We start from the raw sequence: 288358 nt of genomic DNA, 5'->3' as shown, positions 1-288358 counted from the left end.
TTTACACACACATGAACTTTAATGGCCTGTCTTAGTCCGTAGAGTTAAAAATTGATTTGGCCCACCCTTTGCAGCTAGAACATATTTTGGGAAGGCTAGGAAAGCTGTCCATAAGGTTTAGTGTGTCTATGGAAATGTTTGACCATTTTTCCAGAAGTGCATTTGTGAGGCCAGGCACTGATGTTGGATGAGAAGGCCTGGCTCGCAGTCTCTGCTCTAATTCAGCCAAAAGGTGTTCTATCAGGTTGAGGTCAGGACTCTGTGCAGCCAGTCAAATTTCTCCACCCAAAACTCGCTCATCCATGTCTTTATGGAACTTGCTTTGTGTAGTCATTTTGGAACAGGAAGGGGCTATCCCCAAACTGTTCCCACAAAGTTGGGAGCATGAAATTGTCCAAAAAGTCTTGGTATGCTGACGCCTTAAGAGTTCCTTTCACTGGAACTAAGGGGCCAAGCCCAACCCCTGAAAAACAACCCCACATCATAACCCCCCTCCACCAAATGATTTGGACCAGTGCACAAAGCAAGGTCCATAAAGACATGGATGAGTGAGTTTGGGGTGTAGGAACTTGACTGGCCTGGACAGAGTCCTGACCTCAACAGAACACCTTGGGGATGAATTAGAGCTGAGACTGTAAGCCAGGCCTTCTCATCCAACATCAGTGCCTGACCTCACAAATGCACTCCTAAACCTTGTGAGCAGCCTTCTCAGCCTTCCCACAAAAGCTGAAGCTGTTATAGCTGCAAAATTTGGGCCAAATCAAATTTGAACCCTACGGCCTAAGACTGGGATGCCATTACATGTGCATTTAAAGGCAGGCATCCCAATACTTAGGCCAATATATTGTATATTTCTTGTGACACTGAGCATGACTGTGGACTTAGGCCTGGTTCACACCACAGAGATGCAGAGAACATGCATGAGGCTGCCTGCTGGCTAAGTGGGTAGCAATTCTGTCTAGCAGCCGTGGGGTTGCTGGTTCAATTCCCCAACATCCTAATTCTTGTGTCAAAGTTGATATGCTCTCCCTGTGTGGGTTTCTCACTACAATCCACAAACATGCTGGCATTTTATTTGTCTCCTGTCAAAATAGTCTCTAATGTAAGAAAGTTAGTTTTGGACTTTATATTGGAAGCTCATTGAAGCCAGGGACTGATGTTAATGTTTGTTAGCACTAATCATGCCCAGGGACTTGGACATTTAAAATTGTAGCGTTTACACTGCACAGGTACATATGCTTAAAAAACTGTTGCTTTGCATATGTGCATGCAAATGGACTTCGATCTTTGGCCTGTAGTTGGAAATTTGATGCACATAGCCAAGGGCTAACACAGTTGCAAATAGTATTATGTGTTCCTGCCCATCAGGTGCAATCACTTTAGACATACACGAAGAGACAGATTGAAAGATACTGGTGGGCGTGTACTTCTACTGGGCGTGTGTCAGTGTGCTAACAATACAACCTACCTTATATAAAGGGCTGCAGCAAGGGGGTTTCATTTGGCCGGAGAAGGCCAGGTTTTTTGCTGTGATTTGTGGGGGTGGGGGACGCGCAAAGGAATGATATTGTGCCTACTGACAAACTCCCAACTAGGGGCTGTTTGCTTTAATTCTTGTGCATTTTTTCAATCAAAAGTGGGTTTATGTGGCCATGCTGTCAATGTTGTGTGTGTATTGTTCCTGTCTGACCATGCAGACATGGATTGGGAGCATCTGCTGACCTTCTACTTTTTGATCTCATTGCTTAATCATGTACACAGAAATGCAGCTTCCGGCAAAACATACTCACCAATGTATGTATGTGGATTTGTGGGGTAATGCTGGGTGTTATATTTTGAACATGTGGCTTTTTTAATATGTTGGAATGCTTTGTAAGAATAATGACTGTTAAGTATGTTTCTATAATCTTGCAGATAAAAATGTGATGCGTTGCCCGTTATACACTGAAAGTAAAGCTATGTCCACTCTAAGGTTTAGACAAATTTTAGATTGTAAGCTCCTATGAACAGGGCCATTAAAACCCAATTGCTAACTGTTTTGCTAAATGTAGCACCATATGCCCCGTAGAAATTTTTTTGAAGTTAGTAAATTAATGTACATAATTTTGTTTATGCTGGCAAAATAAAAGTAAATTTTGGAGCTTTTGTTTTTTTTTTTTTTTCTCTTTTCTTTCTTTTTTAATTAGTTTTGGGGTAGTGGTTTTGGGGAAGTACAAGATCTTTTACATCTTAGGCTGCTTTCACAGTGGAGGCGCTTTACAGGTGCTAAAAATAGCACCTGTAAAGAGCCTCTCCTCTCGCTCAGGGGGGAACTGGCCCTGACCCTAGGTTCACACCTGTGCATTTTTTCATGTTTTTGCAGTTTTCAGAAACACTCTACAGTCCATTTAATGTGGTTTCCTATGGTACTAGTTCACATCTATGCGTTTTGTGGTCAGTGTGTTTTTGGAAATGGTCGGGGACTTTTTTCATGTGATTTGCGGGTAATAGGTTTCAATGGAACTGTACCAGTTTGTGATGTGATTTTTATGTGTTTTGTGGTTACTTTTTTAACACTATATATAGCTGGTTGCTAACCGGGGGGCCGGGAAGCCAGCTCTGCATCCTTAACAACCAATGAATCTTCAGCTGTCAGCAGCTTCCCCACTGAAAGTACAAAAAAATGCCAACCAAAATAAACATAGCAAAAAATCTGCATTGTCCCCCTCCAGGTCTATACCGGGCCTAGTATGAATTTAGAGGGGGAACCCCCCCAATGCCAAAATTTTACAAAAATGGCATGGGATTCCCCCCCATTACCAGGCCCTTCGGGTCTGGTACAAATATTAAGGGGAACCCCCAAATCAAAAAAAAATTGCGTGGGGGTCCCCCCAAAATCAATACCAGGCCATTCAGGTCTGCTATGGATATAAAGGGGAACCCTGCACCAAAATTTAAAAAAAAAATGCTGTGGGGGTCCCCCTAAAATCCATACCAGATCCTTATCTGAGCACGCAACCTGGCAGGCCGCAGGAAAAGAGGGAGGGGGTGAGAGAGTGTCCCCCTCATCCTAAAACGTACCAAGCCACATGCCCTCAACATGGGGAGGGTGCTTTGGGGTCCCCCCAAAACACCTTGTCCCCATCACCACAACCCTTGCCCAGTGGTTGTGGGGGGCTTATCGGAATCTGGAAGCCCCCTTTAACCACTTCAATACTGGGCACTTTCACCCCTTTCCTTCCCAGGCTAATCTTCAACGTTCAGCGCTCTTGCACTTTCAATAAGAAATGCGCGGTCATGCAACACTGTACCTAAATTAAATTTTTATCATTTTGTTCACACAAATAGAGCTTTCTTTTGGTGGTATTTATTCACAAATCAGTTTTTTGCTTTTGCGATATAATCGGAAAAAAGAGCGGAAATTTAAAAAAAACAATATCTTCTACTATCTGTTTTAAAAGAAATCCAATAAAATCTAATTTTGTCATAAATTTAAACCAAAATGTATTCTGCTACATGTCTTTGGTAAAAAAAATCCCATTAAGTGTATGATAGTTGGTTTGTGTGATCACGAATGCAGATGATCATGTACAAATGTGCGCAGATGATCACGGACATATGTGTGCAGGTGATCATTGGGACATATAATTTTACTGTTACATATGCGGGGACAGGTGTTTTTACTGTGTGGGGACATTGTGTTGGGACAGTGTTTTGAGGACACTATTTTGGGGACATTGTGATTTTACATTGTGTGAGGACACTGGGCCGGTGGTCAGTATGTAAAAAGCTGTACAAAACAGCTCATACTCACCGGCTGGCTTCAGCGATCCGCTCTCCTTTCCTCACTGACAACTTCTGTGTGAGGAGAGGAGAGCTGATCGCCTAGCAACCGGCTCTCTATTTACATCACATAACGGCTGTGATTGGACACAGCTGTCATGTGATCAGGAGGGCCAATCACAGAGCCCTCCTGCTGATCGGAGATGTGCCGTGTACGGGTGACACAAGCGCATCGGGATTGTGGCGCTGCGTGGGCACATGCATGCGCGATCCCCTCCTTCTGAGGGACGTTCCTGAATGTCCACTCAGAAGGACGAAGCACCCACCCCACCGTATATATGCAGTGGCCTGGTGGGAGGTGGTTAACAAGGGGACCCCCTATATCCCACCCCCCATGTGAATGGGTAGGGGTACATTGTACCCCTACCCATTCACAAAAAAAAGCAGTAAAATGTGACAAAAGACAATAGCCGGTTTTTGACAATCCCTTTATTAAAAATGTCTTTTTCTTTCCCCGCTTCTTCCTCCAGCTTCTTCTTCTCCCCCCTTCTTCCTGCATCTTCCTCTGCTTCTTCCTTCGGTCTTCTCCATCTTCCTCCGGCTTCTTCCTCCCCTGGTCCGTCCTCCGGTCTTTCTCCTCTGCTGCTCCCACTGAACATTAAAAAAACGGGGCAGATGATGTGACTCCGAAACCCGGTCCCACAAGGGTTGACGTCATCCAGCGGCCACGCGCTTGAAAGTGGACAGATCAGCTGGACACAGCATCGGAGGAGGTTTGTTTTCATAGCAGGTCAGTGGCGGGAGCGACAGGGGAGAAAGACCGGAGCCGGGGGAAGATGGAGAAGACCAGAGGAAGATGGAGGATGAATCGGGGGAAAATGGAGGAAGAAGCGGGGGGGGAAGAAGAAGCCAGAGGAAGATTGAGAAGACCAGAGGAAGAAGCAGGGAAAAAAGAATACATTTTTAATAAAGGAATTGTCAAAAACCGGCTATTGTCTTTTGTCACATTTTACTGCTTTTTTGGTGAATGTGTAGGGGTACAATGTACCAAATACTCATTCACATGGGGGGGCTGGGATCTGGGGGTCTCCTTGTTAAAGGGGGCTTCCAGAGTCTGATAAGCCCCCTGCCCACAGACCCCCACAACCACCGGGCAAGGGTTGTGGGGGTGAGGCCCTTGTCCCCATCAACATGGGGACAAGGTGTTTTGGGGGGACCCCAATGCACCCTCCCCATGTTGAGGGCACCTGTACGGTTCAGGAGGAGAGGGAGTGCTCTCTCGTCCCTCCTCGTTTCCTGTGGCCTGCTAGGTTGCATGCTCAGATAAGGGTCTGGTATGGATTTTGGGGGGATCCCCGCGCCATTTTTTTATTTTAGCACAGGGTTCCCCTTAATATCCATAGCAGACCTGAAGGGCCCTGGTATCGATTTTGGGGTGGCCCATGCATTTTTTTTGATGCGGGGTTCCCCTTAATATCCATATCAGACCCGAAGAGCCTGGTATGGATTTTGTGGGGACTCCCACACAATTTTTTTTTTTTTTTTGGATGCAGGGTTCCTCTTAATATCCATACCAGACCTGAAGGGCCTGGTAATGGACTGGGGGCAGAACTCACGCCATTTTTTTCAATGATTTTTATCTATATTGCCAGGATCCAACAGTACATTACAGCTGTGAGCAGTTTTAAATTAATTTTTTTTCCTTTAGAAATGTCATTTTGCTGTGGTACTGTTCTAAACATGGGAAAGATGCACTACTTTACAGGCATACTAAGGACACCCCCCGGCACGATATTAAAAGTAATATTTCATTTTTATTGTTTCCCTTCTCCTGAAAAACTGCCATTTTTAAATCTTTTTTTGCATTGATACATGTCCCCCAGGGCAGGACCTGGGTCCTCATACACTTTTTATGGCAATAACTTGCATATAAGCCTTTAAAATGAGCACTTTTGATTTTTCATGTTTGTGTCTCATAGACTTTAATGATGTTCGCACACTTTTTTGGCCTCTTCGCAAGTTCTGATGCGAACCGGAACGGGGCGTTTGGCTCATCCCCACCCAATGGCACATAAGCATGGTTAGGTACCATAATATTAATGCCTCAAATGCAAAACATTATTGTATACAATGAAAAGAATAAAACATTAGTAATAGTATTGTCTATGTATGTTTGTGCTCAGCTCCATAACATAGTGGTATGCCCTGCTACCTTCAAAGGTTCAAGTCATGGGTTTAAATTCCACCAATGGTCTCACCTCCTGAAAACATACATTGTACTCAGCAGCATAATTAGTGAATGCACATCAGTTTGTTTTTTTCCATCATTTTAACTCTTCAAATGCACGCAATGGTATGTAATTATTCAATAATATTATGGTGTGGAATTCAAAAAATCAGCTACTCAAAAATCAAGGAAAAAAACGGCGTGGGGGCCCGCCTCCAGTGCACACCAGACCCTTCAGATCCGGTATGGACTTTAAGGGGAATTCCATGCCAAAATGTAAAAAAAAATGGTGTAGGGATCCCCCCAAAATCCATACCAGACCCTTATCTGAGCAGGAACCTGGCAGGCCACAGGAAAAGAGGGGGGTGAGAGAGTGCCCCCCACCTCCTCCTGAACTGTACCAGACCACATACTCTCAACATGGGGAAGGTGATTTAGGCCCCCCAAAAACACCATGGGAACAAGGGCCTCATCCCCACAACCCTTGTCCAGTGGTTGTGGGGGTCTGCGGGCGGGGGGCTTATCGGAATCTGGAAGCCCCATTTAACAAGGGGACCCCCAAATCCTGGCCCCCCCATGTGAATGGGTATCAGGTACATTGTACCCCTACACATTCACCAAAAAAAACAGTAAAATGTGACAAAAGACAATAGCTGGTTTTTGACAATTCCTTTATTAAAAATGTCTTCTTCTTTCCCCGCTTCTTCCTCCGGTCTTCTCCATCTTCTTCTTCTCCCCGCTTCTTCCTCCATCTTCCTCCACTTTCTCCTCCAGTCTTCTCCATCTTCCTCCCGCTCTGGTCTTTCTCCTCCGCCGCTCCCGCCACTGACCTGCTATGAAAACTAACCTTCTCTGACGCTGTGGCCAGCTGATCTGTCCGCTTCCATAGCGCCCATTTCATACATAACTATGGGGTGTGGCCGCCAGATGATGTCATCAGGAGACCCCACCCCTTGTGGGGCGGGGTCTTGGAGTCACATCATCCACCCCATCGCAGCATCGGAGGAGGTTCATTTTTGGAATGTTCAGCGGGAGTGGTGAAGGAGAAAAACCAGAGGACGGACCAGGGGAAGAAAAAGCCGGAGGAAGATGGAGAAGACTGGAGGAAGAAGCGGAGGAAGATGCAGGAAGAAGCAGGGAGAAGAAGAAGTCGGAGGAAGATGGAGAAGACCGGATAAAGAAGCAAGGAAAGAAGAAGACATTTTTAATAAAGGAATTGTCAAAAACCGGCTATGTGTCTTTTGTCACATTTTACTGCTTTTTTTGCTGAATGTGTAGGGGTACAATGTACCCGATACCCATTCACATAGGGGGCCGGGATCTGGGGGTCCCCTTATTAAAGGGGGATTCCAGATTCCAATAAGGCCCCCACCCGCAGACCCCAACAACCACCGGGCAAGGGTTGTGGGAATGAGGCCCTTGTCCCCAGCAACATGGGGACAAGGTGTTTTGGGGGGTCGCAAAGCACCCTCCCCATGTTGAGGGCATGTGGCCTGGTACAGTTCAGGAGGAGGGGGGCACTCTATCATCCCCCATCTTTTCCTGCGGCCTGCCAGGTTGCGTGCTCGGATAAGGGTCTGGTATGGATTTTGGGGGGACCCCTATGCCAATTTTCTTAAAATTTTAGCACAGGGTTCCCCTTAATATCCATAGCAGACCTGGGGGGGAAACCTATGCCATTTTTTTTTAATTTGGCGTGTAGTTCCCCTTACTATCCATACCAGACTCGAAGGGCCTGGTATGGACTGGTGGGGGGAACCTACGCCGTTTTTTTCTTTAATTTTAATTCTATATTGCCGGGAACCGCCAATTCATTATAGCCGCAAGCAATTTTTCATGAAATTTTTTCCTTTAGAAATGTCATTTTGCTGCAGTACAGTAATAAACACGGGAAAGGTGCACTACTTTACAGGCATACTATAGACAGCCCCAGGCACGATATTTAAAGGAATTTTTTATTTTTATTGTTTCACTTTAAGCATTATTAAAATCACTGGTCCTGAAAAAACGGCCGATTTAAAAACATTTTTTCCAATTGATACATGTCTCCTGGGGCAGGACCCAGGTCCCTATACACTTTTTCTGTATAGGGACCTTGCATATAAGCCTTCAGTGAGAACTTTGGATTTTGCAGGTTCAAGCCCCATTGACCTCCACTATTCCCGCATATGTGATCTGACAGGTATTTTTGCCTGCAATAGTGCTGCTTTCCATTTGCATTAGCGCTCAGTTTCTGAGAGTTGAAGTCTTACTTGGCCTTATTTGGGCGCTATTTTCTGGGACTGCAAGATCATTTTTCAGCGCTATAGTAAATGACCCCTAAAGTATCTCACAAAATTGAGTACACCCCTCACACTTTTGTAAATATTTTATTATATCTTTTCATGTGGCAACACTAAAGAAATGACACTTTGCTACAATGTAAAGTAGTGAGTGTACAGCTTGTATAACAGTGTAAATTAGCTGCCCCTTCAAAATAACTCAACACACAGCCATTAATGTCTAAACCACTGGCAACAAAAGTGAGTATACCCATAAGTGAAAGTGTTCAAACTGGGGCAAATTAGCCATTTACCTTCCCGGTGTCATGTGACTCGTTAGTGTTACAAGGTCTCGGGTGTGAATGAGAAGCAGATGTGTTGAATTTGGTGTTATCAATCTCGCTCTCTCATACTGGTCACTGGAAGTTCAACATGGCACCTCATGGCAAAGAACTCTCTTAGCATCTAAAAAAAAAGAATTGTTGCCCTACATAAAGATGGCATAGGCTATAAGAAGATTACCAAGACCCCGAAACTGAGATGCAGCATGGTGGCCAAGACCATACAGTGGTTTAAAAGGACAGGTTCCACTCAGGACAGGCCTCCCCATGATCGACCAAAGAATTTGAGTGCATGTGCTCAGCGTCATATCCAGAGGTTTGGGAAATAGACATATAAGTTACATAGTTACATAGTAGGTGAGGTTGAAAAAAGACACAAGTCCATCAAGTCCAACCTATGTGTGATTATGTGTCAGTATTACATTGTATATCCCTGTATGTTGAGGTCATTCAGGTGCTTATCTAATAGTTTCTTGAAGCTATCAATGCTCGTTGCTGACACCACCGCCTGTGGAAGAGAATTCCACATCCTCCAGAGAGAATAAGTTCAGTGCTCCCATCCTTTCCTCATAACTAAGATCCTCCAGACCTATTATTAGCTTTGTCGCCCTTCTTTGTACTTGCTCCATTTCCAGTACATCCTTCCTGAGGACTGATGCCCAGAACTGGACAGCATACTCTAGGTGCGGCCGGACCAGAGTCTTGTAGAGTGGGAGAATTATCGTTTTATCTCTGGAGTTGATCCCCTTTTTAATGCATTCCAATTTTCTGTTTGCTTTGTTAGCAGCAGCTTGGCATTGCATGCCATTGCTGAGCCTATCATCTACTAGGACCCCCAGGTCCTTTTCCATCCTAGATTCCCCCAGAGGTAAGTGCTGCCAGCATTGCTGCAGAGGTTGAAGGGGTGGCCATAACTGGGTGCTGCCAGCACTGGGGAGCTACAGTTCATTGAGGGAACCATGAATGCCAACATGTACTATGACATACTGAAACAGAGCATGATCCCCTCCCTTCAGAGACTGGGCCGCAGGGCAGTATTCCAACATGATAAGGACCCCAAACACACCTCCAAGATGACTACTGCCTTGCTTAAGATGCTGGGGTTAAGGGTGATGGACTGGCCAAGCATGTCTCCAGACCTAAACCCTATTGAGCATCTGTGGGGCATCCTCAAATGGAAGGTGGACGAACGCAAGGTCCATAACATCCACCAGCTCCGTGATGTCGTCATGGGGGAGTAGAAGAGAAATCCAGTGGCAACCTGTGAAGCTCTGGTGAACTCTATGCCCAAGAGTAACCTTCTTGGAAAATAATGGTGGTCACGCAAAATATTGACACTTTGGGCCCAATTTGGACATTTTCACTTAGGGGTGTACTCACTTTTAATAAAAAATAATGCAGCGCTAAGGGTAACCAAAAAATGAAAAGAAATTTTTTGTTTGTGATCAAAAAATTATTATGAAAAATTCGTGAACTATATTGTCATAAATGATACCACAAAAAACATACCATAAAATTATTATAACCACTGAAAAATTGTGCAAAGGATTGTGCATTCAATTATTGTTATCAAACAAACCAAAAAGTGATCATAAAAAAAGTCCCATCACAATTAGTGCAAATATAAATATATGTAAAGTTCATAAACATAAAAAAAGATAATCCAAAGTCCGTGATGAAAAGATCCAATCTCCCAAGAGGTGAATACACCTAAGTGAATATGAGGCTCCTTACCGACTCAGAAGACCACAACAGTCTGACCAGGCATATGGGAGATTAAAGGTTTCCCAATAACCTATACCAGCAACTGGATCTGCGGCTAAAGCTGTATGGCTCCGGGGATAAAAACAAAAAAAGCTCCCATAGTGTAATCGTTCCAACCAATAAGAAGTTTAATGAATAAAAAATGCACTTACAAACGAATCCAATAAGCAAGTGTAAAGGCAATCGCAATGTAACGGCGTCTCCGCAGGCTTCCCACTGTATACACACTTCCCATCCAGCTCGGCAGAGAGGAACAGCGTAGTGACGTCAGCGTCATAGGCCACACCCTACGCGTTTCGTCACGATAGGATGTCGTCTGGGGGCTGGGCCAAGTACCGCACGTCACCACGCTCTAGGTATAAATAGACCTGCGGCGCCATCTTAAGTGCTGGCCGCTATAGAGATGAGATGGGAAACATAGCAATGGCGCCGAATTAACGACACACCACCCAGGGAAATGAAACACATACAAAAAAGGAAGCCAAAAGGAAGTTAGTACAATTACCGCCATCTAGAGGCCAAAATTCATATCAGCATGATGAGGAGTGAGTACAACAGCCGGGATTACAGAGAAAACGCCGCACAATGGATATACATATAACTAAATGTTAAATTAAAAACCCATAAAATTATATAGAAGGTATATATGAATACAAACATACCACACAATAAAACATTTTAAAACCTGTACAGTAAAAAATAATTAAAAAATAATTAAAAAGATGATTAAAAAGGAAGAAAAACCTGTAGACAAGGAATAATCAAAAACCTCCCAACATCTTCAGCCAGAGAACTAGTTAGGAGTTATTGATAAAGGAATTAATATCCCAATCTACATTAAGCCCAAAGGGCACATAACTCATCATGTCAAATATCCATCTCGTTTCAAGCCTAGAGATGGCTCTGATTTTGTTACTGCCCCTCCAATGACATTGAAGCTTGGCCAAAGCTACAAAAAGCGTTCCTTTAATTTTTTTATCGTGGTATTTGGCGTAGTGTCTAGACAGATTATGCTTACTAAAACCACGTCTGATGTTGCCCACATGTTCAGATAACCGCACGTGAAGAGCCCGCTTAGTGCGCCCAATATATTGCTTTGAACAGGGGCTGACAAATCTCACATCTTCTACAGGGATGAAAACCATTCAAAGATGGAAAAAATGAGATAGGCTTAGGGGGGTCTATAATATTAGGAGCTATCATGTGCCGTAAAGTAGGTGCACCTCTAAAAATAACTACTGGATGATCAGGTAAGATAGGGCCGAGTACCCTATCATTTTTTAACAGAAAAAAAAAAAAGGAGACATTAAAAATTGATGGAGTCTTTAATTTGAGTTCTGTCAAATTATCTGTAGGTGAACAAGCTGTTCTCAGCCAGGGTCTTAAGTTTGCACCCCCCCGTACACTAAATAAATTTGAGACATTTATAGATGTCCACAAATTTATTAGAAAAATTAATATTAAACGTCACTTTCTTCTGAACCCCATAGGTAATCAAAGTCAGTTGACTTCCGCCAATGCTTATCAGAATAGTATACCGGATGGAGGCTCTCGTGATTTTAATTCTGGAGTAGTCTCTGGTGTATCAGGTTCTGGGGAAATTCGTAGAATTCAGATTAGGCATACCAATTTTTCTAACGCCTCATTATTCAACCCACCTGGTCATGTAGCTCCATCGATTCAGGTTTTTAAAGAGATGGTGGTAAAGGATTTAGTTGCTCTCAAGATGCCGAGATTTGGGAGCAACTATAGCCTCCAATATAATGTGAAACAAATTTGTGCGCGTAACGACATCATCATACGCCCTGCAGACAAGGGGGGTGGTGTCGTTATTCTGAACAAAAGTGACTACTTGGAGGAGATTAATAGGCTTTTGTCGGATAGTGTAACTTATACAAAGTTGGAAGTGAATCCCACTTTTAAATACAAGGAGGAGCTCCTTTCCCTTATTAATGATGGGTATCAATTGGGTATTTTGAATAAAAAAGAAAAGGCATATCTGGTACCCTCTGCTCCGAGGGTACCAGTAATATACTATTTGCCAAAAATCCACAAGAATCTTTCCAAACCTCCGGGCCGCCCGATTATCAGCGGCATTGATTCCATCACAGCCAGAATTGGTAGATATGTGGATAATTTTTTACAACCCCATGTGGTTAATACCCCTGCCTTTTTGAGGGACACGACACAAGTCATTAACCTCTTGGTGGATTGCGGTTGGAGAGAAGGCTGCATTCTTGCAACCGCTGATGTTGCCTCTCTCTATACCGTTATATCCCATCAACATGGATATGAAGCTGCTAGATTTTATTTGGAGCAGGATTCCTCCATGCCATCTATACAGAGAGAATTTATATTACAACTTTTGATTTTCGCCACGAGCCACAATTATTTTTGGTTTGGGGGTGATTTCTTTTTGCAAGCTGTTGGCGTGGCCATGGGTGCAAAGTTTGCGCCTAGCCTAGGGAACCTCTTCATGGCTCGTTGGGAAAGTGAGGTCATTGATACCAACCCACCCAAGGAGCTACGTCTCTGGAAAAGATATATCGATGATGTACTCCTGGTGTGGGAGGGTGACCTCCCCTCCCTTGAGGCCTTTTTTCATAGGCTTAATTTAAACGATAGAGGTATTCGCTTGCAGTATGAGGCCAGTAGTTCCCAGATTCATTTTTTAGACTTAAACATCATAGTCAAGGATGGTCAATTAGTTACTACTACATATTTTAAAGAGACGGACCGCAATGCCTATATCCATATGAGCAGTTGCCACTATGCCCCCTGGCTTAAGGCGGTCCCTAAGGGCCAGCTTCAGAGGATTAGGCGTAATTGCACTAATTTTTCTGATTATTTACAACAGGCCCAGATTCTTAAACTTAGGTTTCTGGATAAGGGATACCCTGAGGATGAGATTGATGACATTATCACCCAAGTGGGCAACTTAGATAGAGAAACCATGCTCAGTGGGGCCAGGAGGGCTAATCAAGCTAATCAAGCTCCGGACAATCTATTTACCTGCTCTTTAGTAACGGGATACTCTAACCAACATTATTTGGTTAAAAAGATACTTAATAAACATTGGGGCCTGTTAAAAAATGATAGGGTACTCGGCCCTATCTTACCTGATCATCCAGTAGTTATTTTTAGAGGTGCACCTACTTTACGGCACATGATAGCTCCTAATATTATAGACCCCCCTAAGCCTATCTCATTTTTTCCATCTTTGAATGGTTTTCATCCCTGTAGAAGATGTGAGATTTGTCAGCTTAATATTTTCAGAGGCCGTAGATGTGAGAACTTTCAATCAACACAAACCAATAAAGTGTATAAGATTGAGTCATTCATCACGTGCACTACTGAATATGTAGTGTACATGATACAGTGCCCCTGTTCAAAGCAATATATTGGGCGCACTAAGCGGGCTCTTCACGTGCGGTTATCTGAACATGTGGGCAACATCAGACGTGGTTTTAGTAAGCATAATCTGTCTAGACACTACGCCAAATACCACGATAAAAAAATTAAAGGAACGCTTTTTGTAGCTTTGGCCAAGCTTCAATGTCATTGGAGGGGCAGTAACAAAATCAGAGCCATCTCTAGGCTTGAAACGAGATGGATATTTGACATGATGAGTTATGTGCCCTTTGGGCTTAATGTAGATTGGGATATTAATTCCTTTATCAATAACTCCTAACTAGTTCTCTGGCTGAAGATGTTGGGAGGTTTTTGATTATTCTTTGTCTACAGGTTTTTCTTCCTTTTTAATCATCTTTTTTAATCATCTTTTTAAATATTTTTTAATTATTTTTTACTGTACAGGTTTTAAAATGTTTTATTGTGTGGTATGTTTGTATTCATATATACCTTCTATATAATTTTATGGGTTTTTAATTTAACATTTAGTTATATGTATATCCATTGTGCGGCGTTTTCTCTGTAATCCCGGCTGTTGTACTCACTCCTCATCATGCTGATATGAATTTTGGCCTCTAGATGGCGGTAATTGTACTAACTTCCTTTTGGCTTCCTTTTTTGTATGTGTTTCATTTCCCTGGGTGGTGTGTCGTTAATTCGGCGCCATTGCTATGTTTCCCATCTCATCTCTATAGCGGCCAGCACTTAAGATGGCGCCGCAGGTCTATTTATACCTAGAGCGTGGTGACGTGCGGTACTTGGCCCAGCCCCCAGACGACGTCCTATCGTGACGAAACGCGTAGGGTGTGGCCTATGACGCTGACGTCACTACGCTGTTCCTCTCTGCCGAGCTGGATGGGAAGTGTGTATACAGTGGGAAGCCTGCGGAGACGCCGTTACATTGCGATTGCCTTTACACTTGCTTATTGGATTCGTTTGTAAGTGCATTTTTTATTCATTAAACTTCTTATTGGTTGGAACGATTACACTATGGGAGCTTTTTTTGTTTTTATCCCCGGAGCCATACAGCTTTAGCCGCAGATCCAGTTGCTGGTATAGGTTATTGGGAAACCTTTAATCTCCCATATGCCTGGTCAGACCGTTGTGGTCTTCTGAGTCGGTAAGGAGCCTCATATTCACTTAGGTGTATTCACCTCTTGGGAGATTGGATCTTTTCATCACGGACTTTGGATTATCTTTTTTTTATGCTTATGAACTTTACATATATTTATATTTGCACTAATTGTGATGGGACTTTTTTTATGATCACTTTTTGGTTTGTTTGTTAACAATAATTGAATGCACAATCCTTTGCACAATTTTTCAGTGGTTATAATAATTTTATGGTATGTTTTTTGTGGTATCATTTATGACAATATAGTTCACGAATTTTTCATAATAATTTTTTGATCACAAACAAAAAATTTCTTTTCATTTTTTGGTTACCCTTAGCGCTGCATTATTTTTTATTATTAATATTTGAAGTTTGTGTCTGACTTTTTGATGCTGGCTGCTTTTGGTAATTTAGGTAAAATCTCTGATTTTTTGTTTATTTTTGTATTAATTTGCTTTAGCCTGTAAGGGTTAATCCTTTATAGCTATCAATTAATTACTAGGTTTCTAGCGCAGCGTTAACCTTTGGTTTTTTGTGTACTCACTTTTGTTGCCAGCGGTTTAAACATTAATGGCTGTGTGTTGCGTTATTTTGAGGGGACAGCAAATTTACACTGTTTTACAAGCTGTACACTTGCTACCTTACATTGTAACAAAGGGGGTCATTTACTATAGCATTGCGGCCTTAATTACTGTGAATTAGTGTGAAATAGCACTAATCGCATTAATTAGCACTAAAACGGTATTCATTAGAGTGCTGGTAAATGGTGGTTCCACCACCATTTTAAATCTTGCCAGTAGGGATGAGCTTCGAGTTCGAGTCGAACTCATGTTCGACTCGAACATTGGCTGTTCGCAAGTTTGCCGAACAACGAACAATTTGGGGTGTTCGCGGCAAATTCGAATGCCGCGGAACACCCTTTAAAAGTCTATGGGAGAAATCAAAAGTGCTAATTTTAAAGGCTTATATGCAAGTTATTGTCATAAAAAGTGTTTGGGGACCCGGGTCCTACCCCAGGGGACATGGATCAATGCAAAAAAAAGTTTTAAAAACGGCAGTTTTTTCAGGAGCAGTGATTTTAATAATGCTTAAAGTCAAACAATAAAAGTGTAATATCCCTTTAAATTTTGTAGCTGGGGGGTGTCTATAGTATGCCTGTAAAGGGGCGCATGTTTCCTGTGTTTAGAACAGTCTGACAGCAAAATGACATTTCGAAGGAAAAAACCCATTTAAAACTACTCGCGGCTATTGCATTGCCGACAATACACATAGAAGTTCATTGATAAAAACGGCATGGGAATTCCCCACAGGGGAACCCCGAACCAAAATTAAAAAAAAAAATGCAGTGGGAGTCCCCCAAAATTCCATACCAGGCCCTTCGGGTCTGGTATGGATATTAAGGGGAACCCCGGCCAAAATTTAAAAAAAAATGACGTGGGGTTCCCCCTAAATTCCATACCAGACCCTTCAGGTCTGGTATGGATTTTAAGGGGAACCCCGCGCCAAAAAAAAAAAAAAAACAGCGTGGGGTCCCCCCAAAAATCCATACCAGACCCTTATCCGAGCACGCAACCTGGCAGGCCGCAGGAAAAGAGGGGGGGACGAGAGTGTGCCCCCCCTCCTAAACCGTACCAGGCCACATGCCCTCAACATTGGAAGGGTGCTTTGGGGTAGCCCCCCAAAACACCTTGTCCCCATGTTGATGAGGACAAGGGCCTCATCCCCACAACCCTGGCCGGTGGTTGTGGGGGTCTGCGGGCAGGGGGCTTATCAGAATCTGGAAGCCCCCTTTAACAAGGGGACCCCCAGATCTCGGCCCCCCCTGTGTGAAATGGTAAGGGGGTACTTACCCCTACCATTTCACTAAAAAAACTGTCAAAAATGTTAAAAATGACAAGAGACAGTTTTTGACAATTCCTTTATTTAAATGCTTCTTCTTTCTTCTATCTTCCTTCATCTTCTTCTTCTCCTGGTTCTTCTGGTTCTTCCTCCAGCGTTCTCGTCCAGCATCTCCTCCACGGCGTCTTCTATCTCCTTCTCCTCGGGCCGCTCCGCACCCATGGCATGGGGGGAGGCTCCCGCTCTTCTCTTCATCTTCATCTCTTCTTCCTTCTTCTCTTCTTCATTTTCTTCTCCGGGCCGCTCCGCATCCATGCTGGCATGGAGGGAGGCTCCCGCTGTGTGACGGCGTCTCCTCGTCTGATGGTTCTTAAATAACGGTGACCCCGCCCCCCTCTGATGCATGGGACATGACGGGACTTCTCTGTGGCATTCCCCGTGAAGTCACAGGGAAGTCCCGTCAAGTCACATTGCGTCAGAGGGGGCGGGGTCACCGGGTGGCCCCGCCCCCCATTATTTAAGAACCGTCAGACGAGGAGACACCGTCACACAGCGGGAGCCTCCCTCCATGCCAGCATGGATGCAGAGCAGCCCGGAGAAGAAGAAGAGAAGAGGATGAAGAGAAGAGGATGAAGAGAAGAGCGGGAGCCTCCCCCCATGCCATGGGTGCGGAGCGGCCCGAGGAGAAGAAGATAGAAGACGCCGCGGAGGAGATGCTGGACGAGAACGCCGGAGGAAGAACCAGAAGAGCCAGAATAACCAGAAGAAGAAGATGAAGGAAGATAGAAGAAAGAAGAAGCACTGTCTCTTGTCATTTTTAACATTTTTGACAGTTTTTTTGTGAAATGGTAGGGGTAAGTACCCCCTTACCTCTTCACACAGGGGGGGGCCGGGATCTGGGGGTCCCCTTGTTAAAGGGGGCTTCCAGATTCCGATAAGCCCTCCACCCGCAGACCCCCACAACCACTGGCCAGGGTTGTGGGGATGAGGCCCTTGTCCTCATCAACATGGGGACAAGGTGTTTTGGGGGGCTACCCCAAAGCACCCTCCCAATGTTGAGGACATGTGGCCTGGTACGGTTCAGGAGGGGGGGCGCACTCTCGTCCCCCCCTCTTTTCCTGCGGCCTGCCAGGTTGCGTGCTCGGATAAGGGTCTGGTATGGATTTTTGGGGGGACCCCACGCCGTTTTTTTTTTTTTGGTGCGGGGTTCCCCTTAAAATCCATACCAGACCTGCAGGGTCTGGTATGGAATTTAGGGGGAACGCCACGTCGTTTTTTTTTTAATTTTGGCCGGGGTTCCCCTTAATATCCATACCAGACCTGAAGGGCCTGGTATGGAATTTAGGGGGACTCCCACGTCATTGTTTTTTTTTTAATTTTGGTTCGGGGTTCCCCTGTGGGGAATTCCCATGCCGTTTTTATCAATGAACTTCTATGTGTATTGTCGGCAATGCAATAGCCGCGAGTAGTTTTAAATGGGTTTTTTTCCTTCGAAATGTCATTTTGCTGTCAGACTGTTCTAAACACAGGAAACATGCGCCCCTTTACAGGCATACTATAGACACCCCCTAGCTATGAAATTTAAAGGGATATTACACTTTTATTGTTTGACTTTAAGCATTATTAAAATCACTGCTCCTGTTTTTAAAACTTTATTTTGTATTGATCCATGTCCCCTGGGACAGGACCCAGGTCCCCAAACACTTTTTATGACAATAACTTGCATATAAGCCTTTAAAATTAGCACTTTTGATTATTCATGTTCGTGTCCCATAGACTTTAACGGTGTTCGTGTGTTCGAACAAACTTTTTTCCTGTTCGCATGTTCTGGTGCGAACCGAACAGGGGGGTGTTCGGCTCATCCCTACTTGCCAGATACACTATCTAGCCAAAAGTATTGGGACACCTGCCTTTATACACAAATGAAGTTTAATGGCAGCCCAGTCTTAGTCCGTAGGGTTAAAATTTGATTTGCCCACCCTTTGCAGCTATAACAGCTTCTGGGAAGGCTGGGAAGGCTGTCCACAAGGTTTAGCATGTCTATGGGAATGTTTGACAAATTCTTCCAGAAGCGCATTTGTGAGGCCAAGCCCAACCCCTGAAAAACAACCTCACATCATAATCCCCCCTCCACCAAATTATTTGGACCAGTGCACAAACCAAAGTCCATAAAGACATGGATGAGTGAGTTTGGGGTGGAGGAACTTGACTGGCCTGCACAGAGTCCTGACCGCAACACAACAGAACACCTTGGAGATGAATTAGAGCTGGGACTGTAAGCCAGGCCTTCTTGTCCAACATCAGTGCCTGACCTCACAAATGCACTTATTGAAGAATGATCAAACATTCCCATATACACACTCCTAAACCTTGTGGACAGCCTTCCCAGAAGCTTTGAAGCTGTTATAGCTGAAAAGGGTGGGCCAAATCAATGTTGAACCCTACAGACTAAGACTGGAATGCCATTACAGTTCATGTTTGTATAAAGGCAGGTGTCCCAATACTTAGGACAATATTTTGTATATTGCTTGTGACACTGAGCATGGCTATGGACTTAGGGCTGGTTCACACCACAGAGATGCAGACTACATGTGTGAGGCTGCCTGCTGGCTAAGTGGGTAGGTTCAAACTAGAAGCACTGGGGTTGCTGGTTTAATTCCCCAACATGCTAATGCTTGTGTTGAAGTTTATATGTTCTCCCTGTGTGGGTTTCTCATCACAATCCACAGACATGCTGGCACCCCATTTGTTTCCTGTCAAAATAGTCTCTAATGTAAGAAAGTTAGTTTTGGACTTTAGATTGAAAGCTCATTGCAGCCAGGGGCTGTCTGATGTTAATGTTTGTTAGCACTAATCATGCCCAGGGACTTGGACATTTAAAATTGTAGGGTTTACATTGCACAGGTACATATGCTTAGAAAACTGTTGCTTTGTTTATGTGCATACAAATGGACTTTGATCTTTGGCCTGTAGTTGGAGATTTGATGCACATAGCCAAGGGCTAACACAGTTGCAAATAGTATTATGTGTTCTTGCTCATCAGGTGCAATCACTTTAGACATAAATGAAGAGACAGATTGAAAGATACTGGTGGATGTGTACTTCTATTGGGCGTGTGTCAGTGTGCTAACAATACAACTTATCTTATATGAAGGGCTGCAGTAGGGGGGTTCGTTTGAGGCCAGGTTTTTTGCTGTGATTTGTGGGGGGAGAGAAGGAAATATATTGTGCATAATGACAAATGCCCAACTAGGGCTGTTTGTTTGCTGAAATTCTTGTGCATTTTTTCCATCAAAAGTGGGTTTGTGTGACCATGCTGTCAATGTTGTGTGTGTATTGTTCCTGTCTGACCATGCATTCATGGTTTGGGAGTCTCTGCTAACCTTCTACTCTTTGATCTCATTGCCTAATCATGTACACAGAAATGCAGCTTCCAGCAGAACATGGTCACCAGTGTATGTGTGTGGATTGTGGGGTGGTGGTGGGTGATATAGTTTGAATATGTGACTTTTTAATGTTATGTTGGAATGCTTTGACAGAAAAATGACTGTTAAGTATGTTTCTATAATCTTGCAGATAAAAATATGATGTGGGTTGGTGGGTGAGTAATTGTACTATGAGATGCGTTACCCGTTATACACTGAAAGTAAAGGTGTGTCCACTCTAAAGTTTAGACAAATTTTAGATTGTAAGCTCCTATGAGCAGGGCCCTTAAAACCCAGTTGCTAACTGTTTTGCTAAATGTAGAACCATATATCCTGTAGAATATTTTTTTATGCTAGTAAATGAATGTACATAATTTTTTTCTGCTGGAAAAATAAGAGTACATTATTCAGCTTGCTTTTTTTTTTTGGGGTTGGTGGTTTTGGGGAAGTACAATATCTTACTAATACATATAGAAATTATAAGATATAATTGTGCACCAAAAAAAACTAATCTCTTCAGTAGAGATGAGCCGAACACCCCAGGGTTCGATTCGCAGCAGAAAATGCTGTAAAGTTTGAGGAACCACCTGGATCGCAGGACACAGGCTTTTCACTCAAAAGGAGGTTTATTGAACTTAAATAGCTTTACAGCAGCAAAAACAATAGAAAGAGATTTCAGTCTCACAAACTTGCAAGTCCAGAACTGCTATCGCAGTTAAACAGTCCTTGGTTTCTGTTGCAGGTAGCTTCCCCTGCCAGGAGGCTTCCAGGCAGGACACTGTTGTTCACTTTTGTTGCTGCACACAAAAACACCATCCACCATCCACATTCTCCTCTACACTCCTCCACACCCATCTATAACTTCCTGTCTTGTTTTAAACCCTGGCAAGTCTGAAAATTTCTCTTTATTTCTCTGCAAGAACTCCTTTGCCTGCTGACTTTGGGTTTTAGACAGGGTATTTGCTACTTGGACACTCTCTACGCCAACCCAAGGCTCCAATCTTGCACTAGCCAGGGAGGTCACTGGTTCCCTCTCTGTCCAGGGGTTTAACAGGTTTACATGATATATTTGATAGGGTTTCCTCTTACCTGGTTGGTGGACTCTATAATTTACCTCTCCCACTTTTTCTACAACTTCAAAGGGGCCTTGCCACCTGGCCAAGAATTTACTTTCCACAGTGGGAATCAACACCGCTACTCGATCCCCCACTTGGAAGTTCCTTATTTTAGCAGCCTATTATAGACCCGTTGTTGAGCCTGTTCCTTGACTAGTGGCATCACAGTTTCGGATCCTCTCCTGCATTTGGGAAACATATTCAAGAACACTCTTATGCTGAATAGGTTCACTTTCCCATTCCTCTTTAACAAAATCCAGTAGTCTGCGAGGTCTCCGCCCATATACCAACTCATAGGGCAAAAACACAGTGGAGGCCTGGAGCACTTCCCGGATAGCAAACAGGAGAGCTGGTAACAGGTAGTCCCAGTCTTTCCCATCCCTTTGTACAACTCTCCTGAACATAGATTTAAGGGTCTTATTAAAGCGTTCTACCAACCCATCCGTTTGGGGATGGTAGACCAATGTGCGCAGCTGTTTAATCCTGAAGAGCTTGCACACATCGGCCATAACCCTGGACATAAACGGGGTGCTCTGGTCGGTGAGTATTTCCTTGGGAAAACCAGTCCGTGTAAACAACTGGAATAATTCCCGGGCAATAGCCTTAGAGGAGGTATTCCGCAGGGGTAGCGCCTCAGGATATCGGGTGGCATAGTCGAGGATCACCAGTATGTAGGAGTGACCTCGAGCCGACTTTACCAAGGGACCCACTATATCCATGGCTATCCTCTTGAAAGGGACCTCAATTATGGGCAGAGGGACCAAAGGACTCCGGAAGTGGGTCACCGGAGCGGTCAACTGACAGGTGGGACAAGAGGTACAGTATCTCCTTACCTCTGCTTTCAGACCTGGCCAGTAAAACCGGTCAGTGATCCGTGCCTCCATCTTTTCAACTCCCAGGTGTCCCCCCTAAAACATCGTCATGGGCCAGGTCCTATACTGTTGGGGTACCAATAATTGCTCTACCACATTTTCTCTCACTTTGGTAACCCGATAAAGCAATTAATTACATATTGCAAAGTGTGGCCACTGCTCATTCGCACCTGGCTCTTGGGGAACCCCATTTACTACTACAACCTGTTCCTGTGCATGGGCCAAAGTGGGGTCCTGCATCTGGGCGGTACCAAATGCCCCCTGAGGAACACCCAAATCCGGCAGGGGTAGCAGCCACTTCCTCATCCTCTTCCCCCATCATTACCTGAAGTGGGGAAGGTTCCCCCCTCTACAGTGTTCAGGTAGGTCTGTGAACCACACATTTTGACATTCTTAACAGTATCAGCACTACTTTCATCACTATTAACCAAATCATTAGCATTTTCATCAACTGGATCCACATTAAGAACATTTGGCATTTCAGGGTTATTCCTCTCAACAGCAGAAACAGAGGGACTAGTTTCTCCCCAGTCTCTGGACCATTCAGGTAGTTCAGTAACATCATGTACCAAGTTCTTTACCACCCCCACCTCTTGAGTACCAGTGCCACATGCTGTGGAGATGGACAACGAGATGAAAGGGTACTCTCTAGTGTTCCCGTGAATGCACACAACCCGTAAAGTTTTGCTTACCGGACCGATCTTCCCAATTACTCTAGGATGAACCAGGGTTACCGTGCTTCCGGAGTCCAGCAAAGCCTGGGTAGGGAGGTGGTTCACTTGGACTTCACACTCAAATTTCTGTTCTCCATGGTCAAGATGTGTTGTGCATGCTTTATGGGCTTAAAAAGAACCCTCCGAAGAACCATACCCGGGCCCACTGCCCACTCTTGCAGTGGGCAGTGGGCCCGGGTATGGCCCCAGGAATGACATCGCCAACATTGTACATCCCCTCCTCTCCGAACAGGAACAGATCGCTGAGGAGGTATCGGGATTGACTCTTGACCTTCCGGGGTTTTGGTTCCAGGGCTCCAGGGGACATCCTTTTCAAAGGGCAGCAGTCGATCGAATAGGCCATGGCAGACTGGGACCCTGGCGCTTGGTAGGGCCAAGCAGATCCTCCACCACTGTATATCGTTCCACCATCTCGACAAGGAGGTTCACTGTTTTGGGGTCTCCATGGCTGACCCACCGTTGAAGGTCATCTGGCAGTGACCTTAGGTACCGGTCCAGCACGACCCGCTCCACAATTTGGGGGCCAGACAACACTTCAGGCTGCAGCCATTTTTTTACCAGTTGCACCAGGTCATGCATTTGAGACCGTGGTAGACGATCTGGATGATATTTCCATTGGTGCACTCGTTGGGCCCGAACAGCTGTAGTCACCCCCAAACGAGCCAGTATTTCTGCCTTTAATTTTTGATAGTCTTTAGCGTCATCCGGTGGCAGGTCGAAGTAGACTTTTTGAGGATCTCCAGTTAGGAAAGGAGCAATTAGGCCGGCCCACTGGTCCTGGGGCCACCCTTCTCTCTCTGCCATGCTCTCAAATGTAGCAAGAAATGCCTCTATATCATCACTCAGGGACAACTTCTGCAAAAAATGGCTGGCCCTCACGGTCACCTGGTTGCCAGGGGCAACAGCCGCTTGCTCACGGCCCTGAGAAAGCTGCTGCACTACTTCTTTTAAGGCAGTCACCTTGCCTGCATAACCCCTTGCTGGGTCGCTTAGTGGGCTGCCAACTGGGCCACCAACAGGCGAGTATTTTCTTGCTGTACCTCCAGCTGGGTTGCTAAGCGCTGATTAGCTTCCTCATGGGGAGTCTGCGCTTGTATATTAGCCAAGGCCATTTAATTAGCTCCTCCATTCCTTCAGCTTTCAGGGTTTGTGCGGCTTTAACCCAGGACATAAATCCACTGTACTGTCCCTTTTAAATGTCAGTTTTAAGTCCAACGCAGCTAGAAAAAAAAAAAAAAAAACAGCAAGAAAAATGCCTGTTACTCTGTCCTGCCCACATTCGAGCACCACTTATAAAGTTCGGGGAACCAGCTAGATCACAGGACACAGGCTTTTCACTCAAAAGGAGGTTTATTGAACTTAAATAGCTTTACAGCAGCAAAAACAAAAGAAAGAGATTTCAGTCTCACCGACTTGCAAAGTCCAGAACTGCTATCGCAGTTAAACAGTCCTTGGTTTCTGTTGCAGGTAGCTTCCCCTGTCAGGAGGCTTCCAGGCAGGACACTGCTGTTCACCTTTGTTGCTGCACACAAAAACACCATCCACCATGCACATTCTCCTCTACACTCCTCCACACCCATCTATAACTTCCTGTCTTGTTTTAAACCTACTTCCTCTGACAGGTGAGTTAACCCTTTTTGTTCCCTTAAAGGGACCACAGTCCAAACAGAGGGGAAACATAGCGTCCTTCCAGGACCCAGCCACGGCGTCCTATACAATGCGACCAGACAAAAAATTTGTTCGAACATGCGAACACCGTTAAAGTCTATGGGACACAAACATGAAAAATCAAAAGTGCTAATTTTAAGGGTTAATATGCAAGTTATTTTCATAAAAAGTGTTTGGGGACCTGGGTCTTGCCCCAGGGGACATGTATCAATGCAAAAAAAGTTTTAAAAACGGACATTTTTTCGGAGCAGTGGATTTAATAATGCTTAAAGTGAAACAATAAAAGTGAAATATTCCTTTAAATTTCGTACCTGGGGGTGTCTATAGTATGCCTGTAAAGTGGCGCATTTTTCCCATCTTTAGAATAGTCCCTGCACAAAATGACATTTCCAAAGGAAAAAAGTAATTTAAAAGTAATAGCGGCTATAGTGAATGGTCTATGGGAGAAATCAAAAGTGCTCATTTTAAGGGTTAATATGCAAGTTATTGTCATAAAAAGTGTTTGGGGACCTGGGTCCTGCCCCAGGGGACATGTATCAATGCAAAAAAATATTTTTAAAAACGTCCGTTTTTTCGGGAGCAGTGATTTTAATAATGCTTAAAGTGAAACAATAAAAGTAAAATATTCCTTTAAATTTCGTACCTGGGGGGTGTCTACAGTATGCCTGTAAAGTGGCGCATTTTCCCCTTTTTAGAATAGTCCCTGCACAAAATGACATGAAAAAAAGTCATTTAAAAGTAATAGCGGCTGGGGGGCGTGTCCGTACGCGAAGCAGGGAAGAAGTGTTTGTGCTGTGCTCCGCACAAACCGAGACAATCCACTGCCATCCTTCCTTTGCCTCATCCCGGCGAACATTGGAAATATCAGCATACCCTTCAGGGCATCGGGTGCCACATCTATAACTACTCCCTGACTGCAGACTGTGCCCGGCTGTGTGTATTTTACAGATCAACTTCTCGATCTCCAGGCTCGAGGCCCGCTGCCATCTTCTGCCCCCACACTCTCTCTGGCACATAGAGAACCGAGGGTCGGAGGACCGCTGCATCCCAGCAGCCACCCCCTCCCGGAGGACACTGGCTATCTCAATAGCAGGAGAGGATTGCCTGAAAATCACTCTAGATATCCTCCGATCCGACATCCCGCTGCCTGACATTGCGCCGCGGCTTGCGGCCTTCCTTTCTCCGTGGACGCAGTGAGTGACAGGCCTTCTCCTCCCCCCACACAGCTAGTGTCCTGGCAGTGTCTGCCCGCTAATCCATCAGCTGAGCCTAGTGGGGATTACTGGAGATTGGACAGATCGGAACTTACACAGCCGGCAACCGCTATTAGGAAAGACTGTGGCTTCGGCCTACACTCGGAAGTCGGTGGCCATCTTGGGACTCCAGATACACCCGGCCACTTCCCTCTCACTTTACATGTATCCTAACCTCCCACTAACTAAACGGTGCCCACCATTAGGAATATTACCTCCTCCCACAGATATCCAAACGGTTTCATTTGAAACAGATAAATGTAGCTTACAAATAAATGGTGGTCACTCCACCTAATATGGATTTTGTTCCTTAAATGAGCTCAGAGGCCTGCCTGCTCCCCGAGACCTCCGTTACACTATACTAGTCTTTTTCAGCTCCAGAGGTAAGCCTGACCATCTGCCACATCCCTTGACCATCTCATGGGCAAAGTTGGCCAGCAACAGCGAAACTACAAGCCTCTGTTTGGGCCCCGCAAAGGGTCAAATATGGAACGCTATGTCACCAGGCCACAACTTACAACCTCAAACTACTCCTCAGACCCGTTTGCGGTGATGGATCCATCCATGGGTGTGGAGAATGCTGTGAACACTCCACCTACTATCGCTCAAGGTCTGGGCCTTGTTTCATCTTCTCCACATGAGATTCTTACTCCAGACATACTAGATGCCAAGCTAGACGCTAAGCTTCAGCTCTTACTTCACCAAATCACAAACAATGTCTCCACTGAGGTGAACAAGCTTGCTGCAGAACTGAGAAGAGAGATAGACCAAATTGGAGAACGTACTGACACTCTTGAAAACAAATTTGATGAGATGATAAACTATATGCAGGCTGCTGAAGAGGAAAACCACAACTTACATTTATCAATCTCCCAATTGCAATTACAGCAGGAGGACTCGGAAAATAGAGAAAGGAGGCAGAATTTACGCTTCAGAGGTATCCCTGAAACAGTGGGGGACTCTGACCTACGTGCTTATCTTCTGGGTCTCTTCAACACCCTGGCCCCTACGGTGGTGGACATTGACTGACGCCTGGATAGAGCCCACCGATCTTTGGGCCCAAAACCTCCGGCTGGAGCTAGACCCAGAGATGTTATAGTGAAATTCCATTTTTTTGAAAGCAAGGAAGCACTCACTCTAGCCACGCATTATAAACCCCAACTTACATACAAGGGGGCAAAACTCCAGATTTTCGGTGACCTTTCCCCCATTACCCTTGCTAACGGTAGGAATTTGCGTCCAATCACCTTGCATTTACAACACCACAAGATTCCGTATTACTGAGGTTTTCCATTTCGCCTCACTGTTTCCAAAGATGGAGTACAACACACTCTGCGTGAACTATTGGAAGGTGAGGCATTCTTGAAAAGTCTCGGTCTACCTCCCCTCCCAGAAGAGGATTTGATTCCTCCAAACAATCAGGCCCATCCACCTCCTAACACACCCAGCCGTATCTGGACCCTCGTGAGAGACAGGTCCCAGAAACGTTTCTCCACACCCCAACGCCTACGCACCTCCAAGCAACCCCCTTGATTGTCTTGCTCCTGTTTCTCTGGATCCATCCATACAGTATTACTCAGATTATTTCCGACTCTTCCCATTTTAAGAGTAATGGAAATTGCTGTTCTGACCTAATATAATTTTTGTATCTACCCTGTTCTTTGTTTAGGGTGGAGCCTATTTTTTCTCATCCCATGAGGTTCTGTTACTAATGGTCTGTTTCTCCCTCCCTGGCCATTGTGCCTCAGTTGACAGTTTCTCTTGTTCATCCGCTGACATTTTCTCTGTACTGTTAACTGTTCTTCTACTGGCAGATTTACCCCAATTGCTTCCGAGCTCAAAAGGCGAGCGGCCGGTGCTTCCCAGCGGAAGTCCATACACGCCTCTACCTGGCCTTGACATTCATTCAGGGCCTCCTGAGACACAGTTGTCTCTCAGGTCTTCAAAAATTCCAATTCCTTTTTTGTTTTTATTTTTTTCCCCAGTTGGTTTTTGTTTTCTGCTATGTCCATGGATATCAATCAGCTCCTTAGGTTGAAAATGTTCTACCCATACCTTTCTAACCAATTGCAGTTTTATTACAGGTTAAGTCTGCTAACATTTGGGTACCAAGGAAATGCTGCTACAGGCAATGTTTATGATCATATTTGTATCTTTTTTGTCTCTTATGTTCTAGTGCTCTTTGATGTCTCTGCCTTTACACAAGCCTACCTGACGGGTCCACACACATGGCTTTAAAGATTATGTCGTACAATGTGAAGGGTCTTGGTTCTATCCGCAAGTGCTGGATGGCCCTGAAGGATTTCAGGGCCTCAGACACAGATGTGGTGATGATCCAGGAGACCCACTTTAAGTCAGAGGGATCGCTTAAATTTGCCTCAAGGTATTTCCCCACCTCCTTCCTTGCCTCGGATCCTTCGGGCAAGGTGGGAGTGGCGATTCTGATTAGAAAATTGTGCCCTATTAAGGTTAAAAGCTCTTATGCCGATCCTCTTGGTAGATTTCTTATATTGGATTGTGAATATATGACTACCTCTTTTACACTCATCAATCTCTATGCCCCTAATACAGGCCAAGTTAATAAACTGTTTGACTCGACTTGCTACCCCTCACAACCTTTTATGATCATTGGCGGGGACTTCAATCTGGTTATGTCACCCAATAGAGATAGGCAAACCCTCTTTGATACTACGCCTTCAAAAAAAATTATATCCCAAGCTAATTCCTTTCGCAGGTGTATAAGGTCTCATCAACTATTTGACTCATGGAGGATTAGACACCCCTCCTCTAAACAGTTCACTTTTTATTCCTCAGCTCATAAAATGTACTCCCGTCTTGACCATTTCTTTATATCAGCCCACTCATATCCTATTTGGCTGAGGCTGACATATCTCCTTTTACATGGTCGGACCATGCTTCTATTACAATAAACCTTATGCTCTCCCAGACCTACACTAAGTCTTGTCACTAGCGCCTAAATGATCACCTCCTACAATCTGAGGTCTCATGTAACATCTTAGCAAAAAATCTAGAAGAATATTTTCAGTATAACATAGGGTCAGTCTCAGGCTTCTCCACGCTTTGGGAGGCACACAAGACGGTTTATTCGAGGTGCTTGCATAGCTGAAAGCTCTCAGTTAAAGAAAGATAGAAATAGTCTTATACAGTCCCTCACTTCCGCTTTGGTCACCGCGGAGCAGAGACTATTGGGTGACCCCACAGTGTCGAAACTACGTAAGGTCACCTCTCTCAGAGAGCAAATCAAACTAATACAACTTGGTAGGGCAGCCAGATCTTTATTATGAACAAAACAAACATTTTATGAATATTCTAATTCAACCCCATAGAATGCTAGTCAACAAACTACATCCACGCCCATTTAACTCATTTCCTGATTTCCTTCAACAGGCGGATGGCTCTAGAATATATTGCCCCCCGTGCAATGTCAAACACCTTTGGCAAATTCTATCATAAATTATACAACTGTCTGACTCCAGAGAACCATTTTAATTTCACTCAGAAGTTTAAAACTTATTTTTCCAACATAAAACTCCCGAAACTGTCTTCAGAGGACCTAGCCAGTTTGAATATAGACATTACGACTGAGGAACTCCTGACCATAGTTAAGAAACTCCCACTACATAAATCACCCGGCCCCGACGGGTTTCCCTACTTTTACTATAAATCCTTCCTTTATATCCTGTCCCCACACATGCTGACTCTCTATGAATCCCTGCTTAAGGGTACATCTCCTCTTCCACAATTCTCTCACTCATATATTTCCGTCATCCCAAAACCAGGTAAGGATCCCTCCATTCCAGATAATTACAGGCCTATAGCCCTTTTAAATTCAAATTATAAAATTTTTTACCAATATTCTTGCGTCAAGATTATCTAGACTTATCCCCAAATTGATTCATAGGGATCAGGTGGGCTTTGTCCCTGGTAGACATGCAGGGGACAATACCCGTCGTACGATAGATCTGATAGATCTTTTGGATAGAACCTCCCGACAGGCACTGATCTTAAGTTTAGATGCACAAAAGGCCTTTGATAGACTGAGCTGGCCCTATATGTTTAATGTTTTAAAGACATATGATTTTAGGGGTCCTTTTCTAAAAGCTTTAGAAGCTCTTTATTCGACAGCTACAGCTCAAGTACAGATGTCATCCTTCTTGTCGCCTAGCTTCCCCATGACTAACGGTACTCGGTAGGGTTGTCCTTTATCACCATTGCTTTTTATTCTATGTCTAGAACCCCTGGCTGAGTCCATCCACTCTCATCCGGATGTTCATGGGGTGGTGATGCGACAGGGAGAATATAAGCTATCACTTTTTGCAGATGACATCTTGCTCACTATCACTAATCCATTGATTTCTCTTCCCTCACTACATAAACTACTGACCTCCTTTGGGGCCATTTCAGGTTATATGGTCAACACCTCAAAGACTGAAGCCCTACCTATACACATCCCGTCACCCATATTATCACAGCTCAAAGAGTTCTATCCTTACAAATGGTGCAAAACCTCCCTCAAATACCTAGGTGTTTTTCTCACTCCTTCCTACTCTTTACTCCGCAAACTTTCCACCCCTGGTTTTGGACATCAATAAATCCTTGTCGGCTTGGACAAAATACCCCCTATCCCTGTTGGGCAGGATTAATGTCCTAAAAATGTCTATTCTACCTAGACTATTGTACCACTTTGAAACATTGCCAGTTGCCTTGCCCTCTTCCCAATTAAAGGCAATTCAACTGAGTTTTTTTAAGTTCATATGGGGGGACAGGGCTCATCGCATAGCAAGTTCTGTGGTTTTTGCCCCAAGATCCAGGGGGGGAATGGGTGCACCGGACATTATTAAATATTACTATGCCTCACATTTAAGGCCTATTGCTTCCTGGTCTTCTCTATTCGCACCAAATCAGTGGACCGCCATTGAAAAGGGTGTGCTATATCCAATCCACCCGAGTTCCTTGGTTTGGGGTGGCCCCCCATCCCTGGAACTCACTCTCAAATGTCAATGCACTGCTCCAATGATTTTCACTGTAACCATCTGGCGTAAATACTTCAAGGACTATCACCTTGCTCCCCTCTTGTAAATGTATTGTTTAACCCACTCATACAAGATAGTATGTCCTTGAGTAGGATCTTCTCATGGCTCAATGCCCCTCTTTTTCAACTTCGAGATCTAGTACATCCTATCACGCGAAGACTGCATACCTTCGAAACTTTACGTGAGAAATTTGATATCTCTCCCCAACTTTTCCACTTTTACCTGCAGGTTAGACATTTTTTTCACTCTAAATCCCCAACCTTAACTCTGGACAATCCAACTGCCTTTGAATACATATGCGCTCAAGGACCCCATCAATCACATTTAATATTCTCCATTCGTCGTATCCTCCATGAATCAATGCCTCTTACTGAGACCACACATCATTATATGGGAAAATGGTCCCATTTAATAGGCAGACCTATTTCAGTCCAGGTGTGGGATAAGATTTGGTCCTTCGTTTCCAAGTCTTCCAAATGTGTGACCCAGAGAGAGACGTCCATAAAAATTCTCATGTTTTGGTATAAAACACCTGACATAATTAATAAATATGACCCCCTCAGTCTCGCCGTGCTGTTGGCGTTGTGGGATTGACACGGGTTCCTTATTTCATATATTTTGGCAATGCTCAATGATCCAACCCTTTTGGTGTGAGGTGAGGCTTCTGATACAGAAAGTGATGAATAAACTCTTCCCACTTGACCCATTGAATTATTTGTTGGGCCTCCCTTTCCCTAGCATAACCAGAAGAGCTAACCGGCTTCATTCTTATATTTTGCTGGCTGCCAAAAGACTTATTCCCCTATGTTGGCTGTCCAACGCACCTCCTCCTTGGTCCAAATTTTTACAACTAGTGGCTGAAATTAGGAGGATGGAATATCTAACAGCCTCAGTACATGACACTATCCCCCAATTTGATAAAGTGTGGAAACTTTGGGATCAGTCAGAATTTGGGACCACTATGCCGACTATCGCTTCTTAAATTATATTGGCATTGTATTACTTGTGATCATGGTGCCTCCCCTCACTTTCTTATTTTTGTTTTTTTTATGTATGTCATTTGGAGTCTCTTATCTTATACCATATACACTTTACAAAATCTTTGTTCTTCCCTTTATATGATTGAGCTTTGGTTTTGAACCTATAATACCTAATTTTGGGCTGCTTACTTTATATATCCTGGACATGCTGTGCAGAACACTCCTGTGCTCTGTACTTGTGGATTCTGTTCATCTGCATCTTATACTCCATTGTTTTTCTGTTTTGATGTCATTATGTTTTCAATATCTTTGTATTCTACATTATGCAACAACTCTGTATATACTTGCTTTAAAATATAAAAGTCTAATAAAAATACAATTTTGAAAAAAAGTAATAGCGGCTATAGTGAATTGTCGGGTCTCGGCAATACAGATAAAAGTCATTGAAAAAAATGGCATGGGATCCCCCAGTCCATTACCAGGCCCTTTGGGTCTGGTATGAATATTAAGGGGAACCCTGAACCAAAATTTCAAAAAAATTGCATGGGGGTCCCCCCAAATTCCATACCAGGCCCTTCAGCTCTGGTATGGATATTAAGGGGAACCCTGCGCCAATTTTTTTTAAAAAACGGCGTAGGGGTCCCCCTCAAAATCCTTTTAGGTCTGGTATGGATTTTACCCTTTAGGTCTGGTATTGATTTTAAGGGGAACCCCATGCCAAAATTTTTTAAAAATTGGCGTGAGGGTCCCCCCAAAAATCCATACCAGACCCTTATCCGAGCACGCAACCTGGCAGGCCACAGGAAAAGAGGGGGGACAAGAGAGCACCCCCTGAACCATACCAGGCCACATGCCCTCAACATGGGGAGGGTGCTTTGGGGTAGTCCCCACAGCACCTTGTCCCCATGTTGATGGGGACAAGGGCCTCATCCCCACAACCCTCGCCCAGTTGTTGTGGGGGTCTGCGGGCGGGGAGCTTATCAGAATCTGGAAGCCCCCTTTAACAAGGGGACCCCCAGATCTCGGCCTCCCCCTGTGAAATGGTAACGGGGTACAAATGTACTCCTACCATTTTACAAAAAAAGTGTCAAAATGGTACAAAAGACAAAACACAGCTTGGCACAAGTTCTTTATTAAAAAATAAAAAATAAAAATGTCCCACGAAGTCCATTCATCTTCTTCTCTTGCTCCGCCGACAGACCGAAAAAGAAAAAAAAACAAAGCCACGACCGACCCGCCTCCATGGGAGTCACCCGCCGTATGACGTGTCTTCGCTGTGACAGTTCTTATATAACTGAGGGCGGGGCCACACGGTGATGTTCCGGGTGATCCCACCCCCCCTCTGACGCACAGGGACTTCCCCATGGCTTTCCCGTGGCATCAGAGTTGGCGGAGGGCATCAGAGGGGGCGGGGTCAATGACTTTTATCTGTATTGCCGAGACCTGACAATTCACTATAGCCTCTATTACTTTTACATGACTTTTTTTCCTTTAGAAATGTCATTTTGTGCAGGGACTATTCTAAACACGGGAAAAATGTGCCACTTTACAGGCATACTATAGACACCCCTCAGGTAAGAAATTTAAAGGAATATTTCAATTATTAAAATCACTGCTCCCGAAAAGACGGCCATTTTTAAAACTTTTTTTTGCATTCATACATGTCCCCTGGGGCAGGACCCAGGTCTCCATACACTTTTTATGACAATACCATGCATATAAGCCTTTAAAATTAGCACTTTTGATTTCTCCCATAGACTTTTAAGACTTACGTTCGACTCGAACATCGGGCTCATCCCTACTCTTCAGCATACCTGCAAGTAAATGATAAAGGTGTTTAGGTGGAGTCTTTGTATATAACAGCTCTGGAGAATTGTAGGTAATGAATAAAGGTGGTGGCTAGGCAGTGTTGTATGTATCAGCCCTGGTTCACATTGGTGCGATTTGGCATGCAATTGCACCGTTCTAATCGCTGCAATTTCAAATTTTTGGTGACTCAGAGGTGCGATTTTTATGGAGATCAGTGCAGAAACTTGCACAGATGTCTCTGAAATCCCCCCCGCCTGCAGTCAGGACTGATATGCAGAATGAAATCGCGTGAGTTCAGCTGAACTCGCACAATTTCCTCCCGCTGTCAGTGTGAACCAAAGCTCAAACTTGGGCCTTTGTCTTTGTAATTCACCTGCTGCAATCCTAGGGACACCATTGCTTATCAAACTCCCTTAAGTTTGCCTTCAAATATCGTTACATGTAGAAATACAAATTTGCATATCTGCAATTAAATGAAAATAAAAAATTCTAATTGCGGTTGTGATCAAATATTTACAGCTGTGAGCATAGTTTAACCATCTGACCCAGAAATCAGTCATTGTAATCTCCCAGAAGTTCCTGTGCTGGTCAGGATCTCCATCTAGGTCAGGGATATGCAATTAACGGACCTACAGCTGTTGCAGAACTACAAGTCCCATGATGCATAGCATGACTCTGACAGCCACAAGCATGACACCCAGAGGCATGATGGGACTTGTAGTTTTACAACAGCTGGTCTAGGTGGACATGGCGAGGTTCCTCTTTAGCAAAGGGGAGGTGCTGCTCATTTGCTGGGTAAATGTAGGATATGTACTTGTGCTTACTCGATGTGGTCGTTAGATGTGGTGTGGGTAGGGTTCATTAATTTGTTTATTTGGCATCACCACACATTTGCTTCTGGCCCATGTGCACACATCACTTCCTGCATTTCTTCTGCTGATGTAAATCAGTAAGGACTAGGGATGAGCTTCGAGTTCGAGTCGAACTCATGTTCAACTCGAACATTGGCTGTTCGCAAGTTTGCCGAACAGCGAACAATTTGGGGTGTTCCTGGCAAATTCGAATGCCGCGGAACACCCTTTAAAAGTCTATGGGAGAAATCAAAAGTGCTAATTTTAAAGGCTTATATGCAAGTTATTGTCATAAAAAGTGTTTGGGGACCTGGGTCCTGCCCCAGGGGACATGGATCAATCCAAAAAAAAGCTTTAAAAACGGCCGTTTTTTCAGAAGCAGTGATTTTAATAATGCTTAAAGTCAAACAATAAAAGTGTAATATCCCTTTAAATTTCGTAGCTGGGGGAAGTCTATAGTATGCCTGTAAAGGGGCACATGTTTCCCGTGTTTAGAACAGTCTGACAGCAAAATGACATTTCGAAGGAAAAAAGCCATTTAAAACTACTCGCGGTCCGACAATACACATAGAAGTTCATTGATAAAAACGGCATGGGAATTCCCCACAGGGGAACCCCGAACCAAAATTTAAAAAAAAAATGACGTGGGGGTCCCCCTAAATTCCATACCAGGCCCTTCAGGTCTGGTATGGATATTAAGGGGAACCCCTGCCAAAATTAAAAAAAAAATTGACGTGTGGGTCCCCCTAAATTCCATACCAGACCCTTCAGGTCTGGTATGGATTCTAAGGGGAACCCCGCGCGAAAGAAAAAAAAAAAACGGTGTGGGGTCCCCCCAAAAATCCATACCAGACCCTTAACCGAGCACGCAACCTGGCAGGCCGCAGGAAAAGAGGGGGGACGAGAGAGCGCCCCCCCTGAACCCTACCAGGCCACATGCCCTCAACATTGGGAGGGTGCTTTGGGGTAGCCCCCCAAAACACCTTGTCCACATGTTGATGAGGACAAGGGCCTCATCCCCACAACCCTGGCCGGTGGTTGTGGGGGTCTGCGGGCAGGGGGCTTATCGGAATCTGGAAGCCCCCTTTAACAAGGGGACCCCCAGATCCTGGCCCCCCCCGTGTGAAATGGTAAGGGAGTACCCCTACCATTTCACTAAAAAAGAAGAAGAAGAAGAAGAAGAAGATGAAGGAAGATAGAAGAAAGAAGAAGCATTTAAATAAAGGAATTGTCAAAAACTGTCTCTTGTCATTTTTAACATTTTTGACAGTTTTTTAGTGAAATGGTAGGGGTACTTTTGTACCCCCTTACCATTTCACACATGGAGGGGGCCGGGATCTGGGGGTGCCCTTGTTAAAGGGGGCTTCCAGATTCCAATAAGCTCCCCGCCCGCAGACCCCCACAACCACCGGCCAGGGTTGTGGGGATGAGGCCCTTGTCCTCATCAACATGGGGACAAGGTGTTTTGGGGGGCTACCCCAAAGCACCCTCCCAATGTTGAGGGCATGTGGCCTGGTATGGTTCAGGAGGGGGGGCGCTCTCTCGCCCCCCCTCTTTTCCTGCAGCCTGCCAGGTTGCTTGCTCAGATAAGGGTCTGGTATGGATTTTTGGGGGGACCCCACGTCATTTTTTAAAAAATTTTGGCCGGGGTTCCCCTTAATATCCATACCAGACCTAAAGGGCCTGGTATGGAATTTAGGGTGACCCTCACATCATTTTTTTTTAAATTTTGGTTCAGGGTTCCCCTGTGGGGAATTCCCATGCCGTTTTAATCAATGAACTTCTATGTGTATTGTCGGACCGGCAATGCAATAGCCGCAAAGTAGTTTTAAATGGCTTTTTTCCTTCGAAATGTCATTTTGCTGTCAGACTGTTCTAAACACAGGAAACATGCGCCCCTTTACAGGCATACTATAGACACCCCCCAGCTACAAAATTTAAAGGGATATTACACTTTTATTGTTTGACTTTAAGCATTATTAAAATCACTGCTCCTGAAAAAACGTCCGTTTTTAAAACTTTTTTAGCATTGATCCATGTCCCCTGGGGCAGGACCCAGGTCCCCAAACACTTTTTATGACAATACCATGCATATAAGCCTTTAAAATTAGCACTTTTGATTATTCATGTTCGTGTCCCATAGACTTTAACGGTGTTCGCGTGTTCGAACAAACTTTTTTCCTGTTCGCATGTTCTGGTGCGAACCGATCAGGGGGGTGTTCGGCTCATCCCTAATAAGGACTATGCAAATATAAATAAGAGCTCCTTTCTATTGAAATATATATTGCTTGTTTCACACTTGGGCGACTTTTCCAGCAAATTTGGACCTCCGAGTTGCATGGCAAGTTGTACCCCATGATTCTCAATGATAACCACTCATATCTGTGCTACTTCAAATTGCAACAACTTCAAAGTAGTCCCTGTACTACTTTGGTGTGACTTGAGGTACATAGGGCACAATATTACAAAGGCATTCCCAGAAGTTGGGGCCAAGTTGCAGCACCACAGTAGCAGCAAAATAGTGTGACTTTCAGGTTGCATCAGTGTGAATGAGATTCATGGATAATACCTTTAAATTAGGCCCTATTCTCACTTGTACATCCTGCAAGTGAGTCAAATCCATCCCTGCACTACTTTGGTTTGACTTTGATGCGACTTGAGGTCCATATACTGCATGATTACATAGGTATTGGTCGCACAAGTGCAAATAGGGCCTAATTCAAAGGGGTTATCAATGAATCTCATTAGGTTCCTTTTACACTTGGCCAACTTTTCATGCAACTTGAGGACCATAAGGCCCCTTTCACACTTGTGCGACCTGAAAGTCCCACGATTTTGCAGCGCTTCTTGCTGCAAATTTAAGGCGATTTTAAGCAATGCCAGTGTAATCTTGAGGTTTATGGATGCAGGAGTCGCAGGACAAGTAGCACAAGTGTGAAAGGGGCCTTAGTGCCGGTTTACACTGCTGTGCTGTCGGACATCGGATGTGATTTGCCCCTCACTGCAAATCACATGCGATGTCTGTGTGATTCAAACTCAGCCATACAGATTGTATGGCTGAATTCACATTGCATTTGGACCAAACTCACACAGGACCCTTTTTGTGTCCGCAGCAGAATCGGATTGCATGGGTGTTCACACCCATGTGATCTAATTCCTGTCTGAATTTGCAGTTTGCTCTGTGGTATGCAATCTGATTTGGAGGTGTCCTTAGCTTTCTACTGACACTCCCAGCAGTTTGCATACGGCAATGTGAACTGCCTGCGAGTTGTATGCGATGCAGGAACCCGCACTGGATTTTCAGGGTTCCCGCATCGCTCCAGTGTGAACCGGCCCTGACCCTAGGTTCACATTTATGCTTTTTTTAGTGCATTTTGCAGTTTGCAGAAAAGCTCTACAGTCCATTTAACATGGTTTCCTATGGTACTAGTTTACATCTATGCATTTTGCGGGCAGTGCGTTTTTGGAAATGGTCAGGGACTTTTTTCCCGCAATTTGCGTGTAATAGATCTCAATGGAACCGCACCAGAAACGCAACTGTTGCGTTTGTGATGCAATTTTCGATGTGTTTTGTGGTTCTTATTTTAACACTGTATATAGTTGGTTGCTAACCGAGGGCCGGAAAGCCAGCCGCCTCGTCCATAACAACCAATGAGTCATCAGCTGTCAGCGGCTTCTCCACTGAAAATAAAAAAAATGGCTGCAAAAAAATTGCAAAAAAAAATGCGTGGGGTCCCCCCCCAGGTCTATACCAGGCCCTTTGGGTCTAGTATGGATTCGGAGTGGACCCCCCCTCCCAAAAAAAGTATTAAAAACTGCAGTTTTTTCAGGAGCAGTAATTTTAATAATGCTTAAAGTGAAACAATAAAAATTAAATATTCCTTTAAATATCGTGCCTGGGGGGTCTCCTTAGTCTGCCTGTAAAGTAGAGCATCTTTCCCGTGTTTATAACAGTACCACAGCAAAATTACATTTCTAAAGGAAAAAATGTAATTTAAAACTACTCGCAGCTGTAATGTATTGTTGGATCCCGGCAATATAGATAAAAATCATTTTAAAAAAACAGCGTGAGTTCCATCCCCAGTCCATAACAGGCCCTTTGGGTCTGGTATGAATTTTAAGGGGAACCCCGCACCAAAATAAAAAAAAAAATTGCGTGGGAGTCCCCAAAAAATCCATACCAGGCCCTTCAGGTCTGGTATGGATATTAACCACTTGCCTACCGTGCACTAACACCCCCTTCTTGAACAAGCCATTTTTCAGCTTTAAGCACTGTCGCACTTTGAATGACAATTGCGCTGTCATATAACACTGTACCCAAACAGATTTTTTATCATTTTCTTCACACAAATAGAGCTTTCTTTTGGTGGTATTTAATCACTGCTGGGTTTTTTATTTTTTACAAAAAAAAGACCAAAAATTTTGGAAAAAAAAAGTTTTTTTACTTTTTTCTGTCAGTAAATTTTTTAACTAAGTAATTTTTCGCCTTCACTGATGTGCGCTGATGAGATGGCACTATGGGCACTGATAGGCTGAACTGGTGGGCATTGATGAGGTGGCACTTATAGGCACTGATGAGGCAGCACTTATGGGCACTGATGTGGTGGCACTGATGAGGAGGCACTAATATGTCGCACTTTTGGGCACTGATAGGTGGCACAGATAGGTGGCACTGATGAGCACTGATAGATGGCACTGATGGGCACTGTTAGGTGGCACTGATGGGCACTATTAGGCATGGGGGTCCCCCCAAAATCCATACCAGACCCTTATCCAAGCATGCAACCTGGCAGGCTGCAGGAAAAGTGGGGGATGAGAGAGCGGCACCCCCCAAAGCACCTTGTCCCCATGTTGATGGGGACAAGGGCCTCATCCCCACAACCCTTGCCCTGTGGTTGTGGGGGTCTGTGGGCGGAGGGCTTATCAGAATCTGGAAGCCCCCTTTAACAAGGGGGCCCCCACATACCACCCCCCTATGTGAATGGGTACATTGTACCCCTACCCATTCACCAAAAAAAGTAGTGAAATGTGACAAAAGGTTTTTGACAATTCCTTTATTAAAAATGTCTTCTTCTTTCCCCCACTTCTTCCTCCAGTCTTCCTTCGGTCTTCTCCTTCTTCCTCTGGTCTTCTCCATCTTCCTCCATTTTTTTTCCATCTTCCTCTGGTTTTTTCCATCTTCCTCCGGTTTCTTCTTCCCTCACTGCGTCCTCCAGGCTTTTTCCACAGCCGCTCCCGCCAACGACCCGCTGAACATGAAAATAGCGACCCTCCTCTGACACTGCAGCCAGCCGATCTGTCTGCTTCTGTAGCGCACAGTTCATATACAACTATGGGGCATAGCCACCAGAAGACGTCCGCCAGAGACCCCACTCTCTTGTGACGTTACTGACCCATCATGGCCCGGGCGGTGAAGTCACTAGGGGCGGGGTCTCGGAATGATGTCATCTGCCCCATCACAGCATCGGAGGAGGTTCCTTTTTGAATCTTCAGCGGGAGTGGCGGTGGCAGTGGTGAAGAAAGTGAACGAAGCGGGGGAAGAAGAAGCTGGAGGAAGATGGAGAAGACCAGAGGAAGATGGAGGAAGAAGTGGGGGAAGAAGAAGCCAGAGGAAGAAGGAGAAGACCGAAGAAAGACCGGAGAAAGATGGAGAAAGAAGCAGGGGAAGAAGAAGCTGGAGGAAGAAGAATAAAACCGGAGGAAGATGGAGGAAGAAGTGGGGGGAGAAGACATTTTTAATAAAGGAATTGTCAAAACCAACTATTTTCTTCTGTCACATTTCACTGCTTTTTTTGGTGAATGGGTAGGGGTTCCATGTACCCGATACCCATTCACATGAGGGAAGCTGGGATCTGGGGTACCCCTTGTTAAAGGGGGCTTCCAGATTCTGATAAGCCCCCCACCCACAGACCCCCACAACCACCAGGCAAGGGTTGCGGGGAAAGGGTCCTTGTCCCCATCAACATGGGGATAAGGTGCTTTGGGGGGGACCCTAAAGCACCCTCCCCATGTTGAGGTCAAGCGACCTGGTAAGGTTCAGGAGAGGGGGGTGCTCACTCGTTGTCCCCCCTTTCCTGGCCTGCCATGGATGCTTGCTCAGATAAGGGTCTGGTATGGATTTTTGGGGGGGACCCCCACGCCATTTTTTTAATTTTATTTTGGCGTGGAGTTCCCCTAATGTCCATACAAGAGTCAAAGGGCCTGGGGGGACTGGGGGAACTGCATGCTGTTTTTTTCCTTAATTTTTAATCTATATTGCCAGGATCCGGCAATACATTACAGCCGTGAGCAGTTTTACGTGACATTTTTTCCTTTAGAAATTTCATTTAGCTGCAGCACTGTTCCACACATCGGCCATATGTGCTACTTTACCGGCAGACTAAGGGGATCCCCAGGCACGATAGTTAAAGGAATTTTTTATTTTTATTGTTTCACTTTAAGCATTACTAAAATCACTGCTCCTGAAAAAAAAATACATTGATACATGTCCCCTGGGACAGGACCCAGCTCCCCATACACTTTTCATGGCAATGAAACTTGCATACAAGCCTTCAGTGAGAACTTTGGATTTTGCAGGTTCGAGCCCCATTGACTTCCACTATTCCCACATATGCCGATCTGACAGGCATGTTCGCCAGCAATAGTGCGCTTTCTATTTGCATGTGTGCCCAGTTTCTGAGAGTTGAAGTCCTAATTGGCCTTAATTGGGTGCTATTTTCCAGCACTGCAGGATCATATATTGGCGCTCTAGTAAATGACTACCCATGTGTCATTTCTTCAGTGTTGTCACATGAAAAGATATAATAAAATATTTACAAAAAAGTAGGGAGTGTACTGACTTTTGTGAGATACTGTATATATAGATATATATTGTGGTGGGTTAGCTCAATGGGGTTAACCTTCCCTGGGAAAAAGGCAGTCCAAACGGCAGGTTTTCCTAAAATCTGACTTATAGCCAGTTTTATTTTTAAAAGGTTGCATGAAAATCAAATAAACAAAACAGAAAATAAACCCTCGCCATGCAGGCACTAACTAAATAGTTCAGGATCCTACCTCAAAGGTGAAGGGCTTGGGCTTCTCCCAGTCACCCAAAAAACAAAGACAATGCAAACCTTCTCCCTATACCTATGCGATCCATTTTCTGTCTGAATCGACAGTTTGCACTGCAATATGCGGACCAATCTGGGGGTGTCATTACTTTGTATTGGCAACCCGCAGCGGTTCACATAGGGCAGTGTGAACTGCCTGTGATTTGTATGCAATGCAGGAACCCGTACTGGATTTGCACGGGTTCTTGCATCACAGCAGTGTGAACCAAGCCTCCAGGTTTGTTTTAGTTTTCTTTTAAATAACAAACATGTTATACTTACCTGCTCTGTGCAATGGATCTGCTTGTTCTCAGGTCTCCCGACGATGATCCAGGCCCTTCAGCGTTGACCAGTGCCCCCAGTAGCATGCCACTTGCTATGGAAGCACTGGTGCGGACTTGCTCCCGTGCTGGGTTCTATTCTTGGGCCCTGCCCCCTACTCTCTCCTCATTGGCTCACTGGCTCTGATTGACAGCAGTGGGCGCCAATGGTTCCTGCTACTGTGTTTCAGCCCATGAAGAGAGAGAGACCCGGGACAGCTGAGGCTCCCGTGCACATCACTGGATTGAGCAGGGGCTCAGTTAAGTGTTAGGGGGGCTGTGGGGGGGAGCAGCACACAGAAAAAACTTCAGCCTTTAGAATAACATTAATTGGTTATTTACTTGTGAGCCACATAATGTATATACAATAAAATGTCTGTTATGTTATTTCATGAATGTTCCTGCCTGAGGAAGGGCTAAAATGCTTTGCCCAAAACCGTTTAAAATATAATAAATATTTTAATTGTTTATTTTTTTCTTATTTCAAGAAAAATCTAAATCAAATTAATAAATCTGAAACAGGAACAGCTGTGTAGGAGGCTTAAAACTAGGTGAGGAAAATCCAAACTCTACTGCTAAAGTGAGGTTGTAAGACAGTTTCATGTCACAGGTAAAGTTGGGCCAAACATCCTGCAGTTCACACTAGAACTCAAACTTGGCTAAAGTTTGGGCCCGAACCGCGAACCCTATGAAAGTCTATGGGACCCAAACGTGAAAAATCAAAAGTCCTCATTTTGAAGCCTTATATGCAAGTTATTGGCCATAAAAAGGGTATGGGAGCCAGGACACTGCCGTCGGGGAACACGAATCAATGCAAAATGTTTCTTTTTTAAAGTTCGTTTTTACAGGAGCAGTGATTTTAATGATGCTTAAAGTGAAACAATAAACACGAAAAATTCCTTTAAATATAGTGCCTGGGGGTCTACCTGTAAAGTGGCACTTCTGTACCATGTATAGAACCTTTCTGAGGACAGCATCGGGTGATGTTATTACCAAATACACATTTTTATGGATGCGATATTGTTAATATCCACATGAGGGCAGTGTTTTAATTTTATTTATTTTAGTTGTATTTTGATTTTTATTTACACTTTTTTTGCTGTGTAGAAATGCATAGGAAGTGTATATTATATATAGACCAAAGCTTTGATGAGAGAAAGGTTGAGAAGCTTTTTTATGGTTTTATTTTTTACACTGGCTGTGGAGCTGTATGTGTAGCCGCTTTGTGTGGCATCGACCATAGCCATAACAACAGCGCATTTGGACTCGGCTGACGGCTTTATGTCATGGCCCTGCCCCATTGTGATTGGCGTCGGCTGTTGGCATAACAGCGGCTTCCTTTAAATTGACGGGTGACGCCATAGCCACGCCCCACTGAGGAAGTTCACAGGAACGTAATGCGTACGGGGGAAGGCTGCATATGACTTCACCTGCTGCTGCCCTCCAGAACCTGTTTGACACATGTTTGTGTTTTTTATGCCTGTACCAAACTGCTGAAATGTGAGAAGTCCGTGTTTGGACACATTTTTTAACTTTATTAAACATACAGTGAGCACTTAGATCTGTTCTTTTCTATAATTTATGATCTGACGTCCGCATTTGGTTCTGAGGATTCTGAAGATAAGTGTGTGAAAGGAAGAAAAGATTTTCTCAGAGAACACACCGTCGGAGAGAGCAGGAAATGGCTAGAGATACTCTTCATGAAAGCAAGAATTGGCCTTTCTGTAAATAATTTAAAGTATATGCTCCTGTCAAACAGGCCTGTAAAAATTGGGCTTTGGGTTTGGTGGTGCCTTCACACTGTAACCCTATTGAGGTACACTTGATCAAAGCAAGAATTGAGCTTGCTGTAAACAAAGTTAATTATATGCACTTGTCAAACAAGTGAGGAAAAATTGGTTCTTGGGTGTTAATTGTGCCCATGAAACCTATACCAAAAAATATTAACACTCACAAAGGTAGGCAGCTTAGACAGTCTTTCAGAGATTCCACATCCCAAAAGCATGTAATCAGCGACATTGGCATCAGGGGCTTGATAGCTGCTGCTAATCAAGGAGTGATTCATTTTGACAAATGTCAGCCGGTCAAAGGAGTCTGTGGACAGACATGCTCTTTTATCTGTTACAAAACCTCAGGTAGCACTAAATGCCAGTTCAGAAAGCTCAACTGCATACTAGGCAAGTTCTGGCCAGTGATCTATTTTCATGATCCAGTAACCCAGTGGATCATCTACTGAAAAGCTCTACATGTCTGTTTTCGCCCCTAGATAATATTCATCCATATGATGCAGACGCTGTCGATGGGATGTGGAAGCTGACAGCCCTGGGCACAGAGGATTAAAAAATGTTTTAAATGCATCACTTGCACACATCACCCTCTTCTCCACCACTCCTCCTTTGACCAACAGAAGCCGCAAAACAACCTACCAGAGTCTGGAAAGGTGTTACATAAACTCCTCTTTAGGGTGTCCTCAAAATATTTCATCCTGTGTTTCCTCTGGATGAGGGCAAGATGATTTTCGAAACTTTCCCCTTGTAACAGTGGTCAAGGAGTTGCCAACCAATAATGATCCATCTCTTTGATGCCACGAATTCTCAGGTCCTTTCGCAGGCTTTGAAGAATAAGGGAGCCCATGCACCGCAAGTTTGCGGAGGCATTAGAAGCAGAGTTCTTGGGGTCACTGAGGATTACACTGTCTGGAACTGCCTACTCTCAGCCATGTACTACTCTGCTAGTTTCTGGGGACTGAAAACCATCTCCTAAGGTTCGACATATGTCTTCCTCTGCTTAAGTGCCTCCAAAACTGTCAGAAACCTCCTCCCTCTCATCTAGTGTGTCCCATAACAAGAATGGTGTCTGCATTAAGCGTGCCTTGAGAGGAAAGGATGTCCTCTTTCTACTGATGCTCTGCATTGAGTGCCCTGTCCATAATGACACGTAGAGTATCCTCTAGCAGGAACACAAAAGGGATAGTTTCATTCATGCATTGCTACAGATCACCATCCTTGAAGCCTCCTCAAATGGTGACAGTACAGTGACTGCATCCTTTATCAGCAGCCATTGGCTGGAGGAATGAAAGCCGACCTCCCCTGAGCCTGTCCTTGTTCCGTACTCACACAGGTACTTGTTGATGGTCCTCTACTGCATGTGCAGCCATTGCAGCATTGCCAAAGTTGAGATCCACCTCGTGGGCAAGTCACAAATCAGACGGTTTATGGGCAGGTGGAATTCCCGCTAAATTTCAGCCAACCAAATACTGGCTGTGTATGACCACCTGAAATGGCTACAGACTCTTCTGGCCTACCTTAGAAGATCTTGCAAACCCTGGGTACCTGTTTAAGAAACCCTGCACCACCAAATTGAGGACATATGCCAGGCATTGCACATGTGTCAATTTTCCCTGTCTAAGCGTGGACAGAAGGTTAGTGCCAATATCACACACCACCATTCCTGGCTCAAGCTTCCATGGTGTGAACCACTCCTGGGCCTGCCCCTGCAGAGCTGAAAGAATCTCTGCTCCGGTGTGGCTCCTGTCCCCAAGAAAGATCAGCTGAAGCACTATATGGCATCTTTTTTGCCTGACTCGTTGAATAGACCCTTGAATGCCTAGGTGGTACTGGTGGCTCATAGGACAATTCAGCAGAGGAGGGCATGGAGGAGGAGGAGGAGAAGGGGGTGGAGCTGACAGATCTCACATCCTTACTAGTTGCAAGCAGAGTTACCCAGTGTCCTGTGAACAGAATATGTCGTCCCTGACCATGCTTGCTGGACCATGTGTCAGCATCTTGCCAACAATGCCAAAACATTGCCTTCCAAATGATGGCACACAACTGGAATGGCCTTTCGTGTTAAGAAATAGCGACTGGAAACCTGTCATTGTGGTACAGCAATTTCACATAAGAGGGCAGATTCCACCAGATGGAAAGGCAGGAGTTGTAAAGCCAGCAATTTGGACAAGCTGGAATTTAGATGCTGAGCATTTTTTTTTCAATGCAGCAGCTGGGACCGAGAAATTTGCTGGTGATGTGCTGCTAGCAGATGTGTTGCAAGGATCTGTGACACCCTTTGCTATACCATCATCCCTGTCAGTGTAGGCTGCTGAGAGGTCATGAGATATAGTGGGGGTAGACATGAAAGGTGAGGAGTAAGGAGGAGAAGAATTGTGTCCCTTTTGTGTGGCTTTCAAGTGCTCTTGCCAATGGGTTGAGTGGTGGGAAGTTAAATGTCTTTGCAAGCATATGGTATCCAAATGTGTCCAACAGCTTTTGCTCACCACACTTAAAAGGACTGTTTGCACCTAGGCTGATATGAAGCGATCCAGAATCATCCCATTACATAGTGGTGGAATATAAATATCTTTATACTTACTACCCTGATGGACTTCTGATTCTGTAGTTTGGTCTGTTTTTGGGTTATAGGTTATTTAATACACATCATTGTGTTTGTTTCTAAATGTACATTTTTTTCTCTTTTTTATGTTTATACCTTTTAGTCGAACCTTCAGGTAATTATTTGAGCTGTTTCATCCAATGATGTTATACTGGATATCAGCCCACCTTTTTCACTTACTTGGTATATGGATGTAGTTAAACCACTGTATATGTAATTCTTATCATTTTTGATTTAGCTTTTGTGATATTTTGGGTGGGGAGGTTATTATCTCTTTATATACTCTTATGCCCCGTACACACGGTCGGATTTTCCGATGGACATTGCCCAATCGGAGCGTGTTGTCGGAAATTCCGACCGTGTGTGGGCTCCATTGGACATTTTCCATCGGATTTTCCGACACACAAAGTTGGACAGCAGGAGATAAAATTTTCCGACAACAAAATCCGATCGCGTCAATTCCGACCGTGTGTGGCCTGTTCCGACGCACAAAGTGCCACGCATGCTCAGAAGAAATTCCAACACGGGACAGCTCGTTCTGGTAAACGTAGCGTTCGGAATGGATACAGCACTTTCGTCACGCTGCAATGTTCAAAATGGTTTAATACAGCGCACTCTCTTCTTCTTTATAATGTGACAAGAATTAAGTCGTTTTGCTGCTCATATTCACACACACTTCTCACAAACTTATTTCGTTACTATTTATCGGGATTCCCTCAATATATTTAGATTTCTCACATCTGACAACAAAATTTTTTTTTATTTTTGGACTTTAATGTAGATTCTTTTTTTGTGTTTCTCTTTTTTATTTATTTATTTTTTTTTGGTGATTTTGATTTGTACTCCCGAAAATGTTTGTGTGTGTTTTTGGTGACAAGTTCCCACAACACCACTAATATGTTGTTCTATTTAATCTGTAGGAGATTGTTTGGTGTTGTTGTCCCTTGTTAATTTCACATTGTACTTTAGAAATGTACCTGAATCGTCACCAACAAACTGTCCTTTTTGGATGAAAACACACACAGGAGAGTAGAATTTACCCAAAAAAATTTTATTAAGGGGTCACAACTATAAACAAAGAGGGAGGCAACGCTGGAGAAACTGCAGAAGTGGGTGAAGCCTGGGACCCCCAGGGCAGACATCAATTATTTAAAAGCAAAATTGGTGGCCTGAGGAGTCCATATCTAAGGGAGGGCAGTCTGGCCCAGAAGTCCCAGAGATCCGGAAAGCAGCAGATGACATCTGTGTCCCCAGGCTGTGGTCATACGAGAGACTGCATCTTCTGTCAGACCAGACTGAACCCAGGGTCATCACTCTTTGGTCTTCTTTCCACGCTTCCTTACAGGCTTTGGCTGTGGTGGTGGAGTTGTGGCAGCAGGAGGAGGAGGAGGAGGAGGATCGTCCCTCTCAATGACATCCGTCTTGTGTGTCAGTTCCCCACTCAACCCCTTACGAAGGACTTTATAAATCAGGTCCTCAGAGATCTTGCGTTGACCCTCCTGCATGCCCTGCAATTTTGTGGCAGCCATGCAGGCAAAGGCCTCTTCAGGACTGGGGAAGGCTCGGAGGGACGCCAAAGCCTCCTGGATCAGCCTGTACGCTGAATCCTGCACGGGACTCGGAGTGGCCTTCCTGGCTCGTTTATATGGCAGGCGGAGGGGAGGGACCTGAGACTCAGTCAGGCTGCGACTTGTCCCAGGCTTCTCTTGGCTGCCACTTAGCCCCGCCTCCTCCTGGCTGCCACTAATCCCCGCCTCCTCCTGGCTGACACTAATAATCCCCGCCTCCTCCTGACTGCCACATTCCACAGCCTCCTCCTGGCTGAGGTTTTCCTGTGTATGAAAAAGGGACATAGTTTTAGTTTTTTATTCATCAATCACACACAATTTTCACCTCCTGACTGCTGCAAATTCAATGTTAACAAATATAACAGACTATCCTTCTGAGCCCAGCAGTTTTCATTCTTTTCCCAATTTTGGGTGCCCAATACTGTCTATTGATATGTAAAGCACTTTTTTTAATCAGCAATTAGTGATCAATAATAACATCTAATAAACATCATTTATTTATTGCCCAGAAATCTGTAGAAGAATGCTATACCTGACTCCAGCTGGGCTCCTCCACTTCTTCCTGGCTGGAAGGCCCGGGTTGGACATCGGAAGCCTCAGCTGGGATGGAAGGAAGCGTGGAAGGAAGAGTGGAGAGGGATTCCCTGACTTCAGTGTGGTCTGACAGAAATCGCAGTCTTTCGTAGTACCACAGCCTGGGGACATAAATGTCATCTGCTGCAGCTCCGGATCTCTGGGAATCTGTGACCTTCTTGCGCTCCCTTAGATAAGTGCTCCTCAGGCCACCAATTTTTGCTTTTAAATAAGGGATGGTTGCTGTGGGGACCACCGGCTTCACCAACTCCAGCAGTTTCTCCAGCGCTGCCTGCCTCTTTTGTTTATGGTTATAGTGGGGGTGTCTCACTTGCCACAGACAGGGCAGCTCCCTGTACTTGTCAATAAACAGGGGCAGGAAATTGTGGTCGTTGAACCCATCCATTTTCTCTGCAAGACACAACACAAGACAAAGCCTAATGTCAGGCCAAACTCCCCTAATCTTGTTACAATATAGGCTTCCATTTCGAAGCAGTATAGGCCCAAGTTTAGATCCTACCTTCGTTAGCACGATCGGCGTCTCCGATGCTCCTTCCTCCGCTCACAGATCATACGTAAGACGCGCGCATTACGATTTATACACACTGCGCATGCGTATAACTCCGCCCGCCCCTGACGTTCTTTCTAGTCTATTCCCCGCCCCTTTTCATTCGGCGCAGTGGAGGAAGAGCACATGGCGGAGAGACAGCAGGATAGTGCTAAGTACAGCAACGAGGAGGAGGAGGAAAGGCTGGAGCCTGAAACGTCCCGATCCAGAAGGAGATTAAAGGACTCAAATATGTCCTTTGGGGAGATGTTGGAGATGGTGGACATCCTGAAGAAGGCCGACTATGATGGAAAGTATGGGCCTTACCCCAACCCCAATGTCCGAAAGGCCAAGATCATGGCGAAAGTGGTCAGGAGTCTGCACCGGAATTTCGGGGTACGACGATCGAAAGATCAGCTCAGGAAGCGGTGGTCGGACCTGAAATTACGAGAACATGAGCAGTACAGAAAGATCCGGAGAGTGCTGCAAAAAAGTAAGTAGTTGTGCTGTGTTCCTATTCTTTTTGTGTTTATTACGTTCGTGCTGCTCCATGTGCTTTTAGGAACTGTTGTACAGTTTAAAATGGCAACTTTCATGTTCATGGGCACATTATTCGTTCGGATCACACATTGTTATTTCGGACGATAAAATACCATTGTTTAGGCCATATGCATTTGGCCACCATTTTGACGCCCTATACTTGTCTTCAAAGAATTGGGTTGTGTAGATGGCTTTGTTACTAGAATGAAATGCAAACTAGATTGTGTGTAAGGAGAGGACACTGGAGCACTAGTGTGGGACACAAGAACACCATTTTTATTAGGGGGGCCACACTAGGCATGTGCATTTCGTTTCGTTCCGAATCGAAATTCGGACAAATTTTTCATTATTCGGAAATTCGGATGCATCCGAATTTCCGAATGACAAAAGTAAAGAATTTAAACGAATCCGAAAAAAAACGAACGAATTCGAATCGAATTCGAAAACATATTCGAATCGAATTCGAAAACATATTCGAATCGAATTCGAAAACATATTCGAATCGAATTTGAAAACATATTCGAATCGAATTCGAAAACATATTCGAATCGAATTCGAAAACATATTCGAAAACATATTCGAATCGAATTCGAAAACATAATCAAATTAAAAAAAAATAGAAAACGTTTTTCTAAAAAAAACAATAAGGTAGAATATAAAATAATAAAGCAATAGAATATGTATATATATATATATATATATATATATATATATATATATATATATATATATATATATATCTTCTACTCTATTCTAATATATATATGTTTTTTTATGCTTTTCTTCAATTCAATAGTATTTTCAATTCAAATTCAAATTCATTCTATACGAAATTCGAATTTCGGAACATGGCTTCTGAAGTTTGAATTTCGTATAGAATGAATTCGAATTTGAATAGAAAAGATTAGAACAGAAAATAATAGAAAAGTATAGACTATAAAAACAATAGAACAGAATAGAAGAAAATATAATATATATATTATATTTTCTTCTATTCTGTTCTATTGTTTTTCTATTCTATTCTAATCTTTTACATTCAAATTTGATTTCGGTCTATATATATATAATTTTCTATTCTGTTTCATTGTTTTTCTATGCTATTCTTTTCTATTCTATTCTAAACTTTTCTATTCGAATTTGAATTCATTCTATATGAAATTCGAATTTCGGAAGATGGCTTCTGAAAGTGGAATTTCGTATAGAATGAATTTGAATTTGAATAGAAAAGATTAGAATAGAAAATAATAGACTAGACAAACAATAGAACAGAACAGAATAAAATATAATATATATAATTTATTCTATTCTGTTCTATTGTTTTTCTAGTCTTTTCTCTTCTACTCTATTCTAATCTTTTCTATTCAAATTCGAATTCATATTATAAGAAATTCAAATTTCGGAAGATGGTTTTATATATATATATATATATATATGTATGTGTGTATATGTATAATATATATATATATATATATATGTGTGTGTGTGTATATGTATAATATATATATATGTATATGTATAATATATATATATATATATATATATATATATATATATATATATATATATATATATATATATATATAAAAAACCATCTTCCGAAATTTGAATTTCTTATAAAATGAATTTGAATTTGAATAGAAAAGATTAGAACAGAGTAGAAGAGAAAAGACTAGAAAAACAATAGAACAGAATACAAAAAATGATATATATTATATTTTATTCTGTTCTATTGTTTGTCTAGTCTATTATTTTCTATTCTAATCTTTTCTATTCAAATTCGAATTCATTCTATACGAAATTCCACTTTCAGAAGCCATCTTCCGAAATTCGAATTTCGTATAGAATGAATTCAAATTCGAATAGAAAAGTTTAGAATAGAATAGAAAAGAATAGCATAGAAAAACAATGAAACAGAATAGAAAATTATATATATATATATATATATATATATATATATATATATATATATATATATATATATATATATATATATATATATATAAAACATCTTCCAAAATTCGAATTTCATATAGACCGAAATCAAATTTGAATATAAAAGATTAGAATAGAATAGAAAATAATAGAAAAGAATAGACTAGAAAAACAATAGAACAGAATAGAAGAAAATATAATATATAATATATATATATATTATATTTTCTTCTATTCTGTTCTATTGTTTTTCTAGTCTATTCTGTTCTATTATTTTCTGTTCTAATTCGAATTCATTCTATAAGAAATTCAAACTTCAGAAGCCATGTTCCGAAATTCGAATTTCGTATAGAATGAATTTGAATTGAAAAGACTATTATAGAATATAAAATAATAGAAAAGAAAAGCATAAAAAAACAATAGAAGAGAATAATACAAAAAAATTACCGTATTTATCAGCGTATAACACGCACTGGCGTATAACACGCACCCCAAGTTTAGGAGGGAATTTTAAGGAAAAAAAACTTTTAGGAGGGAAGTTTAAGGGAAAAAAACTTACATTTAAATGCCCATCATTGCAGCCTTCTCAGTGCAGCCTTGCCCCAGTGCAGCCATGTCAGTGCAGCCTTGTCAGTGCAGCCTTGTCAGTGCAGCCTTCCCAGTGTCCATTGCAGCCTTATCCCAGTGCAGCCTTGCCCCAGTGCAGCCTTGCCCCAGTGCAGCCTTGCAGCTCGCAGTTTGAAAATCCTGTGATCCCCTGCGATCCTGAGCTTCAAAATCGCCGACCGTGATTTGAAAATGGTGCCGCCGGCGCCAAAATACACAGAGCCGGTCCTCGGCTCTTCTCGGCGGCTCTCGTTCACTTTCGGCTCCACTCGTAGTCCCGCCCGGGATGGGCGTGACTGTGAGCGGAGCTATCCGAACCTAGCCGAGTACACTCGGCTAGGTTCGGGCGGCACTCGAGTGAAGCCGAAAGTGGCCGAGAAGAGCCGAGGACCGGCTCTGTGTATTTCGGCGCCATTTTCAAATCGCGGTCGGCGATTTTGAAGATCTGTCAGCTCAGGATCGCAAGGGATCGGCGTATAACACGCACCCATGATTTTCCCCTGATTTTAAGGGGAAAAAAGTGCATGTTATATGCTGATAAATACAGTATATATATTTATATATATATATATTTTTTTTTATATGCTGGTCTATTGTTTTTCTATTCTTTTCTATTTTATTCTAATCTTTTCTATTTGAATGCGAAATCATTCTATACGAAATTTGAATTTCCGAAAATGGTTATACAGAAACAGAATGAAATAGAATGAAATCGAATTCTAATAGAAAAGACTAGAACAGAAAAACAATAGAACAGAATAGAAAAAAAAAAAATATATATATATATATATATATATATATATATATATATATATATATATACACACACACCTTCCAAAATTGGAATTTGGTACAGAATGAATTCAAATGGAAAAGATTAGAATAGAACAGAAAATAATATAAAAGAATAGCATAGAAAAACAATAGAACAGAATAGAAAAAAATATAAATTATTCTATTCTAATCTTTTCTATTCGAATTCATTCTGTACCAAATTCCAATTTCGGAAGATGGTTTTATTTATTTTTATATATATATAAAATATTTCTTTCTATTCTGTTCTATTGTTTTTCTATTCTATTCTTTTCTATTAGAATTTGATTTCATTCTATTTCTATATAACTATTTTCTGAAATTCGAATTTTGTATAGAATGAATTTGAACTCAAATAGAAAAGATCAGAATATAATAGAAAATAATAGAAAAACAATAGAACAGAATAGAAAAAATTATATATATATATATATATATATATATATATATATATATATATATATATATATATAAAACCATCTTCCAAAATTCGAATTTCGTATAAAATTAATTTGAATAGAAAAGATTAAAATAGAGTAGAAAGAATAGACTAGAAAAACAATAGAACAGAATAGAATAAGATATAATATATATATTATATTTTATTCTGTTCTGTTCTATTGTTTTTCTAGTCTATTCTTTTCTATTCAAATTCAAATTCATTCTATACGAAATTCGAATTTCAGAAGCCATCTTCCGAAATTCGAATTTCGTATAGAATGAATTCAAATTCGAATAGAAATGTTTAGAATAGAATAAAAAAGAATAGCATAGAAAAACAATGAAACAGAATAGAAAAAAATATATATATTATATTTTATTCTCTTCTGTTCTATTGTTTTTCTAGTCTATTCTATTTCTATTCTAATCTTTTCTATTCAAATTCGAATTCATTCTATACGAAATTCTAATTTTAGAAGCCATCTTCCGAAATTCGAATTTCGCATAGAATTAATTCAAATTCGAATAGAAAAGTTTAGAATAGAATAGAAAAGAATAGCATAGAAAAACAATGGAACAGAATAGAAAAAAAATATAATATATATATTTAACCATCTTCCAAAATTGGAATTTGGTACAGAATTAATTCGAATTCAAATAGAAAAGCTTAGAATACAATATATTATATTTTTTTCTATTCTGATCTATTGTTTTTCTATGCTATTCTTTTATACTTTCTATTCTATCCTAATCTTTTCTATTGGAATTCGATTTCATTCTTTACGAATTTCAAATTTCGCAAAATGGTTATATACAGTTTACTTTTTCAAATTCAGTTATTGTTTTTTTCGAATTTTATAGTTTTTTTCGAATGTGGTAGAAATTTTTCGAATTTGACAGTTTTTTTCGAATGTGGTAGAATTTTTTCGAATTTAATATTTTTTTCAAATGTAGTAACATTTTTTTTGAATTTGATAGTTTTTTTCGAATGTGGTAGAATTTTTTCGAATTTGACAGTTTTTTTCGAATGTGGTAGAATTTTTTCGAATTTGATAGTTTTTTTCGAATGTGGTAGAATTTTTTCGAATTTGACAGTTTTTTTCGAATGTGGTCGAATTTTTTCGAATTTGATAGTTTTTTTCGAATGTGGTAGAATTTTTTCGAATTTGATAGTTTTTTTCGAATGTGGTAGAATTTTTTCGAATTTGACAGTTTTTTTCGAATGTGTTAGAATTTTTTCGAATTTGATAGTTTTTTTCGAATGTGGTCGAATTTTTTCGAATGCGGTCGAATTTTTTCGAATTCGAATACGAAACGAAACGAATTCCGAAAACGAATGTAATGAATGCAACGAATTTAACTAAACGAATTAAGTTAAATAACGAATCGAAACGAAACTAAACTAAACAAATTTTTTCATCCTGCACATGTCTAGGCCACACAGGTGCTCCAGTGTATACTATAGGGGGGTCTCCATCTGTGAAGCTTTTACCAAACAGGTAAAGTATTGCAGCTTGACAAAGGGCACTAAAAAAGCTACATCTTGGAACTCGGCTAAAATAGACAATTGTACCCCACTTCCAAGCAATGTTTCATCTTTATAGTTCTGACATCAAATATCTGTGTGCTAATTATCCCATTTTTGTTTTACATAGGGGAGAAAAAACTCGGAGGACACCCCTCATCCGAGGAGACCAGAGCCCCCCCCCTCTGGAAGAAGGGGAAATCCACCCAACACAAGATGAGCAGGAGGATGAAGACGTGGTGGAAGTAGTTACCACAACAGGTGAGTGTCTGCAACCACAGGCTCAGATAAGAGATGGATGGCGGCATTTTTTTGAAAACTAATTTATTTTGGGTTCCTCTCTTTTTAGGTGATCGTGATGTTGTGGATCCAGATCCTTTCACATCCGAAAGTGCCCAGATCCTGATCGAGGAGATCATGGGGTGTAATTTACAATTGCAAATCATCAAGCAAAACATCAATGATGTTATTCCAAAATATAAAAACATCATTGATGTTTTGGGGCGAGTTTAAAGCCCCTCCAAATCACTTTCTTCTTTTGTGTGCTACAATGTGCGAAATGTTTTTGTGATTTTTCCCAAAGCCAAATTTGGAGGATGCACACAGTGTGTCAACATGTGCTATCTGCCATCACGGGAGATCAATGGACGCGTTTTGGGGGTGCAACCCCTTCCTCAATAATAAAGTAGCGGTGAGGAAGGGCTTTCTCCCCCAAAACACGTCCCTTGATCCCCCCTGATGGCAGATAGCACATGCTGACATTGTGAAATTTGTGTGCATCTTCCAAATTTGGCTTTTCCAGGGGTGATTTCCCCCTATCTGAACGCAATATCAAACACAGTTCATAAATACTCATGTCTGATATTGCCTTCAAGTTCTACCAAATGTGAACTTTGTAAGATCAAGATTTGTGTCTTTCTTGTGGGTTTTACACAGGCCTGTTTTCTATAAAATGCACATTTTGATTTTGGATAATGACACCACAAAAATTGTTATACAACAAACATGTTGGTTTGTCAGAAAAACCTTTGGTAAATGCACATGTGATTGTGCTGGTATTAAAAAGATTGTTCATCAAGAATGTGTGGATTATTGTCTCAACACTACAACACTTTTGGGGTGATGTAATTGTTGTTTTATGAGAAAATGGGGGTAATTTCCTAAGGGGAAATCCACTTTGCACTACAAGTGCAGTTTCAGTGCAGTTGCAAGTGCACTTGTAGTGAAAAGTGTCTGTGCATTTAGTAAATAACAGCTAACAGTGCTTTGTAAAAGGTTACACAATCACGACATTTTCTGCACTCCACACATTTCTGTCAGGGTCAGCTAAAACAAACACAAGCAGTAAATGTCCACAAAGAAGAGCCTGGGGGGAGATGCCTGTCGAGAACTTCAGGTCCTGCAGACTTCTCCCTGTGGCCAAATACCGCAGGGTAGCCATCAACCTCTGCTCCGGAGTGATGGCTTTCCTCATGCAGGTATCCTGCCTGCTGATATAGGGGGTCAGTGAAGCCAACAAACGGTGAAACACGGGGTCCGTCATCCTGAGAAAGTTCCTGAAATCATCAGGATTATTCTCACAGATCTCACGGAGCAAAGGCATATGACAGAACTGGTCACGCTGAAGCAACCAATTCTTGGTCCATGAACTCCCCCCCACCCTGTTCATGGACTGGACTTGTGTCAAGGTCAGGACCCCAACACCAAGCCCCCGCACAGCACGAACTGTACGAGGAGTACGCATACGAAACATGGCTAGAAAACGGTCGGCTGCTCAGAACGAAGTAACAGAACGCACTGAAGAACAGCAAGGCCTGTGAAGAGCGACCTGAAAAACAGCAACGAGCAGTCAAGATCACACAGAAAACTCTGATACGAACTGACTGCACGCACTGAAGAGCAGATACAAACCCACAAGCACAAACTGAACGGAAGAAAACGATCTGAAAGCCACGAGTCTGAAAAAGCGCGAATCGTCTCTCACCAAACTTTTAATAACACGAGATTAGCAAAAGGAGCACAAAGGGTGCCACGCTTGGTTCTGAACCGGCCTTTTCTAGTCTCGTTGTACGTGGTGTACATCACCGCGTTCTTGGCGATCGGAAATTCCGACAACTTTGTGCGACCGTGTGTAGGCAAAACAAGTTTGAGCCAACATCCGTCGGAAAAAATCCTAGGATTTTGTTGTCGGAATGTCCGAACAAAGTCCGACCGTGTGTACGGGGCATTAGGATTATCACTAGCATATTTGGTGCACATTTGGGGAGGTCATTATCTCCTCATACACCCTATAAAATGAATACCAGCGTTTTTGGTGCACACTTCAGGATTTACCTCTATCTATGTAGAGATCACTATTAATATATTTTTTCGATTACATTACTTTTAGCGCCACACTTTATATATTTTTTCACACATTTACACTGGTCAGGTTGTTGTGTTGGCTGCTTTACTTTGTAGGAGTTGGCGCAAATTTCTTTACACATAATTTTACACACTTTTTTTGACAATATTTTTGCAGCCTCTCTACTCACTTAGGGTGATTTATAGAACATGGATGTGTTCGAGTATCGAACTAATCGCACTTTCAACACAGAAGGGGTGTTCATAGCCCTTAATACAGACTCAGAGATAGGAGGCCTGTTCTTAAGGCTCAAGAACCTGATGGTTTCTGAGCTACATTTAGAATGGGACATCGCCTTCTTGGAACAGTACTCCAAAGAACGTATGGTTCCAAGAGGTTTGAGGTGGACAATCCACCCACAACAGGGGGACCTTGACGTTGAGTCATGGTTTCATTATTTCAATGAGGCAGGGATCTCCTTATTAGGATTCCTTATTGATAGAAAACGAACCACAAGAGCTATCATAGATAAGGAAATTAAAGAGGAGTTCCACCCAGGGGCTCCATTAAAAAAAAAAAAAATAAAAGTCAGCAGCTACAAATACTGCAGCTGCTGACTTTTAATTGGACACTTACCTGTCCCTGGGTCCAGCTGTGCGGGGGATCGAAGCCCCACTCATCCCCCCCCTCCGCTCGTCGGCACCGACATTTCAACTGTGGGCGCCGGGCTGTGGCTTCACAGCCTGGCACCCACTGCGCATGCGCGAGTGGCGCCGCGCGCTGTGATTGGCCGCTCAATCACCTGGGACCTGTAATGGGTCCCAGATGATTGACAGGAGGGAGGGATCAGAGCGGAGCCCTTCCTGTGCCGAGGGGGAAGTGATGTCACCAGCTCAGGCAAAGGAAGAGGCAGACTACGAGGGACCACCTAGCAACAGGAATTTAGAGGTAAGTTAAAAAAAAAAAATATTTTTCAGGTATTTTTGTTTTTTTGTGTGGAACCCCACTTTAAGGAAATAAGAGAGAAACTTATTCCGCATAAATCCACTATGGAATATAATAATCTTTCCACTAATCTTAAGAACCATCTGGAAAAGGAAGAACGAGAACAGAAGACTAAAAAACAGAAGAAATACAGTAGAGATCTTAGTGACTATAAGAATGGAAATGTTTTTAGCTGGCAAACTAATGATCAGACAAAAAGTACATATGATAGTGAATGTCCGCCTATGGAAACGGGGGGTCTATCTGAACCTAGGCCACCATATACTCCAGTGGCCCCCCCACGTCCAATTTCAGAAATGGAACGAACATTCACCCTGCCAACCCCCCCTATCCACACAACCCATTACAACGGACCTCCTTCTAACTCTGGAAACAGAGGGAGGAATAATAGGGGGAAGGGAAAAGGGAATAGGGATCGTACAGTGCACTACGAACAATACAGACAGGACTATTCCCCTAGGAGACGTAAGACCAGCCAAAACAATTATTACCACTATCAACCATATCCGCAAAGAACTCCAATTAATACTAGGAATCGATTTTCACCATTGAGGGAAGAAAGATCTGAAGACTATCGAAACTCCCAATACCGTTATGATTTCAGGGACAGGGACTATCCCGAGAGATCACCTTTCAATTACAATCAAGATGCACCAAAGCATCCATATTCGGGGGGCTTTTCCCAGGGAACAAAAATACCCCAAACGAAACCAGGAACAAAACACGGTACCCGAGGGGGGAGGAGCACCAGGAAAAAGAAAGCGGATATGAAAGATAATGGCATTTTTAATTTAAGTAAAGCTAGTTTCACTCCAGTCGAACTTGACGTTTTAAACAAAGGATTAAAATTTGCTCCTCCAAAGCAATTAAGTAAATTTTCCACATTTATAGATGTGCACAAATTTGTGCGCAAACTGAATGTACAAAGATATATTGCGTCCAATCCAAATAGGCCTCCGAACCTACTTACTAACTCGCATACTGTTCACTCCGGATTAGCCAATCCATCCTTATTCAACCCTCCAGCTCCTATGGCTCCTTCCATCAAAGTGTTTCGTGATCTAGTGCTGGAGGACTTAGAAGGACTTCCAAAGAAGAAATTCTACACTGACCCTAACATCAAAATCGGATTAAAATCCCTTTGTGAGCGTAAAGATCTTGTCATCCGCCCAGCCGACAAGGGCAGGGGAATTGTCGTGCTCGACAGAAAAGATTATCACGCTGAGATGACAAGAATCCTCAGGGATACTGAGACATACTTACCTCTCAGAACAAATCCCACTGCAGACTTCAAAAGAACTCTGGTGGATTTGATAGATACAGGCTCGCAGTTGGGCATCCTGGATAGAAAGGAGAAATGTTTTCTAGTTCCGGTTGCCCCACGCATCCCTATAATATATTATCTGCCCAAGGTACATAAAAATATCACCCAACCTCCTGGCCGCCCGATTATTAGCGGGATTAATTCCATAACATCACGTATAGGGAAATATATTGATCATTACCTCCAGCCTATAGTTAAAAACATATGGTCTTTCCTGAAGGATACTAGGGATACCATCATTAAGTTACAACAGATCACCTACAGCAATGACCTTATACTAGTCACAGCCAATGTGACATCCTTATACACTAATATCCCCCATGAGCTTGGCCTGGGAGCTGTTTAATTATTTCTGTCAAGGGACAAGACCATTCCCAGGACACAAAAGAGGTTCATTATGGATATTCTATGCTTTGCCACTAAGTCAAATTACTTCTGGTACGATAATCAATACTATCTACAGATTAAGGGGGTCGGTATGGAGGCAAAATTTGCCCCCAGCTTTGCCAATATTTTCATGGCTAAATGGGAGGAGGATGTCGTCAGAGCCCTGAACCCTCCTCAACTGGTTCTTTGGGCCAGGTATATTGACGACATCCTCCTCCTATGGAGAGGTACCATGGATTCACTAAATAATTTTATGCTCCTCCTCAATGAGAACGAGATTGGCATTTATTTATCATACAAAGCCAGCGCCTCCTCGATACATTTCCTGGATCTGGAGATTACAGCTGTCGATGGTCATTTGGAAACAAAAACCTTTTTAAGGTTATTGATCGTAACGGATACATTCCAACTGATAGCTGTCATCATGCAGCCTGGCTGAAATCAGTCCCTCTGAGCCAGTTGATGAGAATTAGACGTAATTGCTCCCTCCTATCGGACTACTACGTGCAGGCTGAGACCATCAAATTAAGATTCCAGGAAAAAGGATATGATGAAGGACAAATTGACCAGGAAATCCAAAAAGTAGCCTGTATCGATCGACTATCCCTGTTGGATGAGCACCCTCGGAGACCCCCTGAAAACAGACACAGATGGGCTTTCCTTACCAATTACTCTATCCAACACAAACAGATAAAGGATATCATCACAAGACACTGGAAAGTACTAAAAAACGACCGTATACTGGGCCCCTTACTCCCTGAACGTGCTGGAGTGATTTACAAAGGTGCACTAGCAATAGAAGGGCAGATCGCACCAGGTGTGATAGAACCTCCGAAAATCCCATCTTTCTTTCATGATCTGAAAGGTTTCTACCCCTGTTGGAAATGCACAGTATGCAAACGTAATATTTGCAAAGCACAAAAAATCAAAACATTCACTTCATCTACGACTGGGAAGGAATATAAGATGAAAAGATTTGCTACTTGTACCACAAAGTTCATTGTATACCTCATTACCTGTCCTTGTGGAAAACAATATATAGGTCGCACAAAACGCAATTTTGCCATAAGAGTGAACGAACACATCACAGCTATACGAAAATGATGCACAAACCATAGTTTACCTTAACCACTTCAGCCCCGGAAGGATTTACCCCCTTCCTGACCAGAGCACTTTTTACAATTCGGCACTGCGTCGCTTTAACTGCTAATTGCGCGGTCATGCAATGCTGTACCCAAACAAAATTTGCGTCCTTTTCTTCCCACAAATAGAGCTTTCTTTTGATGGTATTTAATCACCTCTACCATTTTTATTTTTTGCGCTATAAACAGAAAAAGACCGAAAATTTTGAAAAAAATGATATTTTCTACTTTTTGTTATAAAAAAAATCCAATAAACTCAATTTTAGTCATACATTTAGGCCAAAATGTATTCGGCCACATGTCTTTGGTAAAAAAATGTAAATAAGCGTATATTTATTGGTTTGCGCAAAAGTTATAGCGTCTACAAACTAGGGTACATTTTCTGGAATTTACACAGCTTATAGTTTATGACTGCCTATGTCATTTCTTGAGGTGCTAAAATGGCAGGGCGGTATAAACCCCCCCCCAAATGACCCCATTTTGGAAAGTAGACACCCCAAGGAAATTGCTGAGAGGCATGTTGAGCGCATTGAATATTTATTTTTTTTTGTCCCAAGTGATTGAATAATGACAAAAAAAAAAAATTACAAAAAGTTGTCACTAAATGATATATTGCTCACACAGGCCATGGGCATATGTGGAATTGCACCCCAAAATACATTCAGCTGCTTCTCCTGAGTACGGGGATACCACATGTGTGGGACTTTTTGGGAGCCTAGCCGTGTACGGGCCCTGAAAACCAAGCACCGCCTTCAGGATTTCTAAGGGCATAAATTTTTGATTTCACTCCTCACTACCTATCACAGTTTTGAAGGCCATAAAATGCCAAGATGGCACAAAACCCCCCAAATGGCCCCATTTTGTAAAGTAGACACCCCAAGCTATTTGCTGAGAGGCATGTTGAGTCCATGGAATATTTTATTTTTTGACACAAGTTGCGGGAATGTGACAATTTTTTTTTTTTTTGCACAAAGTTGTCACTAAATGATATATTGCTCACACAGGCCATGGGCATATGTGGAATTGCACCCCAAAATACATTTAGCTGCTTCTCCTGAGTATGGGGATACCACATGTGTGGGACTTTTTAGGAGCCTAGCCGCATACGGGGCCCCGAAAACCAAGAACTGCCTTCAGGATTTCTAAGGGTGTAAATTTTTGATTTCACTCTTCACTGCCTATCACAGTTTCGGAGGCCACATAATGCCCAGGTGGCACAAACCCCCCCAAATGACCCCATTTTGGAAAGCAGACACCCCAAGCTATTTGCTGAGAGGCATGGTGAGTATTTTGCATCTCTCATTTGTTTTTGAAAATGAAGAAAGACCAGAAAAAAAATTTTTTTTTTCTTTTTTCAATTTTCAAAACTTTGTGACAAAAATGAGGTCTGCAAAATACTCACTATACCTCTCAGGAAAAAGCTTGGGGTGTCTACTTTCCAAAATTGGGTCATTTGGGGGGGTTTTGTGCCACCTGGGCATTCCATGGCCTCCGAAACTGTGATAGGCAGTGAAGAGTGAAATCAAAAATTTACGCCCTTAGAAAGCCTGAAGGCGGTGCTTGGTTTTCGGGGTCCCGTGCATGGCTAGGCTCCCAAAAAGTCCCACACATGTGGTATCCCCATGCTCAGGAGAAGCAACAGAATGTATTTTGGGGTGTAATTTCACATATTCCCATGGCATGTTTGAGCAATATATCATTTAGTGACAACTTTGTGCAAAAAGAAAAAAAAAATTTGTCTCTTTCCCGCAACTTGTGTCACAATATAAAATATTCCATGGACTCGACATGCCTCTCAGCAAATAGCTTGGGGTGTCTACTTTCCAAAATGGGGTCATTTGGGGGGGTTTGAACTGTCTTGGCATTTTATGCACAACATTTAGAAGCTTATGTCACACATCACCCACTCTTCTAACCACTTGAAGACAAAGCCCTTTCTGACACTTTTTGATTACATGAAAAAAATTATTTTTTTTTGCAAGAAAATTACTTTGAACCCCCAAACATTATATATTTTTTTAAAGCAAATGCCCTACAGATTAAAATGGTGGGTGTAACATTTTTTTTCACACAGTATTTGCGCAACGATTTTTCAAACGCATTTTTTGTGGAAAAAACACACTTTTTTAAATTTTAATGCACTAAAACACACTATATTGCCCAAATGTTTGATAAAAAAAAAAAGATGATCTTAGGCCGAGTACATGGATACCAAACATGACATGCTTTAAAATTGCGCACAAACGTGCAGTGGCAACAAAATTAATACATTTTTAAAAGCCTTTAAAAGCCTTTACAGGTTACCACTTTAGATTTACAGAGGAGGTCTACTGCTAAAATTACTGCCCTCGATCTGACCTTCGCGGTGACACCTCACATGCACGGTGCAATTGCTGTTAACATTTGACGCCAGACCGACGCTTGCGTTCGCCTTGGCGCGAGAGCAGGGGGGACAAGGGTGCTTTTTTTTTTTTTTTTTTTTTTCTTTATTATTTTTTTGCTTTTTATCTTATTTTTAATCTGTTCCTTTCATTTTTTTTTTTTTTAAATCATTTTTATTGTTATCTCAGGGAATGTAAATATCCCCTATGATAGCAATAGGTAGTGACAGGTACTTTTTTTTTTTAAATTGGGGTCTATTAGACCCTAGATTTCTCCTCTGCCCTCAAAGCATCTGACCACACCAAGATCGGTGTGATAAAATGCTTCCCCAATTTCCCAATGGCGCTGTTTACATCCGGCGAAATCTAAGTCATAAAATGCTCGTAGCTTCTGGTTTCTTAGGCCATAGAGATGTTTGGAGCCACTCTGGTCTCTGATCAGCTCTATGGTCAGCTGGCTGAATCACCGGCTGCATTCTCAGGTTCCCTGTTGAGACAGGAGAGCCAGAGAAAAACACGGAAGACGGTGGGGGGGGCATTCCCTCCCACTGCTTGTAAAAGCAGTCTAGAGGCTAATTAGCCGCTAGGATTGCTTTTACATGAAAGCCGACTGCTGGCTGAAAAGAATGATAACAAGATGATACCTAAACCTGCAGGCATCATTCTGGAATAACCACTCAAAGTCGTGAATGGCGTACCTGAAGACAAAAAAAATGGTTAACAATAAAGCACAGTAAACGGTAAAGTATAAAAAATTGCATACCTGAAAAGCAAACATGATAAAGCATAATAACAATAAAACATTGCAGAATAGAATACAGTAAAAAAGAGCAGAACAATAGAGAGAATAGAGAGAGAGAGGACAATAAAACGACAACTATTTTTTTTTATTTTATATTTTTGTTTGTGGTTTTTTTTTTTTTTTTTACACTTTTTTTTTGTAACTGTAACTTTTATAACGGTAACCGGTTCCAGGTTCGGGTCTCTCAAAATGCGATGGCATCTTGGGAGACCCTGTGAAAGTGTACCTAGTCTGTGCAATGCTGTACCCTACGCTAATACTCAACTACTGAATGGTAGCGTTCAAAACATTCACCAATGCAAAGACCAGGATTGTCAGGACAGGAGGGACAATAATAGCGGGTGTCACGCCTATCCGCGCTTGCTGCAGACACAACATCTTTTTTGGGGGGGTTCGTTGGGTAGGGGTACTCGGGAGGACATAAAGAAAATGCCTCTCATGCAGCCGACTGCATTTGGTTGGGGATGTGAATGGGGGAATTACGGGCGCTGCAGAAGTGGTGGGTTCCCAATTAGGATTGGCGAATGCAGCAGGAAGGGCACTATGGGCACGACGGCCTGTGTTTGTCTTCTTGGTGGCAGCGGGACACTACTTGTGCTTGCCACCTCACCAGCTTGAACTGCACTTATGGGACTCGCCATGTTACCAAGTGTTACTGCAGTGCTGGTTTGACTACGACCGGGGTGTACTAGGCCGCTGGTGCTTGCCAGTTCACCAAAACGCTACCAAAAAAACTGTTAGCGATCGCAGGGATCAGGCCTGACTGTGCGAACGCTGCAGTTATGCGTTTAGTGTTTTGTAAGTGACAGTGATCGATCGATACTGCACTTGGGTGGGCTGGGCTGGGCGGAGGGGCAAAACGCAGGTGCTAGCAGGTATCTGGGCTGATCCCGCTAACACTGCGTTTTTGGGAACCCTAAAATGCTGGGGATGCTAGTATAGATCTGATCGGATCAGATATTGATCCGTTCAGATACTATACCACTAAGGGAGGTGTACGGTGCGTGCGTGGGTGTTAGCACTACTGGCACTAACCTGACGCTGCCTGGGGCTGGTGCTTGCCAGTTCACCAAAACGCTACCAAAAAAACTGTTAGCGATCGCAGGGATCAGGCCTGACTCTGCGAACGCTGCAATTATGCGTTTAGTGTTTTGTAAGTGACAGTGATTGATTGATACTGCACTTGGGTGGGCCGGGAGGAGGGGCAAAACGCAGGTGCTAGCAGGTATCTGGGCTGATCCCGCTAACACTGCGTTTTTGGGAACCGTAAACTGCTAGGGATGCTAGTATAGATCTGATCGGATCAGATATTGATCCGTTCAGATACTATACCACTAAGGGAGGCATATGCTGCGTACGTGGGTGTTAGCGGTACTGGCGCTAATCTGACGCTGCCTGGGGCGACGTATATCACCGGCGGGAGATCAGGGGGCTAAACTTTTATTCGGTAATAAACGGCGGGTGCCCTGACACTATAAAAAATAAACGAACTAACCAGCGTCACCCGTAACAGTTATATGGTGATCAGTGGTGAAAGGGTTAACTAGGGGGCAATCAAGGGGTTAAAACATTTATTAGGTAGTATATGGGGGTCCCTGTCGCTATAAAACGCTGACAGCAAACCTAAATATTTACGTCCCTAACTAGCGTCACCAGCGACACTAATACAGCGATCAAAAAAATGATCACTTAGCGACACTGGTGATGGGGGGTGATCAAGGGGTTAAAACTTTATTAGGGGGGTTAGGGGGGTACCCTAAACCTAAAGGGGGCTAATACTAACTGCCCTAACACAGTAACTGTCACAAACTGACGCCATGCAGTAATCAGAAAAAAAAAAAAAAAACCTGCTTGGTGTCAGTGTGACAGGGAGGGGGGAGGGGGGATTTGGGGGGTGATCGGGGGGCGATTGGGGGGGGGATCGGGGGTTTAATGTATGCCTGGCATGTTCTACTGTGTTGTGTTTTACACTTACTCAGATGTCTTCTCTCCTCGGCGCCGGAACGGAAACTGCCGAGCCGAGGAGAGATGACATCACATCCTCTGCCTCTGTGTACTATACAGAGGCAGGGGATGTTTCTCATTGGCTGGGAGCGATCGCGAGGGGGGGGCCACGATCGGATGGCCTCCCCCTCGCCTCTCAACGCTCCCAGACAAATGCCGACCGCCGCTGGCACCGGGGGGGTCCAATCGGACCCCCCGCCCGCGGGAAGGCAATCACGTACCAGGTACGTGATTTTGCCTGCCCGTGCCATTTTGTTCACGTATATAGGCGTTAGGCGGTCGGCAAGTAGTTAACACTATTTATACCATCGTAACCAAAATCCATCTGGAACAAAATTCCAAATCATAGATAAATTTATACCACATTGGAGGGGGGAACCGAACGAGAGAGGCGTTTCTAAGTTAGAAACCTTCTGGATACGCCTCATTAAATGTTATGCACCCCACGGACTCAATATTGATTGGGACATCAATGCCTTTATCAATCAATCATAGGCGTTGATGCCCCTTTTCAATGGTTGCCCCTAACATGTATTTAGGATTATAACGTTGGGCTTATCTGTGTGAAAACCCCCTCCCCCTTACGTCCCTCCCTCTCAGTGAGTCCGTGGAGGTCACATTAGATTACTTTATTGAATTAGTCGGGAGAAAATTATCTTTTTTGATTAACATTTTTTTAGACATATAATAGTCACTGAGATCATCTTCTATCATCTAGAGATATCTGTGGGATTTCCCACCATCACATTTCCTAGTTGTGTATTTTTTACTGTTTTTGGTTTCTTTTTTCCTTTTATACCAATACTATTCAGATTTACGTCGGAGAGGTGGATTTTGGCTGAGATACAGATATATACATATTCCCCCCTTTTGTCCCCTTATCGTTAGGGCTCTATTTAGTAGCCCCTTTTTACATACAGTATATATCTGGTCCATTAATGGCTTTGTTTTTTATATGTCCATTAAGTATAATTCTGCCTATGCTGACAGGTATGGTTAGACCCACAAACTTTTGATCTCTATAAATGCATCATTATTTTATTTACTTTTCTGATGCTGCATTTAAATGTCCTATGAAAGATTCACAAAATCTTGATTTTTAAGTTTATTACCATTTTCTGTGTTTCCACTATTTTTATGATGTGACATACAAATGTTCTAGGAAAGATCCATCTTTATAGGCATAGTAATAGTGGATTGTTTTTTGCAATACTCCTTCTTAATTAGCATGTAAATATTCGGCGATGTGACTTCCGTTATATCCGTTGGGATATATTTTGATCTAAAACATTCCCCCTATCCACGACTGCCACATTGTTTGCGCTCCAGGCCTCGGACTGGCAAGCCATCACTTCCTATCTCCCGTGATACGCAGACCCCGAGTGGCTTGACGTCATCCCGCACTCAATAGATCACGTGATCAGTACAATAAAAGGGATGACGCACCACTGTTGATTGGAGGATGGAAGTGAGGTTTGGCTCTTGACCAGCCAAGGGGGATAGGAATGGCCCTTGAAACATCATGTGACCTGTTAGTCACCGATGACACCGCCCTACCCAGAAGTCATGTCCGGCATTACTGCTAATTAGATATTTTTTGATTGTCAGTTACACCATATATAAGCGCAGTGGATGGGGGGCAAATTCATACCCCAGCAGAAGTCTTTGAGGACGAAACGCGTCAGATTTTGTGTTTTTACCCCCACCATCACCTACTGCGCAAAATTTTTAAATCTTGTATACTTTATGCTGCTTTGAGCCGAGTTTTTACCGCCCACTTTTTGTACTTACTGCAAAAGTACTCCTTTTTTATCAATAAACGTTGTTACATTTGAGAAAGATTTACACTATGTGGAATTTTTTTCCTTTTTTACTTATCCATATGGTAACGGTCGCTGAGGAAACTATCTCTTCATCTGATGATTGAGGCCGACCCCGGATTCCAGCTGAGTCCTGCCGAGGATACGCCATTAGATGACATCTGTTGAGCTCCACTTGGCTAGAGACGTGCCATTCGGTGACATCAGTTGAAATCCTACCCAGGACCGCCATACGGTTTTACAGTGCCACACCGCCTGATGGTACAAGCCCGTTTGACTCACCGCCAAGGGCCTGTGAGTCCACCTTGTCTGGTAAGGGCATTGTGTATCTATTTTTCTGGGCCAATATCATCATATTAAGGGAAGAATCCACCTATGTGCAGGGATATGTCCAACAGCTTTTGCTTACCACACTTAAAAGGACTGTTTGCACCTAGGCTGATATGAAGCGATCCAGAATCATCCCATTACATAGTGGTGGACTATAAATATCTTTATACTTACTACCCTGATGGACTTCTGATTCTGTAGTTTGGTCTGTTTTTGGGTTATAGGTTATTTAATACACATCATTGTGTTTGTTTCTAAATGTACATTTTTTTTCTCTTTTTTATGTTTATACCTTTTAGTCGAACCTTCAGGTAATTATTTGAGCTGTTTCATCCAATGTTGTTATACTGGATATCAGCCCACCTTTTTCACTTACTTGGTATATGGATGTAGTTATACCACTGTATATGTAATTCTTATCATTTTTTATTTAGCTTTTGTGATATTTTGGGTGGGGAGGTTATTATCTCTTTATACACTCTTATAGGGCGTACACACGGTCGGACTTTGTTCGGACATTCCGACAACAAAATCCTAGGATTTTTTCCGACGGATGTTGGCTCAAACTTGTCTTGCATACACACGGTCACACAAAGTTGTCGGAAAATCCGATCTTTCTGAACGCGGTGACGTAAAACACGTACGTCGGGACTATAAACGGGGCAGTGGCCAATAGCTTTCATCTCTTTATTTATTCTGAGCATGCGTGGCACTTTGTCCGTCGGATTTGTGTACACACGATCGGAATTTCCGACAACGGATTTTGTTGTCGGAAAATTTTATCTCCTGCTGTCCAACTTTGTGTGTCAGAAAATCCGATGGAAAATGTCCGATGGAGCCCACACACGGTCGGAATTTCCGACAACACGCTCCGATCGGACATTTTCCATCGGAAAATCCGACCGTGTGTACGGGGCATTAGGATTATCACTAGCATATTTGGTGCACATTTGGGGAGGTCATTATCTCCTCATACACCCTATAAAATTAATACCAGCATTTTTGGTGCACACTTCAGGATTGTGTACCTCTATCTATGTAGATATCACTATTAATATATTTTTTCGATGACATTACTTTTAGCGCCACACTTTATATATTTTTTCACACATTTACACTGGTCAGGTTGTTGTGTTGGCTGCTTTACTTTGTAGGAGTTGGCGCAAATTTCTTTACACATAATATGGTACCCAAATGGCTGCTGTTTTTGCCACACTTGATTTGCTTGCGGCAAAGATTGCAAATTGCAACAGTGCGAACAGCTACACAAGTGCTAAAAAAGGCCCACACAACTGAGCTGTGGGAAGTGGGCCAGGAGAGAACAGCTCTATAATCTGATGGAATAGCATGGCTGCTCTCTACTCTTCCACGTTGGCTGCCTCTGGAGGACATCCTGCCTCATTTGAATTGTGCCTCCCCCTTTGCTCTATCCGACACTCAAGTCACATCAGTAACCTCCTCATCATCATCTCCTCCATCCTCATCATCTTTGGAGCCAACTTGGCAATACACTGCAGCTGGGGAACATGACTGCCAATTTGTTGTTTATCAGTGTTCTCCCCTCTCTGTAGGCTCATCTTACTCCCTTCCTAAATCTCAGAACCAACATCAGAATCAAGTAATGCCTGTGCAACACCAAGAACCAAGTGGCTAACGCTGTGTTCAAAAAATTCAACTGACTCCTCCATGCATGATGCTGGGGCTATGGCAGGAGTAGCTGTGGACAAGGAGGCAGAATAAGCTGCTCTGGCAGCTGCTGTGGACTGTGCACTAGTCTCAGCTTGAGTGATAGAGGATGAGGAGGATGGAGATGGTTTAGTAAGCCAGTCCACCACCTCCTCTGCATGCTGTGCCTGGATAGCATGAGCAACATCACTAAACAGAGAAAAACGTGCCCTGCTTGGGAACAGACCACGTCCACCTCTGCCTGTGGACACAGACGCTGCTGGCCTCCTCATAGTGGCATGGGAACGTCTGCCTCTCCTTGTTCAATTGAAAACACTAATAAGCAAACCAAATAATGAAAATATTATAAATGAGTGGCTGCCAACATGAAAAGGTGTTCCCACACAGTGCTAATTAAATACTACTATATGTGGCGCTTACTCAATAAACAGTAAATAATGTGATAAATCTTCAAACACAGTGTATAGTGCAAATATGCAAAAGTGACAGTGCACAAATATAGTAGATAATGTTTCTTCACACACAGTAAAAATATAACGTTTCTTCACGCACCATTAAAGTGCTGCAGTTTCAAAGTGACAATGCAGTGAATAAATGTAATAAATGTGCCCAGTCCAAAAGTTCATAAATAAAGTGCTTGTGCAAAATAAGTAGAATCCAATAAATCCAAATCATAAATGTTTCCACCATCTGTAGTACGCCAGTGGTTTGCCCCAGCCTCTCACCTCAGACAAAGACCCCTACAAGTCTAGTTAAGCCTTTGTTTGTGCGTGACTCCAACCTTCAAAGCAATGAAATCCTTCTCCTGGGACCTCCAGCCAGATCAATTATAAGGTTTTCACTGGCACTGATATTGTCCTTACAGATCCTCACTCTCCTCCATATATAATGTTCACATGTAACATAAGAAAGTCTCCATGGTGCAGTAAACCAGTAAAGTATTTTATTAAGACAGCAGCAAACTTACAGTTAAAATAGCGATGATCAGCTTCATGTACAACAGGATTTCTGGTCGCGACCACGACTGGAAGTGACGTCACCCGGCTCCTCTAGATGCATCACATCACAGATCACGTGACTTCATCAAGGGTATCAATACATCAAGGAACTTTTGGACTGGACACGTTTATTATTTATTCATTGCATTGTCACTTTGAAACTGTTGCATTTTAATTGTGCATGAAGAAATGTTATATTTTTACTGTGTGTGAAGAAACACTATATGCCATATTTGTGCACTGTCACTTTTGCACTATACACTGTGTTTGAAGATTTATCACATTATTTACTGCTTATTGATTAAGCGCCACATATATAGCAGACATGATGTGGGGGCTTATTACCCAAATTTAATAGATACTGGGAAATGTGTAATTGGATGCACTTTATTCACTGAAAAGTTGTGTTTTGTGAACTTTAAATTGAGGACTGCCGCTGACAGAAATATAAAAACAACTTAAAAAAAAGCAGGGAACAACAGATTCTCAATCAGAACTGCGGCTGACAATATGAAAAAAGGTGGCAGGCATGGGACAAAAAAAAAACAACAACGCAGCAACCAAAAAAAAAGGGGGGGTATACAGCACTAAATGTTATGTTATGGCCCTTTCACATGGGCGGGGCTAACAGCATTGCTTGGAGCAAAATGCATTGTTTGCAGCATGTGCCGAAATAGTACCAATAGCTATAGTACACTGCAGCAAACTGAAGAGTTTAAAAGTCAGTGCACAAATATGGGGCTAACAGCGGTGAAAGAAAAGTTCCTGTTTTAGTGATGTCACTGGAAGGAAAAAGTGTCAGTGGTCTTGTAGTAAAAATTCTAGCACTAGACCTCCTGTTTAATTCTAAACGGATAATGTAATGTGTGAAAGGGTGTGCCACCGGCACACTTACAATGTGTTTAGATGTGAAATACTGAGATAATTAAATAAATTTAAATGAAAATTAAAAATTAAAAATTCAAACCCTTGGTTGCTGCAGTCAAAACAAACTATTTCTCCAACTGTGAAAGAATCGTGCAAAATATATGTGTATAAGGTGTTGACTGCGCTACCTTTCAAGTCAATTTTTTACATATGCATATGTGATTTTACATGTCTCTTAATATCACCACTCAAATTCATCAATAAAAAAACTTATACAGATTATAAAGTGCAAAGTCCAATATATATCAACTTGTGTTAATAGATCTCTATCCACTTATAGTTACATAGTTACATAGTAGGTGAGGTTGAAAAAAGACACAAGTCCATCAAGTCCAACCTATGTGTGTGATTATGTGTTAGTATTACATTGTATATCCATGTATGTTGCGGTCATTCAGGTGATTATCTAATAGTTTCTTGAAGCTATCAATGCTCCCCGCTGAGACCACCGCCTGTGGAAGGGAATTCCACATCCTTGCCGCTCTTACAGTAAAGAACCCTCTACGTAGTTTAAGGTTAAACCTCTTTTCCACTAATTGTAATGAGTGGCCACGAGTCTTATTAAACTCTCTTCTGCGAAAAAGTTTTATCCCTATTGTGGGGTCACCAGTACAGTATTTGTAAATTGAAATCATATCCCCTCTCAAGCGTCTCTTCTCCAGAGAGAATAAGTTCAGTGCTCGCAACCTTTTCTCATAACTAAGATCCTCCAGACCCTTTATTAGCTTTGTTGCCCTTCTTTGTACTCGCTCCATTTCCAGTACATCCTTCCTGAGGACTGGTGCCCAGAACTGGACAGCATACTCCAGGTGCGGCCGGACCAGAGCCTTGTAGAGTGGGAGAATTATCGTTTTATCTCTGGCATTAATCCCCCTTTTAATGCACGCCAATATTCTGTTTGCTTTGTTAGCGGCAGCTTGGCATTGCATGCCATTGCTGAGCCTATCATCTACTAGGACCCCCAGGTCCTTTTCCATCCTAGATTCCCCCAGAGGTTCTCCCCCCAGTGTATAGATTGCATTCATATTTTTGCCACCCAAATGCATTATTTTACATTTTTCTACATTGAACCTCATTTGCCATGTAGTCGCCCACCCCATTAATTTGTTCAGGTCTTTTTGCAAGGTTTCCACATCCTGCGGAGAAGTTATTGCCCTGCTTAGCTTAGTATCGTCTGCAGATACAGAGATTGAACTGTTTATCCCATCCTCCAGGTCTTTATGAACAAATTAAATAGGATTGGTCCCAGCACAGAACCCTGGGGAACCCCACTACCCACCCCTGACCATTCTGAGTACTCCCCATTTATCACCACCCTCTGAACTCTCCCTTGTAGCCAGTTTTCAATCCATGTACTCACCCTATGGTCCATGCCAACGGACCTTATTTTGTACAGTAAACGTTTATGGGGAACTGTGTCAAATGCTTTTGCAAAATCCAGACACCCCACGTCTACGGGCCTTCCTTTATCTAGATGGCAACTCACCTCCTCATAGAAGGTTAATAGACTGGTTTGGCAAGAACGAATCTTCATGAATACATGCTGATTACTGCTAATGATACCGATCTTATTACTAAAATCTTGTATAGCGTGGCTTGGCAGCGGATGTAGTCAGTCGCACATCTTGTGAGCTGCGCCGAAAATCCGCATAGAAATCCTGCAAATCTTTGCTGACAGACCGAACCCAGCACCAGATTACCCCCCCGGTATACCAGCTACGATCGCCCGCTCTCAGCGATATACCAGTATGGCTACAAAACATCCCAGACGCGGCTTCACAGTCCGCTCCTCTCCGGACCACGAGGCCCAAGATGGCGGCGCGGCATCTAAGTCGGCTGCAGCGAAACACAGGGAGGCCGTGCAGAAGCTTTTCCCCCAGTCTGACATATGGGACTCACCAGAAACGAACGGCAATGGAGCGGAGAGCCGAAGCGGCTCGCAATCGGAGGCAGATGACACTGTTCCCCTGGAGGATCCGCACGCTGCTCTGCTACCCTGGGACACTGTGAGTAATTTACCTATGCCCCAAAGATCACACAAGGCCCAAACCATGAGCTCGCCCACACTGAGGGATATCTTTTCCGCTGTTACCTCTTGTAATCTCTCTATTGCTGCACTTGCATCGGAGGTTAAGGGGATGAAACTTTCTTTTACTTAAGCAATAATGGTGCAACTATTATCCGCTCATAATAGTTCTGGTCACAAGATGGCAATATTCTTTTCAAGGCGGAGGATACCGCACGAACAGTCTGTTAATGATATCTACGTTTATGCAAGTAAAACAAGGCCTGTTGCCTTCTGGTTCTTCAAAGCCGGCTACTGAATCTAGCCCCCCAGTTGCGGGTCCTTCGTGGACACTACAGTTTCTGTTTTTTTTTTCAGTTGCTTTCTTTTTGTTTTTTGTTCCCAGGGACTCAGTTAATTCATTGGTCCTGGTACTGCCTTACCTACTCTCATCTGGCTCAAGAAATCTACACCAAAGACTGCCTAATTCTTACAGTCTTGCTAGACACAACAATAGTGGCTCTCTGAAACATTCTTTATATGCCTTGCACAACTTAGCCTCATTTATTTATGTTTTAATGTTTTATGGCTAAGCAGATAGTGCTTACTAGTTGGAATGTTAGAGGTCTGGGAGACAGGGTGAAACGCCTAGCTGTACTACACATGCTTCAACGCATGGGATCTTCAGTAGTGTGTCTCCAGGAGACACATATGTTACCTGCTCAGGAATCCCCATTCTCTACTAAATTGTTTAGCGTTCAGTTTCACTCTGTCTTCTCTTCCTATGCCAGAGGTGTCAGCATTCTGATAGGCAAAAATATTAGCTTTACTCATACATTATCGGTTATTGACCCTTATGGTAGTTATGTCTTTCTAATATGCTCATTAGATGGGTTACAATGCATTATCGGAAATATATATATACCACCCCCTTTTTCGATAGAGGTCATTAAGACGCTAGCCTCCTTCCTCTCACAACACCCGGGGATACCAGCACTTATTGTTGGAGATTTCAACAATTATTTGGATGCCGAGTTAGATAAGATGTCCGCAAAAATCCCTTCGGGTGGGATGAGAGGGGAACAGACTCCCTTTGCCCGCCTTGTTGCGGAACTGGGATTGAGGGATGTATGGAGGATGAGTCATACGCTAGTAAAATGTTACTCATGTTTTTCTGCTACACACAAGGGCCTCTCCAGGATTGATCTCGGTCTGGGTAATGACTTGATGCTATCATTAGTAACCTCCACAAATTATGAAGCCAGAACTGTCTCTGATCACTCCCCCCTATGTATAGAGATTTTTACGTCGGGTGTCTTAAAGAAGAATTACTGGAAAATTAACCTGTTTTGGTTGTCATTGTTTCCTACGCCTGACCCCATTTTTGCCAACTTAGATTCTTTCATTAGGTTTAATAAACATTCTTCTCGTCCTGCCATTTTTTGGGACACATTAAAAGCATTTCTGAGAGGACAATTCATTAAATCTATTAATACCATTAAGACCGAGACCAAGAACTGGGAGCAAACTGTTTTAAAAGAGGCCAAGAGGGCTGAATCTGCTTTTATCGAATCCCCCTCAGAGAGTACCGAGAAATCTTTTCTTGAGGCTCAACATATGGCCAACCATCTGGGGTTAACTACTGCGGAAAAGAAAAGATTTTTTCTTCAACAAAAATATTTTGAAGAGGGAGAAACCACAGGGCATATGCTTGCCATGATGATACGCTCACAAACAGGCTCATCCCACATAGAAGCAATCACTGGCTCATCAGGCACTCTGGTTTCTTCCCATGCAGAGATATTGTCCACGTTTAGAGATTTCTATGCTGATGTGTACTCCTCTAAGGTCAATCCCACACTGACAGAAATTAACTCTTTTCTAGATCAATGCCAATTACCGCAACTCCCGACACAAGATGTAGTTCAGTTGAATGCTCCCCTTGGGGCTGAGGAGTTCTTGGAGGCGTTGGCACTCTCTTCTCCTGGTAAGTCTCCGGGTTCGGATGGCTTGCCGGCGGAAGTATATAAGCGCTACTCTGAAACTCTATTATCACACTTAAAGGAAGTATTTGAAGATGCCAAAAAAACAGGAAGTTTACCTCAATCCATGAATGAAGCTATTATTGTCCTCCTTCTTAAACCTGGTAAAGAGGCCCATCTACCAGACTCTTATAGGCCCATATCGTTGTTGACAACAGATGTTAAACTGTTGGCAAGGGTGTTGGCCACAAGATTAGCTAAAGTTATCCATAAAGTGATCCATAGGGACCAATCCGGGTTTATTCCATCGAGATCCACAGCTCTTAATATAAGAAGACTTTTTCTCAATCTCCAGATCCCTGTTGACAATCCTGGCAAAAGAGCAATACTATCATTGGATGCCGCCAAGGCTTTCGACAGCGTTGAATGGCCGTACTTATGGGAAACTTTGAAGCGTTTTGGCTTAGGAGACAATTTTATTCAATGGGTTAGACTGCTGTATTCGGCCCCTACGGCTAGAATCCGCGTAAATGGTGATCTGTCAGATTCGTTTCCCGTTTTTAGGGGCACGAGACAGGGGTGTCCACTTTCACCCCTGTTATTCGCATTGGCCCTTGAGCCACTAGCAGAGATGGTAAGATCCTCACAGTCTATTGTGGGTTTTATCAGAGGACCAGTAGCTGATAAGATCTCTCTTTATGCGGACGATACTTTACTCTACCTAGGGGATGTGGAGGCATCACTTACAAATGTGATGCAGCTAATGCAGCACTTTGGCTCATTGTCGGGATTCTCCATTAACTGGAGTAAATCTGTCATTCTCCCAGTGGATGAACCAGTGGTTGCTTTGCCGGATAGTGCAAGACCGCTTAAAGTGGTCTCCTCATTTAAATATCTAGGAATTCAAGTATCGGTCAATCCAAAAAAATACTTGGAAGATAATTTACTACCCCTTTTTAAAAAACTTCAAATGACATGCAATACATGGTGTAAACTCCCCTTATCAGTAATTGGTAGAATAAATTTAATCAAAATGGTTTGGGGGCCTCAACTTTTGTACATTATGCACAATTCTCCACAATGGATACCCCGTAGGTTTAGATCCCTAATCTGGAGGAAAAAGGTTGCTAGAATAAGTCTTTCCACTTTGCAGTATGGTAAAGATTGGGGAGGAGCTGCGGTTCCCAACCCTAAACTATACTTTTATGCCTCTCAATTGCAGCACTTGAGTGGTCTTGGGTTGCTAAGTGATTCTGACTCGGTTGAAAGCATGCTGCGAAGTGGAACACTAAATACATCAGTGCTGGTGAATTTGGAGGCAGGACTGTTACACCTGCCACAAACAGCCCCCACCATAGTTCTTCTCAAAAAACTATGGTCCACGGTCAAATCTAAATTAAAAATTCTGGGCTTTTTAGCAGAAACTCCTTTGTGGAACAATCCAAACTTAGCAGAAGTCTATAAACTGGAGGGATTCCAATTGTGGAGGAACGCCGGAATTCATATTATTTCTCAATTATTTCACCAAAATATTTTAAAATCTTTTATGGAGTTGCAATTGGAATTTGGGCTTCCTAGACATGAATTTTATCGATACCTTCAGTTACGTCATGCCCTTCAGATTCAAGGCCGGTCAATCGATCTCTCAATTGTTACTCATCCCCTAATAAATGACATTTTCTTTGGTCAGGAAAAAAAGGGCCTGATATCTCACATTTACTCACATTTGCTTTCAGCTACACAAGACACTACAACTTTGCCATGTAGACGTAGATGGATAGAGGATCTGGGGGAGGTGAGTGAAGACATATGGGACATGTGCCTCCAGACAGGGCCATTAACTTCTGTATCACAAACACATAGACTCTCACATTTATTTTTGCTACATAGAGCTTATCGTACGCCAATACAATTACATAGATGGGGTAGCAGAGACTCTTCCTTGTGTCCTAAAGGTTGTGGAGAAGAGGGGTCACTGATTCATTTGATGTGGCGTTGCCCCAAATTGCATCGTTACTGGGGAGATGTCACCGAGATAATTTCATCAGTATTCCAAATTAGGGTACCCCTGGATCCCCTGATATGTATTCTAGGAGCGATCGATGAAGAAATATATCCCCCTCCCAGTAACATAACAATAATCAGATTATTATATCTGGCTCGTAAGCTGGTGGCCAGATTCTGGCTGTCAGTAAATGTTCCAACCAAAAAACAATGGATAGAACAGGTAAATTATATCCTTATCAGAGAACATCTAACATATCAGCATAGAAATGCACCTCGGAAATTTAATTCTATATTGCAACCCTGGCTGGATTCCCTGGGATTGGCACCCCCACAACTAATCATGAACAGGATATTTCAAGTCTAAGAGAGTACTACTTGTTTGACAGGGGTAATATTTGGTGTATTCATATTTTACTTCCATGTGATTGTACCCATTTGTGCAGACCAGGAACAAGGTTTATGGTTAGACGACCAGTTGGTCGTCTGGTAGCTGTGTTGGGTGGGAGAGTTTTTTTACTCTCTTACACAACACGGTTTGTTGTTATATAGATGTAAAATCTAGTTGATGCCACTGCTGTAATAAGCTTTATTTACCTTAAATGTACATAGCCGAGAGGTAATTTAATGTTTTGAAATTACAATCTATACGATGTCATCTTCAATGCTCGGATGTCTGTTATGTAACTTGTCTCTTGTGGCTCAATAAAATAATTTTCTGATTTAAAAAAAAAAATATCTTGTATATAGTCCCTTATCATCCCCTCCAAGAGTTTACATACTCTTGATGTTAGGCTAACTGGTCTGTAATTCCCAGGGATGTATTTTGGGCCCTTTTTAAATATTGGTGCTACATTGGCTTTTCTCCAATCAGCTGGTACCATTCCAGTCAGTAGATCTGTAAAAATTAGGAACAACGGTCTGGCAATCACTTGACTGAGTTCCCTAAGTACCCTCGGATGCAAGCCATCTGGTCCCGGTGATTTATTAATGTTAAGTTTCTCAAGTCTAATTTAATTCTGTCCTCTTTTAACCATGGAGGTGCTTCCTGTGTTGTGTCATGAGGATAAACACTGCAGTTTTGGTTACTGAAGACCCCCGATTCACTTGTGAAGACTGAGGAGAAGAATAAATTCAATACCTTCGCCATCTCCCCATCCTTTGTAACCAGATGTCCTTCCTCATTCTTTATGGGGCCAATATGGTCTGTCCTCCCTTTTTTACTGTTTACATACTTAAAGAATTTCTTGGGATTTTTTTTTGCTCTCCTCCGCTATGTGTCTTTCATGTTCTATCTTAGCCGTCCTAATTGCACCCTTACATTTCTTGTTGCATTCTTTATAAAGTCTGAATGCTGAGGATGATCCCGCAACCATGTATTTTTTGAAGGCCTTCTCCTTTGCTTTTATATGCATTTTTACATTGGAGTTAAGCCATCCAGGATTTTTGTTCGCTCTTTTAAATTTATTACCTAATGGGATACATTGGCTAATGCCCTTATTTAATATGCTCTTAAAGCAAACCCATCTCTCCTCTGTATTCTTTGTTCCTAATATTTTATCCCAATTTATGCCTTTTAGCAATGTTTGTAGTTTAGGGAAGTTGGCTCTTTTGAAATTCAGTGTCTTTGTGTTCCCTTTATGTTTCCTATTTGTGTGATTTATACTGAAACTAATTGACCTGTGATCGCTGTTACCTAAATTGCCCCGTATTTCCACATCCGTGATCGGGTCTGTATTGTTGGTAATCAGTAGATCCAGTAATGTTTTATTTCTAGTTGGTGCGTCTACCATCTGACCCATAAAATTGTCCTGCAAGACATTAAGGAACTGGCGAGCCTTAAATGAATGCACGGTTCCCTCCGCCCAGTCTATGTCTGGATAATTAAAATCCCCCATTATGATAACACTTCCCATCCTTGCTGCTAATCCAATTTGTGATAGGAGATCTGTCTCCACTTCCTCCCTCAGGTTAGGGGGCCTATAGCATACTCCCAGTATTATTTTCCCCTTAGCTTCATCCCTTTGGAGCTCTACCCATAAGGATTCCACCTCCTCTCTAGCTCCCTCAGTGATGTCATCTCTCACATTCGCTTGTACATTATTCTTGATATATAGGCATACCCCTCCCCCTTTTTTACCCTCTCTATCCTTGCGGTACAGGGTATACCCTTGAATGTTTGCCAGCCAATCATGAGAGCTGTTGAACCAGGTCTCTGAAATTCCCACAAAATCCAAATCCTCCTCGTACAACAGTATCTCTAGTTCACCCATCTTGTCTGCCATGCTCCTGGCATTGGTGAACATGCCACATAGTTTAGACCGGTCGCATATTGTCCTCGTATTGGGTGTTTCGAGATTGCAACTAGGACTTGCTACTATACTCACCTTGTGTTTTTGTGCTTTGGTTAACCTACCACTAATGCCCCCAATACTACCCTTTGGAATATCGTCCGCGCTGGCTATCTCTGTCTCTGGACCCTCCCCCCCATCGCCTAGTTTAAAAACCCCTCTAACTTTTTGGCCATCTTCATTCCCAGCAGATCTGCACCCTCCTCATTTAGGTGCAGTCCGTCCCTTCTATAGTACCGGTTACCGACTGAGAAGTCGGCCCTGTCCTCCAGGAACCCAAACCCCCCCTTACTAAACCAGCTCTTCAGCCACTTGTTTACTTCCCTAATCTCCCTCTGCCTTTCTGGTGTGGCTCGATGTACCGGTAGTATTCCTGAGAATACTATCTTGGAGGTCCTTTTCCTCAATTTAGCTCCTAAGTCCCTAAAATCGTTCTTTAGGACACTCCATCTGCCTCTGACTTTGTCATTGGTGCCAACGTGCACCATGACAGCCGGGTCTTCCCCAGCCCCTCCCAGTAATCTGTCCACAAGATCCGTGATGTGCCAAACCCGAGCGTCCGGTAGACAACATACTGTTCGGCGCTTTAGGTCTTGGTTACAGATTGCCCTCTCTGTCCTTCTAAGAATTGAGTCCCCTACCACCAGAATCTGTCTTTCCTTTCCCTTTGCTGCCCCCCCACTCTCACTGGAGGAGTTCTTCCCCGGCAGCTAGGAGAGTCCCTCAGCTCCAGCAGTGCTGGTCCCTGACTGGTTTCACCAATGTCACTCAATGGAGCGTACTTATTGGGATGCTCCAGTCCTGGATCGGCCTCCCTGGCACTTCCCCCTCTACTCCTCCTGACTGTCACCCATCTACTCTTTGCTAGTGCCTGCACCTCTTTGCCTCCACCTGCCTCTGTGCTGGCCCCTGCCGGCACCTGCCGTGTACGTTCCTGGCTCTCCTTTAGTATGGAGGGACTTCTCAGTGCTGACAGTTGCTCTCCAGATTCAGAACCTGGGCTTCCAGGGAAACAATGTGCTTACATTTTGCACAGCAGTATTCGCCCTCGATTGGATGATCAAGGAACGCATACATGCAGCAAGATGTACAGAGAGTCGCCTCTCCACACCCGCCGGGCATCGTACCTATTAAATTTAGTGAGGATTTGGGGATTTTACCCTGTCCAAATTACCTAACAGCTAGCTTCCTGGCACTAATACTCAATACACAGGTACACAACAAGACAATACCCAGGTACTCACAGACCTACGTGCAATCGCAGAACAGTCGCAGACCTACGTGCACTCGCAATACTCAAGTATACAGTACACAATACACAAGTACTAACGATCCACACACACTACTCAGAAAACACTCAGGTACTCACACTACACAGGTACTATGACCCCTGTTATAACCTCCTGTTTTAAACTCTGGTTTTTAACTCACCACATAGACCAGTTCCACTTGGACTAAGTTCCACAGCCTCAGACTGAGCAGGCTCAGAATGAGTCCTACACACAGTTATATAGGCACCTGTGAGCAATTAACCACCCCCCTTAATTGATAGCCTGAAGGAACCAGAGAAAAAAAAAAAGCTATTTAAAAAGTGACAGAAAAAGGTGATTGAAAAACTAAAAGGAAAAGCCCCAAAAATGCAACCCAGCAAACAAAAAGCAAGACTTGTTCACTCTAACTCTGGTTTTAACTCACCACTTAGACCAGTTCCACTTGGACTAAGTTCCACAGCCTCAAACTGAGCAGCTTGTGAACTTGTGATAGTAAAGTTGTAGATTCTCCACCATTAATTGTGCTGCTGTAGTGCTCCTCCTTCATGATTAAAAAGTGACTTTCAGTGCCAAAACCACCACCGCTTAAGGATTGGCCACTCACCAGAATAAAAACACATTCAAGCCCTCGGTTCATTTAAGGGATAACCAATCCACTTGCAGCTGTCCCCAGTGCCGCTTGGTATATGAATATGTCCTCATGAAAAACAAACAGCCTTCATAGCGCAATATGCTTTGACCATTTATTAAAAGATTAGATATAAAAGCTGTGTAACTCACATGTTTCTGGTGCCTTCTCCAGCGGTTTGTATGAAGTGATAAGGGTCTCCGTTGGTACCGTTCGTCGGTGTGCGGCTCAAGCCTCATTTTCGCCGTGACAGGATATGACAGGGGATGACGTAGCGTCACGTGTGTATTCCCAGCAGCCTCTACGTGTTTCGCAAACATAATCACATCATCGGGAAGCTGCTTGGTAATTGGGAATCATTGCTTTTATGTCCTGGCCCCAATTACTTTGGGCCGGTCACATGTTTTTCTTTCCTGGAAGTTTCTCGCCGCCATTTTAGCTATTCCTTTTTGCCCACACCCGAGTGTGTTCCCTTCATCGGAATAAACTCACCGCCATTTTAACTGCTGCTATTTGCCCACACCCGAGTTCTATATTATTTCATATATCTCTCCAGTCCGCTTCAGATGTAATATTTAAGATGTTATTTTAGCAGTATGCCTCATATGTGTAATTAGTCCCTTATCCTCGCCGAGGTCACCCATACAAACGGCTGGAACAATTTTAACAATCTTACATTGACTACTGTGTTACATACAAATCCAGAAAAAAAACTATTGTTTAAAATACAATAAGAAGACCTGGATCTTTATTAACCCCATACAATCATCAGAAAAATACTTAAAATTCTTAAAAATTTTTATTAGCTAAAATATATGTGTACACACACGTGCACACGCGTACTCACACATATGTGTCTACACATGTTATAGGGGAAGCTCTCTACCACAAATCAATTCTTTCATTTAGAAGCTATGTAAATGCAGGGAGGGAATACTTAGTGCTCCTATATGCATGTTGAATATACTGAATGTTTGACAGTAAAATTAACAGTAAAAATTAAAAAAACAAACAAAAATTGGAATAAAGAAACTTCTAAATGAAAGAATTGATTTGTGGTAGAGAGCTTCCCCTATAACATGTGTAGACACATATGTGCGAGTACGCGTGTGCACGTGTGTGTACACATATATTTTAGCTAATAAAAATTTTTAAGAATTTTAACTATTTTTCTGATGATTGTACGGGGTTAATAAAGAACCAGGTCTTCTTATAGTATTTTAAACAATAGTTTTTTTTCTGGATTTGTATGTAACACAGTAGTCAATGTAAGATTGTTAAAGTTTTTCCAGCCGTTTGTATGGGTGACCTCGGCGAGGATAAGGGACTAATTACACATATGAGGCATACTGCTAAAATAACATCTTAAATATTACATCCCAAGCGGACTGGAGAGATATATGAAATAATATAGAACTCGGGTGTGGGCAAATAGCAGCAGTTAAAATGGCGGTGAATTTATTCCGATGAAGGGAACACACTCGGGTGTGTGCAAAAAGGAATAGCTAAAATGGCGGCGAGAAACTTCCGGGAAAGAAAAACATGTGACCAGCCCAAACTAATTGGGGCCAGGACATAAAAGCAATGATTCCCAATTACCAAGCAGATTCCTGATGATGCAATTACATTTGCGAAACGCATAGAGGCTGCTGGGAATACACATGTGACGCTATGTCATCCCCTGTCATCTCCTGTCATGGCGAAAATGAGGCTTGAGCCGCACACCGACGAACGGGACCAACGGAGATCCTTATCACTTCATACAAACTGCTGGAGAAGCTTGGTGCCAGTATAGGGGCACCAGAAACATGTGAGTTGCACAGCTTTTATATCTAATCTTTTAATAAATGGTCAAACCATATTGCGCTATGAAAGATTTTTGTTTTTCATGAGGACATATTCATATACCAAGCGGCACTGGGGACAGCTGCAAGTGGATTGGTTATTCCTTAAATGAACCGAGGGCTTGAATGTGTTTTTATTCTGGTGAGTGACCAATCCTTAAGCGGTGGTGGTTTTGGCACTTAAAGTCACTTTTTAATCAATAAGGAGGAGCACTACAGCAGCACAATTAATGGTGGAGAATCTACAACTTTACTATCACAAGTGGACAGAGATCTGTTAACACAAGTGGATATATATTGGACTTTGCACTTTATAATCTGTATAAGTTTTTTTATTGATGAATTTGAGTGGTGATATTAAGAGTCATGTAAAATCACATATGTATATGTAAAAAATTGACTTGAAAGGTAGCGCAGTCAACACCTTATACACATATATGGATAATGTAATGTACCGTACTTTGTAACCATTCCACACGTGTGCACAATGTTTGGTATGTGATTACTTTGCATAATATCATTTTTAGATTTTACAAACATTTGGGTATTATATTGTGCTTGTGTGCATTAAAATTAATTAAAGTGTATTTTTTCCTAAAAATGTATTTTTTGATAAACTGCTATGGAAATATGATGTTACATAAAAATTTGCAACCACCACCATTTTATTCTCCAGGGCCTTTGCTTTTGGGAAATATATAATGTTTGGGGGTTCTAAGTAATTTTATAGCAAAAAAAAATATCCCCCTGACAGAAGCATACCCAGAGTTAAAGGTATAACAGAAGTATGTGTTAAATGTAAGTCTGAGCAATTATAATAACTTGTAAACGTAAAGCTTAGTTTAATCTGTTTTGTTTTTTTGTTTTGTTCCTTTGTGCTGGTGGCTGCTTGTTGAAATCCAAAGTCCTCTGCCCCTACAACCGGTCCCCACTAACCAAAATCCAGGCAGCTGGGAACTACCACTGCCAGGGTTATTGTGAACGGCTTGACCTGTCACACATGCCAACTTTGCCTGGCCTTTCCACTCCTTTACCCATCCATACAAGCTGTACTATTCTGCAGTGAAATTCACTCTTTGCAAGGTGCACAGGTAGATGAAGTAAAGGTCTGCCTCCTCCATTCATAGACTGCTTTTCATTGTGGGAAATGATAGTACAGTTTTTTCAAATGGAGCAGGGGGCAGAAAGGGTGGGCAAAGTCAGCACTTTTGACAAATGGTCTGTGATAGGTCCACTGAATAATCACAGCTGTAGGTAGGGGTATCTGGGGGGGGGGGGGGGGAGTAATGAAGGTTTCACTGAACACAACAGCCACCAGCACAAGGTACATTTTTCATTTGAAGTACGTGCTGTGCCTTTTGCTAGTTTAGAAGCCAGAAAATTAACTAAAGATAAGCTTTAACCAACATAGCATTTAAAAGAGCATATGAAAGTACAGTTAGTATACTTACCAGTACTGCTTATAAGCAGCATCTTTCATGTGTGACAGATCATGCATTTCTCCAGTGTCCCTTCAGAGCTGCATTTTTTTAACTACTTCCCATCTGGTCACTGCACATATATACGGCCGGGTGGGATTTTCCTCCTGAGTAGACGTTCAGGAACGTCCCTCTGAAGGAGGGTGATCGCGCGTTCATGTGTCCTCCCAGTGGCGCTATCCCGATGCACTCCTGTCACCTGGACACGGCGCATCTCCGATCGTCAGGAGGGCTCTGTGGTTGGCCCTCCTGATCACATGATGACTGTGTCCAATCACAGCTGTCATGTGATGTAAACAGAGAGCTGGTTGCTAGGCGATCGGCTCTCCTCTCCTCACACGGAAGTTGTCAGTGAGGAGAGGAGAGGTGATCACTGAAGCCAACTGGTGATCAGTGAGTATGAGCTGTTTTTTACAGCTTTTTACACACTGATCACTGGCCCAGTGTCCCTCAGAAGGAGGGCCCAGTGTCCCCACACAGTGTAAACACACAATGTCCCCTACATAGTGTCCCCAAAACACTGTCCCCACACATGTCCCCACACAGTAAAAACATCTGTCCCACATATGTAACAGTAAAATCATATGTCCCAATGATCATCTGCACACATATGTCCGTGATCATCTGCGCACATACGTACATGATCACACAAACCAATTATTTTACACTTAACAGGATTTTTTTTAACCAAAGACATGTAGCAGAATATATTTTGGCTTAAATTTATGACAAAATTTGATTTTATTGGATTTCTTTTAAAACAGAAAATAGAAAATATTTCCGCTCTTTTTTCGCTTATCTCGCAAAACATAAAAAACTGATTTGTGAATAAATACCACCAAAATAAAGTTCTATTTGTGTGAACAAAATGATAAAAATTTAATTTGGGTACAGTGTTGCATGACTGCACAATTCTTATTGAAAGTGCGAGAGCACTGAAAGCTGAAAATTGGCCTGGGAAGGAAGGGGGTGAAAGCGCCCAGTATTGAAGTGGTTGAATATAATTACAATGTCTTTTTAATATTACATTTTTAGGTTCCCACCCAATCATGACGGATTCTGGTTAAATGTTGTATGTACCATTATTCAATGTTTTTGCAGTGTTTTACTTTCAAAACCTCTAAAACTTGTTTTTTGTTCATCAAAAGTGTTCAAATTCATGTTATTATACAATACATATATTTTATACAAAGAGTAAAAAATTCAAAAGAATTCAAAATTCTCACTTGCACCTCCACACTTTTTATTTTTCATCACTCTGGAATGTCACCAAGATAAAGAATTTTTCTGAAGGCACTGTTTGGAATTAATTTATTTGTAACTGGTTAATAAAGTTTCAAGCATGAACATATAGAACAAAGCACACTATTTCTTGATTTTAAAAGTTTTGTTGCTTAACTTAAAAGATTTTACAGAACTTTCTTTATTCATACCAATTCTCTGAATGCAAAAAGCTCACTGCATCTTCAAATCCATCTTGAAAAACAAACTCCATTTTGTCTTGGCTTGGTGGAAACAACGCATGGCTGATTCTTTGGAAATTTGCTGCTGATATCTAATAGAGAAGTTTAAATGAGAACACGTAAACACAATTACATTTTTTTAAACTATTTAACAATTATGTTAAGCTTTAAAATCATGCCTTAACCAATCAAATTTACTTTTAGGGTACCAACCCATCATCAAGCTTTACAATTGTCAAAGTTTTTATTTTAAATTATGTACAGGACGCTGTCGCTGGATCCTGGAAGGACGCTATATTTCCCCTATGTTTGGACTGTGGTCCCTTTAAGGGAACAAAAGGGGAACGAAAGGGCTAACTCACCTGTCAGAGGAAGTGGTTTTAAAAAAAGACAGGAAGTTGTAGGTGGGTGTGGAGGAGTGTAGAGGAGACCGTGGATGGTGGATGGTGGTTTTGTGTACATCAATAAAAGTGAACGTCAGTGTCCTGCCTGGAAGCCTCCTGGCAGGTGAAGTTACCTGCGACAAAAACCAAGGACTGTTTAACTGCGACAGCAGTTCTGGACTCTGCAAGTCGGTGAGACTGAAATTTCTTTCTGTTGATTTTGCTGCTGTGAAGCTGTTTAAGTTAAATAAACATTCTTTTGATTGCAAAGCTTGTGTCCTGCGATCTAGCTGGCTCTCCGAACTTGACAACTGGTGAAGAATGTGAGGCAGGACAGAGTAACAGGCATAAGAAAAAAATTATATTTTTTTTGCTGTTTTTTGGCATTGGATTTAAACTAACATTTAACTAGTTGCCGCCCGCCCTGGTGTCAAATAATAGCGGGGCGGTGCAGCTCTCGTTCTGGGACGCCGTCATATGATGGCATCCCAGAATGGCCACTCTCACACTGGGGCATGCAGCGTGGTGATCGCGCTGCATTGCTAGGACACAGCACAACTCCGATCTCTGTAAAGAGCCACGTCCAATCACAGCCAGTCACATGTAAACACGGAGATGCCGGTAATCGGTGCCCCTCGCCTCACACTGACAGAGTGTGTGGAGAGGAGAGCCAATCAGCGGCATCTCCACGCAGGGGGACATCTACACATGTAAACAGGGCACTGATCATCAGTGCCCTGATTACAATATAGTGCCAACAGTGTCACCAATCAGTGCCCACCATTGCCTACCAGTGCCCATTAGCAATTCCAGTCAGTGCTGGCTATCAGTGCCGCCTATCAGTGCTGGCCATCAATGCCCACCACTGCTATCAATCAATGCCCATCAGTGTCGCCCATCAATGTCCATCAGTGCCGTCTATCAGTGCCCACCAGTGCCAGCTAACAGTGCCGCCTATCAGTGCTCATCAGTGCCACCTATCAGTGCCCATAAGTGCGGCATATTAGTGCCTCATCATCAGTGCCACCTAATCAGTGCCCATAAGTGCTGCCTCATCACTGCCCAGAAGTGCCACCTCCTCAATGCCCACCAGTTCAGCTTATCAGTGCCCATCAGTGCCGCCTAATCAGCGCACATCAGTGAAGGCAAAAACTTACTTAGTTACAAAATTTACTGACAGAAACTAAGTAAAAAGGGACAGTATATTGGATTTATGTCCTTGGTTAAAGCTGCACAAACCCTGAAAGCTGAGCCAATGGAGGAACTAATTAAACAGATGTCCCTGGCTAATATGCAAGTGCAGACTCACCACGAGGAAGCTAATCAGTGCTTAGCAACTCAGTTGGAGATACAACAAACTCACCACAAAGAGGCGCTGGCTCTGCAGCAAGAAAATACTCGCCTGTTTGTGGCCCAGCTGGCAGCCCAGCAGGCGACCCAGCAAGGGGATATGCAGGCTCAGGTGACTGCCTTAAAAGAAGCAGTGCAGCAGCTTTCTCAGGGCCATGAGCAAGCAGCTGTTGCCCCTGGCAACCAGGTGACCATGAGGGCAAGCCATTTTCTGCAGATGTTGTCCCTGTGTGATGAAGTAGAGGCATTTCCTCCTACATTTGAGAGGATGGCAGAGAGAGAAGGGTGGCTCCAGGACCAGTGGGCAGGTCTAATTGCTCCTTAGCTCACCGGAGATCCACAAAAAGCCTACTTCAACCTGCCACCAGATGATGCTAAAGATTATCAAAAACTAAAGGCAGAAATACTGGCTCGTCTGCGGCCAACGATTGCACCAATGAAAGTATTGTCCAGATCGGCCACCCCAGTCTCAAATGCATGACCTGGTGCAACTGGTAAAAAACATTGCTGCAGCCGAAAGTGTTGTCTGGCCCCCAAATCGTGGAGCGGGTCGTGCTGGACCGATACATAAGGTCACTGCCAGACGACCTTCAACAGAGGGTCAGCAATGGACACCCCAAAACAGTGAACCTCCTTTTCAAGATGGTGGAATGATATACATTGGTTGGAGGATCTGCTTGGCCCTACCAAGTGCCAAGGGCCCAGTCTGTCACAGCCTATTCGATCGACTGCCGCCCTTCGAAAGGACATCCCATGGAGCCCTGGAACCAACACAACGGAAGGCCAAGAGTCACTCCTGGTAGGAGGATGGGATGTACAATGTTGGCAATGACATTCCTGGGGCCATACCTGGGCACACTGCTCACTGCAAGAGGAGCCCATGGAATGCTCGGTTCCTCATAGGGGGTCTTTTTATGCCCATAAAGCAGGGCTTTGTTGGACTTTGGAAGCATGGTAACCCTGGTTCATCCCAAAGTAATTGGGAAGATTGACCCGGTAAGCAAAACTTTATGGGTTGTGTGTATTCACAGGGAAACTAAAGAGTACCCTCTCATCTCGGTGTCCATCTCCACAGCATGTGGCACTGGTAGGCAAGAGGTGGGGATGGTGAAGAACTTGGTACATGATGTTATAATAGGACGGAACTGTCCATTATTTAGCAAACTGTGGGAACAAGGAGAACTAACTGAACACTCCAGAGACTGGGGAGAAACTAGTTTCTCTGTTCCGGTTGTTGAGAGGAATAACCCTGAACTGCCAAATGTTGTTAATGTGGATCCAGATGAAAGTAATGCTGATGCTGTTAAGGATGCCAAAATGTGTGGCTCGCAGACCTACCTGAACACTGAGGGGGGGAACCCTCTCCGCATCAGGTAATGCTGGGGGAAGAGGATGAGGAAGTGGCTCTGCCGGATTTGGGTGTTCCCCAGGGGGCATTTGGTACTGCCCAGATGCAGGACCCCACATTGGCCCAGGCACAGGAACAGGTTGCAGTGGTAAATGGGGTTCCCCAAGAGCCAGGTGCTAATGAGAGATGGCCACACTTTGCAGTATGTAATTCATTTCTTTATGGGGTTAAAGTGAGAGAAGATGTGATAGAACAATTGTTGGTACCCCAACAGTATAGACGCAAGGTCCTGGACCTGGCCCATGACGATGTTTTAGGGGGACACCGGGGAGTTGAGAAGACGGAGGCACGGATCACTGACCGGTTTTACTGCCCAGGTCTGAAAGCAGAGGTAAGGAGATACTGTATCTCTTGTCCCACCTCTCAGTTGACTGCTCCGGTGACCTACTTCCGGAGCCCTTTGGTCCCGCTGTCCATAATTGAGGTCCCATTCGAAATGATAGCCATGGATATAGTGGGTCCCTTGGTGAAGTCTGCTTGAGGTCACTCCTACATACTGGTGATCCTCGACTATACTACCCGATATCCAGAGTCGCTACCCCTGCGCAATACCTCCTCTAAGGCTATTGCCCGGGAGTTATTCCAATTGTTTACATGGACAGGTTTTCCTAAGGAAATCCTCAGGGACCAGGGCACTCCGTTTATGTCGAGGGTTATGGCCGAGGTGTGCAATCTGTCCTGGATTAAGCAGCTGCGCACATCAGTCTATCAACCCCAAATGGACGGCTTTATTAGAACACTTTAATAAGACTCTAAGGCTCAAGAGAGTGGTATAAAGGGATGGGAAAGACTGGGACTGCCTGTTGCCAGATCTCCTGTTTGCTATCTGGGAAGTGCCCCAGGCCGCCACATGGTTTTCGTCCTTGGGTTGGTGTAGGGGTGGAGACCTCGTGGACTACTTGACTTTGTTAAAGAGGAATGGGATAGTGAACCTATTCAACATAAGAGTGTTCTTGAATATGTCTCCCAAATGCAGGAAAGGACCCTAACCATGATTCCACTGGTCAAGGAACATTTACAAAAAGTCCAGGAGGCCCAATGATGGGTCTATAATAGGGTCGCTAAAATAAGGCACTTCCAAGTGGAGGATCGAGTAGCAGTGTTGATTCCCACTGTGGAAAGTCCCTTTGAAGTGGTCCCTTTGAAGTGGTGGAAAAAATGGGGGAGGTAAATTACAGAGTCCACCAGCCAGGCAAGAGGAAACCATATCAGATATACGATGTAAACTTGTTAAAGCCCTGGACGGACAGGGAACCGGTGACCTCCCTAGCTAGTGCAAGACTTGAGCCTCAGGTTGGGGTGGTTAGTGTCCAAGTAGCAAATACCCTGTCAAAAATCCAAAGTCAGCAAGCAAAGGAGTTCTTGCAGAGAAATAAAGAAACATTTTTAGACTTGCCGGGTCTAACTAGTGTCATAGAGCACGATATTATCACGGAACCAGGAGTCAAAGTTTTTGTCCGGCCCTACCGTATCCCAGAGGCCCAAAGAAAGGCCGTTTTGGAGGAAGTGAAGATGATGTTATACCTGGAACTTATTGAAGAATTGCAGAGTGAGTGGTCGAGCCTGATTGTGTTGGTACCAAAGCCAAATGGGACTCTGAGATTCTGCAATGATTTCAAGAAACATAATGAAGTTTCAAGGTTTGATGCCTACCGCATGCCCTGGGTAAATGAGCTTATTAAGAGACTAGGTCCAGCCAGGTATATCACTACATTAGACCTAACTAAGGGGTATTGGCAAATTCCATTGACTAAGACTGCTAGGGAGAAAACTGCTTTCTCTACCCTAGAGGGGAGTTTTCAATACAAAAGAATGTCTTTTGGACTACATACTGCTCCAGCCATGTTCCAGCGAGCAATGGATAGGATTTTACGACCTCACCGGGAGTATGCCTCAGTGTACTTGGACTACATATTAATTTTTAGCAGAGACTGAGAATCACACTTGCCCAAAGTCCAGGCAGTGCTGGACTCCCTCTAGAAGGAGGGGTTTACAATAAACCATGAAAAATGTGCTTTTGGAATAGAGGAGGTGAAATACATGGATATATTGTGGGTAGAGGGGTAGTGAAACCTCAGGTCAGCAAGGTAGAGGCTATAGAGAACTGGTCCTGCCCCCTCAAAGAAGCAGGTACGTGCATTCCTGGGCATGGTGGGATACTACAGGAGGTTTGTGCCCAACTTTGCCACGTTGGCGGCTCCACTGAACGACCTGACTAAGGATCAGAAATCGGTCATGGTGGAGTGGAATGTAGACGCTGAGAAGGCTTTTTTAGAGCTTAAGTCAGCACTGTGCCAACAGCCTGTGCTGATAGCACCCAATTTTTCAAAAGAGTTCATTGTCCAGACTGATGCTTCCAATGTAGGATTGGGAGCGGTGTTGTCACAGGTCGTTCATGGCGAGGAGCACCCTTTAGTCTTCCTCAGTAGGAAGTTGGCACCGGCAGAGAAAAACCACGCTATAGTTGAGTGAGAGTGTCTGGCCATTAAGTGGGCTCTAGAATCCCTCAGATACTATCTCTTTAGGGGGAAGTTTAGGCTGATTTCTGACTATGCCCCTTTAACGTGGATGAGACAAGGTAAAGGGACTAATGCCAGGATTACTCGTTGGTTCCTGGCACTCCAGTAATTTAAGTTTTTAGTGGAGTATAGGCCCGGGAGACTGCATCAAAATGCAGATGCCCTCTCCCAAATCCATTGTTTTAGCTCCAATGTTGCCTCCACCTCCTTGGTGTTGGGGCAGAGGAGGGGGGATATGTACAGGACACCCTGGCTGGGTCCTGGAAGGACGCTATATTTCCCCTCTGTTTGGACTGTGGTTCCTTTAAGGGAACAAAAGGGTTAACTCACCTGTCAGAGGAAGTGGGTTTAAAAAAAGACAGGAAGTTGTAGGTGGGTGTGGAGGAGTGTAGAGGAGATGGTGGATGGTGGTTTTGTGTACCACGATAAAAGTGAACGGCAGTGTCCTACCTGGAAGCCTCCTGGCAGGGGAAGTTACCTGCAACAAAAACCAAGGACTGTACAACTGTGATAGCAGTTCTGGACTCTGGACACCATAAAAGTAAGGGTGCATCTTCAGCCAACCTATGGCTCCAGTACCCTTGGCCTAAATGGGAGTTCAAAAGGCCTATGAGCACTTACAGCCATAACAGATGAGTAAAAAATATGGAATTTCGCTAAAGCTTCCTCACATTTTCTGCCTTGAGGCAGGAGCACATTCAACCTGCCTGTAATACATAAAGCTCCAGACATTTGCTCCAGCGACTATAAAATGGGGGCCTACTCCCATGGTGAATATATCCTGTTTATGAGATTTTACGTATTCTGACAGGATTTTATAAATCAGGGTTACCACCAACACAAGGCATAGGGCATAACCTGTTAATTCAAATTGGAATATAAGAAGAGAATTCAACTGTTTATCAGTGAAGTACTGAAAAGTGCTTACATCTTTAACTCTTAGTGGTGTCTCTTAACAAGAATAACTTGTGCATTCGCAATGGAAACAGACCATCAGTTTACAAATCCATTCTCAAAGAGGACCCTTTATGGTGTTTCCAGTCCACATTGAGAAAAAAACCTCAAATAGCAGATGTAATGGAATGATCTTTACAGCTATAGGAGCGCTAAAAGACCCATGGCCAGCAGACTAATTCTCCAGATGCAGAGTAACACACACACTGCCTTAATAAAGTTATAAACCATCCCGACTGCACCAGACTGCTGTAACCCAGAAACAGCCTTTCCCAAGGCAGAGTGTTAGGAATCTGAATCAGAAATTGCAATTGGGTTACAGTACCAGTTTAACATATGGGGCATGGCAGGATCAGGGACAGACTCTGCCGGAGATGGGTCTGGAAAGCAATTAAAGCCTCTGAGGGGGGTTTGCTCCAGTATCTAGGTACAAACAGATAAAAAGTCTAGAGTGGACATGGAGGGCCATGTGGGCATAGGGTGGCCTCTGCTCCTCCAACAGTTCTGAAGGAGACTCTGATGATGATCTTATATCAAGTGACTGTCATCTGTATGTCTTTGGGAAGATGTGTAACAGAAACTAGCAACTAGGTCCAATGTGAAGCATAGCCTCAAATACTCACAAACCCAGGCAGCAGGTGATGGTGAGGGTTTTAGGCAGATGGAGGTGACTAGGTCACTGTAGGCAGGCAAGGTCACTGTAGGCAGGCAATAGAAACATACTGTAATATAAATGTAGCGCTAAAACAAACAATCCAAATATAGACAAATAATATAGTGGTCAGTGGATATGGCCCACTGGGACATAAAAAGCAAAAGTGATGTGTAAAGTTCAGTGTTTCATGTGTATTATGAACTGAAACATGAATATAGATGGGTGAAAAGATAATGATAAAGTCCCATAATATAAAAAGTGAATTATAAATCCAATGTGAATGAAAAATCTTCTGATCTGTGATTCATCAGCATGAAAATCTCGAGTTGGAAATAGATGGAATACTCTTACTAGAACGGGTGGATTCGGATGCCAGCGACACCGAATCAAACAGGCTTAGGATGCCCCAGTTGAAGTCCAATTGGACGAAACGCATCGGGAAAGGTACACTCTTCCCTACACTTTATTTTATCCTATGTGATCACGCTTTTAATTGTTTTGTTTATTGGTGTGACCCAATAAATATACCCTTTGACCCGCACTATTGGCGCATTTCAATTTTTTGCCTTCACACATCCCTGGGATTTCCTACGAGATTTGGATACTTTCATCTTTCCCTCATGGTCTCTCTGGATTGGCGGTCATCACCCTGATTGGTGGAGCAGAGAGGGGATGTCCCTTGAGATCCGGGGCTCCCTTCATGACAACTTCCTCTTTGGATCTCTAAGCCTGTTTGATTCGGTGTCACTAACATCCAAATCCACCCGTTCTAGTAAGAGTATTCCATCCATTTCCAACTCGAGATTTTCATGCTGATGAATCACAGATCAGAAGATTTTTCATTCACATTGGATTTATAATTCACTTTTTATATTATGGGACTTTGTCATTATCTTTTCACCCATCTATATTCATGTTTCAGTTCATAATACACATGAATCACTGAACTTCACACATCACTTTTGCTTTTTATGTCCCAGTGTGCCATATCCACTGACCACTATACTATTTGTCTATATTTGGATTGTTTGTTTTAGTGCTACATTTATATTACAGTATGTTTTGAATATTGGTCACATTCGTGTGTAGCAGCTTCACATTTGTATATTGGGTTAGCGCAGTGTTATTTACAGTTTCATTTAGGCAATAGAAACTGACTGAAGACGGAAGATCCACTGGGTGCTTCAAGAGCATTAACATCATTGGGACTATACCTTCTGCAGACTAAAAGACAGGAAAGAAAGAACAAAGCACACATTCACAGCACTCTACCCAGCAGATTGACATCAGCTTTTGATCCCTTCGCCTCTACCCTTACCACAATAAAAGAGGGGGTGGTGGGAAACTTGGCACCATCCCAACAGTGCCAATAAGGAAGTAGCTCTGGGTACTTCAGCCCAACTAGCCCTACTTAAGGTAAGAATCTGGATTACACCTGGGGCTGTCAGAAAGCGCTCTGCATCTAACTAGCACAGTATTTCTGAGGAAACACTGATGCCAACATCCAGTCGATATATATAAGGATTGAGACTACATCTCAAAAAAATAGCAGACTTTGTAGGCACACCATGAGGCAAGATGTATATAAAAAATTAAATGCTTTATTACAGCAGACATAAAGGCAGGATCCTTTCGTGTATGAGTGAATACTTGTATAATGTATATAGATGATTGAATCTGTAAGAAAAAATATGATCCAACAACGCCTTCAAGCTTGCTTGTCAATGCATTTCACAGTTTAGTAGCTTCCTCCAGACATACTGAGTAGGTGCTGATTGGCCTTGAATCCAAACATAGGGGGGCACCGAATAGCATGGACTACGACACAAACCAGCAATCCTGCCGGGAACAAAATTGAGAATGGTATATGTATATGTGTATCAACAATTTCTCCATATAAAAGGTGGACAAAAATGCATATGCAGCTTCAGCCAAGGCCATGTTGCATAGGGGTCTAGAAAGTATTTCTTGTATAGACAGTGTATAGGGCCTCGAGATTGCCACGAGATTGTAACCAATAACTCTCGACAAGCTGCGGGGACACCTGTGCTGTTAAGAGTGGTGAGGAAAGGCACCTTACCCTATTCAGGGTGTGGGGGTTGGGCTCTATCGGTTAAGTCCTTATAATCAGGAATAGAAAATGCATCTTTGCTGAGAGCTCTCTACTTTGTGAGGAGTGTTATGTATACATCATATGAGTATCACTCCATAGTGATACACTATATATCCGGTATTTAGCTCTAGTTATTGGTTACAATCTTGTGGCTTTCTTATTTCCGGTTGAGGCCCTATACATTGTCTATACAAGCAATACTTTCTAGACCCCTGTGCAACAGTGGCCTTGGCTGAGGCTGCATATGCCTTTTTATCCATCTTTTATATGGAGAAATTGTTGATACACATATATACATATACCTACCATTCTAAATTTTGTTACTGGCAGGATTGCTGATTTGAGTCATAGTCTGTGCTATTCGGTGTCCCCCCTATGTTTGGATTCAAGGCCCATCAGCCTTACAGAGAGACCTGTTATTGGCTACAGCAGAATAAAGTGAAGGTTCTGGAGTGGCAATCTCATTGAGCCACTCTGGGGAGATCTCAAACGTAAAGTTCATGCAAGACAGCCCAAGAATTTACAGGAACTGGAGGCTTTTGCCAAGAGGAATGGGAAGCTTTACCATCTGAGAAGATAAAGAGCCTCATCTACAAATACCACAAATGACTTCAAGCTGCCATTAATGTTAAAGGGGGCAATACACGGTATTAAGAACTGGAGTATGTAAACTTTTGATCGGGGTCATTTGGGTAGTTTCTGTTGCCATTATGATTTAAAAAGAGCAAACACAGTTGATTGGTAATAAATGGCTTTAGCCAAACACTAACCATGAGTGAAAGAAAAGTTTTTGTGTTATCATTCATATTCTCTGAAAAAATGGCCAATAAATCATAAATTCTGCCAGGGTACGTAAACTTATGAGCACAACTGTGTGTGTGTGTGTGTATATATAGATATATATTTATTTATTTATTTTTAGATTAGTGTGTACGCGAGCTGTTCCTGCATCCCACTATTCCATGGACTTTTTTGCTGTTTTCTGACCTGCCCCTTTGGCTGTTCCTTTGGTATGGATGGGTCATTTCTCCCTCAGCCCCAGGTCAGACATTGCTGTCACCCCCTTTCTCTCCCTCTCTTTGGGAAGCGGGCTAATTTCCAGCTAACTAGTAAGTATCAGACTGCTTGTCTCTCCTAGATCACATTTTTCATTTCTGTCATAGGAAAGTGTTTAACAATTTTGACCGTATACTATTATATTATATATTTTTTACTTTTTCACTATTCTAGACATTCCTTATACTGTACTCCTGATAAGTGGACATGTTCCACGAAACGCGTTCCATTGCTATTTTTCAAGGATGTCAAGACAGTCTGGTTCTTGCAATTTATACCTATTTTTGGCTGTGTCATTATCGTGCATATACCATCATGCATCAATATAATATCTATTTATGTGTTCTAATATGTGCTTTTTATATGTCAGCTGGTTTTTATGACTTTTTTGTGATTTATTACCATGTACTGTGTTTTTCTGTGATTATGTAGATTTATTCTTGGATTGTAATAAACTTTTTATACCATTTACTTCATGTTATTTTGACTCTGGGTAGTGACATGCCTCATTCAAAGTCCCATGATCACCGTTTCCTTTTACATATAAAGTAATTTAGGGATGGAGGCATGTTACAGTGGCAATAATAGGTCATATCTCTTGCTATTTTATAAAAATTAGGACATTGTCTGCAAACATACAGAGTTTGTGATGATGTCCGCCAACCTCTAATCCCTGCATATTAGGGTTATTGCTGATCAAGTGGGCTAGGGGCTCAATGGCCATGGCAAACAGGAGTGGAGAGAGCGGGCAGCCTTGCCGTGTGCCTCTTTTGATTGGAAAGGGCTCTGACCTATGGTCCATGTAGCGTACGAAAGCACTGGGGATGGCATATAAGGCTGAGAGAAAATGATCGCCAAACCCCCAACTCCTTAGTATAAAATTTCAGGTAAGGCCATGAGACCATGTCAAAGGCCTTTCTAATATCTAAAGATAAGAAGCATAGGGGGATGTTTTGGGTGCAGGCTGTATGAGCCAAGAGTATGGAGTGGCGGATATTATCTCCTGCCTGCTGGACCGGGATAAAACCCACTTGATCTCGATGCACAGGGTTAAGGGTTAAGCCTAGTAGCTAAAATTTTTGCTAGTCGTTTGACATCAAGGTTAAGGAGGGATATGGGCCGAAAATTTGACCAGGAGGAGTCTGGGGGTCTGGGGCTTTGGGAGCATAGAAATGGCAGCTATCAGCATTTTGGAGTGAAATGTATGGCCAGGGATAAGAGCGTTATATGCTTTGACTAATACAGGGGCCAGGAGGTCTGCAAACCTTTTGAAATATGTGATCGAAAACCCATCTGGGCCAGGACGTTTATGGGCTTTTAGGGATTTGATAGCTAGCAAGACCTCCACAAGTTCAATTGGTTGTTCTAGATTTTCATGTTGCAGAGACAAAAGAGAAGGCAAGGGTGATGGGTGAGAGAAAGGAGTCAGAACGGGTTTGGTCAAAGGTGTCCACGTCCGAGTAAAGAGTGGCCACTAGTGTAAATATTTTGAGATATCTTCAGTCAAATCAGTTTAGGGGTACAGTCTGGGCATCTAAGAAAGAGAGAGCCAACAAGGTGTTGGGCTTGTTTGTTTTCGTATAGTACCTATGACGGGAGCGACGTAATGTTTTTTCAGCCAGATCTGTTAAGAAAAGATCAAGCTTTAGCCTAGCCTTTTCTAAAGCTACTGAGTTTGGTGGAGAAGGGTCGGATTGAAATGCCATATGGGCAGGCTTAAAGGTGGTCTCTAGATATTGTTGAGTGAGGCGCATCCCTCTCTTAAAGCGGGGTTCCACTCAAATTTTTAACTTAATCTTACCCCCTTCAGTTAATTGCATAGATGTTCAAATGCCGCACGAAAATTTTTTTTATCGCTGTAATTACCTTTATAATGTACTTTCTTGTGGCACTTCCTGTCTCTCCTCCCATGGGAGTAGGGTGTTTATTGCCTTTCCCTGGCGCCGCACTGTCTCCTGGGAGCTTAGTGTCAGGCTTCCCAAGATTCAGTGCAGGAACAATGATCATGCTTGTGAACAAGCTGTGAATGAACAGCATTCACCGCATCCAGGAAATCAATGCTTATGGGCTTCACATGCCCACAAGCAAGATGGAAACAGCCAGCATCACATTTTTAAAGTTATTCTTCAGTACGAAAACAGACAGAGGCGGAAATATTACACCCAAGCTGTGAGTATTATTTTGGGATTAACAAAGTGTCTCAATGACCTAAAAAAAAAAAAAAAAAAGATTGGTCGCCGGACTCCCACTTTAAGAAAGGATGCCTGGCTAATACATGTCCTCCTTATTACTGGCTTGTGAGCTTCCCATAGCATGAGAGGAGAGATGTGGGGGGGTTGAGTTATACACTTTGAGTGCTGCTTCTATCACAAGACGGTGGAATGGGTGAGCTAGGAGATGGTCGTTGATGGTCCAGAGGGAGTCCCTAGTGGATGGGACTAAGGAGGTCAGGGTGGTGACAACAGCTCTATGGTCTAACCACGAGATCGGAAGGAAAGCTGAGGAAAGAAGCTGTGGTATGGTGCCTGTAAGGAAGATGTGGTTGATTTGCGAGTAGAATGTGTATTGTCGTGGTGCTGGGTTATGTTTGCGCCACGAATCAACCAATGAGTGACAGTGCAGGAGTTGCTGAAAGCTACGTTTTGTACTATTAGGGGGGAAGGATTGGGGGGATTTGTCCAGAAAGGGGTATAGGGAATGGTTAGAGTCCCCACAGAGGAAAAGTGTTCCTCGCTTATGTGAGTCAATTACATCCAATAAATGGGAGAGAAACTGGAGTTACTTATAATTTGGTGCATAATAGAACACTACGGTGACTTCAGTATCAAGCAATAGACCTGATTAAGGATTAAGTAACGGCCCCTCGGGTCATTGATCTCAGCCAGAGGTGTAAAGGGAGTGGAACGATGAAAGGCAATAAGAACCCCTCTAGTTTTGGTGTTAGCAGAAGCGGTATATACCTGGTGGATATGCCAAGTTAAAGTATTTAAGGGTGGACCGGGTAGTAAAGTTGGTGTCTTGCAGACATACGACACATGCCTTAGTAGTTGCAAAAGCTTTGAAGGCCTTGGTCCTTTTATGTGGGGAGTTAAGGCCCTGGACATTGAGGGTCAATACTTTTAGGGGCCCCATGATAGGATCAAATAAGTGCTGATATAAGGGCTGCGTTCAGGAGTAAGGTCTTCTAGAGAACACCTGGGGGGGCAGAGAAGAGGAGAAGGAGAGCATAAAAGACAGAGAGAGAGCGAGAGATAGAGTGCCATGTGGCACAATAAAACTAGTAACAAATACTGTAAACAATACATCTCAAAAGATACAAAACATGACCCGAGACTGGTGTGACAAACAGTGGGAGACTAGGGGACAGGAATAGTGCCATGGAAAAGTACCAACAGGGGTACCATGGTCAAGGAGGCGGGGCGCAGTGACCAACGCTGGGGTCAAAGTGGTCCAACTAAGAGTTATCCAATAACAATCAGTAAGAGTGGTTGTACTTATTGCTTCTACTGGTATAACAACCACAATGGGGACTCAATAACTCCGGAAAGGAGGAGAAGGGAGGGTAAGATAGGGGATGGAGGGAGTCAGTGAGTTCCTGGGATCTACCACCATACATGAGGGTTATGTGGTGGGGCCTAAATAGGATGGGGTTAAGGGTTAGGTAGAGATAACAGTATGCTGTGGCAATGTACTGAACGGCAGAGTAACATTAATAATGTGGAGAGGGACGTAACAAGGTAACAAGCAATAGGTAGTAAGTATATTTTCTGGTTAACAACATGTTAAGACCTGAATTAAGGAGGGGGGTGGGGTGGACTATAATAGGTCTCACAGATCAAAGATCCGCTATATAGTATAGGAAACAGCCTGTATCCAGAATGGCCTGTCACAAAATGGTCATGGAGGAAGAAATAGTAGGCAACCATGAGTCCTTGGAGCCGATGTGAAGAATTGAATAGGAGGGGGGATCCACAGTTTGCCAGTATATATGGATAAATACTGTGTTCAGAAATAATCAGGCTCCAAGGGATAATTATGTCCTTATAATCAGGAGTAGCTACGAAAAAGGAAAAAAAAAATGTACATATTAGCAGTTATATAGTGAATGTGGGCTGTGCAGCTCTAAGTCCAGATCAAGTTGGAACGGAATAAAAGAGCCAAAAAAAAAAAAAAGAGCCATGTACAGGGGAATTAGAAGTGTTCAGTCATCTTGTGGGGAGGTAGTGGGTGAATGCAGTGAGCTTCCAATCTGAAAAGTCTCAAAAACTGCTATCAGCTTAGGCCAGAGGGCGGGCGGTAAAAGAAAGTAGGATTCAGTCTATGGAGTCTAAATGTTGAGGAGCTGGGGATGCAAAGCGTCCAAGTTTATGCGAGTTGGCCTGATCTCGAGCTTTCACAGAGGCTTGAGACTTCTGGGGTGAGCAAGAGGCCGATCTACGGCGAGAGCTGGGAAAAGCAGATGGAGAATGGAAAGCCCCACCTATAAGTGATGTGGTGGTGTTGCAGGATATGAAGATGGGGTTTCAGTGCTCTCCTTTTGGCAATAGGGAATGGGAAGAGATCCTAGAATAGCTGATAGGTATGTCCTTGAAAGACCAGCGACTCTTTATTATGGGCAGCAGATAAGAGCTGTTCTTTAGTGCGAAAAAAATTGAAGCTTTGCAATGATATCTCGTGGTGGGCCGTCTGCCTGGCGTGGGTTCAAGGCACAGTGAACTCTGTCCATCTCCAAGCGGTCGATTGGTATGGCAGGGTCCAATTCCTGAAAGAGGGCTTTAACTGTGGATTGTATGTCAGTTATGGATTCAGGGAGCCCACGTATGCGGATATTTGACCACCGGGACCTATTCTAAAGTCCCCCATGCATGATTTCAGGGTTACATTTTAGTTCTCTGAGGGTTTCAATCTCTTCAGAGTGATTATGAGTGTGAATGTCCAGGTCATCTACCCTCTGCTCTAGGTCTGCTGTTCTCTGTTCTAGCTCCCTGATTTCTCTAGATAGTTTAAGTCCTTTAGTAAGGTTACACTCAAATTGTCTGAGATCAGTGGATTCTGGATCAGTGTAGGGAAATAGGGGGGTGATCCCCAGATCTGTGTTGGACTCGCCGTCAGCAGAGGGCTGGTGCAGCTTAGCTGAGCATGGGGAGCGAGACTGAGAGGATGTTGCCGTCACCATCTTAATAGAGGCCCTCACCAGCACGTCCCAGATGGTTTTTGGCTTGGTCTTGGAGTGGACCGCTCCGTGCACCATGGTGTGAGGACCGGGGCTGGCTCTGCTTGTAGGCGCAGTGTTAGGCTGTAAGCATCGGGTCCAATATCCACGATTAGTGGCCGCTTTTCTCCTGAGTGGTGCGGAGCCTCAGGTTTGCATGTTCATCCTGACGGCTTTGCACATGTGCCTCCGGTGTACCAAGGAATCTTGACTAACGTCATTAAGAAAAAATATCAGCAGTGTGGCATGAAATCTTGATTAAAGTCGCCAGGGGAAAAATACCATGAAGCGAAAAGGAGGGCCAAAAAAAAGACATCCAACCCTTTAAGGCATACTGGATACAGGAGGGACTATAATGGGACTGGCCTACATGGCTTCCTGTTTGCCAAAGACCGAACCTCTTGAAAGTAGCAGTCCCTGTGTCCCTCAGTGGAAGATGGAGCAATATATCTATGTATGTAGGCTTACTTTAACTGGGAAGTCTCTGACCACAGGCAGTTTGATATTTATATGCTCCCTGTAAACCTTCCTACTAGATATACAGTGGGGAGGGAAAGTATTCAGACCACCTTCAATTTTTCACTCTTTCATATATTGCAGCCATTTGCTAAAATCATTTCAGTTAATTTTTTTCCTCATTAATGTACACACAGCACCCCATATTGACAGAAAAACACAGAATTGTTGACATTTTTGCAGATTTATTAAAAAAGAAAAACTGAAATATCACATGGTCCTAAGTATTCAGACCCTTTGCTGTGACACTCATATATTTAACTCAGGTGCTGTCCATTTCTTCTGATCATCCTTGAGATGGTTCTACACCTTCATTTGAGTCCAGCTGTGTTTGATTATACTGATTGGACTTGATTAGGAAAGCCACATACCTGTCTATACAAGACCTTACAGCTCACAGTGCATGTCAGAGCAAATGAGAATCACGAGGTCAAAGGAACTGCATGAAGAGCTCAGAGACAGAATTGTGGCAAGGCACAGCTCTGACCAAGGTTACAAAAAAATTTCTGCTGCACTTAAGGTTCCTAAGAGCACAGTGGCCTCCATAATCCTTAAATGGAAGATGTTTGGGATGACCGGAACCCTCCCTAGAGCTGGCTGTCTGGCCAAACTGAGCTATCGGGGGGAGAAGAGCCTTGGTGAGAGGTAAAGAAGAACTCAAAGATCACTGTGGCTGAGCTCCAGAGATGCAGTCGGGAGATGGGAGAAAGTTGTAGAAAGTCAACCATCACTGCAGCCCTCCACCAGTCGGGGTTTTATGGCAGAGTGGCCTGATGGAAGCCTCTCCTCAGTGCAAGACACATGAAAGCCCGCATGGAGTTTGCTAAAAAAACACCTGAAGGACTCCAAGATGGTGAGAAATAAGATTCTTTGGTCTAATGAGACCAAGATAGAACTTTTTGACCTTAATTCTAAGCGGTATGTGTGGAGAAAACCAGGCATTGCTCATTAACTGTCCAATACAGTCCCAACAGTGAAGCATGGTGGTGGCAGCATCATGCTGTGGGGGTGTTTTTCAGCTGCAGGGACAGGACGACTGGTTGCAATCAAGGGAAAGATGAATGCGGCCAAGTACAGGGATATCCTGAACGAAAAACTTCTCCATAGTGCTCAGGACCTCAGACTGAGCCGAAGGTTTACCTTCCAACAAGACAATGACCCTAAGCACACAGCTAAAATAACGAAGGAGTGGCTTCACAACAACTCCGTCACTGTTCTTGAATGGCCCAGCCGGAGCCCTGACTTAAACCAAATTGAGCATCCCCGGAGAGACCTAAAAATGGCTGTCCACCAACATTTACCATCCAACCTGACAGAACTGGAGAGGATCTGCAAGGAGGAATGGCAGAGGATCCCCAAATCCAGGTGTGAAAAACTTGTTGCATCTTTCCCAAAAAGACTCATGGCTGTATTAGATCAAAAGGGTGCTTCTACTAAATACTGAGCAAAGGGTCTGAATACTTAGGACCATGTGATATTTCAGTTTTTATTTTTTAATAAATCTGCAAAAATGTCAACAATTCTGTGTTTTTCTGTCAATATGGGGTGCTGTGTGTACATTAATGAGGAAAAAAAATGAACTTAGGGCCTCTTTCACGTGAACGATCCATTCAGGTCCGCCTGTCAGTTTTTTAGGCGGACCTGAACGGACCCTCCATAGACCTCTATGGAGCGTCGGATGTCAGCGGTGACATGTCCGCTGGCATCCGACCCGCTCCGAAAAAGTGTAACGGAGGAAAAACCTACTTTTCTATCCGTTTTCGGATCGGATCGGGTGACGACGGACTCTACGGTCCATCGTCATCCGATCCCCCATAGGGGAGAGCGGCACTTTGACAGGTCCGTCGCTGCACACTGTCATCTGCCTGCTCAGCGGGGATCCACAGAGCGATCCCCGCTGAGCAAGCAGATGTTCACGGGGTGGATCATCACGGATCTGTCCCGTGCGAAAGGACCCTAAATGATTTTAGGAAATGGCTGCAATATAACAAAGAGGGTAAAATTTAAGGGGGTCTGAATACTTTCCGTCCCCACTGTATGAGGAAGATTTTGATGCTCATTGTACCTTGGGGTGGTTGGTTGTAGGTATGATTGATGTAAGTGTATGCATACATGGAATTTGTATTTTTTTATAAATATAGTAAGATATGCTATTGATATACTGTATATTGACTATATTATTTCCAATATAATGCTATAGATCTAACAACCTCCTGCAATTCTCCTGAAGATTAGAGAAAATCTAAGAAACATGTTATGAACTATCCATCTTCTTCTGCAAGATTCAACTGTTGTAAAGTAATGGATATAACATTTGATGTATACTGTATGTATAATAGCTGAGAAGGAGATTGTAAGGGTTCAGCATAATTCTGTAATTGCAAAAATTAAATGATAATTGAAACAAAAAAACAAAAAAACATTTATCATTTAGAAGACTGACAGGTATTTTGATGATAATTTCAGGTAGTACCTTAAAAGTCTCAAATTTGTCTTTTGTGGATTGTTTGGTTAAAGGGTGTGCAGCCTGTAGATCTAACCAGTTCTTATGTATAGTTATCTTTTGAAAGGTCATTATACAATTTCACTACATTTACAGTATAGTAGATTTTTAATTATACATTCTGTATTTTTATAGTGTTCATCAAGCTAAATCGGTGGTGTATGCTGCGTGTTCATGCAGTTTTTAATTAACAACTACCCCCCAGCAAAGGAACATTTTAATTAAAAAGTTATTATTAACTGGCTAAATACAGAATTGAATAACAACATTTACACATATTCAAGCAATTCCTTTTTTTATTTGTTTTTTAAACATATTCCAGTTGATTTGTCTTTAGGAATTTGCATCTTAAAAATATACAATTTCTTTAATTTTTTATTTAAGGAGAACTAGGAGAGAACTAGTTAAGTGAGTGCACTCCTCCCCATCTCTGAGGATAGCTGGCATCATAAGACGAAAAGGTGAAAAAAAAAAAAAGAGGGAAAAAAGGTCTGTAAATTATAGTATATTTATTTTCCGTCACCATCCTTTCTGAGAAGACCCTAGGATTGGCTTTGCTTTGCCTAGGATTGTTTAACCACTTCAGCCCCAGGAGATTTGGCTGCTGAATGACCAGGCCATTTTTTGCGATTTGTTACTGCGTCGCTTTAACTGACAATTGCGCGGTCGTACGACGCTGCACCCAAACAAAGTTGACGTCCTTTTTTTCCCACAAATAGAGATTTCTTTTGGTGGTATTTGATTGCCTCTGTGGTTTTTATAAACAAAAAAAGAGCGACAATTTTGAAAAAAAAAACACAATATTTTGTACTTTTTGCTATAATAAATATCCCCTTTTTTTTTTTTTAAAAAGCAAATTTTTTCTCAGTTTTTCTGATATGCATTCTTCTACATATTTTTGGTAAAAAAAAAAAAAAAAAAAAATCGCAATAAGCGTATATTAATTGGTTTGCGAAAACGTTATAGCGTCTATAAAATAGGGGATAGATTTATAGCATATTATTTCTTTTTTTTTTATTAGTAATGGCGGCGATCTGCGATTTTTATTGGGACTATGACATTATGGTGGACACATAGGACACTTTTGACACATTTTTTGGACCATTGGCATTTATACAACGGTCAGTGCTATAAAAATGCACCGATTACTGTAAAAATATCACTGGCAGGGAAGGGGTTAACACTAGGGGGCGATCAAGGGGTTAACTGTGTTCCCTCGTACGTGTTTCTAATTGAAGGGGGAGGAGACTGACTAGAGGAAGTGACGGATCGTGGTTCCTAGCTAATAGGAACACACAATCTGTCACTCTTCTCAGAACAGAACAGGGAAGTGTGTGTGTTTACACACACTCATCCTTGTTCTGTCTCTTGTGCTAGCAATCACTCGTGGCCAGTGGTCATCGCGACCATCGGCCGTGAGCATCAGCACCTCCGCTGTGCAGAGGGTGGGTGCGCCTGCTATCCCGATCCCGCGAGCCAACGTATAGCTACGACGGTTTGCGGGACTGTGCCGACCTGCCGCCGTAAAATGACGGCGGCTGGTCGGCAAGTGGTTAAAATCTTGTGAGAAGACACTCTAAGCCAGTGCAATAGTATCTGAGATGTTGGGTATGTTCAGGACTGATGAAAGCCCCATTTAATAGAAATCCTTTGGCAACTCATTCTAGCTTATTATTTTAAATCTTTAATAACTCTCCATTAGTGATGAGCAAATCTACTTTTCAGTTTGCTGAGGGTTTGTTAAATCCTACTTGAAATTTTTTTGTACCAGATCTCCCACCAGGGAGAGGGTCTTTTTTATGCATCTTGAAGGACAACATTGAAAATACACAAATCCTTTAACATACTTGGATGTTCTAAGGCTATTCATGGTGTTACAGAACAGTACAATTTTCATGGACAGTCTCAGTGACAGCATACATCAGCAGTGCATATTTGTCTATGGAAATGACTTATTTTTTTTTTTTTACAATTTAGTTTAGCTTACATACACCGGCAGAAATAAATTGGCTAGTAGTTCATTGAGGAAGTCCCTGTTTTTGCTGGTGCAAAAAGGCACTAATGCTGGCCAATGTCTATCAAACTTTTATTAAAAATTCTGCGACTTCGTGGGGCGTGCGCATTGTCTAGCAAGTCAGACATGTTCTGCTAGAGCCCTGCTCCACGGGAGATCAGAAGCCGCTGGAATAAGCTCACCTAAAAGGTATGTATTTTTTACACCAGCAGAAGTAAATTAGCCAGTAGTTCATTGAGGGAGTCCCTGTTTTTGCTGGTGCAAAAAGGCACTAATGCTGGCCAATGTCTACCAAACTTTTATTAAAAATTCTGCGACTTCGTGGGGCGTGCGCATTGTCCATCAGGTCAGACATGTTCTGCTAGAGCCCTGCTCCACGGAAGATCAGAAGCCGCCGGAATAAGCTCACCTAAAGCCCGCTGAACAGCACACCGCCCCCCGCCAACACCCGAGGCTTCGGTGTGTAGATCGGACCATCTGCCATGGTGCTAGGAGGCACACGCACTAAGTACAAAAATGCCTCCATAAAAGACGCGCTGGCCTGAGCCACAGCTAAGATAGCGCCATCGCCTTCTCCCTCACATAGCACAGCATGCTCTCACAGGATGAGTCTGGTAATGAACTCCCCCTCTCCTCTAATACTGCAGCAGAACAATCCACCTCACCAGCACTCCTAAAGCAGATAGAACGTATAAACCATAAAGCATTGAAACAAACCTCAGAGCACATTACTAACAGTCTCACTAAGGAGATAAGGGAGCTGGGCACCCACACTGTAGCACTGGAGGTCAGAGGGGATGAGATGGAGAACACAGCACAGGAATACATGACTGAACTCGAGAACATCAAAAAATAAAACATAACTCTACAAACAAGACTTGAAGATTACGAAAACAGAGCTAGGCGCTCTAATTTGCACATCAGAGGCATCCCTGAAACCGTTATAGACTTACAATCTACCATGACTGCCCTGTTCCAGGAACTCCAGCCAGCTATCCTGATAGAATGCCTGGAGATGGACAGAGTGCACAGAGCGCTGACCCCAAAGAAAACTGAAGGACCTCCACGTGTCATCATCACAAAGTTCCACTACTATCGCACCAAGGAACAACTCCTGATCACGGCCTGACAAAAAGATGCCCTTAACTCTCAAGGTCATAACTATCAGCTTTTCGCAGATCTATCACAGCTGACCATCTTCAAGCGTCAAGCTATCAAGCCCCAGCTCCTGGAACTACAGCGACACCACATCACTTACCAATGGGGTTTCCTGTTCGCAGTTCGCTTTACCTACCAAGGTTCCAAACACAGCTGCAGATCACCAGAGGAATTGCAACAAACCCTGCAAGAACTACACCTTGTGGAAACCCCTCCCAACACTGGCACGGCCCAAAGAAGGTCAGCCTCAACCTCCCCGTCAAACCACTATCACCATTCGGTAAGCATGGAGGCCAGCACATGCAAAAGAAAGGCTGCTACACCTCTCCAACCCAAGGTTATGAGGATTCCATGGACTGATGTCTACCGCCGCCCCAAATCCATCTCCACCCCCACACCATGGGTTTGGCATTTCAGTGGCCGCCACGCAACTTCTGATGACCAACTCCACGCGAGTACTTTATGCAACTCAGTTTAAATTCTGTTTAAATTCTGTTTCAATTTTCTCTTGTTATCATTTAATAGCCTCTGGTTCCCCACCCCACTTTAGTCCCGGCTGTTCTGTGACCATTCGTTTCACCCAGTAGCGAACGCTTTCAAATGGCTTATGCCTAACAAGAGCTATCCTAGGCTGCCAAATTGTCAGGCACAAATCAGGCTCCAGCTACTATATCCATTTTTGACCTGCACATCCGAATGAACTCTCAGTTATACTCGATGAACCTATTAGCACTACTGTTCCTCCTTACTTATACCGCCTATATCAGGGCCAGTATAACTTTGGATGCTTTTTGTTCCTTCTCCTGATTTCTACTTATCCCTCCCCCACCCCTAACACAGGCTGTTTCTAGCAAACCTTAATTGCTGCCACTGTCAACCTCCCCTGCCAACTATTACAAAATACATTCAAAGTTATACACCCTTGTCCTGTTCAATGGTCTGCAGGTTATGAGCCTACACATCTTTATAATAACTCACTATACCGGCTCTGTCCCCCGTTTGGATGATTCTTGTGCCCCCAGCCTACCCCCCACGCTCGCCCACCCTTAATATGTGGACAAGCGATGGCGGCTATGTCACCCCCAAGAGGGAACCTGCTCCCATCTCACGGGCTTCATTTAACATTACCTGTTATTTTTATGTACTGTACTACTTTGTTCACCATGCTTTCTTCCTACTCTAGCCATTTTCTGGCTCCTCCTCTTACTCTACAAGTCTGCGCGCACCATCCAGCCCTGCCAGCGCATCGCATTAACTGGTAACTCTCACTCCCAAATACAACTACTATGACCCCCTTAAATGTTATATCCCTGAATGTTCAAGGCCTTACTGTGCCTCAAAAACTAACCAAAGCATTCCGCTCTTAACGCCTTGAAGGCCCACATAGTATAGGAAACACACCTCACAGCGCACTCTACACCAAAATTCTTTAGTTCCTTTTACCCACAAACCTATACGGTCTCAGCTACAACAAAGCAACATGGAACACTCATAGCCTTCCACCGATCTACTCCATTCATCCCAAAAACTGAAATGAAAGACCCGGAAGGCTGCTAACTAATCCTAACAGGACACATAATGGACTTGGCTATTACCTTTGTCTCCTACTACGCCCCTACTAAACAGCCCACCTCCTTTCTTTCCCACCTTATGAAAATGGTCTCCACACACAAGATGGGTCCAGTTATCATATGGGGTGACTCTAACCAGGTCCTCCTCCCATTCCTAGACAAATCCCCCTACTATCCATCCCACAGTCCTACTAAGCTAACTTTTTCTCAGCTCCTCACCCGGCACAGCCTTGTCGACACCTGCCGTGAAATCAACCCAACCAGAAGGAGTTACATTTTTTTACTCTCATCCACACAAAACTCTCACACGTATTGACCACATTCTAGTCACTACCGGCATGGTACCTGAGCCCTACCCATCCCTAAAGCACATGACACCACTTGGTGCCTCCCAGATTCCATGCTCAAACACCTGTCCCATCTACTCAGCATCGAATGTGCCCTAAAAGACTACCTAGCTCTAAATAATCCCCCTGATATCTCCCCACTCATGCTCTGGGAAGCACATAAATCGGTCCTTCGAGGTACATTCCAACAACAATCTGCCTTATTCAATCGTGAACGCAAGAATCTGGCACATAAATTAGAGGCAGACTTCCAAGCCTCCTACACAGCATTCAACCTCGACCCCACCACTACCGCAAAAACTAAATTAGACAAAGCCCACCTGGAATATGATCTATTCCTCGCCGAATCTGCCGATAAAGCCCTACGCTGCTCTAGACACACATACTACATGACATCCAACAAACCAGATACCCTCCTAGCATGCACGCTTAAAGCCGTAAATAAACCCACTAAACCTATTCGACTCCAACTATCCAACACCACAATCACTAGCAACCCAGTAAAGATTGTACACAAATTCCAAAACCATCTAGCCTCCCTTTACTCCACAGGATCAGAATTCTGCTCAACTGAAGCAGACACCCTATTCTCCCATTTGAACCTCCCATTGCTAGCCCAAACTGAACGAGACCAACTCGATGACACCATTAAGCCCGAAGAAGTCTCCACAGCAATTAAGGAACTGAAACTGAATAAAAGACCGGGCCCAGTTGGATACTCAGCCATCAACTACCGCACCTTCTCAGAGATCCTCTTGCTCATCCTCACCAAAGCTTTTAATATAATATTCAAAGGCCACTCATTCAGACAAGAAACTCTAACAGCGATTGTCTGTATGATCCCAAAACCCCATTCTGGCAATACCTCTTGTACAAATTATCTCTGATATCCCTTCTAAACATCTATATTAAACTCATAGCCAAAATCCTAGCCACTAAACAGAATTACAGGCTGACTTATTCATCGTGATCAGACCGGCTTTATACCACTTCACCAAGCTAATGACAATGTACATCGGGCTGTCCTTTTAGCACACGCAGCTAGAACACGCCGTATTCCCAAATGCTTTCTCTCACTCGATATCCGGAAAGCATTTGATTCAATACCCTGGCCGTATCTGCGCTACACCCTACTGAAGTGGGGATTCGGTCCCCACTTTTTACAATGGATTACTGCACTATATGACGAACCACGCGCATATGTCAAATACACTGGCTGTAAATCCAGCCCCTTCAACATAGAAAGAGGTACACGTCAGGGCTGCCCCCTCTCACCCCTTCTTTTTGCCCTCCTCATTGAACCACTTGCCCAGTTCATCAGAACAACCCCAACAATCACAAGAATAGAGTTAGGTGGCATAACATAAACTCTGCTTATTCGCAGACGATATTCTACTATTTTTAACTACTCCACAAGTCTCAGGCCCTAATCTCCTACCCATATTTAGTAAGTTTGCTGCCATCTCAGGACTGGTTGCCAATACTAAGAAATCCCTAGCACTCAACATATTTCTCTCCCACCTGGAGTTAGAGTCTGCTCGAACAGCGCTCCCTTTCACAGGAGCCTCGAAAACCATCCCTTACCTGGGAATTCATCTTGCGGCTGAATCCTCACAGCTCTTCTGTTAATTACCCAGCAATCCTGAGACAGGTGACAAACTTACTGACACAATGGAACTCTCTTCCCCTATCCTGGCTAGGAAAAATAAACGTAATCAAGATGTCTATCCTACCCAAAATTCTTTTCAGGGTTTTACCGATCCTCATCCCTACTTATTACCTATGGCTCCTCCAAAAGCGGACAGCGGCAATTGTCTGGGGCTCCCTGAAGCTCAGAATACCCAAAAATACGCTTTACCTTTCCAAACTTTGTAGTGGCCTCAAGCTCCCCAATTTTGCGACATACTATAAAGCTGCACACATAGCCACCTTACCCAAATATCCTGCCACAGGAGAAATTTCCCAGTGGGTAGCAACAGAATCGATTGAATGCGACTCATTATCAGTTTTTAACCTATTATGGCTATGCCCAAAGGACCACCCTAACCTTCTTCATCCCATCCTTGGACACTATATCCCCCTCTGGGACAAGCTCAAATCGAAAAACAACCTACAATCCCCCCACAACCCCCTCCTTTCCTTCCTCAAAAACCCAGCCTTTCATCCTGCTTGGGATTCCCCAGCAACATTTCATAGGTGGACAACCTTGGGATTATTAAAGTTACATAACCTTTTCTCTACCGCTACTTTTCTCTCCTTCCCGACTCTTAGCGAATCCTCTAATTTACCCCCCCATCAGAACTGTTTCACTACCTCCAAATCAAGAACTTTTACGCACCCAACATAAGTTCTGCTACACCCCTCACTCATCTCTCTAGTTTTGAGTCCACATGCATAAACGAACCACACACTAGAGGACTCATCTGATCCCTTTACTCCCAACTTTTTGCCAAGCCTGACTTGGATAAACCCCAATACACACAGAAATAGGAGGAGGACCTTGGACGCACCCTTGACATCGCAGACTGGTCTAAGATATGGTCAGCAACTAAAATCATCCTCACCCAATATCCCGGCAATAGAAGCCAATTATAAAGTACTGACCCACGGGTACCTAGTGCCTTCTAGAATAGCCAAATTTGCCCCTTCCTACTCAGGTCTCTGCTTTAGAGATGGTTCGGAACGAGGTACACACCTTCATATCTGGTGGACATGCCCGATAGTCTAAGCCTTCTGAAATGATATTTTTACTCTTGTTACCAAATTGTTTGACATCCCTGTACAACCAGACCCAGCCACAGCACTTCTGAATCTAAAACCTGACACCCTGTCACGCAAGCAATTTAAGCTCTTTATTCAACTCCTCACAACTGGGAAACTCTCCTTTCCACACTAGTGCAGACGCCATAGCGTTGGTCAGCTTCGGTTTTAAGCACCTCAAGACTCTTGTCCACCATCTCACCCATGATTGGCTATGTTGTGCAGAGGATGGTTGTGCCTGTCTTGCGTTGGATTGCTTGCCACCCCAGCTCCGGGGGAGGGCATTTTCCTTGCCCAGTCCCTGCCCTGTACCACAGTCTGGTTACATCAAATCCTGTAGCATCCACCCCTGAAGAAGTGTATTCATAGAAACGCATCGGGCACCAAGGATGCAGCCACTGGGCTTTTAATTGGATCTGACAGTTATCAATGTCTTGATGTACCTCATTATTTTATTTTCACACTCACTTTTTACACCATGTGTTTTGTGCTCCCCAGTATATATATATATATATGTATTTATTGTACAGTGTACATCTGCAACAGCTATATATGGTTAGACACACATTTTCTGACTCTCTGTATACATATGCATTCATGTAGGCTATGGTCTGTGCGCATGCACACGTAACCCTTTATATGTGTTGTATACCCAGAATTTTTCACCAATAAACTTGTACACATTTTTTATCTTACTCCAATCTGTCTACTGCCTCATTTAAAGTCCCACCTGGCCTCCGGCCTCCCCCTCCTTTTTTTCTTGCATTCGGGATGGAGGCACAGCCCCACGCCTCATTTAAAGTCCCAAACCGTTCCATTAAACACAACTGGGAAACAAACTATAGCTAAGGCTTGGAAAACCTCCTCTTTAGTTGTAGCTGAGGCCAAACAGAGTAACCTGTTCTATGATCCATGCCATAATGGATGCCATGGAAAAAGATAAATTCTCCAAGTTTGACCAGATCTGGAAACCCTGGATCAAGCACTGTTTACCACTAACTTTTGACCTAACTGTCCTTCTACCATGGTAGTAACCACCCCACCGCCCCTACTAAACACTGCGCTGGCGACTGAACTGTCCCCGTGAACTCCTTTCCTTTCTTCCTTCTCTTTCCCCTCTTTCCCTCCTCTCTAGATGTGGAGCTCTCCCCACCCTATACAATAAAAGCATCAACTCCCCAGGCTAAACCCCATCCTACTACCCCAGATATCTTTACCCTATTTGTAACCCAGCTGTTAATGTTTGTATCCTTACAATGTTTACCATATTAGGCCAGCTGTCAGTTTATCTTACCACCTACTACAAACCTATTTTGTCTGATGGACTATACTGTATCATGCTCCACTGACTCTGTTCACACCTGATTGTGTTGATTTAATTCTGAACTCTGTTATACTATGTAAACCTAATAAAATCCTTTAACAAGAAAAAAAAAAAACTTCTGCGACTTCAGATTCAGCAGTGTAAAAATGAGCAACAGCAGGAGATTTTTAATGAGGGATAGTTGTCCAAAATGTACGATTGAAAAAGAGTACAGACAGGTGTTTTACTTCAAAAATTAGGAGGCTACAGATGAAACAGCAGTGTAAAATTGACCAGCAGCAGAACAAATTTAAATAGCAAGGCTATGCCCAAATTTACTAGAGCACAGACTGGGACTTTAATACAAGAATTAAGATACGGCAGAAAATACCTCAGTGTAAAATTGTGCAGCAGCAGAACATTTTTATTCAGGGATCATAGGTCTAACCAAACATTTTATGTATGGGGAGAGATGTTGCTGTGAATACAAGGCATATTAAGGATGAGTTAGTTTAGATGCAGACTGTTCCTGCACTTAGTTTTCTTTTTTTCTCTTTCAAGTCATGAAGCAGCATCTCCAAGAATAGATTGCCAATAAGTAAATGTTGCACTTTGAGCATCTCAAACTTAAACATGCCACATTAACACAAATTAAATATATATAATATATACAGTGTCTCAGAAAAGTGAGTACACCCCTCACATTCCTGTAAATATTTCATTATATCTTTTGATGTGACAACACTGAAGAAATTACACTTTGTTATAATGTAAAGTAGTGAGTGTACAGCTTGTATAAGTGGTCGTCTTGGAGGTGCGTTTGGGGTATGTTGGAATACTGCCCTGTGGCCCAGTCTCTGAAGCGAGGGGATCATACTCTGCTTCAGTATATCACAGTACATGTTGGCATTCATGGTTCCCTCAATGAACTGTAGCTCCCCAGTGCCGGCAGTATTCATGCAGCCCCAGACCATGACACTCCTACCACCATGCTTGACTGTAGGCAAGACACACTTGTTACCTGGTTGTCGCCACACACGCTTGACACCATCTGAACCAAATAAGTTTATCTTGGTTTAATCAGGCCACAGGACATGGTTCCAGTAAATGTCCTTAGTCTCCTTGTCTTCAGCAAACTGTTTGCGGGCTTTCTTGTGCATCATCTTTAGAAGAGGCTTCCTTCTGGGACAACATCCATGCAGACCAGTTTAATGCAGTGTATGGTCTGAGCACTGACATGCTGACCTCCTACCCCTTCAACCTCTGCAGCAATGCTGGCAGCACTCATACGTCTATTTCCCAAAGACAACCTCTGGATATGACGCTGAGCATGTGCACTCAACTGCTTTGGTTGGCCATGGCGAGGCCTGTTCTGAGTGGAACCTGTCCTGTTAAACCGCTGTATGGTCCTGGTCACCATGCTGCAGCTCAGTTTCAGGGTCTTGGCAATCTTCCTTATAGCCTAGGCCATCGTTATGTAGAGCAACAATTCTTTTTTTCAGATCCTCAGAGAGTTATTTGCCATGAGGTGCCATGTTGAACTTCCAGTGACCAGTATGAGTGAGAGCAATAACACCAAATTTAACACACCTGCTCTCCATTTATACCTGAGACCTTGTAACACTAACGAGTCACATGACACCAGGGAGTGAAAAATGGCTTATTGGGCCCAATTTGTACATTTTCACTTAGGAGTGTACTCACTTTTGTTACCAATGGTTTAGACATTAATGGCTGTGTGTTGAGTTATTTTAAGAGGACAGCAAATTTACACTGTTATACAAGCTGTACACTCACTACTTGACATTGTAGCAAAGGGTCATTTCTTCAGTGTTGTCACATGAAAAGATATAATAAAATATTTACAAAAATGTGAGGGGTGCCTTCAGTACTGGCAGAACAGCAATTTACATGGGCAGACTACCATTCTGTCAGTGTACCGAATGATCAGCAGGTGTCGGCGGACATTAGGTCCGCGGAACCCGCTGATCAGCTGTGTAAAATCACAGTGGGAGTGAGCCCCCACGCTCGATACCCAGAAGTGCAGTATACCATATACATGATCCTGCGCAGCACAATTGCCCTGTAGCAGTAAATCTGCTGTAGGGTGGTCGGCGAGTGGTTAATAAAAAAGCCTTATCAACATAAAATAAAAACCAATATACCCCCAAGATAAATGAAAACCCAAAATATCATCCTTTTGAAAGAAAAGGCCATTATTTATTTATTTATTTTTACGGAAGTCTTTTAGCAAACGAAAAGGTTGCTATTGACAGGAAAGCAGCTAAAAGTAACCTGTGTCACTTTGGGCGGGGGGCATGGAACCTGTGGAACCCAGTTTACCTTGGAAAGGTTGGGAAACCCTAGTCTCAGCTCCCCAGGCCCCTCTTATGTGTAAGTTACCCTGTGTCTATTAGGGGTACAAATATGGAGCCGGACAGTCTGCTACTATGGTCTCCTGCTATTGTCTGAAGGTGTTCTGTGTTTATACTTAGGATAATGTGTAATGTACTTTGTTCTAGCCTTGTTGCCGGGCAGTCAGTTCACCTAGGCTGGTTTAAGTGCTGATTTAATTAGCATGTTAATTATATCATTGTCAGCTAGTAGTTGCTAGAGGGGTATTAGCCATGAGTCAGCCCTACCTCGTTATCTAATCCATTGTGTGATGTTTTGGGTAAATATTTGGTTATTGGTCATGTGGTGATTGATATACTTTTCAAGTGTATAAAAAGCCTCTATTTTTGTTCAATAGACAGTTCCAGTTTTGCAGCTGAGCTAGTCTCACCTAGTTCTTGGTTGCAATATGCAGCTATAATATCTGATATCTATGTTCAGACTGGAGGGAGCAATATACTGATGGAAGCACTCAAACAGACTGAGGGCCGGTTCCGTCACATAACCACTGACTTTAAATCAAATAAAAAAGCCCGTCGTAACAAGAATAAAAAGCAACAAGGTGTTAAATAGCCAAAGTGCTAAGAATCAAAATTAAAGTACAATTTCTGAATTGACTCTCATCACTTCCTATGCCTTTCTTCACTTTCTTGTCAGCTTTCCCTATCTTTCCCTTACACCAACTTCCAATAAAATGACACCATGGCTGCTCTGTGCACCCCCCCCCACACTTCATAGTGAAAAGCTGGCTTATCCAAAATATAGTGAAGACATGGCTTATCCAAATGCTCCCTTAGTGCCTCTTCTAGCCTACTGGCCATAGTTCAAAGGTTTTGCAGTGCATTATGGTTTAAAAACTTTCTCAGATGAGAACATAGATTACATAGAGATCTGTAGACCACAAATCTTGAACTTGCAGGAATTACCTTGAACCTATCACAGCCATAATATACTTCAACAAAACAGATAACTTTGGCAAGATAAAACAGGTCAAGCTCACATTTGAGCACAGTGATGCACTTGATGGTGGAATACCTGAATCCAATTTTTGAGCTGTCATCCAAGAAGTTCCTTAAATTGGTTGAGAAGCCAACACAATAAAAACATCCCATCCCCTCTGTAACATAATGTTATGTGCCCCTGTGCTTGTGTTATATAAAAAAGCTGCTGATCTGTACCTACATCAGAGCGTCTCCCGGCGCTCACGTGACTCCTCGGCTCTCTCCTCTGCCCGGATGACAGCTATAGCGGGCGGGGCCGAGTACCCCGCTGATGTCAGTTGGGTAGGAGAGAGAAGAGAGCCAAGAACTCACGTGAGCGCAGGGAGATGCTCTGATATTAGGTACAGATCAGCAGCTTTTTTAATGTAACATAGACACAGGGGGAAAAAATGTTGATAAACCATGGTCAGTTTACAGGGTGGAGTGCATAGCCAGGCAGGATCAGCCAGGTTTTTTAGGTGATAGAAAGAGCCAAATTTCACAGTACAAACACTATGCTGTCATTCATGCTTTAAGGGAACAGGATCCTTTTTTTTTTTTCATTTTTTTTTTTTTTTTAGGATAACAAACACTTTAAGGGACCTTAGCTGCTTAAAGTAAATCTGAAATTTGTCCATTCAGAAAAAAAGATCAACTTAACATGACAGTTCTGGGCCAATTAGCACCGTCATGTAGGAAGTCTATAGCTCTGTGTAAGCTACCACTCCAGAGACTCATAGTTTATTTAGGGTTTTCCCTGGAAGGTAACTGTATGCTGCTGGGCATTGCACAAGTTCACTTTTGTTCGATAAATATGGTGCACATTTTTTTTTTAATGCAAGCAGTTTAAAAGTCTAAATTTGACTTGGTATTGGCTACTGCACAGCAGAGCTCAAACTGGGAGTAGGAGAAGCAGTAGGAGGGAGCCAGTCATTTGTGCTGCAGTGCTTATGTGCTAAAAGGAGCACGCTGATAGTAAGATAGAACAAACTGTCAGAAAGGTGAGCTCAATATCAGTCTGCTACTTTTTCTATCTTTGTCCAGTCACAAGCTTGAGGAGGGACACAACATATATGTCCCTTTTTTGTTCTTTCTTTAATTTTTATACCTTTAGAGAAAAAAAAAAGGTTTCCTGCCCTACCTTACAGAGTTGTGCTGCGTGGCAGGACTATGTACATGTTAGGACTGGACAGACAGGAGTGCAAATTGCTTGGCAAGTAAAAATAAGTTTTCATACATGTATTTGTAATCTGTGTATAAGTTAAAACAGGAAGAACAGTCACAAAAAAACCTACTGTAAGTGCTATGTCATTCACATTCAGCTTGTCTCATACAGTTTGAAGTGTGAAGTTGCCTGAGTTTAGGTCCTCTTTAGGAACTATAAGTACTTGCCTCTAGTCTAAACTCCCTGTTTATTACTACAAATCTGGCAAGTGCACTTTTGTTACACATAAAAAAGTGCATTGCTGGTGTTTAACAAAAACGTGGTTTATATTACAAAAAAAAAAGACATGGAGCTTAAGTATGCTTTAATGCACCCATAAGTGTTGTGATATTGAAAGTGTAGATAAAGTATTTTTTTCCTTTTCATTTTAGAAGGTTAGGAAGCACCCTCTGTTTTGTTTTTTTTTTCAAACCATAGAAATACAGGAAGGAGCGCAAGACCAAAACTGTCTCAAAGTGTTCAAAATAATTTCAATTGTTGTTTTTTTCTGAGTCCATCCAAGTTTTAAGCTGTGTTGAGCCCTGATGAAGGGGCTTTGCTGTCAAAACACATTGGCTGTTTATATATCACTTTTTTACCATCAAAAGTATCTTGGATTTTTTCATCCAGTTTTGGTCTGGCACTTTTCTCTGTAATTCTTTGATTTGAGCTGATGTTGGATGACCGTTGAGCAGATCTTTCCTGTGTGGGAGCCATCTCGCTAGAGCAATTGAGCTTTTTTGAGGTTGTACTTCTCAATACACACGGGAGTCTAAAATGTCCCAGTACCTCTTTGAGTATGTTGTTCTGGAGCTTTTTGTTTTGTATCTGTACCCTGCAGAGGAGATTTACCTTTACCTTCTGTCCCACGGACAGAACTGTCACCAGAAAAGGTTTGCCAAACAATTATTCTTTCAACTCTAGTTCTTGTGACATCTTTAAAATATTGGATTTTCCATGACTTTTTGTACTGGAGAGAAAACCAATAGTGAGGGTGAAATTTCCCCAGTAATGACACATGAATCAATAAAAAAAAAAAAAAAAATAGATAGGGGTTCTAGCCCTTCCACATTCCATTTAAATCAAAAGAAGAGCATACAATTTAGATTGCTTTAACATTTTTTGTATTCTATTGTTTTGTTTCATCAGACATTTTAGACTCATACACACTATAAGAAAATCGAGGCAAGCTTTTTCATCCAAGGAATTTTTATCCAATTTTCGTATAGTGTGTACACAACTTTTGACAACCGATTACGAATTTTCGTACAAAAATTCCTGAAGGGTCAAACTCCTACATTTTTCTTGTATGGGAACAGAACAAATTATTTTCTTTTAATGTGTATGATTTTCATACAATACACAAACAAGATATTTGGGGGGCACACCTTCACATTAAAGCTGGTGCAGCCATAAGACCATACAATAGAAGAAAAATATTACAGCGCACACATGCAAAAAAACATTCACCTCCAGCAAGGCTAGTTTAAAAACACCTAAACATTCTCAAAAAGACATTTTCAAAAATATGGGGATTTGGTCACACCATATTGCTATATGGTGCTAAGCACACTTACTGCGACAAAGTACCCCATGATTAGTGGGTCCTACACTATCCATAGATTTGTGAGATCCTGCTTCTCTGAACCATGAGAGCAATACACTCTTCTAAATGGGAGAATTTTAAGGTCTCCACCTATGACACAAGTGGACACTAATGAGAGGTACTTAATGAGGGAGTGGGGTGCTCCTATCCCAAAAGGATTTGGTCAGAATCCATACAATACACAAACAAGATATTTGGGGGGCACACCTTCACATTAAAGCCGGTGCAGCCATAAGACCATACAATAGAAGAAAATTATTACAGCGCACACATGCAAAAAACTAGCCTTGCTGGAGGTGAATGTTTTTTTGCATGTGTGCGCTGTAATATTTTTCTTCTATTGTATGGTCTTATGGCTGCACCAGCTTTAATGTGAAGGTGTGCCCCCCAAATATCTTGTTTGTGTATTGTATGGATTCTGACCAAATCCTTTTGGGATAGGAGCACCCTATTCCCTCATTAAGTACCTCTCATTAGTGTACACTTGTGTCATAGGTGGAGACCTTAAAATTCTCCCATTTAGAAGAGTGTAGCTCTCATGGTTCAGAGAAGCAGGATCTCACAAATCTATGGATAGTGTAGGACCCACTAATCATGGGGTACTTTGTCGCAGTAAGTGGGCTTAGCACCATATAGCAATATGGTGTGACCAAATCCCCATATTTTTGAAAATGTCTTTTTGAGAATGTTTAGGTGTTTTTAAACTAGCCTTGCTGGAGGTGAATGTTTTTTTGCATGTGTGCACTGTAATATTTTTCTTCGATTTTCATACAAGAGAACTCAGAAAAGAAAGACTGCACATGATCAGAAAATGCAACTCTCAATTCTCAATTCCATAAATGCATCAAACTTTCACATATTTCTAAATGCTCTTTTAAACACTGTTAATTCACCACCTAAATATTTCCACTGAAGCAGTGGAGGAATTAGTCCAACTATAATGCATCACACTGCTTTTTCAGTAAAATAAACTACACTTTATAATTTATGCCCCACTTTTAATAAAGTCATTGAGATTTTGAGATTGAGTTTGCAAAATATGGTCATCAATACCATACACTTCACATAATAATAGTGTACAATTGCAAACAAAATATCTTACCAGCATGTCCTGGTTTGCAACCTTAACATACATATCCGCATGTTTCTTATCCTTAGGGCAAATATCTTGAAGACCAGAAAATGGTGATATGGTTACAGTTCGTCCAGTTGGCATAATAGGAAGACTGTTTGAAAATCCACCATCAAACCATTTCTATGAAAAGAAATTTAGAAAAAAAAAATGCTTTCATATTTATATAAATCTTTTTCCTTCCTCAACATTAGGGAGAGAGCCCCAGAGAATTGTTATTTTAGAGATTAGGACTGAGAGGGATATAATATAACCTTTCATATAGTATGTGATCAGTGCGTTTCATATTTTAACAGTCCATCCAGTGGCTTAACTTTCAAGTGGAATTAAATTGCCTCAAATGCTGACAGGGAGAAGCGTTTCTGACAGAAGAGACCAATAGGGTTTCTTTTGTCATAAAAATCCTACCTGTCAGCAGGCCTGTTTTTCGTCACACAAGTTTAGATTTATTTGGTCACTGTGAATAAAAGTGGACAATCCATTTATTTATGGAAAGATACTTTTTTTAACCACTTCAATACAGGGCACTTTCCCCCCTTCCTGCCCATGCCAATTGTCAGCTTTCAGCGCTGTCGCATTTTAACCACCTGCCATATGCACTATAGCGCAGACTTCAATTGCCGGGAGGGCGTCCATGGACGTCCTCCCATGCTCGAGCAGCCTGCGTGCCCCCTGCAGGGGGCGCACAGTGAGCTCTGTGATCAGCGAGTCTATGAGACTCTCCTGATCACAGATCGGCTATTTTTCCTCCTCACACTGATAGCGCGAGGAGAAAAAAAAAAGCCGATCACTGGCGGCTGCAAGAGGGACATTGGTCCCGATCGTGAAGGTACCACCAGTGCCCAGCAGCGCCACCTACCAATGCCCACAGTACCACCCATCAGCGCCCACAGTGCCACCTCACAGTGCCACCTATCAGTGCCACCTCACAGTGCCACCTATCAGTGCACACAGTGCCACCTATCGGTGCCCACAGTGCCGCCTATTGTGCCGCCACAGTGCGTCATTACCAGTGCTGCCTATCAATACCACCTACCAGTGCCCATCAGTGTCACATTGCCCATCAGTGCCCAGTGCCATCTGTCAGTGCCACCCATCAGTGCCACCCATCAGGGCCCATCAGTGCCGTCTTATCAGTGCCCATCAGTGCCATCTTGTCAGTGCCCATCAGTGCCATCTTGTCAGTGCCCATCAGTGTCGTCTTATCTGTGCCTATCAGTGTCGACTCATCTGTGCCTATCAGTATCGCCTTATCTGTGCCTATAAGTGTCTCCTTATCTGTGCCCATCAGTGCCCATCAGTGCAGCCTCACCAGCGAATATCAATGAAGGAGAAAAACTACCCATTTGCAAAATTTTATAACAAATTATGAAAAATGTTTTTTTTTTCAAAAATTTCTGTCTTTTTTTGTTTGTTTAGCAAAAAATAAAAACCCAAATGATGATTACCGGTAAATACCACCAAAAGAAAGCTCTATTTGTGTAAAAAAAAAAATTATAAAAATTTCATTTGGGTACAGTGTTGTATGACAGCGCAATTGTCATTCAAAGTGTGACAGCACTGAAAGCTGAAAATTGGTCTGGGCAGGAGGGGGTTTAAGTGCCCAGTAAGCAAGTGGTTAAACGACAATTGCACAGACATGCAACACTGTACCCAAACAAAATCTTACTAATTTTGTTCCCACAAATAGAGCTTTCTTTTGGTGGTATGTGATCACCACTGGGGTTTTTATTTTTTGTTAAACAAATAAAAAAATACCGAAAACGTTTAAAAAAAAAAAAAAAAAAAAAAGGTTTTCTTTGTTTCTGTTATAAAATATTGCCGATAAATGGCTCTTCCTGTTTACACTGTGATCAGCTGTGATTGGAAACAGCTGATCACATGGTAAAGAGTCTCTAGTCTCTAGCTATTTACCTAACGATCGCCATGCTGAGCGCCCCCGATTGTGGCTTATCCTGCTGGACTTCATATGATGCCCAGTCAGGATAATGAAACCACTTTCCGGCCGTCACTCTGCTATATGGCAGGCGGGATGTGGTTAAAGCTAGACAGGTATGAAAACAACACCATTGAAATATTATTTTAAATATATTTTGAATGTTACTAGTTTAAAGCGGAACTTGAAGGGGTTGTAAACCCTTGTTTCTTCTGGGGTCCCCCAACGGCGCTCACGGCTCCTCCCCGCATTGGTAAACCCCGTAGGAGAAGCGCTCTCCTTGGTGGTTACCTGCGGGGGCGCTCCAGAGTCCAGCATTTTGCGTCCATAGACACAGAATGCCGGACTCGGCCCCGCCCCCCGGCGCCCACGTCACTGGATTTGGTTGACAGCAGCGGGAGCCAATGGCTGCGCTACTATCAATCTATCCAATCAAGAGCCGAGAACCCCAGCCAAAGAGGTAGAGTGCATCTCTGGCGGGGGAACGAACAAGCTCAGGTGAGTAAAACAGGGGGGCTGTTCAGTGACAGAAGTTTTTTTACCTTAATGCATAGGATGCATTAAGGTGAAAAAACACGAGGGTTTACAACCCCTTAAACTCTCCTAAGCTGCCATCTTAGCCTCTATTTGATCTGCAGTTACGATGGTGCTGCATATGTGATTAACTATGCATTCTTTGCATTAAGGTGAAAAACCTTCTCTCATGCTGCAGCCCCCCCAGAACCCCCGTTTTACTTACCTGAGCCCAGTCTTTCTAGCCTCAGGGACGAGCACACCAGCTATGGCTGGTGTCTCGTGTCATGATTGGATAGATTGATAGCAGCGTAGCCATTGGCTCCTGCTGCTGTCAGTCAAATCCAATGATGCAGGTTCTGGGGGGTGGGTCCAAGTCCAGCTTTTTGTGTCAATAGACGCAGAAGCAGGACACGGGATTCCACCAGCATGGGTGTCCCGAGGGAGAGCGCTTCTCTGACGAAGCACTCGAGAAGAAGAGAAGCCACCAGCGCTGCTACCAGAAGAGGATTAGGGCCACTCTGTGCAAAACCAACTGCACAGTGGAGGGAAGTATGACATGTTTGTTATTTATAAAAAAAATGAGGGTTTAGTAACCCTTTAACTAAGAGGCTGAACTTTGAGTGCTCTGTATTTTGCTGAATACACCCATGTGTGGGGAAACATCTTTTTTGTTACCCTATTTGCTACAACACATGTGGACTGAAAGCCCTTAAACACACCTTGATGACATGATTGAGGTTTTGAAATGCTCTACATTTGATTGTGCTCTCTACAATAACCAATACAATGCCTGTAAATGAAACCTTCATTTTTTTAGTTCAAAATCTAGTACAACAATTGTAGTAAACTTTTATCTACAATACCATTTACCATGTTTGAATCAACAAGTACAAACACATAAGGGGTCCATATAGTGAACTTGGTGTTGAGTTGTTCACTTTAAGGTCATCACAGAGGACAAGGGGGCACTCTTTACGTCTAGAGGAAAAGAGATTTTTATCTCCAGATACGGAAAGGTTTCTTCACAGTAATGCCCTGTACACACGGTCGGACATTGATCGGACATTCCTACAACAAAATCCATGAATTTTTTCCAATGGATGTTGGCTCAAACTTGTCTTGCATACACATGGTCACACAAAGTTGTCGGAAAATCCGATCGTCCTGAACGCGGTGACGTAAAACACGTACGTCGGGACTATAAACGGGGCAGTAGCCAATAGCTTTCATCTTTTAATTTATTCTGAGCATGCGTGGCACTTTGTGCGTTGGATTTGTATACACACGTTCGGAATTTCCGACAACGGATTTTGTTGTCGGAAAATTTTATAGCAAGCTCTCAAACTTTGTGTGTCGGAAATTCTGATGGAAAATGTGTGATGGAGCCTACACACGGTCGAAATTTCCGACAACAAGGTCCTATCACACATTTTCCGTCAGAAAATCCGACCGTGTATACAGGGCATAAGAGTTGTGAAAATGTGGAATAGACTCTCTCAAGAACTGGTTCTGGCCAGCTCAGTAGATTTCTTTAAAAAACGCGTGGATTCTTAAACGTACATAATATAACTGGGTACTAACATTTATAGGTAAAGTTGATTGAGGAATATCCAATTGCCTCTCGGGGGATCAGGAAGGAATTTTTTTCCCTGCTGGAGAAAATTGAATTAGGCTTTGCTGGTGTTTTTTGCCTTCCTCTGGGTCAGCTGTGGGTATAGGATTCTGTATATGGGGATTGTATGATTTATTTATTTTTTTAATTGGTTGAACCAGATGAACTTGTGTCTTTTTCAACCTGACTTACTATTTAACTATCTAACTATGTTTTAGCGTTTTATATTTAAAACTGAATTGCAGGCAAACCACTGTCTACATGGTTGAAATACATACTGTATATGTGAACTTATTGGGTACCTGAGCCTGTGCAATGTAAATTCCAAATATATTTCCCCCACCCGGAAAGCCCAGGTGCTGCGTATAGCCACCTGTAGGTATGAATGGCTGTGCGCAGTTGTACTGGGGTATATGCTGGGATTCATGTAAAGTTTTCTTTTTTCTATTTTTTTATCATATGCATGTGTACATGAGCATTGATAAAAGAAATAAGTACAGCTGCACACATCCATTTATGTGTATCTGTACGCAGCACCTGAATGTTCAGGGTGGGAAAAATATGCAGGAATTTATATTGCATGGACTCAGGCACCCATTTGCAAGAGGCCTTAACCTGACAAAGGGGTTTTATTTCTATCTTTCTATTGCTGTGATTCACACAGGCTCTTTCAGACAGCTGAGTTAGGTTGGTGACCAGATTTTCTTCTGCAGGTAAGCTTTACAACTTAATCTTAGTTGTAAAGCTTACCTAGTAATTCTTGCTCAGGCACTTCCTGTTATCTGGTGGTGATAAAACTTTGTCTCTATCCACTAATTTCTGTGATGCATCTTTGTGCTCCCAGGACATTGGAAGCAGCTGTGGCAATGTACAGCCATTATATATTTTCATGCGACAACACTGAAGAAATTACACATTGCTACAATGTAATGTATTGCGTGTACAGCTTGTATAACACTGCACATTTACTGTCCCCTCAAAATAACTCACACAGCCATTAATGTCTAAACCGCTGGCAACAAAAGTGAGTACACCCCTAAGTGAAAATGTCCAAATTGGGCCCAATTAGCCATTTTCTGTCCCTGGTGTCATGTGACTCGTTAGTGTTACAAGGTCTCAGGTGTGAATGGGGAGCAGGTGTGTTAAATTTGATGTTATCACTCTCATACTGGTCACTGGAAGTTCAACATGGCACCTCATGGCAGTGAACTCTCTGAGGATCTGAAAAAAAAAATTGTTGCTCTACATAAAGATGGCCTAAGTTATAAAAAGATTGCAAAGACCCTGAAACTGAGCTGCAGCATGGTGGCCAAGACCATACAGCTGTTTAACAGGACAGGTTCCACTCAGAACAGGCCTCGCCATGGTCAACCAAAGAAGTTGAGCGCACATGCTCAGCATCATATCCAGAGGTTATCTTTGGGAAATAGACGTATGAGTGCTGGCAGCATGGCTGCAGAGGTTGAAGAGGTGGGGGGGTCAGCCTGTCAGTGCTCAGACCATACGCCGCACACTGCATCAAATTGGTCTGCATGGCTGTCATCCCAGAAGGATGCCTCTTCTAAAGATGATGAACAAGAAAGCCTGCAAACAGTTTGCTGAAGACAAGGACATGGATTACAGGAACCATGTCCTGTGGTCTGATGAGACCAAGATAAACTTATTTGGTTCAGATGGTGTCAAGTGTGTGTGGCGACAACCAGTTGAGGAGTACAAAGACAAGTGTGTCTTGCCTCCCGTCAAGCATAGTGGTGGGAGTGTTATGGTCTGGGGCTGCATGAGTGCTGCCAACACTGGGGAACTACAGTTGATTGAGGGAACCATGAATGCCAAAATGTACTGTAACATACTGGGGCAGAGTATGATCCCCTCCCTTTGGAGACTGAGCCCCAGGGCAGTATTCCAACATGATAATGGCCCCAAACACACCTCCGAGACGACCACTGCCTTCCTAAAGAAGCTGAGGGTAAAGGTGATGGACTGGCCGAGCATGTCTCCAGACAAAAACCCTATTGAGCATCTGCGGGGCATCCTCAAACAGAAGGTGGAGGAGCGCAAGGTCTCTAACATCCACCAGCTCCATGATGTCATCAAGGAGGAGGGGAAGAGAACTCCAGTGGTAACCTGTGAAGCTCTGGTGAACTCCATGCCCAAGGGGGTTAAGGCAGTGCTGGAAAATAATGGTGGCCACACAAAATATTGACACTTTGGGCCCCATTTGGACATTTTCACTTAGGGGTGTTCTCACTTTTGTTGCCGGCGGTTTAGACATTAATGGCTGTGTGTTAAGTTTTTTGAGGGGACAGTAAATTTACACTGTTATACAAGCTGTACACTAACTCTTTACATTGTAGCAAAGTGTAATTTCTTCAGTGTTGTCACATGAAAAGATATAATAAAATATTTACAATTCCATGGCCAGAGAGGTAACCTAGTCTACAAAGCCAATTATTAATGGGGGTGGAGTATAGACCTTGAGAATCATTAGAATTTTGTCATGAAGTATGGCAGTACATGTTGGCCACATGGGTCTGTCTTAAGATCTAGGATCTCTGGTAAGAAAGACTTAGCTTATAAGAGATAGACGCCTTGTGGATAAGAATAATGCATAGAATTAAAGTGGATGTAAATCCTCACATATACCCAGTGAATTGAACAGCCTCAGATGATACACAGGGATGAAACAAATCTCCCTACATACATTTTGCATGTATATCTGCTGTCTTCCGCTTTATATATTCTTTAGAAAGTGCACATTGTGTTACATATTTTCTCTTCCTGTTCAGCATTGGGAGTGGCTTGGCATAAAGTCAAGACAGCTGATTGGAGTAAAGGTACACCCCCCCACTCCACATAGGTAAAGGAAGGAAGGAATGTGCAGAGTTGTGCTGTGACAAGACAAGCAATCTGCTAATCTATTTATAGCAACCTCCCCCGACACAAATTTCAGGCTGGTTTTATCTTGGTTGACGGAAAACTTGTCAGAAGTTATCATGCTCATAACAGAGCAACAAAACAGCAGAAACACGTGGGACTTAGTGCTTTGGAGAGAGATAAGAAAACACTACATATATGTGCCTAGGTCAAATTTCATGAATCAGGTTTGCATCCACTTTAACCTGTTGCCGCCCACCCACTGTCATATGACGGCGGAGTGGTACGGCTCTTGTTCTGGGCCGATGTGATAAGATGGTGGCCCATTCACACAGGGCATGCGCATGACCGCGGGTGCGCAGCCCTGCACTGTCGGTGGCGGCGTGTCCCTGAGACACAGCGCGTCACCGACAGGGATGAACAGCCATTGGGCATGGCTGTTTACCATGTGATCGGCCGTGATTACGTCACGGCTGATCACAAATGGGTATTCCCCGCTTTAGACCGTGCATGCGCGTGATCGGGAGTGTGCAGCGTGGTCATGTTGGGGGCAGCATGTTCCCAGGAACACTGCTCGTCACCGACGAGGGTAAACAGGCAATGGCTGGTGGCTGTTTACCACATGATCGGCTGTGATCCATTCACAGCCGATCACTAAATGTAAACATAGACCGGTTACTAGCTGTTACCGGCTCTTCTCTCCTCACACACCGTTTCCAGTGTTTGGAGAGAAGGGCCAGGAGCAGTGAGTTACCGATCTATGTATTGTACTGTACTGCACCAACACAACAAAAAAAAAAGAAAACACCTCTGCCTGCTACCTGGACTATGGAAATATTTAGATGTAGCAAGAGGCAGTATGTTTATGAAGGGCTGAGGAGCAGTACAATAATGAGTGCAGGCAGGTAACGGTGTACCAGGACCAATATTATGGCTGTGCTGGCTCTCTCTGCCTGGACAATTTCTATGGACAAATGCTTTGGCTGTGCTGACGATATCCTTGTGCTGACTATAGACAATATTCCTACCTGCTGCCTGGATAATTACTATTGTTGCTAAGCACATCCCTGCCTGCTGCCTGCTGCCTGGACCAATTTTCTCCTCTGGGGACACTACTAAAACCACAGGTAATACTTTTTTTTTTACCCTTTCCTCAATAGAATTTATTTTGGAGGGTAATTTATGCTTGTAGAACGCCTGAAGGTGCTACTTCAATGGTGGGCCTCTGTATGTGGTCAGGCTGTGTAAAAGTCTCACACATGTGGTATCGCCATACTCAGGAGGTGAAGCAATGTGTTGGAGTTATCTTAAAAATGAACAACTTTGTGGAAAAAAAATGCATTTTCATTTTTTTCCACATTTTCCAAAAACTTCTGGAAAAAATGAACCGTTCAAGACTCATTATGGCTCATAGATTATATGTTGGGGTGTCTGCTTTCCAAATGGGGTAATTTTGTGGGTATTTGTACTCTCCTGGCTTGTTAGTGTCTCAAGAAATTAGATAGTTCTTCAGTACATCAGGTGTGATCAATTTTCAATGATTGCCACCATAGCTTGTAGACTCTATAACTTTCAGAAAGACCAAAAAATATCCACTATTTAGGGTTATTTTTACCAAAGATATGTAGCCGTAAAAATTTTGGCCAAAATTTATGAAGAAATATTACTAATTTGCAAAATTTTATGACAGAAACAAAGAAAAAGGCATTTTTTCACCAAATTTTCAGTCTTTTTTTTGTTATAGCACAAAAAATAAAAAACCCACTAGTGATTAAATACCACCAAAAGAAAGCTCTATTTGTGTGAAAAAAGGCGCAAATTTCATTTGGGTACAGTGTTGCATGACTGAGTAATTGTCATTCAAAGTGTGAGAGCGCTGAAGGGGGTGAAAGTGCCCTGTAGGCAAGTGGTTAAAGGGATTTGACTATCCACAATGTTTTCAGTACTAAGACCTTGGAGCCTAAACAAGTGAATCTTCTGGAGACATACAATATTGGTTTAAAGGTTCAAGTTTAGTTTTTGGCTTTCTAGAAAACACTTTTGAGATTATAACACATTACTGTATATACACAAGCATTTGTAGATAGATATCAGAATAATATATTATCTTGCAAAGAAACAACTATAAGCATAAAAAAAAACACAAAAAGTATAGCAGCCCTTTATAAAGAGCTACAATTGGTAACATAAACCATGTAAACCAGGGGAGAGGCGATGGTTGCCATGGAGGCCCAGGGAGAGCAATCCATCATGCCCACCTATATGCAGAGGTGCAGTCAATCATAAAAAAAAAAAAAACATATGGCAAATTGGTGGGCTTTAGAGTAGGTCTTACTGCAGAAAAGAGAAGAAAGGGTTCCATATATCTGATGCAGGAGCCAGTATGTAAAGTCAAGTAGAACCCATGGTGATATTGCAAAATGTTTGTTATACAAAAGAAAAAAGCCAGAACTACGAGACAAAGTTATATAAGCAACCTGCCATGATCACATGGCTGACCATGAGAGGATTATTTTGTAGTTCCTAGGTGGTTGACATGTGGTCTACGGATGTAGTCAGGAGGATTCAAAGTTACCAAAGGAGAAAAGGGGGGATAGCATATGCCGATAGTATGACTATAACAGTAGGTTTATAGCAGAACAGGTCACTAGTGGTCAAAGAGACCTACATATGATAGGCATGCTGCAGTAACATGGTGTCAGTGGCAGTGCAAATCTGGAAACTTTAGTAGGTAAATGAAAGGGTGTAGAGTGTTGTAAGGTGAGTGTTAGGATCTTTCCTGAAGCCATGCAACAACTTTTGGGAGTCTAGTGAACCGAAGAACAATGGTTTTCTATATACTATTATTTGCAGCTTGGCAGGAATAAGCATGGGATATGTCAGTTCTCTGTTTCTAAGTTGCGTTTCAGGAGTCAGCTTTACAGAATCAGGGAATTGCACACCTGGGGGTCAAAGTTCACCTGAAGAGGAGTTGAACTGCTGATTTAAGTATGCACATGGGGCAGAGTGGGCTGAATCATATTGGGAGTGCTGTAAGTGGGCCAGTTTCTCTGCCATGGTGCAATTCTAAATGATACTATCTCTGGAGGGCCCAGAAATGTTGCTGAAGAAAGTAGGAGTCCAGCTGAGGTATAAAGGTGGGATATTTCTAGGATCAGGTGGTGACAACAAAGCTCCTAAGATCAGCGCGTATATATATTCTGGCTGCCACACCCCAACCTGCATACTTCTGGTTCAGTAAATCTTTTGAAAGTAGAACAAAATGAGTAGTGAGTGGGATGTACCATAGAGAGTGAGGAAATGGCACCCCTGGCCCAGCCAGTGTGGGACATCTTGGGTAGAGGACCCTGTATAAAATGCTCTGGCGTTAGTCTACCTGGAACGTTGGTTATGGGAAGTGTTTAAGGACCAAGTCATAGCAAAAATGCAACCTTAGCTTATGAAAGCTTCCTGTGGGGGGTGGGGCGACAACTACTCACATCTTTGACATGGAGTGTAGGACTCTGGAACCCCACCCCCAACAAGAGGCTTTAACTCACCAGTTTGGATGACTGAAAAGCAACTGTGTTCCAGTAAAGGAGGCAAAGGCTTCCATTATATAAACCCTTCCATTTCCTAACCTCAAGAAGGGAATGCTCTCTGAAATGAAATCAGTGCTTTAAGGCCTAAGGGCGGTCGGGGCTACTAGGTGGTACTTATTAGACCAGATCAAGGTCCTTCTGTCATGCTTTTTCATTGCAGTATACCCTGCCCATGGCAGCTCAGTGAGTCTTAGAGGACAACCTATGCTGGGCAGGATTTGGTTAAAAAATACAGATGCTCCCACACCACGTGTATGTACTGCACAGGAATGCCTAACAAATTATTCAAAGCTTGGAACAACTTTATTTTGCAATATCAGTATATTATAATATTTTGTCACCGAGCATGCACAACAAGACTGTCTTTGAGGACATGCTTTGTACATATGTAAATATAAAGCAGATTTATAACAATAAAAAGTAACAATGAATAAATCAGAATGAAGTAGTAGTTCCTAAGACAAAGCTTGCATTTTAAAGTATGCATGCAAATGTTGAACTTATGCACTCTGCTATTTAAAAAAACCTATAAATCATCACATTTACACTGTCCCTTAAATACTGTAATCAATTCAGGTAGCTGGAATATCATATTAATGTATGTGCATTGTACAATAGCCAAATGATGCATAACAAATGACTATCAATTCTTTGGGGTCTTAATTACTCAGTATATTATACACTACTTCCACTTGTGTGTGATACTCCAGCCATGAAATCTTTATGTGCTCTGTGTCATGGATTGGATCACATTAGTCATTGTAAGACTGGCTCCAATTTCAGTATAATATGATTAATGCATATACATGCATTATATGGTGTACGTGTAATAAGGAATTCTCAGTACTCATGTCTTAAAGAACACTCAATCAGATCAAAATCGCCAGTCAAATTTATTACTATTATGTTATAAGTCTTTTATGGCTCTCCTAGTTTTAAGATGCATATACTGAAGGCTAAATGATACGTAGCAGCTAGGTACAAAGTTGCTTTAACCACTTGACCTCCCATTTACCCCCCCTTCATGACCAGGCCATTTTTTGTGATATGGCACTGCGTTACTTTAACTGACAATTTTGTGGTAATGCGGCACTTTACCCAAACAAAATTTGTGTCCTCCTTTTCCCACAAATATAACTCTCTTTTGGTAGTATTCGATCACTACTGCATTTTTAATTGTTTGATCTATAAACAAAAAACACAGACAATTTTGGAAAAAATATATATATATATATTTTTTACTTTCTGCTATAAAACATATCCAATATAAAAAAAAAGAAAAAAAAAACAAAACAAAAACAAATATCTTTATAAATGTAGGTCAATATGTATTCTTCTACATCTTTTTAGTAAAAAAAAATCCCCTTAAGCGTATATTGATTGGTTTGCACAAAAGTTATGCTAAAAATATACTATACCAATGACACTGGCTGGGAAGGGGTTAAACATCTAGGGCAATCAAAGGGTTAAATGTGTGCCTAGCCTGTTTTTTGGTGTACTGTGGGAGGTGCTTTTACTAGGGGTAGTAATCGATTTTACTCCCTGCTTTGCAGGGAAAGAAAATCTATTACTTCCCCATTGACAGGACAGGGCTTTGCCATGTTTATATAGACAGGGCTCTGTCCTGTATAAATTCATAATGATTGCTGGGTGCTGGAAGTAGTTCAGTGGCCGGCGCCCGCTGATCAACATCTGCTTTGTTTAATCACAGCACGTCCGGGTCACCAGCGACATGCGTAAAACTAAGATGGCAGCTTCCTTGGCTGTAAAAGATGGGTTTAGTCATGCTCTAAACATTTCTGGGACTGTGTAGGGGTCCTCTCTTAGAATTGATAACACAGTATGTAGGATAATCATGTGTCCACAATAAAAAAAAATGGTACTATCACATAGGAAAACTAAGCTTTTTTAGTGACAAGTATATTCCGAAACAAAAACAAACACAAGTAAAATTTCTAATTTGTCAAGAAAGGAAAGGCCCTCCATGGGCTATAGAATTTGGGTGTATGTAAGCAATTTTTCAGGGCCAGCACAGTACTATAGCAATGTGCAGAAAATGAGAATTAACAAATACCAGGTGTGACATGGGGGTGATTTAGACTCCAAATGGTAAATGCATTGTAGTGAGACATGTCAGTTCAAACTTCAGTTTAAGGGCATTGTAGCCCACATAGTGACAGTTATATAGTTACATAGTAGGCGAGGTTGAATAAAAGACACAAGTCCATCAGGTCCAACCTATGTGTGTGATTTTATGTCAGTATTACATTGTATATCCCTGTATGTTGTGGTCGTTCAGGTGCTTATCTAGTAGTTTTTTGATATTATCGATGTTCCATGCTGAAACCACTGCCTGTGGAAGGGAATTCCACCTCCTAACCGCTCTTACAGTAAAGAATCCTCTATGCAGTTTAAGGTTAAACCACTTTTCTTCTAATTTTAGTGAGTGAATGGGCGCGTGTCTTAATAAATTCCCTTACGTGGAAAAGTTTTATCTCTATCGTGGGGTCACCAGTACGGTATTTGTATATTGAAATCATATCCCCTCTCAAGCGTCTCTTCTACAGAGAGAATAAGTTCAGTACTCGTAACCTTTCCTCGTAACTGAGGTCCTCCAGACCCTTTATTCGTTTTGTTGCCCTTCTCTGGACTCTCTCCAGTTCTAGCACATCCTTCCTGAGGACTGGTGCCCAGAACTGGACAGCATACTCCAGGTGCGGACGGACCAGAGTCTTGTAGAATGGGAGAATTATCGTTTTATCTCTGGAGTTAATCCCCTTTTTAATGCATGCCAATATTCTGTTTGCTTTGCTTGCCGCTGCTTGGCAATGTATGCCATTGCTGAGTCTGTCATCTACTAGGACCCCCAAGTCCTTCTCCATCCTAGATTCCCCCAGAGTTTCTCCCCCCAGGGAGTAGATTGCATTCATATTTTTGCCACCCAAATGCATTATTTTACATTTTTCCACATTAAACCTCATTTGCCATGTAGTTGCTCACCCCATTAATTTGTTCAGATCTTCTCGCCTGGTTTCCACATCCTGCATAGAAGTTGGTGCCCTGCTTAGCTTAGTATCATCCACAAATACAGAGATTGAACTGTTTACCCCATTCTCCAGGTTGTTTATGAATAAATTAAATAGGATTGGACCCAGCACAGAACCCTGGGGGACCTCACTTTCCACCCCTGCCCATTCCGAGTACTCCCCATTTATCACTACCCTCTGAACTCGCCCCTGTATCCAGTTTTCAATCCATGTACTCACCCTATGGTCCATGCCAACGGACCTTACTTTGTACAGTAAACGTTTATGGGGAACTGTATTAAATGCTTTTGCAAAATCCAGATACACCACATCTACAGGCCTTCCTTTATCCAGATGGCAGCTCACCTCCTCATAGAAGGTCTGGTTTGGCAAGAATGATTCTTCATGAATCCATGCCGATTACTGCTAATGATACAGGAATCTTGTATATAGTCCCTTATCATCCCCTCCAAGAGCTTGCATACAATTGATGTTAGGCTAACTGGTCTGTAATTCCCAGGGATGCATCTTGGCCCTTTTTTAAATATTGGTGCTACATCGGCTTTTCTCCAATCAGCTGGTACCATTCCAGTCAGTAGACTGTTCGTAAAAATTAGTAACAATGGTCTGGCAAATATTTGACTGAGTTCCTTAAGGACCCTCGGGTGCAAGCAATCTGGTCCCGGTGACTTATTAAAGGTAAGTTTTTCAAGCCTATTTCTAATTCTGTCCTCTGTTAGCCATGAGGGTGCTTTCTGTGACATGTCATGAGGATGAACATTGCAGTTTTGGTTACTGAAGCCCCCCGATTCCCTTGTGAAGACTGAGGAGAAGAATAAATTCATTACCTTTGCCATCTCTCCATCCTTAGTAACCAGATTCCCTTCATCATTCTTTTTGGGACCAATATGATCTGACCTCCCTTTCTTACTATTTATGTACTTAAAGAATATCTTTGGATTTTTCTTACTCTCCTCCGCTATGTGCCATTTGGGTTCGATCTTAGCCATCCTGATTGCACCCTTACATTTCTTGTTGTATTCTTTGTAAAGTTGGAATGCTGATTATGATCCCTCAGCCTTGTATTTTTTGAAGGCCTTCTCCTTTGCTTTTATTTGCATTTTTACATTGGCGTTAAGCCACCCAGGACTTTTATTAGCTCTTTTAAATGTATTTCCCATTGGGATGCACTGACTAATGCCTTTATTTAATATGCTCTTAAAGCATACCCATTTCTCCTCCATGTTCTTTGTTCCTAAGATCCCAATTTGTATCTTCTGGCAAGGCTCGTAGTTTAGGGAAGTTGGCCCTTTTGAAATCTGTGTCTTTGTATTCCCCTTATGTTTCCTATTAGTTTGATTTATACTGAAACTAATTGACCTGTGATCGCTGTTTCCTAAATTGCCCTGTATTTCCACATCCATGATCAGGTCTGTATGGTTGGTAATCAGTAGGTCTAGTAACGCTTTGTTTCTAGTTGGTGCGTTTACTATCTGACCCATAAAATTGTCCTGCAAGACATTTTGAAATTGGCCAGCCTTAGTTGAATGCGTGGTTCCTTCCACTCAGTCTATGTTTGGATAATAAAATAATAAGAAAAAGCAAAGTTCCAACACAAAGATTAGTTCACACTGGTTGCCCACACAAGATTTCTTCTCCAATAGACATCAGCAACAGAAAATTGCTAGCCCACCCAACTGTGCTTCAGCAGCCCCGCTACTATAAGAACTGATCCCTCAGATCATTGACTCTGCAATGCACACAGCTTAAAGCTTTTCACCACACACAGCTTCTCGTTATTGCACACAGCTTCACTTCAAAGCATACAGATCCTCTTCAATGCACACAGCTAGGACACAGCAATACTGGCTCCCACCTATCTCCTAAGGTGAAGCCTTCTTGCCAGCATGCAGTGATACTTCCTGTCTCCATGAGCTATCCTCAGGTTTGGCTAATAATGATCTTGCACACCTGTGAAGTCACACAGGATGCAAGCATCTAGCAAAAGTCCAAACCCAAAAAAAAACAAAGTCAGTGCTGACCCCACAACCAACTCTCAAATGTTCACAGTCTATATAGAAAAAGTTCTCTTGCTCTAGGTGCTGCAGCTCTCTCAAAGATCCACTGGGTGGCGGACCTAATCTAAAATATACAAGGAAAAGAGAGCGCACGGCTGCCCTAGTGTAATTCCATTTTAATGATACAAATGCAAAATCAAACAATAGAGGATTGCACTCACAAACATGGGACTTAGATCGAATGTACAGCAGAATGTATTCTCCCTTCCTGGCATGTATAACTGGGTTGGCTCCCAAAAACAGGTGGTGATGGTATGAGAAGTCACTGTAGACTCTGTTTCCTCATCTCGTCAGGCTGTGTCTTCTGTAGGGCACGCGCACGGTCCAGCCGGCACTGCGTGACATCACTCGCGGCTGGAGAGGAAGGACAAGGTGAGTGAGATGTCTCCTCTTTAGCTAACAAAAAACGGTTGCCAAGACAACATGTTTGGGAGGTATGGCCTCCTTCTTCAGGTCACGCCCTTACCACCTCTAGCCTGTTCTTTATATGAACCCTCCAGCCCCTCCCCTGGGACAGCCAATACCGTTCAACAGACCAGGAGCATGAAGTTCACAACAGGAAACACATTCAAAGAGGGGAGGGCCTGATATTTAGCAAGAACGTCCTAAGAAAAGTTTTGAACAGGTGTATATGCATTAATTATGTTTACTTTAATAAAATGTAATCAAAAATAGAAATAGTGTTTACCTATACTATTTAAAATATAAAATGTGATATATTAAAATTATATTAATTATATATATCGCAAAAAAAAAAGGGGGAAGAAAATCGATACAAATAAATTATATGAATAAAAAGTGTATATGAATAAAATGAATTTAAATAAAATATGGTCGGTCAATAAGTATGTAGTTAATAAATTAATTAACATCTGCAAATGGAACTGAGGGTATTTACATATAGAGAACAATATGCTAATTGGCAATACAATAATATTTCATATCAATGTACCTATCTCAAGTTTCTCATTTAACCCCTCAGGCGTCATACTGTTAAGGGTGAATATCCAATATCCAAAAGGATTCTCGTTTACATAAAACGGGCAAATCTTTCACCCTCTGGGATTGACATGGATATGGACTCGATGCCAAATAGTTCCAAGCCTTCAGTGCTACCCCCATGTTTGTGTTTAATATGACATGGGACACGGTGCTTCTCACTTCCCTTCTCTATAAGCCTACGGTGTTCACCAAAACATGTCCGCATGGCACGCACTGTCCTACCTACATAAAAAACCCACATGGGCACCTCAGTCCATATATGACAAACTGGGTGCTACAGCAGATGAACTGTTTGATGTAAAAGGTGCATCCATCTTTACTCCAAAAAGATTTTTGACTATGTGAGATAAATCCACAGGCTTTACACTTGATACCTTTACACTTGTAGCATTATGTGGTATTAAAAAATTGGGGGATTTTTGCCATCCTAGAACACTGCTTTTCTTTTAGTCGACCGGGGGCAATAAGGCTTTTGATGTTTGTTGCAGGTCAAAAGACCACCTGGGGTTTACTTGGGAGAACTCTCCCAATAGCTTTATCTTGCCCCAGGATTGGCCAATGTTTTTGAATCGCTTTTTTGATGGCCCAATGTTGGTCATTGAATCTTGTAATAAAGAAGGTGCCATACTGATCTTTAACAGGTGTAGGTGTATCCCTAATGGTAGTACATTCTCTATATCGGTCCACTGCCCTCTGGATATGTTGGGGTTCATATCCTTTTTCTAGGAATTTTGCAGTTAATATAATTGCCTGATCCTCATAATCCTTAATATTGCTGCAGTTTCTGCGTAAACGGCAAAACTGACTGTAAGGTATGTTCTCTTTCCATTTGGGATGATGGCAACTCTTTTGATGGAGATAAGAGTTGCCAGCTGTTTCTTTAAAATGGGTTCTAGATGTGATGTTACCATCACTACCCAGTTCAAGATCCAAGAAGACCCAGACATTTGGGTCCACTACATAAGTAAAGTGAATGCCAAACTTATTGGTGTTACAATAGGAGACAAATTGGTCCACAGTATCAGGGGGGATGATAACATCATCTATATACCTCCCATAGTATACCAGATGTTTGGCAAAGGGATTCTGGGACCAAATATGAAATTTCTCCCAATACCCCATAAACAGGTTGGCATAGCAGGGTGCAAAATGTGCACCAATAGCAGTGCCAGATACCTGTCTATAGAACTGTCCCTGGAAAGAAAAATATTTCCTCTCCAGGGCAAATCAAGTACATTGACAAATGAACTCGGATTAGATGGGATTAATATGGTCTGATTCTAATAGAAAGTATTCAACTGCCCATAATCCACCGTCATGGGGAATTGAGGTGTAAAGTGAACTCACATTCAAGGATAACCATAGATATCCTGGCTCCCACTTATAATGTTGTAGGGTATCCAGAATATGTGCAGAATCCTTGATATAAGCGGGAGAGAAGTGACAAGGGGTTGAAGAAAAGCATCCACATACTGAAACACCGAACTGGTAATTCCATCTATACTTGCCACTATGGGTCTACCTTGTGGGCATAATGGGCCCTTGTGGACTTTCGGAATGTGGTAGAAATAAGGTGTCTTAATATAGTTGGCCAGAAAAAATTGTTTCTCTGATTTTTGTATTATACCTTGGGTAAAAGCTTGGTTCAACAGTTCTATTAGTTCTAATTTATACCCAGGGAGAGGATCATGTTTTTTGTACGTAGCATCATCTGATAGAAGTCTGTATGCTTCTTTCAAGTACTCCACCTTACCCTGAACGACTATACCTCCTCCTTTGTCCGCTACGCTTTTTCCTGCATCGAAAGATTGTGCATATTCACCTTCCCCCTTTGTGACTCACATAGTTTTTTGAAAATCAGCACACACCATAGCATAAAAGGTTTTAATAAATTCATTTTTAATATGATGTGGATAAAACGTGGACTTCGGACGGAATGTGGAATGTATCATCCCATTAGAAAATGGTGTAAATATAGGGATTTCCACTTCTGACCCTCCCTCCCAGAACAATACTTCTAGAATGTTTATTGCCTCTTTATCCATTTCATCCATGCTTAGATCATTGGTTTCATTTACTAGGGGTATAGGTGTTATTTCGGTGCTACTTGATGATATAGTATTTGTGTTGTCACTATTTTTTAGACTATAGTAGCGCTTTACTGTGATGTCATGGATATACTTATGTAGATCCCCAAACAGTTCAAATAGATTAGCATTGCTGCTTGGGGCAAAGTTTAAACCTCACTCTCCGCCAATAGGTGTGATGATAGATTAAAGATCTTCACAGTGAACTTCAAATTTCTATCTTTCCCCTCTTTGATACCCTTGTTTCTTCTTCCTCTGACCCCTTCCCTAGTTCCCCTTTTTCTTATCTTTTTCTTTTTTCAAAGAGGGGAGGGGGAAGCACTAAAAAATTATTACTAACGTCTTTAATCGGCTCTATGGAACTACATATACCCCTAGATGTCAATGGGGTAGAGTGACTGATGTTGATACTATTATCTATAGATGTAACAGTACAAACAGTGGCACCCTTCTGATTAGTTCACCTCAAGGGCTCAAATTAATTAGAAGTGGTTATTAATGGTATAAGTATCCTTCGGTACCCCTTGGTGTGGCAGAACGAGGGGGGCATGTGGCTCAGGATGAGGTGTATAAGCCTCTGTCTCACCCTCTCGGGGTCTCCCATTTTTTTCTTTTGTCTCTCGGGTAACCATAGGGTTAATAATACTTGCTTTACTATTATCATTGTTCTTATTACCATATTTAGTTTTTGGTGTTTGTTTACTCCTTTTGTCTTTATATTGGACCCAAGGTTCATTATTCTCAGGCCCATGTTGTGGAATCCGAGGTTTAGGACTGAACGGTATTGGCTGTCCCAGGGAGGGGCTGGAGGGTTCATATAAAGACAGGCTAGAGGTGGTAAGGGCGTGACCTGAAGAAGGAGGCCACGCCTCCGAAACATGTAGTCTTTGCAACAATTTTTTGTTAGCTAAAGAGGAGGCAGCTCACTCACCTTGTCCTTCCTCTTCGGCCGTGAGTGACGTTACGCAGCACCGGCTGGACCGTGCGCGTGCCCTACAGCAGACACAGCCTGATGAGATGAGGAAACAGAGTGCGCAGTGACTTCTCATACCATCACTACTCATTCTTGGGAGCCAACCCAGTTATACAGGCCAGGAAGGGAGACATACATCCTGCTGTACATGCAATCTAAGTCCCATGTTTGTGAGTGCAATCCTCTATTGCTTGATTTTGCATTTGTATCATTAAAATGGAATTACACTAGGACAGCCGTGAGCTCTCTTTTCCTTGTATATATCTAGCAAAAGTCAGATACAGGATTGAAGGTTCTGTCCCACCCACCAAACACTTTGGAACCTTCAAACTCCAGGTCCTGATCCGTGACTACAAAACGCAGAGAAAGCTTAAACTCCACTTTTGTTGAGAAAAAACACATTCCACTCTGGGTGATCAATGTACATTGCAAGAATTTTAACAACCTTTGTTGCAGATTCCAACCTTTTGTTATTCTGAAGAAATCCCTGTATGTTTGTCTGTGTCCATGTGTGAAAGTGAATCTAATGGGAGTGGTTTCATAATTATCAATCATGCACCTGCAGGGCACTAATGCGTAAAGCTGCTGGGCCTGCATCCCATTAGACCTGATTTCCTATTGGAAGTATCTCAACAAAAATGCCATTTTTGTTTCAGAGGATGCCTGAAATCTGATTTGTATCTTAGAGCAGAAAATCAGTGAGCCAATCACACAAGCAGGAAAGGAGGTTTCTGGGGGGCACTCTGTACACATTCTGTGTACAGAACACCTCCAGGTGGCCATATTGCAATGCATTCTCAGAAAATTACAGCGGTTGCAGATTGAAAGAGAAAGGTAATTTTTAATAACATTCAATTACAATACGACTTGTGTTGCAATTGTATACGCTATGTTATTTTTTCTTTATTTGCTATTTTTTTCCCCATAAAAGTGGAGCTACCCTTTAAAACACAGCTTTCTCAACTCGCAGAACACACTTTGGAGCTTCTCAAACTGAAACGTTCAGAACCCTGTGTCATCTTTACCTCCCTTTTCTAATCTTACACCATTTCAGGGCCTAGCACTGTCACACAGGAATGCATAGGATATAGGCTTGAATATTTATTTTAAAATATTTGATGATGAATGCAGTGCTAGCCCCCTGTGTGTGCATTTATAAACTAAACAACTGTGCAAATAAAATATACATGCACATCACTACGTGAATTAAAAATTTTGCAGGTAGGTAGGAATAGCGTGGAGGATTCCACCACCAATTAGAGTGTAACTTTAGCCATATTTGTTTGGAGATTTTGTAATGGGGATTGGAAGTGAAAAAATTCACAGAATAATAAAACCTAATGGACACAGAACTAGCACTGTTATTATATGGGAAGCAGCCTCCATACTCTGAAGTACTGGAATTTTTTTCATTGAAACAGAAGGGATCATATCAGTAGGGGAGAATCTTTAAAAGAACGTATAGACAAGGGTTGGTACAGTACAGTATATGATATTAATAAAATGATAATGCACTATAAGAGGTTTCTGTTGTGTGTTATTGCTTTTGAAAGAGTGTCTGCATAATCCACTGCTTGAGATCTAAATGGTCCAGGACTTTTTTTTTAATTTGATTATTATTTGAAATCATTTATAACTACAGATAAAGTGATTCTAAATTCTGGTTTAAAAAAAATAAATTCTATTCAAGTCTGTATTCTTAACTTGATAAAAGTGTCTTATATTGCTCGCAACCTCCTCCAAATCTCCAAATTCCTTTTTTTCTGCTGTGGTCCAACTTTCTGCTGGGAGATGACTATGTTCATTCTTTAAGACCCCACCATATGTAGGCATGTAGCCTTCCTCATATGCTTACTCCCAAGATAGACTACACTATGGACTATGGGATTTGTAGTGTACATAGAGCAGTGCACATGACCACAACTAACATCCACTGATTATTCAAAACAAACAGAAATAGGGTTGGACGAAGGAGAGGTTCAATGATCTCAGGGAGATCATTACAAGAAGGCAGAAAAACACAGTAAGATGCATTGCATACTAGCACATTATGAAATACTTATGAAATACTTATGCCTGGTCACCGCTTAGGGAACTAACATGTTCCCTCTGCATTTCTTCTAGGATCGCTGGCTCCGGCGCTGTCAGTGGCTGGAGCCACGATCATGCACAGGAGCCCTTCATTTCGGCAAGTTATGCCAGATCTGCAGAGCACCTGCGCCGCTGAAGTCAGTGGCTGCATGCAGGGTTAATATCTCCTAAACCTTGCAGGTTTAGGAGATATTCTTTTTCCTACAGGTAAGCCTTATTTTAGGCTTACCTGTTGGTAAAAATCACAAAGCGGGCAATACAAACACTTTAAGTAGTGGATGTGTATAGATTATTCTTGGAGAATAAGGATATTATTTACAGTAGTGTGACTTTCAAACCACCTTCAGAGTCATTGGGGTCAATTCACTAAAGGATTCCACATGTGATATGAAGTTCACATAACTAATTTTTCAGAAATATCACATGAGATAATATAAGAGTCCATTCAAGTAAAATAATAAAAATTCACTAAAACAACACATTCATTCATTATTTGTCACCTGGCAGTAGGCAGTTGGTATTTTAGCAATGTACAAAATAACGAGGGGAACTCTGCACTGGCAAGTAGGTTAAAAGTATACAATGTATCAGTGTGGAATGTTTTGCCCTGAGCTCAGGAATGAAAATAAATTGTAATAGGGCGTACACACGGTCGGACTTTGTTCGGACATTCCGACAACAAAATCCTAGGATTTTTTCCGACGGATGTTGGCTCAAACTTGTTTTGCCTACACACGGTCGCACAAAGTTGTCGGAATTTCCGATCGCCAACCACGCAGTCACGTACACCACGTACGACGAGACTAGAAAAGGCCGGTTCAGAACCAAGCGCGGCACCCTTTGGGCTCCTTTTGCTAATCTCGTGTTAGTAAAAGTTTGGTGAGAGACGATTCGCGCTTTTTCAGACTCGTGGCTTTCAGATCGTTTTCTGCCGTTCAGTTTGTGCTTGTGGGTTTGTATCTGCTCTTCAGTGCGTGCAAGCAAGTTCCGCGTGACTTTAGGTAGTCATTGTATTCTTGTTCGTTCGTTACTGTTTTTCAGGTCGCTCTTCACAGGCCTTGCTGTTCTTCAGTGCGTTCTGTTACTTCGTTCTGAGCAGCCGACCGTTTTCTAGCCATGTTTCGTATGCGTACTCCTCGTAGAGTTCGTGCTGTGCGGGGGCTTGGTGTTGGGGTCCTGACCTTGACACAAGTCCAGTCCATGAACAGGGTGGGGAGGAATTCATGGACCAAGAATTGGTTGCTTCAGCGTGACCAGTTCTCTCATATGCCTTTGCTCCGTGAGATCCGTGAGAATAATCCTGATGATTTCAGGAACTTTCTCCAGATGACGGACCCCGTGTTTCACCGTTTGTTGGCTTCGCTGACCCCCTATATCAGCAGGCAGGATACCTGCATGAGGCAAGCCATCACTCCGGAGCAGAGGTTGGTCTCTACCTTGCGGTACTTGGCCACAGGGAGAAGTCTGCAGGACTTGAAGTTCTCGACAGGCATCTCCCCCCAGGCTCTGGGGATCATAATCCCAGAGACCTGTTCTGCCATCATCCAGGTCCTGCAGAAGGAGTATATGAAGGTAAGATTTTTATCCTTTTATATCACATTTTATTGTATTGAATGATTGATAATATATTGTATTTCTTTCCTCATTCCCTAATTACCATGATTGGAATATGCTGTGAATGTCCCCTTTGTTCTCATGCATGCTGGATTTTTATGTAATTATTATTTTATGTCCTTCATACATATTTGCCCTTCACTAACCTCCCCAGCATGGTGTCTCCTGCCCTATATTCACCTCATGTAGTCACTTAACAATGTATTTTATCAGCTCCATAGTAGTGCTTTACCCCAAAAACCCCCTAAAATGTTTGGAAATGTAATTTTTGATTTAAATTCAGGCAGAGTGCCAGAGGCTTTTTTTTGTGGTGTCCCCAAATAATTTTTAGTAACCCTCCCTCCCCCCAACTGCTAAGTCAGCTGATTCCAATTCTCTATCCTCAATCATCTATCTGCTGACTTTGCCAAACCCATACACACTATACTCACCTCTTTACTGGTCAGATTTATGGATGAATTACCCAAAGCATGTAGTGCAAGAGCCTGCCTGTATACTTTGCAATGGTACTGTTTAAAGTTTTTGGATCCTATTATTATCTTGATAGGTAATAGCAGAATGTCCAAATGTCCTCAAATGTGTACAGTGTGTATTTTTATCTTTGTATTATGACACTTCTTACCTGTCCAGTGGTCTGCCAATAGTGTAACTAAGGAGGGGCTGTTCCAAGTAATACCCTGTATTTAGGCATTCATCTCTCAATGAAGTGAAGAGGGTTACCTGTCCAAGATTTACACACACCCCCTATAATGTTAGAAATGGCCCATGAGAGGGGGGAGGGGGAATATGATAGGTGTACCTTATACTTTGGCCTTGTTAAATTCCCCTTACTAAATACTATCTGGAGGTTGCCCCATAATGTTTGTGTATAATCTGCTTGCCATGTTTCTGTGAAAAAATAGTAATGTTTATTGTTTTTTCCTCAACAGTTTCCTTCCATGCCACAGGAATGGCAGACTGTGGCCTCCCACTTTGCCCAGCGGTGGGACTTTCCTAACTGCGGAGGGGCAATTGATGGGAAACACGTCCACATCGTCCCACCACCCAACTCGGGGTCGTACTATTATAATTACAAGGGGTTTAATAGTATAGTGATGTTGGCGGTGGTGTCAGCTAATTACGACTTCTTGTATGTGGACGTGGGGAAGAATGGCCGGATGTCCGATGGTGGAGTCATCGCCCAGACGGAGTTCTACAGGCGTCTCCAGAATGGCAGCTTGGACTTGCCAGCTCCAGAGGACAATGTGGAAGGACTCCCATTCATGTTCGTTGCTGATGAAGCGTTTGCGCTGGGGGACCACCTGATGCGGCCATTTCCGATGAGGACCCTCACCCCGGAACAGAGGGCTTTTAATTACCGGCTGGCCAGAGCCCGAAGAGTGGTGGAGAACACATTTGGAATCCTGGCCAGCCGGTTCCAACTATTTCTGACACCCATTCATATGGCGGAGTATAAACTGAACCATATTATACTGGCGTGCTGTGTTCTCCATAATTTTTTAAGGAAACATTCGGCCAACTATGCTGGCTCAGTTGGGCCTGAGGCCGGAATCCTACATCAAACCACACTGACGGCGCTTGAAAGTGGCCGTTCTGGCTTGCCCTCCCTGAGTGCCCGTGATGTCCGGTTACGCTACCTGGAGTTCTTTGCGGGTAGGGGGGCTATCAATATGCCAGACAATACGTGAAGCCTTTTTATAATAAAAAAAAAAAAAGAAATTCTTTGTGGACATTTACTGCTTGTGTTTGTTTTAGCTGACCCTGACATCAATGTTTTGAGTGCAGAAAATGGCGTGATTGTGTAACCTTATTATACAAAGCACTGTTGGCTGGTATTTCCTAAATGCAAAAACACATTTCACTACAAGTGCACTTGCAACTGCACTGAAACTGCACTTGTAGTGCAATGAGGATTTGCCCTTAGGAAATAACCCCCATTTTTGCATAAAACAGCTATTACATCACCCCAAAAGTGTTGTATTGTAGTGTTGAGACAATAATCCACACATTCTTGAGTAAGCAACTTTTTTATACCTGCACAATCACATGTGCATTTACCAAAGGTTTTTAAAACAAACCAACATGCCTGTGTAAAACCAACAAGAAAGCCAAAAAACTTGAACTTACAAAGTTCACATTAGGTAAAACCTGAAGGCTATATCAGACATCAGTATTTAGGAACTGTGTTTGATATAGCGTTCAGATGGGGGGAAATCACCCCTGGAAAAAACAAATTTGGAAGATGCACACCAATTTACGAATGTCAACATGTGCTATCTGCCATCAGGGGGGATCAAGGGACGTGTTTTGGGGGAGCAAGCCCTTCCTCAACGCTACTTTATAATTGAGGAAGGGGTTGCACCCCCAAAACGCGTCCATTGATCTCCCGTGATGGCAGATAGCACATGTTGGCACACTGTGTGCATCCTCCAAATTTGGCTTTTCAAAACATTGCAAAAAGATTTTAAAAATTGGACCACAATCCCAAAAATATATTTTGTGGGGTTTTAAATTCGCCCCAAAACATCAATGATGTTATTATTTTTTTTAATAACATCATTGATTTTTTGCTGTATGTTGTGCAATTCGAGATTACACCCCATGATCTCCCCGATCAGGATCTGGGCACTTTCTGAAGTAAAGCGTTCTGGATCCACAACCTCACGATCACCTAAAAAGGGAGAAACAAAACAAAAACAGGTATCAAAAATCTGCCACCATCCATCTCTTACCTGAGCCTGTGGTCGCAGACACTCACCTGTTGTGGTGCCAATCTCCACCACATCTTCTTCTTCCTCCTGCTCTTCTTCGTTTGGGGGTATTTCACCTTCTTCCATAGGTAGTGGGGTCTGTGGTCTCTGTGGTCTCCTCAGATGAGGGGTGTCCTCCGAGTCTTTTCTCCCCTATGTAAAACAAAAATGGTATAATTAGCACACAGATATTTGATGGCAGAACTAGAAATAGGAAACATTGCTTGGAAGTGGGGTACAATTGTCAATTTTAGCAGAGTTCCAAGATGTCTTTTTTTTATTGCCCTTTGTCAAGCTGCAATACTTTACCTGTTTAGTACAAGCTTCACAGATGGAGACCCCCCTATAGTATACACTGGAGCACCTGTGTGGCCCCCTAATAAAAATGGTGTTCTTGTGTCCCACACTAGTGCTCCAGTGTCCAGATGTGAAAACAGCTGCTCAGTGTCCTCTCCTTACACAGAATCTAGTTTGCATTTCATTCTAGTAACAAACCGATCTACACAAACAAATATTTGGCATCCAAGTAGGCCCAAAAAAAAAATGTGGGAAAATGCATATGACCTAAACAATGATGTTTTAGAGGCCGAAAGAAAAATGTTTGATATGGGCCCATGAACATTAAAGTTGCCCTTTTAAACGTTACAATTAATAAAAGCACATGGAGCAGCACGAGCGGAATAAAGACAGAAAGAATAGGAACACAGCACAGCTACTTACTTTTTTGCAGCACTCTCCGGATCTTTCTGTACTGCTCTGGCTCTCTCAATTTCAGGTCCGACCACCGCTTCCTGAGCTGATCTTTCGATCTTCGGACCCCGAAATTCCTCAGAAGACTCCTGATCACTTTCGCCATGATCTTGGCCTTTCGTATATTGGGGTTGGGGTAAGGCCCATACTTCCCATCATAGTCGGACTTCCTCATAATGTCGACCATCTCCAACATCTCCCCAAAGGACATATTTGTGGCCTTAAAACGTCTCCTTCTGGATCGGGACGTGTCCGGATCCGGGCTTTCCTCCTCCTCCTCCTCGTTCCTGCAATTAACACACACCTGCTGTGACACCGCCATGTGCTCTGCCCCCACTGCGCCGAACGAAAAGGGGCGGGGAATAGAATAGAAAGAACGTCAGGGGCGGGCGGAGTTACACGCATGCGCAGTGTGTATAAAGTGTAACACGCGTGCGTATTACGTACGATCTGTGAGCGGAGGAAGGAGCATTGGACGCGCCGACCGTAAGAACGAAGGTAAGAGACAAACTTGTGCCTATACTGCTTCTAGATTGAGGCCTATATTGTAACAAGATTAGGAGAGTTTTGTCTGACATTAGGCTTTGTCTTGTGTTATGTCTTGCAGTGAACATGGATATGCTACTCAAAGATAATGACTTCATGTCAGTATTCGTAGAGATGCTAAGGGAGCTGCCCTGTCTGTGGGAGATTAAACACCCCCATTTCAAGAACCAAGCAAAGAGGAAGGCAGCACTGGAGCAATTGTGTGAAATTGTGAAGCAGGTGATCCCCACGGCAGACATCACCTATTTAAAGATATTAATTGGTTGCCTGAGGAGTACATATCTAAGGGAGCGCAAGAAAGTCCAGGATTCACAGAGATCCGGAGCAGCAGATGACATCTATGTCCCCAGGATGTTGTACTACGACAGGCTGCATTTTCTGGCAGGCCAGACTAAACCCAGGCCATCCCTCTCCAGTCTTCCTTCCACGCTTCCTTCCCCCCCGGCTGAGGCTTCTGACGCCCAACCTGGGCCTTCCAGGCCAAATGTGGAGGAGCCCAGATTGAGCCAGGTATAGCATTCCTCTAAATATTTCTGCTTGTACAATCAATGATGTTAACTAGATGTTAGTTGGGAGTACTAATTTATGATTGTGATTGATGAAGCAAAAACTAAAACCATGTCCCTTTTTCATACACAGGGAAGTCTCAGCCAGGAGGTGGCCGGGCCGAGCCGGCTGGCTGATCTGCAGGTCCCTCCACCCCCCCTGAAAAGAGAAAGTGGCAGTAGGAGGCGTGCCCTAGAGGAGGCTGCCAGAGGATTCTTTTGGAGGGCTACAGAGGTCCTGGGAGCACGACAGACCATGGAGGAGGACATTGCTGCCGTCATTGCATATAAAATGCAGAGGATGGAGGAGGGCCAACAAGCCATGTGTGAGGCCCTCATATTGGAGGCTCTTGAAAAAGGTATGAGGGGCCAAATGACACCTCAGACACACCTCTGTGATGGTCCTCCTCCTCCTCCTGCAGGTCCTCCTCCTCCTCCCTCTCCTCCAGGTCCCCCCAGTCCTCCTCCAGGTCCTCCCAGTCCTCCTCCTCCTCCAGGTCCTACTCCTCCTCCTGCCACATCTCCAACTGCACAGCCACAGCCCGGAAGGAAGCGTGGAAGGAAGACCAGACAGTGATTGGCCTGGGTTCAGTCTGGTTGGACAAAAAATGCAGCCTCTTGTGGTACCACAGCCTGGGGACACAGATGTCATCTGCTGCTATCCGGATCTCTGCAAATTCTGGACCAGACTGCCCTCCCTTACATATGGACTCCTCAGGCCACCAATTTTGATGTTGAAGAATTGATGTCTGCCGTGGGGGTCCAAGGCTTCGCTAATTTCTGCTGTTGATCCAGTGTTGCCTTCCTCTTTGTTTGGTTCTGATCCCTTAATAAAGGATTTTTGTTTGGAATTATACTCTCCTATGTGTTTTACTTCAAAAAGGACAGTTTGTTTGTGAGGATTCAGGTACATTTCAAATATACAATGTGAAATGAACAAGGGACACCAACAACAAACAATCTCCTGGAGATTAAATAATAAAAGATATCAAAAGGTGTTGGGGTAACTTGACACACAAAACACACACAAAACACAGACAAAAATATTCTGGAGTAAAAATAAAAATAACATTGAACAAAGATCAGCCTTTGAAAAAATCCAAACATTAAAGAAAAAAAAAGGCTTAAAATCCAAAAAAAAAAAAAAAAAAAATTAATATAAAACTGTCAGATGTGACAACTAATAACAATATATTCAGAGAATCCCAATAAAAAAACACAAATAAAAGTTTGTGAGAAGTGTGTGTGAATATGAGCAGCAAAACGACTTAATTCTTGTCACATTATAAAGAAGAAGAGAGTGCGCTGTATTAAACCATTTTGAACATTGCAGCGTGACGAAAGTGCTATATCCATTGCGAACGCTAAGTTTACCAGAATGAGTTGTCCCGTCTCGGAATTTCTTCTGAGCATGGGTGGCACTTTGTGCGTCGGAACAGGCCACACACGATCGGAATTGACGCGATCGGATTTTGTTGTCGGAAAATTTTATCTCCTGCTGTCCAACTTTGTGTGTCGGAAAATCCGATGGAAAATGTCCGATGGAGCCCACACACAGTCGGAATTTCCGACAACACGCTCCGATCAGACATTTTCCATCGGAAAATCCGACCGTGTGTACGGGGCATAACAGTTCACCAAAGGGAGATTGTTCTGAAAAAATATTTCTGTGTGCATTTATTTACAAAACTATCTTCCTCAGTTGCAGTGTAAAAAAAAAAGCGAAAAAAACACAAAACATAATGTTACATTTAAGTGATAAAATATCACAAAACATAAATATTTAACACATTTGGCAAATAATGCATGATTTTAGTGAATTGACTACTTTTGAGATAATTATTTTAACTAAAAAATGTATGCGGTATTTGTCACTCGGTGACCCCTTTGTTGTGATCTTTGAGAATCTTAGAGAATTAAAATCTTCACATTAAAAGCAGCTAAAGAGTTGAGTGAGGACTTGTTTTAATACTTTTTTTACAGCTTATTAAGAACATGTAAATAGAATAATGTACATTGTCTGAACACATGTAACAAATAAAAAAAAAATCGATCCAGGTTTTGAGAGTAGACTTTCAAAGGTATCCAGACATGCAGTCATGCCTGGTTTTCAATAATGTTTCAAATTTATATATTTTTTAATGAAAATATTTGATTTGCATTGTTTTAATAAACTGTTTCAGTTGCACTATTTGCAACTAATGTTGTCTAATCACATGGGTCTAAATGTGGTTCACAAGCAGGTACAATTTTAATAGACCAAATCCCTAGGATAACGATACACCCTAGTCATATTTGAAAATGACACCTTGAAATAATACAGTAAACACAACCCAAGTACCTGCTCATATCTACCCAGATATGATGTGCTGCATCAGTCCACCCACTAGTGTTTGCTGGTGATCCAGTGACCTGAAACTCCTTCAGCGTACCTATTTGTGAAGCAACCAACATATTCCAAACCTCAGTCATAGTCCCTTTGCAAGACTTGTAACTTACAATTGGGTTGATATAATAAAGTGTCAGTGGTTCTGCCTACCATAGTTAAAAATAAGTGCTGCCCTAAAACTCCCATTGGCTAGACTCACAGACAAATAGGTGCTGGCTGAACGCTAGGTCTGATATCAACTATGTGCATTGCCAAGGTGAAGAAAGTGCAGCTGCACATGTGTATCCAGCATTTTCATTTAGATGCTTTGAACTAACACTGCCAGGATCCTCCTTCTCCTATCACCTTTTAGGATAATGGTGAGGTTTGACTATCTGGAAAAATAAAAGTTTTTGGAAACCATGGATACACATGAAGTGAAGAGGCACTTTTATGTCACCCGTTCCTCCTAGCTGCCAATCTATTTCCCTTTGGGATTTTACTACAGTGGATTAAAAAGAACAAAAGTTGAGATAAATTCAGTACTCTGACTTTAGCACACTGTAAACTAATTAATTCACCTGCTGTCTAAAATTTCCCCTGTATTTTGCTTTGTTGATGTAATTTTGGTGATGTTATACTGATGAAACGTGTTGGTCAGAGCTTGTGTGATCCTGGAGTGAACAGGCTGGATGGTGGGGGGAGGTATTGCAGCATTGCATAGTGGTTACGTTGTACTTCTCACGAACAGCACTGATACCTCTGTTATGCATTCCATTGTGAGTCCAACGCGTTTTCCCTTTGCTTACAATGTGAGTGTATCATTTTACTTATTTTAACATAACAGTTTAAGCATTGAGCACTATGCCCCTTTCTCTGCTTTCTTGAGTGTTACTCCTGGCAGTTTCTCCCTGGATGGTTCACCCACCTGGATAATCAGTGAAGCTGTATCCTGTGAGCCTAATGGAGTCATGGTGAGGATTTGTATGTGTTAGGAGCGATTGGAAGGTTACCATCCATTTGCCCATGGTTAAAGCTCACCTGTTTTGATATTGTCATTATAAAAGATGTGCATTTGGCCTTTTTAGTGAGGTTAATGATCTATGGTGAGTGTTTACCCACACATGGATGGTGAAGATTATTTGCCTGGCACAGCACAGAGTTCTGGACATTTCTGGACTTTTAGTCACATTTTTTTAACAAATTTTTGATTTCCTAGTCACCATGGCGCATTGTCTACTGTATTTTGGGTTTATATTAAGAATTTAATAGTATATATTTATACATTGTTTGCACCGTCTTTTATAAATTGTGTGTGATAGATCATTGAGATTCTATCCAATTATTATTTGAGCACAGCACTGTTTGATAAACATTGGGTTTAATTTACTAAAACCAGAGAGAGTGCAAAGTCTGGTGCAGCTGTGCATGGTAGCCAATCAACTTCTAACTTCAGCTTGTTCAATTTAAGTGGTTCTAAAGTCAGAAGGTTTTTTGTCCTAATGCATTCTATGCATTAATATAAAAAGATTCAGTGTGCAGCAGCCCCCCTCAGCCACCTTAATACTTACCCGAGCCCCATCCCGTTCCAGCCATGTTGCACGAGAATCTCGGCTGCCTGAGACACTCCCTCATTGGTTGAGACAGCAGTGGGTGCCATTGGCTCCCAAAGCTATCAAAGTCAGTGAGCTAATGAGGAGGGAGATGGGGCAAGGCCAACCCACTGCTCCATGTCTGAATAGACACACCGAGCAGTGGCTCGGCTCGGGTGCCCTCATAGCAAGCTGCTTGCTGTGGAGGCACTCAGCAGGAGGGAGGGGCCAGAAGCACTGGTGAGGGACCCAAGAAGAGGAGGATCTGGGCTGCTCTGTGCAAAACCACTGCACAGGGCAGGTAAGTATCACATGTTTGTTATTTTTAAATAAAAAAAGTAGACTTTAGTATCTTTGACAAAAAAAAAACTGGAAGTTGATTGGTTTCTGTGCAGTGCTGCAACAGATTTTGCACTCTCCAGTTTTAGTAAATTAACACCATTGCATTTTGTTTATTGTCTGGCTTTCTAGCTAACATAATTTTCATGCATTTGATAATTAATTGGAGCCCCAACTTCCACCACCTTTTAGCAAGCAAATGCTGGGCATATTTGGCAGACTTAAGCTTGCCGTGGACAGATCAAAAGTTGACTGGTTCAGTAGCGTTCAGCCAAATTTGGTTCAGTGTGCAACTATCTCTGCGCGATAGAAGACATGCAGGAAAACATCTGTCAATCAGCTGCTGCAGCCAAGTTGGTGAGTCCTGTTGTCAGAATACAGTATCAGGGTGGGAGGGATTCCTCAATCCACCTCGCTTGTCTGGCCAGCTGTAGTCCAACAACAAAAAGGGAACCCAGGGAAAGACTGTATATTCATTTTGTGCTTTAGTACCAAATTTTACCAGCAGCATGTGCTGCATGTTGAATTCATATTTTCTCAAATCACAGTGTTTCTATTTTTTTTTTTTCTTTGAGAAGTCCCCTTTAAATAAACATTCAAATGAAACACACTTTCACTGATAGAGGGTACATTACCTGAAGGAATAAAAATACCTTTGTTCTCATATATAATATATTATCTAAATGTATATATATATATATATATATATATATATATATATATATATATATATATATATATATATATATATATATATATATATATATATATATATATATATCATTTTTTTATTTTTTTTCAAACGTAAACAGATCAAACATTAGCTACACTAAAAACCTAACATTGCTAAGGTTGAAGAACATTCAGGTTTTGACTCTGAAGACAGGAAAATCAGTACCTGCCAAGATAATGCGACAGAGGTAACAGCAGCATTATGTATAAAGGCAGTGCTCCGCTGTTAGCAACAAAAAAGGTATATATCCTGAAAACAGAGAACCTCACCACAGGCATGTAATTTCCAAATTTTAGGTTTGACTTTAAAATTACAGTCTGGACAGCAAATAAAAACATCCAACATGTATAACCAGCAAAGAGATTTTCAAATGAAAGAAGCATTTAATTGCTCTCTTATTCAAGGATTAGAAGACTTGAGCAGATAAGGTAATGATGGCTGTAAATGATGTGCTGTGACTTTCCTGTAACCGAAAATATGAATACCATGCATTTAGATAGGAGGTTAAAGTGGTTGTAACTCTAAAAAAATAAATAAAAAAAGCATCTGTCCCTTTAAGGCACAAGATACCGCACAGTGTGTTTGCCATATCAGTTATCCCTTTCTATGTTGTATAATACCTGGCTGATCCTGATGTTTCTGTCTTCCCCTCATGGCTGCTGATCTCTGATAGCGTCATCAGTTTTACGTGCCTCTGTAATCCATCTCCTCAGGCTGGGTTTATGCTTGTGTGATCACAGACATCGCATGTGATTCGCACTGCATTGCTGTGCAGATCACATGTGATGTAAATTCAGCCAAACTGTATGGCTGCAATTGCATCGCATTTGCACCAAAATGGTGCAGGACCCTTTTTTGTTCCGCAATGGAATCGGATTGCATGGGTGTTCACACCTATGTTATCCATTTCCTGCAGCAATTCACAGTTCGCACTGTGTTCTGTGACCTGATCTGGGGTTGTCATTAACTCTACATTGACAGCCGCGGCAGTTCGCAGATGTCAGTGTGAACCGCCGGTGATTCAGATGCGATGCGGGAACCTGCACAGGAATCGTGCTGGTTCCTGCATCGCACAAATGTGAACCCAGCCTCAGTTTCTCTGCATCTTCCCTCTCCCCCTCGCTTTCTCCCTGTCTCTTCCGCAGTCTGTGTGAGAGCCCATCTGCTCCCAGCCCCTCCCCTCTCCTCCTACTCAGATAGAGCAATACAATTCCCTTAAGCTACTCCTCGGTAAGCCGTTCCCAGACAGGCCAAATATTTTTTTTGCTAGAAAATGACTTGAGAACCCTCAAACACACACACAATTTTTTGTTAAAATAAAAAAGAGCCAGGTGGTGGCTGGGGAAGCTGATACAAAGTCTGATGCCCTGGAGAGATGGTCTTCCCCAGCTTTGGATTGGGCTACTGTTCTCTGATGTCTCAGGGCAGGTGACCTGGAAGGGACCTGGAACTGGCTGCAGGACTTCAACAAAGGAATCTGGTCTTAAGAAGGATTTTTCTCACTCACTGGGAAGTGCCCAGAGGAAGCTGGGAGGTGGCAGCTGTCCTGGAGACTTGAATTGGCCTTATATTGATTCCTGGTGATTATTTAACGGTAAATTCATGTAGTTCTAATTACATTTTAGAATACATTTTGTGCATGCACGTATGGCAGTGCAGAAACCCAAGAAGACTATGAATAAAAGTGTACATTTCAATCCATTCTTTAATACACATGAATTTTGTAAAAGATCCTTAGAAATCCCTACCGTCACATACATGACTGTGGAGCCCAAGATGACAAAGTTGACCCTTGCACAATTTCTCTTCCAAGCACCCCTGGTAGTGGAGACATTGACTGCTAGGCAGGGGAAAGACACAGGTGCCAGAAAGCTTGAGTAGTGAACTGGAGCTTGGAGACACAGGGGTTCTTCCAGTGTCAGTAGTGGAATCTGGTCTGAAGCTATGTTCAGAAGCAGCCAGGCAAAAAGGTGCATGGTCAACAGCAAGGTCAGGAAAAGGTAGGAGTCGGTAACGTGCTGCAGTGAGGTACCAACTCAGGAGGCAGAATCGTAGTCAGAAGTCCAAGCCAAGGTCAGTAGCAAAAGCGAGCTACAAAAATAACAACAGGCAGGGGCGATCCAAGAGAGATGTAATTTGTAACCGGGTCAGGATCAAGGTAAGTAGACTTTCAGGAACTAGAAATACAGGAACCAATGCTGAAGACAATCCATCACTGAGGCAAGGCAGACCCTAGGTTTAAATAAGCCACTAGGCACCAAGACCCTGCACATGCGGGTAAGCATAAAAATGAGCACTTGCTGAATGAGATCCTCGACATAAGGGCAGCCTCTGGATGCCCAACTGAGCCATCTTTTCAGGGCATGAAGGTTTGCTTCAAGCTCCTAAGAATTCCCTTCAGGACCAAATTCTTTCTATTTAATCAGGTATTAAACTTGACCCCATCACTTCTTGCAATTCAGAATGGCTTCAAATTCAAATTCCTCCTCCCTATCAACTATTATGGCAATTGGAGGTCCCACCTCTCAATCAGGAAAAAAATGCAGTACATCAGGCTTAAGTAATGAAATATGAAATACCACTGAATTAATCTGGAATTTCGAGTTCATAGACAATTGCATTTTCCTTTTAACTGGAAATGACTCTACATATCTAGGTCCCAATATCTTAGAGGGACATGCTAACTTTAGGTTCGCTGTCTCGGATCCAGTTCTCCCCTCCTTTTCTTATCAAAAAACTTCTGGTTGTCTTACTGTTTTTCGGAAATAGTTTCTCTTCACAGCTTAAACTTAGTTCAGGGAACATTTACTTCACTGAATGAAAAGTCTCTACTGTTTTTCAGCTGTGGCAGCCTTCTAGATAGGTGCTAAGTTAGATAAATATAGTTCTTGGTGCACTGTAATCAGTGAGCTGTGTGTGTGAGTGTATGTTTTGGTCTGTTCTGTGTTTTACTGGCTGCAGGGTTGACTACTTCCCCCTGCATATATCTGGTAGATTGTGGGCAGGGAGAGTCAAATCAGTAGCTAAATATTTATGCAGCCCCAGTCAATCCTTGGGGAGAGGTGCTAAGATGGTGGTTGGGAGTGTGTATAAATACTTTGAGGCTTAAAGCAGAAGTATCTTATCCCTGAAGAGATCACAGGCTGAAGGGGGTGGGGGTAGGTGGGGAGGGCTGTTTGCCCTGTAGGAAAGCCTACCATGCACCTGCATCCCAGCTAGGATCCTATGCTTCTTAAAGTTTGCTGAAGCTGACAGAGGGACTTGTTGTCTGGGTATATAGTCTGGTATCAATCGAAAAGTGTCTGGAAGATACTGGAAGGAGGCAACCATTTTCAAAAAGGATAGTAGTGAGTGCAAGCTGGTATGAGAGATCCTGGATACTGTGTGCTGCTGCTATCCTTCTTGTGCTAGAGTTTTTTGTAAAGGGAATATTGTGTCTGGTGTCCTGAAGAGCTCAGTCCAATATTTGTTCCATACAAGAACTCTTTGCTCACATTAATACTGCTGTGTTTGGCAGTAGAGTCAGTTCTACCAAAAGGAAATTCACCATTAAAGTGTTCCTGAAAATCTCAGTCCAATATTTGCTGCAAGCAAGGACCATGCTCACCTACTAAGAGGAAGTTTAGAGTCCTCATGATCACTACTAAAAGTTACTGGTGTATCCCACAGTTACCCTGAACCTATCCAAGTTAAAGTTCTGCAATAAAGCATCAAAAAAGCATACCCCTAGACTGTTCATTGAGCAAAAGGTGTGACTGTGACTGTGTGCCTGGCTGTGCGACAATTACTGGGAAAAGAACCCTGAGGATCTATTCAGTGACCCCTGAGCAGTGCACAGTAAATTCCCATAAATCAGTTTGGTTAGAAGCAGTAAAAATGCTAGGATGTATTTTGGAAAACTGAAGCACTTATAAAAGTTCCATGCAGATAGTATTCTGGGTTGTGAGTTGAATCCAAGATCCTAGGCAATTGGTAACCCTTAAGCCACTGTGCTACATCAAGCTTGGGGAATTGTATAGTATGTTTGAAATACTATTGTGCATGAGTTGTTAAATGGTTCAGTCATTTTGAAAATCTCAAGTGCTTGTAAATCTCAAGACTTTACCAACCACAGGGACCTATTAATGTGCAAGCATTCTATGGCAAACAATTATGATGGAATGCAAGTTTTGTTACATATTTGTTTTTGTCAAATGAAATTAAATATGAAGTGCTGTATAAATGGCTAATAACACTGATAAATTAAATAAATTATGTATTTTCATTACCTCGCCTTTATATTCCACAGCATTACTGCCAGCATATACTGGCACAAAACAACTCGCCAAGAGTACCTATAAGAGAACAATGAGAACATTTGTTACACACATTCAATTAATCTTCTTCACTGGGATAACTAGCAATACTATTACCTGCCTGTAAAACTTTTTTTTAACAAAGACTGAATTCAATTAAATATATTTACTTCAGGCATGCAAAAATTTTTTTTAAACATTTCAAAAAGATGTAATTTTTTTTTATTCTTTACAAATCTGTCTAACACAAGTATAAAAATTGAAGTTCTGCCTGTTTTACGTTTGGAGGTGATGGACCTCACCATCTCCTTGTTACATAAAAGCCATAAAATAATAATAAGCTGAAAAATTTCGGTCTAGTTCTCAAGTCTCTTTTTAGTTGCTCTACTATACTTGTTAGCAGCAGAGAGACATTTTTTCTTGTAAGTTATAGATGCAATTCTGCATTATTCAAGCTATGGAGATGTCAAAAGGCACAGTTAACCCTGCGTTTTGACATCTAACCTGCAATTCCTTCTTAAATAAGTGACTGTATTAATGGTTTTAAAAGCAGGCTACATAGCCTCATGTACAAGGTGACAAAACTAGGTTTACGGTTAATAGCTTTTGTGGTTTGAATGTAAGTGGAGCTAGAAGGTTAAATTAAATGATTTTGTTTTATTAAAATAGTGTAAAGTTATGTAGTTTTGCAACAGTCAAAGATAAAGATATTATTCAATGTGTGTATCATGTTCCAATGTCAAGGAACATTTGTTAAAGCTCAAACATTAGAAAGCAAATTGAAGCACAGATACTGTTTTACCTGGCAAAGGATTTGCAATTCTGTGCAGTCACACTTCTGATTTAGGCAATGTTGCCAGACAGAACATGCTTACACTGCAGCAGCAGCAGCAGCAGCAGCAGCAGAATAGCTTAGTCAAAACATCCGTTTCTTTGGAATCAAGTTTTAATTAAAGCTAAACTCCAACTTTCTTTTCACTAGAACTGAATGGAATGATCAGTCCCAGCATAGATCATACCTCTGTACCGTGTTGCTCTGTTTGCAGATCTCCTGATTTTCTGCGTTTAGTTGTGACTTTGTATCATGTGACAGTCTGTATAGTCTGATGCAGACTGAATGCCTTCCATAGCCACTTCCTGCTCCATCTGTAGCCTAAAACACACCCCTCTGTAGTCTTTCAGACTGTGCAAATAATATAACTTCCTCCACAGCTCTGATGGTGGGTGGGATGGAATACATCCTAATTACAGTAGCATTCAGTCCCACCTACAGGAAGAGTCCAAACCTCCCAAGTCAACAAGTTAACATAGTGCGTGTTTTCTGTGCTGGTTGCATTCAGAAACATGACATACATTGCTGCGCATTTCGAAACACACCGCAAAGCATATTTTTTTATTTTGGGTTGCCATGTGTTTGTAAACAAGCAGATGTGAACGAATGGTAACGCAAACATGATTTTGTTTTCGAAACAAACACATTAACCTAAATTGTAATGAAATTGTGACATGCATTGCCACGCATTTTAGAAATGCACATCAAAGCTTGTGTTTTCTGTGCGGATTGCCATGCATTCAGAAGTACGCAGGTGCAAACACAGCCTAAATGACATCGTGGGAGCGACACGTGTTTGGTGGGCGTAGCCATGCATTATTTATGTGGGTTGTGGGATGCAAGTATGCATGAGTGCCCTCTTAGCAATCGGCAGTGGGGGAAAAGGAGGATTGGGGCTGCTCTCTGAAAAAGTAATACACAGAGCAGGGAAGTATGACAAACCATTATACAGAGCAGGGAATTATGCATTATGACAAACCATTACACAGAGCAGGGAAGTATGACAAAACATTACACAGAGCAGGGAAGTATGACAAAACATTACACAGAGCAGGGAAGTAGAACAAACTATTACGCAGAGCAGGGAAATATGACAAACCATTACACAGAGCAGGGAAGTATAACAAACCATTACACAGAGCAGGGAAGTATGACAAACCATTACACAGAGCAGGGAAGTATGACAAAACATTACACAGAGCAGGGAAGTATGACAAACCATTACACAGAGCAGGGAAGTATGACAAACTATTACGCAGAGCAGTGAAGTATAACAATCCATTACACAGAGCAGGGAAGTATAACAATCCATTACACAGAGCAGGGAAATATGACATGTTTATTATTTTTTTTTTAAATGCGTGTTGTTTGGTGGGCATAGCCATCAGTGTTAATTTAGTTGACTAAAACATTTTAGTCAACTAAATGAATACTATTTTAGTCTACTAAAATACGACTAAAACTAAAACAATTGAGATGACTAAAATATGACTAACACTAAAAGCCAATTTAGTCAAAAGACTAAAGTGAGACTAAAACTAAAATGCCATTTTAGTCAAAGACTATGACTAAAACTAAATTGCAATTACTGAAATGTACTGGAGATTTTAGTCGAATAAAACGTAGGACATTTTAGTCGACTAAAATGTACTGGAGATTTAGTCGACTAAATACGACTAAAACTAAAACAATTGCAGAAGACTAAAATGGGACTAAAACTAAAATGGCATTTTAGTCCTAAGACTAAAATTAACACTGATAGCCATGCATTATTTATGTGGGTTGCATGATGCAAACATGTATGTGTGCCCTCTTAGCAATCGGCAGTGGGGGAAGAGGAGGATCGGGGCTGCTCTCTGAAAAAGTAATACACAGAGCAGGGAATTATGACAAACCATTACACAGAACAGGGAAGTATAATGCCTTGTAAACACGATCAGATTGTTGGCCAACAAAACCATTTTGTCCGAAGGGTGTTAGCTCAAACTTGTCTTGCATACACACGGTCACACAAATGTTGGCCAACAATTACGAACGTAGTGACGTACTAGACTTTAGCACCACCCTTTGGGATCCTTCTGCTAATTTCATGTTAGTAGAAGTTTGGTGAGTGTTGATTTGCGCTTTTCATTTCACGTTTTTCATTTAGTGCTTTTCATTTCATGCTTTTCTGTCTCGTTTCTGAACGGCCGTTCGTCAACCAGACATGTTTTGGAATTGGAGGAGATAACGTGTTATTTATTATTGGCCTTGGAGTTATTGCTTTGACATTATTTTTTTTGGTTGAATAATAATTTGATTTGGTATATTTTCTATATTTTTGGATGCATAAAATGCACTTTTTGGTTAAGTTCTATTGGCAGACAGCATGTCTAATTTTTTATTTTTATCTTTTTAATGCACAATAAAAAAAAATTGTGTAGAATAATACTTGGCTATGTGTTTTACTTCAAATGACGGTTTGGGAGAAGGCAGTTACATTTTAAAAAATACAATATAAAATTGACAAGGGACACCAACATAGTTGTATCTTTGATCCTATAAACTACGGGATAATGGTGTTGTGGTAACTTGCACAAAAAAACAAAAAACAAAAAAAAAAACATAATAATATTATTCTTGATATCACTAGAAAACAAAAAGCCTTTGAAAATTCAGTTGCAATAACTCCATTGTTGTCACCAGCAAAGCAGCTACATTATTATTCCATTAAAGAAGAAGATAATTGTGCGCTGCATTTGGAGATTTCATAATTTGCCACGTCATGAATGTTAATTCTCTATTACAAACGCTAGTTTACAAGACCGACCGCTTCTGCTTCCCAGCATGCGTGTTTGTACTTTGAACTTTTGTCCGACGGACTTGTGTACACACGATCGGAAAATCCAACAACACACATTTGTTGGCAGAAAATTTGAAAACATGCCAGCCAAGATTTGTTGGCGGAAAGTCCGACAACAATTGTCCGATGGAGCATACACACGGTTGGATTTTCCGCCAACAGTCTGACATCCAACATTTCCCGTCGGAAAGTCAGATCGTGTGTACGGGGCTTTAGAAACCATTACACAGAGCAGGGAAGTGTAACAAACCATTACACAGAGCAGGGAAGTATAGCAATTCATTACACAGAGCAGAGAAATATGACATGTTAATAATTTTTTTAAAATACAAAAAATTGCCTTTAGAATCACTTTATCTTTCCACTTCCTGCTTGTTCTCTACTCACTGCACAGAGGAATGGAGTGTGGATGGGCATAACACAATTCCATTTCTCCCCCAATCACCACCCGCATGAAGGCCCAGAAACACCCACAGTAATCCTTAGCCCTGCCCACATCAACTGCCACAGCTGCTACAAGTGACCCCCAAAGCCCGCCCTGAAACTACAGAGGCTCAAAGGATGATGGGACATGTAGTATCAGGACTGATAAAGCAAGGAAATAGGAAGTCAGATAACTTAAAAATTCAGCCAGGAGAAGGAGTGACAGCACAGACACAGAATCCTGCTTTATAAAGCTAAATAAGGTAAGATATACTGACAGCGGGATTGTGATTTACATGCACAATGCATCTATTGTTTTGGGAAGGAAAAGCTGATGTTCACACTTACTAGGAGTCAAGAAATCTGGTAAGAATCCATTGAGTCCAAGTTATAAAAAAGATAAACCCATAAGTGTTTAAGCGCTAGTTTATGGGACACAGTCAAAAACACATCCCTAACCTGCTAATGGGACAGCAACATAGCAACAGCAGGTAACTGATGAGTCATCACTCTGCCCACTTCTGCTGTCAGCATATTACCTATCACTGCAGCGTATCCTGAATGGCTCCCAGTGCTATGGGGGATCGGATGATGACGGACCGTAGAGTCCGTTGTCACCCGATCCGAAAACGGATGGAAAAGTAGGGTTTTCCTCTGTTACACTTTTTCGGATCGGAGCGGGTCGGATGTCAGCGGACGTTCATCCGCTGACATCCGCTATTCCATAGGGATACATGTATGTCCATTTTTCATCCGAAAACGGAAGGATGAAAAACTGACATACGGATCGTCCGTGTGAAAGAGCCCTAAAGACATGCTGGTAAGTTAAATGGCTCCTGTTTAAATTGTCCCTAGTATGTATGAATGTGAGTTAGGGATCTTAGGTTGTAAGCTCCTTGAGGGTAGGGACTGATGTGAATGTACAATGTATATGTAAAGCGCTGCATAAACATATAATAAATATATATATATATATATATATATATATATATATATATATATATATATATATATATATATAAAAATAAATGTTTAGGTGCAGAAAACAAAGTTTCCTTGCATTCAGCCCAGTTATCCAGGGATCCCTGTCGTGTGGTAATCAATAATGAAAAACCGTTGCTGTTGCTATAGGAACACAGGCACCAAAAGCATTTGGAAACCTAATAGTCTTGTGGAGATGGAACAGAATAACTTGATAAAAGCAGCATGTGACCATGTAAAGGAGCAATGTCATCTGTATTATAGTAGCCTGTTTGGATGAAAATGATGGGTAAATGCATAAAACTATAATGACAATTTTACTTTAAAATTAAATATTTCAAAAGTCTAAACTCATTTTTTATATATTTTAATATACAGTATATACAGAATAGTCCTGGTTTTAAAGATTGACATTGATTATTGTACATACAGTTGTGCTCATAAGTTTGCATACCCTGGCAGAATTTATAATTTCTTGGCCATTTTTCAGAGAATACGAAGGATAACTTTTCTTTCCTTCATGGTTAGTAGGGATGAGCCGAACACCCCACGGTTCAGTTTGCGGCAGAACATGCGAACAGACCAAAAATTTGTGCGAACGCGCGAACCCCGTTAAAGTCTATGGGACTCAAACGTGAAAAATCAAAAGTGCTAATTTTAAAGGCTAACATGCAAGTTATTGTCATAAAAAGTGTTTGGGAACCCGGGTCCTGCCCCAGGTAAAATGAATCAATGCAAAAAAAAAAAAAGTTTTAAAAACAGCCGTTTTTTCAGGAGCAGTGATTTTAATAATGCTTAAAGTGAAACAATAAAAGTGAAATATTCCTTTAAATATTGTGCCTAGGGGGTGTCTATAGTATGCCTGTAAAGTGGCGCATTTTTCCCGTGTTTAGAACGGTCCCTGCACAAAATGACATTTCTAAGGGAATAAAAGTCATTTAAACCTGCTTGCGGCTGTAATGTAATGTTGCCCCCCCCAGCCCATTACCAGGCCCTTTGGGTCTGGTATGGTTATTAAGGTGAACCCGCACCCAAATTAAAAAAAAAAAAAAAAGGAGTGGGGCCCTCAGGCCATATATACTCTGAACATTAGCAGTATACAGGTGGTCCCCGGGTTACAAACAAGATAGGGACTGTAGATTTGTACTCAAGTTGAATCCGTTTGTAATTTGGAACAGGTACATTTTCTAAGTGTAGCTCCAGCCCAAAAATCTATTTTTAAGCTTTTTGGATAACATAGGGAAGGGTTATCATCACCCCTGTAACATTTGTTTTGCTGTCTGTGCCCCTGTTCAGAAGATTTCACCTCACTTTCTGTCCCAATGAGAATTGGATTTAGAAAATTTTGGGTTGTTGTAGAAACAAGGATTAGTGATAAAGCATCAGTGAAGACACCTTTTTCCCATATTAACTCTTACAGGAGAGAATCTCCCTTCCTAGGGGTAGATTTCCTCTCACTTCCTGTTGTCTCCCTCTGTTTGTAAGTAGAAGTCATTTGTAAGTTGGATGTTTGAAAATAGGGGACCGCCTGTATATACTATATGGCCTGCCCTATACACTCGGTGGAAAATTGGGCCTTAGGTGTTGGTGGTACCAGAACACTGTAAGCCCTCACAGTTACTCTTGGTGGGCGCTGGAACAGGCCCTGCTGTGAAATATTATATCAAGAATTGTAATTATGCGCCCCTGTTAAACAGGGGTATAAAAATTGGGCCTTAGGCGGTGGTGATGGCACAACACTGTAAAGCCTCACAGATATTTTTGTTGAGCGCAGGAACAGGCCCTCCTGTGTAATATTAGATCAAAAATTGCAATTACGCGCCCCTGTTAAACAGGGGCAGAAAAATTGGGCCTTAGGCAGTGGTGGTGGTGCCCTGAACCAAAAATATTCCTAGAAGCTATCATCATTAAGACTGAGGAGGAATAGGATAGTCACTCAGCATAATAGGATAGTCACTCAGCATATGCAGTTTTCAAGGTATCCCACATCCATAGAAAAATCAATCAGTTACATCAGCATCAGGTGCTTGGTAGCTGGTGATCCAAGACTGATTGATTCATTTTTATGAATGTGAGCTGATCAACAGAGTCTGTGGACAGGCGCACTCTGGTTACAAAGCCTTCAGCAGCACTGAATGTGCATTCAGAAAGAACACTGAATGCAGGACAGGCCAGTAGCCTAATTGCATATTGAGCAAGCTCTGGCCAGTGGTCCATCCTCAAGACAAAGTAACCCAGTGGATGCTCTGTTGGAAAGGTGTCCAAGTCTGGTCTTGCCCCTATATATTCCTGCACCATGTAATTCAGACGCTGGCGATGGTTGCTGGAACTGATCAGACCTGGGAGCTGAGGACTGAAGAATTGTCTGAAGGCATCGGTCAGCCGGCCACCTTCTCCACTGCTCTTTCTGTGACTGTACGAGGCCTCAGCAACACGTCCAGCACCTAGAAATTGTAACCTCCCAGGCTCTGGAAATGCATTGCACAAAGCCACCTCCTCCTCCCAGCCACGTACAACTCCATGGGTTTCTGGGGACTGCAAATGATCCCTTGAAGACTGCTGCTGATGCTGAGTGTTATCCTCCACCTCCATGATGACACAATCCTCCTCCTCTTCTTCTTCCTGTGTGATCGATGGGCCTGCAGGAATACTAGTATCTGGATAAAGGGGGCCTTGAGAGGTAAGGAAGTCCTCCTCTTTCTCCCGCTGTTCTGCCTCAAGTGCTCTGTTCATCATTCCATGAAGCGTGTGCTCCAACAGGAAGACAAGAGGGACAGTATCACTGATGCATGCACTGTCACTGCTCACCATCCTCGTGGCCTCCTCAAATGGTGACAGGACAGTGCATGCATCCTTGATCAGTAGCCACTGGCGTGGCAAAAAAAAAACAAGCTCCCCTGACCCTGTCCTGGTGCCATACTCACACAGGTACTCATTGATGACCCTCTGCTGCGTGTGCAGTCTCTGCAGCATTGCCAATGTTGAGTTCCACCTAGTAGGCATGTCACAAATGAGGCAGTTCTTGGGCAGGTTGCATTCTCTTTGAATGTCAGCCAGCCGAGCACTGGCATTATATGACCGGCGGAAATTACCACAGACTTTTCTGGCCTGCCTCAGGAGATCTTGCAAGCCCGGGTATCTGGTCAAGAACCGCTGCACCACCAAATTCAGGACATGAGCCAAACAGGGAACATGGGTCAAGTGTCCCTGACAGAGGGTGGGAGGAGGTTGGTGCCATTGTCGCATACAACCATTCCTGGCTGAAGCTGGCATGGCGTCAACCACCTCTGAGCCTGTCCCTGCAGAGCTGACAGAATCTCTGCCCCAGTGTGACTCCTGTCCCCTAAGCAGACCAACTCAAGCACCGCATGGCATCTTTTTGCCTGAGTGCTTGCGTAGCCCCTTGAACGCCTAAGGAGCACCGTGGGTTCAGAGGATAAATCTGCAGAGGAAGAGGCCATAGAGGAGGAAGAAGAGGAGGGGTGGAGGAGAGAGCTGTGGCAAAATCACCACTAGCATTTTGGAGGCGTGGCGGCAGAACAAGCTCCAACAATACCGAACCCCGTCCTGCATCCCACCCAGCTGCCAGCAGAGTTTCCCAGTGCACCGTGAAAGAAAGGTAACATCCCTGTCCATGCCTGCTAGACCATGAGTCAGCAGTAATATGCACCTTACTGCTGACCGCCCTGTCCAACGAGGCCAAGACATTGCCTTCCACATGCTGGAATGGCCTTTCGTGAAAAGAAATGGCGTTTGGTAACCTGCCACTGAGGTACTGCACATTCCACAAATTCATGAAAGGGGGCAGAGTCTACCAGCTGAATAGGCAGCAGTTGCAGTGCTAACAATTTGGCCAAGCTAGCATTCAGACGCTGAGCATGTGGATGGCTGGGACTGAATTTCTTTCAAGGTTTAGCAACTGGGGTAGGGAAATTTGCCTGCTAAAATCCGATGTTGGTGTACCGCTAGCAGATCGGCCCTAAGTACTTGGGACACCTATTTCTATATCTTCATTCCTCTCAGTGCAGGTTTCTGAGAGGACTGGAGGTATAGTGGGGTTGGAGATCCCAGCTGATAAGGAGCAAGGAGAGGTCCGCCTTGTTCTTTGATGTGGGTCTTTTAAGTGCTGTTGCCAATGGACTGCATGGGAGGTTGTCTGATCAATATGTCTGGTCAAGCATGTGGTGCCCAAGCGGGCCACGCTTGATACGCTTTAGACATATGTTGCAAACAGCAACGGTGTGATCTGCTGCACACGTGTCAAAAAAGGCCCACAACAAGGAACTTCTCAAAATATGTGGGGAGTCAGCAGTGCCCTGAACCTGCTTAGCTCTGCGGTGTGATGCAATAGGGTGGCTGCCCTTAAACTGCCCCCTGGAGGTCATCCTGCCTCGTTGGAGATGTGCCTCCTCCTCTCTTCTATCAGGCACCCAAGTAGAGTCAGTGACCTCATCATCCCCTCCCTCCTCGTCTCTGGAGCAAACTTGGAAGTATGCTGCAGCTCGGGGAACATGACTGCCAGTTTCTTGACCTTCTTGGGCACCCCCTCTCTCTAGGCTCACATTACTCCCTTCCTCAACCTGGGTACCATCATCGGAGCCTTCAAATCACTGCACATCCTCCTTCAGCATGTACCCGACACTGTTGTCGAATAGTTCGGGGGACTCCTCCGTGCATGATGGTGGGGCTAGGGAAGGAGTGACTGTTGACATGGAGCCGATGAAATAGACCACTTTGGCAGCTGCATTGGCAGACAAACTACTCTGAGCCTGGGTGACAGAGGATGAGGAGGATGAGGAGGGCTTTGTTATCCATTCCACCAACTCTTATGAATGTTTTTGCTCAATAACACGGCCAGCTGCAGAAAAAAAAAAAAGGACAAGCGTGCCCCACAGCCACGTGCTGAGGATGCACTGTGTCCATGACCAGCACTGTCAACTGTAGACACAGAGCCTGCTTGCCCTCTTTTAGTGGCCTGTGAGCGTCTGCCTCTCCTTTTTGGCCTTCCAGACATGCTGTAAATTTTGTTTAGCAAAACCACACTACACTGTATTGTGTACTGTGTACACCACCAGGAAAGTAGTAGCAACTGCACTAGGGGTGAACGGTACTGTGTACACAAACAGAAGTTTAATAACAAATATGGATGCACTGTATGTGTTGTGTACACTACCAGGAAAATAGCAGCAACTGCACTAGGGGTGCACGGTACTGTGTACACCAATAGAAGTTTAATAACAACTATGGGTGCACTGTACGTATTGTGAACACCACCAGGAAAGTAGTAGCAACTGCACTAGGGGTGCACGGTACTGTGTACACCAACAGAAGTTTAATAACAACTATGGGTTCACTGTATGTATTGTGTACACCACCAGGAAAGTAGTAGCAACTACACTAAGGTTGCACGGTACTGTGTACTAGACATGTGCACACTGAAATATTTCATTTCGGAATTTCGTTTTCGTCCGAAAAATAAATGTATTTAGTTACTCCCAAAATTCACGAAGGCTAGGCACATTCAACCACAGGTTCGATAGACACAGACTGTTATTGTCAGCATCATGTCGAATCTCCTATCTATATCGAACTGTTGTCGCAACGAAAATGAAAATAAAGCATTTGTTTATGTCGGATCTTTTGGTTTTCGTACTCTGCACTTTCGTTATCGTTTGTTAAAACGATAACGAAAATACCTGAAATTCGGACGAATATGCATTCGGACGAAAACAAATGCACATGTCTACTGTGTACACCAACAGAAGTTTAATAACAACTATGGGTGCACTCTATGTATTGTGTACACCACCAGAAAAGTAGTAGCAACTGCACTAGGGGTGCACAGTACTGTATACTGAATATTAGAGTATATTAGTATACTCTAAGTATATTCTAAGTATATTAGAAACAGTACACCAGGAACGGCCTGCAGTGAGATATAGCTAAACTGTATGCAGTGGATATATTTTGTTGTCGGAATGTCCGAACAAAGTCCGACCGTGTGTACGGGGCATAAGTGTTACACTTACACATTACTTACACTTACATATATATAGCACCCTTTTGATCTAATACAGCCATGAGTCTTTTTGGGAAAGATGCAACAAGTTTTCACACCTGGATTTGGGGATCCTCTGCCATTCCTCCTTGCAGATCCTCTCCAGTTCTGTCAGGTTGGATGGTAAACGTTGGTGGACAGCCATTTTTAGATCTCTCCAGAGATGCTCAATTGGGTTTAAGTCAGGGCTCTGGCTGGGCCATTCAAGAACAGTCACGGAGTTGTTGTGAAGCCACTCCTTCGTTATTTTAGCTGTGTGCTTAGGGTCGTTGTCTTGTTGGAAGGTAAACCTTCGGCCCAGTCTGAGGTCCTGAGCACTCTGGAGAAGGTTTTAGTCCAAGATATCCCTGTACTTGGCCGCATTCATCTTTCCCTCGATTGCAACCAGTCGTCCTGTCCCTGCAGATGAAAAACACCCCCACAGCATGATGCTGCCACCAATATGCTTCGCTGTTGGGACTGTATTGGACAGGTGATGAGCAGTGCCTGGTTTTCTCCACACATACCGCTTAGAATTAAGGCCAAAAAGTTCTATCTTGGTCTCCTGAGACCAAAGAATCTTATTTCTCACCATCTTGGAGTCCTTCAGGTGTTTTATAGCAAACTCCATGTGGGCTTTCATGTGTCTTGCACTGAGGAGAGGCTTCCGTCGGGCCACTCTGCCATAAAGCCCCGACTGGTGGAGGGCTGCAGTGATGGTTGACTTTCTACAACTTTCTCCCATCTCCTGACTGCATCTCTGGAGCTCAGTCACAGTGATCTTTGGGTTCTTCTTTACCTCTATCACCAAGGCTCTTCTCCCCCAATAGCTTAGTTTGGCCAGCTCTAGGAAGGGTTCTGGTCATCCCAAACGTCTTCCATTTAAGGATTATGGAGGCCACTGTGCTTTTAGGAACCTTAAGTGCAGCAGAAATTTTTTTCCAACCTTGGCCAGATCTGTGCCTAGCCACAATTCTGTCTCTGAGCTCTTCAGGCAGTTCCTTTGACCTCATGATTCTCACTTTCTCTGACATGCACTTTGAGCTGTAAGGTCTTATATAGACAGGTGTGTGGCTTTCCTAATCAAGTCCAGTCAGTATAATCAAACACAGCTGGACTCAAATGAAGGTGTAGAACCATCTCAAGGATGATCAGAAGAAATGGACAGCACCTGAGTTAAATATATGAGTGTCCCAGCAAAGGGTCTGAATACTTAGGACCATGTGATATTTCAGTTTTTCTTTTTTAATAAATCTGCAAAAATGTCAACAATTCTGTGTTTATCTGTCAATATGGGGTGCTGTGTGTACATTAATGAGGGAAAAAAAAAGAACTTAAATGATTTCAAATGGCTGCAATATAACAAACAGTGAAAAATTTAAGGGGGTCTGAATACTTTCTGTCCCCACATACATACATACATACATACACACATACATACATACAAACATACACACACATGAGCTGCAGTGTATTTAATATATATATTAAATACACTGCAGCTAACTGAATAATTTGCCTGCCTGCTCAATCTGAGACTCTCTCTCCGTCCACGCCAACAACACACTACACGAGGCCGATGTGCAGGCGGCCTTATATAGTGTGGGGCGTGGACTTAGTCCCCCTGAGCCATGATTGGCGAAAGGCACCCTGCCTTTGGCCAATTGTGGCTCTCTTAGCTGAGGGCGCTGTGATTGGCCAAAGCATGCAGGTCATGGTGCATGCTCTGGCCAATCATCATACAGCAATGCACTGTGCTCCCGTAGTGCATTATGGGCCGTTATGCGCCGCTCTGGCCCATAATGTTCGTTTTTCGGCAACCAATGTTCGAGTCAAACTCATGTTCGACCCGAACAGAAAGCTCATCCCTAATGGTTGGTGTTTGGCTGAAGCCATTTATTATCAATCAACTGTTTACTCTTTTTAAATCATAATGACAACAGAAAGTATCCAAATGACCCGATCAAAAGTTTACATACCCTGGTGATTTTGGCCTGATAACATACACACAAGTTGACACAAAGGGGTTTGAATAGCTATTAAAAGGTAACCATCCTCACCAGTGATCTGTTTGCTTGTAATTAGTGTGTTTAAAAGGTCAATGAGTTTCTGGACTCCTGACAGACCCTTGCATCTTTCATCCAGCGCTGTAATGACATTTCTGGATTCTGAGTCATGGAGAAAGAAAAAGAATTGTCAAAGGATCTGAGGGAAAAGGTAGTTCAGTGGTTCTCAACCCTCTAGTGCCGTGACCCCTTGATAAAATTTCCCAAGTTGTGGGGACCCCTAACAGTAAAATTATTTTCGTAGCGTGGATTGTCAGCACCTATGGCAAGACAAGTAATTTACGCCCCTAACTCATGGACATTTAGTGTTCCCTGAGTCCCTTTCACTCATACAGTATTAAAACCCCTTATGGGGCGTACACACGGTCGGACTTTTCGGCTACAAAATCCGACAATCCGCATTGGACTTCCGACAGACGGTTTCGGTCGGAAATCCGACGTACCTTAGATTTGAAGCCTGCTTCAAATCTTTACATCGTAACTCCGCCGGACTCCATTCCTGATGGAAAGCCCGTTCGCCTGTATGCTGGTCCAACGGACCAGATACGACGGAGGGCAGGGTACTGCATCTCGCGCTCGCTGCAATAGGAAAAACAAATTTTCCTATTGCGGCGAGCGCAGGTCATCCCAGGCCCTTAGGTCTGGTATGGATTTTAAGGGGAACCCCCTACGCTGAAAAAACGGCAAGGGGTCCCCCCAAAATCCATACCAGACCCCGATCCGAGCATGCTGCCTGGATGGTCAGGAAAGGGGTTGGGGACGAGCGAGGCCCCCCTCCTGAACCGTACCAGGCCGCATGCCCTCAACATGGGGGGGTGGGTGCTTTTGGGGAGGGGGGGCGCCCTGCGGGGCCCCACCACCACAAAGCACTTTGTCTCCATGTTGATGAGGACAAGGGCCTCTTCCCGACAACCCAGGCCGTTGGTTGTCGGGGTCTGCGGGCGGGGGCTTATCGGAATAAGGGAAAAAGTGTCAATAATAAAACACACTACACAGGTTTTTAAAGTAATTTATTAGACAGCTCCAGGGGGGTCTTCTTCCGACTTGGGGGTCTTCTTCCAACTTCGGGGGTCCCTCCGGTTCCTCTTCTCCCGGCGTCCGGTTGGTTCTTCTCCGTTCTCTCTGGCCTCTTCTCCCGGTGTTCGACCTCTGCTCCCGGTGTTCCAGTTCTTCTGCCGGCTCCTCCGCTATCTTCATGCCGCTTCATGCCAGCAGAGGCCCGGACTTCTGGCTTCTGGGCTTCTTCCCTCTTCTCTTCTTCCGATGTTGACACGATGGTCTCTCCGGCTGGAATGCTCTCTGAGCGCTCCGATGTGACTTATATAGGCGGAGACCCCGCCCCCTTATGCCGTCACAGTCCCTGGGCTTGCTGGGACTGTGACGTTTTAGGGGGAGTGGTCACCGGGTGATGTTGACCCCCGAAGTTGGAAGAAGACCCCCGAAGCCGGAAGAAGACCCCCCCGGAGAAATTACTTTAAAAACCTGTGTAGTGTGTTTTATTATTGACACTTTTTCCCTAGGTAAATGGGTAGGGGTACCATGTACCCCATACTCGTTCACATAGGGTGGGGGGGCGGGATCTGGGGGCCCTCTTATTAAATGGCCTGGGTTGCCGGGAAGAGGCCCTTGTCCTCATCAACATGGAGACAAGGTGCTTTGTGGTGGGGGGGCCCCGCAGGGTGCCCCCCTCCCCAGAGCACCCACCCCCCCATGTTGAGGGCATGTGGCCTGGTACAGTTCAGGAGGGGGGGCGCTCACTCGTCCCCACCCCCTTTCCTGACCGGCCGGGCTGCGTGCTCGGATCAGGGTCTGGATGGATTTTGGGGGGACCCCACGCCGTTTTTTCGATGTAGGGGGTTCCCCTTAAAATCCATACCAGGCCAAAGGGCCTGGGATGCCCACAACGGGGCTCGCAAGGTATCAATCTTGCCGATAAAAGCGGCGAGATTGACTTCCTTTTCTAGTACCGTCGTACCTGAGTCACGTTCAAAATGAACGGACTTGTCCATGTGTGGGCAAGTCCGTTCATTCTGAAAGTCCGGCGGAAGTCCGTCGGGAAGACCGGATTCTGGAAAGTCCGGTCGTGTGTAGGCAAGTCCTTCCATTCAGAAAGTCCGGCGGTAGTCCGCCGGAATTCAGGCGGCAAGTACGTCGGACCTAGCTTCCCAGAAAGTCCGACCATGTGTACGCCCCATTATGGTACATTTTAGGATGTACCACTTTTTCTCTTTGTTCTCCTTTCTTTCCCTTTTATCTCTCTCTATCCTAATTTCTGTTTTTTTTCCCCCATCCCTCTCTAGCCATCTTTCTTGTTCTTTCTCTTATTTTTTCTTCCTCCACCTCTTTTCCTTTCCCTTCCATGTATTCTCTATTTTTATTCCTTCTCTTACTCCTTGGTGGGGGGGGGATGGGATGAGTGGCAGTGCTGGGGGGAGTTCTGATCAGCAGTGGGGACTTTTAATGGCAATGGCAACTATAATTACAGGTACAGTACCTAACCGCGAGATTGTGTTTTGCGCTGGTTCTCGCTGATCAGGAAAGGAAAACTTTTATTTCCTTTCGCGATGAGCGACAGGCAGTGCTGACAGCTGTCTGGTATGAATCATGAGGGGGAACGCCGCGCCAAATTCTAAATGAAAAAACTGGCGTGGGTTCCCCCCCCAGGGGCATACCAGGCCCTTAGGTCTGGTATGGATTTTAAGGGGAACCTCCTACATTGAAAAAACGGCGTGGGGGTCCCCCCAAAATCCATACCAGACCCTTATCCGAGCACGCAGCCCGGCCGGTCAGGAAAGGGGGTGGGGACGAGCGCCCCCCCTCCTAAACCGTACCAGGCTGCATGCCCTCAACATGGGGGGTGGGTGCTGTGGGGGAGGGGGCGCCCTGCGGGCCCCCCACCCCAAAGCACCTTGTCCCCATGTTGATGATGGCAAGGGCCTCTTCCCGACAACCCTGGCCATTGGTTGTCGGGGTCTGCAGGCGGAGGGCTTATCGGAATCCGGGAGCACTCTTTAATGAGGGGGCCCCAAGATCCCGGCCCCCCATCCTATGTGAATGAGTATGGGGTACATGGTACCCCTACCCATTCACCTAGGAAAAAAAAGTGTCAATAAAAAATCACACTACACAGGTTTTAAAAGTAATTTATTAGGCAGCTCCGGGGGTCTTCTTCCAACTTCTGGAGCCACATGCTCCAAAGACAGCCCTACTGGGTGGTCACGCAAAGGCTGGGAGAGCGGTGCAGGCTTTCGGTACAACCTAGGATTCGGTGACCCCTGGCAAATCGTCATTCGACTCCTGAGGGGGTCCCAACCCCCAGGTTGAAAACCACTGAGGTAGTTGAACTGTATAAAACAGGAAAGGGATATGAAAAGATATCCAAGAAATTGAGAATGCCAATCAGCAGTGTTCAAACTCTAATCAAGAAGTGGAAAATGAGGGGTTCTGTTGAAACCAAACCAGGGTCAGGTAGACCAACTAAAATTTCAGCCAAAACTGCCAGGAAAATTGTTCGGGATGCAAAGAAAGACCCACAAATAAATTCAGGTGAAATACAGGACTCTCTGAAAACATGTGGTGTGGCTGTTTCAAGATGTACAATAAGGAGTCACTTGAAGAAAGATGGGCTGCATGGTTGAGTCACCAGAAGAAAGCCATTACTACGCTAATGCCACAAAGTATTTCGCTTACAATACGCCAAACAGCACAGAGACAAGCCTCAAACCTTCTGGCACAAAGTCGTTTGGAGTGATGAGACCAAAATTTAGACTTTTGGCCACAACCATAAACGCTTCATTTGGAGAGGAGTCAACAAGGCCTATGATGAAAGGTACACCATTCCTACTGGGAAACACGGAGGTGGATCGCTGATGTTTTGGGGATGTGTAATCTACAAAGGCACAGGAAATTTGGTCAAAACTGATGGCAAGATGAATGCAGTATGTTATCAAAAAATACTGGAGGAACATTTGCATCCATCAGCCAGGAAGCTGCACATGGGACGTACTTGGACATTCCAACATGGCAATGATCCAAAACACAGAATTTTTAACACTGGAGCACACATTTAGATTAGGAAGATATATAATAAATTGACATGTTTTAAATAGGTATAGTAGGATAAATACTGTACATAAAAGGGTAAATGTTGTACATGGCAAAGGATTTCACTTCTGCCTTTACACGCACATGAACTTTAATGGCATCTCAGTCTTATTCCATAGGGTTCAATATTGAGTTGGCCCACCCTTTGCAGCTATAATAGCTTCAACTCTTCTGGGAAGGCTGTTCACAAGGATTAGGAGTGTGTCTATGGGAATGTTTGATCATTTTTGAGGTCAGACACGAATGTGGACGAGCAGGCCTGACTTGCAGTCTCTGCTTGAATTCATCCCAAAGGTGTTCTATCAGGTTTAGGCCAGTCAAATTCCTCCATCCCAAACTCGCTCATCCATGTCTTTATGGACCTTATTTGTGCACTCAATATTGAACCGTACGGACGAAGACTGGGATGCCACTAAACTTCATATGTGTTTAAAGTCAGGTGTCCCAATATATTTGGTTATATAGTATATAGTGCGGTTACTGGTCTAAACAAGATGTTTGAAGCTAGCTAATGATTGTCTTACCACTTTGCTCATTAAAGAGGACCCCCCACCCAAAACTATTTATTCTTAAGCACTAGTTATTGCTTGTATTACTGGTGCTTGTTCATGAGCTTGCTGGTATAATAACGAAACTTCTGCCACAAAGACAGCCAGTTGAAAAGCTGTTTACAGTAAAGGTTTTACGTCACACTTCAGAAACTTCAAACCAGGTCTAAAAATGTGAGCATTAGTTCAGAATCTAACTGCCCTATAACCCTTTAACCAAAAAGTTATTTCTAATGTTTCAGTAAAGAAAGAAAAGTATTGATGATGTTACTCTTTAATTAGATCTCTAGCCAATATTGTCTCTAACAGATCTAAAGCAAGAATCTCACATATTGGAGAAGAAGTTCCTTTGTAAAGCAGAATGCTGAAGACAAAGACTATATTGTGTATTTCTTCATAAAGCTTTTATGTAATATTGTTTTCCAGGCCTCATCTCTGGAGCCCATCTCCATAGGTCTCAGCGGTATGTTGCTTTCAGTCAGAGCTGCAAACAGTAGGTGACTGTGTTCTCACATATTAACATTAGTTTACAAGAAGTCTTCGCCTCTGCTGGAGATGGGAGTAGCTGAATCAGTGGGCAATATCTCACTGTTCTCATCTCAAAATGAAAAAGCTGAGACGCTTAAAACAGATATATACATAGGGAATTCCTATGAAACAAAAAACTTTCACAGAGTAAGAAGATGCACATGTTCTTAAACAACAGGATTCTAGAGGACTTGCATGACCTGTAAGGTTATTTGATTTCAACATTTTTAGACAGAACTTTAATGCACCATATTTTAGTAACTACTGTAATTATTAAGTACAGTATATATTTATGTATAAAACATCATGATAAGTTACAACTATACTAATAGACTTATTGTTGAACTTGCGATTTAAATGTAGTTTTTTGTGTTCTAATCAGCTAAGGTTTAAAGAATTATTTAGAACATCAACATGTTCTACACAGTAATGCCCCGTACACACGGTCATATTTTCTGACGGAAAATGTTCGATGGGAGCTTGTTGTCGGAAATTCCGACCGTGTGTAGGCTCCATCAGACATTTTCCATTGGAATTTCCATCACACAAAATTTGGGATCTGGATCTCAAATTTTCCGACAACAAAATCCTATGTCGTAAATTCTGATTTACACAATTCCGACGCACAAAGTTCCACGCATGCTCGGAATCAAGCAGAAGGCTATTGAACTTCCTTTGTCTCGGCTAGTCGTACATGTTGTATGTCACTGCAATCTTGACAGTTGGAATTTCTGACAAGATTTGTGTGACCGTACGTATGCAAGACAAGTGTGAGCCAACATCCGATGCAAAAAAATCCATGGATTTTGTTGTCGGAATGTCCGATCGTGTGTACGGGGCATTACACTTTAGTTGCATTGCTCCAAGCTGGACCAGTATGTATATAACATACCTGGTCAATGTCACTGGAAGCTGGAAAGAACTGAAGCAGATGCCACTACTTCAGTTATCTCCACTTGCTTCTGGTTCCCACCCGAACAGCTGCTTTCCTGCATTACTTACATCTTACTCTTGAGGGTTATTTTGATACAGGTTTGATCCATACAAGAATATCCCTTTCATGACTAAGCCTATTTTTGAAATTTGGTGTTTACAAGTTAAAATCCGTATTTTTTGCTAGAAAATTACTTAGAGTTCCCAAACATTATATATATTTTTTAGCAGAGAATCTAGAGAATAAAATGGCGATTGTTGCAATATTTTTTATCACACAGTATTTGTGCAGCGGTGTTTTAAACGCAAATTTTTGGAAAAGGAACACTTGAATTTTAAAAAATCCAAACAGTAAAGTTACCCCAATTTTTTTGTATAATGTGAAAAATGATGTTACGCCGAGTAAATAGATATCAAACATGTCACCCTTTATAATTGCACGCACTCGTGGAATGGCGACAAACTACGGTACCTATGAATTTCCATAGGCGATGCTTTAAATTTTTTTTACGGTTACCAGGTTTGAGTTACAGAGGAGGTCTAGGGCTAGAATTATTGCTCTCGCTATGATGATCACGGCGATACCTCACATGTGTGATTTGAACACCGTTTACTTATGCGGGCGCGACTTCCGTATGCGTTTTCTTCGCTGCACGAGCTCGCGGGGACAGGGGCACTTTAAAAAAAGTTATTTTTTTATTTATTTTATTTATTTTCTTACTTTATAAATTGTGTTTAAAAAATTTTTTTTTTTTTTTTTTTTACTTTTATTGCTGTCACAAGGAATGTAAACATCCATTGTGACAGTAATAGGTGGTGACAGGTACTCTTTATGGAGGGATCGGGGGTCTAAAAGAAATTCGGCACCATTGGCAGCCGAGTAAACGGGAAGTGACGTCATGACGTCGATTCCACGTTTACAATGAGTAGGCTGGAACGAAGCCACCCACAGCTTCATTCCAGCCTGCCCCCAGCCCCCGAAGGCAGCCGATTGGATACCGGGCCTCCCGATCACACGGGAGGCCCGTTAAGAGCGGCGGGAGGCAGCGGGAGGGGGGGGATGTCCCCTCCCGCTCCTCCGGTATAACAGCCGAGCGGCTTTTAGCCGCATCGGTTGTTATACTCGGGTAGCCGATCACCCGCTGTAAACAACGGTACCAGGATGATGCCTGCAGCTGCGGGCATCATCCCGGTATAACCCCGGAAAGCCGAGTACGCATATCTGCGTACGGTCGGCGGGAAGGGGATATATAGGAAAAGTTGCACCAGAAATTCTACTCTTCTGGCATCTAGCTGTCATCCACAGCACACTAATAAGTCTATTCAGGTAGGCAAATTTATTAGGGCAAGTAGAAACTGCTTGACCAATGACAGCATTTATGAAGAATGTAAGCATCATCCACCAACGACATCACTCTGCAAACCAGAAGTAAGCGGGCCACTAATTTAAGAGTGACCAGTAGGGATGAGCTTTGTGTTCGAGTCGAACCCATGTTCGACTCGAACATTGTCTGTTCGATCGTTCCCCGAATTGCAAACGGCCCATATGGGCCGTTCGCGCAAAATTCGTGTGGCGCGTCATGGCCCATAATTCACTGCGGCATCGCAGTGCATTGCTGGCTGATGATTGGCCAAGCATGCACTATGACCCGCATGCTTGGCCAATCACAGCGCCGTCAGTAGAGAGAGCTGTAATTGGCCAAAGCCAGGGTGGCTTTGGCCAATTATGGCTCAGGGGGTTTAGAACACGCCCCACACTATATAAGGCCGCCTGCACAGCGGCCCTGTGTAGTGTGTTCCGGCGTGCTTAGAGAGAGAGACAGTGTCATTTCATTTGAGTTAGCTAGATTAGGCAGGACAGTCAGTGAGTTAGCTGCACTTACAGTGTATATATATATGCATCCCAGGTGTTTTGTGTGTATATATATATATATATATATATATATTATATACATACACACATACACACATACACACACACACATATACACACACACACACACACACTGTATTCAGTTTAGCTAGATCCGTTCCTGTTATCTTCCTACTGACAGGCAGGCTTGTCTTGTTACAGTATTTACAGCTACCTGAAGAAAATTGCTGGTGTTCTTTTGATCCTATTAGTACCACAGTCAGGCAGCTAGACTATTTACAGTTAGTGTAGTGCGTCCTCCTCACAGTGTTCAGTTAAAGCTACAAGTTAGTTTAGTGTGACCTCTGCACAATGTTCAGCTAAAACTACAAGTTAGTGTAGTGCATCCTCCTCACAGTGTTCAGCTAAAGCTACAAGTTTGTCAGGAAAAGCCCTCTTGTAATCATTCCAGCAAACGGAAGATTAAAAGAATGCCTGTAAGCGCCACCCGGCGCTCGCGCGTGCAATAGCGCCAATGCCCCTAATAGCGCGCATAGGCGAACGCGCCTGTGCAATAGCGCCAATAGCAGCGCACGGGTGTGCGCAGGTGCGCGCGCGCCCCCTGTAACAACACTTGGCGCCAAGATGAGCTATTGAAAGGAGACTGTTCCAATGCTGCCTTGCTGTCTGGTCTACAGCGTTTCCTGAGACCCCTGCTCCCTTGTTACCAGTTTCTCTGTATCCAGTACTTACTTGGCTTGTTCCTGACTTACCTGTTTGCTGCCTGCCCCGATCTCGGCTTGGACTCTGACTATTCTCTTGGTTTGCCCTCCTGTACCTGATCTGCCTGCCAGTACCTTGACCCGGCTTGTCTGCACCTCCCTGCTGTCTGCAACCTGCTACGGGACTACAGTGCACCTCCCTGCTGTCAGCAACCTGCTACAGGACTACAGTACTCCTCCCTGTTGTCCTCAACCTGCTACAGGACTACAGTGCACCCCCCTGCTGTCAGCAACCTGCTACAGGTCTACAGTAATCCTCCCTGCTGTCTGCAACCTGCTACAGGACTACAGTACACCTCCCTACTGTCTGCAACCTGCTACAGGACTACAGTACTCCTCCCTGTTGTCTGCAACCTGCTACAGGACTGCAGTACTCCTCCCTGCTGTCTACAACCTGCTGCGGGACTACAGTGCACCTTCCTGCTGTCTGCAACCTGCTTCGGGACTACAGAGCACCTCCCTGCTGACTACAGGATCCAGCTCTCTACTCCGGTGTTCCAGCCAGGCACTTGTGCCCCTCTGTAGTTCTGAGCGCCTGTTCACACCTTCAGGGGTTCCTGAGTCAGAGGTATACGAGAGGCCGTTCTCTGCACTCCGGGCTCCACCTACCAGGTACGTGACAGTACTGGACAGCCATGTCCGAGCCCACGCCTATGGAGGACTTATGCCATCATCTGGCTGGACTTACACAGGCTGTTAAAGACCTGCAAGATGGTTATAAACGTCTGGAAGAACGTGTTCAAGTGCTCTCTACCTCCACTCCAGGTCCTTCCCCGGGTCCTTCTGTAGTAATGTTGCCTCCAGAACCTAAAGTTCCCACACCAGAAAGGTTCTCCGGGGACCGCGGCAAGTTTAGAGCATTCTGTAATGCCTGTGAACTTTTCTTTGCACTACAACCCAGGACTTTTTCTTTAGAAACCACCAAGGTGGGGTTCGTCATCTCCCTCCTGCTGGGGGAAGCCCAGGCATGGGCTCATCGACTCCTGGAGCAAAAGAACAGCTGCCTTAACCAACTGGACACTTTCTTCCAAGCCATGGCCCTTCTCTATGAGGACCCGCAACTAGCAGCTACCGCAGAAGCAGCTTTGTTCTCTCTCCAGCAAGGCCGTAGGGCGGCGGAGGACTATGCATCTGAGTTCAGGCGTTGGAGTTCCGACACAAACTGGAACGACGCCGCCCTACCCCACCAGTTCCGCATGGGACTTTCCGAGCCACTAAAGGATGAGTTGGCCCGGGTTGGCATTCCTGCGACTCTTGAAGCCCTTATCAATCTTGCCATCCAGATCGACAGGCGCCTAAGAGAGCGAAGAGCTGAACGGACTGCTGGGTCCGCTCGCCCAGTCTGGATGCTTCCACGTGTACCACAGCCTTCTGTCCACACTCCTGCTGATTCCACTGAGCCAATGCAGCTAGGCCTGATCCGTCCCTCTCTGACTCCGGAAGAACGCCAACGCCGGCGAGCGAATAACCTTTGCCTGTATTGCGGAGAATCTGGGCATTATATGAGGACTTGTCCCGCAAAGACTTGTAAGCACTTTCCTCTACCTCGTCACCTGCTGTGTTAGATAATGCTACTCATTTGGCTATCCCCATCTCTCTACAGCTTCCAGAAGGGTATACGCAAGCAACCGCCATCATTGACTCCGGGGCCTGCAGCGGGTTCATGGACTTGTCTTTTGCCCGTAGACTCCGCATACCTCTACGACCCAGAGCACAGGGACTGTCTGTACATCTGGCCGACGGATCGGCTATTAAATCTGGGCCTGTAACACAAGAAACAGTTCCTCTTAAAACCACCATTTCCGGCAACCGCCAAGAACTACTTTGTCTTGATATCATCGAATCTCCCTTGTTTCCCATCATACTAGGAATGCCCTGGCTCAAGGCACATAATCCGCAAATAGACTGGTCCACTGGAAAAATTAGTTTTCATTCCTCCTATTGCCAGCAACATTGTTTACAGGAAACTCCCAACATCCCATCTTCTCTGCTATGTCTGGAGACCAATGCTGAAGCCTGCCAAGCAGTTCCTAAGGCTTATCATGATTTTCTGGATGTATTCAGTAAGAAAGAGGCAGAGACTCTGCCACCCCATAGACCTTACGACTGCCCGATTGAGTTGCTTCCCGGAGCAGAAATTCCCTTTGGGAGAATTTTTCCCTTGACCGAACTTGAACTTGGAACTCTTAAAGAATACATAGATGACAACCTCAGGAAAGGGTTCATACGCCCTTCTACCTCTCCAGCAGGAGCAGGGATTTTCTTTGTAGAAAAGAAAGACCACTCTCTATGCCCTTGCGTAGATTATCGAGACCTTAATAAAATCACAATTAAGAAACGGTATCCTCTACCCTTGGTACCTGAACTTTTCCAGTGCCTCGGAACTGCATCCATCTTTACCAAATTAGACCTTCGTGGAGCCTACAATTTAGTCCGGATCCGAAGTGGAGATGAATGGAAGACGGCCTTCCGTACCCGCTTCGGACATTTTGAGTATCTTATCATGCCTTTCGGGTTATGCAATGCTCCTGCCACCTTTCAGCATTTTGTTAATGATATTTTCAGAGACTATCTTGACTTGTTTATCATAGTATATCTGGATGACATCTTGATCTTTTCCTCCTCACTGACTACTCATCGGGGACATGTCAGAAAAGTTCTAACCCGCCTTCGCCAGCATGGCTTGTATGCAAAACCTGAGAAGTGCGAGTTTGAACGCCAAAGCATCCAGTTTCTGGGCCTGATCATTTCGATAGATGGTGTCAAGATGGATCCACAGAAGGTCTCTGCCATCTTGAATTGGCCAGCCCCGACTGATAAGAGGGGAGTCCAGCGATTTGTGGGGTTTGCGAATTTTTATCGCAAATTCATCAAGGGATTTTCTTCTATCATTTCCCCCATCACAAGTCTTACCCGGCAAGGCACCCCTTTCCAATGGTCTCCTGAAGCTCAAGCAGCCTTTACTTCCTTGAAAGAACAGTTCGTTTCAGCCTCCGTCTTAAAACATCCTGACCCAGCCTTACCTTATATACTGGAAGTAGATGCTTCTGAGATAGCAGTAGGGGCAGTTCTTTCACAGAGACAAGGATCCAAGGCTCTGTTACACCCAGTGGCGTTCTTCTCTCGCAGGCTAACAGAAGCTGAAAGAAATTATGATGTCTGGGACAGAGAACTACTTGCAATCAAGGCTGGGCTAGAAGAATGGCGTTACCTCTTGGAAGGAGCAGCCCATCCTATTCTGGTGATCTGATCACAAGAGCTTAGAGTACTTGAAAGTTGCCAAGAGATTGAAACCACGACAAGCCAGATGGGCACTTTTTTTTCACTAGATTTGCCTTTCACATCACTTACAGGCCGGGATCTAAGAATACTAAACCAGATGCGCTTTCCGGGATGTTCAGCGAACCTGAAGTTTCTTCTCCTCCTGATACCATCCTTGCTCCTGGGAATTTTGTCATGCTTCAGGGAGATCTGCTTTCCCAAATTAAACAAGCTTCTTCACTGGCTCCCCATCCAACAGATGTCACTTTACAGTGGAAAGATGATCTACTTTGGTACAAGGACAGAATTTTTGTGCCACAACAGACACGGGTTGCCATCCTCAAGTCTTGTCATGACCATGAACTAGCTGGCCACTTCGGGGTACACAAAACTTCTGAACTCCTGCAGCTCATGTTTTGGTGGCCTCAGCTACAAAAGGACTGCAGACAATATATTGAAGCATGTACTACTTGCATCCAGAACAAGGGCAGCAAGACCAGGGCTTGGGGACTGTTGAGGCCTCTACCTGTACCAGAAAGACCATGGAGGATGATCTCCATGGATTTCATCATGGAATTACCACCTTCAGAAGATTTCACCACCATCTTCGTAGTGGTTGACAGACTTTCTAAAATGGCTCACTTCCTGCCTATGAAGGGTACCCCATCTGCTTCCGAGACTGCGAAGATTTTTATTAAAGACATTGTAAGACTCCATGGTGTACCTGCTAATATTGTATCTGATTGGGGGGTACAATTTACATCCAAATTCTGGAAAGCCCTGTGTGGGGCCTTGAAGATTGACCTCTCCTTCTCTTCTGCCTACCATCCTCAGACGAATGGTCAAACTGAACGAACCAACCAGACCCTTGAACAGTATTTGCGATGCTATTCTTGCTTTTCCCAAGATGACTGGGTGCCTCTGCTACCTCTTGCTGAGTTCACCTACAATAATTCTGTGCATTCTGCAACCAACCAATCCCCGTTTTTTGCGAACTACGGGTTCCATCCCTTGTTTCTGTCCAATAACATGCCAGAGTGTGCAGTACCGGCGGCTCAAGAAACCTTGAACTTCTTCAGCACCAACAACAAGCTACTTCAAGAAACAATGGCAAGGACCCAGGACTATAACAAGGAAACGTTTGACAGAAAGAGAAGAGGGGAGCTTGACCTAAAACCTGGAGATCAAGTCTGGTTGTCCACGCAGAACCTGAAACTGGCATGCCCATCCAAGAAATTGGGCCCTAAGTTTGTGGGTCCCTTCCCAGTGTTGAGAAAAATTAACAGTGTGGCGTATGAGTTGAAGCTACCGGAATCTTTCCGTATTCATCCAGTCTTTCACGTGGCTTTACTCAAACCGTCAGTCCCGGATCCCTTTCTTAACCGGAACACTGGTCCTCCTGAACCTGTACTTATTAACGGCGAAGAAGAATTCGAGATAGAATCCATCATAGATTGCTGGAGGAGACGTAATCAGGTTCAGTACCTGGTGAAATGGAGGGGTTACGGCCCCGAGGAGAACTCCTGGGAACCAGAAACTAACATCCACGCCAAAAGACTAATCCTAGCCTTTAAAAGAACTCGCCCGAGTAAAATGGCCCAGTTGGGCATCCGGAGGCTGCCCTTTGGAGGGGGGCAATGTCAGGAAAAGCCCTCTTGTAGTCATTCCAGCAAATGGAAGATTAAAAGAATGCCTGTAAGCACCATCCGGCGCTAATAGCGCGCATAGGCGAACGCGCCTGCGCAATAGCGCCAATAGCAGTGCACGGGCACGCGCGCCCCCTGTAACAACACTTGGCGCCAAGATGGGCTATTTAAAGGAGACTGTTCCAATGCTGACTTGCTGTCCGGTCTACAGCGTTTCCTGAGACCCCTGCTCCCTTGTTACCAGTTTCTCTGTATCCAGTACTTACTTGGCTTGTTCCTGACTTACCTGTTTGCTGCCTGCCCCGATCTCGGCTTGGACTCTGACTATTCTCTTGGTTTGCCCTCCTGTACCTGATCTGCCTGCCAGTACCTTGACCCGGCTTGTCTGCACCTCCCTGCTGTCAGCAACCTGCTACAGGACTACAGTACTCCTCCCTGTTGTCTGCAACCTGCTACGGGACCACAGTGCACCCCCCTGCTGTCAGCAACCTGCTATAGGACTACAGTACTCCTCCATGCTGTCTGCAACCTGCTACGGGACTACAGTGCACCTCCCTGCTGTCTGCAACCTGCTACAGGACTACAGGACTCCTCCCTGCTGTCTGCAACCTGCTACAGGACTACAGTACTCCTCCCTGCTGTCTGCAACCTGCTTCAGGACTACAGAGCACCTCCCTGCTGACTACAGGATCCAGCTCTCTACTCCAGTGTTCCAGCCAGGCACTTGTGCCCCTCTGCAGTTCTGAGCCCCTGTTTACACCTTCAGGGGTTCCTGAGTCAGAGGTATACGAGAGGCCGTTCTCTGCACTCCGGGCTCCACCTACCAGGTACGTGACAAAGTTAGTTTAGTGTGACCTCTGCACAGTGTTCAACTAAAGCTACAAGTTAGGGTAGTGCGTCCTCTGAACAGTGTTCAGCTAAAACTACAAGTTAGTGTAGTGCAAGCTCTGCACAGTGTTCAGCTAAAGCTACAAGTTAGTGTAGTGCGTCCTCCTCTCAGTGTTAAGCTAAAACTACAAGTTAGTATAGTGCAACCTCTGCACAGTGTTCAGCTAAAGCTACAAGTTAGTGTAGTGCGTCCTCCTCACAGTGTTCAGCTAAAGCTACAAATTAGTTTAGTGTGACCTCTGCACTGTGTTCAGCTAAAGCTACAAGTTAGGGTAGTGGGTCCTCCTCACAGTGTTCAGCTAAAGCTACAAGTTAGTGTAGTGCTTCCACCTCAGAGTGTTCAGCTAAAACTATAAGTTAGTGTAGTGCGACCTCTGCAGTGTTCAGCTAAAGCTATAAGTTAGTGTAGTGCGTCCTTCTCACAGTGTTCAGCTAAAACTACAAGTTATTTTTTTGCGAGCTCTGCACAGTGTTCACCTAAAGCTACCTGTAGAAGGTTGGTGGTGTTTTCCTGATCCTATCACTACCGCAGGCAGCTAAATAAGCTACAAGTTAGTTTTTGCGAGCTCTGCACAGTGTTCAGCTAAAGCTACCTGTAGAGTACAGGTAGGCAGTTGATTTTGCTAGCTGCAGTATCAGTGTGTATATATGCAACCATTGCCAGCGTCTGTTTTACATGGTGCAGGAATACCTAGGGGCAAGATCTGACTTGGACACCTTTCCCACCGAAAATCCTCTGGGTTACTGGGTCTTGAGGATGGATGGATGGAGGATGGATCACTGGCCAGAGCTTGCACAGTTTGCAATTGAGCTACTGGCCTGTCCTGCATCCAGCGTTCTTTCAGAACGCACATTCAGTGCTGCTGGAGGCTTTGTAACCGATCACAGGGTGCGTCTGTCCACTGACTCAGTCGATCGACTGACCTTCATAAAAATGAATCAGTCTTGGATCACCACCAGCTACCAAGCACCTGATGCTGATGTAACTGAATAATTTTTTTTGAAATCTCAGATCCCGTCAAAGACTGCCTATGCTGATGCTGAGTGACTATCCTGAGTAATTATCCTCTTCCTCCTCAATGATCATGCTGATAGCTTGTAAGAACATTTTTGGTTCTGTTTGCCGCCACCAGTGCCTAAGGCCCAATTTTTCAGCCCCTGTTTAACAGGGGCATGTAATTACAATTTTTGATGCAATACTTTGCAGCAGGGCTCGTTCCTGCGTTCCAACTACAGTATCTGTGAGGGGTTGCAGTGTTGTGGCACCAGCACCAGTGCCTACGGCCCAATTTTTCAGCCCCTGTTCAACAGGGGCATGTAATTACAATTCTTGATCTAATATTTCACAGCAGGGCCCTGTGAGGGCTTACAGTGTTGTGGCCACAACACCTAAGGCCCAAATTTCTGCTGAGTATATAGGGCAGACCCCTACTTTCAAACATCCAACTCCTACTTGCAAACGGAAGGAGACAACAGGAAGTGAGATGAAATCTACCCCTAGGAAGGGAAATTCTCTCCTGAAAGAGTTAATATGGGAAAAACATTTCTCCTTTCCACTTTATCACCAATCCTTGTTTCACAAAAAACCCAAATTTTCAAAAACATTTGTCGTTGGGACAAAAAGTGAGGTGAAATCTTCTGAAGAGGAGCACAGACAGCAAAACAAATGTCACAGGGGTGATAACCCTTCCCTATGATTTCCAAAAAGCTTAAAATAGATTTTTTGGCTGGAGCTAAACACGTTAAAAATGTACCAGTTCAAAATTACAAACAGATTCTACTTAACAACAAACCTACAGTCCCTGTCTTGTTTGCACCGCCTGTATACTGCTGTTCAGAGTATATAGGGCCTAGTGGCCCCACGCCTTTACTTTTTTTTTTTTAATTTGGGTGCGGGGTTCCCCTTAATATCCATACAACACCCTAAGGGCCTGGTAATGGACTGGGGGGTACCCATGCTGTTTTTCTCACTGATTTTCATCCGTATTACCAGGACCTGACATTACATTAAAGCCGCAAGCAGTTTTAAATGACTTTTTTTCCCTTTAAAAATGACATTTTGTGCAGGGACTGTTCTAAGCACGGGAAACACGTGCCACTTTACAGGCATACTATAGACACCCCCCAGGTACGATATTTAAAGGAATATTTAACTTTTTTTTTTTTTTTTTTTTTTTACTTTAAGCATCATTAAAATCACTGCTCCCGAAAAGTTTTTTTTGCATTGATACATGTCCCCTGGGGCAGGACCCGGGTCCCCAAACCCTTTTTAGGACAATACCATGCAAATTAGCCTTTAAAATGAGCACTTTTGGATTTCGAACGTTCAAGTCCCATAGACGTCAAATGGGGTTCTAACGTTCGTGCAAATTTTCGGTCCGTTCGCAGGTTCTGGTGCGAACCGAACCGGGGGTTGTTCGGCTCATCCCTAATGACCAGGATAATACAGTTCTTAAGGAGATATCTGCTGCTTAACTGTAGTGAACATTTTAATGTGAATGCAAATTTGAATATGTTTTATAAAATATTGGTGGAAAAACACTGTGATGACTTATCTTTTTTGAGCATTGGATGGAAAAAAATTCCTTAAAAAGGGGGACGAGGATGGATATGGATTTTATACCAACTCTGGTTAAAGGAGAAGGTGCATTTTGACCTAAAATACATTTGGGTCATATACAGGTGACAGCATCTTTATGTTGGTAACGGGGATTGCACAGTGTATGGTGGTCTTAAACATGATTGCTTGTAAACAGATCACGGCAATTATTTAATTCAACTCAGGTAGAAATAAGGACACAGACAAGAACGTAATTTGTTATTATTTTTTGTGGCACTGGGAATATTGGTGTGTATAAAACACGGCACAGTCTCAAAATTATAATTTTTTTGAGCATATGTGGGAACGTATATAGTGCCAGCAGCAGTATAGTTAATTGCATGTATAATTAGGCAATACATTTGCACTAAAGTTATTTTGGTTGTTATTGAGTTCTGTTCCATTGCAACCTTTATGTTGGTAGCAGCAAAAGGGTTAAACCCATTTGAACCCTTACAATTTATTAAAATATGCAGTCTGGCTGCATTACAGTGTTAAAATACCCTGTGAACTCCGCACATAGGGGAGTCAGACCACAGCTCACTAACACAGCATCAGCCTGGCTTTCCATCAGTCCGGCTTCCCAACGTACTCCCCGAGTAGTACTGTTAATTATAGCAGTGTGTAGGGTTCAGGTTGCTCATGTATTCCTTTTGACTTATATGGGCAATAAAAGAAGTTTGAACAACCTGAACCCTACACACTGCTATAATTAACAGTACTACTCAGGGAGTGTGATCTGTATGAGTTTGTTTTGGGTACACTGCACTAGGGAGAGTTGAGTCTTAGTGGGGTGTATGCTGTACACCTGAATAATACGTTTTTCTGCGCTTGGGATACTTTAGAGTGCACCCCTTTTTTTTTGCCTTAGATTTCAGAAGTAGGGTAGTTACACACACAACAGCCAGTCAGGTTTACCTTTCAAATACAACTAGAAATTACATTGCTAAGTTTAACTACTCCTATTTTGTTCTAGTTTACTTTATGTTTCTGCAAAGTAACCCCATAACCTGCCTTGATGTCAGATATTAAAGTATGCATTAGTTGTTCAGGTATTCCAAGGTAAGCGAGTTAAGGTAATTGCCTATATTCCATGGTTTCAGCAACTCCTTCTTATAAATCAAATGTTCTGTTTTAATTTAGATTGGAGTTATCTTCACTGTATCAGTTCCTCAGTCTGCATTTACAATATGAAAATATACAATTAACATATTTTTGTAGCAGATATTGGAGGTAAAGTTGATTTAAAAACATTAATCGGCATCTCAGGGACACAAGTAAAAATATACTTCACTCATAGCAAGTGGGAGTATAAGTTATGTGTCTATTTGCACTGCATACAGTATATGTTTTATGCTAGCACAGGAATTTTTTTTTTTTCTTAATGCTGCACATGCAGAAAAACATGACTTCTGCTCAATGCACAGCACTGCAGTGTCTCCATTAAATTGAATGATTCAAATTGATTGCAATCTTCAGCAACCATTGTACTGTACTTCAGCAACAATTTCAATTGCTATATGCCAACATGTATTGATTTAACAATCATCATTAGTGCCCAACAAATCAAACGGTTGACAATACCTGCAATGATACCACTCTGTTTTCTTCAGTCTTCACTATAGCACTGCAAATACATTATTCCATGTACAAAATATGTAAAAGCTTTTAAATAAAAACAATTTCTGATACAGATCCTGGTCATGTCTTGTATTTTACACACACACACACACACACACACACACACACACACACACACACACACATATAAAGCGACTACTAAAAATGTTGGGAAGTGAGAAGTAGTTCACCTCTTTTTAATTACAATACATGGAATACCTTGCCCAAATTCCAAAGCACTCAGTCACTATACAACTATACAGTATCTCACAAAAGTGAGTATACTCCTCACATTTTTTGTAAATATTTTATTTTATCTTTTCATGTGACAACACTGAAGAAATTGCACTTTGCTACAATGTAAAGTAGTGAGTGTGCAGCTTGTAGAAAAGTGTAAATTTGCTATCCCCTCAAAATAACTCAACACACAACCATTCGTGTCTAAAATGTTGGCAACACAAGTGAGTACACCCATAAGTAAAAATGTCCAAATTGGGCCCAATTAGCCATTTTTCCTCCCAGTGTCATGTTGTGACCCGCTAGTGTTACAAGGTCTCAGGTGTGAATGAGGAGCAGGTGTGTTAAATTTGTTGTTATCGCTCTCACTTTCTCATACTGGTCACTGGAAGATCAACATGGCACCTCATGGCAAAGAACTCTCTGAGGATCTGAAAAAAAGAATTGTTGCTCTACATAAAGATGGCCTAGGCTATAAGAAGATTGCCAAGACCCTGAAACTAAGCTGGAGCACAGTGGCCAAGACCATACAGCGGTTTAACAGGACAGGTTCCACTCAGAACAGGCCTCGCCATTGTCGCCCAAAGGAGTTGAGTGCACGTGCTCAGCGTCATATCCAGAGGTTGTCTTGTCTGGGAAATAGACATATGAGTGCTTCCAGCATTGCTGCAAAGGTTGAAGGGGTGGGGGTTAGCCTGTCAGTGCTCAGACCATACGATGGACACTGCATCAAATTGGTCTGCATAGCTGTCTTCCCAGAAGGAAGCCCATTCTAAAGATGATGCAGAGGAAAGCCTGCAAACAGTTTGCTGAAGACAAGCAGACTAAGAACATGGATTACTGGAACCATGTCCTGTGGTCTGATGAGACCAAGATAAACTTATTTGGTTGAAATGGTGTTAAATATGTGGCGGCAACCAGGTAGGGAGTACAAAGACAAGTGTGTCTTGCCAACAGTCAAGCATGGTGGTGGGAGTGTCATGGTCTGGGGCTGCATTAGTGCTGCCAGCACTGGGGAGCTACAATTGATTGAGGGAACCATGAATGCCAACATGTACTGTGACATACTGAAGCAGAGCATGATCCCCTTCCTTTGGAGACTCGGTTGCAGGGCAGTATTCCAACATAATGTTAACGACCCCAAACACACCTCCAAGACAATCACTGCCAGGGTAAAGGTGATGGACTGGCCAAGCATGTCTCCAGACCTAAACCTTATTGAGCATCTGTGGGGTATCCTCAATGCGGAGAAGCGCAAGGTCTCTAACATCCACCAGCTCTGTGATGTCATCATGGCGGAGTGGAAGAGGACTCCAGTAGCAACCTGTGAAGCTCAGGTGAACTCCATGCCCAAGAGGGTTAAGGCAGTGCTGGAAAATAATGGTGTCCACACAAAATATTGACACTTTGGGCCCAATTTGGACATTTTCACTTAGGGGTGTACTCACTTTTGTTGCCAGCGGTTTAGACATTAATGGCTGTGTGTTGAGTTATTTTGAGGGGAAAGCAGATTTGCACTGTTATACAAGCTGTACACTCACTATTTTACATTGTAGCAATGTTTCATTTCTTCAGTGTTGTCACATGAAAAGATATAATAAAATATTTACAATATAAACACACAGTGATGGGTATAGAAAGGAATCATCCCCCTCCCCCTTTAAAATCACATTTACAGCCTGAAATGAAGACAGAAGCAGCTTTTGTTTTATCCAGCTGCATTCTTGCTACATATAACATCCAAGTGAAAGATATAAACACCAACATGTCAGAAAAATAACAAAAATTAAAAAAGAGAATCACTGAGTTGGAAAAAGGATCACCCCCTTCTAACAAAGACTTGTAAACTCATTCAGGTGTAGCTAATCACCTTCTCAGTGGCACACAAATCCATTTGACTCAACTGTGATCAGCTGAGGTCATTTTGATTAGCTCAGCATGAAAATAACTTTTCTGGAGAATTTCAGTTTCTGATAGTGTAACTGAAGCAAACAATGGATGTTAAGGTACTGTCAAAAGATCTCCAGGATAAAGTTAGAAGATGGATAGAAAAAAAATTCAAAGGATTTATCAATGCCTAGAAACACAGTGAAGTATATTATTAAAAAGTGGATGGTATATGGAACAACACAGACCCTCCCTGGATCAGGTCATCACTCCAAACTGGATGAAAGAGCCAGGAGGAAACTGATCAGAGAGACTACCAAGAGGCCTACAGCAACTCTGAAGCAGTTGCAGGAATGTATCACAAAAAGTGGTCATTGTGTGCATGTGACAACAATATCACAAATTCTCCACAAATGTGGGAGGGTTGCAAGAAAAAAAAAAGCCACTGCTTAAGAAAGACCATATACAGTCATAACTGAGCTTTGCCAAAACTCACCTTAAATATTCTGAGGCCACATGGAAAAAGGCACTTGTCAGGATAGAAGGAACAATTAAAGGGGAAAAATAATGTCAAATTTTTTAGGAAAATCTGCTGAAAAGTTGTCAATGGGAAGAAGGTTTACCTTCCAACATGACAATGATTCAAAGTACACAGTAAAAATAACCACACAGTGCTTGAAGGAAAGGAAGGTGAATGTTCTTGCATGGTCTAGGCAGAGCCCAGACTTAAACCCCATTGAAAATCTATGGAATGACTTGAAAACTCTTAATTAACAGATACCCGATTCACTTCTGTTTGGAAACAAATCAGATAGGGATCCAATGTAACATCATTGACCAAATATGGCATATTTAGTCACTTACATCACCCGGCTTCCCTGGCTGGTAAGTTTACAAATAGAAGCCAGCTGGGGATCTGTCATCTTGTAACAGTGGTGTGACAGGTACAACTTCACTTGATTATAATTCTTTATTATTAGAAATTTATTGTTCTTTAACTATGTTATAGATACATTTTCCTCTTCATACATCCCTGAAGAAGGAGAAAGATTGTACTCCGAAACTCGTTGGGTGCAAAGAGGACTCCATATGTGTTTAAAATATGGTGACAACATAAAAAATTGTTTAAACATTCCATCGTTCTATATCTACAGATGTACTATTTTAGTGATCATGTTTAATTATTAATACATATTTTTTGTACTATAAATACTTCGTATACTCCCTCAACTATACTTTTATGTGCCTTTAAAGTCCACTTTAGGGGATATTTTCTTTTTGCTTCCAATACTGGATGTGGCACAGATTGGCATAATATTATCGTTCTTTTTCTCTCCAAAACAGTGATCAGTGCTTAAAAAAAAATAAATAAATGCACAGCTGATCGTATCACAGTGGGAGAGTGGCTCCGGCAGCTCGTGCGCACTCCCCAGAGCCAACAGGAATCACGTACAGGTACGTGATTTCGCGATTAAGGGCTGCCCTGCCGCAGTAAATGCATGTGAGACGGTCTTTAAGTGGTTAATAAACACACACTCACTTGTCCCACGAGCCAGCAATGTGCTCGCCCGAACCCTCGATTCTTTCCTTTTCCTCTCCCTGATGCTGGCATTACAACTGTGGGCACCCGGCTGTGACAGCTTGTGGCTTCACAGCCGCGCGTTCCCCATGAATGCGGGAGTCGCACTGCACCTGCTGAATGATCAGGCAATCTTCTGGGACCTGTGACGTGTTCCACAAGTTTGCAGGGAGGGAGGGGGAGAAGAGAACATCTGCTTGGGTCGCCTAGGCGATCCGAGTGGAAGTGGGAGGGGGCACCTGTCAAAACTAGGTACCCACTCCCCCCCAAAAAAAAAAAAAAAAAAAAAAAGACATGCCATATGCAGCATGGGGGGGGGGGGGGTGCTTAAAACAGAAGTTCCTCTTTTGGGTGGAACTCAACTTTAAAGGCTAAGTTCACCTTTTTTTCTTCTAAATTCCAGCTCCCCATGTACTAACTTCCCGGTCAGACAGTAGGTCATGACACAGGAAGGAGCTGACCAGCTACCCTCATTAGCACACGCCCTGCATCATCCACCCTCCTACCTACACACCCACTCCCAGCTGCATGTTTTTTAAATGAAATGCAATCAGTGATCACCCTTCTCACTAAATAAACAATACACAATCAGATTGCATAGTGTATGGCCATCTCTATACAAGTACATAGGAGGGAGTGGACAGAAACACTCAGCTGTCAAGCCCCGTTCACATCTCTGCATAACGGGAGCTCACATTCCCACGTGAGTTTTTTATTTTATTTTAGCGGGGGGGGGGTGTTTTGGAACATTTTCTTTCATCACACATCCACCTGAATGGGCTGCCCTATATGCAACAATTGCCCCAAAGAAGCTTCAGAATTTTTGAGGGTGCTTGGTGTGTTTTTTACTGCGGTCTTTGGTGCAGTGTATTTCTGAAATTCAAGGAAACGCACAGATGTGAAGGGAGCCTCATTGTTCTTGTTATCGCACCAATCTCTCTTTCAGGTCCCATTCACATCTAGCATAGTGGGAACGCACATTTCGTGTCTCGTTTTTCCTTTGACACGCAATGGGCTGGACTACATGTGGCTCATGGGACATTTTGTGGGTTGCGTGTTTTTTACTGTGTGTATTTGCTACTCGTTTTTTCACATGGCAAAATGTGTGTTTGCTTCTGTGTTTGGTGTGCCGTTAATTAACCAGTTGCCGACCGCCGCACGACGATGTACGTCGACAGAGCGGCACGGGCAGGCAAAAGGACTTACATGTACGTCCTTGCCTGCCCGCGGGTGGGGGGTCCGATCGGACCCCCCCGGTGCCTGCGGCGGTCGGCAAACCTCCCCCAGCGATCGGTGGTGAGGGGGAGGCCATCCATTCGTGGCCCCCCCCTCGCGATCGCTCTCAGCCAATGGGATCATTTCCCTGCCTCTGTATTGTACACAGAGGCAGAGGAAATGATGTCATCTCTCCTCGGCTCGGTATTTTCTGTTCCGGGCCGAGGAGAGAAGACTGTAATGTGAGTGCACCAAACACACACACACACACAGTAGAACATGCCAGGCACACAAAACACCCCGATCCCCCCCCCGATCACCCCCCGATCCCCCCCAATCACAAACTGACACCAAGCAGGTTTTTTTTTTTTTTTTCTGATTACTGTATTGGTGTCAGTTTGTGACAGTTACAGTGTTAGGGCAGTGAGTGTTAGGCCCCCTTTAGGTCTAGGATACCCCCCTAACCCCCCCTAATAAAGTTTTAACCCCTTGATCACCCCCCGTCACCAGTGTCGCTAAGCGATCATTTTTCCGATCGCTGTATTAGTGTCGCTGGTGACGCTAGTTAGGGACGTAAATATTTAGGTTCGCCATCAGCGTTTTATAGCGACAGGGACCCCCATATACTACCTAATAAATGTTTTAACCCCTTGATTGCCCCCTAGTTAACCCTTTCACCACTGATCACCGTATAACTGTTACGGTTGACGCTGGTTAGTTCGTTTATTTTTTATAGTGTCAGGGCACCCGCCGTTTATTACCGAATAAAAGTTTAGCCCCCTGATCGCCCGGCGGTGATATGCGTCGCCCCAGGCAGTGTCAGATTAGCGCCAGTACCGCTAACACCCACGCACGCAGCATACGCCTCCCTTAGTGGTATAGTATCTGAACGGATCAATATCTGATCCGATCAGATCTATACTAGCGTCCCCAGCAGTTTAGGGTTCCCAAAAACGCAGTGTTAGCGGGATCAGTCCAGATACCTGCTAGCACCTGCGTTTTGCCCCTCCGCCCGGCCCAGCCCAGCCCACCCAAGTGCAGTATCGATCGATCACTGTCACTTACAAAACACTAAACACATAACTGCAGCGTTCGCAGAGTCAGGCCTGATCCCTGCGATCGCTAACAGTTTTTTTGGTAGCGTTTTGGTGAACTGGCAAGCACCAGCCCCAGGCAGCGTCAGGTTAGTGCCAGTAGCGCTAACACCCACGCACGCACCGTACACCTCCCTTAGTGGTATAGTATCTGAACTGATCAATATCTGATCTGATCCGATCAGATCTATACTGGCGTCCCCAGCAGTTTAGGGTTCCCAAAAATGCAGTGTTAGTGGGATCAGCCCAGATACCTGCTAGCACCTGCGTTTTGCCCCTCCACCCGGCCCAGCCCAACCCACCCAAGTGCAGTATCGATCGATCCTTGTCACTTACAAAACACTAAACGCATAACTGCAGCGTTCGCAGAGTCAGGCCTGATCCCTGCGATCGTTAACAGTTTTTTTGGTAGCGTTTTGGTGAACTGGCAAGCGCCAGCGGTCTAGTACACCCCGGTCGTAGTCAAACCAGCACTGCAGTAACACTTGGTGATGTGGCGAGTCCCATAAGTAATAATAGTAATAATAGTTGTCGTTTTATTGTTCTCTCTCTATTCTCTCTCTCTATTGTTCTGCTCTTTTTTACTGTATTCTATTCTGCAATGTTTTATTGTTATTATGTTTTATCATGTTTGCTTTTCAGGTATGCAATTTTTTATACTTTACCGTTTACTGTGCTTTATTGTTAACCATTTTTTTGTCTTCAGGTACACCATTCACGACTTTGAGTGGTTATACCAGAATGATGCTTGCAGGTTTAGGTATCATCTTGGTATCATTCTTTTCAGCCAGCGGTCGGCTTTCATGTAAAAGCAATCCTAGCGGCTAATTAGCCTCTAGACTGCTTTTACAAGCAGTGGGAGAGAATGCCCCCCCCCACCGTCTTCTGTGTTTTTCTCTGGCTCTCCTGTCTCAACAGGGAACCTGAGAATGCAGCCGGTGATTCAGCCAGCTGACCATAGAGCTGATCAGAGACCAGAGTGGCTCCAAACATCTCTATGGCCTAAGAAACTGGAAGCTACGAGCATTTTAGGACTTAGATTTCGCCGGATGTAAATAGCGCCATTGGGAAATTGGGGAAGCATTTTATCACACCGATCTTGGTGTGGTCAGATGCTTTGAGGGCAGAGGAGAAATCTAGGGTCTAATAGACCCCAATTTTTTCAAAAAAAGAGTACCTGTCACTACCTATTGCTATCATAGGGGATATTTACATTCCCTGAGATAACAATAAAAATGATTAAAAAAAAAAAAAAATGAAAGGAACAGTTTTAAAATAGGATAAAAAAGCAAAAAAATAATAAAAGAAAAAAAAAAAAAAAAAAAAAAGCACCCCTGTCCCCCCCTGCTCTCGCGCTAAGGCGAACGCAAGCGTCGGTCTGGCGTCAAATGTAAACAGCAATTGCACCATGCATGTGAGGTATCACCGTGACGGTCAGATCGAGGGCAGTAATTTTAGCAGTAGACCTCCTCTGTAAATCTAAAGTGGTAACCTGCAAAGGCTTTTAAAAATGTATTTATTTTGTTGCCACTGCACGTTTGTGCGCAATTGTAAAGCATGTCATGTTTGGTATCCATGTACTCGGCCTAAGATCATCTTTTTTATTTCATCAAACATTTGGGCAATATAGTGTGTTTTAGTGCATTAAAATGTAAAAAAGTGTGTTTTTTCCCCAAAAAATGCGTTTGAAAAATCGCTGCGCAAATACTGTGTGAAAAAAAAAATGAAACACCCACCATTTTAATCTGTAGGGCATTTGCTTTAAAAAAATATATAATGTGTGGGGGTTCAAAGTAATTTTCTTGCAAAAAAAAATTATTTTTTCATGTAATCAAAAAGTGTCAGAAAGGGCTTTGTCTTCAAGTGGTTAGAAGAGTGGGTGATGTGTGACATAAGCTTCTAAATGTTGTGCATAAAATGCCAGGACAGTTCAAACCCCCCCCAAATGACCCCATTTTGGAAAGTAGACACCCCAAGCTATTTGCTGAGAGGCATGTCGAGTCCATGGAATATTTTATATTGTGACACAAGTTGCAGGAAAGAGACAATTTTTTTTTTTTTTTTTTTGCACAAAGTTGTCACTAAATGATATATTGCTCAAACATGCCATGGGAATATGTGAAATTACACCCCAAAATACATTCTGTTGCTTCTCCTGAGTACGGGGATACCACATGTGTGAGACTTTTTGGGAGCCTAGCCGCGTATGGGACCCCGAAAACCAAGCACCGCCTTCAGGCTTTCTAAGGGCCTAAATTTTTGATTTCACTCTTCACTGCCTATCACAGTCTCTGAGGCAATGGAATGCCCAGGTGGCACAAAACCCCCCGAATGACCCCATTTTGGAAAGTAGACACCCAAAGCTATTTGCTGAGCGGTATAGTGAGTATTTTGCAGACCTCACTTTTTGTCACAAAGTTTTGAAAATTAAAAAAGAAAAAAAAAATTTTTTTTGTCTTTCTTCATTTTCAAAAACAAATGAGAGCTGCAAAATACTCACCATGCCTCTCAGCAAATAGCTTGGGGTGTCTACTTTCCAAAATGGGGTCATTGGGGGGGTTTGTGCCACCTGGGCATTCCATGACCTCCGAAACTGTGATAGGCAGTGAAGAGTGAAATCAAAAATGTACGCCCTTAGAAATCCTGAAGGCGGTGATTGGTTTTCGGGGCCCCGTACGCGGCTAGGCTCCTAAAAAGTCCCACACATGTGGTATCCCCGTACTCAAGAGAAGCAGCAGAATGTATTTTGGGGTGCAATTCCACATATGCCCATGACCTGTGTGAGCAATATATCATTTAGTGACAACTTTGTGCAAAAAAAAAAAAATAAAAAAATAAATTGTCACTTTCCCGCAACTTGTGTCAAAATATAAAATATTCCATGGATTCAACATGCCTCTCAGCAAATAGCTTGAGGTGTTTACTTTCCAAAATGGGGTCATTTGGGGGGGGTTTGTGCCATCTGGGCATTTTATGGCCTTCAAAACTGTGATAGGTAGTGAGGAGTAAAATCAAAAATGTACGCCCTTAGAAATCCTGAAGGCAGTGATTGGTTTTCGGGGCCCCGTATGCGGCTAGGCTCCCAAAAAGTCCCACACATGTGGTATCCCCATACTCAGGAGAAGCAGCTAAATGTATTTTGGGGTGCAATTCCACATATGCCCATGGCCTGTGTGAGCAATATATCATTTAGTGACAACTTTTTGTAAATTTTTTTTTGTCATTATTCAATCACTTGGGACAAAAAAAATGAATATTCAATGGGCTCAACATGCCTCTCAGCAATTTCCTTGGGGTGTCTACTTTCCAAAATGGGGTCATTTGGGGGGGTTTTGTACTGCCCTGCCATTTTACCACCTCAAGAAACGACATAGGCAGTCATAAATTAAAGGCTGTGTAAATTCCAGAAAATGTACCCTAGTTTGTAGGCAAGCAAAGAAAGTGTTTCCACCGCTCAGGCTGACACTGACCCAGGTGTATGTAGAAGTTTCAGAGCAGAAGAGCTCCAGGTGCTGGCTGAATGCTAGGCAAAGCAGGCTTGAATGGAGGAGAAGATTTGGATGCCGCACACTGGATGTAGTCAAAAAACTTCACTTTATTGAAAAAATGGGATCATCAAAACAACAAGACTGTCATGCAGAAAGTACAGGTAAGTTGACGCGTTTCGCACTCAGGACTGAGTGCTTACTCATAGCTAGTCCTGAGTGCGAAACGCGTCAACTTACCTGTACTTTCTGCATGACAGTCTTGTTGTTTTGATGATCCCATTTTTTCAATAAAGTGAAGTTTTTTGACTACATCCAGTGTGCGGCATCCAAATCTTCTCCTCCATTCAAGCCTAGTTTGTAGGCGCTATAACTTTTGCGCAAACCAATAAATATACACTTATTGACATTTTTTTTACCAAAGACATGTGGCCAAATACATTTTGGCCTAAATGTATGACTAAAATTGAGTTTATTGGATTTTTTTTTAGAACAAAAAGTAGAAAATATCATTTTTTTTCAAAATTTTCGGTCTTTTTCCGTGTATAGCGCAAAAAATAAAAACGGCAGAGGTGATCAAATACCATCAAAAGAAAGCTCTATTTGTGGGAAGAAAAGGACGCAAATTTAGTTTGGGTACAGCATTGCATGACCGCGCAATTAGCAGTTAAAGCGACGCAGTGCCAAATTGGAAAAAGTGCTCTGGTCAGGAAGGGGGTAAATCCTTCCGGGGCTGAAGTGGTTAATGGCACTGAAAGAGCAACTAGTAATTTTAGGTGTATAAAAGGTGGCCATACACTATACAATCTGATTGTACAAACATCCATGAAGACAGTGAAATAAGGGTCTGTAGAATTACTGGAAAGCTTTGATATTTTTGCAAAAAAAAGTACATTCATGCTATAATGGTGCATAGGGGAGCTGGAATTTGGAAAAAAAGAACAAAAATTGAACTTAGCCTTTAACTTTCATCTTGTGCAGATTGTTCATTTAGCATTTTGAAATGTGCAGAAAATGAGAGATGAGATATCAGCCTATGTGAATAGAGCTGTAGTATTGAAAAACAGGAGGAGTGTGCCCTGGGTCCTGTAAAGCTCAACATACACTATACAATCTGTTTGTACAATATCCTTTAGATCTACCATCAACTATGTAGTGCAAGGGCCTGCCTGATTGAATACAGAGTGATTGGCTAGATAGGGGTTTCCTCTTATTATATAAATTTGGTAAATCTAAAAGACTGTACAATCAGATTGTATAGTGTATAGCCACCTTTAAAGACCTAAAATTACTAGTTGCGCTTTCAGTGCCATTAATTGTTAACGGCACACCAAATACAGAAGCAAACACACATTTTGCCATGTGAAAAAACGAGTGGCAAATGCTCCAAAACGCACAGTAAAAAACATGCAACCCACAAAATGCCAAAATGTCCCATAAGCCACATATAGCACAGCCCATTGAAATCAACAGGCTGCCCTATGCGTGTCACAGGAAAAACAAACCACAAAACAATCTTTCCCACTATGCTTGGTGTGAATGGGGCCTGAAAGTGAAATTGGTGAGGTAACACAAGAACAATGAGGCTCCATTCACATCTGTGTGTTTCCTTGCATTTCAGAAATGCACTGCACTAAAAAAAAAAAAAAAAAAAAAAAAAAAAAAAAAAAAAAAAAAAAAAAAATCGCAGTAAAAAACACCAAGCTCCACTCTAAAAGAAAAAAAGTAAAAAAAAGTTCTGAAGCTTCTTAGGGGCGATTGTTGCATGTAGGGCAGCACATTCAGGCGGATGGGCTGCCCTATGTGTGAAAATGCTCCACTCATGCCCACTTAGGGGGCTTATAAGTGGAAAAAAAAGATACAATTAAAGTAACAAATTATATATATATATATATATATATATATATATATATATATATATATATATATATATATATATATATATATATATATATATATATATATAATAATAAAGCCCCTTGCCCCCAAGAACACATAAATGCACATGTCAGGTGTGGTTATATATCAAAATGACAATTGCGCTACACATGTTAATATTGCCACAAATGCAAGAGTAAGAGAAATAATTCCAGGGCCTTCATTCAAGGTTATCTATAAACTGATGACCTGTAAAGGCTTTTAACCACTTGCCGACCAGCCACCTTCATTTTATTGCGGCAGATCGGGATAGCAGGCGTGTGCCTGCTGCACAGCGGGTGTGCCAATGCTCGTGGCCGAAGGTCGCGATGACAGCCGGCCATGCGCAATCGTGAGCAGGAGACACAGAACAAGCACAAGTGTGTGTAAACACACACTTCCCTGTTGTTTTAAGAGGAATGACAGATCATGTGTTCCTATTAGCTAGAAACCACGATCCGTCACTTCCCCTAGTCAGTCCCCTCCCCCTTCATTTAGAATCACCTCCCAGGGAACACAGTTAACCCCTTGATTGCCCCCTAGTGTTAACCCCTTCACTGCCAGTGACATTTTTACAGTAATCAACGCATTTTTATAGCACTGATCACTGTATAAATGCCAATGGTTCCAAAAGTGTGTCAAAATTGTCAGATGTGTTCGCCATAATGTCGCAGTCACCATAAGAAAAAAAAAAAATATATATATATCTCACAGATCGCCCCAATTACTAGTAAAAGAAAATAATAATAAAAATGCTATAAATCTATCCCCTATTTTGTAGACGCTATAACTTTTGCGCAAACCAATCAATATACGCTTATTGTGATTTTTATACGCTTATTGTGAAGAATACATATTGGCCTAAACTGAGAAAAAAATAGCTTTTTTAAAAAAAAAAAAAAAAAAAAAAAAAAAAGAAAAAAGGGGATATTTATTATAGCAAAAAGTACAAAATATTGTGTTTTTTTCAAAATTGTCACTCTTTTTGTTTATAGCACAAAAAATAAAAACCGCAGAGGCGATCAAATACCACCAAAAGAAAGCTCTATTTGTGGGAAAAAAAAAGGGCGTCAATTTTGTTTGGGTGCAGCGTCACATCAAGCGATGCAGTGCCGAATCGCAAAAAATGGACTGGTCATTCAGCTGCCAAATTTTTTTAAAGTGGTTAAAGCATCACCAATGGACAATTTTGAGTATCGAAGTCTGTTACTGTTTCATGGCCATGTTCAATTTAAAGACTTGGCATGATGGGTATCTGTTTACTTTACGCAGCCTCATCTTTTATATTTTTTCCAAAACTTGAGTAATGTAGTTTGTTTGTGTGCACTAAAATTAACTTTAGTGTATTTTTTTCTAAAAACGATGTGTGTGATAAACCTACCCTCACATCAACCCTAAGGCCAGGTTCACACCTATGCAAATTAGATGCGGGTTTCTCCACATCTAATTCGCATAGCAGGAGAATGTGACTGGCTCCCTATGGAGCCGGTTCACATATCTCCATTGCGGCTGCGGAGTGCACTGCACAGAAATGCTGTGCGTCTTTGGCTCCGTTTCAGTGCCAAATTCAGGCAAAGATTCTGCCCTGATTCGTCCCTAAAATGGAGAACAGGGACGAACAGCGTTGCTGTGCGATCCGTGGCCGGTTTAGGTGTGAACTGAGCCTCAGCCACTCATTTCTGGCTATCTAACCTGACACTGGGGGGTCATTTACTAAAGGCAAATCCACTTTGCACTACAAGTGCACTGGAAGTGCACTTGGAAGTGCAGTCGCTGTAGATCTGAGGGGGACATGCCAAGTAAATAAAAAAACAGCATTTTTGCTTGTACATGATTGGATGATAAAATCAGCAGAGCTTCCCCTCATTTCAGATCTTCCCCTCAGATCTACAGCGACTGCACTTTCAAATGCACTTGTAATGCAGAGTGGATTTGCCTTTAGTAAATTAATCCCAAAGTCTCTATCAAAAGGTAAAGCCAGTTGGATTGGTAAACTTGAGCTTTGTGCATTGTAGTCATCTAAGTCAAAATACTCCCATGAGAACATATATTAAAGGAAATAGGAGCAAAGAAGAAACAGGACAATAGTTAACTTTTCTTTATACCTGTCATAGCAACATATAAAAGGAAATCGGGTATTTTGGACAATGAACGGTGAGCTTTTATATAGAAAAATAAGATTTAAACAATTACAATGGTAAGTTCAATGTGGATGAAAAAAGGAGTGCCTTTTCCAAGATTTCCAATTAGGGAGACATTAAAAAGTCCAAGTAAGAATAAATTACTGAAAGCATACTGTACATAACACATAGTTAAGAGCAAGACTGCATATCTTTTATGAGTGCAGCTGCTGAACCCTATTGCCTACTACTTATTCCCATTACACTGAAAATTACAAAAACGCACTCTACTGTAGAAATGATCGTTTGCTGCTTATGAAAAGGTTCTAAAACGCAACTGGCAAAGGAATAATTTAGACTATACAAAAAGGTTTATAGTTAAGTTTCCACAAAGTCACCTTTTAAAAAGACTTTCTATGGAACTTATTAATGCCTGTATTAACTATAGGTTATATATTTAATGATTTCAAAGTAGTACCAAGGTAGTACCATATGTTACAGTATTTCAAATTTGGACTACAAACATACTACATACACACAATGCACATATTTTAAAGACATATTTACAGGTGATACTGCGCACTGTACTGAAAGTTTAAATTAAAATATAACTCCCTTCAAAACATTTTTTTTTTCTTTTTTATTAGAGCGGGGAAAGGTTAGAAAACATGCTAGGTTTGCATTATACCCTGTCCCTGTTGGGGAGATCCAACTTTACTATTTGTCCTGGAAGGCGCTGCTATCAGGAGAAAAAAAAAAAAGTGAGGAGGAATCCAAAATTGTTCAGTTGCCCTTGGACCATAACCGGCCCACAGTAAAAATACGTCATTACTTTGATGTTAAAGGCCAGTGTTATGGCAGCAACTAGCTGCCATAGCCCCAGTATTGTTTTTTACTATGGCCAATCCTCTGTAAGATAAAAGTGGTCCCCTGGGCGGATATATCACGGGATCACTTTCAGAAGCGGTCAAACCCGGGCTTACCTAACGGATCGGTGAAGCCCAGGAGCAATCCCATGCGTCAGTTAGCTGGGCATGGAGCCAAGTAAGATGGACACTACTGGTCTCTATGCCCTTGGAGGACTGGAGCAATGTCTGTCATCACTTCCGTTTCCGAGGCCATAGTAATTTTTTTTTTTTTAAAAGCAAAATTAGAAAAAAAAAAAAAATATTTTGCTTTTAAATGGTAAATGAGAGATTTGGGGTCTTTCTGACCTCAGATCACTCAATAAAGAGGACCTGGCATCCTTATTTATATTACAAGGGATGTTTACATTCAGTGTAAAAAAAAAAAAAAAATGTAAAGCACCTCATCCCTCTGTGCTCACACACAGAAGTGAACACATATGTAGGTCATGCAAGCATATGTAAACAGTGTTCATATCACACATATAAGGTATCGCTGCGGATGTTAGAGCGAGAGCAATATTTCTAGCATAAGACCTCCTCCGTAATTCTCAACAGGTAACATGTAAAAATGTTTAAAGTGTCGCCTATGGAGATTTTGAAGTACTGTAGTTTGCCGCCATTCCACGAGTGTGCGCAATTTTAAAGCATGACATGTTAGGTATATTTACGCAGTGTAACATCATCCTTCACATTATACAAATAAATTGGGGTATGTTTGTTTTTTAACTCATTGAAGTGTATTTTTTTCCAAAAAAATTGCGCTTGAAAGACCGCTGCGCAAAATCTGTGTAACATCAAATAGTGCAATGATCGCCATTTTATTCTCTGCTAAAAAAAAAAAAAAATATTTATAATGTTTGGGGGTTCTAAGTAATTTTGTACCAAACAAATACGGATTTAAACTTTTAAAGAAAAAGTTCCAGAAAAGGCCTGGTCTTCAAGTGGTTAATGGGGATACAGGTTCCGATGACTACTATGAGAGGTGCTCATTCTTCTTATTTTGGAGATATTTCCACTTACATATTGTTATGTCCTTAGAAAGTGGAAGTGGGAATACATGCGGAAATATAAAGCTGAGATATTTCATTAAGTGTTTGTTTCACTGAGGCTATTTTAGTGATTTTTTTTCAGCATAAAGATATAGAATAATGCATTTTAGTTACAATGCATTGTTTCTAGAAACCGGGCTTCCTTTACTCGTATGATAATGTACTAATTTGACTGGTTCATTGAACTCATGCAACAGGAAGTTATGTTAGCAGGAAGTACGGGAGGGGACAAAGGACTTGAACTCAGCCATGTGCTGAAGATGAAAAGAAATTGTTTCTGGAGGACTCTGAGAATCAAGGAGTCTGAAAAAGATGCTGGACAGAAGGAAGACTCCATATTACTAGGAAGACAGAAATAATTAACTTTACCTGGGGATGACACTAAATTTACAACTCGAGTCAAGTAACGTTCAGTGTATTTCCTATTGCATACATTGTTCCATGCTCATTTTCTAGAAAGGATAGATAGCTTCTGCATTTGCATATTGAATACATAGTTTGTGATACTCTGTAGGTTGTGAATGGTTTCCTTAAAGTGGACATAATTTGTAGGTACAGCATTTTTGTTTAGTAAAGCACATTAATAGGCTACACTTTTTTTATACTTCCTTGCATTACTGCAAAGTGACCTTAAAAAAGACAAAGCAAAACACTGTTCCCACGGTATCTAAGAAAAAAATTGCTGGAGTTATACTCGAATATAGCAGAAACCTGTGAAAACTTAAACTGGGCCTGAGATTAAAAAAAAATGCACATGAAGCAGTAAGTTATAATTAAAAAAAAATTGCAAGTTAGACTTACCGGTAACTTGTTTTCCAATAGGCTTTCAGGACAGCACCCGAGAGATCATGGCTCCTCCTCCCACAGGAAACACCTCATCAATTAAGTCTTTAAATTGGAATCCTCCACGTTGCCTCATCAGTTGTTTGTAGAGAACTCCAGCCCCAGCTGCAACACATAAGCGACAGTTATATCATAGTATTACAGCATTAGCATACACAAGTGGCGGGTTACTGCTGTCCTGAAAGCCTATTGGAAAACAAGTTACCGGTAAGTCTAACTTGCAATTTTCCAAAACGTCTTTCAGGACAGCACCCGAGAGGATAATCGAGACTTACTCCATTTAGGGTGGGACAACAGCCTGTAAGACTTTCCTTCCAAAAGCCTGGTCCCCAGCCGTCATGAGGTCTAACCTATAATGACGGGCAAAGGTTGTCAGACTTGTCCAAGTAGCTGCCTTACAGATTTGTTCGGGGGTGGCGCCAGCTTTTTCTGCCCAACTCACCGCGGAAGCTCTTGTAGAATGAGCCCGAACATTTAATGGACTCTCCAGACCTGTAAGGGAATAGGCTTCTGAGATAGCCATTCTCAACCATCTGGCAATGGTTCCTCTAGAAGCTTGTCTTCCTTTTTTATTACCGGAAAATAAAACAAACAGAGCATCTGAACATCTAAAGTCTTTAGTGTTTTCCAAGTAACTTAAGACTGCTCTTTTAACATCCAGGGTATGGAATTCTTCTTCCTTCTTACCCGATGGATTAGAACAAAAGGTAGGAAGTATTATTTCCTGAGTTCGATTCTGGATCGAAGCGACCTTCGGCAAAAAATTAGGATCCGTCTTCAGAACAATTCGGTCTGAAAAAATGGAAAAGAAAGGTTCCCTGATTGATAAGGCTTGCAGCTCACTGACTCTTCGAGCTGTTGTAACAGCCACTAAAAACACTGTTTTCAAAGTAATCAATTTCAGGGAGGCTAAATTAATGGGTTCAAAAGGTTCCTTGGTCAGGGCCTGTAGAACAACCGATAAGTTCCATGCTGGACAGCTTTTGATTACCACTGGTCTAGACTGGGTAAGAGCTTTGAAGAATCTTATTACTAGGGGTTCTGATGAAATGGATTTTTCCAGGAATACCCCCAGTGCAGCAACTTGAACTTTGAGGGTGCTGACCGCTAAGCCCTTGTCCGCCCCTTCTTGCAGAAACTCAAGCACAGAAGAAATTTGTTTTGGAGATCTGTCAGATGCTGTGCACCAGGAGTTGAAGGTTTTCCAGACTTTGGAATAGATTGCTCTTGTAACCTTCTTTCTACTGGATAGGAGGGTAGCTACCAACCTATCCGAGAAACCTTTCCTCTTCAAGAGCTGCTCCTCAGTAGCCAGGCCGTGAGCTTTAGTTTTGCTACTTCCTGGTGAAACAGAGGACCTTGTAACAGAAGGTCTTTTCTTAACGGAAGGTGCCAATAAGGTTCTTGTTGCATCTGAAGAAGGGATGAAAACCAAGGCCTTTTTGGCCAGAAAGGAGTGATGAGGATCACTGTTGTCTCCTCCTTCCTGATTTTTGCTATGACCCGAGGGATAAGCTGAAACGGAGGGAATGCGTAACAGAGGTGAAACTTCCAATCTTGTGCCAGAGCATCCACTCCCAGTGATGCCTTGTTCCTGTTCAGGGAGAAGAAGCGAGACATTTGCGAGTTTTCCTGGGTGGCAAAGAGATCCACTCTTGGGCGCCCCCATTTCTGCACTATTAACTGGAAGACTTCTGGATTCAATTGCCACTCTGCCTCTAAAATCTGGTTCCTGCTTAGGAAGTCCGCTACTCTGTTTAAGGTCCCTTTTAAATGGACCGCGGATAAGGATAGAGTATGGAGCTCTGCCCAACTCAGAATGCCTTTTGCCAAGCTCTGCAGAACTTTGCTTCTGGTTCCCCCCTGTCTGTTTATGTAAGCCACCGCCGTGGCGTTGTCTGACAGGATCTGAGTATGTTGCCCCTGGACTTCTTTCGCAAAGGTCAGTAAGGCCATTTCTATAGCTTTTAGTTCCCTCCAATTTGAGGACCTTAGGGCATCTCTTGTGTCCCACGAGCCCTGGGCCCACCGGCCGCTCATATGAGCCCCCCAACCCCAGGAACTGGCATCTGTTGTCAACCTCACCTGAGTTGGGAAGGACCATAACAGCCCCTCTGAGTACCTTGTCTGGTTCTTCCACCACCACAGACTTCTTTTTACTGAAGTAGGGATCTTCACTAATGAATCTAGTGAATCCTGCTGGTGATTCCAGGTTTTTAACAGGAAACTTTGCAGAGGTCTGAAATGGAGCTTTGCCCACTGGATGGCCGGAATGGAAGAGGTCAGGGTTCCCAATGCTGACATAACTTTCCTGATGGACAGAACTTGATTGGACTGTAGTAATGACACCACTTGTACCAACTTTTCCTGTTTTTCCTCTGGAAGAAAAATTTTTTGTTCTAAAGAGTTGATACGGAAACCCAGGAATAACACTTCCTGTGAGGGAATCAGATTTGATTTTTGAAGGTTTAAAATCCACCCCATGGATTCTAGATGAACACGGGCTCTGAGCAAGTTTTCTTGAAGACCTTCTCTGGTCTGAGCAAAAAACAGCAGGTCGTCCAGATACGGAATAACTGAGATCCCCTCTAGACGCAGAGGCGCCAGAGCTTCGGCCATTATTTTCGTGAAGACCCTTGGGGATGATGACAGACCAAACGGGAGTGCTCTGAATTGCAGATGTACCACCTTCTTCCCTTCTTACAGTGCTAACCTCAGATATTTCTGCGACCTGGCGGCAATAGGAATGTGGAGGTAGGCATCTTGTAAATCTATTGATGCCATATAGCACCCTTGATACAGGAGGTTTCTTACTGAAAATATTGAATCCATCCGAAACCTTCTGTATTCTACTGATTTGTTCAGCATTTTGAGATTCAGGATAAGACGGAACTTTCCTGAAGGTTTCTGAACCAGAAAGACATGTGAGTAGAACCCCTGGAAGAACTCCCCCGCTGGGACCGGAACAATGACTCTCTGATTTTTCAGTTCCTGAATTAGGGACTTCATGGCGAGAGCCTTGACTGCGTCTCTTGGGACGTTTGTCACCAGGAATCTTCTTGGAGGTTCTTCCGTAAATTCTATCACATACCCCTGGGAGAGCATCTTTACAACGAATTGATTTGAGGAAATGGCTCTCCACTGAGGAAGAAACTCCTGTAGTTTTCCCCCGACCTTTACAGAGTCATTGTGGTTTTGCGGAGGCCGCAGGAGGATTGAAGAGCACTCCACCCCTACCTTTGGGCTTCTGAGAAGACCATGACTTCCTCTTGCCCTGCGTTTTTCCTTCCTGCTGACCTTTTTGGGGCCGAAAGAAACGCTTACGGGTTTGCACCTGTTTCTTCTTAACCGGAAACCACTTTTTCTTATCTGCCGTGCGGTCAAGAATGGACTCTAGCTCTGAACCGAATAGCAGATCGCCTGCAAACGGAATACCACACAGTCTATTTTTAGATGCAGCATCCCCTGGCCACGTCTTCAGCCATAAGGCCCTTCTGGCAGAATTTGTTAAAGCTGCTGACCTTGCTGACATGCGGATAGATTCCGCAGACGCATCCGCAATATATGATATTGCTGCTGACAGGGTTGAAAAAGAGTCCAGAATCTCCTGTTTTGAGGAATCTGCTATGACATGGGCTTTCAACTGGTTAACCCAGTGATCTAAGTTCCTTGCAACACAGGTTGTTGTCATTGCTGGTTTCAGATTATGCATTACTGATTGCCAGGTTTTTTTAAGAAGCAGGTCCATCCTTTTGTCCATGGGCTCCTTCAGAGTGCCCATATCCTCAAAGGCTAGGTCCGTAGACTTAGAGACCTGAGAAAAGGCAGAGTCCAATTTTGGAACCTTATTCCATATAGAATCTGGATTTTCTTCAAATGGAAATCTCTTCTTATGAGCCCGGGAAAAGAAAGGCTTTTTCTCAGGTTCCAGCCACTCTTTTTTAATCATATCAGTGATAACTGAATGGACTGGAAAAGAACGGCCTTTTGAATCTCCTAAACCAGCATACATGCGGTCATGCAGGGAGAGTTCCTTCTTTTCCTCTTCTATCCCCAAAGTGGCATGGATTACCTTCAGGAGTCCTCCCACCTCTTCTAGTGACAATTTGTATTTAGAAGCGGTATCTGATTCATTTTCCTCCTCCTCAGAATCTGTATCATCTGGAGCGAGGGAAACGGACCCTTGAGAAACGTCCTGGGATATCGGACCCCCAAAAATTATTTGAGAACCACTCTGGGGTTCTGAAGATGGCTGCGGAACCAGAGGATCCCTAGAGGGACCTGGCTCCTCTCTTAGGTTTGACCTAAAAGCTTGAAAGGTGGCCCGGAGCTCATCCTTTATTGTTGACACTAAGTCGCCACAAACGGATGGAGTCTCCTCTCTGACCAAATTTGTAATGCACTCTGCACAAAGCGTTTTGGTCCAAGCATCGCCTAATTTTTCTTTGCAGACAGGGCACCTTTTCTTGACTGGTTGGGCAGAACCTTTGGCCTGGACAAACAGAAAAGAGACATGGAACCACGCTTAAAAGGCTGTAATACAGCGCAAATAATACACCCAGGTGCACTAAGGAAGAAACATCTCATTTTCCATGTGCCCAAGCAAGCCACCACCACCTAATCCCCTGTTGTAGGGCAGATATACTAAATCTAGCCACTGCAACATACCTTCTGAGAGAGGGGGGGGGGGTGGTAAGGGTGAGTAACCCCCCCACAGGAGAAAACGGCCCAGGGTAATAGAGGACACAGTCCCTTACCTTAGCCTTGCTGGCGCCTTGGCTTGCCCCCTTATCCGCTGCATCGCTATCCATAGCTGTCTGCGGTGCGTGGTAAAACGACCGGTTCCAGATTCGAAAACGCCGCTGCGCTGACCTGGAACCGGAAATAAGGCGCCAGGTGACCCTGCCCTCTCCCACTGCGCTTTGCGCCAGAAATGACGCACGCGCCGACCCGGAAGTGCTGCCTGGACGTGGCTGAAGCGCTCTTCTGCCACCAGCAACATGGCGGCCACCACCGCTCGTCCCTCCATATAGAAGGGAACAGAGGACGGCCACCTGTCAGGCCAAAAAACTTTTGAGGCAGCCCCCCGGACGTACAGGCTCTCCCCGAGCACGGAAGAGGGAGAGGGAGCCCACGGGACCGTCCATATAAGAGGCAAGTGGGAGGCTCACTCTCCTGGCCTAAAAAAGACCTAACAGGTGAGAACCTGTGTCTCCCAGGATAAACCTGAGAGATCATGGCTCCCACCAGAGGTGTTCCTCCAGCTGGAGGAAACACAAAAAACTGATGAGGCAACGTGGAGGATTCCAATTTAAAGACTTAATTGATGAGGTGTTTCCTGTGGGAGGAGGAGCCATGATCTCTCGGGTGCTGTCCTGAAAGACGTTTTGGAAAAAAAAAAAAAAAAAAGATAGAGATACTAGAAAATGCTAGAAAACTAGATACTAAAAAAAAGAAAATGTTGAAACTTCCTGTAAAATCAGGCCTGGCTCTGTCCTCTCCCACCAAGTCTTTCTATTGGCTCTTTAATGTGATTTGTGGTCTCACTGATAATTTATGGGGTTTGGGATGGGTGGGGATGAGTTCCAATTTTTATATAAAGAAGTTGAGATTTGCATATCATTTTAGGCACCTGTAGTTCTAAATCTACATGACCTGTTATTTTCACTGGACACAATAACATTTTTCATCTGAGCAACAGTCTGAAATGCCTACATTTTTGACAGGATTAATATAATGTATATAAATACCCATTTTCCAACTGAACTGCAATGTTCTCTGTAGATAAGTTGCCCTCTAATGGTACAAACCTACACTTAAAGAGATTCTGTCAGTCACAATAGGCCGAACATAACATTGTCACTTGAAGGGCATTGTCATCCTGTCATGGCGCTTACATGTGGTTAGGACTATAGAGGAATGAAGTGGCAGGGTGAGCAGAAAAGGTAAAAAAATTGGGTCAGGGGATGTGCCTTAAAGAGACTTTGTCACTTTACCCATTTGAGAGTCTTTTTAACAACCAATTTAGAATACAGCCCTTAGAACTTTTCCTCTCCCTATTGTTTTGAAGTTTTCTGTCTTAGCAGAGTAACTGAAGCAGTGCTGGTGTAATTACTTGATATAGGGGGCCTATAAAAAGGACTGCACATAATATTCAGTGTACACAATGTTGCAGGAAACTATCAAACAGTGAACTTGCAACAGAAGATGGCCTGAGACTACAGGCACACTAGAAGATGGTCCGATACTGCAGCCATGCTACAGAAGATGGTTTGACACTGCAGGCATTCTACAAAAGATGGTCCAAAACAGCAGACGTGCTACATAAGATTGCCCAAAACAGCATGTATGCTGCAGAAGCTCTTCTGATACTGCAAGTATGCTATAGAAGATGTCCCACAACAGCGGGGATACCTGCAGAAGATGGATTGAGACTGCAGGCATGCTGCAGAAGACAGTCTGAGACTGAAGCATGCTACAGAAGATGGTCCAAGACAGTAGGCATACCTATAGAAGATGTTCCAAAACTACAGGCATGCTACAGAATACAGACACTGCATATACTACACAACAAATGGTCAGGGACAGCAGACATGCTACATGAGACAGATACTGGGAAAATGCTATATGAAATGTTGGAGGCTGAGTACATGCTTCAGGAGCCAGGGTCTGATGATAGCTAAGGGTCACTGCTATTACATCCCCTCTAAAATTCCATAACCGCCACAGCCCCCATTAGATGTGATTGATGCCGCATTTGAAATTCCTCTCAACAAGGTCTATCCACCTTAGAGGAAAAAAAAAAACTAAAACTGGCCATAGACATATGGAAATTCACTCAATTCAGCAGGGACTGGACAAATTTTGGTCAGTGTGTGGCTGCCCCTGCTTGGCAGACATCAGTTGTTTGATTGAGCTTTGTCAAGGGGACAAGTTCCAAGTCACAATACAATGTCAACCTCAGTTGTGTGGATAGAGATTTTTTGTATTTTTCAGCCAGATGAAAAAAAAACAGAAGAAAAACTACACATATATGGCCAGCTTTAAAAGAGAACTGAAAATGAATAGCACAAACAAAGTAAGCATAAAAAAAAAAAAAAAAAAAAAAAAAAAAAAAAAAAAAAAACAATTTAGCATAGGACAAAAGAAAAAAAAATTCTTTTACTGGAGTAAGCACCTAGGCAGGTGACTACTACTTTCTTCTGGGACCCTGAGGGTTAGAAGTTAGGTTGCAGGGAGCTGGAAAAAAAACAAAAAACTTAAGGTGCAGGGAAGTTCTAACTGTCTGTCTGGAAACATAAAATAGAAACATTCACCTCAATACTCTGACACATTTGGGCCTGTATTTACAGCAATGCATCCACAGGTAAACATACTGGAGGTAGAAGGCATTGATCAGATTGGCATGCAAAATTAATTCAATAAACCTTTCACAGTATGAAGAGTCAAAAAAAGGTGCACCACAATATGTCTGCATTTGCTGCAGTCAATGACAGCACAATTTTTACCTTAACAAGCTCTTCTCTAGAGGCAAAATTTGAAACCAGGGAATTTTCCCAGCTTTTGGTGTTAGTGACTGATATGTAGAGACGGTTCTGAGCTGCATCATGAGCATTAGCGGGGAGAATCGTTTCTATGCCTTCCCTGTGGCAAAGAAATAATAAACATTACTCATATTTAATTATTCAGCATGCAATAAATAATTAACACACATTCTGCATTCCTGTATGTTTAGGAGGAAAGTCACATGAATTTGTATCACTGTACATAAGACACAGATTAGTGTTTATATAGTCATAAAAGCTAAACCTTAGTCTTAGAGTAAACACTCTAAAAAATAAGTAGTTGTCATAAATACCTTAAGTATTTTAGAAAATCGTATCTTGGTGTAAGTGCTCCAAATGTTTGTTTTCTAACATCTTCAGAAAACTGGTAAATGAAATCCTTACTTTCCTAAAACCAGAATAACACATAATTGGAATTCATAGAATTTTAGGATTTGATTTAAACAGTTACATGCAGATAATACATAAAAAAAAAAAACCTTCATCTTGAGTGATTTAAAGTAGAGATTGGGACAATTTTTAATTATTTATTTTAGTGTTGAACAGAATACAGACATGTCAGGTTTCGTTGCACTTTCTGTAGCTACTGGGGAGGTTTCTCCTTACCTCTTGCATAGTCACCAGGGCAGGAAGTAAGAAAAATCTCTATGTAGGGGGCATGGGAAGTAATAAAACATTTTTAAGCAGAGCAAGAAAGGGTTATACTGTGAATTTTTTACTGCCATCATTGTTCCCGTTTGTAGATCTTCTCCAGTTACCAGGACAGGAAGTGGAAAAAGGTTCCTATACTTCTGGATCTACTTAGCCATTTCAAATGTGTTTTACTAGCCCCCTTGTTTTGTTTCAGACTGGTATATTGCTCTTTTTTTGTTCTTCTTAGATCTTTGGAATAGTATACAGAGACAGTAAGCCTGCATCCAGTACACCCTTTTTTTCAAGACCATGGGTAGTGCAAAAAATAAAACAAAAAAAAAAAAAAACGACCAGAAGACCATAATGGATTTATGTTTTTCTTGAAGGTGATGAGCTTTGTTTGTAATGAGGTGTTTTTTTTGTTTTTTTTTCTTTAGTGAACTAGCACAGTACACAAGCTTTCATTCTCTGACTGCGAAATGGTTTACAAACCCAAGCCTAACTATATAAATATCTGCTAAAAGGGGGTTATATACACACACAAGATAACAGCTAATGTATGTGCTCCTTCAAAGATATAACCCATGAGCACCTATAATGGTCTGCTGTTCATTTAATATTTGAAAATGGTTTATTGATTGAAAAAAAAAGCATAGTGTATAGACAATGAAATACCACTTCAATACTACATTAGCACTGAAAAAAGTACATTACTTGCCCATAACTGGTATAAAAGCCAGCAAGGCCAGCCTAGGTTAAACCTTGGTTGTGTTCATTTTGCGCAGGATTTAACATTGCTCTTTCTATAAAGGCATTTTTTTTTTTTTTTTGTGACGTATAACACTTCACTTGTTTTGCACTGCATAAAGTGATTCACAAATAGACTGAAACATTGTATCTGAACATAGATTTTTTTTTTGTTCTTATTTGAACGTACAAAGCAAACAGCTTAATGTTGTTTAAGCTTACTTGATGTTTACATGTTAGAGGCCAAATGTCAGTAAGTACAAATGAAGATTTTGCACTAAATCCTTACTTGCAGAGTGTAAAATCTGCAGCAATGATCAGTGATAAATAAATGTGGGTCTCAATGATTAGTTACTAATAAAATGTGATTGTTACTGTGAGAACTTGAAAAATTGATATATTCTGTAAATTATGCCATTATAGACCTGATCCATTGAAAGTGTACAAAAATGAATCGAATGGGCTTCAAAGTTGTCAGCACACCAATGGTAAATGTAGAAAGTATTTCTTTTATTGCACAATAGAAACTTCACCAAGACATGACTTACACCTCATGTGCCATCCACACAACCTGCTTGTGTTATCACGCTTACATTATTTGATCCTTGCTCAGCAAATTATGTTAAACCACAACAGCATACATAGCTGAGCCAAAGCACATTGCTACACAACAGCAAATTATTTCATCTTTAAAAGCTATACAGTATATATAATGGCAATAGCACTGTTCAATTGCACCTTGTACATCACATTACAAAAGAATAGTATTTAAAGGATGACTGTATTTTAATACAGTTATCTGTAAATCTCCACCCCCCCCCCTCCCCCAACTACCTAATCTAAGCAGTGTGGCCTGCTAGAAGCTGCAAGCCATCCCTACAGAATTTCTTAGCTGGGAATCACCATTCATTCTTATAAAGGGGCCATCGGTTATGCATCACTGCATCTCTACTTATTTTCCTTTTATTTCTATGGAGAGGCTGTTGGGATACATAATAAATGTAACCCTGATGGTGACACCATCACATGCAATGTGAAGGATGAAAAGGAATGACCTACAGCATGACAAGTCTAAAAATGGCATGACATCTGCAAAGCAACAAGGATCCCAATCATCCAGGAATAACAGGAAATACTTGATGGAATTTTTTTTTTTTTTTCATACATAAACTGCATGATACTGATAAGTAGGGGGTATGGCACTTGGGGTAGTTCAACTTCAGGCAACAGGATTACTTCAAAACATGTTGCAGGACTAGGCAGTTCTACTCTACTACTAGCAAAAGTGAGCTTACTCATTAAAGGCTGAAAAGGGAAGGGCACGTCATGGCAATAGTGAAGAGCACACAAGTACGCGTTGGTACAATGGCAGCAAGAGCTGAGGCATGCAATCCATGCGGTGACAGAGAGTGCATAGACAGGTGTTGGTGCAGTTGTGAGTGAAGAGGGGCCATGTAGGAAATGTGGTAGGAACAAAGAGAGAATGTGGGTCAAGGAACAGTGGTGAGGGTTGGGGTGTAGGTATGATGGAGGAATAGGGGCAGCTGCAAAGGTAAGAGCGAAAAAGAGTGGCATAAATGGGCAGTGGTGGGGATATTTCAGGCATGATGGTGAGAAGGGGAGGGCAGGCACAGTGGAAAATAGTGGTAGGTGGAGTACTGGCGTATTGGTGGTGAAAGGATGTGTTTGTAGGAGCAGTGGCGAGTGTCACCACCACAAGGAGCAGTCAGCTGTAACTTCAGGTGCAGTCCTGAGAACAGGGGTCAAAAAAAAAGGTTGGTTATGTAAGCTGCCAAGCTGGAGATTAGAGTACCCGCCTAAGCCAAATCAGAAGCTAGGAAGAACAGGAGGGTAATATGAGCTGATGGAGCTAGAAATTAGAAGGTCATGGCCTGATGCAACTCAGATCTGCTGCTTGTCACTCTGTGTTATTATCCTCCTTTTACTATTGTGCATGTGCCAGATATTGTTGCCAATTTGGCTCATCCCAAAGACTCAACATTACTCCAAGTGCTGCTGATAGCCTCTATTCTGCAGCGATCTTTGCGGAGACCAGCAATCAACTTCCAGCACAGAAATTCTCCTGTCACTAATAACTTATTTGTGACTCCTCCATGTCACACCAGCTACTGAAGAGAGTTGCAGATAAGATAAGGATGAAGTGCTTCCTGTACTGGGAGCTGATTGCTGGTATGCAGGGATTACTGGAAGCTAGAATTGATGAGCAGCACTGTAGCTAAATACTGGGTCCAGGTCTTCCTACACATGCACAGTAGAACCTTATAGCCTTTTATATGGCCAGGAGACATATCAGCCTCATAGATGTCTATTGGGTTCTACTGCACGTGCACAGTTGCACTGGACACAGGTAAACCTTGCATCACATCGCCGATGGACTCAATGCCAAAACTGTGTGAGTATACAGCAAAGAAGGGAGAAGGTGTGTTATATCTGCACAATGGGAGGGAGATGGGGTGAGGAACTGTTCAGAAAATGCAGTTTGAAAATTTCCTTAAGATCAATCATAAGGCAAATAAATACAGTATGTGTTTTTCAATACACTGCATGGTGACTTGTTTAGCAATAAAAATGTCTAACTTAATAGACACTGAACTGTTTAAGTCTGGGTTCGCACCATCACCGCATCTGTCACGCAGCAGGGGTCCGGTGCGTGCTGGTTCACCGTTTCAGGTCTGATTTAGGCCCGAATTTTGGGCTGAATTCGAACCTGAAACAGACCAAAAACGGCAAACGTTTTTCGTGCAAAAAACGCATTGGACCTGCTGTGGAGATAAGTGAACTGGCTCCATAGAGAGCCGGTCACATTCTCCTGCTATGCGAATTGGATGCGGGAAAAGCTGCATCCAATTTGCATAGCTGTGAAGCCAGCCTTAGGGCCAGTTCACACCAGATGCACTTTGTGCATGCATTTTTAGTGCAGAAAAAAAGCGAGGGAACTGCATCTGGTGTGAACTGGCCCTTAGAACATATTTGCTAAGATCTCAAACATATAATAAGACTTCATAACTAATAACTATAAGTAAGACTTCATAAGCTGTACGTTTCCTAAAATATAGTGAAAGCACGTATGTCTGCCCTTTTGTGAAGCCCCCTCCTAAATCCTTAGGCCTCATGCACACTGGATGTTTTTTTGATGTTTTTACAGCAGCTGTTTATGGCTGTAGACATTTTTTTCTACAGTCATTAAACTCTCCATCATGTTATCCTATGTGTCCATGCACACATAGGCTGTTATCAGCAGTTTTGGGCAGCGGCATTTTTGAGCAGTAAAAAAACAAAAAAAAACAAAAAAAAACTATTGGGTTCTGAGAGATGTTTTTCAGCTGTAAAAACTCTAACGCTGATAAATGCTCAAAAACATCGCTCACCAGCATTTAACGTTTTTGATCCATTGAAAAAAAGAACCACAGTTTCTTAAAAAAAACGCTAAAACACTAACGCGGAAAGACGCTAAAAAACGCTATTGCAAAATCGTTGAACAACTCACTGCAAAGCTACTGACGTTTTTTATAACATTATTTTAACGTCCAGTGTGCATGAGGCCTTATAGTCTGCATATCACACGGTCAACAGTGCAGATAAAATGAAGGTCACATTCATACTATGCCAGTCCTTTGACATACACTACTGTATACAAGTTATTTTATATTGCATTCAAATACAGTATATCCAAAGCCATTTGTTCACTTTGGATAGAGTAGGGGAGGGTTAAAATAGCTTTTATTTTTATATATATTTTTTGCCATCTGTGTCTCATTAGGGAGATGCACGTTCAATTCCTGTCCTGTAGACTCAGCAGGAAGTACTGTATATATACAGTATATTTCCAAGGTGAGGGATATCCCCTTTAAGATAGTGGGCACAAGAAGTGTCCTCATTGGATGATTTCCCAACTAGCCCTGTTCTGGTAGCATTAGAGAGGGTAAAATTCCTCCTGCAAAGTAATATCATAATGTGCTAGTATGCATTGCATACTAGCACATTTTGAAATGCTTACCTTAAAGCAAAGCACTCCAGTGGCACATTGTCACTGCTGACATGGCTTCCATCTTCACCTGGTCTTCCTTCCGGGTTCACGGGCTCTGGTCATTTGAATGGCCGAGCCACGATGACGTCAATCTCATGCATGCGGGAGTCATGGCCACGGAACAGAGCTCAGAGCTCTGAAGGGACGCCATGAGCACCCAGGTCCTTCAAAGTGCACAAACAGAGAATATCCCCTAAACCGTGTCCGTTTAGGAAATATTCCTTGTACCTACAGACAGTGTTAATTTTGGCAGCAAATTTCGATTTAGTTTTAGTCTTAGTCTTAGGACTAAAATGGCATTTTAGTTTTAGTCTCATTTTAGTCTTCTGCAATTGTTTTAGTTTTAGTCGTATTCAGTAGACTAAATCTCCAGTACATTTTGGTTGACTAAAATCTAATGGGTGTAGTTAAATTGTAATGCTCTAGTTAAGCATTTCTCTACAATTTCCAAACTCACTATATACTGCTGGAGTGAAAAATCTAATATGTTATTATTTATGGTATTGAGGTATGAACATGCACTACAGACCAGTGTTAATTTTGAAGTCACATTTCAATTTAGTTTTAGTCTTAGTCCTTTGACTAAAATGGCATTTTAGTTTTACTTCCATTTTAGTCTTTTGTCTAAAATGCCATTTTAGTTTTAGTTGTATTTTAGTCATCTCAATTGTTTTAGTTTTAGTCGTATTTTAGTCGACTAAAATAGTATTAATTTAGTAGACGAAAATATTTTAGTCATTTTAGTCAAAGAAATTAATCCTGCCTACAGACAAGTGTCCCAGCTGTGTTTACTACTGCTTTAAAACATAGTTAGTCAGATTGAAAAAAGACACAAGTCCATCTAGTTCAACCAAATAAATAGAAAAAAAAAAATACCTGACAGTGGCTCTGACCTTTCACTGTACAATCTACAAAAAAAAAAAAAAAAAAAAAAAAAAAAGGTTTACTTTTAGTTCTAATTTAAGCCATTTTATAAAGAATGGACTTCCAATGCATAGCAACAGAAAAAAAAAAAATATACAGTGGATCTACTGTACTTGTGCACTGGCATGCCAATCTAAAATAATGGTGCTGCAACACACTGCGCTGATAGCTTTTGTTATCATTGTGATAAAACATAAATTACTGCAATGTATTAGTCTAAGGAAGGCCTAAAAAGGTTAAACATAAACTATATTACCAACATTTTTGGGATGCCTGCCTTTACACGCACATGAACTTTAATGGCATGGCATCCCAGTCTTAGTCCGTACGGTTCAATATTAAATTGGCCCACCCTTTGCAGCTATAACAGCTTTAACTCTTTTGAGAAGGCTGTCCACAAGGTTTAGGAGTGTGTCTATGGGAATGTTTGACCATTCTTCCAGAAGTGCATTTGTGAGGTCAGGCACGGATGTTGGATGAGAAGGCCTGGCTTACAGTCTCCGCTCTAATCCATCCCAAAGGTGTTCTTTCGAGTTGAGGTCAGGACTCTGCGCAGGCCAGTAAAGTTAAATGTTAGTACAGGGTGAGGGGTTCCGGGGTAGTCCAGTTGGAGAGGAGAAAACTGATTTTCAGTACTCTCTGAACCGCTAAGTCTTATTAAGGACCCAGAATTTTGGAGGTTCGAAGAGTGTTTAGGAGGGAAGAATGTCCAAACCCTGACTACAGGGACTTTAATCCTAAAAGGGGGTTAACCCAGTGCAACCAAAAAAGGAAGAGGAGACAGTTGGCACCTGTCTGTGAGGGAGGGAGCAGGACACACAGTAAACAGGGTGGATTAACTTGGGACTGAACCAAGGTTGCTGAACTGTGAAAGCCAACTCTTTGGGACCCCTGAAGCAGATGGGAAACCAAACCCAAGTTCAGGACCGGTATAATGGTGGTGAGCTAATCTCTTGCTTTCGGTTGCACCAGAGTTCTGAACTATTTTGTGTTTATTTGCTAAAGTAAAAATGATATTTTTTTTTTCTGAACTAATCTAATAAAACTGTCTAATCTAATAAACCGTCTAATAAAGACGGTCACTTTTACAAGTGGTAAAAGTGATCCTGAGTTCCCATATCACCAAATTATATATATATATTATATATATATATATATCTCATATCAGACAATCCTTGTATTACGGCTTCATACATTGACCACACATCAAGACAGCTCTCACAGAAGTGTAATCTTTCTTGCACTATGAAATATTTGCTCCGTTTCCTGAACATCGTCAATCTTCCCGAGGGATTTTTCAACAAGTCTGAGAATCTCTGTAGACCTTCAAGTGCTCATTTTTTTGCTTGGTATGTAACCCGCACAAGGTATGATTATCATAACCTTTGCCTGAATCCTTAGCGCCACTTGTAAATATCCGGCCATGCAACAAGAGGCAGTCATTGAACAGCACACAAAATCTATTCATCTCTGAAGATATTAACAGAAAAAAATCAAAATTTCAACATTTGTAATTCCTTGTGACACCAATGCCTGCCTGGGGACAATCAATGTAACTGTTTGCACTCATTAAAGGGAGAAGCAATTGCAAAATTGCTTTGGAATTGCTACAATCTCCCATTTAATGGCTTATTTTCTGCCTGCAATGATATTTTATTTCATGGCTACCCAGACAATTCAAATAAAGGTCTCAGCAAACATCACATTTTAAATAAAACACGTATTGTTAGAAAGTTCCTTCTCAGGTGAAAGTCACTAGTAAAGTAAATCTGTAGAATTTTATTTTTAGTCTTTTTTTTTTTTTTTTTTTTGTCAAACATGCTATTTCTGAAGGTCTGTTTTTCTTACCCGATTGACCAAATACACAATAAACACAATGAAGCAGTTACAATAGTATTTGGCTTGCCACGCTTGTATTTTATAAGACTAGACTTTATTTTGGCAAAAGGAATTAGTTACTGTTTTCACAAAACCACTTTAGTACAACAAGAACATTCTCTAGCAAGCACTTTATTGCATATGGTCATCTTGAGATTGGATCTGATTAAATAATGTCTAACTAAATTGAAATAAAATGTGATTATACTGGAGGAGAGCAGCTGTATGGAAAATTACCTTATCAGGCTGTAGTCATCTTAAAAAAAATAATACTTGTTTCTATGTACATTTTTTAATGATATATTTGTATATGGGAGCGGTAATATTTGGACATTACATAGGCAGCCTTTGCTTTCTGCTCTGCAGTGCTGTACAACAGTCATGCTATACTCACTGAATGATAATTCCCAGTGTGGCTGATATATTAGAACAGCTGTAAGGCATCATGCACATGGACACTTTGGTTATCTTTCCTAGATGCCTTTCCCCGTGGCGTTTTAGAAGAAATAAAAAAAAAAAAAGCTTGACGCTTGTAAACACATGTAACACGTTTAGGTGCATCAAGCTCTTAGGCGTTAATTCATTTCATTGGCCAAAATAATCATTTATTCTGGTTACTGAAAAATAAATTAACGCTTAAGTGTGCCGAGCATTAACGTGCGTTTATATGCATCAAGCTTTTTTTTTTTTTTAATACAAAAATCTACTGCTTCTGGACGCGTCGGCAGCGTTTTCTTATTTTTTTCCCTGTCTCTAAACACCTATGTATGCATGGACATATAGTCTAACATGCAGGAGCATTTAGAGGCAGAATGCCCCTAAGAGCAGCGTTAGAAACGTCCAGTGTGCATAAGGCCATAAAGCTTATTCTAGCTCATATACTCATACTACCTCTACTGGCTTATCAACACATTTACGCAAAAAAAAAAAAAAGTGTAGGCACTTAAAGCAGAAACTCCAGCCAAAAATACCAAGATATCAGATTTTCGGACAACCATTCGCCCGTTTTTTTGTGGCATGCTAGTCTCATGTCAAAAGTGAAGAGGTTACTCACCATGCGATAATTCTCCTACGACAGCATACAACTTCAGAAGTCACGTAATGTGTTGACTAGTTTTATATGTATTCTTTTGTTTCTGAGCATGTGTAGTCTTGCTCTTATGTTTTTGTTTTGTATGAAAACCGTACTGATTAAACAAAAATTGGACGTTGAGTATGACACGTACAACAAACATTTTTATAGTCTGCATATCCAGCTTTTGTTGGAAGAAAACCGGAATCGACTGTCGAAAGCACCATACTAACAATCCGAAAATCAGCAGCTCGTTCGTCGGACAAAATTTTACTTCCGATTTTTGTATCATGTGCACGGGCCTTTAGAGTCTGATGCCAGTTCACAATCGGGTACTTATACTGTTTGTGTTAAAAACACATATTTTATAATGTATTAAGGGTAACAAAGCTGCGTTGATTTGTGCCATTTATATCAGCTTTAACCCCCTGCAGTTGGCACCTCCTGGCCCTTTACGGGGTTTAGGTTACCGGGACCGCTGTGATTGGCTGTCATGGTGGCCACATGATTGGAAAGCAAACAACCACCTCAAAGCCCCCCACCCACCCCCCCGCTCACTGTCTGCAGGTAGGTCCACTTACCCCATCTAGGCGGCGGGATCGGGCAGCAGCAGACATCAAGGAGTGGTAGGGATCGGGGCATCAGCAGACATCAGACTGCGGCTGACATTGGGGCATCCGTTAGTGGCTCATATGTCTTCTCTTCTTTGCTTCTGCAGTGCATCTCCTCCCCTCCTCCTAGGCATCCAATAGGATCACCTGTCCTTTCAGCCAATTGGGTGACGGGTATCAGACCAGCTTCCAGATTGGCCGGGAGGAGAAATCAGTGTTGCAACAGCGAATATTCATTCGCTGTTGTAACATCTGGGTGGGCTCATAGCGCAATGCTCTGCGCCACGAGCTCACCCTATTTTGAAGCCTATTAGAGCCTCTGGCTCCAGTCAGGTGCTTCAAAAAAACACCCCCGCCGCTGTAATTCAGGCGTCCTGAAAGGGTCCGGAGGCACGAATAGGGGGGTGGCAGCGGCGATGGATAGAGCATTGCATCGTCAGAAGGTGGAGGGGGTCACGACCGTGGATAATGGACGGGCCGCCTCTGAAGCCAATTGGTCACCATGCACAGCTGCACCAGATTCTGTGTGCACCAGTTTAATAAATCTCCCCAAATAATGACTTCTGCTGAAATGGTCAAAGTTCAAGCTGTGGGTGGCCCTGCTTGCCCTCTTAGCCCACCCCTATACTCCAGTCGATATTTTGTTGAAGGATCCAGTTTGAAAATTCCTGGCTGAACAGCCCTTGCATCCAGTCAGATGTAAGCACTATTCAGCATTCATACAATAGCGGGCAGCTGATATTCCTCTATCCATGCTGCTTAACGTGAATTGGGAAAATGATGGATTTCTCTCCTGAACGAAAGAAAATTAAAGTGTGTATGGCTAGCTTAAGGCCGACAAGGAGGGCTAGGGGTAAGGGAGACTACAATATAGATGTAACTGCAATGTGAAAGCTATACACAATTGCTTTAGGTGAGCTCTGCAATAACTCAAAATATATGCTTACTGCAAAAACATTACATGTTTGTTTGAAGGGATAATAGTTCAAATTCATACTAATCTCATAAGAATGCATTCAAATCTGTTTCCAGCGTTTAGCAAATACCTTGATTTTGTGCGGTGCGGTCAGTAGAACTGCAGCAACCAGGGATCCTGCAGAAGCTCCAGCGAAAATACTGACAGTATTCAACATTTTCTGACCGTGTTTTAAAAGCGCAGATGCTGCCCCCAAGTGGTAAATCCCAAGAAATCCACAGGCCGCAAAAGACAGATTTAAATGGTTCATCGTGTCCTATGAAATGACATTAAAACACCACAGTCACAGAGTGTAGTACATTTAATAACTGCGTAGAAGCATGCTGGATGAGGTGGATCAGGATTTGCCCTGGGTCACTCCGAACCGCTCACTTGCAAATTGCTTTCTGGGAAAGCTTGCTTAACCCTCTTTAGGACAAGTATAGTATTTAGCAGCGTCTTTGAAGCCTTAATAGCAAAAAGTAATTAGCAAAGCAAAGCTTTAGAACTGCACATCATAGGAAAGATTTGCATGTCCTCCTGAGTGTGCAGCTTAACAAAATATTACAGATATTGATCGGAGATGAATGGGGGTAAGCAGAAAGGGGACCCTTTCATGTTGAACACAAGAAAGTCGAAATAGTTTTTTTTTTTTCTTTTTTTAAGTCTCAAACTATAACTTTTGTAATTAATTGTCATCTGATCCTGCTAAGCAACAGTGGGAACCTCTAATGTCAGTTTCCATCTACAGTGCCCCGGGAGACCCAAAGGCTCACTACACACATTACAGTCTGATTGCATAATCTCAATAGGGCCCGTTCATGCCTGTACTGTACGTTTTTATCATGCTAGAACACAGCTGCTCAGTGCTTCTAATGTGCATGAAGAGTAGTCCCCTTTAAATGATGTGATACTGTTCACATCTGTGCACTGCGTTTTTTGGGCTGTGCGCTGCGCTTTTGAAAAGTTCTGCTTGCTGCATCTTTAGTGCGCTTTCATAAAAATGCACCTTCCATTATAGCCAATATAGCCAATTATAGCACAAAAAAAAAAAAAAAAAAAAAAACACGTGTTTTTATTAGTGTCGTTTTGAGTCACAAGTCCATTTTTCCCAGGTGATTGAGGAAGCAAAATGCATGCAAATCTTGTGCAAAACACATAAGGCTACTTTCACACTGGGGCGGTGCCGGTGTTCTGACATATAGTGTCCTCCTATCAGATAGTGTCCGCCCCCTACTGCGCAGGCGCAGCGCCTGCGCAGTACGGAGCAGCAGGAGATGCCGAAAATGTCCGAAGTTGATCAGCTGACCATCAGCTGTACACGGCGCTCGGGCACCTGTTAGCGATGGCTGTGTAAGAGGGCCCCTCGCGGGCTCGCTTCGCTCGCCACGCTTCGGGCACGGCCTCGCTGCGCTCGGCAACTATTTATTCTAACTCTATGTCCACTTGGATAGTAGGGAATGATCCTGGACATAGGGTAAGAATAAATGCGCAGGCGCCGTGTACAGCTGACGATCAGCTGTTGAACTTCGGAGACTTTCGGCATCTCGTTTGTCCTCCGTACTGCGCTTGCGCAGTACAGGGCGGACACTTCTGGATAGGGGACTGTATTCGACAAGACACCGGCGTTACCAATAAAGCGCCGCTCGTTTTAGCGGCGCTTTATCGCTGTTATAGCGGTGCTTTTTGGGCTGTAGCGGGGCTCTTTTAACCCCCAAGAAGGGGTTAAAAGCACCCGTGATGCGGTGCTTCCGAAGCGCCTGAAAAGCGGTGCCCGTTCATTCTAATGGGCAGATGCTGCTTGCAGGACTTTTTTCCCGTCCTGCAAGTGCACCGCTCAAGTGTGAAAGCCTTTGGGTGGCTTGAGAGGCAGTTTTCAGGTGCTATTTTTAGCGCTGAAACACTTGAAAACTGCCTCAGTGTGAAAGGGGTCTAAAAGGCACTATGCATTATGTTAATTTCAATGCAATGCATTAAAACATGAGAAGGCCTGGTTCACACCTATGCAGTTTGCTTTTGATCCGTTTCTGCAATGCTTTTTGTTTTTGGGTTTTGCATTTTTTGCACGCACATTTTTGATGCGTGTGGTTTTTTTTGGCCAATTTGTTGTTGAGCAGATTAAAAATAGCAAAACGTAAACTGCGGCAAAAACGCACTACATGCTTTTCTTCAGCTTCTCCATTGAAGTCTATTGAACCAAAAAGCACCGTTTTGTGTTTAAAAAAAGCCCCTGACCCCTGATCCTTTAGAAAAAATGCAGCAGCTGAAAAAAAGCATAGATGTAAATGTTTTTCATAGGAAACCGTGTTAAATGGACTGTAGTGCGTTTCTACAAAAAGCAAAAGAAAAAAAAAAAAAAATCACTAAAAAACGCATAGGTGTGAACCAGGCCTGAAAACGTGACATGCTTTTTTTTTTTTAAAAAATGTATATTGCTTTTTTTAAATGCACTGGTAAGAACAGGCCCCTTAGCTCTCCCAACAAGTATGTAGTAGCATTGTAAAGTGGGGCAACACTGAGTATTCGTAAAGAAACAGTGGCATCACAAAGACCTTAAAAAGGAGAGGGATCAAGTAATTAAATGACCACATGACACACCAACAAAAAACAATTATTTTTTTTACATCCTGCTATTAAACATACAAAATAAAAAAAAAAAATAATAATTTTTTCATCAAATTAGGCCAATATGTATTCTGCTACATGTTTTTGGTAAGAAAAAGTTGCGCAAAAGTTTTAGCCTCTACAAACTATGGCATATTTTTATGGACTAGTAATGGCGGCGATCAGCAACTTACAGTGGGTCTGCAACAATGTGGCGGGCAAATCAAATACTAAGTGATACTTTTTGGGGATCACTGACACAAATATAGTGATCATTGCTAAAAAATTATGCACTATCACTTTACTAATGACACTGGTAGGGAAGGGGTTAACATTAGGGGCGATCAAAGGGTTAAATGTGTCCCTAAGGAGTGCTTTATAACTGTGTGAGGGGTGCTTGTACTGTGGGAAGACAGAGATCCATGTTCCTGCTTAGCAGAAACACAGGATCTCTGTCTTCTCTTGTTGCAGAATGACGATTCTGCTTTGGTTACATAGGCAGATCGCCATTCTGCCTCTGTTGGGAATGATTGGTGGGTCCAATCACAGCAGGAGCTGGATGCCAGTGCACGCCACAAACCCGGAAGGGGCGATCACGTACAGTTATGTGATTTCGTCTGTAAGAGCTGCCGCCCTGCAGTATATGTACAGGGAGGGAGGGGGGGGATTTGGACGGCAAGTGGTTAAAGGCCAAGTTCACCTTTGTTCACTTTTTTTTTCTAAATTCCAGTTCCCCTATGTACCAAAATAGCATTAATATACTTATATTGCAAAAATAAAACAGCTTTACGTTAATTCTTCACTGGCTTACCTTACTGTCTTTAAAGCTGTTTAAGCACACTGCTCCATTACTTCTGCCTTACTTCCTGGTCAGACTTTAGGCGATGACACAGGAAGGAGTTGACCAGCTGATCTTGATTAGCACACACACTGCATCATCTATCCTCAGCTGGACAACTTCTTCCTGTGTCATGAGTTAAAGTCTGACCATGAAGTAAGGCAGAAGTAATGGAGCAATGTGTTTAAACAGCTATGAAGAGAGTTTTATTTTTACAAAATAAGTACATTAATGCTATATTGGTACATAGGGGAGCTGAAATTTAGAAACAAAACAAAACAAAAAAGTGAGCAAAAGTGAACTTAGCTTTTAAGGGAACCTTTTTCGAGGTAACGGACAAATAGAAGTCCTTTTTGACGGCAGCTCCAATTCGTTCTGTTTTTTTTCCAGTTTATTTGTCCCATTTATCAAGCGTGGGTGTTTCCAATATACATAAACAAGTATGTAGTGCAAGGGTCTCATATTCTATAGTTTTGGTAGATCTAAATTGATTGCAGAGATTGTACTGTCAGATCACAATATGTATGGTAAGCCTTAAAGCCTTAATTGCAAATACTGACTTAAATTCAGAAATTAAATTTGCCCCCAACCTTCTTGGTCAGTGAGGCCACCTATCAAAATGATGGGTTAGAGCCAGTATTCTCAGTATTAGACTTCCTCGGGTCTTTGAGCTTCTAAAGAACTCTGGAGGAAATCTGACATTATGTGGGGCTGTGAAGGTGCCTGTTATTGTCTTGCAAAGGCCACGTGTTATCCCATTACAGAGTTGGGGGTGCAGCTTGGTGTAACCACTTTGGCTCTGGAGTATTTTTTTTTATATTTGGCACACATTTTAAACCTGCATTTTTTTTGCTAGAAAAATACCTAAGACCCCCAAACAATTACAGGGGACTCACCTTTGCAACCTTGTATAATTGATCAGGCTGGTCTACAACCATGAGCTTGCTTTAACCCCTGGAGTTTTTAAGACATTTCTAAATGGAGGTAAACTTCAGCATAGATTCATTTAAACAATGCTATCCCACAAATTTCAGAAACAGTTCTGTGTGTAATTTACAGCCACATTCTATGCACTGATTCCCCAAACTTCTCAGTTTGGAAGCACTCCCTCATAATGTCACTTGTTACAAATCTGGACTATATGTTCTATCTTATCATTCTTTGATTGCCTGGCATTCATAAAATGTGTTCGATGTGGGGATGCTGTCCTTGCCAATGTGTACAGGCAGCCTGAACTACACACACAAAACACACTTCTCTACCGTCAAGGGAAGCAAATGACAGCTGACCCAGAGGCAGCGCCCCAGAAGTAATTTTAAAACACGTTCCTTCAAGAGGACCATGCACAAGACACTCCTCTGCTCTCCTACTCTAACTGCCGATGCGCAGACAGCATCCACAAATTGGTCAATAGTCTGATCCCTGGAACACACACAAATGGGTAGCTTCATGGGACCCTGCAAGGGAAATCAGCCACCTTGAAACTGGAAACCTGGGCCACAACTAAGGGGAACATCAGAATAAAGATGAAAGTTCAATTCTGCGACATCAAGTGAAAATTACAAAACAAAATAAATAAATCAGGAGGCTGCATTTCTAGCAGGTACTTCTAGCTGCCTGTTCTTTATACCTATAGAGCAGTGGTCTCCAAACTGATCCACTTATACTAACAATGGGGCACAATTCCTCCCAATGACTTCAACAATGGGGCACTGTTTTTTCCCACTGATGTTGTGACCTTTTCTACTTCCAGTGGCCACACTCTGGCCCCCCTAAAGCCTGAAGGAAAGTAAACAAACCCTTTGTTTAGAAAGTTTAGAGACCCCTGTTGTAGAGAAAAGCAAAGGTATTGGTGCACAAAAAGGCCGTGTGATCGCTCCTGGGATGTAAACACTATATGTATATAAAATTAAAAAAGTACAGAAGTGTCTATATATTCCTACTGCACTTATGAGGTGCTTCCCTTTTCTTTTACGCTCTTCATACCTGAAGCAGTTTGCTCCCCTTACCTTTCTTTAACTACTTCCCATATGACGTGGGCAGGAACACTCTGTCCCTCCAGGCGGGAATCATATGAGGTCCTTGGTTTCCGGCGGTATAGGGGGCCGCCTTCTCACTCGGGAGCCAATGCGTATGCCCGGCGGCCTCGATGTCTGCCGGGCACCCGCAATTGCTGGTGACAGAACAGGAACGTGGATCTGTGTGTGTAAACACACAGATCCATGTCCCGTCAGGGGAGAGGAGACAGATTGTGTGTCTATAGGAACACAGACCGGTCTCCTACCCTAATCAGTCCCCTCCCCCTACAGTTAGAATCACTCCCTGGGTAACACAGTTAACCCCTTGATCGCCCCCTAGTGTTAACTGCTTCCCTGCAAGTGACATTTATACAGTAATCAGTGCATATTTATAGCACTGATAGCTGTTTAAGCGTCACTGGTCCCAAAACAGAGTCAAAAGTGTCTGATCTGTCTGCCGCAATGTCGCAGTCATGATAAAAATTGCAGATCGCCGCCATTACTAGTAAAAAAAAAAAAAAAAAATATTTAACAATAAAATGCCACAAATCTATCCCCTATTTTGTAGGCACTATAACTTTTGCACAAACCAATCAATATTTATTACCAAAAATATGTAGAAGAATACATATCAGCCTAAACTGAGGAAACATTTTTTTTTTTTTTTTTTTAAAGTTCACCCCTGCCAGATTGCATGGCTGGATCTAGAACACTGACCAAAACACACCCTGAGCCCGATTGACCAATGAAGCAGCACTGCAGTTAATTATTACTCTGCTCTTCCCTCCCATCAGCATGCCCACCAGTCAGTACTCATGTAAAGCAGCAAAGCCTGATTGGCCTGAGCCTTATTGTACAAAGGGATACAGGAAGCTAGAACAAAGACACATTCAGTACTTACACTCACTGCAAATAAAATGACAAACAAGTACAGAAATGTACAAGTAGAAATAATCGATTTGATCTGCTTTGTAGCATATCTTGCTTGCTAAGCTCTTCAATCCTTAATACCCAGAAGTTAAATGATTGACCAAAACCAGCATAACTGGTTTAATTCCTCTATATGAGGTCACACATCTCAGCTCTGATCATTACCATTCTTACAAAAGAGCAAGTTAGTAAACAGCAAGAAAAAATCCCCAAAAATTAGGCCCCTGCAGGATAATAGTACAATATGCTAGTATACATCGCATACTACCACATTATGATAGATTTACCTTAGAACAAAGCCCTCCAGCAGTGCGCTGTCATGGCTCCCCGGTGCTTCCATCTTCACTGGGTCATCCTTCCAGGTTTGCAGGCTTTGGCTGTTTGACTGGCAATGACGGCATGCACGTGGAGTCACTGCCAAGGCACTGTGCTCTCAATGGACGGCACACCGTCCATTGAGCTTGCAGTGCACATGCGCATATGACGTCACCGGCTTCTACTATAATAAAAATGGAACCACCTGTACTAATTAATGACAGGCTGTGACTGTATATTAGTAACAGAATTTGCATACAGGGATGGATAAGCATCCAGGTGCACACATCCATTTGTATAGGCAAGTAAACGCTTGGATGTGTGGTTGCCAGCGCAAAGCTGCAGGTCTAGGTGTATGGCTGTCTGCGCCCATGCGAATGAGAGTTCACATAAAATAAAGTGCATGTGAACCCTCATTCAAATGGGTACAGAGAGTAATACACCATGACAAAACAAGCACATCTCTGCACCTTGGAGTGACAGTTATTTGCATACAGCCACAAGTACAAAATCAATGACAGGCTGTGGCAGTATGCTGGTGAAGCTACATCTGAGCTTTTACTTGCATACAAGAATGAATGAGCATCCAGCGGAGCACATCCATTGCTTATGGTTAAGGATGAGCTCCGGCGTGTTCGCACAGCCCACGTGCCGATCCCGCCAGGAAGTTGGCACTGCGCTGTGCTAATCACAGGCAGCGAGACATTTCCTGATCTCTGCAGCCGCACATCAGGACAATGTCTCACTGCCTGTGATTAGCGCAGCGCAGCGCCGACTTCCTGGCGGGCTCTGCATTTGGGCTGTGCGAACATGCCGGAACTCATTCTTACTTATGGTAAATAAACACTCGGCTGCATGGTTAGCAGATTATGGCTACAGCAGAGGTGCGTGGCTTTTTGTGCCTGTGTGAATGAGGGTTCAAATAAAATGTCAGTGAAACCCTCATTCACATGGGTGCAAAGTACCATACCTTGCACCATGGACCACCACCAAAGAATATCACCCACTTGCCCAATTGAGTGTCTCCTCACCTGGTGCAAAGGACCCCTTTAAAATAATCAAGAAACGGCATACCCCTGCTTTAATCCCTGAAGAAGGAGTTTTTTTTCGAAACGCGTTGAGATTTGTCCTAATAAATTCAAGCCAAGACAGGATATTGCCAAATTGAGAAAGAAAAGAAAATATCCATCGGTATTATGGTTTTATACTCCTGATCTGAGGAGATTTCTGCAGATCACAGCCAGCCCAGCAGTCTGCCACGGACCCATTTATGCTGTTTCGGACCCCCTATAATCAAGGGGTCAATTGGATCTGGTAAGCGCAATCTCTTTCCATATTTACCGCACGGATTTAAGTTTGTTACCAGTTTCCCCAGAAGAGAGTTATCTGCTACTTTCACCATTTCATATTTAAGGACTTTTGTTATTTCTTAGGATTTATTAGATTATTCAATACTCCATGATTATTAATATTCGTTTGCGCTGCACTTATTTTATCTATTTACCATACACCATGACAAAACAAGCTGTATCTCCGAGCCTGGGAGTTACAGGCATTGCATACAGCTGCCTGTACAAATCAAACACAGACTGTGGCTGTACACAGGTAACTGCACATCTGAGCTTTTACTTGTGTATAGGAATGGAGAAGCCTTGAGGGGCACATGCATCCATCCAAGGATTGCCACCTCATCCCTTTAAACCCGAACACATATGAATTACACAGGTTCTGAGGCTAATTTAATGCAGATAAAGCAACAAGTGAATTTAATTACCACCTTAATCAGCCACAGAACCTGTGTAATTCATATGTGTTCGGTTTTAAAGGGATGAGGTGGCAACTCTAATCCATCCCTGTGCGCAAATTCATGCTCAGATGTGTGGTTAGTTACCAGTGTACAGCTCCAACCTGCCATAAATTTGTACAGACAGCTGTACTCAAACGCCTGTCACTCCCAGGCACAAAGATGCGCTCGTTCCTCACAGCGTACACCTTTCTCCACCCACGGAAATGCAAAAACTTCAGAGGCTGTAGGCAATGCACCTCTCTGTACTGCTTCATCCTATTACCTTGCGTCAGTTTTGAATAATATTACCTTTTGATCCTGCCAGATACTGTCACTTGGCGTTACAATACAGCGACGGCATTGTCATACCTGTGTGCGAGCAGCCCACACGAACCTAGGCATAAAAATAAAAAAAAATAATCGTTACTCAAATCTTTTTTTTTTTTTTTTTTTTTTTTTTTTTAACACTTCAATATGAATATTAGAATCCCCATTTACTTTAATAAGGCAAAGGGGAAGATTTACTAGAACTGGTGCAGCTGTGCATAGTAACCAATCTGATTCTAGGTTTGTTTGTCAAAGCTTAATTGAACAAGCTGAAGTTAAGCTGGCCATACACCATACAATTTTCCTGTTCAATTTTCTTTAGATTTACCTTCAACTATGTAGTACAAGGGCCTGCCTGATTGCATCCAAATTGAAAGTGTTTAGGTTTGACCTCCTATTATATGGTTTTGGTAAATCTAAAGGAAAGTTGAACAGGAAAATTGAATAGTGTATGGCCAGCCTTAGAAGCGGATTGGTTACTATGCACAGCTGCACCAGTTTTAGTAAATCTTCCCCAAAATATGCTGTCATAGCAACTGATGAGAATATATATATTTCCCTGATTACACTCCAGCTAGGTTGCAGTACGGTGCACATCATCACAACCCTATGTATTATTAATCTAAAATTAACTTTTTTCTCTTTTGTGCAATACATTGCATTTTTTTTATATTTTTTTTCCCCATCGTCTATGGCTTCCTGGCTATAATGTTGTTTAAATATTGCTTACTTTGTCCCTATCCTCCCATTAATAATCCAGGACATCCCTGTAAAATATTCCGGTGTAAGCATACAGCACAGCATAGAATTTGTGATGAAGCCAGAAGACAAATACAAGCAGGGGGTGTACAGCTCCCCTGCTATCTTTCCTTCTCCAGCAGCCTATGGAGAGAAATGTGTCACTCTGCAGAGCCATGCCAGCTCCCACACAGCCCAGAGCTGTACTTTCCAAGCTTGCTGAATGCAGTAAACATTTGTTATTTCAGCACTCTGACCTTTTCTGCCTTGCCATAGAAACCAGGAAGGATATTTTTTTTCTACTCGCCTTCCTTCCTATGCCAGCAACCAATAACAAGAAGTATATTAACAGCCAATAGAGACTTCACACTGATTCACTACACCCGTCAGGTTTTTATTTTTTTTCTATGAGCAAAGCTGCTTATTCAAATGGCTGTATATCTTGACCGGAATCTCACCTCCAAATGGTTCCCCTTTATTGAATGTTTGGTCCTCTTTGCAGTAGGAAAGCATACAGCTCTCCTTCTGCAGTCCTCCATTGATATATATAATTCATGATCATGCTGTCACAGACATCCACTTTTTTCTATTTCAGAGCTCACAAATACATATCACGTTTTGCTATTATACTGAAAGGATCCTGTCATACTGTATACATTATTCACAAACATCTATGTTACTTGGCTATACTGACAGATAGAGCTAATCCCACACATACTTTATGATTTTTTTTTTCTGCTGCTGTGTCAAATCACCGTAGTGAAAATCCCAGGTATACTTTATGAATTTTTCTGCTACCGTGTCAAGATAGCGTAGCGCTAATCCCTCATATATACTTTATGAATGTTTCTGCTACTGTGCTACACCATGTTAGGTTACACTAGATAGGTTTCAGACAAAAGTATTCCTTTTCATCTTGACCTTAATGGATTTACTCCAGCAGTATTTATGAAATGGCAAAAAAATAAAATAAAAAATGGGCCGAACGACTGCTTACCAGTTCATTACTGATTGTAGAGTGCTTAGCAGCCCGTTAAAGTGGAAGTCCATGCAAAAATCTAAAATCCCTGCATCTATAGACACCATGGGGGTAATTTACTAAAGGAAAATACACTTTTCACTGCAAGCGCACTTGGAAGTAAAGTCTCTGTAAATCCGAGGGGGACATGCAAGGAAAATAAAAAACAGCATTTTAGCTTGCACATGATTGGATGATAAAATCAGCAGAGCTTCTACTCATTTCAGATCTACCCTTAGATTTAGAGTGACTGCACTACCAAGTGCACTTTCAGTGCAAAGTGGATTTGCCTTTCGTAAATAACCCCCTCATGGATCTAACACTAACCTCTCTATCCCTGTAAAGAAAAGAAAAATGAGTATACATATCTTTTTGGAAGCCGTTCTGACCCACTCCAAACTGATCTCCAGCTAGAGTTGCCACCTCATCCCTTTAAACCCGAACACATATGAATTACACAGGTTCTGTGGCTAATTGAATGCAGGTCAGGCAATAAGTGAGTTTAATTACTACCTTAATCAGCCACAGAACTTGTGTAATTAATATGTGTTTGGGTTTAAAGGGATGAGGTGGCAACCTTATCTCCAGCGCCAGAAGCTCTGCAGAGGACACAGAGGTAGAGTTGCCACCTCATCACTTTAAACCCAAACACATATGAAATACACAGGTTCTGAGGCTAATTAGATGCAGATAAGGCAACAAGTGAGTTTATTTACCACCTTAATCAGCCACAGCACCTGTGTAATTTATATGTGTTCAGGTTTAAAGGGATGAGGTGGCAACTCTACACGAAGGACAATGGCTGTGAAATGAATGGGAAGTGACTAGGGTTTAGGGTTGCCACCTCATCCCTTTAAACCCAAACACATATTAATTACACAGGTTCTGTGGCTGAATAAGGTGATAATCAAACTCACTTAGGCCCCTTTCACACTGGGGCGTTGGGGGCGTCGGTGGTACAACAGCGCTATTTTTAGCGCTGCTGTACCGTCGTTCTTGCAGCGGTATTCGGCCGCTAGCGATGCGGTTTTAACCCCCCGCTGGTGGCCGAAAAAGGGTTAAAATCCCTCGTACAGCGCGGCTATAGCCGCGGCATTGCCGCGGTATAGCCGCGCTATCCCATTGATTTCAATGGGCAGGAGCGGTGAAGGAGCGGTGAATACACTGCTCCTTCACCGCTCCAAAAAAGCGGTTTGCAGGACTTTTTTCACCGTCCTGCCTGCGCACCGCTTCAGTGTGAAAGCCCTCGGGCTTTCACACTGAACAAACAGTGGAGGCTGTTTAGGGGCGGTTTGCAGGCGGTATTTTTAGCGCAATACCGCCTGCAAACCGCCCCAGTGTGAAAGGGGTCTTAGTACCTTACCTGCATTCAATTAGCAACAGAACCTGTGTAATTAATATGTGTTCGGGTTTAAAGGGATGAGGTGGCAACTCTAGAAGTGACGTCACCCATAGAGTTACTATGGGGCTTTCGTTGTCCTCCGTCTCCTCTGCACTCGTCTACACAGAGAAGCCGCAGCTGACAGCTCAGCGTGGGATCCGGTCAGAGCGGGTCAGATCAGCTTCCAAAATGGTATGTATACTTGTTTTTCCTTTACAGAGATAGAGAGGTTAGTGTTAGATCCATGGTGTCTATAGATACAGGGATTTTAGATATTACATGGACTTCCACTGTAAAGCCCAAATGTTTGGGTCTGTGTCCACACTGCATGGGTCAACTGCTCATTTTTGTCTAGGGGGTTGGAGAACAGAGAAATTCCTACCTAAGGCCCCTTTCACACATGCTGTCCAATCAGGTCCACCTGTCCGTTTTTCAGGCGGACCTGATCGGACGCTCCATTCACCTCTATGGAGCGAAGGATGGCAGCTGTGACGTGTCGGCTGACATCCGCTGCTATCCTATCCGATCCGATCAGGTCCACCAAATCCAGACAGATGGAAACCCTATTTTCCATCCATCTGGTCGATCAGATGGAATTCGGATGAAAATGGACAGGCGGATCCGTTTTGCACAGAACAGCCCTGATTCTCCTCTTCTGGGGTCCCCCACTGACACTTATCGCTCCTCTTGCCTTCAGAGTGCCCCAATAGCAAGCTGCAAAGTATAGTATAGAGTGCCCCAATAGCAAGGTAAAGAAAACTTCTGCCTTTAGAACCACTCACTTCCTGCCCAGGACTACATGTCCCATGAGGCATTGCTCCTCACACATTCACAAGTTCTCAGGCACTTACTGACATGTATGGATGGTGTACTGAGCTGTATGTGTGCTGCACTGCAATACCTGATATGTAAACAAATAATGCATTATATTCTGCCAATTAATCAGCTGGCCGATTAATCATTTATGAAAATAGTAATTGATTAATTTCATCATCAATTAGTTGTTGATTAATCGATTAGTTGTTTCGGCCCTAGATTCCAGTCAGCTAGCAGATCTGACTGAAATTGTATTTATTTTTAAACGAAATGACTCAGTGATAGCAAGATGACCGATTTCTGTATGTAGCGCCCTCCTAGTTAGGCTGCTAGGTACATTTAGTTTTGGATTTTGCTGTAATCACAGGAGAAGTGATTGTTTATTTTGGTCTGCTCAGAGCTGGAGCAAGGTATCCGCACATGCACTTATCGCTTCTACCAGAAACGATCAGCCAGGAAACTGTCAGAAGGATTGGGCAGCCGGATGACACAGAGCGGGGATCTCCCACTGAGGCGCGGCTTTTATATGAAAAGCCAGCCACTGTCAAACAAAGTCCCATCTCCTTTACTGGCATTGGACCAGTGTGCTGTCTATTAGAGTAGCAGGTCTAGGAGACGGGACTTTGTTTGACAGCGGCGGCTATTCATATACAAGCCACGTCTCAGCAGGAGATCCCTGCTCTGTGTCATCCAGCCGGCAGATCCTCCTGATTCCTCCCTGATGCATTGCTGGGCACTGATGAGGCTGCACGTTTGGGCAATGACAGGCTGCGTTGATGGATACTGATGATGCTGCACTGATGGCCAATTATATGCTGGACTGATGGCCAATGATATGCTGCACTGATGGCCAATAATATGCTGCACTGATGGCCAATGATATGCTGCACTGATGGGCAATGGTACGCTGCACTGATGGCCAATGATATGCTGCACTGATGGCCAATGATATGCTGCACTGATGGCCAATGATATGCTGCACTGATGGGCAATCATATGCAGCACTGATGGGCAAATGATATGCTGCACTGATGGGAGCTGATGACTGATACGCTGCACTGATGGGCAATGATACGCTGCCCTGATGGTCAATGATATACTGCACTGATGGGCACTGATGGGCAATGATACGATGCACTGATGGGCAATGATATGCTGCACTGATGGCAATGATACACTGCACTGATGGGCAATGATGTTCCACACTGATATGCTTCACTGATGGGCAATGGTAGGCTGCACTGATGGGCAATGATAGGCTGCACTGATGGACACTGATAGGCTGCACTGATGGGCAATGGTAGGCTGCACTGATGGGCACTGATAGGCTGCACTGATGGGCAGTGGCAAGCTTCACTGATGGGCAATGATATGCTGCACTGATGGCCACTAATGAGGCGGCACTGATGGCCACTGATGAGGTGGAACTGATAAACTGATAGGACTGTACTGATGGGCACTGATCATTTAAAAATAAATCAGTTAACAGTGTCAATTCATGAGATAATTTACAAGGGCGTGTTTAGGGGAGGACTTTGGGGCAGTGCAGAGTAGGGGTTAAAAACAGATTAGAAATTGCTGATCAGACAATGGCAGCTTGATCCTTCTATTAAGCTTTTGCATCAGGTTTCTCAAACCTTTGCATGCCTGCGCTTTATATGATGACTAAGCACCTCACCTTCATGACATTGTCAAAAAGGGGCCGAGCATGGGTGACCTTAAAATGATGCCCCCCGAAAAAGGTCTGAGGAAACCCATGTTCACAGGCTGAAAGTTTAATTACTCCCCTCTGCCCCTAGGAGAAGTTTCTAGAGCTTAGGGCTTGAGGATTCAAATGTCCAGTCTGAACATTCAGCAGGGCTTAGCCAATCCATGAGAAGGTGTGCTTGTGCTAGGATGCTGTTAAATAATCTGGAGCCCTGATGAGAATGTCTTCCCCCTCCACCCATGTGGGGATGGATCTGTGAGTGGAGAGGAGAGGGGCTGCCAGCCCCTAGAGCCCTATGGACTGAATGCTGGACCACTTTACAAAAGGCTGAATCTGTGGACTGTCTGTGTACCAGGATCCAGTGAGTAAAGCTTCTACCTGTGTTCATACTATTTCATGCTAACAATGTGTTCTGTTTTGGAGTATTCTTCATAACCCCAAATTCCCTCCCAAGTTCTATTAGCAAATAAACTTCCAAAAGACACCCAATAGACTGAATAAGGAGCCAGAGTGATTGGACAGTTGTTGCTGTGTTCCTTTGCTGTCTCTGCACAGCTGGGGAAAGAACCTGTCTAAACTAATGCAGCTTTTTCTGGGGTAGCATTACATGTACAAACATTCGATTGAAATTCCACGATGTATGTGTACCCCCCCCCCCCCCCCCCTCCCGTATGCCTGGAAAGAAGTCCTGACCTCAACCCGACAGAACACCTTTGGGATGAATTAGAGCGGAGACTGCAAGCCAGGGCTTCTCAACATTTCTATCTCCACATCAGTGCCTGACCTCACAAATGCGCTTCTGGAAGAATGGTCAAACATTCCCATAGACACACTCCTATACCTTGTGGACAACTTTCCCAGAAGAGTTGAAGCTGTTATGGCTGCAAAGGGTGGGCCAACTCAATCTTGAACCCTACGGACTAAGACTGGAGTGCTATTAAAGTTCATGTGCGTGTAAAGACAGGCATCCCAATATTTTTGGTAAGATAAATAAATGGTGGCAGTTCAGCAATATATTTACCAGAACCTCAACCAAAAAACATTATTGAGATGAGATCCCATGTCCCATCTCACTATAGTTTTTTGGTTTAGGTTCTGGTAACCATATTGCTGAACTGCCACCATATATATGTACACAAGTCATATTCTTTTTAATATTCAACACTTTTTATCTGATATGTAATAAAGTTTATAATGTTTTATAATTCATGTTTATGGTGTTAAATGGTTAAAGGGGCATCTGTTATATATACATACACAAGAATTCACTAGTTGGCGCCACCCCCGTTTTAATGTTCATGCATGTTAACTTGCAGATTATAAACATTGTTCCATTGTAGTAGAACCTTGTCTTTAATTACTGTTGTTCATAAGGCTATCTTTCTCTTTATTTGTGAGGTATTATCATGTGTCACTTTCACCCTTGCAAGTGAAACATTTATACTTTTAGTAAATCGGGCATATATTTAGAACAGGTACTGTGATACAAATGAACTTTAGTCATGAAAGGCCCTAGGTATATCATCAAGTGTGATGCACTATATTTACTTTGTCTTTAAACTTGACTTTTATTTTAGTACCATGCAATTATTTACTAAAAAAAAGCTCCAAGAGAACTTGAAGGATACATTATTAAATGTAAAATATCTTTGTTTAGTGTGGCTTTTACGTTTATGAATACCTTGAGCAGGGTCTTTGGGGTTGCATTTGTATTTGGTATTATAATTCTCATTTATGTCTCGTATTATTAGCAGTAATATTTATAAGACATTGAAGCATTCATTAAAATAAGGCAATGTTGTAAAATATGAATGGCTTATATTGTGCAAAAAAAGTTATTTATACGAATTTCTGAAAAGTGGCAGCTTACACTAAAAAAACGTGGGGTGATTAGTTCAGAACATACTTTTCCACCACAGAGATGCATATATATATATATATATATATATATATATATATATATATATATATACCTAAATGATTCTTCGCAATTACACAACTCTTATGCACACTGAACACCTTCAAACATGCTTCTTTTGCTTCTGATGACTCCTTTAAAGTGGTTGTATACCCACTTTTTACATTTTTACCTACAGGTAAGCCTATAATAAGGCTTACCCGTAGTTAAAATGAATATCTCCTAAATCGTACGACGTCAGCGGCGCATGTGCTGTGAATGCCCAGGTGAAGGTCCAGCAGACGCTGCCGGTGTTTTGACATATACTGTCCTCCTATCGGATAGTGTCCGCTCCGTACTGCGCAGGCGCAGCGCTTGCGCAGTACGGAGGAGAAGGAGATGCCGAAAGTGTCCGAAGTTGATCAGCTGACTATCAGCTGTACACGGCGCTTGGGCGATGGGCTCGGCAACTATTTATTCTAACTCTATGTCCACTTGGATAGTAGGGAATGAACCTGGACATAGGGTGAGAATAAAAGCGCAGGCGCCGTGTACAGCTGATGATCAGCTGTTGAACTTCGGAGACTTTCGGCGTCTCGTTTGTCCTCCGTACTGCACCTGCACAGTACAGGGCGGACACTATATGATAGGGGACTGTATTCGACAAGACACCGGACCTTGCCGGGAAGAAGACTCCCGCGCGCATATCATCACGGCTCTGGCCATTACAGCACCGGAGCCGCGAATCCGGAAGACACGCCGAGGACAAAATGTCAGCTCCCTCGGCGTGGACCGCCCTGCGATACGGGGATTTCATTCTAAGGTAAGTATTTCATAATGAGCTAGTAAGCGGTGCATACTAGCTCATTATGCCATTGCCTTACAGGGGTTTTTTTTTTCTTTAAATCTTTTTTTTTTTTTTCTGAGGGTATACAACCGCTTTAACAGTGAAGGTCACTGAACATTTCCTAAAACACAAAAATGGCATGCTCTTTCCCAGCTGGGGTGTAAAGAGAGTTGTTGTAATGTGAGATATTACTAAGCATGATACCATGAGGTTGTTCTACTAAAAGCCAAATAGGCTGTTCATTTTGCATGAGAATTTTCCCCAGAGGTTCCTGATTAAGGTGAAACTCTGCTGACTTCCATCATTCAGTCATAATCAAGCAAATTGTTTTGTTTTTGTTTTTTTCATTTTCTTTGCAAATAACTTGGCATTATTTGAAAAGTGAAATGTCACCACATTCACTAAGCTCTGGGAAAAGGACTAATGCAAAATGAAGCTTCCCTATTTGCATTCAGTAAATCAATCCCTATCAGTCAGCTCTACTCAATCTTTTGTACTTGAGAACCCCTGCATTCATTATCTTGTATCTAAAACTCATGGTACATAGAGTAATAATGATCAGTAAGTTGTAGATTTCACAATGTATTAAAAATTGTCTATTGTCTTTCGGTAGGGTATGATGTTTTTAACAAATCTGTTTATTTTGGTCAACTTATCAGTGCAAGCTTTTTGTTTGGTTCCTGTCTTACCTACAAACATATCATTTATCCAAGTAGACCTAAAAGTCCTAAGCCCTGCACACATGGCCTGAATATCAGGCGGTACTGGCCGGTTCATCAGAAACCGTCCAACATTTGGCCCATGTACAGCAGCCGGCCCGACAGAAGGCGGCTGAACGTCTGGCTTCTGTCGAAGGGGCGTGACCGAAAAAGGTCTGCCGATCGGCAATTTAATTAGCACTGTGACCGGTGTATTCTTGGTGGGGGGGTTCCCCCGTTAAAAACACAATAGCTCAGTGGGGAGATCGCTGTACTAACATCGGATTGATAGTACAGGATCTCCTCCCGAGCTGTTCAGTTTTTTTCGTTTTCGTTTTCGAAAAAAAAAATGATAAGCCTCGTACACACGCTTTGATTTTCGGACGACAGAACGTCTGATTTTTGTGGCATGCTAGTCTCATGTTGAAAGTGAAGAGGTTACTAACAATATGAGAATTTTCGTTTGACAGAATACAACGTCAGAAGTGACGTAACGTGTTGAATTGTTTTGTATGTATTCTTTAGTTTCTGAGCATGCGTATTCTCGCTCTTACGTTTTTTTTTTTTTATGAAAACCATACTAATAAAATGAAAATCAGACGTTGAGTTCACATCCGACAAAAATGTTATAGTCTGCACATCCAGCTTTTGTCTGGCGAAAAAGTGAAATCGGCTGTCAAAAGCACCGTACTAACGGTAAGATTTGCGGACGATCGGCCGTCATAACACAATTGACGTCTGAAAATCAAAGCGTGTGTAAGGGGCCTATATTGTGTACTAGGCTTTTCCTTTGTACTGCACCAATAATACTTGTTTAGTCTTGTAAATAATTGACAGTGTGGCAGATAAAGTTTGCAGAAGTAGTTCAAGGATAACATTATAGACCTCCAATTACCAGAGGTCTCACTTACCTAACATCAAAATTGAGAATGGACTCAACCAAATGAGCATGTTCCATACCATATACCGTAATACACGGCTTAAAGGTGATTGGTAAGAGGGTTGCTCAGCCAATTTCCACCATCATGAGTGGAGTCCTGAATGGGAGCATGCTATAAGTGTTATACAATAAAATATCCTTGCAGCTTTGTTATTTGTCTTACATAGCAGTAAAACTGACCATAAAGTTGTTAACGTGATATTAAACCCAAAAGCAAACATTTATTATATTGCAGATTATCAATTCTTAGATATAATCGCTGCATTGGGGTTGGGGTTGATTTACTAAGGGCAAAAAAACTGTGCACTTTGGAAGTGCAGTTGCATTAATTTTCCCCAGAGCTTAGTAAATGTGGTAAAGCTTTGCTAATTTCCATCATACAAGCAAGCAAAAATGCTTTTTTTTTTTATTTTCCTTGCACCTGAGTGGATGTTCGTTACAAAGTGAAGCTTCACAACATTACATTTACAAAGGAAAACGAGTGCAACTGCATTTACAAACTTATATAGTTTTATTTTTCTTAACCACTTCCCTACCCGCCTATAGTCAAATGACGTCCACAGATGGGATCTCCCATCCTGGGTGGACGTCATATGACGGCCTTGGGTTCCCAGCCGCCTAGGGGGCGCCTGCGCGCGCCCGCCGCGTTGCTCGGGACCTGGTGCGTGTGCCCGGCGGCCGCGATGTCCGCTGAGCACCCGCGATTGCCCGTTAACTGGGCTGGACCGTGGATCTGTGTGTGTAAACACACAGATCCACGTCCTGTCAGCTCAGAGGAGAGCGATCTGTGTTCCCAGAACAGCGGAACACTGATCGGTCTCCTCCCCTTGTATGTCCCCGCCCCCTACAGTTAGAAGCATTCCCTAGGAAACACATTTAACCCCTTGTGTCCCCCTAGTGGTTAACCCCTTCACTGCCTGTCACATTTACACAGTAATCAATGCAATTTTATAGCATTGATCGCTGTATAAATGTGAATGGTCCCAAAAATGTGTCAAAAGTGTCCGATGTGTCCGATGTGTCCGCCATAATGTCGCAGTCACGAAAAAAAATCGCGATCGCCGCTATTATTAGTAAAAAAAATAAATAAATATTTTTTTTAAAAAAATGCCATAAATCTATCCCGTATTTTATAGACGCTATAACTTTTGCGCAAACCAATCAATATACGCTTATTGCGATTTTTTTTTACCAAAAATATGTAGAAGAATACGTATCTCCCGAAACTTAGGAAAAAATGTGTTTTTTTTTTTTTTTTAATTGGGATATTTATTATAGCAAAAAGTAAAAAATATTGTGTTTTTTTCAAAATTGACACTCTTCTTTTGTTTATAGCGCAAAAAATAAAAACCGCAGAGGTGATCAAATACCACCAAAAGAAAGCTCTATTTGTGGGGAAAAAAAGGATGTAAATTTTGTTTGGGTACAACGTCGCACGACCGCGCAATTGTCGTTTAAAGTGCAACAGCGCTGAAAACTAAAAATTGGTCTGGGAAGGAAGGGGGTGAAAAGGCCCGGTATTGAACCGGTTAAGTAAATCAACCCCAAAGTTTCTTACAAGAATATTTTAGTACAGCGTGGCCAATATAATATTCCAAATAAATAAACGCCAGATGTACAGGGAAGAGGGAGTTGCAGAAAGTGGTGAGCACAGTAACTACTTGCTGCCAGAAGTCAGACATCTTAACCACCTCAGCTCCAGAAGTTTTTTCCCCCTTCATGACCAGGCCATTTTTTTCTATTTAGCACTGTGCTACTTAAACTGGTAATTGTGCGGTCATGCAACGCTGCACCCAAACAAAGTTTATATCTTTTTTTTCACACAAATAGAGCTTTCTTTTGCTAGTATTTGATTGTAATTGTTTTTTTTATTATATAAACGAAAAAAGACTGAAAATCTTGAAAAAAAAATAAACAATATTTTTTACTTTCTGCTTTTAAACATATTCAATAAAAAATTTTAAAAACTCAAATCTCTACAAATATTTAGGCTATACTGTATTCTGCTACATGTCTTTGGTAAAAAAATCCCAATAAGTATATATTGATTGGTTTGCGTGAATGTTATAGTGTTTATTAACTACACTGCCTTGAAAAAGTATTCATACCCCTTGAAATTTTCCACATTTTGTCATGTTACAACCAAGAACGTAAATGTATTTTACGTGATAGACCAACACAAAGTTGCACATAACTGTGAAGTGGAAGGAAAATGATAAATGGTTTTCAATTTTTTTTTACAAATAAATATTTGAAAATTATGGCATGCATTTGTATTCAGCCCCCCTGAGTCAATACTTTGTAGAAATACCTTTCACTGCAACTACAGTTGCAAGTCTTTTTGGGGATGTCTCTACCAGCTTTGCACATCTAGAGAGTGACATTTTTGCCCATTCTTATTTGCAAAATAGCTCAAGCTTTGTTAGATAAGAGAACGTCTGTGAACAGCAATTTTCAAGTCTTGCCACAGATTCTCAATTGGATTTAGGTCTGGACTTTGACTTGGCCATTCTAACACATGAATATGCTTTGATCTAAACCATTCCATTGTAGCTCTGGCTGTATGTTTAGGGTCATTGTCCTGCTGGAAGGTGAACCCCCCGCCCCAGTCTCAAATATTTTGATAAATATTTTGACTCTAATAGGTTTTCTTCTAAGATTGCCCTGTATTGGGCTCCATCCATCTTCCCATTAACTCTGAATAGCTTCCCTGTCCCTGCTGAAGAAAAGCATTCCCACAACATGATGCTGCCACCACCATGTTTCATGGTAGGGATGGTGTGTTCAGGATTATGTTCAGTGTTAATTTTCCGCCACACAGCATTTTGCTTTTAGGCCAAAAAGTTCAATTTTGTTATCATTTGACCAGAGCAACTTCTTTCACATGTTTGCTGTGTCCTCCACATGGCTTCTTGCAAACTGCAAACAGGACTTCTTATGGATTCCTTTCAACAATGGCTTTCTTCTTGCCACTCTTCCATAAAGGCCAGATTTGTGCAGTGCATGACTAATAGTTGTTCTGTAGACAGATTCTCCCACCTGAGCTGTGGATTTTTGCAGCTTCTCCAGAGTTACCATGGACCTCTTGGCCTCTTCTCTGATTAATGCTCTCCTTGCCTGTCCTGTCAGTTTACGTTGGACGGTCATGTTTGGGTAGGTTTGCAGTTGTGACATACTCTTTCCATTTCTGGATGATGGATTGATCAGTGCTCCGTGAGATGTTCAAAGTTTAGGATATTTTTTTGTAACCTAACCCTGCTTTAAACTTCTACACAACTTTATCCCTGACCTGGTGTGTTCCTTGGCCTTCGTGATACTGTTTGTTCACTAAGGTTCTCTAACAAACATCTGAGGGCCTCACAGAACAGCTGTATTTATACTGAGATTGCATTACACACAGGTGGACTCAATTTACTAATTAGGTGACTTTTGCAGGCAATAGCTACCACTAGATTTAAGTTATACTGTAGGTATAAACCTGCATCCAATTCACTATAGTGGGAACCCAGATCCCCTCTGTAGTTAGTTCAATCTGTAGTTAACTCCCTAAACACATTTTACCCTAATGGGCTTGTTGGCAAGCCCATTGGGGTAAAACATGTTTATTGAGTGTGTTTTTTTTTTTCCAGGTGGAGACTATATGTATGCAGCCACTTTATTGTTAATGGAAAAAAGTATCAAGATGAGCTAACTATGGTGTGTGACTTTTATTTTCTGGTATTCCTATGTTGGAGTGAAGACACACTACATGAGTTGGCACCTGAATGGTCTATGAATGTTAAGAGGTAGAGGTGTGGAGCAGTGCCATGGATTTGGGTATGCCTTTATTATTGCAGCTAATGTAGTTGCATGTGTCCCACTACAAAATTGTAGTATTAGGTATGTAGCGCTGGTAGATTTTCATCTACCACTTATAGATAAATTTAGTGGGTTATCTGTTTTATACATAGTCAGATTTAGCCTCTGTTCCAGTTTGGCTGTGTTGCATGTAGTTTCACACTGTGCCTGTGGGTGTCGTTGTCGCCATGGGTCGGTGTTGGAAAGGCAACGAGCTGAAGTGTATGAGTGCTCTTCTGTCCCGGAGATAACTCGCTGGAGGTGGTCCTCCGAGTTGCATTCTGGGAGAGGGTATTTATGGGACAGACGCCATGTTTTAGGGCTGTTTTTCATTCCACCTGCTCACACTCCTAGCCGACAGGTATGTGTTAGGAGTACTACCGCGTGGTCCTCCGACCGGGGGGGACCACGTTGCTGCAGCGTGTGGGTGGGCCCAGAAGCCTGTCTGGGGCCTACCACAGCATCGAGGGAATGGTCCTTTGCTGTCTGTCCTACGGGAAGAAGCTGGACATATGAGAAGATCCCAGGGGAGGACCCATCATGGAAGGATCATGCAGAGTGCTGGTCTGGAGAGGGGCCTGGTGACTCAGTTGGAGGACGCATCCTAAAGTTAACCTACCGCATAGTACTGCCGGGTTGGCTTAAAGGTTCTAGTGCTGTGTTTGCTGTCCATCGTAAACCATTACATCCTGTGGCAGGGGATCGTAGGGGTTTCTATTCCATTCAAGTCTGTGGCAGAGACTTTTGTTCGTGCTGCGTGCCGGTTGCTAGGTTAGTGAGAGAAACCTATCCGGACAGGCAAAGATTCAACTATAAAAGGAGAGTACATTCATCTACAAGATTCCAATTTATAATACTACATCAAGAAAAGGTAAAGCAGGCTTGAATGGAGGAGAAGATTCGGATGCCGCACACCGGATGTAGTCAAAAAATTTTTACTTTATTGAAAAAATGGGATCATCAAAATAAATTTGATGATCCCATTATTTTGATGATCCCATTTTTTCAATAAAGTAAAAATTTTTTGACTACATCCGGTGTGCGGCATCCGAATCTTCTCCTCCATTCAAGCCTGCTTTGCCTAGCATTCAGCCAGCACCTGGAGCTCTTCTGCTCTGAAACTTCTACTTACACCTGGGTCAGTGTCAGCCTGAGCGGTGGAAATATTTTCTTTGCTTGTCTGCATCAAGAAAAGGTATTTGAACTTCCCTGCAACTACTCTTCTACCTCTTTCCTGCTACTTCCTTCAGTTACTCTTTATTAAAGCATTGGAAAAGACATTCAAGTGTCTGGTGTCTACACTGTCTGGTACTAAACTCAACGGGACCCTAGACCCGGTTCTGGTGAAATTGAGGTAACAAAGGTGACGGTAACAGCCCGCTTTAAACCAGCAGCTCCACCGTGAGTTAGTGCTACACGTACATATCAAGTGCTTGTGCCGATTATCTAAGCTTAATGTCAGCAGCTAATAAATGCATAGATTCATCTGAGCACAGAGATTTCACTTCTGCTTTCATTTGCTAAAGCTGTAGTTTTACCATATACACTCCAACATGCCCCAGACCAGGTTCAAAACATTGCTGCTTACTGAACACAGGAGGTCCTCTGAGCCATTCCGAGAACACTTTGAATGCAAAGTGCTCATTGATTAGACAAGGTGGAGATGCAGATTGTGACATCACCACCCTGTCACATCACAAATATAGCTAGTTTGAATGAATGTGCAGACTCTGACAAGCCATTATGCAATGTACCATTTGAGAACATATGTTTTTGCACTGAAAAGCAATGAATGAATGAACATATATACAAAACTTCAGAGAAGTAACCAAAAGCATCTAAAACAAAGTTAGCTTTTCAGTTATGTCCATCCAGCCTTAAGATTAATTTAGCACTGCCACACAGCATAGCCTTCCAAATAAAACCACATTCTCTGTTACAATTATAGACTGTAGAAAGGAAACAGTGGTGTTCTCGCTTCACCACTAGACTGCTGACTGAACAATGAAAGTGCAGCAGGAGACTGGAGACTGATGTGGTCATCTCTCTGCTCTGACCAATCAATCAACTTGGATACAACCAGCCTGCCAGATTCACATGCGATTGTTGCAAATGGCTGCTATAGCTGCTAGCGACAATCACTGTCTTTACGCAGTGCAGGTGGCTTCCCCTGCCCTCATGGCCCCCCCCACCGGGAGAAAACAATGGGCCGGCAGAAGTGATTCCCGCATCAACATTGCCTGTGTTGATGGGAGAATTAAGCTTATTTCAGGCTGCAGGATAGATATTTGCTTTGTGTATGGATGGCCTTAAAATATATATAGAAATACCAAGAAAGTATAATAAAGGTAATAATAAGAATAATAAAGTACATTGCTTCTGACAGGTCAAATCATCCATGACTCTTGGGGACTGAGTTGGAGAGATCTCTGTACCTGATTTCCAAATCCAATAGTCAGTGTTGGGGAAATCAGCATTCATGCTGTATTTGCATTAGTATAAGTAAAATGATTGCCTCAAAGCAAAAAAATTAGTTTTAAGCATTAGATTCTGTAACAATATCCTGCAGGTACCTTTCTTCATATTAGGGAAGCAAATATCTAAGTGGCAATTTTAAACTGATTGTGATGCACAAGCCTAAAATTGGTCCCTATGCAGTCTTATTTATTCCCTAAAAGCCTTTGCAGATGGTAGGCTGCTAATGTTTGCTATAATAATGAATAAATGAAATAGTTTTGTCTTATTTGTGCAGATTATGATAGAAATTTTAATTTCTTCTTCCTATAAAAATTTTAATTTTTTTCCTTCTCAGGCTCTTGCAGCAAAGATTTTCAGTTTAATGCAACAGTTTGGTCTAATGTAATATTTGGTAACTCTTAGGAAAATAACTGTTTTCTTGTTTTCCTTCCCACTTTGTTTCCAAAGGAACATAAATGATCAGTAAAATAAATGTACTAATTTAATTTTCTCTTAGTTGCTGAGAACACTTTATGGAAAACCATAAACAAAAACAAAAAAATAACTGACTCAAGTAATACCAATGTTCCAAAAACACAGTTTTAATGTAGTAAATGAAGAGCAGAAGAACTATAGAGTGAACCTGTAGGAAAAAGAACATATAAAATCCTATGGGCTTCATTCACAAAACCATCTCGCATGGGGTATGTAGGTGTCCAGACACATTGAGGGTTATTTACAAAAGGCAAATCCACTTTGCACTACACGTGCAAACTACAAGTGCAAAGTGAACTTGAAAGTGCAGTCACTCTAGATCCGAGGGGGACATGCAAGGAAAATAAAAAACAGCATTTTAGCTTGCACATGATTGGATGATAAAATCAGCAGATCTACCCCTCAGAAAAAATTCCCTTTTTTTAGTTAAAAAATAAGACAACAGTAAAGTTAACACAATTTTTTTATATTGTGAAAGATAATGTTATGCCGAGTAAATTGATACCCAACATGTCACGCTTCAAAGTTGCACCCGCTCGTGGAATGGCGACAAACATTTACCCTTAACAATCTCCATAGGTGACGTTTAAAAAATTCTACAGGTTGCATGTTTTGAGTTACAGAGGAGGTCTAGGGCTAGAATTATTGCTCTTGCTCTAATGATCGCAGCGATACCTCACATGTGTGGTTTGAACACTAATTTTATATGCGGGCACTGCTCATGTATGCGGTTCGCTTCTGCAAACATGCTCGGCGGGACGGGGCGCATTAAAAAAAAAAATTTCTTATTTATTTTACCTTTTATTTTTGATTTTTAAACTGTGCTTTTAAAAAATAAAAAACGGGTCACTTTTATTCCTGTTACAAGGAATGTAAACATCCCTTCTAATAGAAAAAAAGCATGACAGGACCTCTTAAATATGAGATCTGGTGTCAAAAAGACCTCATATTTACACTAAAATGCAATTAAAAAAAAAATGTCCCTTTAAGAGCATTGGGCGGAAGTGACATTTTGATGTCGCTTCCACCCTCCAATGATATGGAGACGGGTGGGGGCCATCTTCCCCTCACTCGTCTCCATGTCAGGCTAGGTAGAGGATCCGATCACCTCCACCGCTACCGATGGCTCCGGTAAGCGGCGGAGGGCATCGCAGAACGGCGGGAGGGGGGGCCCTCTCCCGCCGGTGATAAAAGTGATCTTGCGGTGAATCCACCGGAGACCACTTTTATCTTGAACTAGACCGCCCGCTAAAGAAGAGGATACCGGAGTTATGGTAGCTAGCTGCTACCCCATAACAACGGTATTCCTCTTCAAAATAGCGGCGTAAAATGCGGCGGGTGGTCCGTAAGTGGTTAACAACCAGCTAATTACAGCCTGTGTTAAAGATGCCAGCTACTGCCAGCGGTAAATTACCGCAGGCTTTTACTACAAAAATATTGCATGACTTATGCCCTGTACACACGGTCGGACATTGATCGGATATTCCGACAACAAAATCCTAGGATTTTTTCCAACGGATGTTGGCTGAAACTTGTCTTGCATACACACGGTCACACAAAGTTGTCGGAAAATCTGATCGTTCTGAACGGGGTGACGTAAACACGTACGTTGGGACTATAAACGGGGCAGTAGCCAATATCTTTTGTCTCTTAATTTATTCTGAGCATGCGTGTGCGTCGGATTTGTGTTCACACGATCAGAATTTCCGACAACGGATTTTGTTGTCGGAAAATTTTATAGCAAGCTCTCAAACTTTGTGTGTCGGAAAATTCCTATGGAAAATGTGTGATGGAGCCTACACACGGTCGGAATTTCCGACAACAAGGTCCTATCACACATTTTCCATCGGAAAATCCTATTGTGTGTACAGGGCATAACAGTTTCTAAAAACAATTTAGTAAAAAGCCCAACCTAAGGTAATCATATTCTAGACCAAGTACTGACAAATTGGGATAGACTGTCTGATGTTGAGGTGGGAGGGAATTAGGGTTCTAATGACCATCAGTGCTTTGGTTTGATATTAAACACGAACTGAAAAATCACATACAATAACAAACGTTTTAGATTTCAAAAGGACACATTTTGTGGATATGGGTACATTTCTAAAAAAATAATTGAAAGGTTGGAGTAAAATGACAGGAGTAAGTGATCAGTGGGCACTATTAACCTCCCTGGCGGTATAATTTTTTCAGATTTTTGCGTCTCAAAGCGGTACAATTATTTTGCATAGAAATTTGGCGTTTCATATTGTAGGCCTGTAATTCTTAGCAATAACACACTTAAATCTGTCCACCAAGAGTCTAGTAGATATCCAGGGTATGATGAAGTTTGAAACACAAAATCATAAATTATAATATAATAAATAAATAAATATAAATAATTTAAAAAAATAATAATATAATAACAATAAAATAAATTTCCCCACGACTCACTATCGATCATTTCTGCAAGTGTTCTAATTTACTATTGCTGTTTTCTAGCTGTCTAAAGCCACTTTTGATATAAAGGGACACTTTTTGGTTGCTATGGACAATCTCAAGTTTCCAGGCAGAAAGAACAGTACAGTATATATATTATAAAACTGCATGCAGGGCATCGGACAAAGCATTGGGGCAAAAGGGATGTGAAATGATTTCATACAGTACTGTAATCTGTAAGATTACAGTACTGTATGTGTTATGATTTTTACAGTTTTTTGAATTAGCTGCCAGGCTCCGCCCTGTGCGTCGCAACGCTTGCAGGGAACGGAGCCCGGCACAGAGAGGCTTCGGGAGGAGAACACAGCCCGCAGACACAGCTGGGGAGCAGGATCCTGGGGACAAGGTAAGTATACCGCACTAGGATCCTTCAATGCAATCCCGAGTGTGGCTCTGGGTTTCCGCTAATGGTGCTGAAATTTAACCCTGAGCCACACTCGGGAATACCGTCAGGGAGGCTACAGTCTACCATCAGAGAAAGATATGGCTGGCCACATGTGGCCCACGGGCCAGCGGTTGGGCACCCCCTGGTATACAGGAATAAAGGAAACAGGACTTGTAACTGGCAGAGAAAAGTAAAAAATTGGCAAAAGGAGGCCAAACACATTATCAGGGCTGCCAAAGCACATAAAGAGGAGGAAATAGCTAAATCTATTAGGACAGGAGATAAAACCCTTTTTTAGGTTCATTAGTGATAGAAGGAAAAATTACAATGATATCACTAAAATGAAAACTGGGCACTACACATATGTTGAGGGAGACCTGGATGTAGCAAACCATTTAACCACTTAAACTGTTTGTAAAGCTTCGAGTTTTTTTTTTTTTAAATAACAAACATGTCATACTTACCTCCACTGTGCAGTTCGTTTTGCACAGAGTAGCCCCGATCATCCTCTTCTGGGGTCCCCCTGCAGCGCTGGCGAATCCGCCGCAGAGATCACTTTTATCTGAAAGCAGACCGCCCTCTCTTGAAGAGGATAGCGAGTTTATGGCAGCTAGCTGCTGCCATAACAACGATATTCCCTTCAAACAGCCGACGTATAACGACGGCGGGCGGTCGGCAAGTGGTTAAACAATCATTTCTGTTCAGTGTTCTCAGAAATAAATTGCACTAACAATAACAAGTTGGGGAATCATATTGGTTCTAGTAAGGTCATTTACAGGATTTCTGGAGACAGAGGTTAAAGCTTAATGGACCCTGATGGTATTCATCCCAGAGTTCTAAGAGAACTTTGAGGTATATTGTTGGACCATTAACTGATCTTTTTGTCTTTAAAACAGAGTCTTTTTATTAGAACAATAAAATATAGTTACATATAAAGTATATGCATAGCAAATGTCGAATATGCTAGATAATATTATAAGTGATTATTTCAATTAGACATCCCTTATATAACATATTATAACATGAAACACTAATTGACTCAGAAACCATAGTAGGTAATATAACTTTCATAGTATATTATACACATATAAGCTCTCTTCTCATGATTTCCATTTGATGTTAGTGGAGGTGTTGGAGGGCCAATTGCATGTAATAGAGGGTCACCAAGTTAACTGCAAGTTTCATGGGCCTGTAGCCACTGATCCCAGATCTTGTTGTATTTTGACAGGCAGCCTCTATGAGAATATATGAGTTTCTTATAGGGTAGGCTGTTGTTCACTTCTACTATCCAGTTATTAAACTCAGGTGGGTTAGCTCTCATCTATTGCCTGGCTATTACTTTCCACGGAGAGAACAGAGTCTCATTTAGGAAAAGTTTAGTAAATTTGTCCATATCTGGTTCTGGGAATATACCTAGAAGGTGCAGTTTGGGGTGCAGTGTTAGGGGGGAGCCCATAGTGTCATGCAGGAACTGGACTACTTGTGTCCAGAAACCTTGGGCTTTTGGGCAACTCCATTAAGTGATAAAATGTTCCTATTTCTTGGTCACACATCGGCCAGTTGGTGGATTCATTGCATTTGTACCTAGATATTCTGAGTGGCACAAGGTATGCTCATTGTAATATATAGATCTGGGTTAGACGGTCAGAAAGTTTAGATGACACTAGTTTGCAGGTGTTCAGGGCTTCACTCCACTCCTCATCCTCTGTAGTTCCCATATCTCCCTCCTACCTAGCCTTCAATGCATATGCTGGTGAGGAGGACTGGGGGAGTAGCAGCATGTTATAGAAAATATATATCAGTTTTTTGGGATCAGGACTTCTAATCACTTCCATAAGAGGATTATTGTCCAATTGGGGGTTGATAGAGGGGAATTGTGCTCTAAAAGCAAAACAGATTTGTAAGTACCTGAAGAACATTCGGTTTGGTAACTTGAATTCGGTTTTCAATCTGTTGAAAGTTTTTAGTTCCCCGTTATGAATAAGGTGAGACAAATAAAACACTCCCCTAGAGCTTCACAGCTCTATGTCAGGGTGTGAGCGTAATGCTATCGCAAGTGATTGTGACGCAAGTACATATAGCAGTGAGGATAGAGGGCATCCCCATCGTGTGCTCCTAGTGAGCGGAAACTGTTCGGAAGTCGACCTGTTTGCCAATACTCTAGCTGTCGTAGCTTGGTATAATAATTGCACCCACTTTATAAATCTAGGCCCCAGGCCAAATTTTTCCAGGCAAGTCCATAGATAGCACCACTCGACAGAGTCGAAAGCCTTGGAGGTGTCCAAGGCGACAACCACTTTGGAACCAACATTATCATGGGAGGTCTGGAGGTTAATGAATAGTCTCCTAAGGTTAAAAGAGGTCCTCCTGTATCAAGGACAAAATTACTTTGTTAAGGCGGATGGCCATGATCTTTGCCAAGATCTTGACATCTAACTGAGTAAAGAGATGGGGCGATATGTTTCTTGGAAACTCTGCTCCTTGCCAGTTTTAGGGATTAGCACTAGCCTCTCTCACGGAAGCGGGTAAATTTAATGCTTCAAATATATGGTTATACAGTGACAGAAGTTTTGGGACAAGAAATTCTGAGTATGAGGAATAAAGTTCTATAGGGAGCCCATCTGAGCCCGGAGATTTAGAACGGGGGAACTTGGCTATGGCTTCGGCTATCTCCTCTGTCGTTAGTGGTGCCTCTAATTCTGTGGCTTGTTCCTCGGTAAGTTGAGGAAAGTGCACCTCAGTAAGAAATGATTCCATTGAGGATACATCATCAGAGACTGTCGTGGTATATAGTGTGGCAAAAATTCCCTGAATAGCGCAGTGACCTGACTAGGTTTGGTCACCAGTCCACAGCCAGGAGAGCGAAGTGAAGTCACCACCAGTGGCCTCTCTTCACAATGTACCAGATAGGCCAGAAGCTTCCCTGCTCTTTCCCTGTGTTCAAATCTTTTTTGCTTATGAAAGAATAATTTACCTTTAAACTTTTTGTACTGCATTTGTGCGACTACCCTAGAATGTAGTTAAATACTGTGCGCCCTGTCCTCCGCGGGGTCGTCTATAAAGGCTCTCTCTCGCAGATAACAAGTCGGCCGTCCCCTGGGTCAGGGCGGTCTCTGAGGTCCTTTTCAGTTTGTTTATTCGTGCTATAAGGGTAGATCTAATGTGAACCTTAAAGGAATCCCATACTACAGTCAGAGAGGCAGTCCCGTCATTGTCCAGTAAATACTGTCCGCAGTCTATTTGTGGCCGTCATCCTCAGGTAGCAATGTAAGCCAAAACGGATTCAGATGCCACGTGGCTGGAGGATGGTTGTGCTGTTGTGTCAATGTGGCCCAGTAGGGACTGTGATCTGAGAGGGACCTTGGGGAGAGACCTGTGTCCTGTAATCTTGGTAGAAGAGAGTGGGAAATAAGGATGAAGTCTATTCTGGACAGTGATGTGAGGGGGATAAGCAGGAGAATGCCTGGTCCGTGGGATTTTTAGATCTCTATGTATCAACAAGGTTAAAGTCAGCGATTAGCCTAGCAAATCGTGTGGACTGGGGTGGGGGTTGTGCTGGAGGGGTTGTGTATAGTTTATCTATGCAAAGATTGAGGGTCATATTAAAGTCACCCAGCCAGACAGCCAGTACTGAGGGGAATAATGCCATGAAGCTGAAACAATCAGTCAAAATGGTGGAGGTAAATGGTGGAAGTACATAAAATACCAATATCAGTATTGGGTCCCCATATATAGCTGCATATAAAGACACATATCTTCCCAATGGGTCAACCTCAGAACCACGGAGCTCAAAATTAGTGGCTTTTGCTACGAGGACAGAAATTCCTCAAGAATGAGTGGTGTGGACAGAGTGGTAAGTCTAGCCTATCCAGGGGCACTTGAGTTCTGTATTCGTTCCTCGGCATGGGTTTCTACTAGGAATATTACATCCACATGTTGTTTTAAGAAAGGAGAATATAGCAGATCTTTTAATTTTATCTCTCATACCTTGGACTTTCCAAGTGAGGAATTTCAGATAGGTCATAAGTCAAACAAGAAAAATTGTGGAGCTCCATGATTCTTGGTCCCCTGTCACCTCTCACAGGTGTGTGGGTGAATCATGGGGAGGAAATTCTCATCAATAAAGCAGATTTTACATAGTACCCAAAATATCTGACCTTTACATAGCATATCAATGTGCCTAGTAACAACTTAAAATATAAACCCCCCCTCCCCGCCCTGCACTGTGCCCAACTTGTGAGGGCATATAACCCAAACTTCCAATAATTATTCACTATTGTCCAACCTGTGAAAAAAGCATAGTATTGCAACAGTGAACATAAAGCATTAACGAATGCTTGCATGACAGGGCGAAAGGTGCATGGGAAGGATACAGAATGCAGTGTACTGATCATTACATTCCCAGACAGGCCAAGTCTCCCGCATTTCAGCTGCTACTCCCTGACACCCAAAAGCGCCACGCAATATCCCGGCTACAGGGGAGGGGCAGCATATGGAGGAACCGATGTGTCCATTTCTCTCCTGTAGCCGCTAAATACCCACTTCTCCTCCTCTCCTTCCTGCAGGCATCCAGCAGCGGCAGGAGAGAAATGCCCTGGTTGCATAGATATTCATACAGGTGCCCGCACAGATCCCCTGCAGCATAATTGGGGTGAAATTGCAACCCCTGAAGGTCCTCCAGTGGGTAGGAGGGGGCAGCATATGAAGGAACCAATGTGTCCATTTCTCTCCTGCCGCTGAATACCTACCCGCTTCTCCTCCTCTCCCTCCTGCAGGCATCCAGCAGCGGTTAATTCATATGCTGCCCCCTCCTACCCACTGGAGGACCTTCAGGGGTTGCAGTTTCACCCCAATTATGCTGCAGGGGATCTGTGCAGGCACCTGTATGAATATCTATGCAACCAGGGCTTTCTTTGCTTTCTCCCCGGGAGCAGTGCAGTAGAGCTTTTTCCCATTTGTATAGCCTCTTGTGGCTGGCAGACCTGATGGTCTCTCCCAGCCAGCAGTTTCTCCACGGGCTGACTGAGGTGATGGGAGTGGATGGAGTGTGGCCATCTTCACGTACATGCAGAGGTGGTTGCATGGTAGAGGACTGGGAGGAGGAACATACATAGTGACCCCGGGAGGCTTCACCTCCAGCAATATGGTAAGTGACTCCTGCATCAATTCTCTCCATCTGCAATACTTCAGCTCCCTAATGTGGTCAGTACACTTCATGCTGCTCACTGCTCCTTCCCTTACTGTGCCCCCCATATATTGCCAGTGCTCTATGCTGCCCCCCTGTATACTACTCCCCCCTAAACTACTCATTGCTCCCCCCCACTGTATACTGCCCACCAGTGGCGGTGCGTCCATTAAGAGTGCATAGGCACAGCCCCTCTCTCCAGCCACCCCCCTCAATGTAAAATGAATAGATTACTAAATTGCTTGAATCTATACATGGCTGCTGTAGCCACCCCCAATTCAGGCGTCCAGCTCCTTTTCGGATGTTGGGCGCCTGAATTACAACAAAGGTGGTGTTTTTTTTATGGTACCTGATTAGAGCCATATGCTCTAATTGGCTTAAAAAAGGTGAACTGAGAGTGCAGAGCATTGTGCTCGCAGTTCGCTCTGGTGACTTAGAACAGCGAATGAATATTTGCTTTTCTAACACTGAACCACCTCTCCACTAATCAGAAGGTCTAATACCGGTTACCTGATTGGCTAAAGGCAGAGGCGATCCCATTGGCTGCCTAGCAGAACAGGAAGAAGAGATGCAGGGAGGACACAGGAGCCATCTCCTGACCTGTGCTACCCATCCCACAGCTCTCCGCCGCCACCCGCTGCCTGACCCGCCACCACGATGGGGTAAGTGCTGGGCAGACAGCGGGCAGGCGAGAGGGCGGGCATGGTGGCTGCATATTATGGGCACAGAGGCTGCATATGATGGGCACAGTGGCTGTATATGATGGGCACAGTGGCTGCATATGATGGGCTCAGTTGACTGCATATGATGGGCACAGTTGACTGCATATGATGGGCACAGTGACTGCATTTGATGGGCACAGTTTGGCTGCATATGATGGACACAGTTGACTGCATATGATGGGCACATTGGCTGGATATGATGGGCACAGTTGGCTGCATATTATGGGCACAGTTGGCTGCATATAACGGGCACAGTGGCTGCATTTGCTGGGCACAGTTGGCTGCATTTGCTGGGCACAGTTGGCTGCATATGATGGGCACAGTTGGCTGCATTTGCTGGGCACAGTTGGCTGCATATGATGGGCACAGTGGCTGCATTTGATGGCACAGTGGCTGCAATTGAGGTTTTTGTTTCAGCGCGAACCCCCCCAAAAAAATTTTGCGCACCAGCCGCCACTGCTGCCCACTGCAATCCCCATATACTGCTCACTGCACCCTCCACTGTATACTGCCCACTGCCATCCCCTTATACTGCTCACTGCCCCCCCCCCCCCACTGTATACTGCCCACTGCCATCCCCTTATACTGCACACTGCCCATTGCCATCCCCATATACTGCTCACTGCTCCCCCGCTGCATACTGCCCCCTGCCATCCCCCTATAGTGCTCACTGCCCCCCCTACTGTGTACTGACCACTGCAATACCCATATACTGCTCACTGCTCTCTCCCCACTGTATACTGCCCACTGCCATCTCCATATACTGCTCACTGCCCCCTCTACTGTATACTGCCCACTGCCATCCACATATAATGCTCATTGCCCCCCCCCCCCACTGTATACTGGCCACCACCATCCCCATATACTGCTCACTGTTCTCCCCTGTATACTGCTCACTGATCTGCCCCACTGTATCCTTTTTCCATTTCATTTGATCATCCTCTAGTTGTGATAAATTGGTGTGGGGGGGGGGGGGGCGCTAGGAGCGCAGAGCGCCACCTCCCTGAAATTAGTTTTTGGAGGTTGGGATGTGTGCATTCCGTTGCATGTTGCACAGTATATTGGGTGGGGCGAAACTTTGCTGTTTAAACACATTATAGGACTGTGCCCACTCCTTGAGGTGGGCTCTGTGGTGGTTTATTTCCTTCCGCCAGGAAGGGCTGAAAACTGGGTGAATGTCTTTATTAGGATAATCAGAGTAGTCTGACCCTACAACGATAGGAGGATTCCAGAGTCATCTTAGGCATTCAGGTGTATGTAGATTATTCCAAATATTGAGCAACAATGACCTCTAGTGGCGGCTTCAAAGTAGCAGCAGTGACATTCTGGCTAAGTGTGTATCTGCAGGGCCAATGCTCAGGTTAAAAGCAATCCTACTTCTTAGGTATACTGACGCAGGAAATTAAGTGCTTTATACCATCAATTATAAAGGGAAAGAGGTCAAGGACTAATCCTGCAGGATAGGGAGAGGAGTGAAGATGGGAAGGGAACTCATCTCTGAGAGGCTAGAGTAATGCAGGAGAAAAATGAAAGTATGAAATTACTAATCTGTGGGCTTCTCTCTGCTCAAGCCAGGTAAAAGCTGCTTTCGGATCTTTAAAAAAATTAACTTTATCATCACCTTCCACCCTGAGACGAGAAGGGAAACGCATTGCATATTTAATATGTTTGATGCAGAGGCGTCGTTTGGCTTCTGTGAAGCTCTTACTTATGCTGAGAAATCAGGGAAGACAGTGATCATCTTATTGCCAAAAGGGATGTTGCCCTTCTCTCTGCTTAAACGCAGGATGGTGTCTCTATCTCTGTAGTTGAGAAACTTTGCAATAAACATGCGGGCCGGTGCACCAACTGGTGGTGTTCTTCCTGACATGTGGTTGGCTCTTTCAGCGACAAACATGGGGGAGAATGCCTCCTTACCATACATGTTGCAAAGTAGCTTCTCCAGGAATGCAGGGGGATCCGCTCCCTCAGGCAGACCGATAATTCTCAGATTACTCCGGCGGAGCGTATTCTCCATTTCATCTTGCTTCTGTAGCAGGTGACTCACTTGTAATTGCATGGAGTCTCAGGTGTTCTGGAGTGGGGGGGGGAGTCCCCCACATTGCTCAAATGGATCTCCGCTTCTGTGACTCTATCCCTGAGCTTCTGCAAATCTGGTCTCACCAGTGAGATATCAACTTTACCATCTTGGCAGTCAGGGTGGTTTGGCAGGCTGTGATGGCCTCCAGCACTCTCACTGTGTCAGCTCCTGCAGACGCTCCCTCCCCCAGTGTGGCACTATCATCTTGCTCTGGGGGGGGCCTTATCCTGTCAGCAATATTTATCTAGTTTCGCCGCCGTTTCCGTGTTTTTTTTTGGTGGGTATATGCTCCAGAAAGGTACCGGGTGGAGTGGCAGCAGGAATCGGGTGGTTAGTGGTTGTCAGGGTCCCAGGATAAACAATACAGGATGTGGTGCCAGCGGAGCTCAGATCACCAGGATGGTGCTGAGGACATAGCATAACTTGATTTCAGCAAGACATTTAATACAGTTTTACATACAGTATTGATTTAATACAAACGTTGTACAAGCTAGGACTGGTTCAGTGGATAAGCAGTTGGCTAAAGGATAGATACCAGAGAGTGGTTGTAAATGGGGTTCACTCAGAACAGAGATATGTCACTAGCGGTGTACCACAAGGCTCTGTACTAGGTCATGTTCTATTTAATCTATATGTAAGTTATATAACTAAAGGTTTGTAGAACAAGGTATGTCTTTTTTCTGATGACACAAAGGTATGTAATAGGGTTGATATCCCTGGAGGTGTCTGTAACATGGAACATGATTTGACATTGTTGGAAGATTGGTTTAAAGTAGTGGAAACTGCAGTTTCTTTCGGTTAAATTTTAAATGTTTCTAAATGTTTCTAAATGTAAAATAATACACCAAGGAAAAAATAATTCCTTGAGAGAGTACAACATTGGGGGTGCAGCATTGGCCAGCACTACAGAAGAAAAAGATTTGGGGGTACTTTTTTCAGATGATTGCACAATGACCAAACAGTGTGACCAGGCAGTGGGAAAAGCTAATAGAATTCTATTATGCATCACTAGAGGGATTCCCAGCAGGAGGAAGGAGGTCCTGTTTCCCATATATGAATCTTTAGTGAGATCTCATTTAGAATACTGTGTCCAGTTCTGGAGACCTCACTTACAGAAAGACATTGAAAAAATAGAGCGAGTCCAGAGACATGTAGTAAAAATGGTGAAAGGTCTGAGAGATAAAACATATCGACAGCGACTTCAGAAACTTAATATGTACAGTCTGGAGTAAAGAAGGGAAAGGGAGACATGATTAAAACCTTTAAATGCATCAAGGGGGTGAATAAGGTTCAGGAGGGCAGTTTTTTCAATATGAAACCAAAATCAAGAGCACGGGGACATAACCTCAAACTAACTGGGGGAAAGTTCAAAACTAATCTTAAAAAGTATTATTTTAATGAAAGGGTAGTTGATGCTTAAAATAAACTACCAGCAGAGGTAGTGAGACAGTCAACAGTAAATGACTTCAAACATGTTTAGGACAAACATAACTCTATACTCAGATAAAAAAGTAAAAAAAAAAAAAAAAATGGGCAGACGTGACGGACTACTCAAGCTTTTTCTGCCGTAACTCTTTTATGTTTCTATGTATACACAGTTTGTACTCATATTTAAAGTATTTCTAAACCAAAAACAAAAAATGTAAAATATTGCAGTTTACTCTTGGTGTGATGGCTGCATTTGTTTTCTTTTTTTTTTCCAAACCTCTTTTACTTTATTTTCACCTAGTAACCTTGTAAACAACACACTTCTTGTCCCAGAGTAGCTATATCATGGCTCCACTGCTCCAGGGAGTCATGGTTATCACCCTAGGCTACTCTCCTGATATGGACTACAAACATGTCCATATCTGTTCTTTTCCATTACATTGGGAGCAGGGTCATTGGTATTTTACGGAAGATACCTAGGAAGGAAGATATTTTTCGATAAAGTATATGTGAACCTTTACTTTGAAAAACAATCAATTCAGTTTAAAATAGAAGTGAAAGGCAAAACATTTCTGTACATATTTTTGTAATGTAATTTTCAATATATTAACCTCTTGACACCCAAGCATCGCATATGTGCGGCGGCAAAGAGGGTGGGCTTTAGCTCCCACATAATGCACATACGCATCTATGGGTGGCTTAATGATGATTAATGATCAGGGACTGATGGAATCGGCTCCCGGTCATGTAACCACTGTGACAGCCACAGTTATGCAGACCTTCCCACAACCTGGGTTATAATCCAGTTAAAGGAACTCCGGGGCTACAGGTAAGGGTTTATAAAACCTTCTTTGAGGCAAATATAAGAGCTGCTCCTGATGACCTTTGCAAATTTGAGTTTCCTGACTGTCATGAGGACACTGGAACAACCATGCAGACAAGCCCTTCCGACATTTCTCACACTTTCCTGATCTTCATATTTTTGTTGGTCAATGACTTGGAAAGTATTGAAGCCACAGGGTCATCATAACAACCATGTAATTAGCATTTTCAAAAGCAGATCAGCAATGGCTGCCCCTATATTTCTCTTTGGAAATTAATACTAGGTGAAATCTGTACATATTCACAAATCATGTAACAGTTTCGGGCTTTCTGGTGACAAATTGATAACTTTAGCATTTCACTATAGGGCAATAAGGAACCTTCTGACAAGTATAAAAATATCTGTGCTTTCAGGTGTTAATTGTTCCTTTTTTTTCTAGGAGGTTTTATGCATAAACAACAGATGTGTCTATACGCTTAAGGGAGATTTACAATGCAGACTATTCAAAAACAATAGCATATTGAAGTGGGAAAAGAAAACATTGAACTTTGTTCTGAAAATGTATTGTCATGTGAAATCATTAATCAGACAATTGGCCATATGGGTTAGGGAAATGGCATGTCTTACACTGGCCTTTTGTTTTTGTTTAGTTTGTATACTTTTGTAATTTATTGTATTGTACCAACGTATTAACCTATGAACTATACTAGTGTAGCATTTTAAACATACACCCAGGGGCATAACTAGAAATAGCAGGGCCCCATAGCAAAATGTTGTATGGGGCCCCCCTGCAAACAGCCCCCCCCACAGCTGCCCTAGTGTCAATGCAGCGTGACCTGTGCCACATACAGCGTGACCTGTGCCCAATGCAGCATGACCTGTGCCCAATACAGCGTGACCTGTGCCCAATACAGCCCCACCTATGCAGAGGAAGAGGCAAGCCACCCGGATCAGCAGAGAGCGGGATTGCTCGCTGTAATAGCTTTCATTTGAATTTCCTGTCTTCCCGGGGCTCATTGTCACATAGCCCCACCTCTTGGCCCGACGCCTTTGATGACGTCACATGTCCCGCATTGGATTGGCTTTCTGTCTATCAAAGGCACCGGGCCAAAAGGTGGAGCTATGTGACGTGAGCCCCGGGAACACTGGAAGTTCTAATGAAAGCTCTTACATCGGGCAATTCAGCTCTCTGCTGATACGGACAGCTCGCCTCTTCCTTTCCTCTCTCTTCACCTGGCTGTGAGACTGTGTCGGCGGTGCTCTTATCCTCACTGGGCCCCACTCGGCTGCGGGCCCCATAGCGCCCGCATGGGTCGCTATGGTGGTAGTTACGCCCCTGCATACACCCTGAAAGATAACAAGCTTATAGGAACTCACCTGCATTTATAAATTATAGATGCTGAAGCTGCTTCAAGCAGGATTTACAACAAAGATTTACAGAGCTTCCTTCTCGAAACACATGCCCACTGCTGAAAAAAATGACCGGACCTTTCCCCACCACTGTTATGCCACGTACACATGAGCGGACTTTCCGGTATATTTGGTCCGGTGATCTTTAAGACAGACTTTGTAGCGTAGGTGCACCGGACTTACAAATGGACGGACTTGGACACACATGATCACTCCAAAAGTCTGATGGTTTTGAACGCGGTGACGTACAGCACGTACGACAGGACTAGAAAAAGGAAGTTCAAGCCCCACTACGCCACCCTTTGGGCTCCTTCTGCTAATCTCATGTTTATCTCGTGTTAGTAGAAGTTTGGTTAGAGACGATTCGCACTTTTCACACTTTAGCTTATTTCGATCATTTTCTGCGGTTCAGTTTGTGCTTGTGAGGTTTGTATCTGCTTTTCAGTGCGTGTTGGTCAGTTCGTAACCTGCCTAGCAGCCCGTTCTGGTCCGCTCATTCCTGATCTTCAGGTCGCTCTTCATGGGCCTTGCTGTTCTTCAGTGCGTTTGTTCTAAGTTTGTTTGTTTGACCAGCCGACCGTTTTGAAGCCATGTTGCGTGGACGTACTCGTTCTCGAGTTCATGCTGCATGGGGACTTGGTGTTGGGGTTAATACTTTGACCCGAGTCCAGTCCATGAACAGGGCGAGGAGGAGTTCATGGACGAAGAATTGGTTGCGCCAGCGTGACCAATTCTCGCACATGCCTTTGCTCCGTGAGATCCATGAGAATAATCCTGAGGATTTCAGGAATTATCTCAGGATGACGAACCCCGTTTTTGAACGTCTGCTGGCTATGCTGACCCCTTATATCTGCAGGCAGGATACCTGCATGAGGCTAGCCATCACTGCGGAGCAGAGGCTAGTTGCCACTTTACGTTATTTGGCGACTGGGAGAAGTCTTCAGGACTTGAAGTTCTCGACAAGCATCTCTCCCCAGGCTCTGGGGATCATAATCCCAGAGACCTGTTCTGCTATTATTCAGGTCCTGCAGAAGGACTATATGAAGGTAAGTTTTATCCTTTTAACATTACATGATATGTATTTAATGTTTGCTAATGTATTGTCTAAATGTCCTCGTTACCTAATTACCATGCTTGGAATATGCTGTGAATGTCCCCTTTATCTTCATGCATGCCTGTTTTTTTACATTAATCTTTTTTTGCCCTCTATGCATATTTACCTTCAATAACCTCCCCACCATGCAATCCTGGGTCCATTTATACCTCTAGCCTATAGTCCCTTGAACAATGTATATTGTCTGCTCCATTGTACTGTTTTACCCTCCCCCACCCCCTCAAATGTTTGCAACTGTCAGGTGTGTTTTTTGCCCAAATTAGAACCCCTCCCCCACCCCCTCAAATGTTTGCAACTGTCAGGTTTTTTTTGGTCAAATTCGAACCCCTCCCCCACTGCCTCAAATGTTAGCAACTGTCAGGTGTTTTTTTGGCCAAATTCGAACCCCTCCCCCACCCCCTCAAATGTTTGCAACTGTCAGGTGTTTTTTTGGCCAAATTCGATCCCCTCCCCCACCCCCTCAAATGTTTGCAACTGTCAGGTGTTTTTTTTGCCCAAATTAGAACCCCTCCCCCACCCCCTCAAATGTTTGCAACTGTCAGGTGTGTTTTTTGCCCAAATTAGAACCCCTCCCCCCACATACAAATTGATCAGTGGGCCTTATGTTTTTGTAATTTTTTATAAAAATAACACATATTAATAATGGTCGACGGCTGTTGTTCAAGAATGTTTTTGTGTAATCTGATATCAAAGTTATGTTTAAAAGTACTTATATTTTTTGTTTCTTGTTTGACTCCACAATTTCCTTCAAACACACAGGAATGGCAGACTGTGGCCTCCCAGTTTGCTGACCGTTGGGACTTTCCCAACTGTGTCGGGGCGATCATAGTGTAGTTTTGATGGTGGTGGTCTCGGCACAATTGGAATTTATGTTCGTGGACATGGGGAAGAACGGCCAAATGTCGGATGTAGGAGTCTTTGCACAGACCGAGCTGTGCCAGCATCTCCAGACTGGTGGCCTGGGATTGCCACCTGATGACCAGAACATGGATGGACTCCCCTCAGTTTTCATAGCTGATGAAGCGTTTGCTCTCGGTGAGCACATGATTAGGCCGTTCCCCCAAAAGGTCCTCACCCCTGAGAGGAGGATATTTAATTACCGGCTGGCCAGAGCAAGAAGAGTTGTGGAGAATGCCTTTGGGATTCTGGCCAGCCGGTTCCGTTTGTTCCTCTCCGCAATAAATCTTGCAGAATACAAGATCAATTATGTCATCATGGCTTGCTGCATTCTGCATAATTTTTTTTGAGATGTCATTTATCGACATATCTTACATCAGTTGGGCCTGGACTTAGTGGTGAAGATCCACTCACAGGCCTGGATAGTGGCCGTATTGGCTTGGCCCCCCAAACCACCCATCAAGTGCGTGACAGATATGTCAATTATTTTAATGGTCGGTGGACCATTGCAATGCAACAAGAGCTTTAATCTTTTAGTCCAAAAAATAAAAACAATTTTGGCAAAAATCTCTTGTTTTGATTCTTGTTTGCATTTAGTTTTGTCTGTCTCCTAGTGCACTTGTAGTGGTAAGTGCATTTTCCTTTAGTTAATAAGGTCCTTTGTCACTGTAACCATACAAAAAAATAACAATCTGTTATTGATAAATAATAAGCCACACACATTGTAGTAGTAAAAACATTTTACTGTGTGCACATTGAAAGGTGCATTTTGTTTGAACGTGTTTATGTTTTATTTATTTGTTTATTTATTTTTTAGGAACAATATAATTTTTTTTTTTTTTTTTTAGTGTAGGCATATTTGTTAAAAATATAAATTGTTTACAAAATTGTCAATTGACAACAGGGTTTTTAAAAACATAAGAACAAAAAATAACAGGAACTTACAAAGTTCAACATGTTAATAACGGTGCTGGTGATGTCACCCATGTAAAACCAAAAATTTGCAGATGCTCACAATTTGGGAGTAAAAAAGGTTTGAGTCAACATGTGCTATCTCCCATCATGGGGGAGCAATGGACGTGTTTTGTGTGTGCAATCCCTTTGTTCCTCTCACAAACTAACTATTATTCTGATGAAAGGGTTGCAAACACTAAACAAGTACATTGATATCCCCTGACGGAAGATAGCACATGATGACACACCGTGTGCATCTGCTAAATTTTTAAACTAGTATTTAACAACTTCAAACATTTAAAAAAAATAAAACTTGACAATGAAATGAAGAACATGATTGATGTTTTTAGGCAAAAAGTTATTAGATTCTGCCCAAAACATCAATCATGTTCTTCATTTCCTGTTGCATGGTGTCCAGCCAATTTCTCATGCTGTCAATTTGGCCATTCCACATCATTATCAGCCCAATCAGTCTTTGTGCACTGTCTGTGCTAAATGGCTCTGCCGCTTGGCCTTCCACAACCAGAACATCACCTAAAATGTGTGGATAAAAATATTTATAAAAATATGCACGCCTAAATAGATTAACTTAAGCTGGGGTGTCAGTCACTCACTTGGTGGGGTGGAAATATCGCACACTTCCTCCACCTCTCCTTCCTCCAGCTCGTCGGGTGGGTGTGGTCTTGGGCTGGGGCTTGGGCTAATTGCTGCCTGTGGCTGGTGACTTGGGGGGGTCCTGGGATCCTTGGACTGTTGTCTGAATCTTTTCTCCCCTATGAGAATTAAACAAAAGGTATAGTTAAAACACAGTGATATTTCAGACATGAAAAAGGAATATGAAACGTTGGTTAGAAGTTGGGGACAATTGTCATTTTGTTTCCCAAAAAATTTTGAAAACAGGATTAAAATTCACTCTGACAAAAAATGCAAAACAATACACATTTTCATGCAAGTTTCACAGATGCAGACACCTCAATTATCCCCTATGTGTATTAGCCTCAAAAATTTTCTCTGGTGTCACATAGTACACTAGTGCTCGTGAGTCCAGATGTGGAAACAGCTGCTGTGTCCTGTCCTTACATTACACTGAATCATTTTTGAAGAAGCATTATAGTTTCAAACACATCTACACAACATCACCACATTTTTGGAATACGACAAATTATCAAGACCTAAATGTATATCTAACCCTGTACCATCATATTTGGCGAAAAACAAACGTCATTTTGTTAGTATCATATGTATTTTCAAAAGAACGGTCTTTACGAACGTTGCTGTATAAACGAAAAGCATATGGATCAGCATGCAAGTTAAGTATCTCAATAGGAACACACAACAAGTACTTACATTTTTTAAGCAGCTTCTTTATTCGCCAATATTGTTCAGGCTCCCTAGTTTTGAGGTCAGACCACCACTACCTAAATTGTTCTTTAGCCCGTTTAATGTCAAATTTTTGTTCAAGAGCAGTGACAACTGAGGCCATTATTTTGTCCTTCCACATATTGGATCGGGTGTACGGTCCTTTTTTGCCATCATAGTCCTCCCTTCTCAATATGGACACCATCTCCACCATCTCTTCAAAGGCCATGTTGGTAGCCTTATATCTCCTCCTGGATCTGGATGGTTGTGGCTCTGGGCTTTCCTCCGCGCTACTTGCAGATAATCTCTCCGCCATCTTTCTCTGTATACTCCCACTGTGCAACGAAGAGTGAAGGGGCAGGGACAAATCGCACTAAAGAAGGTCAGGGGCGGGCGACGCAGGCGTAGCATGAAACATGTGCAGTGTATATAAAGCTATTACGCTGGCCTACGTATGTCCGAGCGGAAGTAGCAAGTGCCAGAAACGAAGGTAAGATTAAATGTGGGTGTGTGTTTGGTGAATGTGTTTGGTGTGTGTGTGTGTGTGTGTGTGTGTGTATGTGTACCCTAGATTCTGCAAAAAATAATACTGGGAGTTTGGACTGACATTACAGTTTTTATCTTGTGTCTTGTCTTTCAGCAAAAATGAATCCCTTTAAGGATGCTGAATTTTTGACGCGCTTCATTGATCTGTATCAAGAAAAAAAAAACCTGCTGGAGGTCAAGCACCCATTATATTTTAATAGAGATGTAAGGAAGGCAACACTGGGCACACTTTTGGAATTTGTGAAGACTCAAGTCCCCCAGGCAGACCTTAAGTTTGTGGACAGTAAAATTGGTGTCTTGTGCAATATGTACAGGCGGGAACACAATAAGATCCAGGAGTCCCGCAGATCCGGAGCAGCAGCAGACCAGGTTTATGTCCCCAAGCTGTGGTACTACCAAAAACTGCGATTTCTGGATGATCAGACAGAAGCAAGGCAATCACTTTCGACCCTTCCCTCCACCCTTCCCTCCAGCCTTCCCTCCACCTCCACCCTTCCCTCCACCCCAGCTGAACTTGATGAAGTGGATGCACCCAGCTTCAGCCAGGTATACTTTTTTGGTGAATTTGGGATTGTGTAATTATTAATTATGTAAACGTAAAAAATTTTGAAGTGCTTCACCAAAAATGACTTCATCACAATTATTAATATGTAGACATATCACTAGACAGTAGTGGCCAAAAATATACTTCAAATATTGGTGAGCAGCTACAATAATGGTGGGGTCAAAAAGATAGCCTTTACTATTCGTTTAGAATTGTATTTGCAAGTCATGAGCTGAAAATTATGTGTGATTGCGTAACCCAAAATTACAACTACCGGTATGTCCCTTTTTTTTTACCCAGGATGAGCTCAGCCAGAAGGAGGCCATGCCCAGAGGTATAGAGGAGGAGGCCTTGCCCAGTGGTAGAGAGGAAGAGGCCGTGGCTGAGCCCAGTAGAAGCCTCACGGAATGTCAGGTGCCTCCCCTCCACATTACCACAAAAAGGCCCAGGAAGATGACCTGAACAGAGGAGGAATCACTAGCCCTCATTCGGGAAGCCAGCCAAATTCTGAGCACACCACCCAATGCTGAAGAGGCCTATGGAACATATATGGCCACCAGGTTGCTGGAACTAGAAAAGGGGCAACGCCTCCTCTGTGAGGGTCTTATTTTTCAAGCATATCAGAAGGGCTTGAGAGGGGAGCTTACTCAAACAACCTATACAGCAGATGAATCCACTCCTCCTGTTACTCCTCCTCCTCCTCCTCTTCCTCCTCCTCCTCCTGCCCCAAGTACACCACCAGAGGCACAGCCTCCAAGGAAGGCTGCAGAGAAGCGTGGAGTTAACGCCGCAGGGCAGTGTGCTGGGAAGGCTCCACGGAAGAGTCGAAGGTGATTGCCTGGCTTCTGTCTGGTCTGACTTGTGACGGTGCTCCCTAGTCGCAAGATACCAATTTTATTTTCCAAAAACTTGATGTGTGTCCTGGGGGACAAAACATTCCAAAAGTGTCTCCAGTGTTGCCTTCCTCATTTCTTTTTTTACCAAAATAAATGGATTTTTTTCTTTACCTTACATTATTGTCTATGTGTTTTGATTCAAAAAGGACATTTGGTTTGTGAGTAGGCAGGTACAGGTCAAAAAGACTATATGGGTTATTTACAAAAGGCTAAATCATTTGGCAATTCAAGTGCAAAGTACTAGTGCAAAGTGCACTTTATAAATTGCACTGCAAGTGCACTTGTTGGAAGTACAGTCACTGTAAATCTGAAAGAAATCTGAAGATCTGAAATGAGGGGAAGCTCTGCTGATTTTATCATACAATCGTGTGCAAGAGAATTTTTTTTTTTTTTTGGGGGTTCCTTGCATGTGCCCCTCGGATACACAGCGAATGCGCTTCCAAATGCTCTTTCAGTGCAATTCCAAGTACAATTTGCACTTGTAGTGAAAAATGATTTTACCTTTTGAAAATAACCCCCCTATGTCTAATTAACAAGGAACACCGACCTCATTAAGGTTCATTAAAACACTAAAAAATATTAAGGTTATTGTGGTAACTTGAAACTCAAAAAAAAAAAAAAAAAAAATGAATAAACTAACATTTTGTATAATTTAGCACACAGTGTAAAATAGATATTGTTTAAATCTAAAAAAAAAAAAAAGATGAGTCCAAAAAATATTTATCTACTTTATTTCTGGAGATCTGGCTTTTGAAAAATATAATATTAGTCATCGCATGAGGATAAATCATGAATAAAGTAGTTTGTGAGAACTCTGTGTGAATATAAGCAGCAAAACAACTTCATTCCTCTCGCATTATAAAGAAAAAAAAGAATGCACTGTATTAAAAGATCACAGAAGAGGAATGTGCTAGCTTCAATACGAAGGCTAGTTTTACCAGACCGAGCGTTCCGTCTTGTACTTGCTTCAGAGCATGCGTCAGTTTTGGTCCGTCGGACTAGCACACAGATGACCGGTTTGTACGCTAGAAAGCCGAGTCCATCGAATAGATTTGAAACATGTTTCAAATCTAAGTCCGTCAAACTTTTGAGAAAAAAAGTCCACTGGAGCCCACACACAATCGAATTGTCCGATGGACTCCAGTACGCCGGACCAAGTATGCCGTAAAGTCCGCTCGTGTGTATGCGGCATTAGGAATACATTTAGCTTATCTGCCCAAAAAAGAAGATTTCCTCATCAATTAATAAAGTTTGGAAAGCAAAGTTATATGTCTGTTAACTGGAGCTCTCTGCTTTATAATGACTGAATCTTATTGAGCATTTGGGATTCCCAGTGATTCCAATGACTCAAGCTTTATGTATTTTTATTATTATTTTTTTTTAATTGCTTCCTAAGGTAATTAATCATTCACAAAAAAGCAAGTACAACCCCAGAAATCTACATTCCAGTTACAACTGCATTTTGGTGCATTGGGTTTTTAATGCATAGGACTGTGCAGGTGAAAGCTGGTTGTTGAAGAGTGCTTCCTGAATTGGTGAGGCTGTACGAGTTAATATTCATAATAAACACATGCACACAATATATCAGTAATGTTTTTTATGCACAGCCACTTATCCCTGCAGGTATGCTTTTCCAAAGAAGAGTCTAAATTAAAACAGGTTGGACTATTAAAAAATGCACAGGTGTAAATGGTACCATTGAAAACAATTGTCAGATCTCATCAGTACTATAATGCATAATAGCCTCATATATTTTATTAAATTGAGCACTTCACTACCATAGAGTCATTTCTGCCATTAGACAAGGTGAAGATTTTCTCTAAGGTAGTGCCTTCTAGGCTTGGTATATACAAGGGTATCACCATAGCCTGCCTTATAGTCCCCAGCCACCTCCTATTAGTTTTTAATTAAAAAGTAGCAATGCAGCAGTTGTGTACTGTATAATTGTATTTTTTATGACACAGTATAATATTACTCAGCTTTTTTTTATGAATAAAATATCCCAGTCACACTGCATAACCAGCAGCAGGGCCAGATTAACGTTGGGGCTACTGGAGCTGCAGCTCCAAGCCCCTACCATAATATCGGCCCAATAAACTGTGTTCTGCCTTCACTACACGTGGCTGAGGTATAATTAGGCAGACAGCTAACTCTCCTCCCTTAACAACTCATTGAGGCAGGCGCTAGGTCCTTTTTTTTCAACTTTTATTGCAGGGAAGTTAGAGTAATACTACAAATAAAAGAAATAACATTCAATCAGTATACACAATGTACAACATATACAGTCCTAACACATTAGTCTTACTAGGGAAAGGGGTTATAAACATACCGGAGATATTTCCGTTAGGCTGACATTAGAATTGCAGCTGAATAGGTGTGGAGTCCTCTGGAGAGGATGCATGGATGAAGAAGGAAGATGGCTACTGGAGGCTGTCTCTCAGACCTCATGGACAAGCCCACAAGAATTATGGGATGCTACGGTGGCTTTTAAGCAACAATCTGCCCATCTTCAGTAAATTATTCACAGATACTAGATGGTGATATTACAATTCACTTTACATACCATTAGCATATTCAACAATTAACAAAGGAACATAAGAAACACTTGCTGAAGGCATGACAGACTGAGTCTAGACACAATTACCGGACACCAACCACATGGCTGCTACATTGCCTTGCAGACGCCAGACAGCTGCATTATAGGCCCAATACAGACAGTGAGCCGGCCACTACATACATTGCCTTGGTTGCAGAACATTGCACTGCATAGCCTCTTGCAGAGTGGTACCAGTGCGCAGAGGCTGTGAGTACTCCTTCCCTTGGAGTCCAACACACACACACTTCCCCGTGGGGTGGAGATTGATGTCCCGGCTGGTGTGACATCATCCAGAAGCCGACCCGGGAAGCCAGATGGGATAGGAGTGCGGGCGGCGCTGTGAGCAAGGAGGAGGAAGCAGGACTGACTGTACAACAACTACAATAAGCTCTGCATGGGGCTGGGGAAGTTGGGCAGATGATAAGTTGCTATCCTTTTGTGTACTGTACTGGCTGAAGTGGGTTAACCCTTGGGGAGGGGGGGGCTATCAGTGCAGCTCAGCAGTGCCACCTATCAGTGCCCATTAGTGCAGCTCGCCAGTGCCACCTATCAGTGCCCATCAGTGCCACCTGTCCATGCCACCTATCAGTGCACATTGGTTCAGCTCATCAGTGCCACTTATCAGTGCAGCTCATCTGCCACCTGTCAGTGCCCAGTAGTGCAGCTCATCAGTGCTATCTATCAGTGCCAGTGTCACCTATCAGTGTCCATCAGTGCAGCTCATCAGTGCCCCTATCAGTGCTGCCTATAAATGCCCATCAGTGCCACATATTAGTGCTGCATCATCAGTGCTGCCTTATTAGCGTCCATAAGTGCTGCCGAACAGAGCCCATCAGTACTGCATATCAGTGTCCATCAGTGCAGCTCATCAGTGCCGCCTTATCAGTGCCCATCAGTGCTGCCTCATTGGTGCCTATCAGTGCTGCCTATCAGTGCAGCCCATCAGTGCTGCCTCATCAGTCCCACCTATCAGTGTAGCATCATCAGTGCTCATCAGTAAGGAAAAATTACTTATGTGCAAAATTTTATAACAAAGAAAAGCATTTTTTTTCAAAAATGTCAGTCTTTTTTTTTGATGTTTAGCAAACAATAAAAAAACCTAGTGTGAAAAAAATAATACAAATATTGTTAAATACATTGTAGCATTTGTCATTCAAAGTGTGACAGCCCTGAATATTGGCCTGGGCAGGAAGAGGGTGAAAGTGCCTGGTAGGCAAGTGGTTAAAGGATATGTTCCCACTCCTGCAGCGTTTCCCCTATCCATTGGATCAAGTGACAGCAAGTGGAGGATCTTCTCCCTGAACTTGCTGTCATTATTTAAAAAAATATATAGTGTAGTTCCTTTGCGCAACCACTTAGGTTAGAGGAAATAATTGGATATGAGGGAATGTTAATCTATGGGGGTAGCTGCTCACGTCAAACATGTGTCCCCACATGGAAATGATATCTTTTAAATAGGTGAATGCAGCACTCACTCCTGTAATAGTTAACGGTATCATCCTACTGCTGTTAACTAATTTATTGACATACTGATAAAGTGCAAAACAGAAAACAAAAAAACTAATAATAAAATATTTTTCCCCTACTGGGTATTATGCCCAATACAGCACTGCATTGTTGGCCACAATACCCAGTAGGAGTAAAATATTTATTAGTTTTTTTTTTGCATTTTTAATTAAGTAGGACGACACAGCAAACTATAAAAAAAACATGGCTCCACCTGCCTGGCCACATCATTCATTCACAGGGTTCTGTAAATGGGAAACCACTGCCCTGTACATACGGTCAGACTTTTCGATGGCAAATGTGCGATCGGAGCTTGTTGCTGGAAAATTTCAACCGTGTATGGGCTCCATCATGCTTTTTCTATCGGAATTTCCAACACACAAAGTTTGAGAGCTGGCTATAAAATTTTCCGACAACAAGATCCGTTCGTGTAGATTCCGACTGTGTGTAGACAATTCCGACGCACAAAGTGCCACGCATGCTCAGAGTAAATTCCGAGACGGAACTGCTCGGTCTGGTAAAATTAGCGTTCGTAATTGATATAGCACTTTTGTCACGCTGCAATGTTTTAAATTGTTTAATGCATCGCACTCTTTTCTTCTTTATAATGCTAGAAGAATGAAGTTGTTTTGCTGCTCATATTCACACAGACTTCTCACAAACGTATTTTTTGATTATTTCTTGTGATTTCATGAATATAATATTTTTATTTGTCAGATCTACAGAAAAATTGTTTTGGTTTTATGTTTTTATATTTTGTATTATTTGTTGTTTGTTTTTTTTAATCCAGATCTCCTGTTTATTTATTTATTTATGTATTTTTTGATGATCTCCATAATTGTTTTGGGTGTGTTTTGTGTGTCAAGTTACCACAACACCATTATTATCTTGTCTTTTTTAATCTCAAGAAGGTTGCTTGGTGTTGGTGTCCCTTGTTAATTTCACATTGTATTTTGGAAATGTACCTGGTTATGACCCCTTAATAAATAAAAACCCTTTTTAAGGGGTCATAACCAATTAAAGAGGAAGGCAGCGCTTTGTACCCCAGGGCACACATCAACTATTTTAAGGCAAAATTGGTGGCCTGAGGAGTCCTTATATAAAGGAGTACAATCTGGTCCAGAAGTCCAAGAGATCATGAACAGCAGCAGATGACATCTATGTCCCCAGGCTGTGGTCATACAACAGCCTGCATCTTCTGTCAGACCAGACTGAACCCAGGCCATCACTTTCTTGTCTTCCTTCCACTCTTTCTTCCAGACTGTGGCTGTGGTGTTGGAGGTGTGGCAGGAGGAGGAGGAGGAGGAGGAGGATGATGCAACTCACACAGGTGGGTATTGGGTGTGATTTGGCCCCTTAACCCCCTATTTAATGTTTTATAAATGATTTCCTCACACATGAGGCATTGGCCCTCCTGCATGTCCTGCAGTTTGGTTGCAGCCATGGAGGCAAAGGCCTCTTCATGAGTGGTTCTGAGGGCCGCAGAAGCCTCCTGAATCAGCATGAGCGATGACTGCTCCATGTTCCTTCCCTTCCTGGGTCTTTTGGTTGGAAGGCGAAGGGGAGGAACCTGCGATTCTGTGAGGCTCCTACTGGGCCCGGCCACCTCCTCATTGCCACTAACCCCTGCCACCTCCTGGCTGCCACTAACTCCTGCCTCTTCCTGGCTGCCACATTCCTCCTCCTGGCTGCCACATTCCACAGCCTCCTCCTGGCTGAGGTCTTCCTGTGTATGAAAAAGGGACATAGTTTTAGTTTTTGGTTCATCAATCACACACAATTTTCAGCTCATGACTGTTGCAAATTGAATGTTAATAAATAGAAAAGACTATCATTCTGAGCCCAGCATTTTTCAATCTTGTCCCAATCATTTTTGGCCACTACTGTCTATTACTATGTAAAGGCCTTTATTAAATCAGCAATTAGTGATCAATTATAACATCTAGTAAACATCATTTATTTATTGACAAGAAATCTCTAGAACTATGCTATACCTGGCTCAAGCTGGGCTCCTCCACTTCTTCCTGGTTGGACATCGGAAACCCCAGCTGGGGTGGAAGATAGGGTGGAAGGAAGAGTGGAAGGTAGGGTTGAGAGGGATTCCCTGACTTCAGTCTGGTCTGACAGAAAACAAAGTCTCTCATAGTACCACAGCCTGGGGACATAAACGTCATCTGCTGCAGCTCCTGATCTCTGGGAATCCTGGACCTTCTTGTGCTCCCTAGCATAAGTGCTCCTCAGGCCACCGATTTTGGCTTTTAAATAGGGGATGGTTGCCGTGGGGACCACTGGCTTCACCAACTCCAGCAGTTTCTCCAGCGCTGCCTGCCTCTTTTGTTTATGATTATAATGCGGGTGTTTGCCCTGCCACAGACAGGGCAGCTCCCTGTATTTGTCTATGAACAGGGGGAGGAAGTTGTGATCATTGAAGCCATCCATTTTCTCTGCAAGACACAACACAAGACAAACCCTAATGTCAGGCTAAACTCTACTAATCCTGTTCCAATATAGGCCTCGATCTATAAGCAGTATAGGCCCATGTTAAAATTGTACCTTTGTTATCACAAACGGCGCTTCCAATACTCCTTCCTCCGCTCACAGATTGTACGTACGACGCACGCGTGTTACGCTTTATGCGTGAAACTCCACCCGCCCCTGACGTTCTTTCTAGTCTATTCCCCGCCCCTTTTCTTTCAGCACAGTGGGGGAGACCACATGGTGGAGACACAGCAGGTGCATGATAAAAGCAGCAACGAGGAGGATGAAAGCCCGGAGCCAGAAATGTCACGATCCCACAGGCGATTTAAGGCATCAAATATGGACTTTGTAGAGATGGTGGACATTTTAAAAAGGGCCGACTATGATGGGAAGTATGGACCTTACCCCAACCCAAATGTGAGAAAGGCCAAGATCATGGCAAAAGTTGTGAAGAGTCTGCACAGGAATTTTGGGGTATGACGATCCAAGGATCAGAAGATAGCGGAGGAGCCCAGCAGAAGATCCGGAGAGGGGGAGAAGAACCACACACCGGGAGAAGAGACCGGAGAGCGGGAGAAGAACCGGACACCAGGAGAAGAGGCCGGAGAGAGCGGAGAAGTCGGAAGAAGACCCCCAAAGTCAGAAGAAGACCCCCGGAGCTGCCTAATAAATTACTTTAAAAACCCGTGTAGTGTGTTTTTTTATTGACACTTTTTCCCCCAGGTGAATGGGTAGGGGTACGATGTACCCCATACTCATTCACATAGGGTGGAGGCCAGGATCTGGGCCGGGGGTTCCCAGATTCCAATAAGCCCCCTGCCTGGCCCTGACAACCAACGGCCAGGGTTGCCGGGAAGAGGCCCTTGTCCTCATCAACATGGGGACAAGGTTCTTTGGGGTGGGGGGGCCGCAGGGCGCCCCCTGCCCCAAAGTGCCCACCCCCTATGTTGAGGGCATGCAGCCTGGTACAATTCAGGAGGAGGGGTGCTCGCTCATCCCCACCCGCTTTCCTGACCAGCCGGGTTGCATGCTCGGATAAGGGTCTGGTATGGATTTTGGTGGGGACCCCCACAACGTTTTTTCGGCGTAGGGGGTTCCCCTTAAAATCCATACTAGCCCTAAGGGCCTGGTATGCTCCTGGGGGGAACCCATGTCGGTTTTTTATTTAAAATTTGGCGCGGAATTCCCCCTCATGATTCATACCAGACAGCTGTCAGCACTGCCTGTCGCTCATCGCGAAAGGAAAAAACTGTTTTCCTTTCCCGATGAGTGATCCAACTTGGTGCTGGCTCCTGTGACGGGGCTCGCAGGTGTCAAATCTCACCGATAACAGCGGCGGGATTGACACAATATCGCGGTCACCTACTGCAAGTATACCTATTTTTTTTTCACATAGGGGAGAAAAGACTCGGAGGACACCACTCATCAGAGGAGACCAGGGACTCAACGTCTCAGGAAGAAGGTGTAATCCCCCAAACCCAACCACAGGAGGAGGAGGGAGACATTGTTGAAATTGGCGAAATTGTCACCACAACAGGTGAGTGTCTGCGACCACAGCTTCAGGTAATAGATGTATGCCTGCATATTTATAATACATGGTGTGTTTTTTTTTTTAGGTGATGGGGATGTTGTGGAAGAAGGTCATTTCACCAGTGAAAGTGCCCAGATCCTCATCGGGGAGATAATGGGGTGCAATAGGGATTTAGAAAACCTAAAGCAAAACATCAATGATGTTCAAAACAAAAGAAGAAGAAGAACATCACTGATGTTTTAGGGAGAATCTAAAACACCCAGAAATCTCTAACTTTTTGCTTGTTTATTTTTGATTTTATGACTATTTTTTTACATATTTTAAAAGCCAAATTTTGAAGATGCACAGAGTGTGTCAACATGTGCTATCTGCCATCACGGGAGATCAATGTACGCGTTTTGTGGGTGCAACCCCTTCCTCTCTAATAAAGTAGGTGAGAGGAAGAGGTTGCACCCCCAAAACACGTCTATTGATCCCCCATGATGGGAGCTAGCACATGTTGACATTAGGCATTGGATCAGGAGGGAAATCTACATTTAGAATCCAAAATTGTGTGCATCTTCAAAATTTGGCTTTTACAGGAGTGACTTCACCTTATCTGATGAAGGCAATATCAAACACACTTTGTACATACTCATGTCTGATATTGCCTTCGCTTTATAAAAGTTGAACTTTGTAAGTTCCAGAGTTGTGTACTGTTTTATGGTTTTAAACATGCCTGTTTTACCTATAAAAGACAATTTCTACTTTAATGTGACCTAAAAAAAGTTATACAACAAATATGTTGGTTTGTTCAAAAACCCTTTTATAAACACACATGTGATTGTGCTTTAAGTAAAAATTTTGTTAATCAACAATGTGTGGCTTCTTCTTTCAATGCTCAAAAGCAGTTTTTGGAGTAAAGTTGTTTTTTTCCGTGGCAATGGGTGTTATTCACTAAAGGCAAATCCACTTTGCACTACAAGTGCAGTTTCAGTGCAGTCCCAAGTGCACTTGTAGTGCAAAGTGGATTTTCCTTTAGTAAATAACACCCAACAGTGCTTTATAATTTTACACAATCACGCCATTTTCAGGACTTCCCAAATTTCGGTCATGGTGCTGAAAATGATGAATATTTTTGTCAGTAATGCATTACATACATTAACAACAAAAACAAGGTGTGTGTGTAGAAGACCCACAACAAAATAATAATAGTTAGCCGAAGAAGAGATTATCACCTCATGTCTCAAAGAAATTTAGTTTGCACTGTTGAAGAAAAAGGCCAAAAAAATACCATTAAGAGACAGCTAAAAGAAAGCCAAGAAGTAAATCAAAGCAAATATTTGTTCAGTTTCAAATATATTTTTATTTAAAAAATGTCTCAGACATTGTCTGGCATATCGATGGCCCCCCTACCTGCAAAGTATTCAAGGTATCTTAAACAGACCTCCGGGCACTCTGGGGGGGAGCAAGCCAGGACGGCCAATTTAAAGGGCCGTCAGGGTTGGTTTAGTATGAATTCCGGCCGCAGGCCCAACTGAGGCAGCATAGTTCACAGAATTTTTCCTTAAAAAATTGTGGAGAATAACAGCAAGACAGGATGATGTGATTGAGTTTATATTCTGCCAGTTGGGGTGTGGGACTATGTGGACGTGTTTCCCATCAATTGCCCCTGCGCAGTTGGGAAAGTCCCACCGCTGGGCAAAGTGGGAGGCCACAGCCTGCCATTCCTGTGGCGTGGAAGGAAACTGTGGAGTCAAACAAGAAAAAAAAAATGTAGTAATTTTGCACAGAAACATTGAAAGCGAATTAGTCACAAATATTCATGGCCAAAATCACTATAACATTTATTTTAGGGAGTATTTAAAGACAAAAGTATAAGGTCCACCTATCAGATCCCTCACCCCCTCTGATGATCCATTGAAAAAATTTTAGTGGGGGAGATGTTTTGGACAGGTAACCCTCTCCACTTCATTGAAAGATGAATGCATAAATAATGTGTGTTAACTTTGGCCAGCCCCTCCTTACTTACACTATTGGCAGCCCACTGGACAGGTAAGAAGTGTCATAATACAAAAATAGGAATACACACTGTACAAATTGAAGCACATTTTTACATTCTGCTATTACCTATCAAGATAATAATAGGATAAACAAACTTGAAACAGTACCATTTGAAAGTATTCAGGCAGGCCCCTTCACTACATGCTTTGGGGAATTCATCCATAAATATGACCACAAAAGAGGTAGGTATAGTGTGTATGGGTTTGGCAAAGTCAGCAGATAGTAAATTGGTATCAGCTGAGTTAGCGGTTGGGGGGAGGGAGGGTTCCAAATGATTTTAGTACCCCCCCAAAAAAATCCTCAGGCACTCTGCCTGAATTTAAGGACACAAATAACATTTTTAAACATTTTAGGGGGTGTTTAGGGTAAAGCACTACTTTGGAGCTGACAAAATACATTGTTAAGTGACTAGACTAGGTGTGTATGGGCCCAGCATAGCATGCTGGGGAGGTAAGTGAAGGCAAATATGCATGAAGGAGAAAAAACAAACTTTTAAAAATTCCAGCATGCATGAGGACAAAGGAGACATTCACAGCATATTACAATCACGGTAATTAGGGAATGATGAAAGAAATACGATACATTAGCAAACATTAAATACAATAAAATGTGATGTTAAAGGATAAAAATCTTACCTGCAGGACCTGGATGATGGCAGAACAGGTCTCTGGGATAATGATCCCCAGAGCCTGGGGGGAGATGCCTGTCGAGAACTTGAGGTCCTGCAGGCTTCTCCCCGTCGCCAAGTACCGCAACATGGCGACTAGCCTCTGCTCCGGAGTGATGGCTTGCCACATGCAGGTATCCTGCCTGCTGATATAAGGGGTCAGCAAAGCCAGCAAACGGTGAAATACGGGGTCCATCATCCTGAGAAAGTTCCTGAAATCATCAGGATTATTCTCACGGATCTCACGGAGCAAAGGCATGTGAGAGAATTGGTCACGCTGGAGCAACCAATTCTTGGTCCATGAACTCCTCCTCGCCCTGTTCATGGACTGGGCTTGTGTCAAAGTAAGAACCCCAACACCAAGCCCCTGCACACCACGAACTCAACGATGAGTACGTACACGCAATATGGCTTCAAAAAGAAGGCTAGTCAGAACGAAGTAACAGAACGCACTGAAGAACAGCAAGGCCTGTGAAGAGCGACCTTAAAATCAGCAACGAGCAGACAAGAACGCACTGATGATCAAATACAAACTCACTGCACGCACTGAAGACCAGATACAAACCCACAAGTACAAACTGAACAGCAGAAAAATGATCTGAAAACCACGAGTCTGAAAAGCGTCAATCGTCTCTCACCAAACTTTTACTAACACGAGATTAGCAAAAGGAGCCCAAAGGGTGGCGCGCTTGGTATTGAACTACCCTTTTATAGTCCCGTCGTACGTGTTGTACGTCACCACGTTCTTGACGTTTGGAAATTCCGACAACTTTGTGCGACCGTGTGTATGCAAGACAAGTTTGAGCCAACGTCTGTCTGAAAAAATCCATAGATTTTGTTGTCGGAATGTCCGATCAATGTCCAACCGTGTGTCAGCTTGTAGTTGAGCACTTTAGGCAGTTCATTGTCTTTTTCTGTCAGAGTGTAACTGCCTGCCTGTACGAGGGATGAGCAGACAGATACACTGATAGGTCAGCAGGAGTCCTGCATGGCAGCCATGAGTTGCTGTTGATGGGTGTAATGCTTTCCAAGCTACTAGTAAAAAAAAATCATAAATCCATATGTTTTTACCGGCAAAAATATAAGCATTTATTTATTTATTTTTTAAAAAGATGAACTTATCCTTTAACATCCCCCCTGCAAAGAGTTAACCACTCCAGCCAGTTCACATGCCATCAATGCTGGGCGTTATTATGTAAGCTGGCACTGATGCTTATTATCGCTGCTACCGACAGCAATGATCTGGGTTTATTTTGCATAAATTGGCACTGTTGCTGGTGGTTATTATGGCAACTGCCATTTATGATGGGGTTATTATTTATAAGTGGCACCGATGCTGGGGGATATACTTGCAGAAACTGGTACTGATGCTGGGGGTTATTATTGTTACTACTGAAACAATTGATGATTATAATTAATGCTGACGATTTCAATGATGTGGGTTGTTATTGCGTAAACTGGCACTGATGCTGGGGGTTATTATTGGTACTATTGATATGAATTGCGTAAACTGGCACTGAAATATTTATATTTTTATTTGGTTATTATTATGGAAATTGCCATTTATGCTGGGTGGATATGATTGCAGAAACTGGTACTAATGCTGGGGGTTATTTTTATGGAAACTGACATTTATGCTGGGGGTAATTCTTTTTTAACTGGCACTGATACTGGGGCATATTATTGCAGAAACTGGCACTGATGCTGGGGGGTTATTATGGTAATTAAAATATTTAATTTGTTTTAACAAATGGCCCTTTTCATTTTATTTATTTCCTTAAAAAGGCTCACTGAAATCCCCCGCATGATGCTCTTAATCCGGCCCTGACCAGCAGGTAAATACTGTTATTTCCTTTTGCAAAACGGCAGCTTTTGGTGGCTACTAAATTGACTATGAATTCGAATTTTTACCTTGAGAAAGTTCTTTATGTATTTATCGGCATCTGTGAGATGCCTTAGCAACTCTCTTCTATCTGCCATTGTTTAAAATGTGTTGGACTGATTACACTCTGCAATGTATGGAGTCCTGGATAGCTCACAGTGCATAACCTCCTATTATTAGTCATATATTGCTTGTGTAGACTGTTATAGGAAGATTATATTAGAATTTCATGTAGTTATATTAATAACATTTTAAAATGTTTTCCATTATATTAATATTAGTTATACAGAATATGTTATATGCGGTATATGCTTATTTCTCTATATTTTAGAATGACAATATTTGTATGACAGATTTGTTATAATTATAAATTAAATTTTGAAATTCCTCATAGTATAATTTAGCATAATTTCAGTTTTGTGCTTAGTAATATCACCCAAATATATAAAACAGTTGTAAAACCTTTACAGGTTTGTCAGGAATGTGGCACCAGCCATCAGGCTAGGACATGGACATTTGCATGCGCATAGTCATAAGCATAGAAGACAGATTGCTCATTTGCTTGTACGCTAAGCATGCGCGCAAGCACGTGCACTTAAATGTGCGCACACTGCTGGAAACGGCCTATTTAAACTTGAATTCTCCACTGGTCCTGTTCTGTATGGTCCCTCAGCCTTATCCCCATGATCCAGTCTTGATATGCATCCATGATCTTGTTACCAGCCCAGCTTCCACTCTGATCTTGCTCTTGGATTATTCCTAAGTGCTCATGTTTGCTGTTTGGCTCCACTAGCGACGCCTGTAATACTGACCCCACTTCTGCTAAGTGATTCTGTACCTTGCTGCCCAATTGTTGCAGACCTCTGTCTGTTCCTGACTCTGATTCCGTGTATATTGTGGTGTATACCATCCACTGAACTTGGTGCTATCACAGAGCATCGCCAGCTGTATCTCTGCTCATCAGATACCAATGCCCCAAAGTTCCTGTTCACAGTGGCTGCACCCTGGCACGTGTGTCTTTCTTTCTCCCCTGCAGTCTCTGTCTCACTATTCAGAGCCTCTCAGATGGGAACTCTGCAAGCTGCCACCTTCGTCATCTCAGGCTCCGCATACAGGTACATGATAATGTTTTTCATTTTGAAAAGCTATATATTTTAAAGCTGAACTCCAGGTAAACATCAAAACACAAAGATGAAATACAGTACCTCACAAAAGTGAGTACATCCCTCACATTTTTGTAAATATTTTATTACATCTTTTCATGTGACAACACTGAAGAAATGACACTTTGCTACAATGTAAAGTAGTGAGTGTACAGCTTGTATAACAGTGTAAATTTGCTGTCCCCTCAAAATAACTCAACACACAGCCATTAAGGTCTAAACCGCTGACAACAAAAGTGAGTACACACCTAAGTGAAAATATCCAAATTGGGCCCAGTTAGCCATTTTCCCTCCCCAGTGTCATGTGACTCATTAGTGGTCTGGTGTTATCGCTCCCACTCTCTCATACTGGTCACTGGAAGTTCAACATGGCACCCCATGGCAAATGACTCTCTGAGGATCTGAAAAAAAAGAATTAGTGCTCCACATAAAGATGGCCTAGGCTATAATAAGATTGCCAAGACCTAGAAACTGTGCTGCAGCATGGTGGCAAGACCATACAGCAGTTTAACGGGACAGGTTCCACTCAGAACAGGCCTTGCCATGGTCGACCAAAGAAGTTGAGTGCACATGCTCAGCGTCATATCCAGAGGTTGTCTTTGGGAAATATGAGTGCTGCCAGCATTGCTGCAGAGGTTGAAGGGGTGAGTGGTCAGCCTGTCAGTGCTCAGACCATACGCCACACACTGCATAAAATTGGTCTGCATGGCTGTAGTCCCAGAAGGAAGCCTCTTCTAAAGATGATGCAAAGAAAGCCCACAAACAGTTTTGCTGAAGACAAGCAGACTAAGGACATGACAATATGCCCCAGTAGAAGGACCTCTAGTCCGAAACATGTCGGGTTGCGATTGATTTTTTGTTCCTGGTACCACGCTACTTTTTATTGTGATCACTTTTATCTTGGCTGCTGTTATCTGGATTTTTACCCTATTTGGTTTAAAATAAACCTGCTTCTTTGGATTTAAGCACTATGTGGAGCCTTTTTTTCCTTTTCCATGTCCTCATGATGGCTTTGTGAAAGGTGCATTCCTCCTATATACACCTGTCGGAGAAGTGCATACAACCAGACCTGGAACATCTGATGTCTTTAGGTCGTTTACCATTGCTACAAAGGAACCAGTGGAACCTGCCGTATACGCCTCTACAACAAACATCTATTTGGATCGATCGATCCTTAAGCCTGTATGACACCTAGCCGTACGGCAAACGTGTCCACCTGTTCCGGTAAGTGTATTTGCTCCATTCATTCTTTGCTGTGGATACTGAGTATTGGAACACCACCTCTGTGAAACCACGTAGCACCCTTGAGATACCTCTCACTCATCTTACATTTATACTGCTCACCTTTGTTGAACATTTATATGACCATAATGTTCACGTTATTGGTCGTTAATATGATCATGGACTCGCTATAATAATACAATATTGTATTTGGCTTCCTGCATTTTTTATATTTAGTTAATTACTATCATGCTGCACAGCTGATAGTCACATTTGTGTTGATTTTTATGTATAGCGCTGCATTGTTTTTTCTTTCCACTGTTCACATTGTCACTACTTTGTTGATGCTGGCTGCTATACACCCTCTCTCTCTTTTTTTCAGTAGCGCAACCATATCGTTATTTTATATAAGGACATGGATTACTGGAACCATGTTCTGTGGTCTGATGAGACCAAGATAAACTTATTTGGTTCAGATGGTGTCAAGCGTGTGTGGCGGCAACCAGGTGAGGAGTACAAAGACAAGTGTGTCTTGCCTACAGTTAAGCATGGTGATGGGAGTGTTATGGTTTGGGGCTGCATGAGTGCTGCCGGCACTGGGGAGCTACAGTTCATTGAGGGAACCATGAATGCCAACATGTACTGTG

The 288358-nt window shown here is 42.8% G+C and overlaps 1 protein-coding gene across 8 annotated transcripts; it reads right to left on the bottom strand.

Moving 5' to 3' along the window:
• Window positions 1-86257: 86257 nt before the first annotated feature.
• PNPLA4 (patatin like domain 4, phospholipase and triacylglycerol lipase) lies at window positions 86258-236296 on the bottom strand. 8 transcript variants are annotated; one of them, XM_073616362.1, is made up of 10 exons: window positions 235967-236090; window positions 234954-235038; window positions 226245-226430; window positions 215579-215673; window positions 215229-215364; window positions 159418-159483; window positions 122107-122259; window positions 120251-120368; window positions 86969-87090; window positions 86258-86831 (listed from the first exon to the last, which is right to left on the bottom strand). In XM_073616362.1, the coding sequence occupies exons 3-9, from the start codon at window positions 226422-226424 to the stop codon at window positions 87002-87004; spliced, it is 837 nt and encodes a 278-aa protein (XP_073472463.1). In that variant the 5' UTR covers window positions 226425-226430; window positions 234954-235038; window positions 235967-236090; the 3' UTR covers window positions 86258-86831; window positions 86969-87001. The 8 variants fall into 8 exon arrangements, with proteins under 8 accessions (XP_073472463.1, XP_073472467.1, XP_073472469.1 ...); XM_073616366.1 differs by lacking the exon at window positions 120251-120368 and having other exon boundaries at window positions 235967-236086; XM_073616364.1 differs by lacking the exon at window positions 235967-236090 and adding an exon at window positions 236168-236296 and having other exon boundaries at window positions 86830-87090.
• Between the last annotated feature and the right edge of the window lie 52062 nt (window positions 236297-288358).

The sequence above is a fragment of the Aquarana catesbeiana genome, linkage group LG02 (assembly GCF_042186555.1).
Source record: "Aquarana catesbeiana isolate 2022-GZ linkage group LG02, ASM4218655v1, whole genome shotgun sequence".
NCBI lineage: Eukaryota > Metazoa > Chordata > Amphibia > Anura > Ranidae > Aquarana > Aquarana catesbeiana.
The sequence above is the reverse complement of the archived record's forward strand: the minus strand, read 5'-3'. Positions and strand labels throughout refer to the sequence as shown.

Coding starts and splice junctions, on each gene's coding strand:
- PNPLA4 (XM_073616364.1), bottom strand. CDS start 226,424: ATGAACCATTTAAATCTGTCTTTTGCGGCCTGTGGATTTCTTGGGATT. Junction 215,674..226,244: donor CCGCACCGCACAAAATCAAG/GTATTTGCTAAA, acceptor TTCTGGTTTTAG/GAAAGTAAGGATTTCATTTA. Junction 159,484..215,228: donor CTAGAGAAGAGCTTGTTAAG/GTAAAAATTGTG, acceptor GTTCTCTTATAG/GTACTCTTGGCGAGTTGTTT.